The following is a 243,793-nucleotide window of genomic DNA, read 5'->3' as shown; positions in this document are numbered from 1 at the left end:
GTAAAAAAAAGTCCTGCAAGCCGCATCTTTGCAGCGCTGTAGGAGCGGTGTATACAATGGGGCAGCACCGCCAAACCGCTGGCAAAGCGTTTCCCGCGGTTCTAACCCTTTTTTGGCCACTAGCGGAGGTTAAAACCGCCCCGCTATCGGCCAAATAGCGCCGCTAAAACGACGGTAAAGGGCGATATAAATAGCGCCGCTTTACCGCCGACGCCCACCTCAGTGTGAAAGTAGCCTAATGGAGAGAGTTTGGCACAGCTTTAATTATGCCAAAAACCCATATCAGGAGTTCTCGCTCTGCTTCCTGTATCACCGGTCACACCCAAACTTCTAAGTGAGGTTTGAATCTGATTGATAACTGGGAGATGTGTCTTAGTACTAACATTTTTTTTACATCAGGCTTTATTCGCATGAGCATATGCATATCTTCTGCACAGAATGCAGGTTAATGCTGGCAGCAGAAGATCCTACTTAAAATACACACCAAAGTACTCATGCTTTGACGCCTACAAATTCTTTCAATGACTTTGTGTGCATACGTGTACCAGTGGCAGTGCGGCCATAAGGGCGCATGGGGACCGCCCCCTCTCTCCAGCCAGCCCCTATATGTAAAATTAATAGATTCATGCATTGCATAAATCTATCCATGGCCGTCACACACTATTCAGGCGTCCTGCCCCTTTTCGGACGCCGGGCGCCTGAATTACAGTGCCAGGGGCGGTATTTTTGAAGCACCTGATTGGAGCCATAGGCTCTAATAGGCTTCAAAAAAGGTGGACTCTTGAATGAATGAATGAATGAGTAACTTGTATAGCGCTACATATGCGAACTAAATCACCTCAAGGCGCTTTGCACTCTTGGAGCAGAGCATTGCGCTACGAGCCCACCCAGGTGTGTTAGCAAAGCAAATATTCATTTGTCATTTGGAATAATGAGACCAAAATTTAGCTTTTTGGCCACAACCATAAACGCTACATTTAGAGAAGAGTCAACAAGGCCTATGATGAAAGGTACGGAGGTGGATCACTGATGTCTTGGGGATGTGTGAGCTACAAAGGCACAGAAAATTTGACCAAAATTGTTGGCAAGATGAATGCAGTATGTTGTCAAAAAATACTGGAGAAACATTTGTATTCATCAGCCAGGAAGCTGCGCATGGGAACGTACTTGGACATTCCAACATGACAATGATCCAAAACACAAGGCCAAGTCGACCTATCATTGGCTACAGCAGAATAAAGTGAAGGTTCTGGGGTGGCCATCTCAGTCTCCAGACCTCAATATCATTGAACTACTCTGGGGAGATCTCAACCGTGCAGTTCATGCAAGACAGCCCAAGAATTTACAGGAACTGGAGGTTTTTTACCAAGAGGAATGGGCAGCTTTACCATCTGAGAAGATAAGAAGAGGAGCTTCATCCACAAATACCACAAAAGACTTTAGGCTGTCATTGATGTTAAAGGGGCAATACACGGTATTAAGAACTGGGGTATGTAAACTTTTGGATCAGGGTCTTTTGGGTAGTTTCTGTTGCCATTATGATTTAAAAAGAGTAAAGACAGTTGATTGATAATAAATGGCTTCAGCGAAACTCTAATGCCGCGTACACACGGTCGGACTTTTCATCTACAAAAGTCCAACGGACGCCGACGGACTAAAGCTGGCTGGTAATCCGATCGTGTGTGGGCTTCTCCGGACTTTCAGCAGACTTTTTCAGCCTCAAATCCGACGGACTTTAGATTTGAAACATGCTTCAAATCTTTACGTCGTAACTACGACGGACCCCGAAATCCGCTCGTCTGTGTGCTAGTCCGACGGACAAAAACCCATGCTAGGGCAGCTATTGGCTACTGGCTATGAACTTCCTTATTTTAGTCCGGTGTACGTCATCACGTACGAATCCGTCGGACTTTTGTGTGGTCGTGTGTAGGCAAGTCCGTTCGTTAGAAAGTCTGCTGCAAGTCCGCCGAAAGTCCGCAGGAAGTCTGTCGGACAGGCTGTCGGACTTTTGTAGACGAAAAGTCCGACCGTGTGTACGCGGCATAACCATGAGTGAAAGTAAAGTTTTTGTGTTATCATTCATATTCTATGAAAAATGCCAAGAAATCATAAATTCTGCCAGGGTATGTAAACTTATGAGCACAACTGTGTGTGTGTATGTATATATGTGTATGTATGTATATATATATATATATATATATATATATATATATATATATATATATATATATATATATATATATATATATATATATATATATATACACACACTTTTAAATCACTTTAATCTTAATTAGTATAACTAAATAAACAGGCTGCATGATGGGGTAGTTGCTGGACAGTGGGAAGGAAATTCCATACATTATATAATGTCAAGTCCATTTTATACAGTTAATCCCCATACATACAAACATTCAACTTACGAACAATCACAGATGCAAACACGTGTTCGCATGTCTAATCCTGTAAAGCTGAGTACATGCCCTCAGTTTTTTTTTTTCGTTCAACCCAGCAGACTGAGTAAAAAAAAAAAAAAAAAACTGACATATCGCTGTACTAACGCAAGCAATGTTGGTGCAGCGATCTCCTATGCTATGTCTTTGTGTTCTGACACGGGGGGCTAACCTCGCCAGAACACACTCGCCGGCGCTCGCAGCCTTTGTCTGCAAACTCTGATCTTTGCTGGACTTACAAACAAGTTGAACTTATGAACGAGCTCCCCAGCAGGAACTCCTTCGTAAGTCAGGGACTTACTGTACTAGAGTATTGTGCAAAAAAAAAAAATATATATGTGTATTTACTTTTAAATAATATGCACCTTGTTCAATATTGCAGTTGAGTTCTCTTTCTCTTCATTCTACCTAAGACTCCGTTATAAATTAATTTTAATTTTCCCAGGGTACAATTTTTTACTTACCCGGTTTGTCTGTACTACGGTTCCTAACCCTACTAAGAGCTGCCTCACTTACAGTACATGTTTTTTTTTTTTGCCGTGTAGGAAAGCTGCATAAATCTGTAATATGTGTAAGAGAACAATGCTAATTACCACTTGTAAGTGTGTGAAGGTAGCTGTAAAACATTCACTGCCAAAGGGGAATCTAGGGTACATGGCCTGGTCATCACTAATGTGATGCATATGACCCTTGGGTGTTCATTTACATTAGCTATTTAGCTAACATTATGCTTTAGCTTTTTTTTTTGTTTTTATTTGCTTTTGTCAAATGATTAGGCAAACAGTAACTGCAACTAAAAGTAAGACTTTGCCTTTATTAAGGTAACTTATTGACTAGGATTAAATATTAATGTCTGCCTGGCTGCTTCATATTCTGTTAGACTCTAACTATGACAGAGTTTGGGGAAATCCTTAAAAATGTTGGGGAATATGGTCGATTTCAGAAATTATTGGTGGTTATGCTGTGTTTCCTCAGTTTCTTTAATGCCTTCCACATGTTTGGACAAGTGTTTATGGGAATATCGGTGCCTCATCATTGTAATACCAGCTGGATCTTAAGAAAAGATCCAAATGTAACTGAGGAACATCAGTTGAATTTAACCATCCCTCGTAATAAAGAGGGCAGCTATGAGCAATGCATTATGTATACTCCAGTGGACTGGGATATTGAATCTATTGAAGGATATGGGCTGAACAGCACAGAAGTCTGCCAGGATGGATGGATATACGATACGTCACATCAGAAGTCAACGCTGGTTACCGAGGTCTGGTAAAATATGTTTAATCTAAATAACTCTTACCTAGTCATCGTTTTAAAAAAATGACATCCTTATTTCATAAAAAGTTATATTTGCACTATTAATACTGGTAATTAATACTATTAATCAGTAGGTAAGAAATATTGTGTTTCCGTTAATGTTTCTTTACTCTTATATTTATACAGTACATACTGAAAATGTACATTAATTATGTACCCTCTCTATGGTAGGAACTTTACAGTACATACAAAAGCATAAAAAATGAAGTTACCATAGAAAACAAAAATTGCTTTCCTATTGGGGACTAGCCCAAAGTGTTTTTTTTTTAGCGACAATGCAAACCAATGTGCTAAATACTATGTTGGAAGGGAGGTTATGAGAGGTTCTGTATAGCACACTGGACCAGTTCAAGCGATTGGCCAATGCTTTCAGGAACATTCCAGCAATGAGTTAAGTCATGTCAAATTCTTCCCAGCTACTATAAAGAATTGACACCTTTACATGGGAGAACACATACCAAGACAGAGCAGCGAGGTAGGACTCCAGTGTGCAAAGACATGAGCTACCATCACCACAAAGTTGGTAATTTCATGAATGAGCAGCAAGGCAGGATACAGATGCATGTCTAGAAGAACCGACACTTCCTAGAGAAGTATTTGGGTATAATACATTTTAAATTGAATGTACAAAGTAGAACACCATCAGTGGCAGTATGTTAGAATTCCTTTCAAACACAAAGAAACTGCAAATGCAAACAAAAGTGATATAGGCAGAGTGTCTAAACCATACCAGTGATATTGTTTCAGATTCATGGTACACAGTAAACAAGACAAATGTCCTCAGTAATTTTCAAGCATCCACTTCAAGTGGCCCCATCCAAAGCAAATTGTATTCCACAGATCCTATCTCATACCTACAACCATGGCTTGCGAGCAAAAAGGATATGGCAACTTGAAAAAGCAAGAATAGAAGGAACAGTTGCTCAGAAGTTGATGGGTCTATAGCAATCATTAATATGTGGAAAATACTGTATGTTACATGCAGAAAATGTCAACACATGAAGTTGGACTTTTTTTTTTATTAAAAGTTGGCAAATATTGTAAAAAAATAAAAAATAAATACCAAGGGAGGCAAATATAGTTGCTATGTGTTTACCATAATTTCTAAGGACAATGTGCTGCTGAAGTAGGCATGCTCAATACTGTGTCTAAAGACCACACAGCAATCCAATTATGGCACGTTCTTTACAAGTGAACTGAACATCTGCTTGATATTAAACGCGTACTTATATTGTTAAAAGTTTACTTAAAATAGAACTATAGGCAAAACCTTTTTTTACATTTTGGATAGAGTAAGGGAGGGTTATAGCCCCTGTCCGATTTTTTTCCATTCATTCCAGTCCCATAGCCAAACAGGAAGTGAGATAAAAGCCCTGCAAATTAAGGGAATTCCTTGGGGACCCCCAGGTCACCAGAACTAATGTCCCCATTGGAAGATTTCCTCTATTACCCTTCAGAGGACAACCCAAAATTTGGAATTTTCTTTTACGTTCACTTTCAATGATAATGGTAATTAGAAGAAATGAAGAGGGTGAATTTCCTTAATGGTGGCGCAGACAGCAATAAAAACCGACAGGTGTTCTAATCTCTCTCCACTCTATCCAAAGCTGGAAAAAAGTTTTGCTTTTAGTTATACTTTAAGAAAAAATAAATAATCATTGTAAAAGAAGAATACAGGAAAATGCACATTGTCTTCTAATTTCTAACCATATCGGCTCATACCACCTCCCTATCCCCCGGCTTCTGCTGCGGCTCATTCAGATGCTGTAATTTCTGGTCTGGCAGCAAACACCACCAACCAGTTTGCCTGACCTATGCTGCTGGCCAAGGGACAGCTCTTTGGTGGAGACTCTGCTTACCACTACAGCTGCATGGCCTCCTCAGCACCACCATGCCAGCACCCCTCCTTTATATCAATGTGCTTGCATGCTACTTCACCACCATGCCTGCACATCAATCACCATTTTCACTACTGTGCTGATCCTCATCCTCCTCTCCTGCTTCCACCACCTCTTCTGCATTCCTCCACTTCACTTGCTCCTCCACCAATGCCTGCCTCTGCACTCACTGCTACTGTACCAATGCACACTATTATGTTCCTCATGTAAAAATAGTTTTTTTGGTAAATTTGGTCAGTATCAAGAAGCAAAGACAATTTAGAGTTAAACCCTCAAAATTGAGCAGTGGACTGCTCCCCCTTCTCCTGTATGCTAAAAGTACTTTAGTACACACTCTATGCATTTTTATTATTAAATGCAAATGATATAGTACAAAGGCATAAAATAATTAAACCATATCTTCTTATTTAGTTTGATCTTGTCTGCCACAGAAAAGAATTAACGGATATTTCACAGTCTGTTTATATGGCGGGGCTCCTGATAGGATCCATCATTTTTGGACCATTAGGGGATTGGTAAGAAAACTTCTTTATCTCTGTTTTAATGATCAATAGAGAAAATTAAATTGCTTTTTAAGAATCTAAATAATGTAATGAGTTAAAATCCTAATGAACCCTTCGTTTTAATAACTGTAACAGTCAGGCTGCATAAACAGTCAAGGATTTGATTACATTTTTTTTTATATATAGGGCTCTTTCATACTACTTGCAGTGCAGTGCGTTGCTCTCTGAAGCAGATAGTTTTTCTGAGGGCATTTGACAGGTGGTGAGGAGGTGTATATTGTCACCTCCTTGTCTGATTTAACCCCGTAATGCCGCACAACCTCACAATTGTATGCATTGCACAAGGTTGCGGCATGGCCCCATTGAACCTAATGGGCAAGAAAAAAACGCAGCTCAGACAGCAGTTTTTACTGCTGTCTGAGAGAGCCCTTAACCACTTGACCTCTGGAAGATTTACCCCCACCCCCCTTCATGACCAGGCCAATTTTTGCGATACGGCACTGCATTAATTTAACTGACAATTGTGTGGTCGTGCGACGCTGTACACAAAATTTGTAATTTTTTTCCCCAACAAATAGAGCTTTCTGTTGGTGTTATTTGATCACCTGTGCGGTTTTTATTTTTTGCACTATAAACAAGAAGACAATTAAAAAAAAAAACAATTCTTTTTCATATATCATGGGACATAGTCAGGCTAATATTCATTACCTACTGGGTTATACTCCATCTCCAGGTGAATGGACACTGGTAGACCAAAGGTCTTCAGACAGGAAGTGATCTGCTATATAACCCCTCCTACTGCGAATTGGAATCCTGGGCACCACATTGCTAAGGCATTACTGCAGGGTGCTGTACAGGTCCAAGGGAGTGTACCCTAAACATTAAAAGGGTACCCAGTCCTCGAAGGTCCTCAAGTGACAGGAACCCGCCATGAAGGGGGAAGATTGGGCCCTTAGTTTCTAAGCTGCCCTGCGCCTGGACGGGTAAGTGAAACCCCTTTACTTATTATTGCGGGATGTCCCAGTGATTGTAACAATCAGTCAAGCTAGCAAGAGGCTGGACACCTGTGTGCAGTGACCAGATGGGAGTTTTGGGCTAGCTGTGGGTGTTTGCAAAGTGTACCTTTTTTGCTTGTCTGGCTGTTTTTTACCTGTATGATGGCGCACGACTGTGCGCCATTTCGCTTTGGTTCACCATGACACACGTGTGCAAGAGTGCCGCTGTGCTCAGCTGTTTGTCAGCCAGGGCGCACGTGCATTTGCAAAAGCACCGCTGGACTTAGCAGTTTGTTTGGCGGCCATGGTGCACGCGGCTTCGCCGCACATGCGCAGTAGCCTTTGTCTGGGCGCACGAGGATTCGTGTCACATGCGAATACAGCCACGCACGTGTGTACGCATGCACACACAGAACATTCCGGCACACACCCAACTTATTTAAGGTGTGTAGGCCAAGCATGTGGTGGGACACAGAGCAGGCTCTGAACAGACACTTGCAGCAGTTCATTTTTCCTTACCTGGGTCACGTGATTCACCAAGTGTTGCTTGGCAGGCTAAAGGTGCTTAGCAGGATTGTTACATAGGGGCTTGGCGAGCCCTATTAAAGGGTCTCCCTTCTGAGATGTTTTAATACTACACCCAAGTACTCTCTTTTTATGGCTGGTAAATGTCTTCAAAAAAGATGAGCGGGACTAATACTACAGGGAAGGGCACGCCAATGTCGTCAGTAGTTTCTGATGAACCTAGTCGTATCCCTAGTGTTGTATCTCCTAAAAGACCAGAGGCTTCCAGGCAATCTGAGCCGCTGCGCCTATCTGGTATTGTGCCTATAGTCAACACTGCTGCTTCATCCTTTATCACCAAGGATGAACTGTCCTCGGCTCTAGCCGGGTTAGAGCACAGGATTGCTGGCATGATTGTCTCCATCCCGCAGGGTGGCAGGAAACGTGACAGATCCACCTCCCCAGAGTCTCCTAGTCTGGAGCAGGAATGGGTTGAGGATGGGGAAGAGTGTAAAGCTCAGGACTCTGTGGAGGGCCCGGCAGATGAGTCTGCTTCCGAGGAATCTGGACAAGAAGATATCCAGTTGATGTCTGCCTCTCAGTCGCAGAGGCTTTTGATCCTGACTCTGACCAAAATGGTTCGTTCTGCCTTTAAGGTGCCTCTTGCAGAGGTGACTGAGCCCCCCTGGTCCTATTTGGGATCCCTGAGGCCTCTTCAGGCCACACAGGCTTTCCCCCTACACCCCCTGTTGGAACAGGCGGTGTATACTGATTGGGAACATCCTGACAGGATTTTTGTTCCTCCTAAGAGGTTTTCCCTTTTATATCCCATGGATGAAAAGTTTGTTTAAAAAATGGAGCGTGCCAGCAGTAGATGCAGCAGTCTCTTCCTTAAACAAGAACTTAAACTTGTCCGGTAAGTAATGCACAGAACTTGAAAGACCCTGTTGACAAGAAATTTAAGTCATTATTAAGGGCTTCCTTTTCTTTTGCCAGTTAAGCTATTCAGCCAGCTGTTGCAGCATTTGGTATCTGCCAGTCCATAAGGGATCAGGTCAAATGGCCTGATAGGCCTAACCAGGAGGATGATCTGCCTGAAAGTAATACAGATATTTCTCAAGCGCTGTGTTTTGCTATTGACGCCTTAAAGGATTCAATACAGCAGGTTTCTCGTTTGGCTCTCTCGTCTGTACATATGTGCAGACTCTTGTGGCTTAAGAACTGGTCAGCCGAGCTTCCTTGTAAAAAGTTATTGGCAGGTTTCCCTTTTCATGGGGAACGTTTATTTGGTGATCATTTGGACAAATATATTCAAAAGATTTCCGGAGGGAAGAGTTCTCTACTTCATGTGAAGAAAAGCACCAGACATCCCTCATTTAAAAACCCAGGGACTGCTTCCTCAAGTGTCCCAGCTTCAAGGAGGTTCTGCCACCAACAGGGTGCTAGGGCCAGAAGAAGCCCTGGGTCCAAAATTCTTCTAAACCCAGCACCAAGCCCTCCTTTTGAGGGGATGCCCCCACTCCATCGAGTGGGGGGGAGGCTGCTGCATTTTGCGGACATTTGGAAAACAATAATTCAGGATGGGTGGGTCACCTAAATTCTATCTCGCGGTTACAAGCTGGAGTTGCGGGGTGTTCCCCCTCAGAGGTTTTTAAGACTCAGCGTTCCTTCGGATCCTCCAAAAAGAAACTTATTGCTTCAGGCACTTCATCATCTAGTGCATCAAGGAGTGATAGTAGAGGTTCCAGTATCCGAAAGGGGCACAGGGTTTTACTCAAAACTGTTTATGGTTCAGAAACCAAATGGGGACACAAGGCCCATTTTGGACCTAAGATCCCTGAACAAGTATCTACTGATACAGTCCTTTCGGATGGAGTCTGTCCGCTCAGTAGTAGCCTCACTCCAGAGGGGAGACTTTCTAGCCTCTATTGATATAAAAGACGCATATTTACACATACCTATCTTTCATCCTCATCAATGGTTCTTATGTTTTGCAGTAGAGGAATGTCATTTTCAGTTTGTGGCTTTACCCTTCGGGCTTGGTACAGCTCCCAAGGTGTTCACAAAGGTCCTAGCACCAGTACTGGGTCTTTTAAGGGCCCAAGGGATCCTAGTGCTGCACCAGTACTGGGTCTTTTAAGGGCCCAAGGGATCCTAGTGCTCGGGTATCTGGATGACCTCCTGCTCAGAGATCACTCTTTACAGGCTCTAGAACAGAGCATAATATGCACAGTGCGGTATTTGAAAAGCTTAGGATGGATCATAAATACCGAAAAGTCAGCCTTGAAACCAGCTCAAAGTCTAAAGTATTTAGGTCTGATCCTAGATACGGTTCAAGCCAGAGTATTCTTGCCACCTGTAAGGATCTGTGCCCTGAAGGTTCAGGTGCGTCACCAGACAACCCTCCATTCGGCTCTGTATGAGTAGCCTAGGGAGGATGGTGTCCTTCTTCGAGGCAGGGCCCTATGCCCAGTTCCATTCCAGGCCTTTACAACAAGACATCTTGTTGGCCTGTAACAGAAGAGGACAAGCCCTGGATTATCCAATGGGCTTATCTCCTCGGGCACGCTTAAGCCTAAACTGGTGGTTGCAGGATCAGAACCTACGAAGGGGAAAATCCTTTCTCCCGGTAACCTGGAGAGTACTGACTGCAGATGCCAGTCTCTCAGGCTGGGGACCAACCCTAGAAGGGCTCACAGCTCAGGGGAAATGGTCAGGGACAGAACAGATCCTGCCCATCAATGTCCTGGAATTACGGGCAGTTTGTCTGGCCCTACGGTCCTGGACGGTGGCGCTTCAGGACTGCCCTATCAGGGTTCAGTCTGACAATGCCACTGCAGTGGCCTATATAAACCACCAAGGCAGTACCAGGAGTCATTCAGCTCTGAAGGAGGTGAACCACATACTAGCCTGGGCAGAGGGACATTTGCCGATTATATCGGCAGTCCATATCCCGGGAGTAGAGAACTGGAAGGCAGATTATCTCAACCGCTAACAGATCTGCCCGGGGGAATGGTCCCTACACCCAGGGGTGTTTCAGGAAATTTGCCAGTGTTGGGGATGGCCAGAGGTCAACCTATCGGCATCCAGGTTCAACAACAAGCTACAGCAACTTGTGTCCCGAACAAGGGATCCTCTGGCAATTGGAGCAGATGCTCTGATAGTTCCATGGAGTCAGTACTCCCTGGTTTATGCTTTCCCTCCGATCCCTCTCCTTCCACATTTGTTGTGCAGGATTCTGAAAGAGGGGGTTCCAGTCATTCTGGTGGCACCAGCCTGGCCCAGAGATTGAGATTGTGAGACTGTCAATAGATGGGCCATGGACGCTTCCACGTCACCCCGATCTACTGTCTTAAGGTCCTATATTCCACCCCAATTTACAGTCTCTAAATTTGATGGCATGATTATTGAAGCCAGGGTGCTGAAGGACCGTAGCATCTTGGGACCAGTATCTTGCAGTGTCTACCCTAGTGTATGCTAGAAAAACTGTCACTAGGAAAATTTATCATAAGGACTGGAAGACTTTTACATTGCTTGGTGTAAAGCCAGAAAATGACATCCTCGGAAATACGTCATTGGGAGAATTCTTTCTTTTCTACAGTCAGCTGTGGAAATCAAATTTGCTTTGAGTACAATCAGAGGTCAAGTTTCGGCCCTATCAGTATTTTTCCAAAGGCCTTTAGCCTCCCATTCACTAATCCGAACCTTTATGCAGGGGGTTACTCTCTTGCTTCCCCCCATTAGGTCACCTATGTGTCCTTGGGACTTGAACTTGGTGTTATCTGTGTTACAGAAACAACCATTTGAACCTATCAAGGAAATTCCATAAACACTTGCTGTCACGCAAGCTAGCCTTCCTGATGGCCATCACCTCGGCTAGAAGGGTGTCGGAATTGGTGGCCCTTTTGTGCAGGGAACCATACTTGATCCTTCACCAGGACAGGGTCGTGTTACGACCTGTTCCATCCATTTTGCAAAAGTGGTGTTGGCCCTTTCATTTAAATCAGGACATTATTTTGCTTTCTTTTTTCTCTCTGCCTCGCTCAGCGAAAGAGAGACGACTGCATTCATTGGACGTTGTCCGGGCAGTCAAGGTTTATTTGTCTAGATCTGCAGATCCTTTTTTGTTTTACCAAAAGGACCCAAGAAGGGGCAGGCAGCTTCTAAGGCCTTTCATTGCCAATTAGGTCCGTCAATTGAGCATTCAGGCCTATGGTCTGAAACATAAAGCTCCTCCCTTTAGGGTGAGAGCTCATTCTACCAGGGGTGTAGGAACCTCCTGGCAGAGGCGGCTCTAGGCTTTGTGAGGCCTTAGGCGAAACTTACACGTTAGGCCCCAATCACGCCCATAATGGGGAAAAAAAATTCAAGCAATAAAAATGGCTGCAAAAAAGATGGACAGATCTAGCACATAGTTCATCAGCACTTCCAGGGCACCCTAGTCACCCATCAGACATATGCAGCCAATAAAACATCTGGGGCCCAGCAAGGTGGCAACCCCTCTAAGAATTTCCCGTGTCTTGGGAGAATGGGGAGGGGATGTCACTGAGTCAATCCACATCCACAGAGGAAGTAGAGTGGGGGATCTCAGCACAGCGCAGGGGGAGAGGGGGAGAGAGAGAGAGAGAGAGGGGGAGGGAAAGGGAGGGAGAGAGAGAGGAAGAGGGAGCAAGAGAAGGGGGGCAAGAGATTGTCAGCGATAGGGGAGAGGGAGAGGGGGGAGGGTGAAAGAGGGGGAGAGAGAGAGAGAGGGGGAGCAAGACATTGTTAGAGAGGGGGGGGAGAGAGGGGGGAGAGAGAAGGTGAGCGAGAGGGGGTTGAGAGAGAGGGGTAGAGAAAGGGTGCGCAAAAGGGGGGGAGAGAGGGGAGAGAGAGGGGGGGACAGAGAGGGGGGGAGACAGATAGAGAGGAGGGGGGGGAGAGGGGGAGAGGGAGGGGGAGAGAGGGGGGGAGAGGGGGAGAGAGAGAGGGAGGGGGGAGAGGGAGGGGGAGAGAGATAGGGAGGGGGGAGAGGGAGGGGGAGAGAGATAGGGAGGGGGGAGAGGGAGGGGGAGAGAGAGAGGGAGGGAGGGGGGAGAGGGAGGGGGAGAGAGAGAGGGATTGAGGGGTGAGAGAGAGAGGGAGGGAAAGAGGGGGGTGAGAGAGGAGGAGGGAGAGAGGGGGGATGAGAGAGAGGAGGAGAAAGGGGAGGAGGGGGGGAGAGAGGGGGAGAGAGGGAGGGAGAGGGGGGTGAGAGAGAGAGAGAGAGGTGACAGGGGTAAGAGAGACAGGAGGTAAGAGGGAGAGGGGGGGTAAGAGAGAGAGGGGAGGTGAGAAAGAGGGGGGTGAGGGAAAGGGGGTGAGAGAGCTCTCTAGCCCTGTCCCTGTCTGCAGCCCCTCCTGTGCCCCATGTCCCAGTCTGTGAGGGCACTGGGGGGGGGCAAAGAGCAGGGAGGAGCTGGAGAGTGCTGTGGGTGGAGAGTGCTGGGGGGTGGGGCCTGGAGAGTGCTTGGGGGTGGGGGCCGGAGAGTGCTGGAGGGTGGAGGCCGGAGAGTGCTGGGGGTGGAGGCGGAGAGAGTGCTGGAGGGTGGGGGCCGGAGAGTGCTGGGAAAGGTGGAGTGCACTGGAGGGGTGGGGACTGGAGAGCGCTGGGGGTGAGCTTGAGAGGGGGGAGAAAGAATTGGAGTGGAGAGCAGGGGGTGCTGATGAAATGGGGGCGGAGCCAGGGAGGACAAGGATGGGCTGGAGAGCAGGAGGGGCAGAGCCAGGGAGTGCACGGAGGGGCCAGAGAGCACGGGGATGCAGAAAAAAGTTATATAGGAGGAGCGGTGGGGAGACTGCATATAGTGGAATTGATTTTTCCATATTCCTCTATGCAGCCGCTGAATGATCACTTCTCCCCCTCTCCTTCCTGCAGACATTCAGTGGCTGCATGGAGTAATATGGAAAAATCAATTCCACTATGTGCAGTCTCCCCACCGCTCCTCCTATTCAGACACACAGGGAGGCTGCATGGACACTCACCTTCTCTCAGGTCGGCCAAGCAGCATAAGAGCTCCTTCCTCCTCACAATCATGGAGCACTGCAGTTCAGCTGGATAGCTTCAGAGACCCCCCCCCCCCCGGCCCCGACTGCAGAACCAAATAGGAGGCAGGTGCGGAGAGGTCGGCTGAGCGGCACAGGCAGAAGGAGCAGCTCGGCTGCAGGTCCCACATGGACATGCCGCCCGCATGCCTTGGAGCCGGGTGCTATTATCCAGCTGCTGCCGCCACCTAGAGGCCTCTACTGTCCTGCTCCCAGCACTACCACCGGACCAGGATGAGACCTTGACAGCATCAGTGATTGATCACAGGCAGATTAGCCGACCGCGAGGCCCCTCTGACTGCGGGGCCTTAGGCGATCGCCTAATTTGCCTAATTAGAGAGCCGCCTCTGCCTCCTGGGCTGTTTGCCATCAGGTATCAGATTTGTAAGGCTGATTCCTGGTCTTCAGTGCATACGTTCACAAAATTTTATCTGGTGAATGTTTGAGCAGCCGAGAATTCAGCTTTCAGCCGCAGTGTACTGCGGGCTGCCGTATAAGTTCTGATGAGTATTGTTTGGCAGAGTGTCTCCCTCCCCTCAAGGTTATTGCTCTGGGAAGTCTCAGTAGGTAATGAATATTAGCCTGACTCTGTGTCCCATGATGTCAAAGAAAAGGATTTTATAGGTAAGTATGACGAAAAAATCCTATTTTTTTTTACTTTCTGCTATAAAACATATCCAATATATATATATATTTTTTTTTAAATTGAATTTCTTCATCAATCTAGGCCAATATGTATCCTGCTACATATTTTTGGTTAAAAGAAAAAATCCCAATAAGCATAATTGATTGGTTTGCCCAAAAGATATAGTGTTTACAAACTATGGGATATATACTGGAATTTTTTTTTTTTTATATATACTAGTAATGGTGGCGATCAGCAACTTATAGCGGGACTGCAATCTTGCATCTGACACTGACACTTTTGATACTTGTCACTGGGAACCAGTGACACTAAACAGTGAACAATTCTAAAAATATGCACTGTCACTGTACTAATGACACCGGTTGGGAAGGGGTTAAACATCTAAGGCGATCAAAGGGTTAACTGTGTGCCTAACCAGTGTTTTTGTGTAAACTGTGAGCTGGTCTTACTGAGGGAAGTGATGGATTTTATTCCACAAAATCCATCACTTTCCCCTATCAGAACGGAGCTCTGTCTTGTTTATATAGACAGAGCTGCGTCCTGTGTCTCTGCCCAACTATCTGCAGGTGCCAGCGGACATCTATTGCCCGGTGTTCTGTCAAAATAGCCAACTCGTCAAACTCTAACTACTTAACTTCCGGTTTATTTACACCATCAGTTATTGGAGATTTTGACGAATTGCTGTTTGAACATAACACCAGCAACCAAATACAGTCTGGTGCACGATATTATGAACAAAGATTGTTACTCCACACCGATACTAGCCAACAAAATGGCCACCTCTGAGGCGGCGAAAACTTTGTCCTCATTAGCCGCTGTGCTGTCAAATCAGCTAATTTTCCTGCATCGGACTATATTCGGTTGCTGGTGTTGTGTCCAAACAGCCATTCGTCAAAATCTCCAATTACCGATGGCTTAAAGAAAACAGAAGTGACGTGGTTGGAGTTAGGACGAGTTCCCTAATTTGACAGAACACTGGCACCTGCAGATCGGCTTATGCTGTGAGTAAACACAGCAAAAACAGCTTGTCCCCTGAACGGAAGTGCAGAATCATGTATATGTACGTGATTCCGCACAAAATGGCTGCCCTGTAGAAGTATAGCTGCTATCAGGAAGTGTTTAATGTGCAAGCCTACTTCAGCCTTTAGGCCCCTTTGACACTGGTACGACACAACAGTGATACGACTGTGGATCCGACTTTGCCCTGCGACTTGAAGTCAGACATTCGTCCGACTTCAATAAACAGGGATCCGACTTTGGTCCCCGACAATACCAGGCACTGCCTGGTATGAATCTTTAGGAGGAACTCCACACCAAATAAAAAAAAAAAACGGCATGGGTTCCCCCTCCAAGAGCATACCATGCCCTTCGGTCTGGTATGGATTTTAAGGGGAACCCCCACGCCAAAAAAAATGCATGGGGGTCCCCCCCAAAATCCATACCAAACCCTTATCCCAGCACACAGCCTGGCAGGTCAGGAAAGGAGGTGGGGACGAGCGAGCGCCCCCCCCCGGAACTGTACCAGGCCGCATGCCCTCAACATAAGGGGGTGGATGCTTTGGGGCAGGGGGGCCCTGTGTCCCCCCACCCCAAAGAACCTTGTCCCCATGTTGATGAGGACAAGGGCCTCTTCCCAACAACCCTGACTGTTGGTTGTCGGGGTCTGCGTTCGGGGAGCTTATCGGAATCTGTAGGCTCATCCCCACCCCCTTTCCTGACCTGCCGGGCTGTGTGCTCGGATAAGGGTCTGGTATGGATTTTGGGGAGACCCCCACGCAGTTTTTTCGGCATGGGGGTTCCCCTTAAAATCCAAACCAGACCGAAGGGCCCGGTATGCTCTTGGAGGGGGAACCCATGCCGTATTTTTTTTAAATTTGGAGTGGAGTACCCCTTCAAGATCATCAGAGCACAAGTTGCATGCTAAAGTCGGATGAGTTAAGACGACGATCTGACTTTGATCCGACTTCAGTGATATTCAGTGGGCTGAAGCACGATCAAAGTCGGACCAAAATAGTGAAGGGACTACTTTGAAGTCATACTAATATAAATGGTTGTCATTGGAAATAATGGTGAATGACTTGTAATGCGACTTTGCACTCCCAAGTCGCAGGACAAATCGTACAAGTGTGAAAGGGGACTTACTAAGTGTAGTGCTACTCCCCGGAGGAGTCACTTAAAGCGGAGCTCCACCTTAAACAAAAATATTAAAAGCCAGCAGCTACAAATACTGCAGCTGCTGACTTTTAATAAATGGACACTTACCTGTCCCAGGGTCCAGCGATTTCGGCAGCCGAAGCCGATCGATCGCTCATCTCTCGGCTGCCCCCCGCCGCTATCCTCGGTCAGGGAATCAGGAAGTGAAGCGTTGTGGCTTCACTGCCCGGTTCCCTACTGCGCATGCCCGGAAGTGGGTGCAGATACCTGTATTATACAGGTATCTGCACCCCCTCCCCCCCTGAAAGGTGCCAATTGAGGCACCGGAGGGGGGGGAATCCAATGAGCGGAAGTTCCACTTTAGGGTGGAACTCCGCTTTAAGTATGTTCAGTCCCGTACTCTGCCTCTTAACTCCAAGAATAGCTTCAGCCCCTCTGGCAATAGTGTAAGTGCAAGGACTAATGAGAAACACATACAGTGGGGATGGAAAGTATTCAGACCCCCTTAAATTTTTCACTCTTTGTTATATTGCAGCCATTTGCTAAACTCATTTAAGTTCATTTTTTTTCCTCATTAATGTACACACAGCACCTTATATTGACAGAAAAATACAGAATTGTTGACATTTTTGCAGATTTATTAAAAAAAAAAAAAAACTGAAATATCACATGGTCCTAAGTATTCAGACCCTTTGCTGTGACACTCTTATAACTCAGGTGCTGTCCATTTCTTCTGATCATTCTTGAGATCGTTCTACACCTTCATTTGAGTCCAGCTGTGTTTGATTATACTGATTGGACTTGATTAGGAAAGCCACACACCTGTCTATATAAGACCTTACAGCTCACAGTGCATGTCAGAGCAAATGAGAATTATGATGTCAAAGGAACTGCCTGAAGAGCTCAGAGACAGAATTGTGGCAAGGCACAGATCTGGCCAAGGTTACAAAAAAATGTCTGCTGCACTTAAGGTTCCTAAGAGCACAGTGACCTCCATAATCCTTAAATGGAAGCCGTTTGGGACGACCAGAACCCTTCCTAGAGCTGGCCGTCCGGCCAAACTGAGCTATCGGGGGAGAAGAGCCTTGGTGAGAGAGGTAAAGAAGAACCCAAAGATCACTGTGGCTGAGCTCCAGAGATGCAGTCGGGAGATGGGAGAAAGTTGTATAAAGTCAACCATCACTGCAGCCCTCCACCAGTCGGGGCTTTATGGCAGAGTGGCCCGACGGAAGCCTCTCCTCAGTGCAAGACACACGAAAGCCTGCATGGAGTTTGCTAAAAAAACACCCGAAGGACTCCAAGATGGTGAGAAATAAGATTCTATGGTCTGATAAGACCAAGATAGAACTTTTTCGCCTTAATTCTAAGCAATATGTGTGGAGAAAACCAGGCACTGTTCATCACCTGTCCAATACAGTCCCAACAGTGAAGCATGGTGGTGGCAGCATCATGCTGTGGGGGTGTTTTTCAGCTGCAGGGACAGGATGACTGAATGCGGCCAAGTACAGGGATATCCTGGACAAAAACCTTCTCCAGATTGCTCAGGACCTCAGACTGGGCCGAAGGTTTACCTTCCAACAAGACAATGACCCTAAGCACACAGCTAAAATAACGAAGGAGTGTCTTCACAACAACTCTGTGACTGTTCTTGAATGGCCCAGCCAGAGCCCTGACTTAAACCCAATTGTGCATCTCTGGAGAGATCTAAAAATGGCTGTCCACCAACGTTTACCATCCAACCTGACAGAACTGGAGAGGATCTGCAAGGAGGAATGGCAGAGGATCCCCAAATCCAGGTGTGAAAAACTTGTTGCATCTTTCTCAAAAAGACTCATGGCTGTATTAAATCAAAAGGGTGCTTCTACTAAATACCGAACAAAGGGTCTGAATACTTAGGACCATATGATATTTCAGTTTTTCTTTTTTAATAAATCTGCAAAAATGTCAACAATTCTGTGTTTTTCTGTCAATATGGGGTGCTGTGTGTACATTAATGAGGAAAAAAAAAATAACTTAAATGATTTTAGCAAATGGCTGCAATATAACAGAGTGAAAAATTTAAAAGGGTCTGAATACTTTCCGTCCCCACTGTACGTTATGATAAAACACAGAAATTGTCTTTACTGCAATATTTCTGTGGAAAGTAATGAACAGTAACAATATACATATGTCAAATGAATCAGTTGAACAATAGTAACTAATATCAAGAGCAATATAGCTCAATACTGTATTCAGGCTGCTATCAGGGGATTCCCAACCTAAGCATAACCCCAAGAGCAGAGGCACACTTAAATGGCAAATAGATCACAATATGACACTTTATATCAGATTGGCTGCCACTACTTAAATTTGGCTCTGAGTCCAGGAGAAGAGCAGCCCCTTCTTATGTCAGACCTCTCCCTTCTGACTCCTGACACCACAGGCCCAACGATAAACAGTGTATTCAAATCAATATGTAATGACTTAGCTTCCCAGATAAACTGACCCGCACACCCACTGCATATGCAGAGCCCTGAGTATGTGTGTCCATGCCCATATGGCACTAGTAACTTCAATCCCTTTGAAGAAGGATGAGGCTTCAGCTAGCCACTCTCGTTGGTGCACTTAAACACCTGAATAGCAGGGCCAAACAACACAACTGGCCCGGGTTATCAGGTAAATAATGCAGGATCTTTCTCAGCAAGGTGAAAGGACAATGGTGTCTATATACAGTGTCTCTGTATCTGAATGGCCTTGTGTCCTGTGGGACTACAGGTGTCAGCAAGGTGACTAAGAGCAACGATGTCTGTATACAGTGTTCATTAAACCGGATGGGCAAAGTAAAATAACTCTGTGTTCAGTGTCCTTGTTTCCTGCAAAAGGCCCAAACAAACGTTCTGGAAACGGGCAGGCTCTTCTAGTGACTCAACTGGTCACCTTTACACTGTCTGTGCAGGTGCACCTGGATGTACACCTGGGATCCCCCACTCTCAGGCTGGATGTCTCAGACCAGCTGTGGATGCCTGAATTCAGGTGATGGACTGACCTGGGAGGCAGCACCTCTCTCCTAGGTCCAGTCTTTTCTAATGCCTTGTGGTGTCTGAATTCCCTCAGATAAGCAAGATGGAGTCTTTTGTTCCTCTTCTCCAAGAGCATGCTGGCCTTAGTGGTTCCTGTCTCCATACAAGAGTATGGGGCAGTGTTTGATAGGGACTAATACAGACTCCTTTGCAGCTGCTGCTTGTTAAAGTCCTTCTGATTTGCTCCTGTCATTGGCTCTCCTCTTCCTGCCAATAGGGACACAGATGTGGAGTGAGCAGCTGTGTGTGTGTCTCCAGACAGAGGAGGAGAAGGAGTGGGGGAAACTCCACCGCAGCTGCTGGCAATCTCTCTCTCAGTGAAGAGCCTGTGTACTCGCGGCGGCCAGCTTAGCCAGGAGCAGGAAAAAACGGGGCACCCGCTACATAAGGTTTCCTGGAATTCCATCTCTCTAGAGATTAGGACAATGCTTCAGCACGGAGCTCAGCATTTTGACATGCCCCTTGCGTTACAATCAACAACACTGCTCATGAAGTTTGGCTGCCTGATTTGCATTATTATGCTTTAAGCTGAACTCCAGGCAGATATAAAATACACAAACGAATGCATCTCTGTAATCATTAATGCACCTATAAATGTATTTGTTAAATTCAACTAGTGTACATACCTGAATTTGACACTGGTATTGGCCTCATGCAGTACCTATACAGCGTGGCTGAAGTTTGAGAGGAAGTAACAAGACAAGGAGCCAACCAGTTTATGTATTGACAAGAACATGCTGATTGGAGGAGAAACCAGAGTGACAGAGATGTAATCTCATCCCTGTGCTGCTCCTCAGTAGAATCAGACTGTCCAGTCATACACTAGGGTGGGTGCAGGATAACCTGGGCTCAGAGGAAGAGGCTTGAATGATGCTGGCCATCAGACTAAGGACATCTATCTACACAAATGAAAAACTGAATAAGAAATCTATGGTTTGAACATGAATATTGCAGCAAAAGCTGTCTTTATTTTTTTTGTTCATTTTTTTTGGCTCGAGTTCTGTTTTAAATTGAAGGGTTCAGTTGGGTTTCCAATACTTTTTCCTTTGTGTGTATACAATAACTTACTATGGTTAGCACCTTAAATAAACCTTGTACTGAGACTGAGAGAGATAGGGAGGCTGCCATTATTGATCTCTCCTTCTGGAATGCTAGATGTCTGGCCTCTATACTGATATGGAACCATATTACTCCCTGAACTACTTACCTGTAATTAGATTGCACATCAAGAGTTCTGGCGTTACTTGCTGCATACTCGTTCTATTTCAGAAAAAGACAGCAAATAAACTAGAGTTTTCATACGGAAGTGGAAAATGGTCAACTTTAAAGCGAGACTATACTCCAGGTAAAAAAAAAAAAAAAAATTGAATACGTGGTGGACTTTCACAAGTTTCCTGCTAATCCTGGTATCAAGAGATAGGGGTAGGGGTGGGCGAGGGGAGGAGTTCTGGTATGTAGCAGGCTCACTCTGAGCACCTGAGCCCTGTCTCCACCCGACCACCCATCCAGCTGAAGTGTCAGCAGTGCCGGAGGTATGGAGGAATAAGGCGCTGGGAAGTCTGAATGGCTCTTTGCAGGGGATAGCTGCCTGATCTGTCTGTCGGCACGGCGCTCCCCCCCTCCCCTCCCCATGGCTTCCCACCTGCTTTCTGCCCCGCTGCACTAAGAGGAACGGAGGAGCTGTGGACACCTGGAGCTCTGTGGAGGACAATCCATTGCAGGAACTGGCAGCACAGTACCTCTCGTTGTATGAAGGAAAATCGAGGGCATGGGACGCAGGTACAGACCCAGAAAGGACATGGATGCTGGGCGGCTGCCCCCCCTTCACCTCCCCATCGGCTGAGAGGATGCGGTAATGTAAAAGCTGAAATACAAATAACATACTGAGCGTCTGTCTGCTTAAAACTGCATGGGAAATAACTGACACCTGACATCTGATTGTCTGCTTGCTAAATGCTGCTGAGCTATCTGAAATCTGTTGCTTCTGACATTACCTGCTATGGCTAAATGCCTAAGTGCCTTTAACCACTGGAAATCTTCATGGATTCTTAAATGACTGTTTAAATAACTGTGATTAAATGCTACTGAGCGACCTGATTTTCTTTTGCAAGTTGCTGCTCCTACTATTGCCTGCTGCAGGTAAGTACTTTCGCTTACACAGTGAAACATTTATGTGCCTAGAACTTCAAAAAGTCGCTGCTACCTGCTTATCCGCTTGCCAATCGCTAACTATTGCTGGGCTATCTGGTCCTGTTTTTCACAAATTGCTGCTTTGTATTCTTTAGCAAGAGACTAAATGCCCCTATTTCTGGAAAATCCCTGTAGTTTCTTAAATGACTGATTATAAAGGTGCTGAGGGATCTGATCTTACCTGTTAAATTGCTGCTCCAGTCTCTGCCTATTACAGATAAAGCACTTCTAATCGCTGGAAACTCTCATTAATAACTATTACCAGCAATGATTGAGGAGTACCTCCGGCAGTCATTCTATTGTGAACACCATTGACTGATATGTGCTGCGATTCTCTGGCAACTTTTTTTTTTTTTTCCCCTAGCAAAGCTATTGCTGGCTGCGAATAACCACCATAATTTTTGTCAATCAATTTGGCACTCAATTTAGCTTTGTGTGGGTGGAGGATTGCGGACACTTACCTGCTATAAAAAGATGTGGTGGTCCTTTTTTTTTTTTTTTTTTATTTTCTTTGAAGAGTGCCATCATTTAATGACAAACACAGCTTCCTTCCCTTTTTGCTGGGGGGAATAATACTAGAAGGTGGACAAGAAATATGGCTACATGTTAAGTATAACTGGGGCTGAGAACCGAAGGATTACCTACTTCTTCTACTCTTTACTGGGTCCGAAGTTTGGTGGGGTAATATGTATTGCTATTCTCTATGAATAATTATTGCTGCATATTCCGCAAATTCTACCAAGGTTCTTAAAAGCATAATGGCCCACGGATAATATATGTGGATAAACACCACCTACCAGTAATTATTCAGTGAAGGGACCTCGGCGGAGAAATCCTAACCCCTATCTTAACAGGAATTTTGTCAAGGTAGAGCTAATCACAATGAGGGGGAAATCAAACAAAACAGTAAAAGGGGGCTTACCTGCTGTTAGCCCAGGGGGTATTTAGCGGTTTATGACTGTAGACACGAGCCTGGTGGAGAATGGGCACAGTAGCCCTAGGCAGACAACTGCAACACGGGCCGGGGCTGGTAAACCCAAAGTGACAGCTGAAGAGACTAAAGTGGGTAAAACTAATGACACGTCTGTCACACGGTCAAGAAATGCGGGGGAAATCTCCCAAGGAGGCGCTATGACACCTAATGGGGACCAGAAGAGGAAAGGAGGGGCGTCCCCTGGGATTGAAGAGGACCTAGGGCCAGACGTGGCCCAAGCAAACCTAAACCAAATTAAAGAGATGCTGACCGAGACACTATCTAAAGTTGAAATATCATTGAAAGCGAATATAGCAGCAGTGAGAGCAGATATTGGGCAGGTTCTCGGTCTAGTAGAAGAAATAGAGGAGAGAATTAATAAATATGACCAAAAACTGGTGGAAATAAATATGCAAATGGAATCCCTCCAAAAAACGAATAGGTTGCTCCTATATAAAATCGAGGACCAGGAAAATAGAAGCCGAAGAAAAAACCTGAAGGTAAGAGGAATAGCAGAGAAATATAAAAATGATAAATTAAGTAAAGTGATGCAGGATTTGTTTAAAGCCATGCTAGGGAGAGAGGAAGTTGAAACATTGAAGCTGGACAGAGTCCATAGGATGACAAGATATCAACCCAAGGTGGACGACAATCCAAGAGATGTAATAGTAAGGTTCCACTATTATAAAGAGAAAGCTAAAATTATGGAAAATATCCGGAAGATGGCCGGAATCTCATATGAAGGAACTGAACTGCAAGTATTCTCAGATTTATTGGGAGAAACGTTGGCAAGAAGACTCCTTAAACCATTAACAGAACAAATGCGGGCATTAAATGCACCATACCAATGGGGGTTCCCAGCTTGTCTCAAAGGGAAAAGGGACGGTTGCAGTGCAGTTCTGAGATTTCCTGAAGATCCCCCAGACTTTTGCAGTAAACTGGACCTCCCTCCCCCGGCCTTGCCGGGCTGGGAGGAGAATAATGGAATAGTGGTACCTTTTAGTAATATGCAATGGATACGCAGCTGAGGGTGAGGGGGGGGGGGCAGAGTGTGATTATTGTCCTCACTCCGGAAGGAGTGAGGGAAAAAGGGGGAAAAAAAAGGGAAAAAGAAAAGAGAGAAAGAATAGAAGAGAAAATGGATGGAGGGTTGGGTGGAGGGGGGTGGGGGGCTGGTGGGGGGGGTCGGCAACTGGAGAGCTGTTTCCCCTTAGAAGGTATGGCAACCAAACGACATCATGTTAGATGCCGTTGGACCCATACACAGAACAAATATGGAATTTGTTCACCCCCTAACAGAGAGGGGTACTGGAAGGGGGGAGGGGTTGGGGGCAGGGGGGGTGTGGTATGTTTTTTCTTTTTTCCTTCGGTCTCTCTCTCTCTCCCTCCCTCACTTTTCTTTTTCCCCTCTATCTATCTCTCTCCTGGTGGGGACACTTGGGGACACTTGGGGGGGGTAGCCAATATGAACTATGTCTACTCTGAATTTAGTAACATATAATGTGAGAGGCTTAAGTACCCCAAAGAAAAAGTTTATAGTAAATAAGGAACTACAGTATTATGGGGCGAATGTGGCTTGCCTTCAGGAGACACATATCTCACATTCCTCGGGGAGTAGGCTATCTTCACGGCTCTTCCCTACATGGTTCTATGGGGACTCAACATCGAGTTACTCACGGGGGGTGGCAATAGGTTTCGACAGGAATACACTGTTTGTAATAAGGGAGCAGCTGGCTGACCCAGACGGGAGATTTCTTTTCATGAAGGGGAAACTGTTTAACATGGAGTGTACTCTGGCAAATATTTATTCTCCAAATAGAGAACCAGATAGATTTTTGAGGAAAACCTTGAGAAAACTGTGAGAATTTAAGGAGGGGAAACTGATAGTCGCAGGAGATCTCAATATGTGCATAGACCCACGGGTAGATACCACGGGAAGCCTTCCCCGATTGTCAGCTCCGAGACAGAATAGAATAAGGAAGCTACTATTAGAGCATCAGCTCTAATAGTAGAGCTGGAGAATTTGACATCCAGAGGCCCATGACTACACATTCTATTCATCAGTACATGGATCATTCTCTAGAATAGACTATGTACTGATAGAGCATCAACTGCTTCCCTCACTCAAAGAAACGGAAACAAAAACCATCTCTTTTTCCAACTATGCCCCAGTAATAGTACGACTGGAGGTAACATCAGGCCCCCCCATGGGTAGGATGTGGAAACTGAATGACTCCTTGATCCAAGACTCTGAGGTGAATAGGCGACTAGAACAGGAGTTGGAGGAATTTTTTCTTATAAATGACACATCAGAAATCTCTAAGGGCACCCTGTGGGAGACCCACAAAGTCTATATATGGGGTATTCTAATAAGCATTGGGGCAGGGAAAAAAAAGGAAAAGGGGAAAAAAGATCAATAATCTCCGTAAAGAAATACATGAATTAGAACAACAGACGAGACCCAAGGGCATCTCAGAGAGGGTAGAACTTAAGAACAAAAAAGAAGAACTGGTAGTACTAATAGAGCAGGAGAAGAAACTGGCCTTTCATATAGTGGATAAAGAGAAACACCAGTGGGGCAATAAACCTGGGAAATGGTTAACGAGGGCAGTAAAGGAGAAAAAAAAAACGCATCTTTTATAGCTAAAATCTAAAATATGAAAGGGGAAATAGTGCATTCATCTCCTAAAATAGCAGGGGTTTTCCATTATTATTATTATAGTCAGCTGTATAATGTGAGACAGACAGAAGAAAACAGAGGGAGTAAGGAAGGAATCCTAGAGTACCTGCAGGGGCTTGACCTTCAAGCGGTCCCTGAAGAGGAATTGGAGCTGCTAGATGCCCCAATAACACAGGAAGAAATCCTAAGAGCAATTAAGGATATGGCAGCGGGGAAGAGTCCTGGCCCCGATGGGTATTCTATTACGTACTATAAGAGGTTCCAAAAGCTACTGGCCCCTAAACTATGTGATTACTTGAACGCTCTGGCAGAAGGGGAAAATCTTTGGGAAGAGGCATTGATGGCCTATATTACTCTGATTTTAAAAGAGGGCAAGGACCCAATGGCACCGGAGAGCTATAGACCAATATCATTGCTAAACACCAACATAAAGATCTTTGCAAAAATAATAGCGGGAAGATTAAAACCACTTCTGCCTCGATGGGTTCACAGTGATCAGATGGGGTTTGTAACAGGGAGGGAAGGGAAAGACAACAGTCTTAAATCCCCGTGCCTGATACATGAGGCTAGAGAGAGTGGGGACAAGGTCGTACTACTGTCGATAGATGCCGAAAAGGCCTAAGACAGAGTCGACTGGGGCTTCATGATGGGAACACTGAGGCATTTGAGAATAAAGGAAAGGATGATGCGATGGATATCGATGCGATGGATGCATTTTACTATCACCCAACAGCTAAAATAAAAATAAATTTATAGGAATTTATGCCTGTCTTGCCACCATTTGAACTTTAGCGCTACTTTCACTGTTTGTTTTTTTGAAGAGCCAGAGTGCTTTTATTACTTTGTTTTAATAAAGCTGGTTCTTAGCCGACTTACACTATGGGGAAGCCTCTTTCTTTTCCCTTCATATCTGAGGAGTGACATCCTTTCTACGAAGCTGGATCTTTAACAAGCACCTACCACTGACACCCTCGAAGTGACAGGTTGGTGAGATAAGAGTGATCGAGTCGGTGAATATTGCCATTCCTCCATTATCTTCAACCGCTGAGAACCAGGAGCTACCCTTCCTACTCCAATACAAGCCCGTTTGACTCCCAAGTCGCTGACTGGGAGTCCATCCTTTCTGGTAAGGGTATTTATGCCTACACCTTTCACACAGATGCTTATGATCGCAACTTGTGGATGCCATCCTTGGATCCATTGGTCCTCCCACACTGAGTTTGGTGGCTGCTGATCGCTTTTTATTGTATTATTTGGACTTTGAGTCATCACTTTATTTATATAAGTTCCGGATGGACTTTTTACTGTATTAGCAGCCTTGTATATTTAGTCTTTGTTTCTCTCTACACAATTTTTACTTTTGGTGCAATATACTTGTGATGTGCACAACCCTCATATTTTCTATACACAATTTATTTTATATACTTGTGATGTACACAATCCTCACAATTTCATAATTTTTATGTATAGAACTACTCTTCCCTATTGTTGGGATTTGTGGTACTCCCTATATCATTTTCCTTGTTGATTATTTGCACATATATTGGTGTGTATATTGGTCCACTTTATATGCCACCACACTTTATTTAAGTTTCACTCTCATATCACATTCATTTATCTTGCGGTGCAATTGATTTGTGTTGTTTGTGTTGTTGGTGTCAACCAACAGTCCTCATAGGACTTTTTTCCATTAATATTCTTTGTTGTGCATATTGCCCTCCAGACATCATTCTGTTTGGCTCTGCCCAATAAAGGACACTTTTTCTAGCGCCACACTTATTTTATTTAAAAATAAATTTATCCCTCCCTGGAACTGTTTAACAGTACAAGACAGGGCTGACCCCTTTCACCAATGCTATTTGTACTGGCATTGGAACCCCTGCTAGCTGCGATCCAGGAAAATACTGACATAAGAGGAGTAAGAGTAGGTGGTAAGGAATATAAGGTAGCTGCATACGCAGATGATATACTATTTTATATCACAAACCCCAGGACAACAATACCAATCGTAATAAAGGAACTGAGTAGATACGGGAAGATGACAAAGTTTAAAATAAATGCATCAAAGTCAGAGATTCTAAACATAACTACGTCAAAAGAAGAACAGCAGGCAATTCAACCTAAATTTCCCTTCGTTTGGTGTAGAGAAGAGCTTGGCTATTTAGGCGTAAAACTTACAGCATCATTGTCAACTCCCCCAGCCGCTACGGGGAAGAGGTAATATAAGGCCTATGGAGAGGCTACTCTCTTCCCCGGGGTGCTTGGGCCAGAGTATATCTAAAATATAAAAAAATATTGGTAGAAGAAACAGAACCTAAATACCCACCCTATTTGGGGAAATGGGAAGAGGAAATAGGTGACCTGCAGGATGAGGAACATAGGTGTAAGATTCTTAGGGTAGCGTGCTCTACCTCTAGGGATATTAAGACAATAGAAATGTGTTATAAACTGATGGTGAGATGGTATGTTATCCCACAAATAGTACAGAAGTATGGTGTAGAGACCTCACCAACATGCTGGAGGGGATGTGGCGCCCTGGGGACCTTTGCACACCTATGGTGGGACTGTGTGAAGATCCAGCCTTATTGGGAAAGGATCATAGATAACATTTACCAAATAACAGGAGAGCATGTTTGGAAAGAGCCCTGGATATGTCTGTTCCATGATACGGATAAAACAGTAGCTCAATACAAGAATACCTTGGTACCCCACCTTCTGAATGCAGCCAAAAGCCTAATCCCAAGAGTGTGGAGAACTCCTGACCCCCCCTCAATGAAAGAATGGATAGTAAAAATAGATTGGTTGAGATCAATAGAAGAAACAATACATAGAAGTGAGGACTCCATGGAAACATATAACCAGTGTATGGGAGAGGTGGCTAGAGTTTAAAAAATCATCAGAATATATGATGATGATGGTGGAGTGTTGGGAGGAGTCAAGGGTAGATGCATGGGGGGTTGGGGGGAGGGAGAGAGAGAGAAGGGGGAGGCAGGGGTGGTTATGGGATTTATTTAATTATCTACTAAACTTTGAAATTTTCTTTTCAGGTTATGTGATGAGGGGTGGTATGTCTAATATAGATTAATGTATTGAAAATGTAAGGCGGAGATACCAACTTTTGTAAAAATGCAATAATTAACAAGGCTGTTTAACCTGAATAACCTATACCAATAAAAAGAGAATATACAAAGTTTCCTGCTAATATTGGCAAATCCTGGCAACTTAGTGGCGTGCTATGTCAAATTTAGTCCGCAACATATCTCTGTCTTGCAATAGAAGCCAACTGCAGGATAACTAGGAAGGCTCCACTATTCTGCTGTGACATGGGGCATAGACCTGAATAGATGTAACCCCAAGTTTTCACGGTTTGCTGAAGATTTTGCAACCCGATGATGGCTCATGGTAGAAAAAGATCCCAACTCCATCAGTGCCTCACCTGCATGTGGAGTGACACACCACACATGAACAGATATTTTTTATTTTTAACTTTTTTTATTGAATCTTTATTACACAAACCAACATTTAGTACAGACTGAATCTATGACACTCAGATTACAAAACATGCCAAGGCTTATATTAAGAAAGCCCAGCAATACCTACATGCTTGTTGACTGCTTCCCTAAACTAAAGCAAGGTGTTCCCGTCTCTGCTTGGAGGAAAGGGAGGTTGTTTCTCTTCTCTTTTATTATGGTCTATTTTTAAAGTTACTTTTTAGTAGATTTGTTTCCAAATCACAATAGTAAATAGACCTAAAACAAGCACAGTTATTAATGTGAACAGAACAACTTGGCCTTGCTCTGTCCATCACGTGTGAGCCCTTATCTGTGGTGTTGTGTTGGTGCAATGCAATTTTTTGGGAGGTTCTGTGCTTCAATAGATAACAGAACTAAAGAGGTATGACATTATCCTACCATATTCACAGCTTTATTCCATAGCCACTGATTTCTGATAAGGGTTTAGAGCCACCCCTGAGCCATTTTTAGTCACAGTGTATACAATGAGTTAAAAACAGATGAAATACATACATCAGGAGTACAGTCCCTCCCTAACTTCCAGAAGTACAGAATACTGTAGGTGCAACACACAACAGATCGTCATATGATCAAAGCTGGAGTCATTGGAGCCTGGAGGTACACAGCCTTGGGAACCCAGAGCAGCACCCATCTGCTTATATAAGATTACTTTATTTCTACTCATAATGATCAAAAAATGTTTGGTTGATAACTGTAAGGCCTCGTTCACATGGGGGTACTTAAGTGTACATCTGTGCGAAGGGCTGTGTTCGCCTGCACAGGTGTCCCATGTCACAGTCACTGCTCCCAAAGAATAATGCGGGTGTGTGTCCCCAAACTTACACTGTTTGCATTCGGGGACATACACTTACATTCAAATTGGGAGCAGCAGCTGTGTCTGTCCACATAACTCCCAGGGCCGGCGCTCCAGCTAGGCGAACTAGGCAGCCGCCTAGGGCGCACTGCTGCCTAGGGGGGTGCAACCATGGCTGCTGACTTACCCATTAGCCTGGCCGGGGAACACGAGGGGCCCTACACAGGGCTTGGGCTCTGACTGACTCTCCAGAGAAAGCAGCAGCCATGGAGGACATCCATCACGGCTGCTGCAGAGGAGTTCAGCAGCAGCTCAGCCTGTGAGGCGGGCCTGAGGACAGAGGAAGAGGGGGGCATGAGGACAGCTGGGAAGGCGGAGGAGGCAGGAACCATGTCTCTGGGCGTAACTGCTGTCCCGGTGAGTCTGCTCTCTGATCCTGTTGTAGTCACTCACGCGGCCCTAGGCAAAACTAACAACACCTCGCAACCCCCTCTTGCCTAGGGTGCGAAATAGTCAAGCACCGGCCCTGATAACTCCTGTGCAAGCAAACATGGCCCTTTGCACAAATGTGTGCTTAAATACGCCTGCGTGAAGAAGGTTTAAAGGAAAAAGCTGCCTCTTTGCCTCATAGGCGAAGGCTTGCTGTGCCTAAAGGTAAATTTGGCCCTGCATATGAAATATATTACTATGGTTTCCAATTCTCTGTTTTGGGAGTTCATAATGGTTTTGGAGTTTCAGCTCCAAAACTGGCCTTATTTCCAGAATGCCTCTAATAGTTTTCTAGATGAAAAAAAAAAGCTTTTAAAGTCAATATTTTTGGAATAAGTAATGCTTTGTTTTTAAGGATTGGGAGACTTCCGGTCACATTAATCTCAATGGTATTGATGATGGCGTTTGGTGTTGGAGCAGCATTTGTGTCAGATTTTTACCTCTATACAGCCCTGCGGTGCGTTGTGGGAATGGCCATGTCGGGGGTCCTGATCAACAATCTTGTGTTAGGTAATAGGCGTGAGACTTGTTACTTCATAGTCAATTTATTTGCCTTCTAATATATGTTTATTTGAGGCTTCATGTACACGGGAGGTTTTTACAACCTCTCCTGAACGATTTAACTTGACAGATATTAACCCACGTTTAAAATGTCCTTTTTGCCACGTTTACATGCCGTGTTTAGCCGCGTCTTGCCATGTTTGCATTTAGAAGCATTCACAAAAAATATAAATATATTTTTTTTTTTTCAAAATAGTCAAAAATGAAAAACACCTGGAAATGAAACGCGGCTAAACGCGTTTATAAGCGTTTGATGTTTGAAATGCCTCTAAACTCGACGTCTGAATCCATTTTTTGCGTTCCAAAAAAAGCCTCTAAACTCAACTGCCTATAAACGACTATAAATGACCCTGTGTACATGTACTGATAAGATAACATAGAAGAGAGTTCAGGAGCAGTTGAAAAAAATTCCCAACTGCCCCTAAACGTCCGTTTACCAGCAGCAGTGTACATGAGGCCTTAAAACAACAAAAAAGGAATTGCACTGTTTGATTGGGGCCCTTCTGTGTAGTGGTATGGAGTGGTTACCCTACGCAGTTCTCTTATAAAATAAAAACAGTTTGCTACAACTGCTAGTGTTTTTTACATCACTTAGGAGACTGCAGTATGACGAGTGATACACTTATTTTTAATGATGTTCATCCAAAAGAAAACAGAAATATACATTGTGAACACCAAATATATTTATTTTTTGCTCTGGCCATTCTTACAATTGTGTACTATATTGTTAAGGCAAACAGAAAATGTGTTTCGACTTTATCATTAAATATTTTTCATTTCAGTTGCTGAGTGGGTGGGATCGTCTCAGCGCGCCTATGCCACCATCAGTGGCCATGTTTGTTTTGCAGTTGGACAAATGGTTTTGGCAGGAGTCTGCTATGGCATCAGGAACTGGAGGTTGTTGCAGATAGTTTGCTCAGCCCCAACTGCCCTTTTATTTTTCTACATCTGGTGAGTAAGGTACATGAAATAATGAAAACGGCATTATCGTCATAATGAATAGAAGGAATAATTAATATATTAATCTTACCTACCAACATAGTATACTGCATAAATCACATTACAACTTATGTTAAGCCAATTTTTACTGTATTTTTGAATAGAGTGTGGAAGGGTTAGAACCTCTGTCAGGTTTTCAATGCTTTCTGTGGCTACAATAGAGAGATTTCTCTTCAGTTCCTGTCCTGCTGATCAAGGTTGGTTGCTGAGAGAAGAAGTGAGGTAAAATCTCCAACAGCAAGACAGAAATAAAACAGTGTTTTCCAAAGGAAAAGGGACACTAGTTAAGAAAAGAACGGAATGCTGCACACCCTGAGTAATTATCAAAAAAATGGAGATATCCCCCATGTGGGGTTTTCTAGGCAGCAAAAGGGTAACAACATAATAATGTAGTGTTTACAATTTTATAAATTTTATTAATGGCAAGATCTCAGAAAATGACAGTAATAGTTAAAATATGGGCTGTGGTACAGGAGATATAGTGGCAACAACACAAGTGAAACTGATAACAACACTATATCATATTCAAGCACTATATTAGAATAGAGAAGTGGCCTCTCTACAGTAAAATATAAAGGTAGCAGAAGTGCATATGTACCATCATCCAGAAATCAATATCAAAAGGGGGTTGGAAGCCTGATCCCCGGTCAGGCGACCAAAAAATGGAGCATATTGGACTATTACGGTACAGTAATTAAGGGTAACCATAAGAGCAAGTGGCAACAATAATAAAATTGTAATTCATTTATTGATGCAATGAACAGAACATGATAATACAAAAACACTTAATAAAAATACAGGCATATCACCAATGGATTCAATAGTATACAGTACAACACAAAATCTCAGATATCATATTCCTCGACTAGTTTCGCGGACACAATCCGCTTCATCAGGAGGGAATCTGAAGATAAGTTTTTTCTGACTAAACAGTCTGAACCTGACAATTAAAAAAATACGAGGTTTACAAACATACATGATCAGATAATTTAAGTTCCAGCATCAAAACATACACATAGATAATGGAGATAGGGGGGAGGGAAGAGAACGAATCTGCTTACCCAGGTCCCAGCAGACCCCCAAGCGCAAGGCCCCAACACCAACAAATGATCTCCCACGGCAACCTGGGGGAGCTAATGAATTAACGGAATAATAAGGATAAAATGTATATTAGAATTGAGGTACCCTAAATTGCCACATACAGGAAGAAGTGAAACATAAATTGGTGAGTATGGAGAAAGGTGATGACAAGGGGGGGGAAGGTGGGTGAATGTTGTGGAAATTGCCAAAAATTAAAGTCGCATTATGTAGAGAGTGAAAGATTACAATAGGTGACCAACCAAATAAGAGGAGGTGATAATGAAAAGGACATAGAGGTGTTGTATGATATAAGTGAAAGAGTGCACAAGTGAGGAGATGGGGCTGGGGAAGGGAAGGGGAATGGGGGTGGAGAAGGGGATAGGGGAGTGGGGAAGAGGGGTAGTGAGGGATTGGGAGGGAAACACTACCCCTCTTCCCCACTCACCTATCCCCTTCTCCACCTTTCACCTTTCACTTATATCATACAACACCTCTATGTCCTTTTCATTATCACCTCCTCTTATTTGGTTGGTCACCTATTGTAATCTTTCACTCTCTACATAATGCGACTTTAATTTTTGGCAATTTCCACAACATTCACCCACCTTCCCCCCCTTGTCATCACCTTTCTCCATACTCACCAATTTATGTTTCACTTCTTCCTGTATGTGGCAATTTAGGGTACCTCAATTCTAATATACATTTTATCCTTATTATTCCGTTAATTCGTTAGCTCCCCCAGGTTGCCGTGGGAGATCATTTGTTGGTGTTGGGGCCTTGCGCTTGGGGTCTGCTGGGACCTGGGTAAGCAGATTCGTTCTCTTCCCTCCGCCCCCTATCTCCATTATCTATGTGTATGTTTTGATGCTGGAACTTAAATTATCTGATCATGTATGTTTGTAAACCTCGTATTTTTTTAATTGTCAGGTTCAGACTGTTTAGTCAGAAAAAACTTATCTTCAGATTCCCTCCTGATGAAGCGGATTGTGTCCGCGAAACTAGTCGAGGAATATGATATCTGAGATTTTGTGTTGTACTGTATACTATTGAATCCATTGTTGATATGCCTGTATTTTTATTAAGTGTTTTTGTATTATCATGTTCTGTTCATTGCATCAATAAATGAATTACAATTTTATTATTGTTGCCACTTGCTCTTATGGTTACCCTTAATTACTGTACCGTAATAGTCCAATATGCTCCATTTTTTGGTCGCCTGACCGGGGATCAGGCTTCCAACCCCCTTTTGACACTATATTAGAATGATATATGAATCCTGATATGTTTCGACCCCACCGGGTCTTCTTCAGAGGATTTTGGCGCTGTAAAGGAATTTACATACATAGGGATTCATAAATATGACGACAAAAAATCAAATATAATAATAAATCAAATTATAATAATGGTGAACATTTTTCAGTAATATTACCAATCACACTATGTTGAGCGATTTCTCCTAAGCCTGAATCCTTCTAAAAACCTGCCTCACTGGATCCCAACAGGGGTCCCCAGCCAGCCGGCCCACCAACAGGGGAAGCCAGTGATCAGTGCGTGACTTGCGAGGAGTTACAGGGTCCCAAATGCCAGGGAGAGGCGTGAGGGCGAACAAACAGCACCTGCAGACGGATCATCAAGCAACCGTACTATCAGTGCATATAGTTTGGCACGGATAGGAGTATATAATTCCAATGGTTGAAATGGAAATAATGTATCTATTGATTTAATGGTAGTCTATGTTTCTAAAACCAACAGCATGTAAGTATTCCCATACTTATATATAGAAAAAGTGACAAGAGTAAATAAGTGTGGATATCAATGTATTCAAGGCTGAATAATGGTAGTGAATTGACACAGAAAAAATAGTGTCGATGAAATATGGATAGGGGAAAAGGAAATAAAGATATGAAATGAAGGAAAAGGAGAATTAAAGAGAAGGGAAAGAAAGGGGAAGAAGGGGGATGGCAGACAGGTGAGGAATAGAGGGGAGGGACAAGGGGACAGAAAAAAAAATGAAAGGAGAAAAATGAAAGGAAAAAAGGGGACGGGAAGAAGGGGTAGGAGAAAGGAGAAAAGAAGAAAGGGAGAGAAGAGAAAAAAAAGGGCCTGAAAGGTGGACCCGAAGAAAAGATGCTGAAAGAATGAACATAAATTGAATGAATTGGAAAAACGATAGACAATCGAATAAGTGAAAAAGCCATGAAAAGTGAGAAAATGGGATGTGGAAGTGGGGGAAGGACCTTTTTTCACTCATTCGATTGTCTATCGTTTTTCCAATTCATTCAATTTATGTTCATTCTTTCAGCATCTTTTCTTCTGGTCCACCTTTAAGGCCCTTTTTTTCTCTTCTCTCCCTTTCTTCTTTTCTCCTTTCTCCTACCCCTTCTTCCCGTCCCCTCTTTTCCTTTCATTTTTCTCCTTTAATTTTTTTTTTTGTTTGTCCCCTTGTCCCTCCCCTCCGTTCCTCACCTGTCTGCCTTTCCCCTTCTTCCCCTTTCTTTCCCTTCTCTTTAATTCTCCTTTTCCTTAATTTCATATCTTCATTTCCTTATCCCCATCCATATTTCATCGACACTATTTTTTCTGCGTCAATTCACCCCCATTATTCAGCCTTTAATAAATTGATATCCACACTTATTTACTCTTGTCACTTTTTCTATATATAAGTATGGGAATATTTACATGCCGTTGGTTTTAGAAACATAGACTACAGTTAAATCAATAAATAGATACATTATTTCCAATTCAACCATTGGAATTATATACCCCTATCCGTGCCAAACTATATGCACTGATAGTACCGTTGCTTGATGATCCGTCTGCAGGTGCTGTTTGTTCGCCCTCACGCCCCTCCCTGGCATTTGGGACCCTGTGACTCCTCGCAAGTCACGCACTGACGACTGGCTTCCCCTGTTGGTGGGCCGGCTGGCCGGGGAGAAATGGCTCAACATAATGTGATTGGTAACTATAATGAAAAATGTTGACCATTATTATAATTTGATTTATTATTATATTTTCTTTTTTGTGGTCATATTTATGAATCCCTATATATGTAAATTCCTTTACAGCACCAAAATCCTCTGAAGAAGACCCAGTGGGGTCGAAACGCGTCAAGATTCATATATCATTTTAATATAGCGCTTGAATATGATATAGTGTTGTTATCAGTTTCACTTGTGTTGTTGCCACTATATCTCCTGTACCACAGCCCATATTTTAACTATTACTGTCATTTTCTGAGATCTTGCCATTAATAAAGTCTATACAATTCTAAATACTACGTTATTATGTTATTACCCTTTTGCTGCCTAGAAAACCCCACATGGGGGAGATCTACATTTTTTTTAAAACAGCGTTTTAAGTAGATTAAGGGTTGGCTGCTTACTTGAGAAAGACATGTGATTAGATCATATAATTCTGGGCAGCCTGCCACCTCCTAAAACATGTAGGCCTATCTGGAGTTTCCTTAGGCCAAGGCCTGTCTGTTGGACATTTCCCACCTGCCCCAATTGTAAAAACAAATATGGATCATGAAGTTTAACCTTTCTCAACTTCTAAAATTACACTCTTGATTTTGACTGTTAAAAAAAAAAAATTACACTGTTGCAGGATTCTTCCAGAATCTCCCAGATGGCTTTTAACTAAAGGAAAACATGAAAGAGCAAAAGAAATCCTCCGAAAAGCAGCCTCAGTCAATAAAAAGAAGTTTTCAGAGGAATTGCTTACACAGGTATCAGGAATTAATGGTTTTGCACAAAATTATGCAGAAAATGACATGACGTAAAAAAGCAACTACATACATTAGTCTGGGTGTATTGAACAGGCATGGTTTGACCCTGAGACTCAACATTTTAAAGAGACCCTGCCACCAACTGAAAAAAATGCAGGTACAACCACAAAAAAGTATAAATGCTTACTTGCAGTGTTTTTCCTTTCCATAATTGATTTTGTATCCACTTGCAGGGCATTTTTTAACTTGCTAGAACATTTTACTACTCCAGAGGAGTCAACAGTCCTTGCTGGCCCATCTTCTCCATCCAACCACTTATCTCTCTAAATAAACTTTTATGTGGCTGATGGGGAAAAGAAAAGGGGATTACAGTACTATAATGTGTCACTTGAGTGACAGATCTGAGTCTACTGGGGCTACTGACATCACATTCAAGATGACAGCACCCAGCAGCAGTCTCAGGACTTTTTTTTTTTAAAGCAAGGGAGCTTTTAAAAGAGAAGTATGAGTTTTTTCTTTGCTAATCCTACTGGATGGAGCATCAGACTGATGCTGCAGCTGTCCCCCAGCGTCTCTGCACTGAGAACCGAGCCACCAAACACCGCCGATGGCTCAGTTCCCACTCCTCCCTGAGCAGAACGATGCTGACTGTCAGTCAGCATCGCTCCTGGTCTGCTTGTCCACGTTCATTGGAGCACTGAGCTGTGGAAGGGCAGGGAGCGGCCGTCTCAGCAGCTCGCTGAGAATGCCATCAATCAAGGCAGCTGGCAGATCCAGACTTGGAAGTCAGGATGACGCTTTGCCTCGACTGATGGCAGTGACGTCATCAGAGAGCGGACTTCAGACCACTCTCCGCTGAAAACGGGTCACAGGAGTGCAAAACGAATTTCCTGTCCCATACCAATACAGTAATTTAGAAAGGAAATCTCTCTAAAGCAGGGGTAAATCCTTTATGACATATGTCACCAGAGCAGGTGCCCCCATTGGAAGATTTCACCTTTATTACAGTTCCAATGACAACCTTTACATCTTGTATTTACCTTTACTTTCTGTCTCTGTGATAGTGGTCCACAGGACAGAGGAGAAATCTTACCATACAGAACTTTGCTTTTTTTTTGTTTTTAGACAGAGAGGGAGGGAAGGGTTAAATGTCTATCCTTTTTTTTTCTTTTTGTTGTATGCTGCCAAGGAGATTTCCCTTTTACTTCCTGTCCTGGGGACACAGTGGGAAGTAAGAGAAGAATTCTCATTTCTGACCGTTTCCACAAATTAACCTCCAGAACAGCCTTCATGACCAGGCCACATTTTGCGATACAACACTGCATTACTTTAACCACTTCCACTTGTCCACGGCAATGTCGCAGTCCCACTAAAATTCGCTGATCACCACCATTACTAGTAAAAAATAGGAATTTTATAACAGCTTACCTGTAAAATCCTTTTCTTGGAGTACATCACGGGACACAGAGCCACAGTACCGTATTTATCGGCGTATAACACGCACTTTTTTCCCCTTAAACTCAGGGGAAAATCGTGGGTGCGTGTTATACACAGATCCCCTGTGATCCCCCGCTGACTGTGAGCGGAGCGATCGCCGGCTTGCTGATATACATAGATAGCCGAGTTTGAAAATGGCGGCGCCGGCGCCGAGATACATAGCCATGACTTGCGGCGGCTCTCGGACACTTTCGGCCACACTCGTAGTCCCGCCCGGGATGGGCTCGGCTAGGTTCGGCTAGCCCATATACAGATAGCCGAGTGTCACACCCAGTCCCTGTGTCCATCATAGGGCGGGACTGGGCGTGACTGTGAGTGGAGCTAGCCGAACCTAGCCAGGTACACTCAGCTATCTGTATATGGGCAGCGCTCGCTCTGCTCACAGTCACGCCCATCCCGGGCGGGACTACAAATGGAGCCGAAAGTGGCCAAGAGCCATTGCAAGTCACGACTATGTATCTCGGCGCTGGCGGCGCCATTTTCAAACTGCAGTGACACTGACAAGTCACTGCAGTTTAACTGCAGCCTGGGCAAGGCTGCAAATGGACACAGACAAAGTTGCAGATGAGCACTGACAAAGCTGCAAGGCTGCAAATGGACACTGATAAGGCTGCAAATGACACCAAGGCTGCAAGGCTGCAAATGACTGCAAGGCTGCAAATGACACTGGACAAGCATCCAGATGGACGATGTGCAATGCTGCATTGATGGGCATTTAAATGTAAGTTTTTTTTCCTTAAAATTCCCTCCTAAACTTGGGGTGTGTGTTATACGCCGATAAATACAGTAATTACTGTATGGGTTATGTAGGCACCTTTAGGTGATGGACACTGGAACACCCTAGACAGGAAGTTTAACTCCCTATATAACCCCTCCCCTTACCGGGAGTACCTCAGTTTTGTAGCAAAGCAATACATGTGTAACCAGAAAGAGGGGAGGGACCTCTGTGTCCAGTGATGTACTCCAAGAAAAGGATTTTACAGGTAAGCTGTTATAAAAATCCTATTTTCTTTATCATACATCATGGAACACAGAGTCACAGTAATTACTGTATGGGATGTCCCAGAACAATGCTATCTGAGGGGAGGGAGACGCAAACAAAAGTAGGGTGCAATCAGACCTGAGGACCTATACTGCTGTCTGCAGCACACTGCGCCCAAAGGCGATATACTCATGCCTTCTTACATCCACCTGATAGAATCTGGTGAATGTATGGACTGAAGACCAAGTTGCGGCCTTGCAGATTTGAGCCATGGAGGCTTGGTGATGCACTGAAGCACTAACAGCCCTGTTGGAGTGCACTTTGATTGGAAAAGGTAGAACTTTCCTCTTCAAACCATAAACTTGAATAGTTACTTGCCGAATCTACTTAGCAATAGTAGATTTCAATAGTAGAATAGTAGCAATAGTAGATTTTGACGCTGCCTGTCCTTTTTTAGGACCTTCAGGCAACACAAACAAAACATCCGTTTTCCAAATCTGAGCAGTTGTCTCCAAATAGATTTTGAATGTTCTCACTACATCCAGAGAATGTAGTGACTTTTCTTCAATAGAACAGGGTTCTGGAAAAAATGAAGGTAGAACAATATCCTGGTTTAGATGAAAACCTGAAACCACCTTCGGCAGAAAGCTAGGATGAGGACGCAATACTACTCCTTATGAATAATTAAATATGGCTCTTTACAAGAAAGAGTAGCCAATTCTGATACCCTTCTTGCAGAAGATATGGCTACCAGAAAAACTAGCTTCCTTGTCAAAAAGACCAAGGGAATGTCGTATCGGCTCAAAAGGCTGTTTCTGTAATGCCAACAGAACTAAATTCAAGTCCCAGGGGTTCAGGGGTGACCTAACCAGTGGATTAAGCCACGTTACCCCCTGTATAAAGCTATGGACCAAAGAATGCAAAGCAAGTGGTCGTTGAAACAATACCGATAAGGCCGAGACATGGCCTTTGATAGTACTCAAGGCCAGCTTCATCTCTAACCCCATTTGCAGAATGGCAAGGATTCTAACTATGACATACTTTCTGGGATGCCAACCCCTGGATTCACACCAGGAAATATATGCCTTACAGACTCTATAATAAATGACTCTGGAAGCTGGCTTTCTTGCATTAATCAAGGTAGATATCACTGAGCCTGAAAGCCCACGATTCTTCAAAATGTGGGTTTCTATAGCCAAACCATTAAATTTAGCGTTTGTAAGGTAGGATGGAAGGCTGGACTCTGTGATAGCAGGTCTGGACGTGGTGGTAGGGTCCATGAGGCCCCTACCGGCATGTTTACGATCTCTGCATAACAAGATCTTCTAGGCCACGCTGCGGCCACAAGAATCACCCACTTCCTTTCCTGCTTGATCCTGCAAAGAAGTCGTGATAGCAGCAGAATAGGAGGGAATGCATAAATCAGTGAGAACTGATCCCACGGGGTCACCAACGCATCTGTTCCGATCCCTTGTTCTTGACACAAAGTTGTCGACTTTGTTGTTGAACCTGGACGCAAACAGATCTATGTCCGGGATCCCCCATCTTTGGCATATAGCCAGGGAGATGTCGGGGTGAAGTGACCATTCCCCCAGAAACAACTGCTGGCGACTTAAGTAGTCCGCATGACAATTCTCTACCCCTGGAATGAAGGTTGCCGATATGCACGGCACATGCTTTTCTGCCCAGATTAGGATATGGTTTACCTCTCCCTGGGCTGCATGACTTCTGGTGCCCCCTTGGTGATTGATATAAGCCACTGCTGTGGCATTGTCGGATTGAATCCTGACAGGACAATTCCACAGCCTGAATGTCCAGGCCTTTAGGGCTAGGTGCGCTGCCCGAAACTCTAGAATGTTGATGGGCAAGGTCCTTTCTGTTCTGGACCATTTACCTTGGACGGTCGCTTCTTCCAGGACTGCTTCCCAAGCCGAAAGGCTGGCATCTGTTGTTACCACCTTCCAGGTAACTGGTAAGAAGGATTTCCCCTTTTGCAGATTCTCAGATATCCTCCACCAACTGAGGCTCTGGCACGCTTTTGGCGACAGACGCATTGGAAAATCTAGCGCTTGGACCTTCTTGTTCCAGGCAGACAGGATACTGTTTTGCAGCAGTCTCAAATGAAACTGAGCATAGGGAACCACTTTGAATGAAGCCACCATCTTTCCCAACAACCTCATGCAAAGGTGAATAGAATGACCCTTCTTCGCCCTGGCCACTTGAACCAGCTCCTTTATGGCGCTGATCTTTGCCTGGGTTAAAAACACCCTCTTCTGGGCTGTATCTATAACCAGACCCAAGTACTCTAGTCTTCTTACTGGCTTTAGAGAAGATTTCTCTAGGTTGAGGACCCAACCTAGGTATTCCGGGTAGTTGACTGTGGTGACCATACTTTGGTCTAAGCGGGCTACCGACCGGTCTGTCAAGTGCAGGTCATCTAGGCATGCTATAATTGTTATACCTTGAGTCCTTAATCTGGCCAGAGGAAGGGCCAGAAGTTTTGTAAACACCCGAGGTGCAGTAGCTAGACCGAAAGGCAAGGCTACAAACTGAAAATGAAGTTTTTCCACTTTGAAATGCAGATATTTCTGATGAGCGGGGAAAATAGACACATGCAGGTATGCATCCTTGATGTCGATTGACGCCAGAAGTTATCCTCCTTGTAGGATGGAGACTACTGATCGGATTGATTCCATGCGAAAAGAGCGGATCTTCAGTAACCAGTTTAGATCTTTTAGATCTAGAATGGAGCTGACATCCCCATTTGGTTTTGGCACAGTGAAAAGGTTTGAATAAAACCCCAACCCCTGCTCTTCCATGGGGACCACCATGATCACTTTTTGCAACAAAAGTCGGTCTAACGCTTGAAAGGGAGACTTCTTTTTCTATGGATTTTTGGGGACATTTGACCTGAGGAAATGAGGAGACGGGAATTCTCAGAACTCTAGTTTGTAACCTAGAGCTATTGTGGGGACCTCCCCAGTTGTCTCGAAACTCCTCCTGCCAGACCCTTGAGAACTGCAGAAGTCTTCCCCCCACTCGAGCGAGCAGGGGCGACCCTTCATAAAGAGGCTTTAGCATTCTGTCTTGTAGGTTTTCTCCCCCAGGACTTCTTTTGTCCTTGGGGTTGACCCTGAGGTTTACCCCTTGAACCTGACGGTGGAGGCTGTTGCGACTGCCTGGAGACTGATGCCCCTGGCACTGGAGAAAGAGCCCGTTTAAATGAGGAACGTTTACTCCTTTTTTAATTGGCAAAAGGGTACTTTTCCCACTTGATATATTTTGGATATATTTGTCCAAATCATCCCCAAACAGCTTTTCACCGCGGAAAGGAAAACCAGCCAGGAGCTTTTTGCATGGCGCTTCGGCTGACCAATTTTTCATCTATAAGTTTCTACGCATATGCACCAACCCAAGTGTAAGGTGAGAGGTTTGAAGAATAGAATCTCTGATTGCGTCACTTGCAAAAAATAAAGCCGCTGGCAGCTCGGCTAAATCCTGGGCCTGCTGTTCAGGGAAAACCTTGAGCACCTGTTTCAGATGGTCTCTCAAGGATTGACATACCCCAATTGCCGCCACTGCAGGTTGAGCCACTGAACCTGCCAAAGAGAAAATGTTTTTTAACAGGAATTCCAATTTTTTATCAGTCGGATCCCTAAGCATTTGTGCATTGTCAACCGGACAAGTCAAACCTTTATTCACAGAGGATATAGCGTCAATTGCTGGTATACTCCACATCTTAGTAAATTTTTCCTCCATAGAATAAAGTGTTGAAAATTTCAACCGACTCAGTTAAGGGTAGCTTAAATGTGGAGTGGACCATTTCAGTAAGAAAATGCACCAGCAATTTCTCAGTTAGTGAAGCTGAAGAAGATCCTTTCCCACTTGATCTCTCAGTAGAGGAGTCATCAGTCTCTTCACGGTCCCCTGAGGGGGATTCATCTTCCCTCTCCCACTGTTCCTCTGTTTGACGATCCTGGATAGTAGAAGGGGACCTAATGCGCTTTCTTCCACTCTGTGAAGATGCGATTAAAGCCGCTAACCTTTCCTATAATCCAATCATGGCTGAGGAAAAAACCTCCTCAATAATATAGACAGGGGCTGAACTGTCAGAAGCAATTGAAACCCCTGATGACCCTGATGGCTCACTCTGACAAGCCTCCCTAGGCCTCTCAGGAGGGGATGGTGTTGCAGGGGGAGGGTCCTTAGAGCCTGAGGGTGACCCCTTAGTGCCCCTGTTTTTTGTGTTATTTGTAGCTCCCCCTCTGACCATAGTGCTAAGCACAAATGCAGAGGTACTACCAAAAAAATGCACCCACTGCTGAGCAAATAGTCCAGCAATTGCCGCTGCTATTATTGCTCAGCCCGATGCTAAGTAAACGTGCCCTGGGAATGCCTGTGTCACCAACACTTACATGCCCCCGTCTGCTCTTTGTCCCTCCGTCAGCTGAATGCATCTGAAAAAAGGTGCACTTCATAGCTTACACAGCAACGCGTTGTGAACGTCTGAGGGACGTCAACACCACACTAAGGCCCCGCCCCCTTTCTCTGACTTCCCACTGCGCCCCCCCCCCCACTCTTTTCAAAAAAGATTGTTTGTCCACGCGAGCGGGTTTCTGATCCGACCGGATCACATGTGGGGGGGGCTGGGGTGGAAGAGAGAAGGAGGGCTGATGGGCGGAGAACCGCCGTGTTATAGCGGCAGCAGCGGGAGCAGTGCGGCATACCGATGACTGGTCCGTGCTCCTTCTGCCTCCTGGAGAGAAAACTGAAAATTTCCTATCAAATACTTACCGTAATTTTCCTTTCCTGATAGACTCCATGGCAGCAATGTGTGGGTTAGCCCCACCTTCATAACTACCCTATAGGACACCTCTCCCATAAATCTTTGCTCTAGGCTGCTATCCATGTTCCATAACTAGCCTACTCCAGACATTTGGGAGGGAACTCCTGCTGCCATGGAGTCTATCAGGAAAGGAAAATTACGGTAAGTATTTGATAGGAAATTTTCCATTTTCCTGACAGACTCCATGGCAGCAACGTGTGGGAAATAACTCGCCATACACACCCGGGTGGGCAAAATTTTGAGCAAAGAAACCAACATTTTATTTAACATTGTCAACTGGCAACACTTTTAAACCAAAACTAATAGATGACAAGGCAGCTGGTTCAACACAGTAGTGAGAAACAAATGTGTTAATAGAAGACCAGGAGGCCGCTCTACAGATGACATCAGGAGCGACATGCCGAAAAGCTCCCCAAGAGGTCGAGATACTGCGAGTCAAATGAGCTGTCACTGCCTCGGGAGGAGCCAAGCCCTTTGCTCTGTAAGCCCTTTGAATGGTTTGTACAATCCAAGCAGAGATGGTTCTAACCGAAGCCCGCATCCCTTTGTTTTTACCATGAAGCAGGATAAAAAGAAACTCCAGTTGTCTGAAAGGAACTGTAACCTCCAAGTACTGCTTCAGAGTGTGGCCCACATTAAGAGGATGGACAGACTGACCTTCTGATGACCTCAAAGTGGGAAGCACAATCCCTTGATTTTCATGGAAGACTGAGGTCACTTTAGGGTTTGACCTTAGCATGGGAATCAACACTGCTCTATCAGGGAAAAAAGTTAGAAGGCTCCTCCGAACCTAGATTACTAATTTTAGAGACCCTTTTGGCTGAAGTCACAGCTACCAGGAAAGTAGTCTTGAGTGTGAGATCTTTTGCTGAAAGAGGTTTGTCAGGATCTGATCCGAGATTGGAGAGGAAATCCAGAACAAGAGGGAGATCCCATTTGGGAAACCTTGGCTTCCTCTGAGGCCTAAGCCTGATAGCACCCTTGAAGAACTGCCGGACAAGGGGATGATTTGCCCATGGGACCCCTGTGAAGGCCGAGATGGCAGATACTTGCACCCGTAGAGAGCTTACTGCCAGAGACAGGTCAAACCCTGATTGGAGAAAGCTTAAGGATGTCTTGGACTGCTGGCGAATTACAAGGATTCGGTCTGGAAGACGTGATCAGTGAACCTGGACCATACTTGGTCATATACTCTATTGGTGCTTTTTCTTCTGGCATTTAGAAGGGTCAGAATGGCTTCTTCCGGGCACCCTAAGGCTTCGAGCTTTCCCCTCTCAAAAACCAAACCCTGAGGTGTAGGTAGGATGGACAAGGGTGTAGAGTTGTGCCTTGAGATAGTAGATCCAGCCTGAGAGGTAGAGGGAAACTGGGTCTTGATAACTAAGGAGTGTTAACAGAGGGAACCAAGGCCTGTTGGGCCAAAAAGGAATCACCGCTATGATCTCCTTCTTCTCTGTTCTGAGCCTCTGGAGAAATTGAAGTATTTCCGGTACTGGAGGGAAGGCATAGGCTCTCTGAAACCTCCACTGGTCCATGAGAGCATCTATCCCAAATGCCTGAGGGTCTCGGAACCTCAAATAGTATTTGGTTATCTTGTAATTGCATGGGGAAGCAAACAGGTCTACCTCTGGAGACACTCCCAGGGTCAGCAGCCATTCGAACACCCCTATGTGGAGAGACTACTCGTTTCAGCACGAGAGAGGAAGTCCACCTGTACATTCTGAATCCGCTGAATGTATGCCGCAGAGATGTTGGACAAGTTCTTCTGAGCCCAGCTCATTATCGGCTCCACCTCCTGAAGCAGGGACCATAGTTGGAGTAAGGAATATGTTTTTGCTGGAAGAATTCCATTGATGTAGGAACCCTTTTTGGAAGGGCCATGTGTGCCATTGCACCCACTTCACCATGGGAATACTGGCTGTCATCGTGCCGATCACTTTCAAACATTGGAGAGCGGAGAGATGAGATGCAGCGAGGGTTGAGCAGATTCTGTCTCAAAATTACTCCAATGTTATCTTCTGGAAGGGAGATCGTGCCTTCCACCATATTGAAGTGAGCCCCTAGAAACACAAGTGATTGTGTTGGCTCTAGATGGCTCTTCTCCAGATTCAGGAGCCACCCAAATTCTTGAAGGGTGGATATGACTAGGCTTCTGTGCTCTAACATTTGATCTTTGTCTTGAGCTAGGAGAAGAAGGTCGTCCAGATAGTGGTGGAGACGAATCCCTTTGACCTGAAGAAGTGACGTTGTTAGACCGAAGGGAAGAAATGTAAATTGAAGGTGCTGTTTGCCTACCGCAAAGCGGAGGGATTGCTGGAAGTCCGCTGCCACTGGGGCATGAAAGTAGGCGTCTTTCAGATCGACTGATACCAACCAATCACCCGGATGCACTGACTGTTGGATTGTAAGTAAAGATTCCATTTTGAACTTTTCTTTTCGGATAAAAAAATTGAGATGGGTCAAGTCTATGACTGGTCTCAATGTGCCATTTATTTTCTGAATCATGAACGGAGGAGAATACATGCCGCTGCCTTGCTCGCCTTCTGGGATGGCTGTGCCTTGATCTAATAATTCAATTGGATTTAGGTCTGGGCTCTGCCTGGGCCACTCCAGAACTTTAATCTTCTTCTGGTGAAGCCATTCCTTTGTTGATTTGGATGTATGCTTTGGGTCGTTGTCATGCATAATTCCCTCTACCTTGACTAAGGCCCCTGTTCCAGCTGAAGATAAACAGCCCCAAGCATGATGCTGCCACCCCCATGCTTTATTGTGCGTATGGTGTTCTTTTGGTGATGTGTAGTGTTGTTTTTGCGCCAAACATATCTTTTGGAATTATGGCTTGGGTGTTTTTCTTCATAAGAAAAGGCTTCCGTCTTGCCACTCCAACCCATAGCCCAAACATATGAAGAATACGGGAGATTGTTGTCATGTACCACACAGCCAGTACTTGCCAGCTATTCCTGCAGCTCCTTTAATGTTGCTGTACGCCTCTTGGCAGCCTCCCTGACCAGTTTTCTTCTTGTCTTTTCATCAATTTTGGAGAGGCGTCCAGTTCCTTGTAATGTCATGGTTGTGCCATATTTTCTCCACTTGACGATGACTGTCTTCACTGTGTTCCACTGTATATCTAATGCCTTGGAAATTCTTTTGTATCCTTCTCCTGACTGATACCTTAACAGTGAGAGCCCTCTGATGCTTTGGAAGCTCTCTGCGGACCATGGCTTTTGCTGTAGGATGCGACTAAGAAAATGTCAGGAAAGACTTACTTGAACAGTTGAACTTTATTTGGGGTTAATCAGAGGCATTTAAAATTATGGCAGATGTGAACTGACTCCTATTTAACATGAGTTTGAATGTGATTGCTTAATTTTGAACACAGCTATATCCCCAGTTATAAGGGGGTAAGGGGGTATGCACACTTATGCAACCACATTTATTTTATTTTTTTTATTTTTACCCCCCCCCCCCCCCCCCAAAAAAAAAAGATTTCAGTTTGTATTTCAATTGAATTGTATGAATTGTACAGTTTATAGGTCACATTAAAGGTGGAAAAAGTTCTAAATGATTTATCTTTGTCTCATTTTTTTATATCACAGAAACCTGGCATTTTAACAGGGGTGTGTAGACTTTTTATATCCACTGTATATATTATCCAGTGCACAGCTGCTGCCTTGTAGCAGTAAAACTGCTATAGGGTGGTCAGCAAGTGAGTAATAATTTTCTCTCACCTCTTGCTCCCATGGAAACTCTAAAATGTTGGATTGTCTTGGTGACAATGGTTACCGGTACAAATAGAGGGTTGGATCTGCCCAGAGACAGAGGATTTAATCCCTCACCACTCTATCCAAATCTTAAAAAAAAAAAAAACAGTTTAGGATCCCTTTTACAGAAGCATTTTATCCAGATGTACAGGAGAGGACAAGCAGCGTCAATCTAAGTACAGCGCTAATTATACCCCGTTTAAATTGAATGCTAATGCACTTACTCAAGGTAAGATAAAAGCAGGCACATCTTTGTAATTATCAAATGGATGGCAGGGATCCAAAGCGAACATCCAGGCTTGGATCACAGGACCGTCCCCTTTTTTCAGTACCCATACACACCAGGGAAGCCGAGGGGCGGGAATTGGGCGTATGTTGTTTACAAGGCATTTAGAATGTTGTATATGGGAAAGGAGAACATAGTGTAAAGAGGGGACAAGACATACAGGGACGGAGAGGAGCAAGAGACATAAATTACTGGGACTTAAAAAATACATATCCAAAATGGAATGGACAATCTGATTGGAGGATGAAATTGATGAACATAAATATTTAAAAATAAAAATGTATATTTTTAATAAAAAAAGAAAATATGAGGATAAAAATTAAAAAGGCGGAGGGCCTATATACAGTGGGGACGGAAAGAATTCAGACCCCCTTATATTTTTTACTCTTTGTTATATTGCAGCCATTTGCTAAAATCATTTAAGTTCATTTTTTTCGTCATTAATGTACACACAGCACCCCATATTGACAGAAAAACACAGAATTGTTGACATTTTTGCAGATTTATTAAAAAAGATATACTGGTCCTAAGTATTCAGACCCTTTGCTGTGACACTCATATATTTAACTCAGGTGCTGTCCATTTCTTCTGATCATCCTTGAGATGGTTCTACGCCTTCATTTGAGTCCAGCTGTGTTTGATTATACTGATTTGACTTGATTAGGAAAGCCACACACCTGTCTATTTAAGACCTTACAGCTCACAGTGCATGTCAGAGCAAATGAGAATCATGAGGTCAAAGGAACTGCCTAAAGAGCTCAGAGACAGAATTGTGGCAAGGCACAGATCTGTCCAAGATTACAAAACAATTTCTGCTGCACTTAAGCTTCCTAAGAGCACAGTGGCCTCCATAATCCTTAAATGGAAGATGTTTGGGATGACCAGAACCTTTCCTAGAGCTGGCCGTCCGGCCAAACTGAGCAATCGGGGGAGAAGAGCCTTGGTGAGAGAGGTAAAGAAGAACCCAAAGATCACTGTGGCTGAGCTCCAGAGATGCAGTCGGGAGATGGGAGAAAGTTGTAGAAAGTCAACCATCACTGCAGCCCTCCACCAGTCAGGACTTTATGGCAGAGTGGCCCGACGGAAGTCTCTCCTCTGTACAAGATACATGAAAGCCTGCATGGAGTTTGCTAAAAAAAACACCTGAAGGACTCCAAGATGGTAAGAAATAAGATTCTTTGGTCTGATGAGACTAAGATAGAACTTTTTGGCCTTAATTCGAAGCAGTGTGTGTGGAGAAAACCAGGCACTGCTCATCACCTGTCCAATACAGTCCCAACAGTGAAGCATGGTGGTGGCAGCATCATGCTGTGGGGGTGTTTTTCAGCTGCAGGGATAGGATGACTGGTTGCAATCGAGGGAAAGATGAATATGGCCAAGTACAGGGATATCCTGGACGAAAACCTTCTCCAGAGTGCTCAGGACCTCAGACTAGGCCGAAGTTTTACCTTCCAACAAGACAATGACCCTAAGCACACAGCTAAAATAACAAAGGAGTGGCTTCACAACAACTCTGTGACTGTTCTTGAATGGCCCAGCCAGAGCCCTGACTTAAACCCAATTGAGCATCTCTGGAGAGACCTAAAAATGGCTGTCCACCAATGTTTACCATCCAACCTGACAGAACTGGAGAGGATCTGCAAGGAGGAATGGCAGAGGATCCCCAAATCCAGGTGGGAAAAACTTGTTGCATCTTTCCCAAAAAGACTCATGGCTGTATTAGATCAAAAGTGTGTGCTTCTACTAAATACTGAGCAAAGGGTCTGAATACTTGTGATATTTCAGTTTTTCTTTTTTAATAAAGCTGCAAAAATGTCAACATTTCTGTGTTTATCTGTCAATATGGGGTGCTGTGCATACATTAATGAGGAAAAAAATGAACTTAAATGATTTTAGCAAATGGCTGCAATATAACAGAGTGAAAAATGTAAGGGGGTCTGAATACTTTCCGCCCCCACTGTATGTATGTCTGCATACAGACAAAATCTGCATGTCCTCACACACGTGCATACGCGCATATACACATACCGTATCATAAAAGGTGAATTGTACTCTATATTACATGTACTTACTTGGGTTGTTTCTATGTGTGGGATGTAATAGTGTCTCAAAACTATAAGGATCCTGTGAAACAATATAATGGGAATTGATTAGTAAAGCACATTATTTATATTAAAAAGAAAAATTAAGGTTAAGAATGACTGAGGGCAACCTTCTAGGGAAAAGGGGAAGGAAAAAAATTTTAAAAAATGGACGTCCTCCTGTGCTTGAGCGGCCTGCGCGCCCCCTGCATGGCGCGCTCTGTGATCAGCGAGTCTATGAGACCGACCCCTTACTACTTGATCAGCTGTCAGCCAATGACAGCTGATCATGTGACCTAAACAGAGCCGGTGATGTCCCTCGGCTGCACGAGGGACATCAGTCTCAATCACGGAGAGGCATCTGTGCCCACTAGCCTCACCTACCAGTGCCCACCAGCACCACCTACCAATGCCCACAGTGCCACCCATCAGTGCCCACAGTGCCACCTATCAGTGCCCACCATGCCACCCATCAATGCCCACAGTGCCACCTATCATTGCCCACAGTGTGTCACCACTGCTGCCTAACAATATCCCCTACCAGTGCCCATCAGTGCCACCTACAAATGCCCATCAGTGCCACCCAGTGCCTTCTTATCAGTGCCCATCAGTGTCGTCTCATCTGTGCCTATCAGTGCCGTCTTATAAGTGCCCATCAGTGCAGCCTCATCAGCCAATATCAATGATGGAGAAAAATTACCTGTTTGCAAAATTTTATAACAAACTATTAACCACTTCAGCCCCGGAAGGATTTACCCCCTTCCTGACCAGAGCACTTTTTACAATTTGGCACTGCATCGCTTTAACTGCTAATTGCGCGGTCATGCAATGCTGTACCCAAACAAAATTTGTGTCCTTTTCTTCCCACAAATAGAGCTTTCTTTTGATGTTATTTGATCACCTCTGCGGTTTTTATTTTTTGCGCTATAAACAGAAAAAGACCGAAAATTTTGAAAAAAAATTACATTTTCTACTTTTTGTTATAAAAAAAATCCAATAAACTCAATTTTAGTCATACATTTAGGCAAAAATGTATTCGGCCACATGTCTTTGGTAAAAAAAATGTCAATAAGCGTATATTTATTGGTTTGCACAAAAGTTATAGCGTCTACAAACTAGGGTACATTTTCTGGAATTTACACAGCTTTTAGTTTATGACTGCCTATGTCATTTCTTGAGGTGCTAAAATAGCAGGGCAGTACAAACCCCCCCACAAATGACCCCATTTTGGAAAGTAGACACCCCAAAGAAATTGCTAAGAGGCATGTTGGGCCCATTGAATATTAATTTTTTTGTCCCAAGTGATTGAATAATGACAAAAAAAATACAAAAAGTTGTCACTAAATGATATATTGCTCACACAGGCCATGGGCATATGTGGAATTGCACCCCAAAATACATTCAGCTGCTTCTCCTGAGTACGGGGATACCACACGTGTGTGACTTTTTGGGAGCCTAGCCGCATACGGGGCCCCGAAAACCAATCACTGCCTTCAGGGTTTCTAAGGGCGTAAATTTTTGATTTCACTCCTCACTACCTATCACAGTTTTGAAGGCCATAAAATGCCCAGATGGCACAAAACCCCCCCAAATGACCCCATTTTGGAAAGTAGACACCCCAAGCTATTTGCTGAGAGGCATATTGAGTCCATGGAATATTTTATATTTTGACACAAGTTGTGGGAAAGTGACACAAAGTTGTCACTAAATGATATATTGCTCACACAGGCCATGGGCATATGTGGAATTGCACCCCAAAATACATTTAGCTGCTTCTCCTGAGTATGGGGATACCACATGTGTGGGACTTTTTGGGAGCCTAACCGTGTACGGGGCCCCGAAAACCAATCACCGCCTTCAGGATTTCGAAGGGTGTAAATTTTTGATTTCACTCTTCAGTGCCTATCACAGTTTCGGAGGCCATGGAATGCCCAGGTGGCACAAAACCCCCCCAAATGACCCCATTTTGGAAAGTAGACATCCCAAGCTATTTGCTGAGAGGCATGGTGAGTATTTTGCAGCTCTCATTTGTTTTTGAAAATAAAGACAGACAAGAAAAAAAAATTTTTTTTTCTTTTTTCAGTTTTCAAAACTTTGTGACAAAAAGTGAGGTCTGCAAAATACTCACTATACCTCTCAGCGAATAGCTTGGGGTGTCTACTTTCCAAAATAGGGTCATTTGGGGGGGGGGTTGTGCCACCTGGGCATTCCATGGCCTCCGAAACTGTGATAGGCAGTGAAGAGTGAAATCAAAAATTTACGCCCTTAGAAAGCCTGAAGGCGGTGCTTGTTTTTTGGGGTCCCGTGCGCAGCTAGGCTCCCAAAAAGTCTCACACATGTGGTATCCCCGTACTCAGGAGAAGCAACAGAATGTATTTTGGGGTGTAATTTCACATATTCCCATGGCATGTTTGAGCAATATATCATTTAGTGACAACTTTGTGCAAAAAAAAAAAAAGTTGTCTTTTTCCCGCAACTTGTGTCACAATATAAAATATTCCATGGACTCGACATGCCTCTCAGCAAATAGCTTGGGGTGTCTACTTTCCAAAATGGGGTCATTTGGGGGGGGTTTTGAACTGTCCTGGCATTTTATGCACAACATTTAGAAGCTTATGTCACACGTCATCCACTCTTCTAACCACTTGAAGACAAAGCCCTTTCTGACACTTTTTGTTTACATGAAAAAATTATTTTTTTTTGCAAGAAAATGACTTTGAACCCCCAAACATTATATTTTTTTGAAGCAAATGCCCTACAGATTAAAATGGTGGGTGTTTCATTTTTTTTTTTCACACAGTATTTGCGCAGCGATTTTTCAAACGCATTTTTTGGGGAAAAAACACACTTTTTAAAATTTTAATGCACTAAAACACACTATATTGCCCAAATGTTTGATGAAATAAAAAAGATGATCTTAGGCCGAGTACATGGATACCAAACATGACATGCTTTAAAATTGCGCACAAACGTGCAGTGGCAACAAAATAAATACATTTTTAAAAGCCTTTAAAAGCCTTTACAGGTTACCACTTTGGATTTACAGAGGAGGTCTACTGCTAAAATTACTACCCTCGATCTGACCTTCGCGGTGATACCTCACATGCATGGTGCAATTGCTGTTTACATTTGACGCCAGACCGATGCTTGTGTTCACCTTAGCGCGAGAGCAGGGGGGGACAGGGGTGCTTTTTTTTTTTTTTTTTTCTTTATTATTTTTTTGCTTTTTTATCTTATTTTTAAACTGTTCCTTTCATTTTTTTTTTTTTAATCATTTTTATTGTTATCCCAGGGAATGTAAATATCCCCTATGATAGCAATAGGTAGTGACAGGTACTCTTTTTTGAAAAAATTGGGGTCTATTAGACCCTAGATCTCTCCTCTGCCCTCAAAGCATCTGACCACACCAAGATCGGTGTGATAAAATGCTTTCCCAATTTCCCAATGGCGCTGTTTACATTCGGCAAAATCTAAGTCATGAAATGCTCGTAGCTTCCGGTTTCTTAGGCCATAGAGATGTTTGGAGCCACTCTGGTCTCTGATCAGCTCTATGGTCAGCTGGCTGAATCACCGGCTGCATTCTCAGGTTCCCTGTTGAGACAGGAGAGCCAGAGAAAAACACGGAAGACGGTGGGGGGGGGGGGGCATTCCCTCCCACTGCTTATAAAAGCAGTCTAGAGGCTAATTAGCCGCTAGGATTGCTTTTACGTGAAAGCTGACCGCTGGCTGAAAAGAATGATACCAAGATGATACCTAAACCTGCAGGCATCATTCTGGTATAACCACTCAAAGTCGTGAATTGCGTACCTGAAGACAAAACAATGGTTAACAATAAAACACAGTAAACGGTAAAGTATAAAAAATTGCATACCTGAAAAGCAAACTTGATAAAACATAATAACAATAAAACATTGCAGAATAGAATACAGTAAAAAAGAGCAGAACAATAGAGAGGGAATAGAGAGAGAGAGAACAATGAAACAACAACTATTTTTTTTTTTTTTTTATATATTTTTTTGTGTTTTTTTTTTTTTTTTTTTTTTTTTACACTTTGTTTTGTAACTGTAACTTTTATAACTGTAACCGGTTCCAGGTTCGGGTCTCTCAAAATGCGATGGCATCTTGGGAGACCCTGTGAAAGTGTGCCCTAGTCTGTGCAATGCTGTACCCTACGCTAATACGCTAAAACTAGTGCATGGTAGCGTTCAAAACATTCACCAATGCAAAGACCAGGATTGTCAGGACAGGAGGGACAATAATAGCGGGTGTCACGCCTATATCTGCGCTTGCTGCAGACACAACATATTTTTTGAGGGGGGTTCGTTGGGTAGGGGTACTCGGGAGGACATAAAGAAAATGCCTCTCATGCAGCCGACTGCATTTGGTTGGGGATGTGAATGGGGGAAGTACGGGCGCTGCAGAAGTGGTGGGTTCCCAATTAGGATTGGCGAATGCAGCAGGAAGGGCATTATGGGCACGACGGGCCTGTTTGTCTTCTTGGTGGCAGCGGGACACTACTTGTGCTTGTCACCTTACTAGCTTGAACTGCACTTATGGGACTCGCCACGTCACCAAGTGTTACTGCAGTGCTGGTTTGACTACGACCGGGGTGTACTAGGCCGCTGGTGCTTGCCACTTCACCAAAACGCTACCAAAAAAACAGCGATCGCAGGGATCAGGCCTGACTCTGCGAACGCTGCAGTTATGTGTTTAGTGTTTTGTAAGTGACAGTGATCGATCGATACTGCACTTGGGTGGGCTGGGCTGGGCCGGGCGGAGGGGCAAAACGCAGGTGCTAGCAGGTATCTGGGCTGATCCCGCTAACACAGCGTTTTTGGGAACCCTAAACTGCTGGGGACGCTAGTATAGATCTGATCGGATCAGATATTGATCCGTTCAGATACTATACCACTAAGGGAGGTGTATGCTGCGTGCGTGGGTGTTAGCGGTACTGGCACTAATCTGACGCTGCCTGGGGCGACGCATATCACTGCCGGGCGATCAGGGGGCTAAACCTTTATTTGGTAATAAACGGCGGGTGCCCTGATACTATAAAAAATAAACGAACTAACCAGCGTCACCCGTAACAGTTATACGGTGATCAGTGGTGAAAGGGTTAACTAGGGGGAAATCAAGGGGTTAAAGCATTTATTAGGTAGTATATGGGGGTCCCTGATGCTATAAAATGCTGACGGCAAACCTAAATATTTACCTCACTAACTAGCGTCACCAGTGACACTAATACAGCGATCAGAAAAATAATCGCTTAGCGACACTGGCGATGGGGGGGTGATCAAGGGGTTAAAACTTTATTAGGGGGGTTAGCGGGGTACCCTAGACCTAAAGGGGGCTAACCCTAACTGCCCTACTACACTAACTGTCACAAACTGACACCATGCAGTAATCAGAAAAAAAAAAACAGCTTGGTGTCAGTGTGACGGGGGGGAGGGGGATTGGGGGTGATCAGAGGGGGATCGGGGGTGTAAAGTGTGCCTGGCATGTTCTACTGTGTGTGTAGTGTTTTACACTCACATTGCAGTCTTCTCTCCTTGGCGCCGGAACGGAAAATACCGAGCCGAGGAGAGATTACATCATTTCCTTTGCTGCTGTTTAGCATACAGCAGCAGAGGAATGATTCTCATTGGTTGGGAGCGATCGCGAGGGGGGGCCACGAATGGATGGTCTCCCCCTCACCTCTCATCACTCCCAGACCAAAGCCGACCACCTCGGGACCCCCCACCCGCAGTAGGCAGATCACGTACAGGTACGTGATTCTGCCTGCCCGTGCCATTCTGTCGACGTACATCGGCGTGAGGCGGTCGGCAAGTGGTTAAATATGTTTTTTTTTTTTTCAAAAATTGTTGTCTTTTTTTTGTTTGTTTAGCAAAAAATAAAAGTGCCCAGTAAGCAAGTGGTTAAAAATATACATTTTTAAATATTTATGTTCATCAATTTCATCCTCCAATCAGATTGTCCATTCCATTTTGGATATGTATTTTGTAAGTCCTAATCATTTATGTCTCTTGCTCCTCTCCGTCCCTATGTGTCTTGTCCCCTCTTTACACTATGTTCTCCTTTCCCATATACAATGTTCTAAATGCCTTGTAAACAACATACGCCCAATTCCCGTCCCTCGGGTTCCCTGGTGTGTATGGGTACTGAAAAAAAGGGGACGGTCCCGTGATCCGATTGGCCCACCTGCCCTGCCAGCCCTATATTCCATACCTAAGATGGCTGAACAGTATGCCTGATGAAGGAGCAGGCATGCTTCGAACATGTGCATGTCACAGCATCCTCCCACTGAGACCAGGGACCCTCCAACTGACAACTTCCTCCTGCGCCCTGTATGTTCAAGCACGGGACACTGGAAACCACTGGCGCCACTGAGCAAGACACCACATCGCTGCCTGGATGTTCGCTTTGGATCCCTGCCGTCCATTTGAAAATTACAAAGATGTGCCTGCTTTTATCTTACTTTGAGTAAGTGTATTACCATTCATTCCTTGTTTTAATTACTGCTGCACTTAGATTGGCGCTGCTTGTCCTTTCTTGTATTTCTCCCAGAGGTTCTTCTACCCTTCGGCAAGCTGCCACCCCTGTGCCAGCTACACTTCCTGTGGTAAAACACCCAGGTTATGGACTCCCCTAAAAACCCTATACCTCCATCAGGAGTCATTTCTAAATGTTATTTTATCCAATTATTGACTCTCTGCTACTCCTCTTTTTAGAACTTTGGACTATATGTTCAGAATTCTGACATTTTAACCAATCCCCCATCCTGCAGATGATACAGCTTTGCATGGTGGAAATACCTTAGCGCAACAATTATTATGTGTTCTTTCTATTTTAACCAGACATACCAGAAGCCAACAAAAAGGAAAACAAAATATAGTGGTTCCTTGTATTATGAGCATAATTCTTTCCAGAAGAATGCTTGTAATCCAGAGCACTCATATATGAAAGCGAGTTTCCCTATAAGAGTCAATGGAAACTCAGATAATTCGTTCCAGTGGCATTGCTGGTGTATGCAGTACCGCATGTGGCCAGAGGTGGGGGCGCCGGAAACACTCCGAAACACTCGGAGACCGCTCAGAGCCACTCGGAGAGGCTCAGAGACACTCAGCTGCTCCGAGTGTGACCGGTGCCCCCGAACCTCTGGCTAAATGTGGTACTGCACACCCCAGAAGCTTGAATCCTGCTTGTCTTGCGAGACAATGCAAAACGAGTCAGGATTTAAAAAAAAATAATAGCTCGTATTGCGAAAATGCTCATAAACCCTGTTACTCTCAGTGTGAGGTATAACTGTACTAAAATGCATTTTCCACAGTCCTTATGACACTATGGGGCTTATTTACTAAAGGCAAATCCACTTTGCACTACAAGTGCAAAGTGCACTTGGAAGTGCAGTCGCTGTAGATCCGAGGGGGACATGCAAGGAAAATAAAAACAGCATTTTAGCTTGCACATGATTGGATAATAAAATCAGCAGAGCTTCCCCTCATTTCAGATCTACCCCTCAGATTTACAGCGACTGCACTTCCAAGTGCACTTTCAGTAGTGCAAAGTGGATTTGGCTTTTGTAAATAACCCCCACATATGTCTTTCTACAGCCAGTTACTGGATATAATTTCCCTTTTCCAGCATTATACTATAGAGAATCTCAGGGTAGGTAAACTAAAGAGTTTTATTATGACACTGACCATTGTAGTAATTTATCAAACTTATGATGTTATATAATATTGTGTCTCTAAGCTGCAAGAGGAAAAAGAAACAAAGTCGAGAAGCATGTTAGACCTTTTCAGGATTCCAACCCTAAGAAGAGTTACACTTGTTATGAGCTTTGTGTGGTAAGTTCTTTTCTAATGCTTGGATCTGAGCAAATGTATTGTAAAGAAAATGCTAACTATAAATACTTAAGCAATGTGTGCTGGGGTTTAGAACATTGATGCATTGTGCACATCTCCAGACTCCCGCCTGATACACAGGATATCACAGGGTCAGAGGGACACAGACAAAAAAAAATCCAAAAACAAGCAAAGAAACCCCCCCCCCCCCAAAAAAAAAAAAAAACCCAAAAAACAGGGGTTTAGGACTCTCTTTATACTGCAATAATGTTTTGATTTTCATGTGTCCCTTTTGGAGAGATTGTTCTTTTCTTCCTCATCTACCCCTTCTACTTTTTATTTTTCATGTTTTAGGTTTGTGAACAGCCTGGTTTATTACGGTTTGAGTCTGAATGTCGGCAGTTTTGGGCTGGATATATATCTCACCCAGCTCATATTTGGAGCAGTAGAAGTTCCAGCTCGTCTTGGATCCATGTTCATAGTGCAGATCTTAGGACGGAAAAGTAGCCAATCAATGTGTTTATTACTTGGTGGAACAGTTTGTCTTATTATAACAGCAATACCGAAGAGTAAGGATTTTTTTTTTTCCTAATGATTGTTTTTTTCTTTTTCTAATGATCGTAATGCAACAATCATACAGTATAAAAAAAGTTGTTTTACCAACAGTATAAATGGCCTCCTTATGTCTATAGCCATGGAATGATGGAGGTTTCTAAGGGGACAGAAACATTGGCTTCTACTATAGGAATAAACTTAGTCAAACTGATTCCTGGAACTGTCCTGTCATTACAAAACACTATACTGTTATTTTTCCAAATAAAATATATACTATGTTTCAAATAAGATTTTGTACTTATTTCAATTTTAATTGAATTCCCTTTTTTATGAAAGATTTGCATAATTATTATTTTTTTACTTCTTTCCTAGCATTGCCTGTTGTAATCACAGTGCTTGCCGTGATTGGAAAATTTGCAATTGCAGCTTCATTTTCTATCTGTTACATATATGCTGCAGAACTATTTCCTACAGTTATCAGGTAAACCTTTACAGCAATCCAGTACAGTAATAAATTAAAATTTGGGAGTAAGTACACCATACCATACTCCTCAGCTGCTAGCTGCTAGCTGCCTACTTTCCTTAGCCAGAGTAAAGCTGAAGTCAGGAAGTCAGCCACTTTGCAAAATATGCTGACTTACTATAGATTAAGTTCAGCAAAGTGCATATCATCTCTTTAATTTACAGAGTACATTTTTACTGAGTGTCAGGAGCATAGCTATTGCTATACCTCTGGTACGCGGACCCTGGACCTTCTGGTCCCAGCTCTAGCAGCTGCAATGTCACATTCAACTGCTGTGCCTTCCCCTCTCCTCCTCCTGCCCAATGACAGAGTGCTTTGTATTATGTGAACCCATTCACAAAATACAAACCTTCGGTGAATGAACAGAAGAGGGGAGGGGCAGACAGAGATTCTGCTGCCTCTCATGTCAGAGCTCCGGGAGTATAGTAATATATAGCTGTTCTCTCTGCTCTCAGTAAAAAAAATGTCAGTAGTAACACCAGCACATTTCACAAAGTATCTGAATTCCTTGAGTTTAAGAATATCAGGTGTAACATCACACAATAGAGCCGGTAAGTATTTAAAGTTGGGATGGAGGGCTAGTTGGATGAAGCAGTGATCACAAATTTAAAATCACAGGAAGGAATCATGGTATAATACCATGTAAACCATCCATGATAGGTCAATAGCTTTAGCCTTTAGGAATAATAGTCATAGATGTGGCTGTTTCTACTTACAAAAATTATTTGAATACTTTAAATGATAATGTATTGGGCATCATGACTAACACTATTATATCCCTTAGAAAAAAGAGAAAGGCTGAATATTGCTCCCTAACATGAGGCACCTCCATCCCTATAATGCACAAAACAGAAAAACGTTAGCCCCTGGGACTTTAAATGAGGTGTCCATGATGATCACAAGTAAATAAATAGAATAAAGTAAAAAAATATATATCAAATTTATTAGAATCATTATCATACAATAGAGCTCATGCATATAGATGGCAATACATAGGAACAGCAACATAACATAATGGTCCTTAAAACATGGCCAAAATGACATTGGTCAAAGTATAATGAATACAGATATACATGATACATCTCTAACCCGACGCGTTTCGCGAGCTCTCCTCGCATCATCAGGGGCTGATGTATATATCTGGTGTCTGTAACAACAGGTAAAAAATATATATTCAAGTATGGGTTATGATTGGACAAAAAAATGCGAAGCCAGAGCTCATGATCCCATACTCACTTGTCATGCAGTTGGCTCCAGGGGCCGACCCCCGGCAGGGGCAGTCGGAAAGTATCTCCCAAGGGAGCTGAAGGGACGGAGGTCAAAGCATGGAGGACCGAGGTCAGGCGTAGGGCAGGCACGGCAAAGAAATGGAAAGGAGAAAGAAGGCTGGACCCAGATGTCACCCAGAATCATTGCAGAGCTTGCTCACTGGAATAAATTAAATGAGTAAAATATATGTGTATATATATAAGTAGATCTACAAAAATAGATGTAGCGAAAGGTATCAAGTGGTATGCTCTGGTGCAAGGGGTGCAGAGGTGTCCAACCATGCTAGAAAGGAAAAGACAAAGAAGAAGGGGAGAAGAAAAGAAAGAAAAAGAGAAGAGAAAGAAAAGGGGGGAAGAAAAAGAGGAGAGAGGGCCAAAAATGTAACCCCCCAGTCATGCAGGGTATATTCCGAATAAAAAATGTATGAATGTGTGTCTATGGGTAGTAGATGTAAAAAAAGTAATGGTATCCTAAATAGCTAAAAAATCTTATATATAGTAGATTGAATATGAGAGACTGTAAAGGTAATTGTATATGTAGCTCAAATAGTAGGTATCAAGATGTTGTAAAAATATATAGATGTCTTGTACTGGAGTATATGGGATATAAGAATGTCCTGCAAGGAATGAGGGAAGAGCGGTGTGAAGTGAAAGAGGGGAAAAATGATGAAGAGGAGGATAAGGGGTGATGTGGAGAAAGACAGAAACGGAGAAAGAAATAGATGAATGAATGAAGCAAAAAGAAGTGTGAAAGAGATAAGTTGAGTAAGGGAGTGAAAGTATATACAAGTAACACTCCACATGTTAAGTGACTGGTGAATGCGTTCAAAAAATGACATGTAATACGAACGTGATAGTGAACATAATGCTTACCAATGTGCTCTCTAGTGAATGTATGGAGAGGACCCAGCTGGAGAGGAAGTATGCCGTGCCAAAAACCCCCGCCTAAATACCCGGACATCCGCCGTATACCTCCGCCCCTAGCGTCATGCGACTGGCGAGTGGGGGAGGGGACCTTCCGTGCGCTCGCCGGAACTACAGCAGAGCGCAACGGAGATCCCCGCCCATCGCCTGGAGTGACACACTGAGCGCCGGGAAAACAGACATCGCTGGGAGCGGATGTCTTCCACTATGCGCGGGGCATGGCGCCGATGCACGTGGTGGCTCCGCCCCTCCTGGGGTGGAGAGGCGGAGACAGCAGGGGAATGATATCCCCATTTGGTGCATCGCAGCTCCCGGGGACATAAACCGACACTCTCAACCAAGGGGCGGACCCCCGGAGACCCAGTCCGCAAGCAAGGAGGGGAGTCATCTAGGAATGACCAATATCCTGATGTATTGGGGATCAAAAAAAGTATATAATAGCATGATCTGGGAGCAACAACAGACTCGTGGGCATATGTGGGTGTCTTCCACCCGAATTCAATAGAAAAAAGAGAAAGGCTGAATATTGCTCCCTAACATGAGGCACCTCCATCCCTATAATGCACAAAACAGAAAAAGGTTAGCCCATGGGACTTTAAATGAGGTGTCCATGATGATCACAAGTAAATAAATAGAATAAAGTAAAAAAATATATATCAAATTTATTAGAATCATTACCATACAATAGAGCTCATGCATATAGATGGCAATACATAGGAACAGCCAACTGCATGACAAGTGAGTATGGGATCATGAGCTCTGGCTTCGCATTTTTTTGTCCAATCATAACCCATACTTGAATATATATTTTTTACCTGTTGTTACAGACACCAGATATATACATCAGCCCCTGATGATGCGAGGAGAGCTCGCGAAACGCGTCGGGTTAGAGATGTATCATGTATATCTGTATTCATTATACTTTGACCAATGTCATTTTGGCCATGTTTTAAGGACCATTATGTTATGTTGCTGTTCCTATGTATTGCCATCTATATGCATGAGCTCTATTGTATGATAATGATTCTAACAAATTTGATATATATTTTTTTACTTTATTCTATTTATTTACTTGTGATCATCATGGACACCTCATTTAAAGTCCCATGGGTTAACCTTTTTCTGTTTTGTTTTATTATATCCCTTAGTAGCACAGTATATCATTCACCCAACAGTATATCCTTTAGTAGAATGTCATCCACTGGCATATTATGTCATGCATGTGCATTTCAACCACCATTACAGCAGTTCAACTTCTCTTTCATAGCAATAGCTCACCTCCATCCCTAGTAGAGCTTCAGAACCTCGCCCAGTCATCCAGTCACCAGCAGTAGCTTGTTTTTTTTTTTTTTTTGTCTTTTCTCCTCTTAGGCAAGGACTATCAAACAGTCCTCTTGTGGTGAGTTGTTTAGTTTTGCCATCTATTTAGTCTACCCTCTAATATTTTCTTATTAGAGGGTGGACTATCTAGAACAATTACAGCCACTAAAGGAATTTGTGGTAAGCTTCTGGTTGTTGCCTAGAATGAGAGGAGACAGTGTATTAATGTTTGTTGTAGCAATTGCAGGCCTGAACTTCTGGGCATTCTCAGGTCTATCAACACCAATAGCTTTATCTGCAGAACACTGCAAAACGAAGCAGCTTATTGTTCAGATGATCTGGCTTCTTCTATCACTTGATATGTACACAACCAGCTAAAAACTCACATATTCAGTAAGCCATTTGAGGACCAATAACATATTTCTCTGTAGAAACCTTTGAAACTAACCTCAAGCCAGCAGTGGCATTTTCCACTGCATATAGACTTCACTGTGAGTCTGATAGGCAAGTTAAAAGTGTGTACTGTTATTGTAGTGGATATTGCAAGATACTTGCTGTCAGTAGGCACTGGAGAATTATTGAACAGTGTTTAAAAATTGTAGCAAGAATAGCCACAACAGAGATAAGAGGAGTCTCCAGAGACAAGAAAGTTCATGCTTTCCCCATTAGTCCCTTTTATGATGTTAATGGTGCAACTGTGTTTTGTTGCAGGCAGAATGGAGTGGGTATCTGCTCCATGACAGCTCGGATAGCTGGGATCATTTCTCCACTTATTAGTCTTTTGGACAAATATCACTCTGCTATTCCAATGGCCATTTATGGAAGCGGTCCCATCATTGGAGGCCTCCTCTGCTTCTTCCTTCCTGAAACACGAAATAGAGACCTGCAGGACCATACACATGAGGCCAGTGGAGTACCAAGGTATGGGTGTAATATGACAAGCTTTAGAGAAGTTATCTCCAAACTGGGCCTGGGGCCAGATGTGGCTCTTTGCTTGCCTTTATCTGGCCCTTGGGGCACTATTCAATTAATTGACACCAATGAAGGGGGAACCTTTCCTCCCATTACTACCATCAATGGCACTGTTCTTCCCATTGATACCACAATGGGACCTCCTATTATAACCAATGATGGGGCATTTTTTATGCCCTCTGATCCCAGTGTGTTTTCTACTCCCACTGGCCACAGTCCAGCCCCTTCTAAAACCTGAAGGACAGTAAACTGGCACTTTGCTTGGAAAGTTTTGAGACCCCTGCTTTAGCGTATCAGGTTTTTGTTTAGAAAAACATGATAAAGGATTTTTAAAATAAACCTTGAAAATTAAAATATTAAGTTTATTGTAAAAAATGCTCAAGAGAATGGGTCAGAACAGTGATCCATCCCTTGTTTTCACTACGCTCCACATGACTCTATGGTATATGTATAAATGGTATATATTATGAGATTCCTGTTCAGAACAGTAACTTAAACCAAGAGAGTCTTTTGTATCTTTATCTATGAATTAAAGGTAATTCTTTGTGAATCTGTTGTAGTCATGACAATTAATTGTAAAATTATTACAAACAAGAACCATATGGATCTGTTGCATATGGCAGCACCATTAATGAAACTTTTGCAAAAGGCTTTCCTGAATTTGGTACAGGGACCATAACACCAGAAAGTGGCATAAATATTTTATCAAATATCATCCACTGTGTTTTTGTTAATACAATTTTGTGCTCCCTTCCTTACAGCTCTCAAGATCTACTAGAAGAACAAATAATATACAAAAACCACCAGGAACAAGAACCAAGTGCAAAACAAGAATACAAGAGAACCCGTTTATAGCAATTTTCTTTACCAACATTTGGAAGTCATTTTTAATTTAAAGTCTAACTACACCTAAACATCATTAAAATTATAAATTTATATTAATCCCTGTGGCCTCTGAAAAAGTTCCCATATGATAAATTGGTTACCTTTTTTTTAAAGAGAAGCCTTGTCCTCCATATGAATATACTATTATCATACCTCCCAAAACTGCCCTGATTACTAGGGACTGTCCCTCTTTCCTCCTCATTCATCCCTCATTTTGGTTTGATCTATATAACTGTATGTAAAATGCACCTTTTATCTTTCAAAAAGTGTTTCACAATGCTAAACTTTTTAAACAATTTCTAAATTGTTGCATTTGCAAATTTCAAAAGCCAATATGAAGTAATAGTAGTGGTAAAAAAAGCACTTGTGGGTTTAACTAATATATTTTTTTTATAATTCTCCTTTAATGGGGCATGACAGGGGGTGTGTCCTATGCCTACAGGCATAGGGAGGGTAGGTATGCTATTATAATTGTATTGTCAGTGGCCTGCTGGCTCCTTTTGTGCTGTGAAAAAGCTGCTGTTGGATAACAGATTGCTGAATCATCAGAATTCATGCCTCTCCCATCTGCAAAATACAGTTTCTAGTGGTGGCAAGGTCACATTTTGCAGTAAAGATGGATATAAATACAGGAGCAGATTGCCAGAGTAACCTCATATTGTTTAGCAAAGGCCCTCTTATACTTTAAAGCATTTTAAAATATGTTTTATTAGAAATACACATGAAAAAGACTAGCTTAATGTAAAAAATATTATTAACGTCTGTTAATGTCTTTAAAAAAGTTGCTTTTATGTATAATTTATAAATATTTATATGGGGGTAGCCTTATTCATTGCACAGATTACCTGATCACCTTCTTTCAATAATAATTTTTTTCTATGTTTTTGACTGAAAACAATAGATTCTTTGAAATCCCCAGTGATGTCAGACAGGTACAATGCATACATTTAGCCATTACTACGCAAATGCTATAAAGTATCCCACCTACAATACGCCAAACAGCACATAGACAAGCCTCAAACCTTCTGGCACAAAGTCATTTGGAGTGATGAGACCAAAATTGAGCTTTTTGGCCACAACCATAAACACTACATTTGGAGAGGAGTCAACAAGGCCTATGATGAAAGGTACACCATTCCTACTGTGAAACACGGAGGTGGATCGCTGATGTTTTGGAGATGTGTGAGCTACAAAGGCACGGGAAATTTGGTCAAAATTTATTGCAAAATGAATGCAGTATGTTATCAAAAATTACTGGAGGAACATTTGCATTCATCTGCCAGGAAGCTGCACATGGACCGTACTTGGACATTCCAACATGAAAATAATCCAAAACACAAGGTCAAGTCGACCTGTCATTGGCTACAGCAGAATAAAGTGAAGGTTCTGGAGTGGCCGTCTCAGTCTCCTGACCTCAATATCATTGAGCCACTCTGGGGAGATCTCAAACGTGCAGTTGATGAAAGACAGCCCAAAAATGTACAGGAACTGGCGGCTTTTTGCCAAGAGGAATGGGCAGCTTTACCATCTGAGAAGATAAAGAGCCTCATCCACAAATACCACAAAATACTTCAAACTGTCATTGATGTTCAAGGGGGCAATACACAGTATTAAGAACTGGGGTATGTAAACTTTCAGGGTCATTTTGGTAGTTTCTGTTGCCATTATGATTTAAAAGAGTAAACACAGTTGATTGATATTAAATGGCTTCAGCCAAACACTAACCATGAGTGAAAGAAGTTTGTGTTATCATTCATATTCTCTGAAAAATGGCCAAGAAATCATAAATTCTGCTAGGGTTGGTAAACATATGAGCACAATTGTATGTATGTGTATACATATATAGTACCTGCTTGCGAGAATGTGTTTACATCTCGCGCTGGCTGCAATAGGAAAAACACATTTTTCCTATTTCCTATTGCAGCGAGCGCGAGAGAGAATTCCCCTTCAAGAGCATACCAGTCCCGGGGCATGATGGGACTGTGACGTCATAAGGGGGCGGAGTCACCGGGTGACATCACCCGGTGACCACGCCCCATGCCTATATAAGTCGTTGCGCACCTCGCACATGGCATTACAGTGGGAGACAGCGTCGTGTCAACATCGGAAGAAGAGAAGAGGGAACAAGACGACGGAGAAGACCGGGCCACCACTAGCAAAAGAGCGGCAAAAGAGCAGAAGATAGCGGAGGAGCCCAGCAGAAGAACGGGAGAGTGGGAGAAGAACCGAAGACCTGGAGAAGAGGCCGGAGAGCGGGAGAAGAACCAGACACCGGGAGAAGAGGCCAGAGAGAGTGAAGTTGGAAGAAGACCCCTGAAGCTGCCTAATAAATTACTTAAAACCTGTCTAGTGTGTTTTTTTATTGACACTTTTTTATGTACCCCATACTCATTCACATAGGGTGGGGGGCTGCTATCTGGGGGCCCCCTTTTTAAAGGGGCTCACGGATTTCGATAAGCCCTCCGCCCACAGACCCTGACAACCAATGGTCAGGGTTGTCTGGAGAAGGCTCTTGTCCTCATCAAAGCACCCACACCCCATGTTGAGGGCATGCGGCCTGGTACGGTTCAGGAGGGGGGGGCGCTCGTCCCCAACCCCCTTCCTGACCGGCCGGGCTGCATGTTGGGATAAGGGTCTGGTATGGATTTTGGGGGGCCCCCACGCCGTTTTTTCAGCGTATTGGGTTCCCCTTAAAATCCATACCAGACCTAAGGGCCTGGTATGCCCTTGGAGGGGAACCCATGCTGGTTTTTTATTTAAAATTTGGCGTGGAGTTCCCCCTTATGATTCATACTAAACACCTGTCAGCAATGCTTGTCGCTCATCGGGAAAGGAAAAAACAAATTTTTCCTTTCCCGATGAGTGAGCCAGCTCGGCGCTAGCTCCCGCGACGGGGCGCACAGTTGTCAAATCTCGCCGATAACAGCGGCGAGATTGACACAATATCGCGGTCACCTACTGTGTGTATATATATATATATATATATATATATATATATATATATATATATATATATATATACAGCAACCCTCAAATTTTCCACTCACCTACTCGCATTTTGCAAGTGGAAAAGGCTTGCAAGCTGGGCTGCCTACCTGGGAGAAGGGGGAAGAGCACCGCCGGCGGGGTTGATCGGGAGTCGTTCTCCCAGCGATCTCCCTGGGGAGCTAGAGGAGAGCCGCGGGATAGCACGCTGTTACCCGCGCTTACATTATAATTGTCTCCGCTCTGCTCGACACAGCCCCACCTCCTCCTGACCTGAGCCTGTGATAGACAGAACGCCGGTCCAATGCTGGAATGCATTTTATCTATCACAGACGCAGGTCAGGAGGAGGCGGGGCTGTGTCGAGCAGAGCGGAGACAATTATAATATAAGCGCCGGTAACAGGATGCTATCCCGTGGCTCTCCTCTTCCTCCAGCCATGCATTCATCTGCCCAGGCAAGGCTGCAATGGGCTTAGTGAGACTGCATTGGGCACAGTAAGGCTGATATGGGCACAGTGAGGCTGCATTGGGCACAGTGAGGCTGCATTGGGCACAGTAAGGCTGATATGGGCACAGTGTGGCTGCAATGGGCACAGTGAGACTGATATGGGCACAGTGTGGTTGCATTGGGCACAGTGAGGCTGCAATGGGCACAGTGAGGTTGCAACTGGCACAGTCAGATTGCAATGGGCACAGTGAGGCTGATATGGGCACAGTGTGGCTGCAATGGGCACAGTGAGGCTGCAACGGCCACAGTGTGATTGCAACGGGCACAGTGGGGCTGCAATGGTGAGCACAATGAGGCTGCAACAGTGGGCACAGTGAGGCTGCAATAGTGGGCACAGTGTGTCTGCAAAGGTGGGCACAGGTGAGGCTGCACTGATAAAGTTGTTGTTAATATTTATTTTTGTAACTTATTTTTGCATAAAACATTTAAGTGTCATTTCATGAGATAACTTATGAGGGCGTGTTTAGGGGCGAGGCAGGGTTGGGATTGGCTAGTAGTTTAGGACTTGAAATTTTGAGCCCTAAAATACAGTATCTCACAAAAGTGAGTACACCCCTCACATTTTTGTAAATTATTCATTATATATTTTCATGTGACAACACTCAAGAAATCACACTTGTTGTACTTGCTACACATTGTACTTACTACAATGTAAAGTAGTGAGTTTACAGCTTGTATAATAGTATGAATTTGCTCTCCCCTCAAAATACCTCAACACAGCCATTAATGTCTAAACCGCTGGCACCAAAAGTGAGTACACCCCTAAATAAGAATGTCCAAATTGGGCCCAATTAGCCATTTTCCCTCTCCAGTGTCATGTGACTTAGTGTTACAAGGTCTCAGGTGTGAATGGGGAGCAGGTGTATTAAATTTGGTGTTATCAATCTCACTCTCTCATACTGGTCACTGGAAGTTCAACATGGCACCTCATTACAAAGAACTCTCTGAGGATCTAAAAAAAGAATTGTTGCTCTACATAAAGATGGCCTAGGCTATAAGAAGATTGCCAAGACCCTGCAAATGAGCTGCAGCATGAGGGCCAAGACCATACAGCAGTTTAACAGACCAGGTTCCACTCAGAACAGGCCTCACCATGGTCGACCAAGTAAGTTGAGTGCACATGCTCCGTGTCATATCCAGAGGTTGTCTTTGGGAAATAGACGTATGAGTGCTGTCAGCATTGATGCAGAAGCTGAAGGGGTGGGGGTCAGCGTGTCAGTGCTCAGACCCTACGCCGCACACTGCATCAAATTGGTCTGCATGGCTGTAGTCCCAAAAGGAAGCCTCTTCTAAGGATGATGCACAAGAAAGCCTGCAAACAGTTTGCTGAAGACAAGCAGACTAAGGACATGGATTACTGGAACCATGTCCTGTGGTCTGATGAGACCAAGATAAACTTATTTGGTTTAGATGGTGTCAAGCATGTGTGGCAGCAACCAGGTGAGGAGTACAAAAACAAGTGTGTCTTGCCTACAGTCAAGCATGGTGGTGGGAGTGTCATGGTCTGGGGCTGCATGAGTGCTGCCGGCACTGGGGAGCTACAGTTTATTGAGGGAATAATGAATGTCAACATGTACTGTAACATGAACAAATAGATAGAATGGGGTGATGGCGCTCCCTATAATTGGTTATAATAGACTTGAGTAGGTGTATACATATAACCTGCAATTAGGTGGGGCACCCCCGTTCTGGAGCCAGCACATTGGCCCTTTATTATTATTAATAATTTTTTTACCTTTATTATTATTTTTTTCCCTCTTACACCTACTCACGTCCATTATAACCAATTATAGAGAGGGCCATCACCCCATTCTCTCTATTTGTTCATCTTTGAAGTACCCCTAGGGGAGCTTCTTTAGGGGGGCAGCATACCTATCTATTGTCTTAAGCGCAGTCATCACACTACATATAACTATGTACTGTAACATGTACAAACTATTGGTTTACAAGTGAATTTGCCTATACCCGTAAAACCAGCACTGCGCTCTGAGGAATGAGCAAAGACAATTCTATAGCTTCCACTTGAAATAATGAAAATAAGTGATCCAAGTTCAAACCCCAATAGGTGTGAGAATGAATAGTGGCGCTAACATGAAAAATCACTACTAGAAAAATGTATAAATGACAAAAGTGACTCAATAGAATAATGGTGAGACCTAAATACATCCAAATTAGGATCCAAAATAAGAATAACGTGACTACCCAATATATATCACCCTGTGACGAGTGTTTAAATATATGTGTCACTTCTCAACATTACATACCATGTACAAAAGCATAAAAAAGTCCATATTATGATGTGAATAAGCACACATAAGCTACAACCCAGTGGGATGAATGTGTCACTTCTCAAAGAGATATGATAAGTGACTAATGAAGATGCATAAACCAGTCCGTATGCAATGTAAACAAGAGAAAATGAATTGAAAATACAAAAAATGACACCTCGTGACAGATGTGGGATAAGTGTAGCACTTATTCAAAAACTGATGAATGAAACCAGTCCATGTGCACTGTGATCAGAAGTTCAAAAAGTGATGAAATCTCCGGTATAAAAACTGTGATTCTTGTAATCATCCACCACACCTCAGTGACATGCTTCCACTCCCTTCTACAATTCAAACTCACCAGTTGCTATAGCCTCACACTCTCGTGTTTGGCCAGAATCGCCTTAACCCACTCACATGGGGGGTTACAATACGATCTCCAGTGTCCAATGATGTGTATGTCAAGCACTCTCCCTGAAGTAGTGGCTCCACATGTAAATGAGAAAAACGCTCCAATAGTGTGATACCATTCAAAAATGTATTAAGACTCTCAATGAACCATCACCATTGTATTCACGGCAATCTAACATGTGTGAAGGAGGCCGGAGTGACGGGTTACGGAGTGGTGGAAGGTGGTGGAACGATTCTAGGAGCGGGTGAGACGTTCGCTAGCATTCATACTCGCTGGGTCCGCCGTGACCGTTCGCAGTTGATTTCTAACCACTGCATGGATGTCTTTGATATGATTTGCCTTTTGCCTGCTGTGCTTTATTTACATGTGAGTACAATGGTGATGGTTCATTGAGAGTTTTAATACATTTTTGAATACCTTCTCTCACAGCACCTCTGTGCTGTCATGTGTCCTCCTCTGCTCTCCTTTCCCGATTTAAGGAGAGTGACGGGAGAGACTGAGATTCCCCTCTGACGTCAGCCGGGCCAGCGGAGGGAGGTCACGTGACCGGGGCGGGGCTGTGCAATAATGTATTTAGGATTAGAATAATAAAAAAAAACTAGGCACACAGTTTTTTATATCTTGATAAAACAGAGGTGATGGCAGTTATGTATAAATGTTATTTTTAAGACACAGGGAAGAGCAGCAGGAGGGGAGGAGATCAGCTCTCACACACAGGCTTCAGAACTGGGAGGGAGAGGGAGAGACTCAGAGCAGGGAGGCATGAAAACTAACCACAGTATCATATATACAGCCAGGCAACCAGGTATTTTACAGCACAGAAAGCAACACATTACAAGGTATAAGCACTGAACAGAAGCTTTTTTTTACCCCTAGGGTTACAACCTCTTTAAGAATAGGGTCAACACAGAGGTGTGAGGGATGGCTTCTGATAACACCAACGTGGAAAACCCAGTATAGGCATGGGTCTCAGAAGTTTTTGAAGGAACTCAGCAAGATGTTTGGTAAAGTGTTTAAACTAACAAATTTTGACTCATCAGTCCAAAGCACCTGCTGCCATTTTTCTGCACCCCAGTCCCTATGTTTGCATGCATCATTGAGTCACCCACCCTTGTTTCCATGTACAAGATATGGCATTTTGGCCACAATTCTTCCATGAAGACCACTTCAGTCTGGACTTCTCCAGACAGTAGATGGGGTACCTGGGTCCCCCTGGTTTCCATCAGTTCGGTGTTGATGGCACTGCTTGACATCTTCCATTATCGAAGGGAAAAGGGCATGATGTGCATCTTGTGATTTCATCTGCTACATTATGTTTCCTTGGCCGACCACTGCATCTATAGTCCTCAGCATTCCCTGTTTCTTTATGATTCTTCAGAAGAGCTTGATTAACACATCTTGAAACCCCAGTCTGCCTTAAAATCTTTGCCTGGGAGAGACCTTGCAGTTGCAGTATAACTGCCTTGTGTACTCAGTCTTGACATGATGTATGACCTGTGACATGAAACTGTCTTCCAAAATCTCACCTTAGTAGCAGGGCTTAGTAGCAGGGTTTGGCGGTAGCCTCCTGCACAGCTATTTCCGTTTTAGTTAATGACTGTGTTTCAACATACATATTAAATGATCATTAGCACCTGCTTGGTATAATTGATTAAAGGATAAGTTCACCTTTGGGAACATGTTACATGTTCCACTCGTTTTATATGTTCCACCCATTACATGTTCCCAATGTGGCAGCAGTACTGCAAAAAATGTGAACGTATCCTTTAATTATACTCCTGACTTTAATCCTACAAAATCCCTTATTTAGTGCAAGAGTATAAAGTGTGCTGGTGTATGAAATGACAAAATTGATTGAAATACTGATTTTATTTAGATTTTTCTTCTGGTCACTCACTTTGCATTTTAAAAATTGATAAAAAATAAACAAAATATATATATTTTTGAAAGCATTCTTACTGTATAGCATTTCTTCCCACCTGCCTACCAGACACTTTTGCACAGTACATTATGTATATATATATATATATATATATATATATATATATATATATATATATATATATATATATATATATATATATATAAATATATATACACACACACACATACATACATACATACATACATACACACATCAGCCATAACTTTATGACCACTCACATTGATTTTTCTCATTACAATATCATGTGAAAGATGGTGGGAAATATTGGGCAGCAAGTGAACATGTTGCCCCTAAAGTTGATCTGTGGAAAGCAGAAAAAATGGGCATTGCAGTTTGTTGAGATTGGGGCTGTTTAGCTGCAGACCAGTCAGGCTGCCCATGGTGACCCGTGTTCACAGTCAAAAGCACCTACAATGAGCAGGTGAGCATCAGAATTGGACCATGGAGCAATAGAAGAAGGTGGCCTAGTCTGATGAATCATGTTTTCTTTTACATCATCTGGATGGCTGAGTGCATGTGTGTTGTTTATCTATACAAGAGATGGTCACAGGATACAGCATGGGAAGAAGGCAAACCGGTGGAGGCAGTGATGCTTTGGGCAATTTCCTGCTGGGAAACCTTGGTTCCTGACATTCATGTGGATTTTATTTGACATGTAACACCTACCTAAATACTGTTGCTGACCAAATATAGAAGCTGTATTCTCTGATGGCAGTAGCCTCTTTCAGCAGGATAATACGCCCTGCCAAACTGCAAAAGTGGTTTAAGAGTCCTCGCAACTTACAGGACTTAAAGGATCTGCTACTGATGGCTTGATGCCAGATACCACAGCGTACCTTCAGAAGTGTAATGGCATCCATGCCTCGACAGGTCAGAACTGTTTTGGTGTCACATGAAGGACCTACTCAATATTAGGGGGTGGTCAAAATGTTATGCCTGGCAAACAGGGGTTCTAGCACTCAATGATTATTTATTTACTTTGTCTGAGCAAAGAGGAGATCTAAAAACATCTTAGACACAAAGCATAAAAATAGTATCAAGACCAATAATTGTAACATCACACACGTGAAAGACCTCTATGATCACAAAGTTATAACAGTTGAATATAAACTAGTTCAGGTAAGAGAGACTAGCGGTTTTCGCTCAGGTCAGTAAAGAAACATATTTCTGTAGTCAAAAGTAGGAACTCTGAACACAGAAAACCTGAAACAAAAATAAAATTATATAACCTTATGTCAAACAGAGAACAAATATTTACAAAACTAAATATAATTCAAAAACCTAAATTAAACTTAATGGATATAAAGTGCTATGTTTAGGAATCCTATACAGCAACTCTCTATAGCCTCCTTGGTTTAATTTCAGCACTGAAACAGCCACAAAATGTCTTGCTAAAGGTTGTGCAATCTGATTATTCTTAATGGCATATTTGTGTTGGGCATTTCTCTCCTTCACTCCCTGGGTAGTCTCCTCAATATAATGCAGCCCACAGGGACATTTGATCATATAAATGACATAGGAACCAAGACGTGTAACAATTTTACATTTCTATAGAGTAACCCTCATGGGGTTGAGTGAATGTTTCACCCTTGTTAATACTGGAGCAATGCATACAAGAAAGTCAAGGATAGCATCCGTTTATTCTATACCAAAAAAAGTGGTGATGTGCTTAGATCTCACACAGTCTGAACAGACAACTTGATTATAAATTGTGTGATCTGGTCTAAACAATTGCAAGGGATGATCCAAGAATTCAGTTGCCAAATGGTAATTTTTTTTTTTTCTAAAATATGCCAGTGACATTTAATACATTCTGACATTTTATTGAAAGGGAATGAAATTAGGATACAAACAGTATTCTGTCTTTCTCTATCTCTAGAGTAATTCCTAAATAATCTAACCTGTTTTTCAATTTCTTGTTTTGTATAACCATGTTTAATTAATTTATCAGCCATTTTATAAAGTCTAATCTCTCAAACAGATTCATCATTAACAATGCATGGCACTCTTTGTAGCTGACTTCGGGGATAGACTTGAACACTGAGGGTGGATGAAAACTGGTGAACAATTGATTATGTTCTGTATATTTATTATAGTTCCATAGAAGTTTCAAAAAGGCGGTTATTATTCATCTTTGTACACAGGCAACTATTTAGGCTTAACCAAAGGTTTGAATATGCTGTTGCTGATTCCCCAAGGTGTGATGCGGCAGCTCGTCTCCTGACAGAATACTACCTAAGGAACTATTCTTGAACAAATGAAACGTACAAATAGGATGGACACATATGTGCAACAATAAATCTGAATCTGTATGGGCGCTAGGCATCTCTTTAATAATTGTGACACTACAATTGAAAAGTATTCCACTTATAAACAAATGAAAGTGCATATATATATATATATATATATATATATATATATATATATATATAACATCTTACATCAGTCCATATATCTAAATTATAAAAAAGAGAGTCCATCATTTCAATTCTTTTATGACACATCCACTGTATGACCAATAGTGAATCTCAACCCTCTAAGTAGCGCTCTTCTTATATGCAAACAATCATGCCGCAAACTGGTGCCTCCTGTGATCTTCACCACACACAGACATACATTGCCACTCACCAGATATTGGGACCCAGTTGTTTGTGGGTCAGCTTGCGTATAGAAAGTACAATCACTTCCTTCGGACCTCCTGTCCTTCCCTGGATATAAGGCTCATAGACTACTCCTGCTCCTTTCAAAATTTCTGCTCCTCACCCAGCATAAGCTCAAGGACAAAAGGCAGACACGCTCCTCATAGTGCAACCAAGTTTTCAATTTGTTGAAATATGTAAAAAATACATTAAAATGGCAACTAACACTTTTTAGTGCCTCAGCCAGCAGCCAACGATATCAGTAGTTTTTGTAAAGCTCCGTCTGCTTATTCCAATATGGAGACTTTTCCAACAGCTTGTTCCTCCGTCACTCAGGAGTGATGTCATACACCACGTAACCCCGCTTTTATGCGATTCGCCATAATAGAGTCATCAGAAGGCTGAGGAGCGTGGCTATTCAGGGTCATTATATAACCTCCCCCTAACTAGTACCCTAGGGATTAACCCCCAAGGTACCAAAATGCTTTCTTTGCTCTCAGCCTCCTGCTGAGATCTCTGGTTTGTTAATAGACAATCAAATTAAAACATTTCACATAAAAAAAAATCTAAAACTTTTCCTCCTAGAGCCTGAACTTACCCGCTGTCTTGCAGCCTTGAGCCCTGTTTGGAAACTTCCTCTAGGTTTCACAATATCTTTCCTCCAGCACAAGTAATGGGGGCCCTTTCCCCTGACCTTTTGGACTCTATTTTAAAGGCTCAGTCGAGTGCTCCACCTAATCTACCCCCTGAAAAGTTGTTTGTTCCCCTCCACCTCAGGCTTAAAGTGCTTTCAGAAGCAAATGACGCTAAGACGGCTGGGAACCCAGGGATTACTAAAACAATTTCTTTGGTTTCTCGTGGGCTTTGGTGGCCCTCTCTCCATAAGGACTCCTGTTCCTATGTAAAAGCTTGTAAAACCTGTGCTCACTCTAAGTCCTCAAAAGTCAAACCTTCTGGATTCCCCCTTCCTTTGCCTGTTCCTAAACGCCCTTGGATGCACATCCAGGCTAACTTGTCCTCAGGTTCTGCTGCCTCTACACCTACTGATATGGTCCAGTCTGCCTCTGCAGTACTTATTCTTGTCCAGCCCATGCCAATTGAGCCTCACGATTTTTCATATTCAGGACTTTCAGTAACCTGGCCTCAACCTCCTGCAACTACATCTGCTCAAACCTGTCTAAGAAGTTTCATCAATCCTTTGGATAGACTGCCTCGTTCAGCCAGGTGGGGCCTTTGACCTTTTCTGCAAGCCACTCTGCATCCAGCCTGTGTTCCAGCTATATCCAGATTCACTCCAGTGATATGTCACCTGCTATCCAGCCTGATGTTACTGGTTCCCTGTCTACTGTCCAGTTTTACGCCATAGACTCTCTGCCTGATAACCAACCTGACCTTGCTGATCCCCTGACCATTGCCCAGCCTGTTGGTCCTGTACTGGATCCGCAGCCTGCTCCAAGTTGTCCGGAGGCCCCTCCTCAGTGGGTGGGGGGAATGTCAGGAGCGTGTAAACACTCCTGTTCTTTGACAGCTGCTAGTTTCATTCCAGCATCCCAGTTTTGACTAGATGCATCCCTGGTTGTCTGGTTGTCTGTCCACCTGCAAGGTGATTGATGTGGCCAGTCTCTGGGTGGAGACTAAACCTGATTTAAGCCAGCCAAACCTGCAGTCTCATGCTTGTATTATTGTGCCACATCACATGACCGCGCAATTGTCAGTTAAAGCGACGCAGTGCCGAATCGCAAAAAACCCTCTGGTCTTTGAGCAGCCAAGTGGTCCGGGGCTGAAGTTTTAGGGGGGTTAAGGGGAGGATATAAACAACATGTATAAATAGATAAGTGGTCCATATAGTGAACTTGGTGTTGAGTTATTCACTTTAAGGTCATTACAGAAGACAAGGGGGCACTCTTTATGCCTAGAGGAAAAGAGATTTAATCTTCAAATACGGAAAGGTTTCTTGACAGTAAAAACTGTGAAAATGTGAAATAGACTCCCTCCAGCTGTGTTTCTGGCCAGCTCTGTACATTTCTTCAAAAAAGGCCTGATCGAGTTGATCCAGGGAAAATCCAATTGCCTCTCGGGGGATCAGGAAGGAATTTTTTCCTCTGCTCAGTAGATTGCTTTAAAAAGGGCCTGGATTGTAAATGTACATAATATAACTGGATACTAATATTTATAAGTAAAGTTGATCCAGGGAATATTCGATTGCCTCTCGGGGGATCAGGAAGGATTTTTTTTCCCCTACTGGAGCAAATTGTATCATCCTTTGCTGGGGTTTTTTGCCTTCCTCTGGATCAACTTTGGGTATAGGATTGTGTATATAGGATTGTATGATATCCCCCCCCCCTTTTATTGATTGCACTGGATGGACTTTTGGCTTTTTTTCAATCAAACTATGTAACTATTAAAGAACAAGATTCCTCAGAAAATGGGACTTTGAATGGACACAAGGCAGAGATAGTATAAAATTAGAAATGTATCATCTTCATGTATATAGTTACATAGTTGTAAAGACTCATTTACATGACTGAACTGACTGAACTGCCTATGCGTCCCATCATGACATAGATTAAAGAACAAGATTCCTCAAAAAATGGGACTTTGAATGGACTCAAGACAGTGATAGTATAAAATTAGAAAATTTATTGTGCAATTGAATGTTTGGACATTCATTTGCAAGCTCCCTCCCTTTCTCCAGCTGGTTTTCCCCATTATATATGTTTTTATCATCAGTTACATGTGTTCTATGCTGTAATTTATCGATTGCACAATAAATTTTCTAATTTTATACTATCACTGCCTTGCGTCCATTCAAAGTCCCATTTTCTGAGGAATCTTGTTCTTTAATCTATGTCGGGATGGGACGCATAGGCAGTTCAGTCATGTAAATGAGGCAAACTCTCATCTTTACAACTATGTAACTATACATGAAGATGATACACATCAGGATTACACAGTATACGTTTGCTTTCTACTATAAGTTAGTGAACATTTGTTACAATAAAGGGTTGATCATTACAATTTGATAACTTTTTATTTTTTTGTGTAAATTAATTCTTTTCTTACTGTTTTGTAGGAAAGTTTGTCCTGGAACACTAATTACAAAGTTAAGGGTTTTTACACACTGTAACGCATTATATACATACAGAACTATTTATATTAGCATATGAAACACCTTCTAAGAGAAGTAATATAGAATATGCATGTGTTCTAAGACTTTGACTTATTACATTTGTCTCATGGACTGGGGTTAAACATTAATTCCTCTCTTCTTTGCTCTCCTGCTTTTCACAACTATAATCAATGACACAATGACAGAGTTTGGGGAAATTCTACAAAATGTTGGGGAATTTGGCCGATTCCAGAAATTTTTGGTATTTCAGATGTGTTTACTCAGTTTCTTGAACTCCTTCCATATGTTTGGACAAGTATTTATGGGAATATCAGTGCCCCATCATTGCAATACCAGCTGGATCTTAGAAAAGAATCCAAACCTAACTGAAGAATATCAGCTGAATTTAACCATCCCTCATTATACAGAAGGCAGCTATGAGCAATGCCTCATGTACACTCCTGTGGACTGGGATATAGAATCTATTGAAAGATATGGACTGAACAGCACAGAGGTCTGCCAGGATGGATGGGTGTATGATATGTCACAGCAGAAGTCAACGCTGGTCACAGAGGTCTGTAAATATTGATTTCTCAGTTGACATGCTTGTTGTTAGGTAATCAATAAATGCTTTGGTTAAATGTCAGTGTAGAATACTGCCAACAGTATTGACAGGTAGTCTTTGATGCCTTTCCATTGTTGTAGGTAGGCTGATAACGCACAGACCAATTTTCCAAAATCGAAAAAAATTCCATAAATTGACAACATGGTGCAGAGAAACTTGACCCCTATCACATTTAAATGCGACTTTTCATAAAGCTAATTAAAGCTTACTTTTATTGTATTGCCATGAATGCTGTTGGTAATAAATATGCATTTTTTGTGTGTGGCAGCTAGTCAATAATTAAAACCTGAAAAACTCTGGAGTCCAGAAGTTTTTTGCACACTGTTAATACAACAGAACCCTCCACTTAAATATTTAACACTAACAGTATATTAAAATTATTGTATAAAACATTTATTCACACAAATACCTGGAAGTCTAATATATGGGGAAAAATGTACTGTGAGTGAATGCAGCAAATAATAAAGCTATTTCTTATTTATAACTGAAAAAGTTACATGATATAAAATGTTTTTAAAAAAGTCAGTTTGATGGTAAAATTGCTAATATGTTTGTAATAGGCCTAGGAAGAGTCATCTGATGTTATTTACCTGTCATGTTTATGTCTAAATGATCATACACAAGATCTGAAGTTAATCATTTCCATTTTTTTCAATTGGAAAGTGATATGAAAAATCTGATAAATGTTATGTGTTGTTTCCTGCTGAAAAAATATAATGAAGGAGAAGTTCCTCCAAAATAACATAAAAACATGGGGATACCGTTGGAAATCTCTGTACTGTTTTCTATTGTTCTGAAATACAAGTGCAGAGATAAGAGTACAGTTCTTTTGAATATGATCTATATAGTCAGTCAATTAAGCATATTTAATGAAAGGATCATTAGATGGTCAGATCTTTGTTAAACCAAGTAAAAGCCTTTCTGCACTATTAGCCTACAAGTAAAGTTTTTTTTTTTAAGTTTTGGATAGGGTGGGGGAAGGGTTAGACCCTCTGTCAAGTTTTTATTGATGCCTGTGTCCCCTGTTTGAGAGATTTACCACTCTACAGCCGTGGCCAAAAGTTTTAAAATGACACAAATATTAATTTTCACAAAGTCTGCTGCTTCAGTGTTTTTAGATCTTTTTGCCAGATGTCACTTTGGTATACTGAATTATAATTACAAGAATTTTATAAGTGTCAAAGGTTGTTATTGACAATTGCATTAAGTTTATGCAAAGAGTCAATATTTGCAGTGTTGACCCTTCTTTTTCAAGACCTCTGCAATTCGCCCTGGCATACTGTCAATCAACTTCTGGGCCACATCCTGACTGATGGCAGCCCATTCTTGCATAATCAATACTTGGAGTTTGTCAGAATTTGTGGGGGTCTTTTTGTTCACCCGCCTCTTGAGGATTGACCACAAGTTCTCAATGGGATTGAGGTCTGGGGAGTTTTCTGACCACGGACCCAAAATTTCAAAGTTTGTTCCCCAAGCCACTTAGTTATCACTTTTGCCTTATGACAAGGTGCTCCATCCTGCTGGAAAAGGCATTATTTGTCACCAAACTGTTCTTGGAGGGTTGGGAGAAGTTGCTCTTGGAAGATGTTTTTGTACCATTCTTTTTTCATGGCTGTGTTCTTAGGTAATTGTGAGTGAGCCCACTCCCTTGGCTGAGAAGCAACCCCACACATGAATGGTCTCTGGATGCATTACTGTTGGCATGACTCCGGAATGATGGTAGCGCCCATCTTTTCTTCCCTGGACAAGGTTTTTTTCCGGAAGCCCCAAACAATCGGAAAAGGGATTCATCAGAGAAAATAATTTTACCCCAGTCCTTAGCAGTCCAATCCTTGTACCTTTTGCAGAATATCAGTCTGTCCCTGATGTTTTTCCTGGGAAGAAGTGGCTTCTTTGCTGTTCTTCTTGACACCAGGCCATCCTCCAAAGGTTTTCTTCTCACTGAGCGTGTAGATGCACTCACATCTGTGTTGCTATTCCTGAGCAAGCTCTGCACTAGTGGTGCCCAGATCCCGCAGCTTTATTAACTGTAAGAGACGGTCCTGACACTTGCTGGACTTCCTTGGGCATCCTGAAGCCTTCTTCACAAATGCAGTGAAAATGTTTTTTTATGGCATTAAAGTGTACGTTCACTCTAACACTAAAATCCCTGCATCTACAGACATCCATGATCTAAGACTAACCTATCTAGCCCTGTAAAGAAGAAAGCAGTATACATACCTTTTTTGAAGCCGATCCGATCCAGTCTCCAGTGGTGGAAGCTCTGCAGAGGACACAGCCGACAATGGCTGTGAAATTTATAGGAAGTGACGTCACCTATAGACTTACTATGGGGCTTCCGTCGACAGTGTCCTCTGCACCCGTCTCCACAGGGAAGCCACAGCTGACAGCTCAGTGAGGGATCGGGTCAGATCGGCTTAAAAAAAGATATGTATACTGCTTTCTTCTTTACAGGGCTAGTGTTAGATCGTGGATGTCTGTACATGCAGGGATTTTAGTGTTTTAGTGTTAGGGTTGTACTTTAAGTTTATTTTCATGGCAAAGAGGGACTTTGTAATTATTGCAATTGATCTGATCACTCTTTATAACATTATGGAACATATGCCATCATAAATACTGAGGCAGTAGCCTTTGTGAAAATGAATATTTGTGTCATTCTCTAAACTTTTGGCCATGGCTGTATTTATAGAGTTATAGAAAAATAGTGAGAAAATATCCAAAATTTTAGTGCTGTCCCAAGAGAGGATGGGAAAGGGAAGCACTGTATCTGGAACAACTGTCTAATGCCCCATACACACGGTCGGATTTTCCGATGGAAAATGTCCGATCGGAGCGTGTTGTCGGAAATTCCGACTGTGTGTGGGCTCCATCGGACATTTTCCATCGGATTTTCCGACAAACAAAGTTGGAGAGCAGGAGATAAAATTTTCCGACAACAAAATCCGTTGTCGGAAATTCTGATCGTGTGTACACAAATCAGACGGACAAAGTGCCACGCATGCTCAGAATAAATAAAGAGATGAAAGCTATTGGCCACTGCCCCGTTTATAGTCCCGACGTACGTGTTTTACGTCACCGCGTTCAGAACGATCGGATTTTCCGACAACTTTGTGTGACTGTGTGTATGCAAGACAAGTTTGAGCCAACATCCGTCGGAAAAAATCCTAGGATTTTGTTGTCGGAATGTCCGAACAAAGTCCGACCGTGTGTACGCCCTATAAGAGAGAAATTCCCTTCATTTTTGTAGATTTTTTTTCTAACTTCTTGTTGCATCACTGAGATGGGAGGTACAGAGTAATTTCCCTAATTGTACACAGACAACGAAAAATAAATTGTCTGGTTTTTAACCCTTCCATACTCTAATATAAAACAAAACAAATGTAGGGTATGCATGCACTTTAATAATGTGTGTACTGTTAGGACAAATGGTGAAACCAATTAAACAATGTTTTGCATTTCATTCAATGTAAGTTTGACCTGGTGTGTCACAGAAAGGAACAGAAGGATCTCTCCCAGTCCATTCATATGTTGGGGCTGCTTATTGGATCTGTTATTTTCGGTCATTTAGGAGACAGGTAAGAATGTTTATTATTTTTATTTATCCACTGTCAAAGATTTAGTAATTTAAATTAAAAGGGTTGTAAACCCTCATGGTTTTTCACCTTAATGCATTCTATGCATTAAGGTGAAAAACCTTCTCTCATGCTGCAACCCCCCAGCCGCCCATTTTGCTTACTTGAACAATGTCATTCTTTGGCCGAGAACAAGCATGCCAGCTCTAGCTGGTGTCTCGTGTCCTGATTGGTTAGACTGATAGCAGCGCAGCCTTTGGCTCCCGCTGCTGTCAATCAAATCCAGTGACACTGCATCAGGGGGCGGGGCCGAGTCCTGCATCCTGTGAATGGACACAGAAGCAGGATTCGGGAGCGCGCATGTACGGGTGTCCACCAAGGAGAGTGCTTCTCTGACGTGGACACTTGATGCGGGGAGGAGCCAGGAGCGCCACTGAGGGACCCCAGAACAGGAGGACCGGGCAACTCTGTGCAAAATGAACTACACAGTGGAGGTAAGTATGACATGTTTGTTATTTAAAAAAAAAAACAAAGCTTTACAATCCCTTTAATGTTTATTAATCTAATTTTTTTAGGCTACATAAATCAAATCTAATGTCCCTAGGCCAGTAATACTGTAGAGATGAATACAAATATACATCAGGGCCAGGTTTGAATACAAAATAATTTTGAGTACAAACTAACTACTAACTACCAGTAAAATTTCTTATTATCTGTGGGTGAAAACGGAGCACCTAGGGGCATCCAAACATGAGAAGAACATGCAAACCCTGTGCCCTAATAGGAATTGAGCCCAGGATCCCTGCACTGGAGGGGCATTGCTTGGCTGTATAATTGTAATTTTCATATTATAAATAAAGCTAGTTACTTTTCCTTTAAGGCTACAGCTACCTTCTGAGAGATTATTGGCCAGATAAAGTTTCTGCAGTTGTTTTCTTAGTTACTTTAAGAATAAATAATTTAATAATACATTCATGGCTCTCTTAAATCATGGAACGGGAATAAACTGTAAATTAAAATTTTGAATTTTTGAGAAGAATATTGCATCTGTGGAAATGAGCCATTGCAGACAATACTGGGGAGAGTCAGGGTAAAATATAGCTTTACTTCAGTTGTTACAAAGAATACTGCACTGTTATTCTCTAGAATTAAAGCTGCTAGCACCACAAATGACAACTCATTTTGCCAAAAAAATATGTAGTAACAGTGTTGCGCTAATATAAATTGCTACAGTATATAAACCATAAATATCAAGATTTGTATAATCAAAAAAACAGTAATGATATCCAGTACATTGTTACAAAAAAATGTCAAGTGCATATAAAAGATATATAGAAAAATGATAGTCCAAATAAATGGAGTACAAAGTCCAAAGGTTCAATCCTAGTGTTATTCAAATATTTGTGAAGAGTAACCATGAATATCCATGTGCCAATCACCACAATGTGATTACCCGCCACCACAGGGTGTGAATGCGCTTACCAGAGATCATGGACTCAGTTACTAACAGTACTAAGTCAAACAGGCTGACATAGACATATATCGCTGGGAGGATACTCCCAATGCAACTTCCAGGGTCTGCCACCTCAACGATAAGGCCAGGTCACCTTTCTTATTTGCATTTGATGGACCAAGCGTTCAAAAAAGACAAAATATCTCCACATAGTGTAAAACCATGATAATAAACACTAATTTAAAAGTACAGAACACTTACATCAAGTTTGTAGGTATAGCGCTCAACAATACATCCAATAGGTATAGTAGTAAGAGACATGTTGTGCGCAACTGCCTGGATAGGACTCTAACCAACACGTTTCATCTACTGCGACATCCTCTGGGGATGTCAGATGATGTCTAAGTAGATGAAACGTGTCAGTTAAAGTCCTATCCAGGCCATTGCGTACTATATGTCTCTTACTACTAAACCTATTGGATGTATTAATGAGCGCAATAACTACAAACTTGATGTAAGTGTTCTATACTTTTAAATACATTTTTATTACTGTGGAGATATTTTGTCATTTTGGATGCTTGGTTAGCCAAATGCAATTAGAAGAGAGGTTCCCCCGGCCTTATCGTTGAGGTGGCAGCCTCTGGCAGTTGCCCTGGGATTATCCTTCTGGTGATATACTCTATGTCAGTCTGTTTGACTTAGTACCATTGGAAACTGAGTCCATGATCTCTGGTAAATGCATTTACTCCCTGTGGTAGCGGATAATCACATTGTGGTGACTGGCACATGGATATTCGTGGTTGCTCTTCACAACTATTTGAATAACACTGGGATTGAACCTTTGAACTTTTTTACACCATTTAATAGACTATCACTTTTCTATATATCATTTACATGCACTTGACACTTTTTTTGTAACAATGCACTGAATATCATTACTGTCTTTTTGATTATACAAATCTTGTTATTTATAGTTTATATACAGTAGCAATTTATATTAGCACAGCACTGTTACTACATAGCTTTACTTCAGACTGGCATCTTTAAAAAAAAGATATATATATTTATGCACTCTATTGGCTAATAAAGTATTAGGACACCTGCCTTTACACGCACATGAACTTTAATGGTATCCCAGTCTTTTTTTTTAAAGCATAGGCATCCCAGTCTTAGTCCGTAGAGTTCTCTATTGAGTCAGCCCACCCTTTGTAGCTATAACAGCTTCAGCTCTTCTGGGAAGACTGTCCACAAGGTTTAGGAGTGTGTCTATGGGAATGTTTGACCATTCTTCCAGAAGTGCATTTGTGAGGTCAGGCACTGATGTTGGACAAGAAGGCCTAGCTTACAGTCTCCGCTCTTATTCATCCCAAAGAGGTTCTGTCAGGTTGTGGTCAGACCAATCAAGTTCCTCCGCCCCAAACTCGCTCATCCATGTCTTTATGGACCTTATTTGTGCACTGCTGCACAGTCATGTTTTAACAGGGAGGCTCCATCCCCAAACTGTTCCCACAAAGTTGGGAGCATGAAATTGTCCAAAATGTCTTGGTTTGCTGATGCCTTAAGCGTTCCCTTCACTGGAACTAAGAGGCCAAGCCCAACCCCTGATAAAACAACCCCACACCATAATCCCCCCTCCACCAAATGATTTGGAGGGATGGCCCAATACTTTTGGCAATATAGTGTGGATGAGTGAGTTTGCGGGGGAGGAACTTGACTGGCCTGCACAGAGTCCTGACCTCCTTTGGGATGAATTAGGGTGGAGACTGCGAGCCAGGCCCTCTCGTCAAACATCAGTGCCTAACCTCACAAATGCGCTTCTGGAAGAATGGTCAAACATTCCCATAGACACACTCCCAAACCTTGTGGACAGTCTTCCCAGAAGAGTTGAAACTGTTATTTTAACTGTTTATTTCCGACGAATGTTGGCTCAAACTTGTCTTGCATACACACGGTCGCACAAATGTGATCGGAAATTCCGATCGTCAAGAACGCTGTGACGTACAACACGTACGACGAGCCGTGAAAAATGCAGTTCAATAGCCAGTGTGGCTCTTCTGCTTGATTCCGAGCATGCATGGAATTTTGTGCCTCGGAATTGTGTACACACGATCGGAATTTCCAACAACGGATTTTGTTGTCGGAAATTTTGAGAACCAGCTCTCAAATTTTTGTTGTTGGTAATTCCGACTAAAAATTTCTGATGGAGCATACACATGGTTGGAATTTCCGACAACAAGCTCCCATCGAACATTTGTTGTCAGAAAATCCGATCGTGTGTACGCAGCATAAGACTAGATGCCATTAAAGGTCATGTGCGTGTAAAGGCAGGTGTCCCAATACTTTTGGTAATATAGTGTATGTATAGACCTGTACCATAAATGAATTAGACATTTGTTCAGAGAATATGTAAGCTAGTATTCTTAGCTGGGCTACACTTCCCATTGGCTTCCTTTCCATCTTACCGTGAGAGAGACCTTAGGCTCAGCTCACAAAGCTTGAACTCAATGAAAATTATTTTTATTTTAGGCATGCAACAGTTATTTTCAACTTTCCTTGGACTCTTTCATTTTCTAAAATTACTTATTTTTAAATATGGGATTACTATCCGAGCTTTGTAAAATTAGTCTCTTGTGTCCTTATAGATTAATATGCTACACTGCATCTGTAGCATTTACTTCCTGGAATCTATCTGCCGTTAGCACATACATACAGGCAGGAGGATGTACTTAGCTGAGAAGACCCCTCCTCCTCTCCTAAAGGCACCTGGGATGTATGATGTAATTTGCCTAGGCCTGGAAACCAGGAAGAAATGTAAAAAAAAAGTTTATAACAAGTAAATATAATATATACTTTCCTATCTATTTACTAATGCTAGCAGCATAAGGATTATGGTCAATATTGATTGAGAGAGTGAGTTCCACTTTAAAGTGATTGTAAAGCTTTGATTATTAAAAAAAAAAAAACAAACATGTCATACTTACCTCCACTGTGCAGCTCGTTTTTCACAGAGTGGCCCCAAACACCGTTTTCTGGGATCCCTTGGCGGCTCCTCCCCACATCAGATGACCCCTAGGAGAATCACTTTCCTGGGGGATTACCCTGCGGGTGCGCTCCCGAGTCCATCATTTGGCATCCATAGTTGCCGAATGTATGACTCAGCCCCGCCCCCCGGCACCCGCGTCATTGGATTTGATTGACATCAGTGGGAGCCAATGGCCAACGGGAGCCAAGAACCCCGGGTAGAGGGACAGCGTGTCCCCCCCCGGCGAAGTTCCAGGGCTCAGGTAAGTAAAACGGGGGGGCTGGGGGGTCGGTCACTGCCAGGTGTTTTTTCACCTTAATGCATAGGATGCATTAAGGCAAAAAACACGAGGTTTTACAATCCGTTTAATGTCTGCATTTCACCCAGAAAATAGTACCAGCCCAGCGAAAATACAGTGGTGATGGAAAATATTCAGACCCCCTTAAATTTTTCACTCTTTGTTATATTGCAGCCATTTGCTAAAATCATTTAAGTTCATTTTTTTCCTCATTAACGTACACACAGCACCCCATATTGATAGAAAAACACAGAATTGTTGACATTTTTGCAGATTTATTAAAAAAGAAAAACTGAAATATCACATGGTCCTAAGTATTCAGACCCTTTGCTGTGACACTCATATATTTAACTCAGGTGCTGTCCAGTTCTTCTGCTCATCCTTGAGATGGTTCTGCACCTTCATTTGAGTCCAGCTGTGTTTGATTATACTGATTGGACTTGATTAGGAAAGCCACACACCTGTCTATATAAGACCTTACAGCTCACAGTGCATGTCAGAGCAAATGAGAATCATGAGGTCAAAGGAACTGCCTGAAGAGCTCAGAGACAGAATTGTGGCAAGGCACAGATCTGGCAAAGGTTACAAAAAATTTCTGCTCCACCTAAGGCTCCTAAGAGCACAGTTGCCTCCATAATCCTTAAATGGAAGACGTTTTTTGACGACAAGAACCCTTCCTAGAGCTGGCCATCCAGCCAAACTGAGCTATCGGGGGAGAAGAGTCTTGGTGAGAGAGGTAAAGAAGAACCCAAAGATCACTGTGGCTGAGCTCCAGAGATGCAGTTGGGAGATGGGAGAAAGTTGTAGAAAGTCAACCATCACTGCAGCCCTCCACCAGTCGGGACTTTATGGCAGAGTGGCCTGACGGAAGCCTCTCCTCAGTGCAAGACACTTGAAAGCCCGCATGGAGTTTGCTAAAAAAACACCCAAAGGACTCCAAGATGATGAGAAATAAGATTCTCTGGTCTGATGAGACCAAGATAGAACTTTTTGGCCTTAATTCTAAGTGGTATGTGTTGGAAAAACCAGGCACTGCTCATCACCTGTCCAATACAGTCCGACGTAAGCCTCTCCTCAGTGCAAGACACATGAAAGCCCGCATGGAGTTTGCTAAAAAATGCCTGATGGAATCCAAGATGGTGAGAAATAAGATTCTTTGAGAAAAAAGTTCAAGATAGAACTTTTTGGCCTTAATTCTAAGCGGTATGTGTGGAGAAAACCAGGCACTGCACATCACCTGTCCAATACAGTCCCAACAGTGAAGCATGGTGGTGGCAGCATCATGCTGTTGGGGTGTTTTTCAGCTGCAGGGACAGGACGACTGGTTGCAATCGAGGGAAAGATGAATGCGGCCAAGTACATGGATATCCTGGATGAAAAAACCTTCTCCAGAGTGCTCAGGACCTCAGACTGGGCCAAAGGTTTACCTTCCAACAAGACAATGACCCTAAGCACACAGCTAAAATAACGAAGGAGTGGCTTCACATCAACTCCGTGACTGTTCTTGAATGGCCCAGCCAGAGCTCTGACTTAAACCCAATTGAGCATCTCTGGAGAGACCTAAAAATGGCTGTCCACCAACTTTTACCATCCAACCTGACAGAACTGGAGAGGATCTGCAAGGAGAAATGGCAGAGGATCCCCAAATCCATGTGTGAAAAATATGTTGCATCTTTCCCAAAAAGACTAATGGCTGTATTAGATCAAAAGAGTGCTTCTACTAAATACTCAGCAAAGGGTCTGAATACTTAGGACTATGTGATATTTCAGTTTTTCTTTTTTAATAAATCTGCAAAAATGTCAACAATTCTGTGTTTTTCCGTCAATATGGGGTGCTGTGTGTACATTAATGAGGAAAAAAATGAACTTAAATGACTTTAGCAAATGGCTGCAATATAACAAAGAGTGAAAAATTTAAAGGGGTCTGAATACTTTCCGTCCCCACTGTATATATTTAAAAAGGAGACATGTAACAATATCAATCTGTCCTTTTTAAGAATGTATTAAAAATATGGTGATATGCAGTGGGGTGGATTAAGTAAAGGCAAATAACCTACGCACTTTGCAAGTGCAGTTGTGCTCTTTTTTTAAATGTGGTAAAGCTTCACTTTGTAAAGAATACCCAATCAGGTACAAGAACAATTTAAAAAAGCATTTTTGCTAGCACATGATTGGATGATGGAAATCAGCAGAGCTTTATCACATTGAGGCTGGGTTCACACTGGTAGGACATATGCTCTGACTTTGGGAGCACATGTCGTATGACATGTACAAATCAATGGTTTCCTATGAACTGTTCCGACACAAGTCAGTCCGACTTTGACCCGACTTTGGTCCTACTTTGGTCCTACTTAGCCCATTGAATGTCGCTGAAGTCGGATCAAAGTAGGATCCTTGTCCTAACCATCCGACTTGTGACATCCGACATGGTGATTACAGCAGCAGTAAAAGGAATTTATGGCACACTGGGATTGTTTTGATTGGTCAAAGGACAAGTCGTACTATCCTAAAGTCAGAGCAAATCTTATCTTGTTCATTCAAGTAGGCTGGAAGTTGGACCAAAGTAGGACCAATGTAGAACCAATGTCTCAGTGCAAAGTAGGATGACAGTCGTACAACAGTCGTGTTGTACCAGTGTCAACCTAGCCTTACTAAGCTCTGGGGAAAACAAGTGCAACTGCACTTGCAAAGTGCACAGTCTATTTGCCTTTAGTAAATAACTAATACTAAATATAATAAATTTACAATAACTGCACCTTTTTGTCTATTCTCTTTAAGGATTGGTAGACGTCCTGTTATGTTAATCTCAATTTTAATGATGTTTGCCTTTGGTGTCGGAGCAGCATTTGTTCCATATTTTTATGTCTATATGATTCTGCGTTGTATGGTAGGAATTGGAATGGCTGGTGTTATGCTGAACAATCTCACATTAGGTAATATATATACATTATATACACATATTTTCCTTTTTGCAAATGTAATATTATATAAATCCATTTTTGACTAAGGTCTCTTGTACACAATTGGCATACAGAGTAAAATAGAAATGCAACAAACAGACCCAAAGCGCTCAACCATAGAATGGGCTTTTATGTGTGGTAGTAACATGCACCCTATTGACCCTGTCCCATGCTGCATGCAATCCACTGGAGATATTGAGATATCCAAAACAGAAACACAAAGGCTATATGCAGCGCACTGGTAAAGTCAAGGTATCCATGAGAAACAAGTATATAAATTGGAGGATGATGAATAAACGAATAACTTGCTTCCATATAAACCATTAAGTAACATTTATTATGTGGCCATAGAGGGGATAGTGGGACTTTGCATGAGGCATGTCTATGCAATAAATATTGAATATGTGAGTAAAAGATATATAATTTGATAAAAATTGATGCAATGTAATGCCGCAATCATGCAGTATGTTGCATGACTGTTCCACACATTTAATCAATTCATGAATGTTGGTAATAATGATATTAAATATAGTAACAATAATGATGGCAATGATGATAATAATAATAATGGCAACAATAATAATAATTGTAATAATAACATTATTTGTAAATAATAAACATATCACTAAACATTCATACAATATATGGTATATATGGTAAACATGATTAACGTAGACATTAACCACTTACGGACTGCCCGCCGTCATTTTACATCGCTACTTTGAAGAGGAATACCGTTGTTATGGCAGCAGCTAGTTGCCATAACCCCAGTATCCTCTTCTTCAGCGGGCGATCCGCTTTCAGATAAAAGTGGTCTCTGCGGCGGATTCACCGCAAGATCACTTTTATCAGTGGTGGGAGAGGGGCTGTCCCCTCCTGCCGTGCTCCGGTGCCCTCTGCCGCTTACCAGAGCGGTCGGTAGCGGCGGAGGCGATCGCATCCTCTTGCTGGCTTGGTATGGAGACGAGTGAGGGGAACATAGCCCCTCCATATCATTGCAGGGCGGAAGCGACGTCAAAACGTCACTTCCGCCCATAGCTCTTAAAGGGACATTTTAAAAAAAAAGACATTTTTTATTGCATTTTAGTGTAAATATGAGATCTGAGGTCTTTTCGACCTCAGATCTCGTATTTAAGAGGTCCTGTCATGCTTTTTTTCTATTACAAGGGATGTTTACATTCCTTGTAATAGGAATAAAAGTGACACAATTATTTTTTAAAAGAGCTGTGTAAAAATAAAAAATAAAAGGTGAAATAAAAAAAAAAAAAAAAAATTAAAATGAGCCCCATCCCGCCGATTTCGCATGCAGAAGTGAACGCATATGTGAGTAATGAAAACGGTGTTCAAACCACACATGTGAGGTATTGCCGCGATCGGTAGAGTGAGAGCAATAATTCTAGTCCTGAAACTCCTCTGTAACTCAAAACATGCAACCTGTAGAATTTTTTAAGAGTCGCTATGGAGATTTTTAAGGGTAAAAGTTTGTTGCCATTCCACGAGCGGCCGCAATTTTGAGGCGTGACATGTTGGGTATCAATTTACTCGGCATAACATTATTTTCATAATATAAAGAAATTGGGCTAACTTTACCGTTGTCTTATTTTTTCATTCAAAAAAGTGTATTTTTTCCAAAAAAAGTGTGCTTGTAAGACTGCTGCGTAAATACGGTGTGACAAAAAGTATTGCAACAACGGCCATTTTATTCTCTAGGGTGTTAGAAAAAAATATATATAATGTTTGGGGGTTCTAAGTAATTTTCTAGCAAAAAAACTGTTTTTAACTTGTAAACACCAAATCTCAGAAAGAGGCTCGGTCCTTTCTGAGATTTGATTAATAATAGTATAAATAATCATATGAGCCTGATCAACAGAATAAATCCGAAATAGCATTATACATCCAATATACATCTCAATACATGATATTCAAAAAATGAAATATTAAAATCTATAGTTAAAACAAACTGGTCTTGGCACCCTTTGTTGTGACTCTACGCATTTCGTAGCCTGTAGCTACTCATCAGGAGTGGGATGCAATAATTAAACTAAAGATGGATAAATAAGAAAAGTCTATTAGCATATAATGCCCTCCAAGGGACACACTTATACAAGTGTGTACGAGTCCACAACAAAGGGTGCCAAGACCAGTTTGTTTTAACTATGGATTTTAATATTTCATTTTTTGAATATCATGTATTGAGATGTATATTGGATGTATAATGCTATTTTGGATTTATTCTGTCGATCATGCTAATATGACTATTTATACTATTATTAATCTTTAATGTCTACATTACAGTTTACTGATATGCTTATTATTTACAATTAAAACATATTCATACTAATGTCAATGTTATTATTACAATTATTATTATTATTATTGTTGGCATTATTATTGTTATTATCATTATTGCCATCATTATTGTTATTATATTTAATATCATGCTAGCTGTGGCAGGTCACACTTGTCCTTATTTTGCCATATTATTTGGCCATAGATAAAGCACACAATCCAGATAAAATCACAGTCATGTGTGAACGACACAGTCTAATTTAAAAGGTAAAAGCCCAAGTCTCATCCAGCCTCAAACACTAAATAGAGGGTCCAGAACTTGTGATGGAAACAGGCTCAAAGTTCACATACCAGCCAGAAGGCTTGCTGGGATCAGCTGTTTGTGTCCTGCAGGTAAGGCACACTTCAGAGTGGTGTGCGGTAAAGCCGTGTCAGGGGAAGGGGAGGGACCAGGGGGGCTCTCTCTCCAATCAGATAACGCATTTCAAAGATCCTGACTTCTTTGTTAAATAACAAAGAAGCCGGGAGCTTTGAAACTGCCCTTTCTCAGGCTTAGTGCTAAGTGGCGAGGTTGGCTTTTGCCAGTATCGGAGACTTTTTCATTTTAGTCTTTTATTTGGTGGTTGTTCTTTTAATCAAACCTGTTTTTTTCACTTTTTGAAGCTGAAGTCTATGCAGACACGAAATACATGTATAAAAGGTAGTTGTAGAGGGTGCTGGACATGGATTTGTACAGGCTATCAAAATATGGACAAAGTCAAATATGGACAAAGCCCAATTAGCCTGTATTTGGCAGTTTACCAAATACAGGGATTGCCCCAAGAGAGAGCATTCATTTGAGTTAAGAAATCCAAGTGTAATAGATCAAAGAGAGTGCCAAATGAAAAATCCTTAGAAGTCCAAAGTTTTTATTGTTCAACTAGTTTCAACAAGCAGGATAAAGGGCAGCCAGCTCATTTCAGGGGCCACACAATCCTCCTTCATCAGGGGTGGAATGGCAAAATACTAAATGGACTCAAAAGTTCTCCTAAGCAGACAGTGCTGGTGTTCACAGTAAAAGTAGAAAGGGACCTTGCTACTTCCACTGTGAGCACTTTGGACTTCTAAGGATTCTTCTTTTGACAGTCTCTTTGACCTGTTGCATAAAATACACGTGACTATTCTCTACAATATTTATTTGATACAGTCTGGTCCAGGACCCAACACGTCCTACTAAATGGACATTGAAGGGGCAATAGAGAAAGTGCAGATAAGGGCAACCAGATTGATAAGAGGCATAGAGGAGCTTAGCTATGAGGAAAGATTAGAGGACCTAAATGTATTCTCTCTTGAGAAGAGGAGATTAAGGGGGGATATGATCAACATGTACAAATACATAAGTGGTCCAAATAGTGACTTTGATGTTGAGTTATTCACTTTAAGGTCATCGAAGAGGACAAGGGGGCACTCTTTAGTGGAGAAAAATAGATTTAATCTCCAAATACAGAAAGGCTACTTCACAGTAAGAGCTGTGGAATAGACTCCCTCAGGAGCCGGTTCTGTCCAGCTCAGTAGATTAAAAAAGGCCTGGAATCTTTCCTAAATGTACATAATATAACTGGATACTAATATTTATAGGTAAAGTTGATCCATGGAATATCTGATTTTTTTCCCCTGCTATAGCAAATTGGATCATACTTTGCTGTTTTTTTCCTTCCTCTGGGTATAGGATTGTAAAAATATTTTTTTACAATCCTATAAGGGCCTGTAGGATCTTTAAGTTCCGTTAAGGACACCCATCTTCCCATGGTCTGGAAGTGTGAGGTTTGGTAATAGCCTGATCTGTTCAGGTTCTGAAATATCCCGTCTTGAAGTCCGGGCATGAATTGTGGATTGCCTAGTATCGGGGCTAGGGGAGAGTTCTCAGGTGAAATAACAGTCCGGGAGAGTCGATTAGTGCAAATGAGTAGGGTGGGTCCAAAGCGAGGGTGTCGTTTGAGGCTGGTAGGTAGCGATGCGTAGCACCACAGTGCTCTATTAAGAGGTACTGGACTCTATGCCTGTTCCAAATGTGGCCACAGCTTAGCATCTTGATGGCAGCACCAGTCTATGAGAGCTGCTGACTTTTAATATTAGGACACTTACCTGTCCAGGAATCCCACAATGTCGACAGCCCACCCCCATTTTCAGATCGGCTTTTGGGTGCTGCCACCACCATTCGTGCTAAGGAAAACCGTCAGTGAAGCCTTTCAGCTTCACAGCCAGTTCCCTACTGCGCATTCACGAAGCACGCCTGGTGGCAGAGGAAGGAGGAGGGGGGGTCGAACATCCGAGGGACGTCGCCGCAGAGCAGTCTCCCGGAAGTGGGGATGGGTACCTGTCAAAAACAGGTACCCCCCCCCCGCCGAAAAGTGCCAAACATGTGTGTGGGGAGGGGAAAGCAGATAAGCAGAGCTTCCACTTTTGGGTGGAACTCTGCTTTAATATCTCAGGGCAGAAAATCATGCAGGTACTCATAGTGACCCAGTAAGACCAGCACATGATGAGAAAGTGACCAGTTGCTCTTGGTTACTGCACTGAGATCCTACAGGTGAGATGCATTCATATGAAGAAAACACGGAAAACCTTCTAAGAATGAGTCAGCGTTTTTGTTATCAATTTCTATGGCAGTTCTGAACTTATGACACTGTCATCAAAAGCCATGAATATGGCCTATTACATCGTATTGTGCAACGTAAGGTTGTACTTTTTCCTTTATTGTTATGGATGCATTATATGGAACATAAAGATAGCTTATTATTAATGTGTGCGCTTTTATCTTACTTTCCTTTTTTACTGTTTTACTACCTTCCTAGCAGCATTTATTTAAACCTCTCTTAGCACTGATTGTACATTTGACTGTATTATAAACTACAGAGTTTTAAAGAGACCAATAAACCTTCCTATTAATGAGATGCTCATGCAGAAATTGGTTCAAATTTTCTGCTTATGACATAATTGTTTTGTGTTCTCAATGTTCTTATTCTTTATTACATTATTTGTCATTATATATTTTATTGTTGTTCTTTCCCTGTTTCTACAATTCTTGTCTTTCTTGTTTTCTTCTGGCCCCACTTTTTAACATTTTACTGGCACAATGGGTGATCTGATGTCTCCTGGAGTTCCTATGTTTATAGAGCAATGGCTACTGCTGGAAACTGAAACATTACTGCCAGTCATGCAGAGTCATACAGATCAGGTAAAAAAATCCACAGGATAGAAAAAGTACTTGAGGCTGGACTCACACTATGTGTGTTGCATGTAGGGCACACTGACTTGCGTTAAATACAGTTGAGATGACCTACATTGAGATACCTTTTTTAACATGTTGCATTTATGTGACTTCCTGATGATGTCAATTGACGAAACGTGTAGTGGTTGAGCTATTTTGTCACATCTGCTGATATCACTTCCTCCACTTGGAATGGACACTGGCAGCTGGCTCTGATGTCCTGGGGAGCAGCAGTTTTTCTGAACAATGTTTTTGGCTGGTGCAGCACTTTTAATTGTGAGATTAAATTATACACTAGATTTTAAAAATGTTTTGTTTTTTGTAGTTTTTTAAATAAATTTGTTGCGCAATGATATTTCTCTCGGATCTCTGTCCCCCTTCCTGATTGTTAAATAAGGCGTAAGTGTATACTGTCCGAAACCTCCCTGAAATGGTAGAATATTGGAAAGAGTTATTTTGGCACAGCACACGGTGCATATTGACCTTCTTATATTCATAAGGGGTCAAACGCAGCTGGTGAGTGGGCACTACTTGAGGGGGCACTCTGGACCACAGAACATGTGCAAAGGGTGGATCAGAGTGGCACATCATTAATTTGGAGCACTTTTAAAGACCTTGGAGACTGTCACTGGATCCCATGTATTTTGTTTTTGTATTTTTTTTTTTTTGGTGAAACAACTTGCATGAACAGTTTTAATCAGCTATTTGTGGATAGTGATTTTTTGCCATGTGGCTTATAATTATAGCACTTTGCACTTTGGACCCAAATATCACATTACATTTGCACATGATGTATATATGAACACTGTGTACATATGTGAATTAGCACTTTCTGGTTATTTAGCATATTTCTTATATAAAAAACATTATAAGTACCTTCTTTTTTATAAGTGATCACATAATCTCTGTCCTCAGCTGCATAAGTGCTTAGAGAGCTAGGGGTGGAGAAACAGCAGTGCACCGATCCTCCCAGTGAATAGTTGTGCAGTGAGAGCTTGTCGGCAGATGTCTGATCATTGGAGGACAGACAGGCTGTTCTCCCAGCACAGCCAAAAAACTGACCATGCTGGGAAGGATGAGCTCTCATGCCTAGCATGGTCAGTTTGAAATAGAAAAGCAGGGGACTGGCAGGAACACCAGGTATTTAACACAAATGAATACAAAGAGAACAGGGTACTTTTTAACAAAAGTACATGGTACAACAGACGCATATCTGGAATATGAAATGTTGGATTAACATAGTCTTTAAATGATTACAGAGTTGCATTCATTTGTCTTTCATAAATCTTTGGGGTTTAGCTTAAAAAGATGTACTTTACATGTCCTTATCACTGTCATACTCACATTCTCTCTGGACAACTTAGAAAGAAACAAGGAACCATGATAACATATATTCTGCCTGTAGAAAGAAATTAAAGCACACATACAAATCCTATAGAAACACAGAGATACAGTAGAGCAAGCTAACACCATCCGGTTCCCTTCTGACTTTACATAACAGAAGATGTCCCCCACAAAGCAGTTGACCCACACCCTTAGGGAGAATGGGCACCCAAGTCCTTGGATAATCTCTGCTGTAACACCCCCAGGATTTATTAAGCAATATTCCTCGTCCCTGTGATGTAAGTGGCATAAGAAACCACATAAAGAGCTATAGTACCTTCTTATAAGGTAAATAGTGTCACATTATTACTCTTTAAAAAATCGGCTGTGCTGCTTTGGTGAAGGAGGGTCTGCTGCCATATTTTGATGCTGAAAGTAAACTTACGAGTGGTCCTTTGAAATGTTCAAGCAGCAGACAGAAAAAAGTGTGATTTGCTGAGCTCTTTTTCAATATTTGCAAATCTTTACTACTATCCACTATATAAACAATGGGCAGCATCTAAATGGTGTTTAGGAGTTGATTTACTAAAGGTTTACTTTGAAAGGGAAGATGCGCTTTGCTTGTGAATGTTCCCCAGAGCTCAGTGAACACGGTGAAATTTCACTTTGCAAAGAATGCCAATCATGTGCAAGGAAAATAAAAAGCAGCATTTTTGCTTGTACATGATTGGATGATGGAAGTCAGCAGAGCTTCACCTCATTCACTAAGCTCTGGGGAAAATTTCCTTGAAAAGTGAAACTTCCCTGCAAAGTGAATAGTCTATTTGCCTTTATTAAATTAACCCCACAGTGTCGATGAGTAGTTATGTCTGGATCCATTAGTAGCTCAGACAGCTACAGACAGGACAGACAAAAACTCTCTATGTATTCTCATTGCTCACAATTCATTTCTTTGTTTCAGTTGCAGAGTGGGTAGGAGCATCACAGCGTGCATTTGCCACTATCGCTGCACATGTTTGCTTTGCAGTAGGACTAATAGTTTTGGCTGGGGTAGCTTATGCCATCCGAAACTGGAGGTTGTTAGAGATTGCTTGCTCTGCACCCACAGCCCTGCTGTTCTGTTTCTTCTGGTAGGTGTATTCAATTTATAAATGGCTCCATTTATAGAACAATGTGTATTGCTATATATATATATATCTATATATATATATATAGATATATATATCTATATATCTATAGATATATATATAGATATATATATCTATATATATATATATAGATTTATATTTTTTTAATTGTAGAATACTTTTCTTTTTCACTTATAAAGTAACACAGAGACATCTGACATTCAGAACAGATAAGTTAAAGCCAGGGTTTAGTTAATAAATGTTTTAAACCAGCACAAGGGACAGTACTTACACTCAATGCAAGGTGTCCCTTGTGCTGCTGGCTGATCTTTTTAGTTTAAATGAAAGTACATTGCCCCCCGCCATACCCCTACAGATGTAATCTTCTGTCACAGGGGGGGGGGTTAATACAAACAGCTGGACCTGTTACAGGCATTCATCAAGAGTGCCCACTATGCCTGCCCTTTCCGCCCTCGCCCCCCATTTATAGACTCTGTACTATAGCTTCCATCAGACTTTTCATTCATCAGCCAATCCCCCAATTTATAGTTAGAAAGGGTGGAGGATGAGGAGACAGAGGATTTCAGATTTCAACTCAAGGAGCAACCAACAGCATAAAGAATGCTTCACGTTGAATGTAAGTACCGTCCCTTGTGCTTATTTTGTAAAAGAAATAACTAAACTTGGGCTTTAACTTATCTGTTTTGCGTTATAGATTGTCTCTGTGTTACTATATTGCCGCGTACACACGATCGGAATTTTGGTCCACAAAAGACCAATGAGAGTTTTTTGTCGGAAAATGCAACCATGTGTATGCTCCATCAGTCTTTTGCTGGTGGAATTCCAGCCAGCAAAAGATTTTTTCGGTCGGGAAAAGTTCCTATCCGAAAATGCTATCGTCTGTGGCAATTCCAACGTGCAAAATTCCTACGCATGCTCGGAATCATTGAACTTCATTTTCTCGGCTCGTCGTAGTGTTGTACGTCACCATGTTCTTGACGGTCATAATTTCAGCAAACTTTTGCGTGACCGTGTGTATGCAAGGCAACTTGAGCGGAATCCCATTGGAAAAGCTGTCATATCTTTTTCCGACGAGAAATCCATTCGTGTGTACACGGCATAAAAGTGAAAAAGTTTCCAAATTAGCATTCCATTGCTGGTTGAAGACCAGACATTTTACCTGTTACATAGAATTAGATGACAACACATCTGTCCATTGGCACAATATGGCCTCAAATTTGCACATTACAATACACTATATTTATATATGTTTCTCAAATCAGATACATTTAATAAACTCAGACTTCCAATGCTCCACAGTGGATGGGTTAATAGATACTGAAGAACATATATTTTAAGGCATTTGTGGGGAAGTCTCACCGTCTTTTTTTTTTTTTTTCATGTAGCTGGATACATTAGCCTGTATTCTGAGTTGATATAAAAATCAAAATGCTTAACAATTACTTTTTAATTTATACCCCCTACCCATCATTGAGATGAACACACTAGCGAAACACAAAGGATATGCACACACAAATGTAAATATAAGCTAGGGACATTTTATTTAGAAACCATTTAATCTACCAGTATGGTTTTAAAACCATTGAAGGGGTTGATAGCCACACAACAGTCAAACCGTTAAAACATTTTAAATATGGTTAAACTTTCTGCCAGCCTTTTGTCTCTGGCTGCAACCCCTTTGGGAAGATTATCCCTCACTTTCTGGTCCTTTAACACCCATAAGTGTGCATTCACACCTGTGAATGCACCCTACCTGCGATTACCTACAACAACTCCAGCAAGGGTTCCCGCAATTAGTTGCGAGTAAGCAGCCCCATTGAAAGCAATGGGAGGCTGTTGGCTCTCACAGATAATCACTCCCACTCGAATGTCTTCTTTTAAGCAGTGATCACATGTGAGCGATCGGCCCTGGATGCAGTCACTCACATGTGATTGCTGCACGAGTGATTACATGCGAGTGGGCATGATCAGCTGGGAGAGCCGCCAGCCTCACATTGCTTTTAATTGGGTTGCCTACTTGCAGCTAATCGCGTGAACCCTCGCTGGGGTTCTTGCATGTGTAGTGCTCAGTGGCAGCTGGTGCTCCATTTTTTGGGGGGGGAAGCAAACAAACCACCTGTATTCCCCCATTCGGTTGGTCGATCATTCGATCGTTCGATCAAGCCCCCACCCCCGTTGCTCGGGCAATCAGCAAACACCCCCCCCCTGTCGCTCAACCACCAGCCCTGCACCTACCCTATCCAGGTTGTGGGCAGCTTCGGCGGCTTCCCCCTGTGTCTCCTTGGCAGCTTTCCCCCTACTTCTGCTCCCGGCTAATATGGTCGCTTCTCCTCTCGGCCAATTTGATTGGCCAGAAGGAGAAGCAATAAAACAATAGCAAATATTAATTTGCTATTGTCACACAACTGAGTGGGCTCGGGGAGCAGTGCTCTGCGCCCCAAGCCCACCTTTTTTGAAGCCAATTAGAGCCTCAGGCTCTAATCATGTGCTTCAAGAAAAAAAACCCCAATGAAATCCATGCGTCTGGCACCCTCCATGTAGATTAGGGGCTGGGCGCATGGATTAGGGGGGTGGCTCCCCTAATGGAGCAGCTGTGCATCTTAAAATGACACACCTTGCTCACCCAGCACTTACAGACACAGCCTGAGGTATTTCAAATTTATTAAGCTAAACTTAACCTAAAAGAAGAGAGGATTAGCAAGTGTATATACAGTGGGGACAGAAAGTATTCAGAGCCCTTTAAAATTTTCACTCTTTGTTATATTGCAGCCATTTGCTAAAATCATTTAAGTTCAATTTTTTCCTCATTAATGTACACACAGCACCTCATATTGACAGAAAAACACAGAATTGTTGACATTTTTGCAGATTTATTAAAAAAGAAAAACTGAAATATCACCTGGTCCTAAGTATTCAGACCCTTTGCTCAGTATTTAGTAGAAGCACCCTTTTGATCCAATACAGCCATGAGTCTTTTTGGGAAATATGCAACAAGTTCTTCACACCTGGATTTGGGGATCCTCTGCCATTCCTCCTTGCAGATCCTCCAGTTCTGTCAGGTTGGATGGTAAACGTTGGTGGACTGCCTTTTTTAGGTCTCTCCAGAGATGTTCAATTGGGTTTAAGTCAGGGCTCTGGCTGGGCCATTCAAGAACAGTCACGGAGTTGTTGTGAAGTCACTCCTTCGTTATTTTAGCTGTGTGCTTAGGGTCATTGTCTTGTTGGAAGGTAGACCTTCGGCCCAGTCTGAGGTCCTGAGCACTCTGGAGAAGGTTTTCGTCCAGGATATCCCTGTACTTGGCCGCATTCATCTTTCCCTCAATTGCAACCAGTCGTCCTGTCCCTGCAGCTGAAAAACACCCCCACAGCATGATGCTGCCACCACCATGCTTCACTGTTGGGACTGTATTGGACAGGTGATGAGCAGTGCCTGGTTTTCTCCACACATACAGCTTAGAATTAAGGCCAAAAAGTTCTATCTTGAACTTTTTTCTTAAAGAATCTTATTTCTCACCATCTTGGAGTCCTTCAGGTGTTTTTTAGCAAACTCCATGTAGGCTGTCATGTGTCTTGCACTGAGGAGAGGCTTCCGTCGGGCCACTCTGCCATTTTGTAACATTGGCTAGATCTGTGCCCTGCCACAATTCTGTCTCTGAGCTCTTCAGGCAGTTCCTTTGACCTCATGATTCTCATTTGCTCTGATATGCACTGTGAGCTGTAAGGTCTTATATAGACAGGTGTGTGGCTTTCCTAATCAAGTCCAATCAGTATAACTAAACACAGCTGGACTCAAATGAAGGTGTAGAACCATCTCATGGATGATCAGAAGAAATGGGCATCACCTGGGTTAAATATATGAGTGTCACAGCAAAGGGTCTGAATACTTAGGATCATGTGATATTTCAGTTTTTCTTTTTTAATAAATCTGCAAAAAATGTCAATAATTCTGTATTTTTCTGTATGTACATTAATGAGGAAAAAAATGAACTTAAATGATTTTAGCAAATGACTGCAATATAAGAAAGAGTGAAAAATTTAAGGGGGTCTGAACACTTTCTGTCCCCACTGTATACAAACAATCAATAAGACAATAATGTTACTCTGAGAGATATGGTTAAACTGCAGTATTCTGACCAGCAGTAATTAACAGAAGTGAATTGCATTTATCTAGCAGTATAAAAAGGCAGTCCTAACTTGCTATAACAGTCCCCATTTTGTCGCACTGGCCAGTGAATAGAAAAGAGAAAAAATGAAAAAATGATAGGAGACCATTGACCGGCAAAGTTGGAACTGTTGTGCTTTGAAGAAAGCACAACAGTTTCCAGTAGACAACAGATTAGATTGTATCTTACCAGACTCAGGGCATCCTTTTCTGGATCTGCAGATATGTGCCATGGATGAGCGAGTTTGGAGTGGAGGAACTTGACTGGCCTGCACAGAGTCCTAACCTCAACCAAGCGGAGGCTGTGCATGGTAGCCAATCAGCTTCTAACTTCAGCTTGTTTAATTAGGCTTTGACAAAACAAATGGAAGCTGATTGGTTTCTATGCAGCGTTTTAGTAAATCAACCCTAATTAGTAAATATTGAATTGAATTTCTGTAACACTGACAATTTTCAAGTTCACATAATATGAAAGGTTTTTTTTGTCAGGCTTCTTCCAGAATCACCGCGATGGCTTCTAGCTAAAGGGAAAGTAAAAAAGGCCAAAAAACTCCTCCAGAAAGCAGCAGTTATGAATAAACGTGAACTATCTGAGGAATTGTTTAAACAAGTAAGTTTCATCCTGGTCACATTGCTCAATGTAGTGTATCCTTACATTGATCAGGCTTTTAATGCCAGTTATAATTACCCTGTAACAGCAACTGGTATTAACTGGCAAATGACTCTTTTCACTTGATCAAGAAGGATGGCTAAAACATGTATATATTGTAAAATTTGGCTTCCTCTAGCCCTTACAGTGCCCATATTCATTATGTAAAATAATAATTGTGAAGGGAGCAAATAGACATATAAAATTATTAAGTCAATATTCCAACACCGTGCTCCTAAAGTGCAATTTGCTCCAAATTCTCAAATACAATGATGTAGTCCTACTTCCAGATGACGCACGCTTGAGCGTGAAATGCATTAAAGCGAGGCCTGACACACACATTCACAGGATCCTCCACGTCCGCTCTGGCAGCTGAGACGCACGCCGCGAGTCACACAGCGGTGACGGATCGGTTTCTGCTTTGCCCTGAGCTATACCTTAAGCCTGTTGTACCATACACTGGACTATGTAAGTGCTAAACTTAAAAAACAATATTACACTATTCTTGCTTTCTGTGGCTCTTAATGGCGGAGCCAATTTTACAGAATTTTATGATGAGAGTTGGATATATGCAATAGAGAACACATAAGCTTGAAGACAACTTTGTTCATATATCTTAGCATACTGCATTGGGATTTGGTTTCTCCCTCATACGGATAATTGATTGGGATGAGATCCCTGAGGGGGCTAAATCGTGGAAACGAGGAGTTTCCTGTACTACATTGCTTAATGTTCACTTTGTGGCCGAGACTATCTGGTGAGCGCATTACATTATCACATTGCACTTTAGGAGCACGGTGTTGGAATATTGACCGAAGCATTTTGTTATGGACTTTTAACTTATTAATCCATTGTGCACTTTAATTATTGCATAACACTACAAATTTTTTACTTATTCATTTTATATGTCTATTTGCGCCCTTCACAATTATTATTTTATAAGTTAATAGTCATTACTAATTTTAGGTGCAGCAATGGAATATTTAGAGATTTGCATTTGGCGCCGCACCCCATCACTTCCTTTCCCCCACATATATAGTATGTGGCAATAGAATTGAAAGTTCCACAGGAAACTGCCACCCACAAATCGCTTCTTGGATTCAAGTGAGCAAACAATTTATATTTGGGAGCAATTTAATTTTAAAATACTTGTTAGAATAGCATTACATCAGTTTAAAAATAATTTCCACTATAATTGTAATTGTTATGCTACTTTGATGCAGGAAACCATTGAAACTGTGGGTGGCAGATTGCTGTGGACATGGAAAGTGGAACTAAAGTCTGCAATACTTACCTGCGCTCTAGTGATGCAATCTTCCTCACTGACACTTCCATCTTCAGCCAATCCTCCGGGTTTGAAGTCCTGGGCTGTCTTGATTGGCACGCTGGGGTTGCTTAGTCCCGGTACAAAATCATACCAAGATTGTACACCTAACTACGCATGATGGCTGTTGAAATCCTGGAGGGGGCAATTTGGCAGGAAATTCTTTTATAATGTGCATTAATGCTGTGCATACTTGCACATTATTACAAAATCCCTAAGCACCAGCAGTGAAATTTCTTTTCACTTTACAGTACTACAGCTTTTTTAGTTCCTCTTTACAGAATTAAAGCCTTCCCTCTTGCATGTGAGCTGTTAACGTGTATTCTCTCCCTGTTATGCCCCGTACACACGGTCGGACATTTACCGGACATTCTGACAACAAAATCCATGGATTTTTCCAGACGGATGTTGGCTCAAACTTGTCTTGCATACACACGGTTACACAAAATCTGTTCGTTCTGAACGCGGTGCCGTAAAACACGTACGTCGGGACTATAAACGGGGCAGTAGCCAATAGCTTTCGTCTCTTAATTTATTGTGAGCATGCGTGGCACTTTGTGCATCGGATTTGTGTACACACGATCAGAATTTCCGACAATGGATTTTGAAAATTTTATAGCAAGGTCTCAAACTTTGTGTGTCGGAAATTCCTATGGAAAATGTGTGATGGAATCTACACACGGTCGGAATTTCCGACAACAAGGTCCTATCACACATTTTCCATCGGAAAATCCTATCATGTGTACAGGGCATTAGAGTGGACCAGTTTTACCCCAGTTTTACCCCTGATGTAGTCTCCCCAAACTCTAATCTAAGCTCAGGTTTGACATCTGACAGCCTATCTGTGCTGATGAAGGAGGGTAGAACTGTCAAAGCCTTTTCATGTAATCCTGACAGCACCTTTGCTATTTGATTGTTGTCCGAAAGTCTGATATTATCACCATACACAGACAGGAGATAAAATTTCTACCATGCAAAGTAGAGAATGAATAATAACAAACAATATAAAATAGTGCTTAGAGATGCACTATTTTAAAGCAAACCTTCCATGTAAATGGAAGGTCTGCTTTATTGCCAGTACCCTACTATGAAAAATAATTATTTGAAAAAAAGGGAAAACTTCTGATGCTTCTTGGAGGTGTGGGTGATGCTTTCGGGAGGTGAACTTTACTATTGACTTCTGGGTGCTCGCAATCCTGCAGTAATGCACTCCTGCCATGAATATTTCATTTTAAAATACTTTTTAACTTTCTAAAGATTATTTTAAAGCTAATTACGTTTTGGTAGTGAGTGCCTGGCAATAAAGTGGACCCTCTATTTTTCATGGAAAGTCCGCAATAACAATTAGAAAGTGGGGGTTCAGAATAACAATGCCCATTGATGACTGGCTCTCTTTTAAAGATAGGTATGCATTTGTATTTTTAATTGTTAACCCCCCCCCCCCCCCAGGTGTGTTTTAAGGGCCGTACACGCGATACAAAAATCGGAAGTAAAATTGCATCCGACGAACGATCTGCTGATTTTCGAAATGTTAGTATGGTGCTTTCGACAGCCGATTCCCGTTTTGTGTCAGACAAAACCTGGATGTGCAGACTATAACATTTTTGTCGTACGTGAACATAACGTCCAATTTTCGTTTCACTAGTACGGCTTTCGTACAAAAAAAAACGTAAGAGCAAGTCTACGCATGCTCAGAAATGAAAGAATACATACAAAACTAGTCAACACATTAAATCGCTTCTGAAGTTGTATTCTGTCATACGAGAATTTTCGTATGGTGAGTAATCTCTTCACTTTTGACATGAGACTAGCATGCAACAAAAAATGGACGAACGGATGTCCGAAAATCTGATCGTTTGTACGAGGCTTTAAACTCACCTACCCATGCTCCTGCGAGATATTATAAAAATAATATGTACAAAATAAGATTCGAAAGCTGTGGTTGTCTTGGGTTTCACAGGAGTATGGATTGGTGAGTAAAAACATTGGGGGAATGCTGGGAGGGGGTAGCATAAAGGATATTTATACAAATGTATAGCTATCCTTTAATGGAATAAGGAGATGAAACAAGGGCACTTGTTACATTAGTAGTAGTAAGAAAAACGTACAGAACCAGGACACTTTGCTGGGGAGGTGAAAAAACAGTAGATTCCCAAAACAGTTATTTTTCTCTTCTTATTTAAAGTTACAAGAAGAAAAACAGAGTAAATCTGGAAACATGATAGATCTTTTTAGGATCCCAAATCTGAGGAAAGTAACTCTGATTATGTGTTTGATATGGTAAGTCTTGAAAATAGGTAACAAACAGAAAAAAAGTTGGATTGATGAATGTGCTTTCATTGGTTGTGAATGTGCATTGCACAAATTTTCACATTATTGACGATTAAATCTGACTACACAGGAATCAAATATTTAATAAAAGATTGGGGTTTTAGAAAAGCTATTTAAAAAAAAAAAATAAGGCAAATTACTCTTGTAGTCATTTTGATATTATTTTTTGATGTCTTTTTAAGGGAGATATTTACTTTGAGAAATATGAAGGTTACCATTGCTGTCCACTCCTTCTGAAAATGCAACTGATCCAACAGATTCCATACCATCCAAGCCACTGATCCAACACTAGTATGTAAATCAGCAGTCTTAAATGTGCTCTGAATTGGCATACTTTTCTGGGTCTGCGATTTAGAAAAAATAGAAACCAAGCAACCAGAGGTCAGCAGTGACAGCTTTGATTTTTCTCTCAGTAAAGGCTTTCTTAAGATGGTAATGCCCGTGATTTGTGAGATTTAAAAGCAGTTTTGTTAGTTTGTTTCTGATCTTTATTTTGTTTTGTGCTCTAACCAAAAGAAACTTGATTGTTTCATTAGGAAATCTGGGAATTTGCTGGTCTATTTAAAGTGCAATAGTATGGCTATATACCATACTGAAAAGTGCAGAGACATGATCTGGCATAGTATAATGGGGTCATCTATTTGCATATGTGACAGTGTTATCAGTTACTCAGATTCTGAGATAAGGGATTGCAAATGTGAAGGCCAGTAAAATCTAACTTGGCTCTCACATCATTAATAAGCTGATTAGTGGATCAGATGACCTGTCTTTCTCTTTTATAGCAGAACGTCAGCCAAATTATTTTACTAAGTATAGAGCGAGTGTCACTGGAACAGGAAAACAGCCTTAGGCTGGATTCACACCTATGCATTTTTAGTGCTTTTTGCATTTTGCAGATTTGCACTACAGAACGTGTTCCATAGGAAACCATGGTAAATGGACTGTAGTGCAAATCTGCAAAATGCAAAAAGCACCAAAACTGCATAGGTGTGAATCCAGCCTTAGTCTACTTTAAAAATGTTTTCCTGTTGTCCTTGTTCCTATTCTATAGATGTCCCACCACTTCCCATCCCTCTGTCAACAAAACAGGAAGAAAGGGGAAATGCTTCCAATTGTGGTCACAGTCAGTTCAAAACTGTAACCGAGTATCTAACCCAGCATTTAAGCACTAGATACAGGAGGAGTCAGACTATAGTAAAATGGGCTTATTTTTTTTTTTTTTTATTGCATGACAGCATCTGACTTTTACACAGGGAGAAAAGGGCAATGGGATCCTATTTATTTCTTTCAAGATAATAAAAAACAAAACAAAAACAAAACGTAATCTTTGGTTACAATTGTTATTTTCTGTTTTCCTTGTGCACATGTACATTTGATGGCATATATAATAAATGTGTATGTATGTTATAACCCTATGTTTGTGAGGAAAGGTCCCACCTGTATTTACAAATCTGCTTTCAGGTTTGTGAACAGTCTGGTCTATTATGGTCTAAGTCTCAGTGTTGGGAGTTTTGGGCTGGACATTTATATCACCCAGCTCATATTTGGAGCAGTAGAAGTTCCAGCTCGGATTGGAGCCATGTTCATGGTGGAGTATTTTGGAAGGAAACCAAGCCAGGCAGCTTGTCTCTTGCTTGGAGGAGTTGTCTGCCTTATTGTTACTGCAATACCAAACGGTAAGACCTGCAATATTGTGGAGCATCAAGTCAAATTGTCTTGGGACAGTCCATCTTTGAAAGCCAAAGAAATTAGATTTCTCAAAGAAATGGCAACAAAATTATAGCACCCTGATGCCACTATCTAACTTTTCCAGAAATCCCCTGCCCTTTCCACAAGCAATGTTTTATGCTAAACTTTACATGGGACCTACCTATGCCATAAATGTATAATACATTTGTTTACACCTTGTAAATAATGCCTTGGAGTAGAATTATGCTTGTATAGTGACCATTATTTTATTTTTTTCAAATCCTCACAAGATTGGGGATCTGTTTGCCTGTTTTAGTTTGCACAGTAATCTCTCCTCACCTGTTTATCATTTTCCTTTTTAGAGTTTTCCATCGTAATAACAGTGTTGGCTGTAATTGGAAAATTTGCAACAGCGTCTTCCTATTCAATTTGTTATATTTATGCCGCTGAGGTATTCCCCACTGTTATCCGGTGAGATCCTTTCAAATTTTTCTATGTCTGTCACTTTCTTTGGGTGTATGTACATTGGGTAGTCTTGGGTTAGTTGAGCACTGCTGTAAGTGACTCTTGCAGTTAGATTTTCTCCAACCTTTGGTGTGTTTTTAGTGCATTAGGCACAACTTTTCAGTCTATCTGCCAGTATTATTGGTTTAAGGCAGTGGTCTCCAAACTGCAGCCTGAGGGCAGATGTGGCCCTTTGCTTGCTCTTGAGGCACTGTCATTGACACCAACAAAGGAGCACAGTTCCTCCCAATGACACCAACAATGGGGCCTAATGAAACCAGTGATGGGGCATAATTCCGCCCAATGACACAAAATACGGGGCATTGTTTACTCCAGCTGATGCTGGGACATTTTCTACTCCTGTTGGCCACAGTCTGGCCCTCCTAAAGTCTGAAGGACAGTAAACTGGCCCTTTGTTTAGAAAGTTTGGTGGCCCCTGATCTAAGGTAATTCTCTATAGATTTTTTATGAACAATCCAGATCATTTTTTATCTTCTGTGTGCTTTTTTTCTCTATAAATGAGTTTAGGCTGATAACAATGGTATATTTGTTTAAAAGAAGATCTTAGCCTGTCAAGGCAGTGCCAGCAGTGTGGAAAGATGTCCTTGTTGGGATTCTGGACAGCACTCAATGCTAAATCAAAATGATTTTGAGGCTATTCATTATGGTGAAGAAAAGAGCTACTGTATGTAACATGCTACAACAACCACTCACAGCTTAACCAGTTAAAGGAGAAGTACAGCCAAAGCTGGTTTGGCTGTACTTTTTCTGTGGATCACAGGAGTGCAGTTAGTTTTGCACTCCTGTGACCCATTTTGAGCAGAGAGCAGGCTGAAGTCCTCTCTCTGCTGACGTCACAGCAGTTGGTACAGGCTCTGATTGATCACGACCATGGAGTCGGGATCTGCCAGATCCCTGGATCGACACCTGGCTCAACCTCTCAGCAAGCTGCTGAGAGCCTGAGCCGACTGCCCCCTCCACAGCCCAGCTCTCCAGTGAGTGAGGAGGGGGCAGAGCAGAGAGCCGCTCACTGACGGTCAGCAGCTCTCTGTTCATGGAGCTGTGAGAACCGAGCGGTCAGCAGTGTTCGATCGCTCAGTTCTCAGTGCAGAGGTGCCGAGGGAAAGATGCAGCATCGGGCCTATATTTCATTGCGTTACTGCAAGTTGAACACCATATATTTCAATGCGTTACTGCAAGTTTAACGCCATATATTTCATTGCGGTACTGCAAGTTTAACTCCATTTAGTTCTGTGCGTTACTGCACGTTTTACGCAGTATATTGCAGTATATTATAGTGTATCCTTGGAGTGTGTCTGTGTAGTGAATACTCAAATTAAAGTGCACCAAACACCACTTTCCATTGATTAAAGTGCATCCACGTACACATTTACACATGTTTATTACATTTTGGTAATAAGCACCCCTCACCCCCATCATGTCTGGGGGGACAGCAAGGAGAGGCAGACGTTCCCATGGCACTGTAAGGGGGTCAGCAGCATATGTGTCCACAGGCAAACGTCGACGTGGTCAGTCCTCAGACAGGGCATCATTTCCACTGTTTAGTGATGTTGCCTGTGCTATCCAGCCACAGCATGCAGAGGAGGTGGTGGACTGGCTTACTAAACCATCCTCATCCTCCTCATCCTCTGTCACCCAAGCAGAGACTAGTGCACTAAACCTGTCTCCTTGTCCACAGCTTTTCCTGCCATAGCCCCAGCACCGGGAATGGAGGAGGGGAAGAGATCCCCAAAGGTATTCTTCAGAAAGGATACAAAATGTATAAAGGACTAATAATCTTTATTGATAATCCATCTCTACCAAGACAAAATTTAGAAACACCTCTGATGACAAACATCAAGAAAAATTGTATAATTTAATTAACAAATATCCTCCTCCAAACACATTTAATAAAATTAAGACAAGAAAGTCTGAATGGAACACCGGTGTCCACAACAGAACCAGCCATACACTTCAGTCACCCATCCCATACATACGAATCAACCTGGTTGTTCTATATTTACTGCAAATTGGCCTATTGGGTCTATAGAGAAAAGAGTCACAATTAGCTTGATTAAATTAGCCAGCAGTGATTTTATATGGGAAGTTCATAAGTTCCATTGTCAGTTTAATTTCACTCAAGCATATTGAAAGGCAGTGCGGTAGGGAATTCAATTTCAGGTTGTTCAGCAGGGAAGCATTGGTTCAATGGTTAATCCTATGTGAGGATGTGGATCGCAGTTAAATTAATCAGGGATAACATCGGTCGAGGAAAACAAAAACGGTATTAAGGCAAAGAGTTCACCCGATACAGCTCACTGTTCTGACGTTCTGACTCGGTGTATTTGTGTTCCCTACACATTTAGAATTCATACAGGCGATCCACTCGCTCAACGATAAAGTCCATACATCACAGGATAAACTTGTCAATGGGAAATTGGACAAATCCTCTTTCCATTTTAACCACTTGACAACTGGGCACTTAAACCCCCTTCCTAACCAGACCAATTTTCAGCTTTTGGTGCTATCACATTTTGAATGACAATTACTCAGTCATGCAACACTGTATCTATATGAAATTTTTGTCCTTTTTTTCACACAAATAGAGGTTTCTTTTGGTGGTATTTAATCACCGCTGGGTTCTTTATTTTTTGCGCTATAAAAGAAAAAAGACCGAAAAATCTGTAAAAAAATAAATTTTTCTTAATTTCTGTTATAAAATTTTGCAAATTAGTAATTTTTCTTCATATGTTTTGGCCAAAATTTATACCGCTACATATCTTTGGTAAAAATAACCCAGATCGGTTGATATTATTTGGTCTTTGTGAAAGTTATAGAGTCCAAAAGCTATGGTGCGAATATCTGAAAATTGATCTTGAGACCCTAACATGCCAGAAAAGTACAAATACCCCCCATCTGACCCCTTTTTGGAAGGAAGACATTCCAAGGTATTTAGAAAGATGCATGGTGAGTTTTTTGAAGTTGTCATTTTTTCCCACAATTCTTTGAAAAATCAAGTTTTTTTTTTTTACTTTTTTTTTTTTCACAAAATTATCATATTAGCAGGTTATTTCTCACACACCGCATATGCATACCTCAAATTATACCCCAAAACACATTCTGCTATTACTCCCGAGTACGGCGATACCACATGTGTGAGACTTTTACACAGTATGGCCACATACAGAGGCCATACATGCAGGGGAGTACCTTCAGGCGTTCTGGAGCACCCAGGCCAATTCTGACATTTCTCTCCTACATGTAAAAATCATCATTTATTAGCTAGAAAATTACATAGAACCCCAAAACATTATATATGTTTTTTTAGCAAAGACCCTAGAGAATACAATGGCGGTCGTTGCAACTTTTTATCTCGCACGGTATTTGCGCAGCAATTTTTTTAACGCTTTTTTTGGAAAAAAAACTGTTTAGTGCTTTACAAAAACCAAAACAGTAAAGTTAGCCCAATGTTTTTGCATAATGTGAAAGATGAAGTTACGCCGAGTAAATAGATACCCAACATGTCACCTTTCAAAATTGCACACGCTTGTGGAATGGCACCAAACTTTGCTACTCAAAAATCCCCATAGGCGACATTTTAAAATTTTTTACTGGTTACATGTTTTGAGTTACAGAGGAGGTCTAGGGCCAAAATGATTGCTCTCGCTCTACCGATCGCAGCGATACCTCACATGTGTGGTTTGAACACCGTTTTCATATGTGGGCGGGACTTATGTATGCGTTCGCTTCTGCATGCGAGCACACAGGGACAGGGGCGCTTTAAAAAATTTTTTTTTATTGTTCATTTTACTTTATTTATTTTAGTTTGATGCTTTTTTCCCCCCAAAAATTTTTTTGACCACTTTTATTCCTATTACAAGGAATGTAAACATCCCTTATAACAGGAATATGGCATGACAGGTCCTCTTTATAGTGAGATATGGGGTCAATAAGGCCCCACATCTCACCTCTAGGCTGGGAAGCCTGAAATTAAAAAAAAAAAAAAATGATCCTGGCTTCGATCGTAGCGATGAGGACATCCCCTCTCGCCTCCCCTAAGAACGATCAAGCAGTGGAACAGCCGCTATGATCATTATTATGGTGTAGGGAATCGCCGGCTAAAAAAGCTGATATCTGAATTATGCCTGTAGCTGCAGGCATCATTCAGATATCCCCACACAAAGTCAAGGACATTGTATGACGGCCGGTGGGCGGGAAGTGGTTAAAACGCATTATTTTTTTTTTAACACAAAGTTGTCCATTTATACAATATTTCTACCACATAACATGTACATACCAAAAATGACACCCCAAAATAGATTCTCCTACTCCTCCTGAGTACGGCGATACCACATGTGTGAGACTTCCACAGCCTGGCCACATAGAGAGGCCGAGTACAGCCGAGCATGGCTCAGCATGGCAGGGTATGCCTGGGTATGGCGGGGTATTGCAGAGTATGGCGGGGTATTGCAGAGTATGGGGGGTATTGCAGAGTATGGCAGGGTATTGCAGAGTATGGCGGGGTATTGCAGAGTATGGCTGGGTATTGCAGAGTATGGCAGGGTATTGCAGAGTATGGGGGGTATTGCATAGTATGGGGGGTATTGCAGAGTACTGCTGGGTATGGCAGAGTACTGCGGGGTATGGCAGAGTACTGCGGGGTATGGCAGAGTACTGCGGGGTATTGCAGAGTACTGCGGGGTATGGCAGAGTACTGCGGGGTATTGCAGAGTACTGCGGGGTATTGCAGGGTACTGCGGGGTATTGCAGGGTATTGCAGAGTACTGCGGGGTATTGCAGGGTACTGCGGGGTATTGCAGGGTATTGCAGAGTACTGCGGGGTATTGCAGAGTATTGTGGGGTATTGCAGAGTACTGCGGGGTATTGCAGAGTACTGTGGGGTATTGCAGAGTACTGTGGGGGTATTGCAGAGTAATGTGGGGCATTGCAGAGTATTGTGGGGGTATTGCAGAGTAATTTGGGGCATTGCAGAGTATTGCACAGCATTGCAGAGTATTGCACAGCATTGCAGAGTAGTGGGGATGGCTGAGCATGGATGGATGGATGGCTGGATGTCACTGTGCAGCGCTGTGGGCACTACACATCCAGCCCACAGCGCTGCAGCCATCCATCCCTCCCCCTCTCCGCTCACAGTGTACCGATTGTTACACAGGAGGGGAGGAGAGGAACCGGCGTCATCAGATGACGCCGGTCTGTTTACATGTGATCGCGCCGTCATTTGATGGCGCGATCACATGGTAAACGGCCGCGATCAGCGGCCATTTACCGGGATCCGTGATGCGCCGGGTCCCCTGGACCCGGCGGTCATGGATGTGTTCGGGTGCGCGCCTCAGCGGGCGCGCGAGAGGGGAATTCTGGGGGGACGTCATAGTACGCCCTCCCAGAGTTATCCAACCGCCCTGCAGCCGTCATTCGGCTATGGGCCGGTTGGTAAGTGGTTAAAGATGGATAGTAGTCCTTTTCAGACGTTGCTCCCAGTTGGATGATCTCAGTTAATATCTCCGGAAACCCTGCATACCATGCAACCACTTGCAAGATTGTCCAGACCAAGCCATCCCAATTCGCTCATAAAGTGCTGAGTGCTAGGTTGATATGCTGATCGGAAATTCAAGATGAATAGACTGGGTTCGCCATGTAAGTGGACAAGTCGGTGCTCACATCGCTAGAGACATGTGAGTGTGGCTTACTTGCTTACATGTTTCCCTTGTAAACCAAGCTTCCTCAGAGCATGCACAGTTGTTAAGGGTGTATCCTTAAATATCGGAGGACTTAATTAGTTAACTAGAAATCAGTATTAACACCTTATTCAAACTGCAGTAAGTTAACATCCAATCTCACTACATACACACAAAAGACTTTCACCCTGTGTGATCACCCATTGCCAAGGTATGTATAAAACACACCCATGCACCAATAATTAAAAAGTTTAGCCATATCTAATGAACAATGTCACAGAGTTCAATATAAGATACCATAGATGAAAGTATCCCACATCGTGTCCAGAGGGAAGGGATCTTTATAGCCTAGAGTGGATATTGGATTGTTACTGCTCTAAAAAGACAGACGAGTTACACTTGTTAATTAACCCTGTAGGCTGCACCGACTTGCAGACTGGCAAAGAAGAGGTTTGGATAATTTAACCAAAGAAGAGAGAAGGGCCTGCAGGGAATTGGAGGAAGCCACTGACATCATAATCAAAAGTAGTGATAAGGGGGGCAACACTGTCCTTCTCTCACAGACCCTGTATGACGGAGAAACATTACGTCTTTTACAAGATGAAGCCACATATCAGAGGCTTTCCTCTAATCCCTTTCAGAAGATCTTAATGCACTTGAACTGTAACCTGAGATATGCTTTAGAAGAACAACTTATTACAAAGATCGAACATGACTATTTGACTGTACAGGAGTTCAACATTCCGACACTCTATACGATCCCAAAGCTTCACAAATCTATGTCTAAACTACCAGGGTGACCAATTGTATCGGCCATAAAAGGCCCTTTAGAGAAAGTTGGCAAGTATGTGGATACACTGATAAAAGAACTAGTGCAAGATCTACTTTCTTTTGTACAAGACACACGTGATGTCCTTCTCAATCTGGAGAACTTCATTTTTCCACCTCAAGCTCTCCAAGTGGTAATTGATGTGGAGTCATTATACACCTCAATCCCACATCAATGGGGTCTTAGGGCTGTCTACCACTTTTTGGAATCTAAATTTCCACTACTTGCCTCGCAAAATGAATTTATTGTGGATATTCTTAAATTCATGCTTGAACATAACTGTTTTCAATTTTTGGGGGTCAACTACCGGCAGATAAGAGACACGAGGATGGGAGCTCCTTGGGCTCCTTCTTATGCGTGCCTACATCTGGGCCTCTGGGAAAGGGATCTCGTTTACTCCTCGTCGATGTACCTCGGCCACTGTTTATTGTGGCTGAGGTACATCGATAACATGTATATGGTATGGGGGGGCACACCCCAAGATCTTACTCTTTTCATTAATGAACTCAATGACAATGAACGTAACATCCGCCTCCTTGACAATGCACAGCCATTACACGATTCAGATGTTGGTTCTAGGTTGAGGAAGGCAGGAACCTGAGCCTACAGAGAGGGGAGAACACTGGTACACAAATTGGCATTCGTGTTCCCCCTGCGTCAGCGTATTGCCAAGTTGTCTCCAGTGGTGATGAGGATGGAGGAGATGATGATGATGAGGTCACTGACTCGACTTGAGTGCCAGATAGAGCAGAGGAGGAAAGTGAGGGCGAGTCACAACCCCAACAAGACTGCCATCATGCAAGAGTAGAAAGCAGCCACCCTATTCCACCACATTGTGGAGCTGTTATCCCCCATCCCACTCCCCACAGCTCAGCTGTCTGGGTCTTTTTTAGTACATGTGCAGCCGATCGCACTGTTGCTATTTGCAAACTTGTCTCAAGCACATCAAGCATGGCAAAAACACCAACCATTTGGGTACCAAATGCTTGACAAGGCATTTAACCTCCCACCAGTCAGCCCGTTGGCAAGAGCACCTAAAAGCCACATAAAAGGGGCACAAATCTGTCCCTCCTCCTTACTCACCTCAGCCTGTCCCTGCTATAACTCATGATCTCTTAGCAGCCTCCACTGACAGGGATGATGGTATAGCACAGGGTGTCCCAGGTCCTTGCAGCACATCTGCCAGCAGCACCCCACCAGCTGTAGACTATAGCTGACAACTTTCTCTGCCCCATCTGCTGCAGCAGAAAAAAAAATACAGTCCCTGCCACCCACATGCCCAGCGTCTAAATGCAAGCTTGTCAAAGCTGCTGGCTCTACAACTTCTGCCTTTCCTCCTGGTGGATTCTGCCCCTTCTGGGAATTTGTAGAACGTGCTGTACCACAATGACAGGTTTCCGGTCACTATTTCTTTTCACATAAGGCTATTCCAGCTCTCTACCATCACGTGGAAGGCAATGTTGTGGCATCGTTGGGCAAGGCAATCAGGCGCAAAGTCCACATTACTGTTGACACCTGGTTCATCAAGCATGGGCAGGGACAAAACATTTCGTTCACAGCACACTGGGTAACTCTGCTTGCAACTCGGAAGGATGCAGGACAGGGCTCAGTGCTGCAGCTTTTTGTGCCCCCACGTCTCTATACAGCTGGTGATGATGCGCGATTTGTCAGCTCTACCTCCTCCTCCTCCTCCATGCCCTCCTCTGCTGAACTGTCCTATGAACCTCAAGTACCCCCTAAGCGTTCAAAGGGCTATTAAATGAGTCAGACTAAAAGGTGCCCTGCAGTGCTTCAGCTGGTATGTCTAGGGGACTGGAACCACACCGGAGCAGAGATTCTTGCAGCTCTGCAGGAACAGGCCCAGAAGTGGTTCACGCCACGCCAGCTGGAGCCAGGAATGGTGGTGTGTGATAATGGCACAAACCTCCTGTCCGCCCTTAGACAGGGAAAGTTGACACATGTGCCATGCCTGGCACATGTCCTCAATTTGCTTGTGCAGTGTTTCCTAAATAGGTACCCAGGGATGGAAGATCAACTAAAGTAGACCAGAAGAGTCTGTAGCCATTTCAGGTGATCATACACAGCCAGTACTCGGTTGGCTGAAATTCAGCAGGAATTCCACCGGCCCGTAAACCGCCTGATTTGTGACATGCCCACCAGGTGGAACTCGACTTTGGCAATGCTGCAGCGGCTGCACATGCAGCCACTGCAGCACATGCAGCAGAGAACTGTCAACGAGTATCTGTGTGAGTATGCTCACACAGGCTCAGGTTTTTTTTTCCCACGCCAATGGTTGCTCATAAAGGATGCATGCACTGTACTGTCACCATTTGAGGTGGCCACGAGGATGGTGAGCCATGACAATGCATGCATCAGTAACACAATCCCTGTTGTGTTCCTGCTGGAGCAGACTCTGTGTGGCATTATGGACAGGGCACTCGAGGCAGAGCAGCGGGACAAAGAGGAGGACTTCCTTTCCTCTCAAGGCCCACTTCATGCAGACACCATTGCTCCTATGACACAACACACAAGTGGAGAGAGAGGAGGAGGATTCTGGCAGTTTCGAAGGCATTGAAGCAGAGGAAGACATACGTCAAACAGTAAGAGATAGTTTTCCATCCCCAGAACCCTTGGGAGTAGTACGTGGCTGGAATGAGGCAGTTCTAGATACTGTAATCCTCAGTGACCCCGAGGAGTTTGCTTCTCATGCCTCCGCAAATCTGCAGTGCATGGGCTCCCTCATGTTTCAAAGCCTGCGAAAGGACCCAAGAATACGCGGTGTAAAGGAAAAGGATCACTATTGGTTGGCAACCCTCCTTGACCACCGTTATAAGGGGAAAGTCTCAGAACTCATCCTGTCCCCACAGAGAGTGCAGAAGATTAAATGACTCGAGGACACCTTAAAGAGGAGTTTATCAAACAATTTTCCTGACTCTGGTAGGTTACAGTGTCATGGAAAACGTAGTTTTGAGCCTTATGTTGGTCAAGAGAGGAATGGTGGTGAAGGCGGCCGCCTAAGTGATGCATTTCTCAATTTTTTTAGTCCTGGCCGCCCAGGGCTGTCAGGTTCCACATCCCATCAGCAGCCTCTGCATCACATGGTGGACAATTATCTAGGAGCAAAAACAGAGATTGAGAGCTTTCCAGTCGATGATCCACTGGCTTACTGGGTCTTGAGAATAGACCACGGGCCAGAACGCTCTCTCACCCTTCCTCTCTTTCTCACCCCCTCTTTCTCTCTCACACCATTCCTCTTTCTCTCACCTCTCTCTCTCTCTCTCTCTCTTTCTCACACACACACTCCACCCTCTCTCTCTCTCTCTCTCTCTCTCTATCATCGCTCTCTCTCACCCTTCCTCACCCCCTCTCTCTCTCCCCTTCTCTCTCTCTCTCTCATCCCCCTCCCTCTCATCATCCCATTCTCTCTCTCTCTTTCACCCCCCCTATTTTATTTAATTTTTTAAATATTTAATTTGTTTTAACAAAAATTGTTTGCATTTTCATTTTATTTATTTCCATAAATACGCCCACCAAAATCCTCAGCACCTGGCCCATGATGTGTCCTATGACAAAGCTTTTTTGTTTAGGCTCCTTACTGTGTGAGTTCTGCTTTTGGTGCAGAAGGAACAAGGGTGTTCAGTAGGCGATCCAGGTCATGGCCCTACATTTCATGAACAAAATGTAAATGAAAAAGGAAACGTTCAATACATCTGCAATGCATGCAATTTCTGCCATGCTTAATCCCTTTAAAAATGCTACTTGTGCAGAAAAATGCTAGAAATCTAGTAAGCGCCTAATTTGTGTGAGCTGAAACTCTGCCTTTGTTACGCTAAAACCCAGACAGTGTTAACAGCCAGTTCTCCTCTTTGGACTACAGAACAGAACCCCTCCTTATGTTATGGAGATGAGGATAGGGGAAAATGTTTTGTAGTCCAGTAGAAGCAAACTGGGTAGGGCTGACAACACTGCTTGAGACTTAGTTACACCACTTGTACTACAAGTAAGTCTATAATAAGGCTTACCTGTAGGTACTGTAAATATCTCCTAAACCTGCACCGTTTAGGAGATATTTACCATATACGTGATGTATACTAGCTCATTATGTCTTTGTCTTACAGGGTTTTTTTTTTTTTTTCGTTTCTTCTTTCTTTGCAGCATAGGCACTGTCTCAACTCAATAGGAAATTAAGGAGCACACTGGATTTCAGCCAGATTTTTCTATACTTGTTGCATTTTTAAAAGGATAAAACACCAGGACATGTTCATGCATTGCTGATATACACTAAATACGTTTTATTTTTTTCCCAGACATAAACTCCAAGGTGCCTACAGGCACCATCTGGCTGTGAACAGACAATCCAGATGCCAAAACTTTCTTAGGAAATATTGTTGTACAAACAATCTCACGGGATGGATGTTTATGGAGAAGGGAGCACCTGAGCACTAGTTTCTCTCAAAGGGAAAAAAAAAAGTGATTGGTTGACCAAATCCATGCAAACTCATTGATTTGTCCCCCCAGAGTTCCCCCCAGAGTCCCAGCCACCTGTAGGCCATGACATCTCCTAGGACCAGGAGATGCTAGGAGATGTCATGGCCTACAGGTGGCTGGGACAAATGTTCTAAATTCTAGACACCTTTACTTTGTAAAAGTATTTTTGGATTATGGTATTCTAAAACCAATGGTGAAAGTTTCTTTTTTTTTACAGACAAAATGGAGTGGGTCTTTGCTCTATGACATCCCGTGTTGCTGGAATAATTGCTCCACTCATAAATCTTTTGGACCAGTATCATTCAGCTATTCCAATGGCTGTTTATGGCAGTGGCCCCATCATTGGAGGCCTTTCCTGTTTCTTTCTACCAGAGACACGGAGCAGAGACCTTCAGGACCATACCCATAACGCCAATGGGGTCTCAAGGTACAAATACAATACTAGTATTATTTTTACATTATTTATACATCTTTGTGTTTAAACATGATTACCAATGTGTTCTAGTGATTAAAAAAAACATTGTTTCTGGACTGCATTTTTTTTACTGTTTCTCTTCCTAAAATCTAACCGTTTGCTGAAAGTCAAATACTAGTTTCAGGCAAGTGTTGCAACAACCTAAAACATGCACTCACTAAGTATACTCCATTTTAAAGAGTTGATTCACCTCAAAAGTCAAGTTTTGTTTATATGTGGAGTCTGCTTGACAAGTCAGGTGACATTTGTCAAATGTGACATATCTAGTTGGGAAATAAACATTGAGGCATACTTCCTGTGTTCTTCCTGTCTCATAATGTTTTCCTGTCTTGTTTTCATCCAAATGGCACTATAGAGACACCCTAAATCAAAGGTTACAATAAATCACACAAGCACATAGTTATCAAAATGATTACAAAATCATAATGTGTGAGGAATATGTGATTAAAATAACCTGGGCTTAGTGATTTCTGATGAAAAGTTTGGTTAAATCGGACCATACAGTCTTGTAGTAAAATTTCCTTTAGAACTACCTATGGATTATGTAGAGCAATGGCCTTCCTGACTGGATACAAACTAAATGGATTGTTTAGGTATTCCCTCACATTATATACAGTAGCTTTTTTTAAAGCTAAAGGGAATTTAACACAAATTATACAATCTGATTGTCATGCACAGTAGCATGAAAAAGTATGTGAACCCCCTGGAATTAACCGATTTTCTGCAGTTCTTTGGAAAGAAAACCCAGAACAAAATATGGATTTTTGGCTCTACCCCTCCCTCAATTAGTTGGTGTGTATATCTCAAAGTCTTACTGTAGAGAGAATAATGTTAGATTGAAAAATACTGAAAAAATATGCAAAATATAACAGATCCCAATTGAATAAAAAAAACAAATCTTTATTCTGTGTTTAAAAACACATAATATTATGCACATAAAGACACCTAAACATACACACTTGGTTAAAACAACAACCAACTGCACACACCCCACCAAAATATCTAAACATCATATATTGTAAACCGTGTGTATCATCATATCAAGTATATTGCTACCAGACTACTAACCAGGATAAGTATAGGAGAGTTATTATTGGGTTTTTAGCAGGGATGTTATATGTAAACACAGGGATTCCACATTTAAAATGTAATGCTGTTATAAATCCAGAATAGGATATGCTATTCTGTCAAGAACGTTGATCCTTGGAAGGGTGTATTATCTCAGACCCCCTTGCATTGAACACTGAAGTTGTGTATACTTCTAGTCCTGTAGATGTACTTCTGTCATCAATTATGCATCATTTATACATACTTTGGGTGTAATATGTTTGAAAATGCATGGAGTATTGGAGTAACTGCATGGGGTATTGTTCAATGCTCTATACTAGAGTATAAATTGAATACAAATTTTATAAAATGCAGACCTAGTAGGGTTGGGCGTGGGTTTCTGCAGTAATTTGCCATAAAATGTGCTCTAATCCTCATCTAAGTCACAACAATAGACAAACAAAATATGCTTAGGCTAATAACGCACAAACAATTTTAATTTCTTGTGCCTTTCTTGAACACAACCGTTAAATATTCACAGTTCTAGAGGAAAAGGTAAGTGAACCCATAGACTAATTACCGTATTTATCCGCGTATAACACGCGCCGGCGTATAACACGCACCCCAAGTTTAGGAGGGAATTTTAAGGAAAAAAAACTTTTAGGAGGGAAGTTTAAGGAAAAAAAAACTTACATTAAAATGCCCATCAATGCAGCCTTATCTGTCCATCTGCAGCCTTTTCAGTGTCAGTGCAGCCTTGCCCCAGTGCAGTCTTGTCAGTGCAGCTTTGTCAGTGCAGCTTTGTCAGTGCAGCCTTGTCAGTGCAGCCTTATCAGTGCAGCTTTGCTCCAGTACAGGTGCAGCCTTGTCAGTGCAGCTTTGCCCCAGTACAGGTGCAGCCTTGTCAGTGCAGCTTTGCCCCAGTGTAGGTGCAGCCTTGCCCCAGTGCAGCTTTGTTAGTGCAGGTTTGCCCCATGTACAGGTGCAGCCATGTCAGTGCAGCTTTGTGCACTCGGTGTAGATTTAAATATGGCGCCGAGACTGCAGGGAGCCGAGATACACATACCCGAGTGTTCTCGGCTTTTTTCGGCGCCGCCGTCACGCCCAGTCCCGCCCCTGGACCTGTGTTATGTCCATCATAGGGCGGGACTGGGCGTGACTGTGAGCGGTGCAGAAAAAAGCCGAGAACACTCGGGTATGTGTATCTCGGCTTTTGTCGGAGCCGAGATAAACATACCCGAGTGTTCTCGGCTTTTTTCGGCGCCGCTCACAGTCACGCCCAGTCCCGCCCTATGATGGACATAACACAGGTCCAGGGGCGGGACTGGGCGTGACGGCGGCGCCAAAAAAAGCCGAGAACACTCGGGTATGTGTATCTCGGCTCCCTGCAGTCTCGGCGCCATATTTAAATCTACCCACGGCTGTGTATGTCGGCGGCGACCGCGGCAATTGCCGCGATCGCTCCGATGACACAGAAATCGGCGGGGATCGGCCTATAACACGCACCCACGATTTTCCCCTGATTTTCAGGGGAAAAAAGTGTGTGTTATATGCCGATAAATATGGTACTTTGATGAAAGCTTTGGAAGCTTTGGAATGACACCTCCTTCCTGTGTCATGACCTAAAGTCTGTCCAGGAAGTAAGGCAGAAGAAATCGAGCAGTGTTTATAAACAGCTATGAAGAGAGTGAGGTAAGCATACGTATAGGATAAAGGGAAAGCTGTTTTATTTTTGCAAAAGAAGTACATTAATGCTATATTGGTACATAGGGGAGCTGTAATTTAGAAGAAAAGAAAAAAAAGGCGAACAAAGGTGAACTCATCCTTTAAGATTGCTGTACATGAAGCATCAGCTGATGAACAATGCCTTACAAAAAAAAAAAAGAACTCTCTGAAGATATATGATCAAGAGCAGTTGATCTGCATAAGGCTGGAAAGGGATACAAAGCAATCTCAAAATGCTTAGGCATCCCTCAGTTGACAGACAAAATGTGTATAAATGGAGACAATTTAGTACTGTGCCTACTCTTCCTAGAAGGCACACTTGGCACACTCCGTTCGCATGCATAGGGTTATCAGCTTAAAGTTGACTTTCTGGCTAAATTGAAACTAGGTCTTGAACAATAAAGCACTCCACCCCCCCCCCCCCATTTTTGGATATTGTTTTTTTGGGGGGGTAGTCTTTTTTTTTTTACCTTTTTTGTTGTTCTCCAGCAGGACTTTCGTTCTACCTCACTGAGGAGGTACCTAATTTCGGCCCCTCCTCCTTTCCCCCTCTGCCTTCTTGGACCTGTGTGTTCCCAGAAGATGACGGGACTGTTCAGAAAGCGCAGCGCTACTTGCACATGAGCAGTAGGAACCGGCAGATTGTGTTTACTGTTGTGACTTAGATGAGGATCAGATCACATTTTATGGAAAATTCCTGCAGAAAACCGTTAATTATAAGGGATTCACATACTTTTTCTTGCCACTGTATATGAGTATCTTAAGTCAAATGGTAAGCAAATGCTCAGGAGCAGAGTATTTTGTACTGTATAGAGCATGTCATGTTGTAGTGTTTAGGATGATCTTTGATGCATTTCATGGCTCTGTTTCCAACCACAATGGAATTTTGGGAGTTCCTTTTCCTCTGTTGCACTCTGCCTTTAGAATTACTTAAAGAAAATTGAAAGGAAATATTTCAGACCCCCTTAGAATGACTGTGGTAGATGTGAAGACATGGGAACTGAAGCATAGAGGCCTCCTAGGTGAGACACTAAACACATATAAGAGAGGTTAAGTGGTTTATATTGTTTCCATTTACTGAATTAAGAGTGAGGTGTTCTGAATGTTTAAGTATTAATATTGTCCACCACAGTCACCAGTGTGGATGACTAATATATACAGGATCTTTTTATTATTTTTATGATTTTTTTCTTGTGGGAGAAATACTTAAAGAGAAATATACAAAAATGAATGCACTTTCCCTTGCATCTTACTGTATACTAAAACATAACAATCTGTAACCCAAAATCATTCAGTGTTACCAATAAGGAGACCAGTGCACATTATATGAATGTAAATATCAACTAGTGGTAATACTATTCCCCGTCTTAATTTGACTAGTCATTATCTCCCAATTCACTCTTTCTTTCAAAATAAATCATATTACCTGGTCTTGCTTTTGTCCCCGTTTTTTTTTTTTTTTTTTCAGTACCAGGCACTTTCGTCCCTTCCAGCCCAGGCCAATTTTTAGATTTCAGCGCTGTCGCACTTTAAATGACAATTGCGCGGTCATGCTACACTGTACACAAACTAATTTTTTATTGTTTTGTTGCCAAAAAATAGAGCTTTCTTTTGGTGGTCTTTGATCCGATCACTGCTGGGGTTTTTATTTTTTGCGCAACAAATAAAACAATATCAAAAATTTTGAAAAAAAAAGTTTTTCTTTGTTTCTGTTATAAAATTTTGTAAATCAGTACATCTTCTCCTTCACTGATGGTCACTGATGAGGCTGCACTGACAGCCACTGATAAGGCGGCACTGATGAGGTGGCACCAATGAGGTGGCACTGATGATGGGCACTGATAGGCGGCACTAATAGGCGGCACTGGTATGCAGCACTGATGGGCACTCATAGGCTACACTGATGGGTACTTATGGGTGACAAATGGGCACTGATGGTCACTGATAGGTGGGCACTGATGGGCATGGATGGGCACTGATAGGTGGCACTGATGGACACTGATGGGTGGCACTGCTGGGCATCACTGATGAGACATCTGCAGGCATTTGTTGTGGGCACTGACTGGCACCATTTCTGGGCACTGATTGGCATCTTTTAGGGCACTGTGTGGCATCCCTGGTGGCCATGGGGGACATACCTGGTCATCCATGTGTGCTAGCCATCCCTGGTGGTCCTGGCAGCATCCCTGGTGGTTCAGTGTGGGCATCCACGGGGTGTCTGCGCTGATAAACAATCAGCACAGACCCCCCCATCAGGAGAGCCGCCGATCGGCTCTCCTCTACCCGCGTCTGTCAGACGCGAGTGAGGAAAAGGCGATACACGGCTCTTCCTGTTTACACTGTGATCAGCTGTGATTGGACACGGCTGATCACGTGGCAAAGAGCATCTGGCAGAGGCTATTTACCGAGATCTGTGTTGTGGTGTGTCAGACTGACACTCCACACCACCGATCGCTTTGCTGGGCACCCCCACAGGCGCGCGCCAGCAGTTATCCTGAAAGACATCATATGACAGGATAACTGAACCACTGTCCGGCCATCATTTTGCTATAGGCCGGGTGGGAAGTGGTTAAAGAACACTCAGATGTATCTCTTTGTATCTCCTACTTGCTGATATCCCTACCCTCTTTCTTCTTACTTCCTGATCTCTCCTGCACTTTCTAAAGATTCCTCTAATCTTCTTATCCCATATTACTGTACATGGTACTCATCACATGCAAAATTATAAAGTGCTTCACCTAAATTATAGATGAATTAAAGCTGCCAACATGTTTCACCACATTTGAGGCTTTGTCAGGGGTAATAGTGTTTGGCAAAAAAGCAGATTGCAGCAAACATTTCCTGACCTGTGAAAATCTCTTATATTTTTAAGCTTCCCTCAACACGTTCAGATGTACACTCAGTAATGCCATTATGTCATGCACTCATGTACTGTACATCGCAATTGTCATCATGCAAATCACATGATGATGTCACTGCAGTCAGTGACACGTGCGTGCATTTCCACTCAATTTAATTATTATTTTAGTGCACAACTGCTCATCTATGGTCAAACTATTTTTTTTAGCTATTTCTAGTAGGGTGTGCCCTTGTTTCACATAATTGGAGACTATGGGGTTGATTTACTAAAACTGGAGTGTGCAAAAACTGTTGCAGCTCTGCATAGAAACCAATCAGCTTCCAATTTTGTTGTCCAAGAATAACTGAACTAGCTGAAGTTAGAAGCTGATTGCCTACCATGCACAGCTGCACCAGATTTTGTACTTACTAGTTTTAGTAAATCAACCCCTATATCTTTTTCTGTTATTTGGGATTTAATATTACTAGATACATCTAATTAGAATAAGAATCACCATTTTAACCTAATAATTTCATAAAATGAATTGTCCTATTTTTTACTCATATTTTGCCAGAGGAATTCCTATACTTTTTAGTACAATCAATTTATTTTATGCAATCTTATTGAATATTTATTAAATCTTATTGAAAAATTACATTGTAGATGAATTCTTTATGTCATATACTGAGTCTATCCTATCTATGTTACTGTAGATGATGTACAAACATGGAAATACTTCATTCAAACTGTTGGTTGCTTTGGAATTTATTCTAAAGATCCATCACACTTTAGCCTAAAGCAGGGCCTTATCTAAGTCTCCTTTACAGGGATCCAGTTTTTTATGCTGAGTAACTAAAAATGTATACAATCTGAATTACCTATATGCACTGACCATACATGTGTTCTAGGTTTTCCCTCTTTTGAGCCGGATATTATTCGAATGCTCTAAAACTTATCTTAAAAATGGTATAATAATTTATTCTTATATATAATTTAGAACAGGGGCTTTTTGCTGCATATATACAGTAGCTCTTGTGGAGCTACAAATGTAAAAAGATCTAATTTTTATCCTTTCACTATTTTTGGATAATCAATGTCCTTTAGTAGGAATGTTTTGACATGCCTTGCTGTTCCCACCTTGAAAAGACCTGTTCAGCCTTTGGGATAACTAGAATTCACTCCTTGCCATTTTATCATGTGTATCCAGATGGCTATGAATGAGTGCATCTATGATGTTCCTCACGCTTCAGTGTATAATATGATGTTCATACAATTCTTTTTGGTCTTCGTCTTCTAGGAAAATGTGTCAGTATTTTCAAAATCTTGCCAAATTGTTATGAATATGTACCAATCACTTATTTTATCTTTCTCATTCTCTTTCCCTTTCCATTCTCATAAGAGATTCTCTGGTTTTATTTTGTACTTTCTCATATGCGATCTCTAAACATTTCTTCAGATACCCTCTCTCCAAAAATATGTCTGCCAAATTTTGGCTTTTTTCTTGAATTCATTGTTAAATAATTTAATCTTGATTGCAAAGTTTGCCCTGCGAGTATCCCTCTCCTTAGGTTTCATTCATAAATTTCATGATTTCATTCATAATTTCAATTAAATTCATAATTCAACAATTCATAATTTGAATGGTGACTAAACCAATGATGCAGACTATTCACTGATGTCAGTTTCCTGTAAATTACTGTAATTCTTCTTCTTCTTTCATCTTTCTATATAGTCAAATCCAAGAAATTGATAGATTCTTGATGGATTTCACTTGTAAAAAATATACCTTTATCATTTGCATTGATTTAGGCCAAAATTTATTAAACTTTTCCATGGATTCATTCCATAAGATGAATACATCATCTATGAATCTGACCCATAATAGTATATGGGTTGTATATTCTTTAGTACCCTTCCTCCAACCCAAAAATGAATCGACAAAGGTGGGCGCACAGCCAGTCCCCATTACTGTCCCATTCCATTGTTTAAAAAACATATAGAATTTTTAAATTTAAATTTGTGAATTAAGAATCTGTTAAGACAGATGGGGGACATGGCCTGAGAGGGAAGGCAAAGTGAGTGAGCGTTTCCAGCAGGTCCACGCTGTGCCGCTACTCCCGCCATCAGAGGTTGAAGCCAGCGTAGCTCCACACTTATCTTTACCCCTTCGTGACATTTTTTGCTCCACCTGATCCTAGCTAATTGTTCAGACAGCAGCTGTACTATCCTGGGAGCACTCGGAGCACATCAGTGTATCGGTGCATCGCAGAGAGGAGCGGAGTGTACTAAGAGAGCATCCAGAGCAGAGTGAGACGAGCAGAGCAGAGCGGAAGGGGACATAGCGTTACTTTCCTGCATACCTTGGTGATACACTGACAGTGTGCTTTGAACTTGCTGGGTCTGTCGCCTTGGATCCTGGGCTTTTTCTTGTCCTCCTGTGTATCCCATACCTCCTGTACTGAACTTTTAAATCAGGCAAAGACGTAATAATGTACGTATTTTGGGCTTTCCTGAGCATGAAGAGGGCCAATCAATGATCATTTTCCTTGAAAAATGCATATTGAATACACTTGGCACAGAAGGTTTTTCCAAGACTTTTTACAATTGAACGGGCCCATCGAATTCCTAGTCGATTACTCTCTCCCTCAAGTAATCCCAGGACAGTTATTATTAAATCGTTAAATTACAGAGATAGGGATTTAATCCTTTCTAAAGCAGGTCAACGAGGTAATATTGAGTACAAAAGAAAAAATTCTCCTTCTACCCGGATTTTTTTGATGGAAGTACAGAAGAAACAAGCAAAATTTACAGAAATTAAACGCAGTCTGTGATTAAAACAAATAACATATTCAATGTTATATCCAGCTAAGTTGAGAATTATGGACGGTGAAAAGATCGTCTTTTCTGAAAATCCAGATGCAGCTAACGCATAGTTAGAAGAAAGATATACAGAGGAAAACAAAAAGACTCATTGAATGTTAATAGATTGAATGACCTTCTCTTTCCTCCCCCTTTTTTTATTTATTTATTTTTTATTTGCAGATATTCATTTGGCACAAGCATAATACTTGCAACTGTTTTGAAGTAACTAGATAGTCCCCTTGTATGAGTCCCGTGTGGACTTTGTCGAGGGTTTGGGGTTATCCCCAACCAGTTTGCATGGTGGGTATGTATGAATGGGGACGTAGGAAGGGGTGGGGGATTTGTGGGGGTGGGTTTGGGGGGGGTGTTTTTTTTTTTTTTTTTTGGTCCGTATGCTCTCTCTCCCCTCTTGCAATTCTGTCAGGATCTCTAATATCATACACTGTGTTAATTTAAAGAAATCGGAAATATTTCTTCTTATATAAGGTACATTGGATATCATGTAGGGGTTGCTGGGGACTGGTGGATTACCAGTTGGTGATATGAAATAATGAGTGAAAAAATTAGGGTGTTGTCATGGAATGTGAGCAGGTTGGGTGATAGGGGAAAGAGATAGGCAGTTTTTGAAGCAATTGAGTTTTATAAACCAGCAATAATATTTTTGCAAGATACCCACCTTGAACGAGAGGATACGATGCTTTTTGAAAGATCAAGATTCACGTATCAAACTCATGCGGTATACTCTACCTATTCTCGAGGCGTTAGCATCCTGATTTCCTGTTCGGTATGGTTTTCATACAGAGAGAGTTTTAAAGATCCTGAAGGTCGTTATATTGTACCTCGGTGCTCACTAAATACTAAAAATGTTTTGTTGGTGAATGTCTATGTTCCTCCTCCATACAATGATGAAGTGCTGAAAAATGTGTTTTAAGGAAAATGGTACAGTGGCCGAACTTACCAATCCTAGTAATGGGAGATTTTAATAACATAATGAATGAGGAAGAGGATAGATATAGCACCACAAAGAGTAAACAAAGAACGAATAGAACTAGAAATGGGGTTAATGGATATGTTGAGAATTAGATACCCTCTAAAGAGAGAATACTTTTGTTCGAGTACATATGGATCTCTGTCAAGACTAGACTTGGCTTTGGGGAATGATAACTTTCTCCCATGGCTAGAGTCAATTCAATATGGCCCTAGGGGGCTCTCTTATCATTCCCCACTTATACTGACCACACAGACTGAGGGACAGTTATCTTCTCCACCCTGGAAAATTAATCCATAGTGGCTGTTATTAATGACAGAGGAGGACACGATAGAACTACAGCTGATAGAATAAAAAAAAAAAAAACTTGACATCTTTATTAGTAGTTTGGGAAACTATGAAGGCATATATGCGTGGGGTAATGATTAAAGAAATAACTAAAATTAAGAGTTCATCTAGAAGTCGGGAGGAGGAGGTAAAGGGTGACTCAAACAGAGCAGGACTATATTCGGACCCCATAGAAGAAAAGCGCCTACCTTGGCAGGAAGCTCAAAAAATGTATAAAATCTTATCTTTTACCAAAGCAGAAAATAGCTGATTTTTTCAAAACCTAAAACACTATGAGATGGGGGAACAGGTGGGACGTATGTTAGCTGTGATAGCTCGGGCTCAAGAGGGCCTGATAACTATAGCAGCAGCCTAAGATACAGAAGGGGTAGTGAGGTATGATACAGGTAGTATTCAGAATATATTTGTTGACTTCTACACCTTACTTTATGAATCAAGGGTGGAGAAGTCAATGAATCAAGTAACACTATTCTTGGACAAATTGGAAAATTTGAAGAAAGGGAGTTTCTCGATAGCCCCATATACCTGGAAGAGTTAAAACAAGCAGTTGCACAAACTCACAATAATAAAGCACCAGGGATGAACGGACTACCCATGGAAATCTATAAAAAATTTGGTAAGATTTTGTTGCCAGAATTATTAGAAGTACTATATGACACTTTTCGGAAACAAAGACTCCCAGAGTCAATGCATAATTATAGTAATTCCAAAACAGGGGAAGGACCCATTGCTGCCTGAGTCTTATCGCCCTATTTCCCTCCTCACCTCAGACTTTAAGATGTTCTTGCAAATAGATTATCATGCAATATTAACATTTTGATTCATGAGGACCAAACAGGTTTTATTACAACAAGAGCAGCATCAACAAATATTCGTAGACTTTTTTTAAATATGCAGCTCCCCATGGAAAATACGGGAACTAGAGCAATATTGTGCCTGGATGCCCAAAAAGCTTTCAATATTGTGGAGTGGGAATATCTATGGCTCGTATGGGCCGTATTGGAGGCTTTTGGTATAGGCCCGGGATTTTTAAAATGGGTTAAAATGTTATATAGGGAACCAAAAGCAAGGGTAAGAATTAATAATACATTATCAAGGTCGTTCAATTTGTCTAGAGGGACAAGGCAGGGTTGCCCCCTGTCCCAATACTTTTTGCAATGGCAGTGGAACCTCTTGCCCTTGCTATTAGACAGTCAGTGGAAATAGTTGGGTTCCAATGAGCAGGAAAAGAGGATAAAGTGGCCCTTTTTATGCAGACGATGCTCTTATTTTCCTGGGGGGATATCTCAAAGCGAAACTTATGAGCCTCATCTCCATATTTGGGAGACTCTCGGGCTTCCAGATTAATTGGGCTAAGTCTGAACTACTACCATTAGAGTTAAAAGTCCCTTTATTAAACCACGCATAATATATTCAAATTAAGCATACAGTGAGATACTTGGGGATAGAGATATCTCGGAATGTAAAAGATTATATTAAACTGAACCTTAAATCTTTATTAGCGAGATTTAAGGACAAATGCCGAAGTTGGTGTAAATTGCCACTGACAGTGATAGGTAGAGCAAATCTAGTTAAAATGATTTGGACCCCACAATTACTTTGTGTTTAATAATTCACCCTTATAGATCACAGTGTTCTTTTTAGAGAACTTATTTAGAAGAAAAAACAACCACGCATAAAGTTAACAGCATTATTGTTAAATAAAGAAGCTGGTGGATTGGCGATTCCCCACCCAAAAAGCTACTTCTTTGCTTCACAAATACAACATTTTTTTGGATGGACAGTAATATCAAGCTCTGATTCTATACCGAGTCTGCTATTATCAGTGTAGCGGGCACCTACTTTTATGTAGGTGAACTTTTCTTGTTAGCTTTCTGTTGCAGGTAAATTTAGACAGGCTGATGCTATTTGCAGCAGGCCTGTATTGTTTTATTTCTTTATTTGAGTGACAGGTGTTTATGTGTTGGTCTCAGCCAATCATTAATTTGCTTGGTAATCCCGGGACTCTCATATAAAAAGGCAGGTAACATGGTGTCCGGGAGTTCGAGTCCAGTCCTGCTCTGAGGAGCGAGAGAGCCAGCCTGGTTCCCGGAGGGCAGGTTGGAGGTTTTCCCCTCCGGGGAGCCAACGGAGCTTCACCCTAGCGAGAAGGGTGGAGATCCGGTCCTCATGGAGGAACAGACGACATCTTGCCACGTGTAGTCTTGGATGTTGTAGGCCGCCCCTGCGGGAAGGGGAACAGGCCACAAAGAGATAAAGGAAGCTAAGGGACATTGCGGATGAAGTAGCAACAAAGCGGAAGGAAACTGGGTGATTGATCGTTTATGAGTGGCACATGGACTATCGATCACGTGAGTGAAAGCCCAAGGGAAAGGTACTGCCAGAGTCTGAGGGTGTTCAGCATTGCCCTGGGATTCCAATCAGTCAAGCGGGAGGAGTTATTCAGATTTGCTCTCCTTTAGCCTAATTTGGAAGTATCATGTCGGTGGGAAGTATTGGTAAAAAGGTAGGGGTGAAGCTGCAAGCACACATGTAGAGATGTGGATCGTTCTTTTAAAGTTATCCAGATGAAGAAGTTATTCAGAGTGACTCTTTATCAACTTATTCTCTATCAAATCTACTTCCATCGTCCCTGATTGAAGAGATTATTGAGAAATGATTTCTTGACTGTCCGCAATTGTACTCAGATTTTCTTGTATGATTCATGAAAGATGACAATGTAACAGAAGAGCATCTCAAAGGAAGTCCTTCTCCTATCCCAGTTTATGTTGATGAATAAAGCATTAAGGACTGTCACTTTTAAATCTATGGGCTGCGAGGGTTGAGTAGTAAACGTGAATTACGGATATAACAAATATTCAATATTCAGTATACCCCGACTACCCATTGTATTCCTTATTAGAGATGAGAAATCAATTGTTTAACAAAGGATTTGTTATGGGTAAATTATTTGACAAGGTATGGAAGGAAATGAAAAAAATTACAGAAATAAAAGGCTATACGGTATACACCCCTATATGGAATAATAGTAGTTATGGGGAACTGAGGAAACTGGAAGGGCTTGAGATATGGAGGCTCAAGGGACTAAGGTATATGATACAGCTATTCCAGGATGATGTTATAAAAACCTTTACTGAACTAAGAAATGAATATAGTATCCCAAACCAAAGATTCTTTCAAATTTTACAGCTTAGGCATGCATTACAAGCACAGGATCGATTGAATGAACTGAAATTTAAAAAATCAGAGGTAATAGCCTTGCTGGAAAAGACAGAAAAGAAAAAGGGTTTGATTTCACAAATATATGATACATTATATGATAAATTTAAAAGAACAGTGGATATACCAGCAAGGTCAGCCTTGCTGGTATATCCTCGATATAGGACCAATCTCAGATGAACAATGGGCATCAGCGCTGTCGGTAACACCCTTGGCAACCCTATCCTCAACAAAAAAACTTAACACAATTATTTATATTACAAGGAAAGGAAAAAAAGGAAAGCTAATGAGGAGGGAGTTGCAGTAGTCAAGGCGAGGGATAACCAGGGAGTAAATCAGGAGCTTTGTGGTTTCATTGGTTAGAAAGGGACGTCGTTTAGAGATGTTGCGGAGGTTGAGGCGGCAAGCTTTGGAAAGTGATTGGATATGGGGCCAAAAGGAGACTTCAGAGTCCAGGATAACACCTAGCATGCTGACATGTGGGGATGGGTGGATGGTTGTGCCATTGCTCTTGACAGATAAGTCAGGGGAAGAGGCACGTGGGGGAGGAAATATTATAAGCTCGGTTTTAGACACGTTGAGTTTGAGGAAGTGGTGTGACATCCATACAGATATGTCTGTTAGTAGGTTAGTGATGCGGGAGGAGACTGATGGAGTGATTTGAGGGGTGGAGAGATAGATTTGTGTGTCATCAGCGTAGAAATGATATTGAAAGCCGTGAGAGCCTATCAGCTGACCCAGGGAAGAGGTGTAGATTGAAAATAAAAGAGGTCCAAGAACAGAACGATGGGGGACCCCGACAGAGAAGGGAGGAGGAGTGGAGGAAGTAGAATTGTAATGCTGCGTACACACGACCAGACTTTACAGCATACTTGTTCCAGCGGACTGAAATCCGTCGGACAATTCGATCGTGTGTGGGCTCCAGCGGACTTTTTTTCCCCAAAAGTTCGACGGACCTAGAAATGAAACATGTTTCAAATCTTTCCGACAGACTCGAGTCCGGTTGAAAAGTCCGCTCGTCTGTATGCTAGTCCAACGGACAAAAACCGACGCTATGGCAGCTATTGGCTACTGGCTATGAACGTCCTTGTTTTAGTCTGGTCGTACGTCATCACATACGAATCCATCGGACTTGATCGTGTGTAGGCAAGTCCGTTCATTCAGAAAGTCCGTCGTAAAGTTCGTTGAAAAGTCCGCCGGACAAAGTCTGCCGTAAAGTCCGCTCGTGTGTACGCGGCATAAGTGACACTGAAGGTGCGTTGGATAGGTAGGATGAGAACCAGTGAAGAGCAGAGTCACGGAGACCAAGGAAATAACGTTTTTTGAGGAGGAGGGGGTGGTCAACCCATGTCAAAGGCAGCTGAAAGGTCCAGAAGTAGGAGTACAGAATAGTGTCCGTTGGTTTTTGCAGTTAGTAGGTCATTTGTGAGTTTTAAAAGAGCCGTATCTGTGGAGTGTTGAGGGCGAAATCCAGATTGAAGGGGATCAAGAAGGTTATTCTTAATGAGGTGGACACTCAGTTGGTTGTAAGCATTCAAGGAGTTTAGAGGAAAAAGGGAGCAAGGAGATAGGGCGTAGGTTGTTAAGATTGGCAGGGTCCAAGAATGATTTTTTAAGTATGGGGGTGACCGCTGCATGTTTTAGAGCGTTGGGGAAAATGCCAGAGGTGAAGGAGAGATTGAAGATGTGGGTTAGAGAGTGTAGGATAGAGTCAGAGGGCGACTGTAGTATTTTAGTGGGAATAGGGTCCAGGTGGCAGGTGGTTAGGTGGGCATTAGAAAGGAGTTTAGCAACTTCGTCTGTAGTAGCAGATTTGAATAGGGGGAGTGTCAATTGTATCTGCTGATATGGGGTCTTAACTGGGGGAGATACCTGTAGAGTGGAGATTTCATTACGGATTGTATCAATCTTATTTTTTGAAATGATTAGCAATCTCCTGGGCAGTGAGTGAGTGAGTGGGTGGAGGACGAAGTAAAGAGTTGAAGGTAGAGAAGAGTTTACGGGGACTGGATGAGAAGGTGTTAATAAGAGTTGTAAAATAGGTCAGCTTGGCAGTGTGGAGGAAAGAATAGTATTTTTGGAGGGCAGATTTGTATTGGTTGAAGTCTTTGAGAGACTTAGTCTTGTGCCACAGACGCTGAAGAGCGTCACTACGTTTTTTGAGAATTTTTCGTGTCATCTGTTTGCCAGGGTTGTAGGGGTCGAGGCCTGATTCTGCGTGTGGTGAGGGGAGCGAGCTTGTCCAGGGTGGAGGACTGGGATTTATTGTAGATGGAAGTGACTTGGTTGGGGCAGGACAGGGGAGAGATTTTGTCATAGAGGTGGTCAGTAGCAGAATAGAGGAGAGAAGAGTTGAAGTTGCAAAAGTTTCTACAGGTGATGGTTAGGCGATTTGGAGAGAAAGGTGGTGGAAGACAGGGGGAGAGAGAAACTAATAAGGTGATGATCGGATAGAGGAAAAGGATTGTTTGAGAAGTTGCATGGAGTGCATAAGTAGGAGAATACAAGGTCAAGGATGTTGCTATCAGAGTGAGTAGAAGCCTGTACCCATTGCTTCAGGTCAAATGAAGAGGTTAGACTAATGCCGCATAAACACGATTGGAAATTCCGCCAGCAAAACTCCGATGAGAGCTTTTTGTTGGAAAATGTGACCATGTGTATGCTCCATCGGTCTTTTGCTGGCAGAATTCCAGCCAGCAAAAGATTGAGAGCATGTTCTCTATTTTTCGGTTGGGAAAAGTTACTATCCGAAAATGGGATCGTCTGTACAAATTCCTATGCATGCTCGGAAACAATTTGACTCATGCTCGGAAGCATTCATTTTCTCGGCTCGTCGTAGTGTTCTACGTCACCGCGTTCTTGACGGTCGAAAGTTCAGAGAACTTTTGTCTGACCGTGTGTATGCAAGGCAAGCTTGAGTGGAATTCCGTCGGAAAAACCATCCAAGTTTTCTCCGATGGAAAATCCACTCGTGTGTAAGGGGCATTAGAAGTTTAGAAGTAGCAGGAGTGTTTGTATTAGCAGGGATGTTGAAATCACCATGAAGGATTGTGGGAATTTTCGAAGAGAGAAAGTAGGGTAACCAGGCAGAAAACTCATCAAGGAAAGTCGATAATGGTCCAGGGGGCCGGTAGATCACAGCAATTCTTAGGGAAGTTGGAGAGAATAGACGTATACAGTGAGCTTCAAATGATGAGAGGGAAAGAGAGGGAGGGGAGTGAATAACCTGGAAGGTGCATTGGGGGGATAGGAGGAATCCCACTCCACCTCCCTATCCCCCATCTCATTACGTGCCGGGGTGGTATGTTGGGTGTATGTTGTTTGTTATTCTTGTTGCTTTTTGTATGAAAAAGTATTAATAAAGAATGAAGTGATTTAACCACTTGCTTACTGGGCACTTAAACCTCCCTCCTGCCTAGACCAATTTTCAGCTTTCAGCGCTCTCACTCTTTGAATGACAATTGCGCGGTCATGTAACACTGTACCCAAATGAAATTTTTATATATTTTTTCCCACAAATAGAGCTTTCTTTTGGTGTTATTTGATCACCTCTGGGTTTTTTATTTTTCCTTAAAAAAATGAAAAAAGACTGAAATTTTGAAAACAAAAACAAAACGGTTTTATATTTTGTTATAACATTTTGCAAACAGATCATTTTTCTCCTTCATTGATGCGCGCTGATGAGGCTGCACTGATGGACACTAATATGCGGCACTGATGGGTACTGATAAGTCGGCACTGATGGGCACTGATAAGGCGGCACTGTTGGGCACTAATGAGGCAGCACTGGTGGGCACTGAGAGATGGCACTGGTGGGCACTGAGAGGTGGCACTGATGGGCAGCACTGAAGGGCGGCACTGAAGGGCACTGATAGCTGGCACTGATGGGTGGCACTGATAGCTGGCACTGATGGGTGGCACTGATGGGCACTGGTGGGTGGCACTGATGGGTGGCAGTAATGGGCACTGGTAGGTGACACGGATAAGCAGCACTTCTAGATGTCACTGATGAGGCACTGACTGGCATCACTGGTGGGCATTGATTGGTGGCATTCTTGGGCATTGATAGGTGGCACTGATTGGTGGCACTGATATTAACTGGTGGGCACCGATTGATGGCACTGTGGGCACTGGCAGGTGGTACTGGTTGGCACAGATGAGGCGGCTATGCCTCTTCCTCTTTGGGACCGATGTCCTTTCTTCAACAGAAGCCGGTGATCGGCTTTTTTTTCTCTTCGCGCTGTCAGCGTGAGGAGAAAAAAAAACAATTACTGAGCTTCTGTTTACATCAAGTGATCAGCTGTCATTGGCTGACAGCTGATTACGTGGTAAGGGGCAGGTGATCATAGAGCGCGCCGCACGTGACCCGCAGAGAGCGAGGAAAGGGGAAGACGTCTATTGACGGCCTCCCGGCAATGTAGGTCCGCGCTGTAGCCGTCATTCGACTATAGCGTGGATGGAAAAATTTTAAAAAAAAAAGAATCTGTTACAATATTTCATCTTTTTTTACAGAGAATCAAAATCCACAGACTGGTAATTGTTTCTTGTGATGTCGGTGGCACGAGTTTTACCTTATTAATGCACTTTTTTTTCAGTGCTAGTTTCGGAAATAAATTTACATTGTTCACCCATTCAAAAAAAAAATCAATATCTACATTTGGTAGAAATAATAGATTTATATGGTCAAAATAATAATTTCATGATTATTTCTAAAGTTCTGGTCTCATATCATAAGATGTCAAATTGTATTGCATCAATTTTCCCATATTTTCCCATATTTGAGGCCGAGTTGTCTTTTTTTTTTCAGAAGCGAGAGCAAAAGAGGAGAACATTCGATCAATGGACATCTTGAACTGAGCACAGAGCAGGAGCAGAAAAGTACACGTTTCTAAGCTTCACCAATAACGAATGATGCAGTGCAATCTGTAAGAACGCTAAAACTGGACTCATTTGGATCTTTGTATTACTGTTTTTTTGTTTGTCATGTGCTTCCATTCACTTCAAATACCCATGAACAGATTAAAGAAAGGACATTAATTTTTATGGCCAATGCACATCAACACAATGACAAACTTATGTTTGAGAGTATGTGCAATAAATAATATGAAAACCATGTTGAACTTTGTTGTCACCTCTAAATACCTCTGTTCACCTGAAACACCATCCTGCTTAACTTGGAAGTGCGCTTTTATGGAAATTGATTGTCAGAAAGCTTATGATAGTATCATATATAGATAAATTTGTATCCCTAAATTACATTTGCTTCAACATGCTGTGTTCTCTGAAACACAGGGAGATTGGATATTCAGTACCATAATTCTAAAATGTTTGTCTTTTCATACACCTAAAAGTGGTTCTAAATGGTAACGTTTTTTTTATTTTTACCTTAAAGTATAACTATAGGCAAAACTTTTTTTTTCATTTTGGATAGAGTAAGGGAGGATTATAACCCCTGTCAGAATTGTTTTCGCCATCTGTGTCCCATTGGGAAATTTCCTGTTTCATAGCCAAAACAGAAAGTAAGATGAAATTGTGCAAATTAAAGGAATTCCTTGGGAACCCCCAGGTACCAAGAACTAGTGTCTACATTAGAAGATTTCCTCTCTATTAGGTTTCTGGGGACAACCCAAAATTTGGGATTTTCTTTACTCTCACTTTCAATGACAATGGTAGACGGGACAAAGAGGGTGACTCTCCCTAATGAGGGTAAGACAGTAATAAAAACTGACAGGTGTTCTAATTCCCCTGCACTCTATACAAAACAAACAAAAAAAAAAGTTTTGCCTTTAGTTATACTTTAATGCATCCCCACCAGTACTCTTAGGCCCCTTTCACACTGGGGCGGTTTGCAGGCGTTATTGCGCTAAAAATAGCGCCTGCAAACCGCCCCTAAACAGCCTCCGCTGTTTGTTCAGTGTGAAAGCCCGAGGGCTTTCACACTGAAGCGGTGCGCTGGCAGGAGAAAAAATCTCCTGCGAGCCGCATCTTTGGAGCGGTGAAGGAGCGGTATATTCACCGCTCCTAAACCGCTCCTGCCCATTGAAATCAATGGGACAGCGCGGCTATACCGCAGTAATACTGCGGCTATAGCCGCGCTATACGAGGGGTTTTAACCCTTTTTCGGCCGCCAGCGGGGGGTTAAAACCGCACCGCTAGCGGCCGAATACCGCGGTAAAACAACGCCCCCTACCGCCCCAGTGTGAAAGGGGCCTTAGGCTCAGAGATAGATGCTGCTGTTAATCACAGCCAGTGAGGAGGGAGCGTGACCAGGAGACACAGAACAGGGACGAGGGTGTGTAAACACACACTTCCCTGTTCTGTTCTGACAGGAGTGACAGATCGTTTGTTCCTATTAGCTAGGAACCACGATCCGTCACTTCCTCCAGTCAATCCCCTCCCCCCTCAGTTAGAATCACCTCCCAGGGAACACAGTTAACCCCTCAAGCGCCCTTAGTGTTAACCCCTTCACTGCCAGTGACATTTTTACAGTAATCAATGCAATTTTATAGCATCGATCGCTGTATTAATGCAAATGGTCCCAAAAATGTGTCAAGCTTCTCCGATGTGTCCGCCATAATGTCGCAGTCATGATAAAAATCGCAGATCGCCGCAAGAAAAAAAATAAAAAATAAAAATGCTATAAATCTTTCCCCTATTTTGTAGACGCTATTACTTTTGCACAAACCAATCAATATACGCTTACTGCGATTTTTTTTTACCAAAAATATGTAGAAGAATACACATCGGCCTAAACTGAGGAAAAAAACTTTTTTTATATATTTTTGGGGGATATTTATTATACTAAAAAATAATGTGTTTTTTTCAAAATTCATGTTCTTTTTTTTTTGTTTATAGTGCAAAAAATAAAAACTACAGAGGCGATCAAATACCACCAAAAGAAAGCTCTATTTGTGGGAAAAAAGGACGTCAATTTTGTTTCGGTACAACGTCACACGACCGCGCAATTGTCAGTTAAAGCGACGCAGTGCCGAATCGCAAAAAGTGCTCTGGTCAGGAAGGGGGTACATTTTTCCAGGGCTGAAGTGGTTGATAAACACTATGTGGATGTCCATGTAACTTTTTAGGTGTCATAACAAGATCGTGTGGCTCAATCACTGCTCCATAAGGTATAAGTAAACCCAAAGCTAAATTCTCACATATCATGAGCATGTCCTGTTATAGGATGACAAGGCTCTGTCCCTGCCTTTCAGTTGTTCTTGTCACTCTGTCACATGCTATCCCAGTGAAGACTACATGCCTCTGTGCTGAATTATATTGAACAGGCATGGTCTGCTATTGCCATTATCATAAAACTCCCCTGACAAATGCCCTGCAGCCATCACTGGACTACATGTACACTGGTAGTGGCTGCAAAGAGGTTGTGGGAGATCAGCCGCACTATGATGCAGCAAATGATGAAAAAAGGTCCAAATAAGTATTTTTATTACAGCCTAACATTAACAATATTTTTATTACTTTTGGTTGGAGTGGGAAAAAGTTACAATTTCTGTCAGGATAGTATTTGTCTGTGAACACTTCCAATCCGTGTGACACCCATAAAATAATTTTTTTTTAAACAAATTGGTCAACTTACTAAATACTTAAAGCAATTCTGTCATCTGATGCACTTGGGTGGAGTGCTGTGGTTGCTTCCACCAGCCCCTATGCCACTACAACATGCAGTATTAATGCAGGGGCCATGGAAAGGAAACACAGTACTTGATGGGGAACGAAGCATCTGACACCCCTCTAAACATGCCGAATAAAGTGGATTCTCCATTCACCATAGCACCTGGGCAAAGTGAAGATTGGTAGATTGTTGGATTGGGTGTCAGGGAAGGTAAGTATAATGCTTCTTCTTTGCAGAGAGATGTTGTTTATTACTTTTAGATTAAGCTACATGATCAGTCCATAGAGGTCCTTTCCCTCCCCTTTCCACTTGAATCCCTTTTTCCTTCTCCCTCCCCGTCTCTGTTCTTCTTTGGCTCTCATATCCCTATGTTACAATCTATTATACCATCTTTTTTTTTTATTTCTCTCCTCTTTTCTCCCCTTTTACCACATCCCCCCTTTCTTTGCCTTTTTCTTCCTTTTGCTTTAGCTTATTAGATGCCCCCTTCCTTATTTTAAAATCAGAATCACACTTTTGAGGTATTATACTTCTATAATATACCTGTCCGATATACACTCACCGGCCAATTTATTAGGTACACCTGTTCAATTGCTTGGTATGGTAACACAAACTGCTAATCAGCCAATCAAATGGCAGCAACTTAACGCATTTCAGCATTTAGACGTGGTGAAGACGATTTGCTGAAGTTCAAACCAAGCATTATCATGGGGAAGAAAGGGGATTTAAGTGACTTTGAACATGGCATGGTTGTTGGTGCCAGACGGGCTGGTCTGAGTATTTCAAAAACTGCTGATCCACTGGGATTTTCATGCACAACCATCTCTAGGGTTTACAGAGAATGGTCCGAATAAGAGAAAATATCCAGTGAGTGGTAGTTGTGTGGACGGAAATGCCTTGTTGATGTCAGAGGTCAGAGGAGAATTGGCAATAGGTTTGAGATGATAGAAAGGCAACAGTAACTCAAAAAAACACTCGTTACAAGCAAGGTATGTAGAATTTCTGGCCGCTTGTCATTCAAACAGTACCTTCCCAGCAAGCGTGCCAGATACGGGGTCAAGATGTATAAGCTCTGTGACAGGGCCACAGGCTATACATGTAGTTTTATGGTTTACGAGGGAAAAGATAGCCACGTAGAGCCGACAAACTGCCCTGACTACATAGGAAGCTGGCAAGATTGTGTGGGACTTGGTGTCACCCTTAAAGGCGTACCACTTATATGTGGACAATTATTACACGAGCGTGCCACTTTTTAGTCACCTTTTTGATCATCAGATTGGAGCATGTGGCACTGTGCGACCTAATCGTCGGGGCTTTCCCCAGCGGCTTGTAGATTCCCGTCTTAGGCTGGGGGAGAGAGCCTGCTTGCAGTGTAATAATTTGCTCGCTATGAAGTGGAGGGATAATAAGAATGTTTTCGTTCTCACCTCCCTTCATGCAGACACGACAGTCCAAATTCCTACGGCGACTGGTGTTATGGAGAAACCCCTCTGTGTCCATGAATATAACCAAAATATGGGAGGGGTGGACCTCAACGACCAGTTGTTGGCGCCGTACCTAGTTACCGTAAGGCCAGACGCTGGTATAAAAAAGTGTCTGTATACTTATTTCAATTGGCTTTACTGAATGCTCATGTGCTATACAGAGCTTCAGGACGGACTGGATCCTTCCTTAAATTCCAGGAAGAGATCGTCAGAGCCCTTCTGTTTCCAGACGGTGCTCCACCTCCACCTTCTCAATCCAAATGCAATAAGCCGGCTGCATGAGAGGCATTTTCCTTATGTCCTCTCGCGTACCCCTACCCAACGAGCCCCCCAAAGAAAATGTTGTGTCTGCAGAAAGCGCGGATATAGGCGTGACACCCTCTATTATTGTCCCTCCTGTCCTGACAATCCTGGTCTTTGCATTGGTGAATGTTGTGAGCACTACCATACACTAGTTGAGTTTTAGCGTAGGGTACAGCATTGCACAGACTAGGCACACTTTCACAGGGTCTCCCAGGATGCCATCACATTTTGAGAGACCCAAACCTGGAACCGGTTACAGTTACAAAAGTTACAGTTATAAAAAAATAATAATAATAAAAAAAGTAAAAAAAAATACACAAAAAAATATAAAATAAAAAAAACAAAAATAGTTGTCATTTTATTGTTCTCTCTCTATTCTCTCTCTATTGTTCTGCTCTTTTTTACTGTATTCTATTCTGCAATGTTTTATTGATGTTATGTTTTATTATGTTTGCTTTTCAGGTATGTAATTTTTTTATACTTTACTCTTTACTGTGTTTTATTGTTAACCATTTTTTTGTTTTCAGGTACGCCATTCAGCTGCAGCGCAGATTTATTTATCTTGACAGCAACATCGTTTGCTCCCACGATACATAAAACAGTGACTCCAGCGCTGTCGGAGGTGATTTCACCACCACAGTTACATATTTCAGCATATATGCCGAAGCATGGGGGCAACAGGGGCGGAGGAGCGATTTGCTCCTACCTTTTGCGGGTGGATGCCCCCACGCTTCGGCATATATATATATTTTAGGCACAGGTTGCATTAAAAAATTTTATTTTTTACTATGTTTTTTTTGTATTTGCTTTGCAGGTATGCTAAGTCTTACTGTTATACTATAAGGTTACTTTGTTTTATTGTTAACCATCATTTGCTTAGCAGGTACGCCATTCAGTTGCAGCGCGGATTTATTTATCTTGACAGCAACAGCGTTTGCTCCCACGATACATAAAGCTGTGGCTCCAGCGCTGTTGGAGGTGATTTCACCACCACAGTTACATACTTCAGCATATATGCCGAAGCATGGGGGCAGCAGGGGCGGAGGAGCGATTTGCTCCTACCTTTTGCGGGTGGATGCCCTCATGCTTCAGCATATATATATTTTAGGCACAGGTTGCGTTAAAAAATGTTTTATTTTTGACTATTTTTTTTTTGTATTTGCTTTGCAGGTATGGTAAGTCTTATGCCCCGTACACACGGTCGGACTTTGTTCGGACATTCCGACAACAAAATCCTAGGATTTTTTCCGACGGATGTTGGCTCAAACTTGTCTTGCATACACACGGTCACACAAAGTTGTCGGAAAATCCGATCGTTCTGAACGCGGTGACGTAAAACACATACGTCGGGACTATAAACGGGGCAGTGGCCAATAGCTTTCATCTCTTTATTTATTCTGAGCATGCGTGGCACTTTGTGCGTCGGATTTGTGTACACACGATCGGAATTTCCAACAACGGATTTTGTTGTCGGAAAATTTTATATCCTGCTCTCAAACTTTGTGTGTCAGAAAATCCGATGGAAAATGTGTGATGGAGCCTACACACGGTCGGAATTTCCGACAGCAAGGTCCTATCACAGATTTTCCGTCGGAAAATCCGACTATGTGTACGGGGCATTACTGTTATACTGTAATGTTACTTTGTTTTATTGTTAACCATCACTTGCTTAGCAGGTATGCCATTCAGTTGCAGCGCGGATTTATTTATCTTGACAGCAATAGCGTTTGCTCCCACGATACATAAAGCCGTGACTCCAGCGCTGTCAGAGGCGATTTCACTACTACAGTTAAAAAAAAGAGCATATATGCCGAAGCATGGGGGCAGCAGGGGCGGAGTAGTGATTTGCTCCTAACTTTTGGGGCGGATGCCCCCATGCTTCGTCATATATAAATGGTGCATGTATGCCCATCATTAGAAGTGGGTGGATGAAGGAAGGTATTCTAATGGTGGGCATACCCACCGATCAATCTCTTTTTTTCGTTCAGCTCACAAGCTGCATGAAAAAAAAGATTAAAATATATGCCCAACAAGGACCAGCAACGTACTGGTATGTTGCTGAACATTAAGTGGTTATACCAGAATGATGTCTGCAGGTTTAGGTATCATCTTGGTATCATTCTTTTCAGCCAGGCTTTCATGTAAAAGCAATCCTAGCGGCTAATTAACCTCTAGACTGCTTTGACAAGCAGTGAGAGGGAATGCCCCCCCCCCCCCACTGTCTTCCATGGTTTTCTCTGGCTCTCCTGTCCCAATAGGGAACCCGAATGCAGCCGGTGATTCGGCCAGCTGACCATAGAGCTGATCAGAGACCAGAATGGCTCCAATCATCTCTATGGCCTAAAAAAATGGAAGCTACGAGCATTTAATGACTTAGATTTCGCCTGATGTAAACAGTGCCATTGGGAAATTGGGAAAGCATTTCATCACACCGATCTTGGTGTGGTCAGATGCTTTGAGGGCAGAGGAGAGATCTAGGGTCTAATAGACCCCAATTTTTTCAAAAAAGAGTACCTGTCACTACCTATTGCTATCATAGGGGATAATTACATTCTCTGAGATAACAATAAAAATGATAAAAAAAATTTAAAACATGAAAGGAACAGTTTAAAAATAAGATAAAAAAGCAAAAAAAATAATAAAGAAAAAAAAATAAAGCACCCCTGTTCCCCCTGCTCTCGCGCAAAGGCGAGCGCAAGCATCGGTCAAATGTAAACAGCAATTGCACCATACATGTGAGGTATCACTGCGAAGGTCAGATTGAGGGAAGTAATTTTAGCAGTAGACTTCCTCTGTAAATCTAAAGAGGTAACCTGTAAAGGCTTTTAAAAATGTATGCAGTTTGTCGCCACTGCACGTTTGTGCGCAATTTTAAAGCATGTCATATTTGGTATCCGTGTACTCAGCCTAAGATCATCTTTTTTATTTCATCAAACATTTGGGCAATATAGCGTGTTTTAGTGCATTAGAATTAAAAAAGTGTGTTTTTTCCCAAAAAAATGTGTTTGAAAAATCACTGCACAAATACTGTGTGAAAAAAAAAAATGAAACACCCATCATTTTAATCTGTAGGGCATTTGCTTTAAAAAAATATATAATGTTTGGGGGTTCAAAGTAATTTTCTTTCAAAAAAAAATATTTTTTCATGTAAACAAAAAGTGTCAGAAAGGGCTTTGTCTTCAAGTGGTTAGAAGAGTGGGTGATGTGTGACATAAGCTTCTAAATGTTGTGCATAAAATGCCAGAACAGTTCAAAACCCCCCCAAATGACCCCATTTTGGAAAGTAGACACCCCAAGCTATTTGCTGAGAGGCATGTCGAGTCCATGGAATATATTATATTGTGACACAAGTTGTGGGAAAAAGACAATTTTTTTTTTTTTGCACAAAGTTGTCACTAAATGATATATTGCTCAAACATGCCATAGGCATATGTGAAATTACACCCCAAAATACATTCTGTTGCTTCTCCTGAGTACAGGGATACCACATGTGTGAGACTTTTTGGGAGCCTAGCCGGGTACGGGACCCCGAAAACCAAGCACCACCTTCAGGGTTTCTAAGGGTTTAAATTTTTTATGTCACTCCTCACTGCCTATCACAGTTTCGGAGGCCATGGAATGCCCAGATGGCACCCCCCCAATGACCCCATTTTGGAAAGTAGATACCCCAGGCTATTTGCTGAGAGGTATGGTGAGTATTTTGCAGACCTCGCTTTTTGTCACAAAGTTTTGAAAATTGAAAAAAGAGAAAAAAAAATACATTTTTCTTTTCTTTCTTCATTTTCAAAAACAAATGAGAGCTGCAAAATACTCACTATGCCTCTCAGCAAATAGCTGAGCAAAAAAAAAGCAAAAAAAAAGTTTGTCATTTTGCCGCAACTTGTGGCAAAATATAAAATATTCCATGGACTCAACATGCCTCTCAGCAAATAGCTTGGGGTGTCTACTTTCCAAAATGGGGTCATTTGGGGGAGTTTTGTGCCATCTTAGCATTTTATGGCCTTCAAAACTGTGATAGGTAGTGAGTAGTGAAATAAAAAATTTACGCCCTTAGAAATCCTGAAGGCGGTGCTTGGTTTTTGGGGCCCTGTACACGCCTAGGCTCCCAAAAAGTCCCACACATGTGGTATCCCCGTACTCAGGAGAAGCAGCAGAATGTTTTTTGGGGTGCAATTGCACATATGCCCATGGCCTGTGTGAGTAATATATCATTTAGTGACAACTTTTTGTAAAATATATTTTTTTTGTCATTATTCAATCACAAAAAAATAAAATATTCAATGGGCTCAACAAGCCTCTCAGCACTTTCCTTGGGGTGTCTACTTTCCAAAATGGGGTCATTTGGGGGGGGGGGTTGTACTGCCCTGCCATTTTAGCACCTCAAGAAATGAGATAGGCAGTCATAAACTAAAAGCTGTGTAAATTCCAGAAAATGTACCCTAGTTTGTAGACGCTTTAACTTTTGCACAAACCCATAAATATACGCTTATTGACTTTTTTTTTTACCAAAGACATGTGGCTGAATACATTTTGGCTTAAATGTATGACTAAAATTGAGTTTATTGGATATTTTTATAACAAAAAGTTGAAAACATCATTTTTTTCTGTTTATAGCGCAAAAAATAAAAACCGCAGAGGTGATCAAATACCATCAAAAGAAAGCTCTATTTGTGGGAAGAAAAGGACGCAAATTTTGTTTGGGTACAACATTGCATGACTGCGCAATTAGCAGTTAAAGCGACGCAGTGCCGAATTGTAAAAAGTGCTCTGGTCAGGAAGGGGGTAAAACCTTCCGGGGCTGAAGTGGTTAAATATCATGCCTGGGGGGTGTCTATAGTATGCCTGTAAAGTGGCACAGTTTTCCCATGTTTAGAACAATACCACAGCAAAATGACATTTCTAAAGAAAAAAAAGTCAGTTAAAACTGCTTGCGGCTGTAATGTATTGTAATCATTGAGAAAAATGGCATGGGTCCCCTCAGCCCATTACAAGGATCTTTGGGTCTGGTATGGATATTAAGGGGAACCCCGCACCCAAGTTTAAAAAAAAATGGCGTGAGAGGGGTCCCCCAGGCACTATATACTCTGAACTATAGTATATATACTATACGGCCTGCCCTAAATACTCTGCAGAAAATTGGGCCTTAGCTGTTGGTGGTGCCAGAACACTGTAACCCGTCACAGTTACGCTTGTTGGGTGCAGGAACAGGCTCTGCTATGAAATATTATATCAAGAATTGTAATTACATGCCCCTAAACAGGGGCAGAAAAATTCGGCTTTAGGCGGTGGTGGTGGTGCCACAACACTGTAACCCCTCACAGTTACGCTTGTTGGGTGCAGGAACGGGCCCTTATTTGATCAAAAATTGTAATTACATGCCCCTGTTTAACAAGGGCAGTTAAATTGGGCCTTGGGTGGTGGTGGTGGTGCCACAACACTGTAAGCCCTCACAGTTACGCTTGGTGGGCACAGGAATGGGCCCTGCTATGAAATATTATATCAAGAATTGTGATTACATGCCCCTGTTAAACAGGGGCAGAAAAATTGTGCCTTAGGCAGTAGTGGTGTTGGTGGTGCCAGAACACTGTAACCCCTCACAGTTACGCTTGTTGGGCAAAGGAACGGGTCCTGCTATGAAATATTATGTCAAGAATTGTAATTACATGCCCCTGTTAAACACGCCTGGCCTGTGAGCGTCTGCCTCTCCTTGGTGGCCTTCCGGACATGATGTATATTTTGTTTGGTAATACCACACTGCACTGTATTGTGTGCTGTGTACACCACCAGAAAAGTAGTAGCAACTGCACTACGGTTGGACTGTTTTTTGTGCTGTGTACACCACCAGAAAAGTAGTAGCAACTGCACTACGGTTGCACTGTATTGTGTGCAGTGTACTCTACCAGAAAAGTAGTAGCAACTGCACTACGGTTGCACTGTTTTGTGTGCAGTGTACACTACCAGAAAAGTAGTAGCAACTGCACTACGGTTGCACTGTTTTGTGTGCTGTATACACCACCAGAAAAGTAGGAGCAACTGCACTACGGGTGCAGTGTATTAAGAAATGTGTACACCACCAGAAACGTAGTAGCAACTGCACTATGGCTGCAGTGTATTAAGTAATGTGTACACCACCAGAAAAGTAGGAGCAACTGCACTACGGTTGCACCGTTTTGTGTGCTGTGTACACCACCAGAAAAGTAGTAGCAACTGCACTACGGTTGCAATGTTTTGTGTGCTGTGTACACCACCAGAAAAGTAGTAGCAACTGCACTACGGTTGCACTGTTTTGTGTGCTGTGTACACCACCAGAAAAGTAGTAGCAACTGCACTACGGTTGCACTGTATTGTGAAATGTGTACACCACCAGAAAAGCAATAGCAACTGCACTATGGTTGCACTGTTTTGTGTGCTGTGTACACCACCAGAAAAGTAGGAGCAATTGCACTACGGTTGCACTGTTTTGTGTGCTGTGTACACCACCAGAAAAGTAGTAGAAACAGTACACCATGGAATGCACTGTAGATATACACTACACTGGATGCTGCAGAGTGTGTGTGTATATATAGATATATATATAGATATAGATATATATATCTATATCTATATATATATCTATATATATATATACACAGTGGGGACGAAAAGTATTCAGACCCCCTTAAATTTTTCACTCTTTGTTATATTGTAGCCATTTGCTAAAATCATTTAAGTTCATTTTTTTCCTCATTAATGTACACACAGCACCCCATATTGACAGAAAAACACAGAACTGTTGACATTTTTGCAGATTTATTAAAAAAGAAGAAGTGAAATATCACATGGTCCTAAGTATTCAGACCCTTTGCTCAGTATTTAGTAGAAGTACCCTTTTGATCTAATACAGCCATGAGTCTTTTTGGGAAAGATGCAACAAGTTTTTCACACCTGGATTTGGGGATCCTCTGATCATTTCCAGTTCTGTCAGGTTGGATGGTAAACGTTGGTGGACAGCCATTTTTAGTTCTCTCCAGAGATGCTCAATTGGGTTTAAGTCAGGGCTCTGGCTGGGCCATTCAAGAACAATCACGAAGTCGTTGTGAAGCCACTCCTTTGTTATTTTAGCTGTGTGCTTAGGGTCATTGTCTTGTTGGAAGGTAAACCTTCGGCCCAGTCTGAGGTCCTGAGCACTCTGGAGAAGGTTTTCGCCCAGGATATCCCTGTACTTGGCCACATTCATCTTTCCCTCGATTGCAACCAGTCGTCCTGTCCCTCCAGCTGAAAAACACCCCCACAGCATGATGCTGCCACCACCATGCTTCACTGTTGGGACTGTATTGGACAGGTGGTGATACGTGCCTGGTTTTCTCCACACATACCACTTAGAATTAAGGCCAAAAAGTTCTATCTTGGTCTCATCAGACCAAAGAATCTTATTTCTCACCATCTTGAAGTCTTTCAGGTGTTTTTTTAGAAAACTCCATGCGGGCTTTCATGTGTCTTGCACTGAGGAGAGGCTTCCGTCTGGCCACTCTGCCATAAAGCCCCGACTGATGGAGAGCTGCAGTGATGGTTGACTTTCTACAACTTTCTCCCATCTCCTGACTGCATCTCTGGAGCTCAGCCACAGTGATCTTTGGGTTTTTCTTTACCTCTCTCACCAAGGCTCTTCTCCCCTGATAGCTCAGTTTGGCCGGACGGCCAGCTCTAGGAAGGGTTCTGGTTGTCCCAAACGTCTTCCATTTAAGGATTATGGAGGCCACTGTGCTCTTAGGAACCTTAAGTGCAGCAGAAATTTTTTTGTAACCTTGGCCAGATCTGTGGCTTGCCACAATTTTGTCTCTGAGCTCCTCAGGCAGTTCCTTTGACCTCATGATTCTCATTTGCTCTAACATGCACTGTGAGCTGTAAGGTCTTATATAGACAGGTGTGTGGCCTTCCTAATCAAGTCCAATCAGTATAATCAAACACAGCTGGACTCAAATGAAGGTGTAGAACCATCTCAAGGATGATCAGAAGAAATGGACAGCATCTAAGTTAAATATTTGAGTGTCACAGCAAAGGGTCTGAACACTTAGGACCATGTGATATTTCAGTTTTTCTTTTTTAATAAATCTGCAAAAATGTCAACAATTCTGTGTTTTTCTGTCAATATGGGGTGCTATGTGTACATTAATGAGGAAAAAAATGAACTTAAATGATTTTAGCAAATGGCTGCAATATAACAAAGAGTGAAAAATTTAAGGGGGTCTGAATACTTTCCATCCCCACTGTATATATATATATATATATATATATATATATATTAGACTGTCTGTATATATATATATATATATATATATATATATATCAAATACACCGCCTCAAGTAGATTAGAAACAGTACAACACGGAATGCACTGTAGACTGTAGATCTCTAGGCTACACTGACTGGATGCTGCAGAGTATATATAATATATATATACTAGACTGACTGTATATATATATATATATATATATATATATATATATATATATCTATATATATATTAAATACACTGCCACTACCTGAATAACTTGCCTGCTCCATCTAAATCAAGCTGTCTCCGTCCACGCCAACAACACTACACAGGGCCGCTGTGCAGGCAGCCTTATATAGTGTGGAGTGTGAACTTAGTCCCCCTGAGCCATGATTGGCCAAAGGCACCCTGCCTTTGGCCAACTATGGCTCTCTTAGCAGAGGGCGCTGGGATTGGCCAAAGCATGCAGGTCAGGTGCATGCTTTGGCTAATCATCATACAGCAATGCGATCTTGCAGTACATTATGGGGCGCTCTGCGGGCACTCACATTTCCTGCGATCGCCCCATATTGTTCGATATTCGGCGAACGGGCGAACATCAAGCTCATCCCTAATGCATACAGTGATGTATTGGAGACTACATAGTTAATGCAAATATGTATGTTTATTATGCAACAGTAAAAACAAAGAGATTGTCACAGACAGTAGTGCATGAGAAATACAAAACAATTTCTTGAGAAAAGTAACTATACAAATGTATTTTCTATAAATGTAACATTTTAAGGCATAAAACTATAAAAACATTGCTTTGGCATGATAAATAATAAATTATTCTGGAATATTTAAATACTCTAAAACATTTGTATGTTAAGAAAAGCATAAAAAGTATAATAGAAGGAAAAGATGAAAAATTAGGACTGTATTATGCTTGAATATTTATTTGCCATTAAATGGGAATCTCACAATATTAGGCATGTGTGAAAGGGGGGGGGGGGGTTGTATACCATGAGATGGTATAGATAAGTTGTGATTTCTGATCACAGCATTCCATATGTCAGTTCAGTTAAGGTCCCAGGACTGAGAAGGAAAGTCTATTGTCTAAATTAAAATCTCGTACACACGATCAGATTTTCCACAGACAAAGCGTCAGACTTCTGTGTGAAGGGCATGTACCGTGAACTTGTCTTGCACACAAACGGTACACAACTGTCGACCAACAAACACGATTGTAGTGACGTACTACGTGGAATATCAGCTCTTGAGTGCCACCCTTTGGGCACCTTCTGCTAATGTCGTGTTAGGTGAGCATTGATTCTGAGCATGCGTGTTTGTACTTTGGACTTTTGTGTGACAGACTTGTGTACACACGATAGGAAAATATGACAACATACCATTGTCCCCCGAAAATTTACTAGCCTGCCATCCAACATTTGTTGGTGGAAAGTTGGCCAACAATTGTCTGATGGAGCGTACTAACGTTCAGATTTTAGGCAAACAATCTGTTATCACACAATTCCCTGCCAAAAATCTGATCGTGTGTACGAGGCTTAAGACATTATTTTGTATGTTCTGGGTGGTACTTATGGATCCACTGTGTGAGGTATAGCTTAGTATTTTTAGTCTAAAGTATTGCTTTGGACTATCCCTTCAATTGTTTGTACTTTATTTAATTATTAGGGTAAGGAAGTAGCTGGCCCTAACAACCAAACTTCAATCTTTTTTTATTTTTAGCAGAGTGGATCTTGAATATTAACATCTGATGGCTTCCTCAAAGTTTTTATCTTAAACATTAACCCATTTGTCTCTAAATTAATGCATATGTTCATTCTTCTTCTATTTGAAGTATACCTAAAGGCAAAACTCATTTTAAGATTTGGATAGAATGGTGGGGAATTAAAAACCGCTGTCACTTTTTTGTGTCCCCTTAGGGAGATTTGCTCTCTCTAATAATCATGATTGCCAATGTCATGGGGAACAAGGGTTGCCGCCAGAACAATAAAAGAGGGGAAATTTTTCAGTGGGGACATTTGTTCCCATGACGATAACTGTCTAAGAGGGGATTTCCCTCACTGAAAAAATTACTGGAACGATCTTCTCTGACTTCCTTTTGAGTCTACAGAATGTGAAATGAAGGGAAATCTCCCTAATGAGACAGAGATGAAATATAAAAAAAAAATGTCCTCACAAATGCTAAACAAACAATTGGCAAAGCGTGGAAAACCCCTACTCTTTCCATGGCCGAAGCCAGATCTTGTATCACACAAACAATGCTACATGAGAAAGTGGAGGCGAGGATAACCGATACAATGCAAAATTATTCTGCCATGTGGTACCATGTGGTTCACACATTTTCTCCCAGCCGGAATGAATTGTAGTCTGTCTGGCTTGTATGTGGAGCTAAACCATCACCTCACTGCTTTTCTGCTTCTTCCCTCTTTCCTGGCCTTTTTTTTTCTTTCTAAATTATCTGTTTATTTCCCCTTTATTCTGTAATTCCCACTGCCTAACTGCTACCTATATTGAGATCTTGTTTTTTTGTGCCACCACGTATTTGCAAATTATTTGTGTTTCAATTCGGCATGTTGTAGTTTACACTGATGCCTGATAATAACTACTTGTATAACGTACTCATCTCAATAACTTTGGTTCTTGCATGATTGTGTCAGTAACTACATCATGATTTATTTGCATTCCATGTTCATTGCAAAAATCAATAAAAATCTATTGAACCAATAAAAAAAAATTAAAAAAATGGTTTGGACTTTAGATATACTTTCATTTTTAAAGCTATTTTCAATATTTAATGTTTTATTTAATGTGTGTTTTTCTTATCCATATAGTGATATAGCTATACAGCATCTCCTTTTTGAAAAAACACATGTACCAGTGATAGTACATTTTGCTACAGCAATACTGAATATAGAGAAAGCAGGAAATAAATTCCTGACCTAAATTACGCCGAATAGTTGTCCTAACCTACAATAATTGGGCCTTTGTCTCCTAAGAAATTCTACACTTAGTGTTGAATGGCAAAATATTTTCCTTTTGAAACATTTGGCATAGAACATTTGTTCTGCAGCCCAGAGTGTAGGCTTCATGTGGTGAAAGTACTAACACTGTTTAAAGAAACTGACAATAAAATAACTTAAAGTTTTAAAACTTTGGAGTCGGAATTTGGATATTTCCACTCTTTTTTTACTAATAAAGACTTTGGCTGCAAAACATGAGCATAATCTTATTAGCAGGAATCTTCAGTTAACATTTATCGGGTATTACAATCTATTGCAGTCTTGTATAACACGACTAGAGCATTTTAGTATACAATTAGAATGTGTTCTTGGGCTTTCCAGTAAAATATTATTTTTTGGCTGGTTTTGAGTTGGCAAAAGTAACAAACACAACACCCGTTTCATTTCCTTTACTGTTGGAATTTTCTGCTAATGGCATTGCATGTCTTCTAAGAAGAGGGGAGGCAGTCACCTCAAACCGGGGAGCAGCCGATACGACTTCATACGTCGAAGAACTCTGAGTGTCAGATTGTTTAGTTACTGTTGTAGATGTTTTGGACTTTATAATTGTGTTGCCAAAATGATCAGATTGTTCATATTTTTCTGTCACTATTGTCGTTCCAATTACTTTAGGTCCTTCAGGTCCAGTCTTCAACTCCAGAACACTTTTTTGTCGTTGAGAGCCAGGACTCGATGGTGTGTTATTGTTCACTTTGTTATTAGGTTCATAAACTGCTGGAATACCAAGAAGTCCAGCTGAGGAAGATTGACTATTGTCACTTGAAATATTCCACTGGATGAAGGGATCTGTGCAATCTTGACCATTTTTGTTTAAATTAATTGTTGAGGATGAACAGTTCCCATTTTGTTGTGTTGACTTTCTGGCTGTAGATTCTATGCTGATAAAGGAAGGGGATGTAGGTGACAGGCGACTTGGAATAGCATTCACCTCCAGCTCTGTATTCTTATTTTCCGTTACTTCTAGGTTGTTCTTAGCATATGCATATTTTTGTCCTAATGATTGTGTTGTTCTCTCTGGTTTTGACTTACTGGAAACAATGCTAATTTTTCTAATATTGTGAGATGTATTTGATGAAGTTTCAAGAGATTCCCGGAAAAGACTTGAAAGACTTGCAATATCAGACTCTGATTTTAAATTTGAAACAGAATATAGGGCCTTCTTAACTGTTTCCTCAATATCTAGAAGTCTTGCTAATGTCTGTTCTTTTAAATACTTTATTTCAGCACTTGCCTTTTCAAGATCCTCAAAGGCAAGTTCCACTGACGAGACACTTTCTGTATCATCTTTTAGCATCTCAAAGCTTTCACTTTTGTGCCCTTCCTGCTGCTTTAGATGTGGAGTTTCTTTTTCTTTACTAGTTGCAATCCATTCTGGAACAGTCTCAAATAAACCCTTCACAGACTTTATATCTACATTACTGGCCTCTTCTTCCAGTTCTTCTACTTTTTTCAAAATTGTCTCTAGTTCATCTTGCTTTTTCAAGTTTTCAAAAATGTCCGTTGCTGCTTTGACATTATCCTTCATAATTTCATCCATATGAATAGATAATCGTTTCCGTTTTTCATCTTCTGTTTCCTTTCTTTTCTTTACCCTCATTACAACGCCTTTGTTATCACTGTGATTACAACTATCACTTGTTTCAGTTAATGTAATGTTTGTCTTGTCTATTACATTATCTTTATTTTCTAAAGGTTGGCAGATTATGGATTTATCTTCTAAAATAGGTTCTAACTGTTCTGGTTGTGCCGTACAAGCTTTTACTTCACTGACTGGTGTAGTATTTTGAGTTTTTGTCATTAATGTAAATTCATCCTCGAAGGTTTGTTTTTTGGTCGTACTGGTGTTTTTTTCATTGCATGTCATGTTTATACTATCGGTAAGCATGTCTTTTTTGGATTTAGAAAACTTAGCTGGACCATCAGAATAAGCATAGGCCTGGTCAGACTCATTGCCTGGTAAAATTGTGGAACAACAGTTATCAGTTGGAGTAGTAGGTGGTGGAGATGAAGCTGGTGTTGAAGTCATGGGGGTCTTAGCTCGGTGACGAGGTGGGGGACATTTCCCAGGGAGAAGATGTTTTGGCTTTGGTGGTGGTACTGGCTTTTTTCTTTGTGTTGGCTGACATGTACTTTTTGTGTTCACATTCTTGTCAGATGTGTTTTCACTTGCCTTTTGGTTAATGGGCTCTGCAAACGTCAGTACAGAATCATTCATCTTTTCAGAGTCATCTTTTGTTGCATCAGCATCACTTGTGTTGGGTGGTTGGTACTTCTCTTGTCCAGTTACAGTAGCTGAAGAAGGAGGAGAGTCATTGTCAGATGGGTGTACCGACTTAATGAAAGCTTCATTTTTTATCTGCTGGTCATTATCCTTTCTTTTGCTAGCAGCATAAGACTGACCTGCATTTCTGTATATCATTGCAGCTTTAAAGTCACCCTTTGATACATTAACATTAGACTTTTGGAGCGACTGAAGGGCAGATGTTAAATTACCTCTTACAACTTCTTCCTTTTCTATTACTCTTTGTTCTGTTGAAGCATTCTGTAATGCTCTCATTGCTGCCTTAATATCTCCTCTGACAATATCTTGGTCTCTTTCCTCTTGCTCTAATTGTGTTTTATATTCATCATCAATAAAGGGATTTAAATAATTCTTTGCTTGTTTGGGTGACTCAGCATTATCTGTAATACTGTTAGTTCTTGCTACAGAAACCTCCCTACTCCCCTGAGCAGCCTCTTTCTCCTCCTTTTCAGAATCACTGACCTTTTTTGTGGAGGTGGTAGATTTCTGAAGACTTGCATAAGATGTCCGTGTTTCTTGAGCTTTAGTTGTAACACTTAAGGTATGCTTTGCAGATGCACATTCTTGATGTATTGCTGCTTGAATGGGTTGCACAGTGTTCTCCAGTACAACCTGTTTTGTACATTCAACTTCTTGGTTGGTGTTCTGGATTTTGCATTGAACCTGTTTTTGAATGCTTTTAGCTTCAGCTGTGATTTGACGCAGATCTGACAATGCAGCTTGAAGATCACTGTTATCTCTACAAGTGTCTTTTACTGTATTGGAGGTGAGACCCCCAACACAACATTCTTTAAGTGATGTAGACTGTTTTTTTTCTTCAGTTGTGTTTTTGCTGACTGCAGATTTCTGCAGCGTGGAGCTGATTTGTCTTTCATCGTTCAGAGTGATGTCTTGTTTCACTACTTTGCACCCTGTTGTAGCTTTTTGGTTGTTAGATTCTGCTGTATTCACTGTTATGCATTTTTTCAACTGTTGCTGAGGTTGTACAGGGTGAAATACAGGGGGGGGTGAAATATATACACATTCTGAACTTCTAGTGCTTTGGTTGTCTTTTTGCATCGCTGTGTTATTTTGCTCAGTGGCAGTTTCTTGATGAACAGGGTTCCTTTCATATAGTGTAAGAGCATCTATTTCTGACTCTGCTTGAAGACTTTTTAGGTACCCCAGATCACCTTTCTCAATGCAGCTTGTGTATAATTGAACATTTCCTTTCTCATTTTGTTCACGTGTCACTGAGAGTTTTGGTTGACTGTCCTGGCTACAAGCAATGAGAGAGCCAATAGTGGATTTAACATCCCCTTTGGCAACAACCTCACCAGCCTCATTACATTTACAATGTGATGAAACAGAGTAAATGATAATTTTTACAGAGCCTCTTTCTGACTCTTCCATTATAATGCCAGTTTTGTGAGAGTCATCTTCATTCAGCAATATCTTGACGGCTTTCGCTACATCATCCCTGACAGACTCTTTGTCTTCTTCTTTCGACTGAACTGTATTTAACAGATTTAACTTGATAATTTGTAGATGTCTGCTATCACTTTCTTCAACCAGGATCCCATGGGGTTCAACATCAGTTCTGTGGAGTAACTGTAAAAGTATTCTTTGAAGGTTTCCACCAACAGTTTCTTCCTTTTGGATATCCACATTGGTTTGTGTTGATAGCTGATATTTTATCATTTTCACATTCCCACTATGGATGTTTTCTATGACAATTCCTTTATTCTGAATAATTTTGCGGGAGAAGAATGCATCAAGGGTATCTTTTATGTTTATTTCTCTTTGTTCAATACTAGTTGAATGTTTCAAGTCAATTTTGTCAAGAGGTGTACTTTCAAATAGCCATGTGGTGCTTTTTACATTAGCTTTTGGAATATCTTCTGTGGTGTGAAGAGTATCTGGACTTTCTGTATCTTTTAGGCTATCCAGTGGTTGAGACTCAAATAACCAAGTGCATCTCTTGACATCGCCCTTTTGGCTATCTTCTCTTTGCACTTTTATTATCCCCTGATGTTCTTGATCCTCCCCTTTCAGGCTATCAATGGGTTGGTTTTCAAAGAGCCACGTAGAAGTTCTAACGTCTCCTTTCTGAACATCACTAACACTAACCAGTCGTACATACTTCTTCTGGCTAACTTGTTCTGTTTCAAAAAGCTGTTTATTTAATTGGACATCACCCTTTTGAATGTCATCAACTGTTCTTACAGCATGTTTTGCAATATCAGTAATGGCATCAAGTGGTTCTGTTTCAAATCTCCACCGTGCAGTCTTAACACAGCCCTTCTCAATATCTTCTTGTGTGACAGCTCTAATGACAAATACTTCCTCATCTTTATTGATTCTATCAAGAGGTTTGGTTTCAAACAGCCATTTTGCACCTCTCACATCTCCTTTCTCTATCTCTTCTTTTTTTACTGATGTCACTTCGTGGTATTCACCACTTTTGTCTTGTATAGCATACAGTGGCTTGGTTTCAAAAAGCATGGTACAGGATTTTACATCTCCTTGAGTGGTGAGAGATTCTTGCACTTTACTAATCTCCTTCTCATCAAACTCTTGATGGATCTGATCTAATGAATAGGTTTCAAAGATGAATTTTTTACCTCCAACATCACCATATTGGATATCTTTTTCTGGGGGTAGCTCTTGAAAACCATTTTTGTTGTTTTTTATAGAATCCATTGGGCAGTTTTCAAAAAGCCAGGTGAATTTGTTTACAGCACCAACTTGTATGTTTTCTTCTGTAGGAACATCTGTTTTTAGTAAAGCAACTTGATCATTTGGCATTGATTCAAAGATCTCCTTCACTCTCGAGACTTCACCTGATTGGATTTCAACACGACTTGCATATCGGATCACTTTTCGGAACTCGCTTGAAGAGGAAATACTGTCTAAAGGTTCAGTCTCAAACAAATGTTTGGTTGTTTTCACATTGACACCTTCTAAACCACTTTGAGAAGCACTGCTCACATTTATGTAACACTCTCCAGAGTCTTTGATGGAATCTAATGGTTGAGTTTCAAACATCCAAGTGTAGGACTTAACATCACCCTGGATTAAAGCTTCCTTTTCTGGTTTCTCTGATTTTTCATATAATATATCAATAGGCTGGGTTTCAAACAGCCATCTGCATTTCTTCACATCACCTTTCTGTAACATTTCTTTCTGGGGTGCACTGTGTGTATCTTTTGAAAAGACATCAACAGGCTGAGTTTCAAAGAGCCATCGGGCTGTTCCCACATCTCCAGACTCAATCTCTTGCTTAGTGATACCTTTAATTATGTCAACCTTTTGGGTGCCATCATTAAATTGATCTAGTGGTTTTGTTTCAAACATCCATTTGTAATTTTTAACATCACCGCTAACTACTTGCTCCCGACTGACAGATGTAACTTCATGATAATTGCCCAAACTGTCCTCAATGGCATACAGTGGTGTGTTTTCAAACAGCGCCTGAGTTGCCTTCACATTTCCTACTTTTATGTCTTCCTGGCTAGAAACATGAACACTCTTACTGGATTGAATGCTATCCAGGGGAAGTGTTTCAAAAAGATTTTTAAATGATTTCACTTCCCCTTTAACAATATCTTTTATGTCTGTTTCAGTCTGCCCACTAGATTCTTCTTCTTTGTGGGAAATTTTGTCCAGTGAACAAGTTTCAAACACATGTTTCCTTTGTTTGACATCTCCCTTTTCTTCACTTGATAGTTCAACTTTTTTCAGCTCGCCAAATTCCATGCTTCCTTTAAGTGTCTCCATTGGTTGTGTTTCAAAAAGCCATAATGTGGACTTCACATCACCAGCAACTATATCTTCTGTAGTTGAAATTTTACTATCAGTGTTGGCATTTATAGAGTCCAGATATTGCTTCCCAAATACGTTGCTTTGCTTTGAGACATCCCCTCCTTGGATTGTGTCTTCAGATGCCTGGAATACTCCTTCTATGTGCTCTTTTATTGTGTCCAAGGGTTGAGTTTCAAATACCCATTTAGTTGCATTCACTCCCCCCTTAGCGATCTCCTCCAAGGAAATCCCTCTTATAATCTGAACTTTGGAGGTATCCTTGTGAATAGTGTCTAAAGGCTGGGTTTCAAACAACCATCTTGCTGTGTTTACATTGTTGCTCTGTGTTTCTTCCCTACAAATGGATTTAATTTCATGAATATTTCCCGTTTTGTCTCTGATTGCACAGAGAGGCTCAGTCTGGAACAGTTTAATAGTTTTGTTCACATCTCCCTTCATCTCTTGTATTTCAGATTTGAGCTGAAGGATATTGTGTTCTTCTACAGAGTTGCAGCGGCCTACTTCATCTAGAGATTGTGTCTCGAAAAGCATTTTGGTGCCCTTCACATCACCCTTTTCCACTGGGTCTTTTAAAACCGCCTCTTGAACTTCGGTGTCTTCGGGGTAGATTTTGTTTAATGAATCAAGTGGCTGGGTTTCAAACAGCCACAATGCTGTCTTTACATCACCTTTTCTTTGATCCTTCCCAAGCATGGCAGGAGAGGACCTGTTATCATCTACACATGTCTGACCTTGAAACATCTGAGATGTATTTCTAACATTTCCTCCAAGTACAGTCTCTTCTTCAGTCAATTTCCGACTACCTTGATGTTCTCCAATAGTATCCAGATTCCAGTTTTCAAAGATCCAACGCATGGATTGCACCTCCCCTGGCAACACTGCATCCAGATTGACTGAAGTTGGTTGGTTAGGCTCATCTGCTGTGCTTAATAATTCATTAATGTCTTGAGTCACAGCATGTTCTAAATTTTTCCTCAACTCTGGATGCATATGGCGATAAAGTCTTTTTACCTCATTGACTTGTCGCTGCTCATAGAACTTAGAAAATGACTCTTTTGGTGGTTGTGGAGGAAGGTTGCTTGGATCCTGCGCACCAGTTACTGTAACAGAATGATGTACTGATTCGGGGGGAGGTGGTAAAGGTAGATCAGCATCAAGCTTTTTTTCTTGAGATAACTTCATGATGTTGTCTGCCATCTTTATAAGGAAGAAAACACATTTATTAACACTTTTACCCTACTTTCTTACTGTTATTCCTAAAATATTGTTAAATAAAGCAGTTAAGAATAGCCCATGAACATATACAAATGGTATATTACATACATATACAATATCAAAAGCATGATTTCTTTTTTAATGGGTGGGACACTATAGAAGGCAATGTGGCATTATTAGTAAGCTTAAAAAATACTTTATAGAATGTCAGCCAAGTCTAGAAATCTTAAAACAAATGATGGGTTCATATAGTTTGATAAAGAAGTGGTTAAAGGGTACTGATAATGTCAGATTTTATCAGCAGAGGCAAAACAATTATTGTGGCACAAGTATATTATTACAGTGTCTCCTTATATGAAAGGACAAACTCAGTACACAAGGGCAATGCTGTTGCTTTCAAGTACGTAGGATGTAGGACCAACTCTGATAAATTATATGAATTAAAGAAGCATATGTACAGATTCCACAGGGTAATCCGACATGTGTTGTCTAACCCAGTGGTCATCAACCCTGTCCTCAGGGCCCACTAACAGGCCAGGTTTGCAAGATAACTGAAATACATCACAGGTGATATCATTTGCTGCTCAGTGATTGCAGTATTCTAGTCTGCATCTCCCCAAGGTAATACATAAAACCTGGCCTGTTAGTGGGCCCTGAGGACAGGGTTGATGACCACTGGTCTAACCACTTCATAAGAATCTACATTTATGCCTACGTAGGGAGGAGATTGGAGAAACATTGAGGCATTGCCAGCAACTGTTATTGTTTTTTGTTAACCTACCTGATCAATTGCTCCCTTGCGAGATGGTGGCTAGTCAATGGACATGAGATTCATTCTGGCCAGATTGGCATCTCTTATTTGTGAGTAACTTAAAGTGACTCTGTCATTTTTAACAAAACACTAGCTCCATCAATATGACTAATAGAAATATGTGGAAGGTGGGAGGAGGCAGCAGTACATTAACTTTACTCAATAAGAACAGTATGTAGGGTTGCCACCTGTACGGTTTTGACCCGGACAGTACTGGTTTAGGAGGCTGTGCCTGGGTTTCCCTCTGCCTCACACCCGGACACCATTTCCAGCTGACAGGGGGTACCATGGGTCCTCCTTTTACGAGCCCTAGCACACAGGGGGACCCGGACAGCAGGGGGATCGGAACGGCGGGCGGGTGGAGCAATTACAGAGCAATCAAAACATAAGGGAGAGATAGAGGCGACAGGCAGCTGCTGGTGTGGAAGTTTTTAATAAAATAAATGCTTAAAAACAATTCACTCACTCTCCACGTCAGAGCTGTAAATGTCAGTCTGTGAAGTCGGCTGTCCCATTCTCCCCTCCAATCCATGCTGCTGTTATTGCTGAATCGCTGCAGGAAGCCAAGGATACAGAGCTGTGGGGATACTGCAGTGAGCTGTCACAGCCTGGGATGCTGTGACCAATCAGAGCGTTCCGGAGGCTTAACCACGCCTCCATCATCAGAGACTGACAGTTCACATGAGTTTTCCGCGGCTCTCTGTTTCCTCCAGCGATTCAGCGATAACAGCAGCGTGGATCGGAAGGGAGAATGGGGCAGCCGACTTCACAGACTGACATATACAGCTCTGACATGGAGAGTGAGTAGATTGTTTTAAGCATTTACTTTATTAAAAACTTCCGCACCAGCTGCTGCCTGTCGCCTCTCTCTCCCTTATGTTTTGACTCCTCTGTGTTTGCCCCCCCTCCTCTTTATTTGCACCCCCTCCTCAGTAATTGTCCCCCTTCTCTGTAATTGCCCCCTTCCTCTGTATTTGCACCCCCCTCCTCTGTATTTGCACCCCCTCCTCTGTAATTGTCCCCCCTTCTCTGTAATTGCCCCCCCTCTGTATTTGCACCCCTCTCCTCTGTATTTGCACCCCCCTCCTCTGTATTTGCACCCCCCTCCTCTGTAATTGTCCCTCCTTCTCTGTAATTGCCCCCCTCTGTATTTGCACCCCTCTCCTCTGTATTTGCCCCCCTTCCTCTGTATTTGCACCCCATCCTCTGTAATTGCCCCCCTCCTCTAATTGCCCCCCTATCTCTGTAATTACCCCCTCCTCTGTATTTGCACCCCCTCCTCTGTAATTGCCCCCCTCCTCTGTATTTGCACCCCCCTCCTCTATAATTGCCCCCCCTCCTCTAATTGCCCCCCCATTCTCTATAATTGTTCCCCCTCCTCTGTAATTGCCCCCCACGCCCGCCGCTTCAAACCCCCTGCTGTCCGGGCCCCCTTGTGTGCTGGGACCCCGTGATAACCCCTATCAGCTGCCAAGGGGGTATTGGAGGAAGGAGGATTTGTGCTGGTAGGGGAAGAAGATTATTAATAGGAGGGAATGGGGATAATGGCACCCCAATCACAAAGCAAAACTTCTTTTGGGTGACAGGCATCCCACAATTCTGTTTACGTGATTTTGCCGCGATTTGTCGGGTGACAATTACGGCAAAATCGCACTGAGGTTGGGGTGCCATGCCATGCTCCGCTAAAGTGTTCAGGTTTGGCTTAAAGAAAAGGTGGCAACCCTAACAGTATGGCTTTTCAGCAGAGCAGATGAAGTGAAAGCGGCTGCTTACAGGAGCTTACAGTTTAAGCTTGTCATTAGGTTCATTTTTTGTTAAAAATCACTTAGAAGCATTAGCACACTTTTAGATATAAAGTTATCTTGATCAAAACATGTTGCAATACATACCTTTTTAGGGCTGCTGTTTAAAAAGTAACTAAACGTGCCAACCTAAAAATTTCTTGTTGCAGAACAAGAAATGTGGCTTAATTTTCAAACTTGGATTGCAGAAATGGCAGTTTGAAGTTCTTGATTGATATGTGTCACAATAATTTCTTTCTAAGGCCCCTTTCACACGATCGGACCGTTCAGGTCCACCTGTCAGTTTTGATGGCGGACCTGAACGGGCGCTCCATGTTAGCCTATGGAGCGATGGATGTCAGCGCAGACATGTCCGCTGACATCCGACCCCGTCCGATCCGCTAAAAGCAGACGGATGACCCAATGTCCAGATCCGTCGCTGGCGGATCGGATCGGATGAGATCTGATTAAAACGGACATGCTGTCCGTTTTCATCCGATCCCTCTATAGGCAGCAGCGGCGCCTGACAAGCCCCTCCCCGCTCAGTGAGCAGAGAGGGACCTGTCATCCGCCGGCTCAGTGGAGATCAACGGAGAGATCTCCTGCTGAGCCGGCGGACCGAGGCAGGCTCCGTGGAAACGGAGTCCGCCTCGTGTGAATGAGGGCTTAAGCATACTTTAGTGTTAATTTTGACATCAAATTTCGATTTAGTTTTAGTTATAGTCTTTGGACTAAAATGCCATTTTGGTTTTAGTCGTATTTAAGTCTTTTGACTAAAATGCCATTTTAGTTTTAGTCCTATTTTAGTCTGAATTGTTTTAGTTTTAGTCCTATTTTAGTTGTCTAAAATCTAATGGGTCTAGTTCAATTTTAATCCATTATTTAAGCATTTCTTTAGAATTGCCAAACTCATTATACACTCCTGGACAGTGACGGCTGGTGATTTTTTTTTGGGGGGGGCAGCAAACAACCCCCACCAGTTGATCGGCCGGTGGCATAGGGTCACAGGGACCCCCCGGGGGTCTCACAGTCGGTCATCCAGCCCCGCACTTACCCAATCTAGGTTCTGGGGCGGGCAGCGCTCCTACGGGTGACAGGCGGGTGTCTTCTCCTTCTCTGCATCACGGCGGCTTCCGCTGTGCATTTCCTCCCTCCACCTCCTAGGCGTCTAATAGAATCACCTGTCCTTTCAGCCAATCGGGTGACGGGTCTCTGGACCTGCTTCCCGATTGACCGGCAGGAGGATCAGTGTGACAATAACGAATGTTTATTTGCTATTGTCACACAATTGGGTGGGCTCGGAGAGCAATGCTCTGCGCCCCAAGCCCACCCTTTTTTGAAGGCTATTAGAGCCTCTGGCTCTAATCACATGTTTAAAAAAAACACCCCCTCCACTGGAATCCATGCGCCGGCGCCCTGCATGTAGATCAGGGGGCCAGACACGTGGATGGGGGGGGGCGGCGACCGTGCGCCCCTAATAGACGCGCCGCCACTGCTCCTGGAGTAAAAATCGAATACCATGTTATTATTTATGGTATTAAGGTTTGAACATGCACTACAGACAAGTACAACTTGAAAATATAAAAAAAAAAACTGTAAACCCTCATTTGCTGTAATGCCATTGCACATATTACCTGAATATATTACCAACATGAAATATTAAGAAAAATAATAGGGAAAGCCTTTTTCTTATTTTTTTTCTTTTAGCAGCTTAGTAGATGCCCCCTACATATTCTTATGAGGTAGTGCAGTGGTAATTTTGACGTCAAATTTCAAATTAGTTTTAGTCTTTTTTTTTTTTTTTTACTAAATGCCATTTTAGTTTTAGTCGTATTTTAGACTTTTGACTAACATACCATTTTAGATTTAGTCGTATTTTAGTCATTTCAATTGTTTTAGTTTTAGTCGTACTTAGTCGACTAAAATAGTATTAATTTAGTAGACGAAAATATTTTAGTTGACAAAATTAACACTGCTTTTCATAAAGTATAGTTATTTATTAGTTTGGATAGAAATATGTTTATCATACCTTTAAAACTCAAGAAGCGTCTATTCTGAATGTCTGGTTGTTGTCTTCTGGATCTGGAACAAAATATATAATAATGACTAAATCATACCATAAAAAATACTGAATATGTTTAGTCAAACAGCTACTAGAAGGCATGTCTTTCTGTACGCGTGAATGGCAATCAACATCCATGAACAACTGTGGCGAGCCCATAATTACAGTATCTCACAAAAGTGAGTACACCCCTCACATTTTTGTAAATATTTTATTCTATCTTTACATGTGACAACACTGAAGAAATGACACTTTGCTACAATGTAAAGTAGTGAGTGTACAGCTTGTATAACAGTGTAAATTTGCTGTCCCCTCAAAATAACTCAACACACAGCCATTAATGTCTAAACCGCTGGCAACAAAAGTGAGTACACCCCTAAGTGAAAATGTCCAAATTGGAGCATCTGTGGGGCATTCTCAAACAGAAGGTGGAGGAAGCAAGGTCTCTAACATCCACCAGCTCCGTGATGTCGTCATGGAGGGGTTGTAGAGGACTCCAGTAGCAACCTGTGAAGTTCTGGTGAACTCCATGCCCAAGAGGGTTAAGGCAGTGCTGGAAAAAATGGTGGCCACACAAAATATTGACACTTTGAGCCCAATTCGGACATTTTCACTTAGGGGTGTACACACTATTATTGCCAGTGGTTTAGACATTAATGGCTGTGTGTTGAGTTATTTTGAGAGGACAGCAAATTTACACTGTTATACAAGCTGTACACTTACTATTTTACATTGTAGCAAAGTGTCATTTCTTCAGTGTTGTCACATGAAAAGATATAATAAAATATTTACAAAAATGTGAGGGGTGTACTCACTTTTGTGAGATACTGTACCTCACAAACCAACTGGAGAGTGTATTGTATTAAAAACCTGGGGCATGATTTACAAAACGTGCGTTAAAGTATAATTTGTTTTCTTCCAATCCAAACATCTAATCATGTGCATGGGGGTTTAAGAAAATATATCTGTATTTTTTAGTGAACACAGATTCACTTCACCACATTGCACACTTTAGTAAATCTGTTTGGTATATTTAAATGGATGAGTGACATGTCCACAATTTTAAATGTAAACTCTAAAAAAGGAATGTTCTTCATTTTGCATTGATATTAACCACTTCAGCTTCCTGACCAGGCCATTTTTGTGATATTGCACTGCGTTGCTTTAACTGACAATTGTGCGGTCATGTGACACTGTACCCAAATAAAATTGATGTCCTTTTTTCCCTACAAATAGAGCTTTCTTTTGCTGGTATTTGATCACCTCTGTGGTTTTTATTTTTTGCACTATAAACAAAAAAATCAGACAGTTTTGAAAAAAAACAAAAATTTTACTTTCTGCTATAAAACACGTCCAATTAAAAAAAAAATAAAAAATTCTTCATCAATTTAGGCCAATATGTACTCTGCTACATGTTTTTGGTAAAAAAAAAACCCCAATAAGCGTATATTGATTGGTTTGCGCAAAATAGCGTCTACAAACTATGGGATAGATTTATGGACTTTTTATTTTATTTTATTGTTTTTACTAGTAATGGCGGTGATCAGCGGTTTTTAGCGAGACTGTGACATTGCGCCGGACAAATCTGACACTAAGTGACACTTTTTGGGAACTAGTGACACTAATACAGTGATCAGTGCTAAAAAAAATCACTGTCACTGTATAAATGACACTGGCAGGGAAGGGGTTAACATCAGGGCCGATCATCCTCCCTCACAGAATGGCAGTCTGCCTTGTTTACATAGGTAGACTGCCATTCTGCCTCTCCTGTGAATGATCACGTGTGGCCGGAGGCCATCACGGCTTACGGACCCGCTGATTGGCTCTCACTGTGTCCAATCACAGCGAAAACGGGGCTCTGGCAGCGCACGCACGTGCCCCAGAGCCGGTCCAGGGAATCACATACAGATACGTGATTTGCACTTATGGGCCACCCTGCCGCAGTATATGTATGTGGGGCGGTCCTTAAGCGATTAAAGCAGATAAGCTTATCTATTCACCTGAATGTACCTTTAGAATGCCAATATAATGAGCAGGTATGCATGAAGTATACAATAAAAATGCCCAAGAGAAACACATTTATTTAAATCAATGAGATAACCTTAAAGTCACAAACACATCAGATAGTTACAGCAAAACTTATAAAATGATACAAAAAAGAAAGAATTTATTGAAAAAAATTAATGCAAAGAGTAACAAGACTGCATATTAAAAGAGTGCAGTTATACTTTATTTTATTTTATTATCATAGGAAAAAATATTTCTTAATTAAACTAAAGGCAGCAGTCTGGAATCTATGGTTTTCTGCTCTTTGGGCATCCTTACTGCTCTTTTCACTGCCTTCCAAAATAAGTCAAAATTTGTAAAATACTCACTGGTTTTTGATTGCCCACAAAATCCAGCAGATGTCTTTAAAGTATGATGACAGTCCTCCTAATAAATTTGTTAATAAAAATAAAAAATTGTGATAGCTCCCTCACAGAGGGGATAGATCTGCTTTTCTTTGCTGAAAGCTTCTGTGATGCTGCTTTTCTGGAATGTCACGTATTTTCTCATCTGCAAGAGTGACATTAAGATTCCCTGTAAGAACAGTTTAGAAACTGTGGCTCTTTACAAGACAATCTTCAGTAAGCATAGCACTGCTACATAGCTAAGCTGTTCATACGCGATAGGTGCTTATGTGTTCTGTCAGTTGCATAGCACTTGGAAGTCCATAAGCGGATCAGAGCAAAGTGGGATGAATAGAGAGCAGTATTTAATATGTCAGCTCTGATACAGACAGGGAGGCTGTGATTATTGATAGATACGGAGAGAGGAAACTAGGACAAGCAATGTTCAGCTTTCTTGACTGTCCTTTCATCTCTCCCATGTATAGTTTGTCCTATTTGATGGGCTTTATTCCACCTGCTGTGCTCTGGTCCACTCAAGGACTGACAAATGCAGCACACCTAGAAAGTGACTCATTTTTTTAAGGTGTACACATTGGGGCCTACTTATTAAAGTGTTTTTACACTTCCCAGTTTTTATTAAAACTAACAGGTCAGAAAGCACAAACAGCAAAGGAACTGAATGTATACTCTTGTCCTGCAGCTTCTGTATTTTTTCTTTAAGAGTTTGGATGACCCAAAGAATCTTTGCATTCTACACTTTAAGGAGCTTCACCTACATCACTACTGTGTCCTGTAGTGACATAGAGGTTTGTGGGAAAGACCACAGAATACAACGAAGGACCCAGCTTCCAATGCACCCCAGAGTGTGTTTGATGTGAAGAGCCTGTAGCTCTATACCTGAGAGAAGGTTGGAGGAATGGGGTGCGGGACAGGTGATTATAAACAATTTTTTTTTTGCCAGTCCTGCAGGTTCCTGAAGATTATATTTATTTTATATTATATCTCTTGATGCATACATATACATATTTACACAGAAATGTACATAGAATATCATTGTAATAATTTAAACTCCTAGCGGACCCTTCATTATAACTCACACTCACAAATTTCTCTCCACCAGTCTCTCACTCTCCCATAATGGAAGCAGCCTCTCGCTTCTTTTCTCTCAGAGCAGGAATTGCAACCTTAAAGCAGAACCTTATCCTAAATGGGAAGTTTTTAACACCTCCTTACTCCCGCTCCTTCCACTTTTGAAGGTTTTTTTGGGGGAGCTAGTATCTAGTTTTGATAGGTATACGCTGCCACTTCCGCTCCAACTGTGAAACAACCAATGCCTTTCGGGGGTTAGAAAAAACTCATCAGGAATTCAGTTAAAATAAGAACCTTGAATGGACTCATTATGGGATTTTCCTGTGAGAATTTATGTACAGAAGCTAATTGCTGGATCAGGAGAGCTACTGACCACAAACTGGTGGCCTTGACTAATGCACTAACTTGAGTCCAATTAAGGTTTTTATTTTTTTTACGCATTATTGATCGTATAGAACAGTTATACATGGGTGAACATTAGGTATTGATAATTCAAGACATGTGTACACAACAATATGATTATGGACACAGTAAGAAGGAATAGCTGTGGATAGTACTTAACATTCAAAGAAAATAAATAACATACCATCCCATCTTAGGTAAGTAGAACTGAAAAAGGTTAATGGAGTTAAACAAAGTACTGAGGGTCTTATTTTAACGGAAGCCCCAATGAAGAGAACGTTTTTTTTCTGATCTCTGAAATGTGTTGGCTGTTTTTTTAGTGTAAATCGATAGATAATTTGAACTCTTTTATCCTTTGGTCTGGCATTCATTCTATTGGTGCATGTTTCTAGCTGCAGCCACTGATTAGTGTATTCTGACAGTAGCAGGTACCGCTGTCAGAATACAATATCCTGGCAGGGAGGATTCATCCATCTATTTTGTTTGTGTGGATGGAGGAATCTACTATTTGTATGTTCAACCCGCTGGCTGAAGAAAAAAATAAAAAATAAGTGTACATGGTCAGCTTTCGCTTCTTTTAAGGCTGATCCACCCATAACAGATATTTTAGATTTTAGCAGAAAAGTTAAGGTGTGTGAAAAACAAAGACCTTTTTTTGTTTTGTATAGAGGAAGTTAGAACATCCGCCAAATCCAAAATCCAAAACTTTGAGTTGTTATTAGAGCAGGAATAGAGGGGAGGATCTCCTCTCACTTCCCTTTGTGTCTATGGAACCAAAGATGCAGCACTTTAAGAAAATGCACCAAAAATGTGCAACCTAATACAAAATCTAAGCGAAACTAAATGTTAACTGCATGAAAACCGAAGGTGCACCCACGCTGTGGCCACACTGCAGTGCAGAAGTGTGAAACCAGCCTAAGCTGTAAACATTTTTTTTATACAGACATGGAGCATGCACAATGCACTGGCAATGCTGCAGAGGCTAATTGAGCCTGAATACCGTTGCCAGAGGAAAACAGGAAGAGTGAGTTACTGCCAGGAGAAACAGGTATTTTCAACTAAACGCAAACTACATAAAAGAGGCACACAGTGTTATAAAAAATTATTTTTGGGAGGTTGTAATGTGTTTTTTATATTGTAAACTAATCAACGTATCATTTTAATATTGTGGGCTTAATAATTCAGTTTATATACAAATGGAAAACATTAATCAGAAAAGCTGACAGCTCAGGGGTTGAAAAGCTTATTAAGGCTGACTTCTGAACGCACACAATTGTTCTGAAAATGATTGTAAAGTCTCTTTTTTTTTTTCTTTAAAAAAACAAACATGTTATACTTACCTCCTCTGTTGCAGTGGTTTTGCACAGAGCAACCCCGATCCTCCTCTTCCTGGGTCCCTCTTCGCTGCTCCTGGCCCCTCCCTCCTGTCGAATGCCCTCACAGCAAGCAGCTTGCTATGGGGGCACCTCAGCCAAGCTGCAGATCCCTGTGTCCATTCAGACACAGAGCTGCCATTCGGCCCTGTCCCCTCTCTTCCCTGATTGACCAACTGAATTTAAATGACAGCAGCGGGAACCAATGGCGCCGCTGCTGTGTCTCAGAAGGGAGGGAGAGTCCCAGAAGGCCGAGGAACTCGTGGACATCGCTGGAGAGAGATCGGGCTCAGGTAAGTATTAGGGGGGCTGAGGGGTGCTGCTACACACAGAAGGCTTTTATCTTAATGCATAGTATGCATTAAGATAAAAAAAACCTTCTGCCTTTACAACTCCTTTAAAACATATCCATAGCCAAAACATGTTTTTTTCTAGTTTTGGATAGAGTGGTGAGGGGTTTGAAACCCTGTCACATTGAAATGACTGTTTCTGTCTCTGCTAGGGACAATAATCCTCTTTGCTTATCCTGGTGGCCACAATCAAGCAGGAATAGAAGGTAAGTCTTCCAAAAGGAACACTTGCTTTGCTAACAACTAAGTTGTTTCTGCAGAACAGGAAGTAAAGAGAAATCTCTCCAAAGGAACAGAGATGGCAAAAAAACTGACCCGGATTTAAACTTTTTCCTATTCCAAAATGAAAAATAAAATGTTTTGGCATTAGATACACCTTAAAATTAGCATCATCCAACTCTACAATTATTTGTGCCTGTGAATTGCTGCCTTTGCTCTGATAGAATGATGGAAGTTCACATTTTAGTCATTAAAGTGACACTAAACAATAATCTTGGCTGCCAGCTTTTCAGGAAGCAGTGAGAGGACACACGCTGTGTGTGCAAGTCAATGATTCAATGCTGATTTTACTCTTGCATCTTATTTATTTATTTCAGGTACTTATATAGCCCTGTCAATTTACACAGCGCTTAACATATACATTGTACATTCCATTTTTTGGGCAACAAATGGTGGAGCTCTCTACTCATGCATGCTGGATGCTTATGTGGTCATTGTTTGCAGGAAAGCACAGACGATTTATCGAATGACAACTCAAGGCATACAACGTATTTAAAAAAGAAGTTTGAAGCAAAAGCCCCATCTCTCTAAAGGACTATTCAACACACACAAGATGGAGCCCTTAGATATTCTGTGCCTCAATGCCCCATGATAAAGATTTAGCAATAATCCTTGCTGGATTCCGTTGGAGAGAAAACCTTGATTGTCATATGAGGAACACTCCCGGGTCAGCAATTTTTTGGATAGTACCTTGATGTCGCTGGCTAGCCTTCCTGTAAGCTGGAGGAACATCTACAGAGCTCCCTGCGGGATACTTTCTGAGGTCCACATATCTCTACTGAGCCTGTTTTGACCCACCTGAATAAGGGCGGTCGCAGGCTGTCTGGTAAGCCTCCAACACTATTCATTAGGTGGTGGGCAGCACCTGCGGTGGAATATAGATCCAGGATTTCATATCGGAACACCACTGTTTTTTTGGGACTTTAATAATTTTTCAATTTTTTATCTTTCACTTATATTTATTGTCCTTCACTGTTATACAATCTACTATGTTTCATTAACTGTACACTGGTTGATATAATTTTATTAGTTGTCACTCGTAGATATCAACATTTTTTTGTATTGATATATTGAATTTACACATTTTTCATTTGAGATATATATCCAGCGCTGCACTGTTCTTTCTATATCTGCTTTCTGTGCCCTTATATCGGGGTTATAGTGTTCAGCAGCAGGATTCCTTTCACGGTTTTTATTCAGTTATTTATTTATATTAACACTTTTTCATGTATAGCATATGCACCTAGCGCGAATCTTTTTTTGTATACTATACGTTATGGACTATATGATTTATGCTAGTCTATTATATCTTCAGTGGTGACTTTTGTGTATTTTTGATTAAATTGTTTCTTACGTTGTTTTTCCCCTCCTTTTATGTTCTCTGTAAGCTTCTGAACCTTTCTTTTTTTCCCCCCACTTCTGTTGGTTTGGAATGAGTAGTGTACGTTAGTTGAGGTCAAGTGCACTACTCTATGCAGACTACAAATCCCACAGTATATCTGGGGAGCGAGCAAGAGAGGGTGACTACGTTCCTACATGGAGAACGAATGTAGCCACCCTCTAAAAAGGAAGTCAGATCACAGCAGCAAGAAGGAAAGGGAAGATCTGGAGGAGGCTGAGAACAATAGAAAGTATGTTTTTAAGTTAAGAGCACATGCTTGAGTAGATTTTTAAAACAGAGTTTTAATGCACTAATTGATGTGTTAGCCAGAAACAATTTCCATCTGTGTTTCCTCATTGTCCAGTCTGTTTATTTTAAATCATTCAGCGTGTCGTACATAAATCTCTCAAGTAGGGAATCAAATTTAGAACGGTTTCTTATCGCTATTCATAAGATAAGACTGCCAAAATAATCATCATGTGTCCTTAAAACATTCCAACTATGTGTTTTGTTGTTCTGGTTCCCACAGGAAGCTCCTGACTGGAGAAACAACAGATTTACCTCAAAACTATGCTCAGCCGGTTGGCACTGGAGATAACACCTGTTCCTTCATTGCTTCTGTGAAATATAGAACTCCAAAAATAGACTGCTGCATTGTGAGACCGTATCATTCTGCCAGACATGACTATATAGATAGAAAGAGAGCATGCAACTTCTACATTTTATGCAATGCTTTCCTTCCCAGGGCCAGAGTTGTTCTCATTTATTGTACTGTATAGCATCTCTTATTGTACACTGCTTGCAATGCTTTTTTATATGTTAATTTGTCAACACACCCGTATGACTCTGTGGCAATGTAAATGCATTGCTTCAAGTGCCTGTCAGTACAAGAGGATAGAGAACTACAAGTTCCAACCAGCATGTTCCAACCAGCATGCTAAGTGAGATGATATGTTTTGGAGTTCTACAACAGCTATACAGCTGAAGGTTTCCTATATTGTAAGACCTTCCATTAGAGTTACAACAAAATAATGTCCAGGATTGTTACCATTCTTTTATTGTGTTATTAAATATGTACTCCAAATCTTAGCTGAAACTCTAAAACTTCCATCTTTCAACGTATTCAACCAGTCCATCCGTTAAACAACCAGATAAACCTGCAGTCTGTTCTGTATTTTATGAAAATCAGTTTTTGCTACTAAGATATACAGTAAATGAATCTAATTAGTGCTGACATTAGAAAAAAAAAATATTGATTCAATTATTTACAGAAAAATCGAATACCAATTAAGTTTGTAACTGGACAATATTTGTTTGCTAAAACTAATAAATCGGTAGTATTTTTGTTTAAGTTAGTTTTTTCTTTTAATCTATCAAGTATTTCATAGACATCTAAATTGTAAAATGGTCTTGCAAACTGCCGCATACCATAGATTCAAGCTAAATTTCAAATATTAACAAAAACTCATAACATCAAAATGTATTGAAAAGTAAAAGCAATACTTAAATTAGTAAAACACTTTCTATTATTAAAATAAATCTGATTATGAAAGCTTTTTATCATTCAGAAACAAACAACTTGCAGCATTGTAATTACACCAAGCCTAGCAGGAAGAGCTGAGCATCCTGGGAGTAGTAGTAGTACTGCAGCAGGCGAGATGACATAATGTATACTATAAACCAAAATGTCTCAAATTGACACCTATTATTTCTACGCATTAAGGGATTCAAGACACAGTGAAAGGTTAATAATAATAAAGAATAGCTGTGTTGTTCTGTACAGCACACAAAGGTTAAGTAGTGGTGTGGAACATAAAAACCCACCTGTTTGCATCCATCATGGTCCTGTGTTTTTGTAGAGTGAGCAGGAACACCAACAGTGGTGCCCTGCCTGTGTCTATAATACAAAGTGCAAACTCAGCATAGCCCATCCAGACTGGGCACCCAGAACTAGTCGTCTGCAGTCACCTCCTGTAATCCCCATCCCAGAGCCTGGACACAATGCAGCCCTGCCAGCTTCATGTTGTTATTACTCTGTCTGCCCAGACATCATATTGCTCTTTTCAGTCCAATGTATTCTGTTAGAAAGCAAAGTAGACCCAACCACAGTTCTGGCTATTCATTTTGATTTGATTTTTTTATTTTTTATTTGGTAGGTATAAATATAAGACAAATTATCTAAAAAAAAAAAAAAAAAAAAAGCTAATACAGGGGTTGATTTACTAAAACTGAAGAGTGCAAAATCTAGTACAGCTGTGCATGGTAGCCAATCAGCTTCTTGTTTTTTTTTTTTTTGTCAAAGCTGGATTGAACAAGCTGAAGTTAGAAGCTGATTGGCTACAAGCACAGCTGCCATCAGCTTTTGCACTCTCCAGTTTTAGTAAATCAACTCCACAATATCTATTTATCTATCTATTTGTTCATGTTTGCATTGATCATGTTCTGTTAGTTGTTGTCTTGCAAACTATGGCTTTTGTATAAATGAAATGTGTAATCTAATTAAATAGTAAATTTCAGTTTTTTTAAGGAAGATACCAAAGAATTGAACTACCTACCCAGTTTTATCCATTGTGGACCCCAGCTGTAAAATCTCTGTGCTTGGTTCATGATTATTTAAAGTAGTATTAAACCCAAAAGCTAACATTATATTGCAGCTCAAAAACTCTAATGCCCTGTACACACGATCGGACTTTCCGACAACAAAACCATGGAATTTTGTTCGAAGGTTGTTGGCTCCAACTTGTCTTGCATACACATGGTCACACAAATGTTGGCCAACAATTACGAATGTGGGAATGTGGTGACATACAAGACGTACGACGAGCTGAGAAAAAGGAAGTTCAATAGCCAGTGCGGCTCCTTCTGCTTTATTCTGAGCATGCGTGAACTTTTGTGTGTCGAGACTTGTGTACACACGATCGGAAATACATTTGTTGGCAGAAAGTTCGACAACAAATGTTCGATGGAGCATACACACGGTTGGACTTTCAGCCAACAAGCTCACATCCAACATTTGTTGTCAGAAAATCCGATCGTGTGTACGGGGCATTAGATGTAATGGCTGCATTCATTTTCTTTCTTTTTATGTCACCTGGTTATCCAGCCAGTAAGTTTGTTGCTTTTCAAAAGAACAAGCTGTCTTGCAGATGTATAAGTTACAGGGATGAGTCAAACCATTTTCAACTAACAGTGGTGCTTACAATGATCACCTTTCATTTATTCATGCAACAGTTTTATCCCAAAGGGATACAAACTGTTTGCTTTAACTGGTTAAAGGACGTCACACGTCATTAACTCAGCCTCACCATGCCCATAATCTCAGCCTTACCGTGCCCATAATCTCAGCCTTACCGTGCCCATAATCGCAGCCTCACCGTGCCCATAATCGCAGCCTCACCGTGCCCATAATGCTGTCTCACCGTGCCCATAATGTTGTCTCATCGTGCCCATAATCGCAGCCTCACTGTGCCTATAATGGCAGCCTCACCGTGCCCATAATGCAGTCTCACCGTGCCCATAATGCAGTCTCACCGTGCCCATAATCGCAGCCTCACTGTAGTCAGTGCCTGTACCTGGATTACACAGTCTGCTGGCTTCTCCCGCTGTGTGTCTCGGAGCTGAGTGTGAAAACTTTGGCCGCGCTGTGAGAAAAGCCCCTCCCTCCTCCTAGATCAGCTCGTGTGATACACAGAACACAGAACACTGCGTCTATCACACGAGCTGATCTAGGAGGAGGGCAGTACTTTTCTTACAGCGTGGCCAAAGTTTTCACACTCAGCTCAGAGACACACAGCGGGAGATGCCTGCAGACTGTGTATGAAAGATAGTGGAGGAGGAGGGAGCGGAGCGCTGCGCTGCAGCCACAGCTTGGCCCAAAGCAGCCCCAGGGCAGGCAGCCTACCGATCAAAAAAATTTTGCTTGATCAAAAAAATTAACGATTAATCGAGGAATTCATATATATATATATATATATATATATATATATATATATATATATATACTACTGTGCAGGCCAGTCAAGTTCCTCCACCCCAGACTCTCTCATCCATGTCTTTGTGGACCTTGTTTTTTGCACGGGATTTTGGTGTGGGGCTGTGGGATCAGTTTGGGGATGGCCCCTTTCTGTTGCAACATGCCTGCAGTGTGTGCGTGTTTGTGTGCGTGCGCGCATGTGCGTGTGCGTGTGTGTGTTCTAGATACAATTAAACCTTTTGTGGATGATGCACCTTGTGCTGATTTTAAGTATATATTAAGTGCCTCTGCCACTCTCAATAGCATGCCCATAACAGCCTTCTTTAGTCTAGATAACAAATGTTGCTATGGGCAATGCAGTCACATCTACTTTCCTCCAGTTTTACAAGTCAGCCTCTCTAGATGTCTTTTGATCTGCCCTTTTATTTTCATGAATCTGAACTGAGCAATATTTAGAAGGAGAATCTCAAGTTGCAAACTGTAGAATTTATCACTCAACAAGTGTTGCTGCCAACGTGTAACCTTGTCACAATATTTGCCTGGGGTGTAATGTGCCTGGCAGTCAATGATAAATGAAGAGGCAGCCTGGACACAACCTCCCTTGCACTGAATGGAATATGTGCTCTGACAAAGGCCTCAGTAATCTCCGGCGCCTCTGCTGTGGCCTGTCTTGTGGAATTCTCATAGATGGCTAGGCACTCATAATAGCTGGATAAGAAACCAGTGTGTCAGTCTAATCTGGGAGACTTTATATTTGTCAGCCATTCATAGCCCTGCCAATTCATGGATGCACATTCTATTGTATGGATGGCTGTAAAGCACGGTGTTGTGTTACAGATGCCGGAATAGTTTACTCATTTTAAACTAATATAGAATAAATGTAGCAGTATTTCTAAAAACGTTAGAAGATCTTATAAAAATAATTCCTTTCAAATGTTTTCTCTGTTTGTGGTTTATCTATTTCTATGCTGGAAGCTCTTCAAAAAAACATTTCTAAAGCCCACCTCCAGCCAAAACTCTGCAATAAAAACCTATCAGTGTTTCCCAAATCTATCCAAAAAAGTAACTCCCAAACCTCAATCCTGATGTTGATGTCCTGTTTTGAACTCTAGAAGGTACATAGTCCTCTTGAATGTTTTCTTTTTATTTTATTAAAGAGGAGCTTTCCTATTAGTAGATTTTGCCTCTGCCTCTAAAATATTTGGAAATAGTTTTTTATTGATTTTCTGGCATAAGTACCTTTTTTTGTTAAAATTCCTGCCACTTTCAGGTCCTCATCGCTGCAGCGACATACTTCATCTCTGGTTTCCCATTGACTCCTGGGATATTGGTCTCATCAATCCCAGGAGTCAACGTGCATCCTCTGCTGTTCCCCCGCACAGTGTTGTTAACACGCATGCGTGAGATCCAGATGTGTATGCTGGGTAGCCAGCTGCACAAAATACAGGAAAAGAACAGTTGGCGGCTTCAGATGCCAGTAGCTGACATGGCTGCCACCAGCCGTTCGAGAGTACCAATTAAGGCAGGAATTTAAATATTTCACATATCATTAGTATTAATAACAATACCCAATATAGGATGAGTGATAATTAAGAAGAAAAAACGTGTTTATTTAAAATTCTTCTGGAAGACTGTAGCTCCTCTTTAACCTCCTCCTTTTCTCCAGGTATGTGCCTGCTTTTCTTATTCTGTTGCAGTAATCAGCTGTAGCTCTGAATTTATGAGTGGCACATAAGAATATACCTGTCTATACTAAGGGCATTCATCCTGAAAAAAATTTTATGCAGGGAATAATGCTTTTTTCCATTTGCCCACAGCTTACTAAGAAAATAATAGAGACAATAAACTTTAGTGCCTATAATATCAACCTTTAGTCTAATTTAACCTCATTTGAAGATGGAATGTGTATATGATATAATATAGGTGACATACTTTATGCATTGATTATCCATATCCTTATCCATGTTTGGATTCTATTATAGTGTCTCGTCAACTACCATGTACAAAGTGCGCCAGCCATGAGTTCGGAGATGTACCTGTTTCCGAGAGGGACTTTTGGGTCCTCCTTTTAGACCCTGCGCAGGCTGCAATTTGAGCTCAACAATCCATCTACCTAGGAGGACAGGAGGTATTTCGCTGCAGTATCTACTTAATTTTGAATTTATTAATTTAATATATACTTTGTGAATGTTCATTTATAACTCTTTTAATATCTTCTATAGTATTTGACCTTTGACACTCCAGTTGAAGCAGATTTTACAGTCCGGGAAACATGGTGAGTCCAAGGTTGCCTTTCTAAAACCATCAAAAAGTACCTGGATAATCCATATGTTGGGCATTATCCTTGATGTACTAATTTGAGTTGCCTTGTACGGACTATAGAGCAATAACTTGCTATTATGTCATTACATTGTTCCTTTTTAATAATATGTGATGCTTTTAATGAGTTATTTTTATAAATAAAATTAAAACTGATATCTAGAATACCATCCACAACAGATAAAAATTTCTATTCTGTGGCTCCCATACCATAAACTAAGCAGATCTGTAGACACTTGCAAGTACTGTCTCCTCCATAGTACAAGTACCTCCCTGGTCTTGCATGCATTGTTAAAGGGAATCTGTCACTTTGCTCATTCAGGTTTCTGGACTACCCTTTGCCCCACACCCACTGATACCTTTCCTGTGGACTTCTTACCTTCTATTTGCCTGCAGCATTGCTGAGTTATAAGCCCCATGTCAATCAAAGCTTACACAGGGTTAATGACTTTCCCATGTGATAGTATTTAGAAGCTTGTGTCTGACTACTGTATTCTAGGAGCAAGGGGGAGAAGGCCACAGGCTTCCCCAGACCGGGAAGTAGTGGATATACCTGAAGGCTCCAACAGATAATTGAGGAGTGGGGCAGTGCAGAGAAGGCACCAGCAGGTGGGGTTTGAGATGTTGTGTCTTGTTAAGAGAACCTGTCACTTTGTCTTTTAACAATGCTAATATAAAGCTCCTAGCTTACCTTCAAATCTGAGGGAAACAATAAAGCAAAAAGCCATCATACTCTTCTCTTGATTTATCATTTCTCATTCTATACTAAATAGGTAAATGACAAAAAACGTGAAAGGTCTGATTACACAGGAACCACAAAGACCTGCTACCTTTTTCTTGTATGATGCACAATGCAGAATGCAGAACAAGGTTTTGGAGGTACGTGTGTAATTCAGACTGTATGGAAGGAGTGGGATCTGCTTGCACTATCACCGGGGTTTGCCTGTTGGTAGATTGTTCACAGTGCAGCTCAACATATTCATCTTAATTGCAGGTGACACCACTGACTTTGGAATATTATGCAGCCTAGAAGTCAGAGAATGGCATCTGAAGCTTCTTATAAAAGTGTCTAACGTTATGATAGATTCTTTGAAGGCTGTACAAAAAGGTTTAGATGCTTGTACCATATTGCTAAATAAACCTTTCCTACAAGTAAGCATAGTTTTCTTTATAATTTCCAGAGTCCTTACAGCACATATTCTTGTTAGGCTGACAGAAATATAAGAAAATAAATAGAAATATGTTACACGACTTGTAGAGACAACTGCTGTGAAAGACTGATTGCAGCAAAAAATATCACACTATGATATATTTTAGTCTTTGCAAAATTATGTCTAACATAGGAATGTGGCTAGGGTATTCTAAGAGCCACAATGCACTGAGGTCCTCTGCAGCTGTCCTCAGGCTCCAGGATGTGGCCTCCTCAACCACTAGGCAGCTGTCCTGAGCTAGTCTTGTATTCTTTACAGAAGCATCCCAGGCATTTTAAACAGAATATTATTGGCTGGCCCCAGGGCTGTATATACCACACCCATGACCACTTCAAATACTGATGCGAAAAGAAGAACTGCTGTCCCAAAATATAATAGATGAGGATGGGGGGACCTAAAGCAGGAAGAAGAATTTCAATATTTACAAATATAGATTACTTAATAATTTAGGATATAAAGTAATAAAATAATAAAAAAAAAATACAAGTTTAGCAGTTTTGGGATGAACAATTTTCAAGATATCATGGGCTTATATATTATTATTATTATACAGGATTTTTATGGCTCCAACAGATTGCGTAGCGCTTTACAATGTTAGGGCAGACAGCACAATTGGTCTTTAGACCTCTTGCGTTGCCTGAGCTGAAGCTTTATTTTGAATTGGTATCATGGGTCCAATCAGTTAATGAAATCAAAAGCATCACTTGGATATGGGTCCCTCTGTTGCCTTTGGGGTCCACCTTCTTATTGTTAAACAGAGATCCTAATGGGTGCATATTATATTTAACCACTTGCCCGCCATATAGCAAAATGACTATATGCGGCAAGGTGGTTTCGATACCCTGACTGGAAGTCATATGACGTCGCCAGGATATCAAGTCGTATCGCGGCGATCGTTGTTGTGGTGTGTCAGTCTGACACACCACAACTCCGATCTAGCTAAAGACTCTCTGACAGAGACTCTTTACCACGTGATCAGCCGTGTCCAATCACGGCTGATCATGATGTAAACATGACAGACGTGAGTAGGGGAGAGCCAATCGGCTGCTCCTCTGACAGGGGGGTCTGTGCTGATTGATTATCAGCGCAGCCCCCCCAGGATGCCCACACTGGACCACCAGGGACGCTACCAGGACACCAGGACCACCAGGGATGTCACCACCAGGTATGCCACCCTAGACCACCAGGGATGCCAATCACTGCCCACAATGGATGCCAATCAGTGCCCGCAATGGATGACAATCAGTGCCCACAATGGGCATCACTGATTGGCAGGCATTATTGTTTGGCACTGATTGGCATTCATCAGTACCATCTATTAGTGTACATCAGTGCCACCTATCAGTGCCCATCCATGCCCATCTGTGCCACCTATCAGTGCCCATCTGTGCTGACTATCAGTGCCCATCCATGCCGCCTATCATTGCCCTTCTGTGCCACCTATCAGTGCCCATCCGTGCAGCCTTTTAGTGCCCATCAGTGCCACCTATGTGTACCCATCAGTGCTGCATATCAGTTCCACCTATCAGTGACCCATCAGTGCCGCATATTAGTACCCATCATCAGTGCCCATCAGTGCCACCTCATTGGTGCCCATCAGTGCCGCCTTATTAGTGCCCGTCAGTGCAGCCCCATCAGTGCTCATTAGTGAAGGAGAAAACATACTTATTTACAAAGTTTTGTAACAGTAACAAAAAAACATTTTTTTTTTCAAAATTCTCGGTCTTTTTTTTATTTGTTTAGCAGAAGATAAAAATCCCAGAGGTGATCAAATACCGCCAAAAGAAAGCTCTATTTGTGGGAACAAAATGATAAAAATTTAGTTTGGGCACAGTATTGTATGATCGCGCAATTGTTATTCAAAGTACGACAGCGCTGAAAGCTGAAAATTGGTCTGGGCAGGAAGGTGTATAAGTGCCCTGTGTTGAAGTGGTTAAAATTGAAAAACGCAATAAAGTGAACAGCACCAAGTATTTAAAATGGTTGTACAGCCTCAAGGTTTTTCACCTTAATGCATTCTCTGCATGGGTGCCCCCATAGAAACTGGCTTTTACGTGGGGGCACACGATGAAGGAGAGGAGCCAGGAGTGCCGGTGGGGCACCCCAGAAGAGGAGGATCGGGTCTGCTCTGTGCAAAACCTTTGCAGAGAGCAGGTAAATATAACATATTTGTTATTTTTATATAAAACAAATACAAGGGTTTACAATCACTTTAAACCCTGGTTTACATTGATGCGATTTTGCATGCGATTTGACATTATTATTATACAGGATTTATATAGTGCCAACAGTTTGCGCAGCGCTTTACAACATGGGGCAGACAGTACACTTACAATACAAATCAATACAGGAGGGATCAGAGGGCCCTGCTCGTTAGAGCTTACAATCTAGAAGGAAGAGCGATTTTGCATGCGATTTGACATGTCAAATCAGCGGCAATAGCACCATCCGAATCAGTGCGGCACTGCACCTATTCCCAAAAATAGTTTCTGTACTACTTTTGGCGATTTTGGAGTGTGATTTCCATTGATATCTGTGCAGCAACCCGCTCAGATGTTTCTAAAATCGCCCCCGAAGTCGGGACTGACATGTGGGAAGGAAATCATGCAAGTTCAGCTGAACTCACACAATTTCATTCCTGCTGTCAGTGTGAACCTGGGCTCATTCCTAAATTTACCTTCTGCAAATGCTAAATGCAAGGCTATTATGCTAACCTTCTTATTTCAATAATTGAATCACTGACCCAGAACTAAATATATTCCTGATTTGAATACTTGTTCTGGGTCAGTCATTGGCTTAGAAAAAATAACCAAGTGGGTCAGCAGGACATCCAAAAATCTAACATCCGTATAAATTGGCAAGCAATGGCAGCTCTTGTATTTCTTCAAGAAAAGTTTACTTCAAAGTGTATGTTAAGCCAATTTTTTACATTTTAGATGAGAAAGGATGGAAGGCTTGGAACCCCTGTCAGATTTGTATTGCTGTCTGTGTCCCTGCTGGATAGATTCACCCACACTATTGGTCCTTGTGACCATTGTCCCTGGTGCAAAAAGTAATGGGAAATACAAAATGTTTGAGTTGTCACAGGAACGGGGGAGGAGGAGAAATCTTCCAATGAGGAAAACTGTTCTGGTGACCACTATTTTAACTTCCTGCTTTATCTGAGAGACAGGAAGTAAAGAAAAATTTCCCGGACTGGACAAAGGCACAAAAAAACTATTCAAAACTAAAAACAATTTGTTGGCTTTACATACACTTTGATTTTCAAAAACATATCAGAACTGAAAATAGAGCTATCATATGACATAAGGATGTGATGCTACGAAGAGATTATTTCCTTGATACAGCTGATTTCCTGTGACCAATTAAAATACTAGCACCATCTCTTTGTGAGGCCTTAACAAGACATATCTCACCTAGAACAAGGGTCAGTGAGATATCTGGCTGTTGTTCCTCAAACTGTATATCAACATGACTGGTCAAAATCTTTAACTTTGACTCAGACATTACACAGATGTGGCACACACACAGTACATGGACTGTTCTATGGTGATCAAAAATTTCCATTAGGTTCACAAAAATCCTTTATGCGATAACAAGTATTACTGATATTAGTAATTCATGTCTCCAGTAGGCACAGACATGTTTTGTTTTTTTGGAGGCAGTACTCAAATCTGTCATATTGCATATATCAACACACCAAGCCCCTCTCTATCCCTTTTCTTGTTTTCTCTATCTCACACAAAGTTATCTTGAATAATTAAACTGTCCTAAGTTAAATAAGAGTAATGTAGTAATTACAGTATACGTTACAATTTCTCACTAAAAGTACAACTAAAATCAAATCATTGTTCAACACCACAGTACTCAGAGTGGAAATAGCCTAAAGAAACATTATAATTGACCAATGACCAGTATTTGCAGTACAGTGTTAATACCATCAGCTCCATTCAAATCAAACTCAAACATTGAATATAATACCAATTGTAACAAAATGCATTAAAATTCAGTATATGGATAACAGTTATAAACATGCATTCTGCTAATAAACATTCTTATTCCTTAAATCTGAAATATTGTTAATGGGTATAACTTACACAAAGAGGCAAGGTCCAGAAAGTGGTGAAAAGAAAGTCCCTAAGTAGGTTGATCAGCTCCCTGCGTCCTTGTCAGGACCTGCAACTCTGTTGCTGTGTGTCTAGCAAGTGGCAGCTGTTTTTATCAGGGCACAGAGCTATGTTGGGACGATGAACCTACACAGCTATTTTTAGGGTATTGCAAGTACTCTACTATTCTATGAGTTTGAGTCAACTATTACTCTGCTGAAACCCAAGGCGGGAGACATATCAGGTACAGATGAACAGTAAGGGACACTTAGCTCACGAGTGTTTGGAAATGAGGTCTGATGGCTGAGTCATTGTCAGACACCCTGACTGATGATGATGATGATGATGTCAGTGACTTAAAGATTTGTAGGAACACCTTAGAAGGATCTAAAAGTTATACCAAGCTGTAGGTGTTCTGAAAGGTACAGACAGCCAAAGCCTAAGGCGGCCCTGTACACAGGGGCCGAATATCAGGAGACAACGGCCTATTCAATAAAAAATGTCCGACATTGTGTATGTCAGTCTGTCTGACAGAAGCCAGACGTTTGTCCAACTTTTGTTGGACGAGCATGCTGGAAAACTAGCAGCTGACCAACTCCTGATCAGCCCTCTCAGCCAATGGCAGAGAGCGCTGACCAAGTGGGCCAGCGGGGGAGATCGCTGTACTACTTTGGATGGTAAATACAGCGGCTCCAGAGCTGTCAGTTCAACCTGCTGGGTTGAACGAAAAGAAAAAAACTTGTAGTGTGTACCAGGCTTAAGGGTACCCATACACAGTAGTGTATAATTATTCACTAATGATCAGCCATAAGTGTTCATTTTCTTCTTTTGTGGTATCTACTTACCTCAGTTTAAGCACCAGAAGATAGTAGAAATAGCTGAGACACCGTCTTGATGGTTTGTTCTCAACGACAACATTGTGTGGATAAAAGGTCAGATAGTCAAGCGTATGTTGTGGAATCACATAATATTTGTGTCTGATCAAGGGAATCTTAAAGAGTAAGGCTCGGTGCACGCTGCTGTCGTATAACTTTGCCTTCGACTTTACCCTGTGACTTCCTTCCAATTTGATCTGACTTGGATGCTATTTAGAAGCCTGTACAAGGGCTGAAATCACACCCAACTTGGACCAAAGTAGTGCAGGGACCTTTTCTAAAGTTGGATTGACTTGTGTAGCGTCAGTTAAGACAGCTCTCATAGGAAAACATTGAATTTGACATGTCATCCGACTTGGAGTCTCACAAGTCGGATCCCATGTCACAGCAGTGTGAACCGAGCCTACCTCTACTTTTGTTGAGAAAACAACATTCCCCTCTGGGTGATCTACTGTACAGGGCCGCCATCAGGGGGGTACAGCCGTCACAACTGTAAGGGGCCCCGGGGCCCAAGGGGCCTGCCCGTGCTAGAAGAAGGCAGGACAAGTGGAGGGGAGCCATACTGTGCATTATAGAAATAATCTCACAGCTTCTGCTTTTCTCGTGTCACTGAGCTCAGACATCGAGCTCTTTACTGCCACCTCTGGCTACTATGTGTATGTGCACCCCTTGTGTGATTTGTACTGTGCTCCTCAGCAACATGTCAGCTTTGTTAAAACGGGCTGGGACTGGGTAGGAAGACCTTCTTTACAAGTAGGGGCTGTGAGGGAAAGGGAGGGGGATGTTTGTGTACAGGGAAGGGCCAGAGCCTTGTGTGTTTATAGGTCTGTGTATATGAGGGGCTGCCATATATACAGGTGTGTGTGGGGGGGCTGACATATATACAGGTGTGTGGGGGGGTGACATATATACAGGTGTGTGGGGGGCTGACATATATACAGGTGTGTGTGGGGGGGCTGACATATATACAGGTGTGGGGGGGCTGACATATATACAGGTGTGTGGGGGGGGCTGACATATATACAGGTGTGTGGGGGGGCTGACATATATACAGGTGTGGGGGGGCTGACATATATACAGGTGTGTGGGGGGGCTGACATATATACAGGTGTGTGGGTGGGCTGACATATATACAGGTGTGTGGGGGGGCTGACATATATACAGGTGTGTGGGGGGGCTGACATATATACAGGTGTGTGGGGGGGGGGCTGACATATATACAGGTGTGTGGGGGGGGGCTGACATATATACAGGTGTGTGGGGGGGCTGACATATATACAGGTGTGTGGGGGGGTGACATATATACAGGTGTGTAGGGGGGCTGACATATATACAGGTGTGTGGGGGGGGGCTGACATATATACAGGTGTGTGGGGGGGCTGACATATATACAGGTGTGTGTGTGTGGGGGGGGCGCTGCCATATATACAAGTGTGTGGGGGGCTGACATATATACAGGTGTGTGGGGGGGCTGACATATATACAGGTGTGTGTGTGGGGGGGGCGCTGCCATATATACAAGTGTGTGGGGGGGTGACATATATACAGGTGTGTGGGGGGGCTGACATATATACAGGTGTGTGGGGGGGTGACATATATACAGGTGTGTGTGGGGGGGCTGACATATATACAGGTGTGTGGGGGGGCTGACATATATACAGGTGTGTGTGTGGGGGGGCGCTGCCATATATACAAGTGTGTGGGGGGCTGACATATATACAGGTGTGTGGGGGGGCTGACATATATACAGGTGTGTGTGTGTGGGGGGGCGCTGCCATATATACAAGTGTGTGGGGGGGTGACATATATACAGGTGTGTGGGGGTGGCAATGACATATATACAAGTGTGTGGGGGGCTGTACTTTTTGCTATAATAAATATCCACAATATAAAAAAAAAAAAAAAAAAAATTTTTATCAGTTTAGGCCGATATGTATTCTTCTACATATTTTTTGTAATAAAAATCTAAAAATCGCAATAAGCGTATATTGATTGGTTTGCGCAAAAGTTATAGCATCTACAAAATAGATGATAGATTTATGGCATTTTTATTAATTCTATTTTTTTACTAGTAATAGCGGCGATTTTTATTGTGACTGTGACATTATGGTCGACACATCGGACGCTTCTGACACATTTTTGGACGATTGACAATTATACAGTGATCAGTGCTATAAAAATGCACTGATTACTCTATAAATGTCACTGGCAAGGAAGGGGTTAACACTAGGAGGCGATCAAGGGGTTAACTGTGTTCCCTGACTGTGTGTTCTAACTGTGGGGGGAGGGGACTGATTATAGGAGATGACAGATCGTAGTTCCTAGCTATTAGGAACTCCCGATCTGCATCTCCTCTCAGAAAAGAACAGGGATTTGTGTTTTTACACTCACACGTCTCTGTTCTGCCTCTCATGCCTGCGATCGTTCGTGGCCGGCGGTAATCGCAACCGCCGGTCACGAGCATAGGCACCCCTGCAGTGCAACGGGCACGTGCACACGCCTGCTGTCCCGCTTAAAGGAGCTGACGTGTAGGTACGACGGCTCGCGGGATCGTGCTGACCTGCCGCAGTATAATGACGGCCGCTGCTCGGCAAGTGGTTAACAAGCATTGTTACAAATTCCTATCTGTTGTTATTCTGAAGAAATCGCTGTTTGTTTCTCTGTGTCTATGTAGAAAGTGAATCGAATGGGAGTGATTATATGATTAGCAATCAGCTGCTGCACTGGCAGTCTGGCACGGTTCTAATGAGGAAGGTGACAGTGTCTGCAACCCTTCAGATGTGATTTCCCTTTGGGAGTATCTCCCCAAAAATGACATGTTTATTTCAGGGGATGCTCAAAATCTGACTCATATCTTCGTTCAGACTTCTCAGAAAATCAGTAAGCTAATCACACAAGCAGCAAATAACATATCTGGGGGGCCGTTCTGTACACCATCTGTGTATAGAACTACTCCAGGTAGCCATATTGCATTGAATTTTAGAGAAAATTACAGTGCTACAGATTGAAAACAAAGGGTCATTTTTAATAACACTCAGTTATAATATGCAATCGTATATGCTATATTTTAATTAAAATATTTTTTTTTTTATTTGCTATTTTTTTCATGAAAGTGGAGTTACCCTTTAAATCATATGAAAATGAAAAATTGAAAAGTTGTATTGCAAAAGTGACAAAATTGATGTATAATACAGTATCTCACAAAAGTGAGTACACCCCTCACATTTTTGTAAATATTTTATTATATCTTTTCATGTGACACTTAAGAAATGACACTTTGCTACAACGTAAAGCAGTGAGTGTATAGCTTGTATAACAGTGTAAATTTGCTGTCCCCTCAAAATAACTCAACACACAGTCATTAATGTCTAAACCGCTGGCAACAAAGTACACGTGTACACACGATCGGAATTTCGGCCCGCAAAAGACCGATGAGAGTTTTTCCTCGGATAATGCGACCGTGTGCATGCTCCATCGGACTTTTGCTGGCTGAAGCCCAGCCAGCAAAAGATTGAGAGCATGTTCTTAATTTTTCGGTCGGGAAAAGTTCCTATCCGAAAATGCGACCGTCTGTCGCAATTCCGACGCACAAAATTCCTACACATGCTCCGAAACAATTCGACGCATGCTCGAAAGCATTGAACTTCATTTTCTCGGCTCGTAGTGTTGTACATCACCGCATTCTTGACTGTCGTAAGTTCAGCGAACTTTTGCCTGACCGTGTGTATGCAAGGCAAACTTGAGCGGAATCCCGTCAGTAAAGCTGTCATATCTTTTTCCGCATAGAAGTTCAATCGTGTGTACGCGGCATAAGTGAAATTGTCCAAATTGGGCCCAAAGTGTCAGTATTTTGTGTGGTCACCATTATTTTCCAGCACTGCCTTAACCCTCTTGAGCATGGAGTTCACCAGAGCTTCACAGGTTGTCACTGGAGTCCGCTACCACTCCTCCATGATGACATCACGGAGCTGGTGGATGTTAGAGACCTACCGCTCCTCCACCTTCCATTTGAGGATGCCCCACAGATGTTTAATAGGGTTTAGGTCTGGAGACATGCTTGGCCAGTCCATCACCTTTACCTTCAGCTTCTTTAGCAAGGCAGTGGTCATCTTGGAGGTGTGTTTGGGGTCGTTATCATTTTGGAATACTGCCCTGCGGCCCAGTCTCTGAAGGGAGGGGATCATGCTCTGCTTCAGTATGTCACAGTACATGTTGGCATTCATGGTTCCCTCAATGAACTGTAGCTCCCCCGTGCCCAGACCATGACACTCCCACCACCATGCTTGACTGTAGACAAGACACACTTGTCTTTGTATTCCTTACCTGGTTGCCACCACACACACTTAACACCATCTGAACCAAAAAAGTTTATCTTGGTCTCATCAGACCACAGGACATGGTTGCAGTAATCCATGTCGTTAGTCTGCTTGTCTTCAGCAAACTGTTTGCGGGCTTTCTTGTGCATCATATTTATAAGAGGCTTTCTTCTGGGACAACAGTCATGCAGACCAATTTGATGCAGTGTGGCGGCGTATGGTCTGAGCACTGACAGGCTGACCCCCCACCACTTCAACCTCTGCAGCAATGATGGCAGCACTAATACGTCTATTTCCCAAAGACAACCTCTTTATATGACGCTGAGAACGTGCACTCAACTTCTTTGGTCGACCATGGTAAGGCCTGTTCTGAGTGGAACCTGAACTGTTAAACCACTGTATGGTCTTGGCCACTGTGCTGCAGCTCAGTTTCAGGGTCTTGGCAATTTTCTTATAGCCTAGGCCATCTATATGTAGAGCAACAATTCTTTTTTTTCAGATCCTCACAGAGTTCTTTGCCAATGAGGTGCCATGTTGAACTTTCAGTGACCAGTATGAGAGAGTGAGAGCAATAACAGCAAAGTTAACACACCTGCTCCCCATTCACACCTGAGACCTTGTAACACTACGAAGTCACGTGACACAGAGGAGGGAAAATGACTAATCTGGCCCAAATTTGGACATTTTTACTTAGGGGTGTACTCACTTTTGTTTCCAGCGGTTTGGGCATTAATGACTGTGTGTTGAATTATTTTAAGGGGAAAGCAAATGTACACTTTTATACAAGCTGTACACTCACTACTTTACGTTGTAGCAAAGTGTAATTTCTTCAGTGTTGTCACATGAAAAGATATAATAAAATATTTACAAAAACGTAAGGGGTGTATTCACTTTTGTGAGATACTGTATCTGTTGGTATAAATTCTAAGGAGGATCCCCTTTGTATTGATTTGATTAAAATTGAAAAGTAGACAAGTCTTATTGTTGATTTTTAGAATTATAGTAATATTTGTACAATATGTTTCCCAGTTTTGTATGGTTGGTATAAACCTGGGCATTTGTAGGTTATGTGAAAGATGTCAATATTCACACATTAGCCACTCTGATTTTTACTGACTGTCATATGTTAATGACCACAACACACATCGAGCACCTCCTAAGAATATGGAGGGTTCCTTGACACCTGACAGTGGACATCAGCTCCGTAATGTTAAACTAGAAAAACATTTCTGCTCTAGGATACTTAAAGCAAGGAATGTAGACTAATAGACTTGATTGTTTTCATTTAATGGCTCATTAAAAATACAGTGATACCTCAGCAAATTTTCCCATAGGGTTCAATGTAAATCAGGTTAATATATTTTTTGTTTATATATAAAATTATGAAGTGTATGTACAGTACAAAAAAAAAAAAGGGATTTTAAACATATATTACATAAGGTCTTTTACATTAAGCTGACCTATTTCATGTGTACATCAAAAAAAAAAAAAAAAAAGACAGCTCCTCTTTTTATTTCTTGTTTGAAACAATCCCAAACCCTTATTTAAATGACTAATCTAGGCGCCAGAAAACAGCGCTGTGCATGTAGAAAAAGATCATCTTAGGGCATGATAAAGTTATAGAATTCATATAAATTGTTTTTCCATGACTACCAATCAAGTGAGCCCACCCTCATGGTAGTCAGGGGGCAGAAACCCCTATCTAAGTGGACTGGTTCTCCTAATGCCGCGTACACACGAACGGAATGTCCGTCAGAAAAAGTCAGATGGAAGCTTTTGATTGTATTTTCCGATCGTGTGTATGCCCCATTGGACTTTTTCCATCGAAAATTCAGACGGACTTAGATAGTGAACATGTTCTAAATTTTTCCAACGGAACTAATTACTATCGGGAAAACCACTCGTCTGTATGCTGTTCCGACGGACCAAAAATGACGCATGCTCTGAAGCAAGTATGAGACGGAAGCTATTGGCTACTGGCTATTGCACTTCTTTTTTCTAGTCCCGTCGTACGTGTTGTATGTCACCGCATTCTGGACGGTCGGACTTTGGTGTGACCATGTGTAGGCAAGACCACTTGAGCGGAATTCCGTCTGAGTTCCGTCTGAGTTTATTCCGACGGCAAAACCGGTCGTGTACGCGGCATAAGACTCTCATCTTGCACTGCTCTTCTCAATATGAACGTGTCAGACAAGGGAAGATGGCCGTGGATCATGTTCGTGAACCACAGTGGAGTTCGTGTACCGAAGCAAATTTTTGTGAACTCTTCTGTTTGCGAACCGAGTTGTTCATGAACAGAAGCGTTCGTAAACCAAGGTATCACTGTACCTAGGAACTACTTTCCGTAGTTCCCCCCTGTCCCTCATTGGGAGTAATACCCCTTTGCCCCTAGTTCTTTCACAGTTGTCCCTCTTCTGGATTTGCCATATTTCTTTATGGGGTTCATATTTTCCTAACTAAAAATTCAGCAATAAAGTAGGGAAGTGGCACATAGCAGTTGGTCCAATAAGTAAAGAAGGTGAACTTGTTATTGGTACCCTGATGTTGGCGCCATTCTTCAAATGATGCCCACTACAACATATAACCAGCCTCTGCAGTGAACTTGTGTTTTAGGACATAGCAACAGCAAGCAAGCAGAACAGCAGAATCATGTGACCTGAATTTCAAGGATAGTTGTATGAATCTTTTAATATTTGTTTTATGATGGACACTTTCTGCTGAACTGTGTCTTTGTTCTGCTTTGATTTCTTTCCTATAAACAGATTAAAATCTGTCTTCTAACAATTCTTTAGGATGATGAACCAAGAAAGGCAATCAAAATCAATATAATCATACACCAATGGTGCTATTACATGTATTAAGTGTTGGGCCAACTTGGTAATTTATATTGCAAGTAAATGAACCAGGCATTTACCATGCAACCACTGGTATGGTCAACAGATATTAATCCAGATTTTAAATGGCCAGGAAGGTGTATTCAGTGATTAAAATGTAAATATAGTTCTCATTTTACAGAAAGCTGGCAAGGAGTTTGTCAATACCATGGTGTCTGATGCAGTTCAGATTGTCCATACTGAAGCCTAAACTGTGGAGGGAAGCCTGGTCTAAATGTAGGTTCACATCTATGCAGGTTGCGGTTGATGTGTTTTTCTGGCACGTTTTGCATTTTTGAACACACCTTTTTGAGCCATTTTTTTTTTTTTGCTTTTTGTGTTTTTTTGGCTAATAGCAAAGTATGACAGTTCTGTTCACGAAGTGCGATTTTGATGTGACGTTATACTCTCTGGAACTCTAGTAGCATCAAAGTCACATCAAGGTAGTACAGGAACCTTTATATGTCCAAAGTTTCACAATAGGGTTAGGGTTAGAGTTAGGTTTAGGGTTAGAGTTGGGGTTAGGATTAGCGGTATTCATTAGGGCTAGGGTTAGCGGTAATTGTTAAGGTTAATGTTCTAACCCTAACCATAACTGCTAACCCTAACCTTAAAAATTACTGCTAATTCTTACCCTAACCCTAACATTTAACCTTAACCCTAGCCCTTAACCCTAACATGTGACACATAAATGTTCCTGCACTACTTTGATGCAACTTTGATGCTACATGAGTACCAGAGAGTGAAAAGTCTCATCAAAGTCGCACACCATGAGCAGAACTGTCATACTTTCCTATTAGCAAAAAAACCCGAAATGGCTAAACACGTCAAAATCGCATCAAAAACGCAACACTTGCGTTTTTGGTGAGGGTTACTGAAGTCTATTACATGCAAAACACAATCTGATGTGGAAAAAAAGTCCCTGACCCTTTCCAAAAAATGAGAACTAGATCCATAGGAAACCATGTTAAATGGACTGTAATGCTTTTCTGCAAAACACACTAAAAAACGCATAGGTGTGAGCCAAGGGTTAATGTGTATTGGCTGCTTCTATGGACTGCTACCTTAAACTTTTGTGGAAGGGTTAGTACAGATGCAAAACAAAAGGGAAATTGCAATTGACTTGACTCAACATTGGAATATGGAGTGAAAAGAAACATTTTAAGTGCTGTGAAGAGGTTGGAAGACATCAGGGATTTTTTTTTTGCAATATCTGTCCTTTCTGTAGATTTTTTGAAAATGTTTTATTAGGGTGTACAAAATATTAAATGGCTTATTTATGCAGAATTAAAGAACAGTTTTCAGTAGCAAAGAGCAACCAATCATATTTATTCATTGTAGTAGTCAAACATATAAAATACTGAAATCAGTGGTGTATTTTGGTTTCCTGCTGCCCTAAGCAAGACTAAAATCAGGTGCCCCCCAATCGAAATTTGTCCCACCCCTGCTTTAAAATTCCGCACGCCCGTGCAACTGCGACAAACAACGTAAATTTTACTATTTGTTAAGAAATCATTATTATTTATTTTTGGTATACACAGGTATTTATTTATGTTTTTTTTGTCAATTTTTATCATATATACACATTATTTAAGATCCACAGAAATTAAGTAATCACATTAAGCACCAAACAGGGTACAGTAATTGATCACCATAAAACATTTTATCCCATAAGAGCAGCGCCATATCTACTCTTGCTTTACACACACTTTTTAATACACTCCACCTAGGTGGAATTGTATTCGTAGAGGCAGCAGCTCTAGATTTCAGGAGCATCTTAACCATTGCGCGGATTTACCTCATATACTCTTCACATTGTTTGCGTTTTTTGACGCAAAACAAAAATCTGCAGCAATGGACATTTTTAGATATACTAATAATAGAACCATTAACCTAACAGAGGTCTTTAATCAAGAGCAAGTGCTCAATAGACAAGATATAGATGGTCTCTTTAAACAACTCAAACACAGTGTTGAAAAACAACTAAGGGTATGGTGGGATGTGGCAACCTTAGAAATGTATATTTCACAAAAAATCACACCAAGGAGACTTAGGTGGGACATCTCACCAAATGATGCTGTTAATGATAAAGGATTGATGGAAGAATGGTACAGGTTCTTCTGCATTGCTGCAGAAGTTAGTAGTGCGAAGACAACATAAATTAAAGAACATAGAGTCTGAAATTTTACAATTAAGAGATCAACTAATACAATTTCTGGAAACTAGAGAATACAAAGACAAAGAAAATAATTTACAGGAAGCAGTAAAAAAATATGATAAGGAAATACAACAGAAAAAACTGAAAAAGTTCAAACAAGATGTATTGGACTACAAAAACCAGCAGGTTTATAAATGGCAATCTGATGAAAACTATATGGAAGAAAATCCCAACATCTCAATGATGGAAGAATCGAGGGAAAACTCAATAGAAAGGGAAACCACAGCTTGGCAGGAAGTAAGATCTACCCACACTAGAAACGCATTGAAAGAGACACTAACCCCAAGGGTTAGAAGGGAAGGAGAAAGCCCTGACCGTAGAAACTACAGACAACAAGATGGATATAATAATAGAACACAACAATACAATACTGTCCCAATTACACCTAGGGCACCCAGATATCATAATAGATATTCCCCATTGAAATATGAATATGAATACCAAAACACCCCCTATGGAGAAACACAACATAGACGGGTTTTTTTTCCGACAGAATACAGAGGGAGACCTCCAACATACAGGAGGGGACCACCAATGCCCAGGGGGCCATCAATCCCCCAAGGATACAATGGACCTCAAAGGGAAAGAAGGCCCTACAGAGGAAACAGCGGACCACAAAGGGAATGGAGGCCCTTCAGATTCCCCACCAGAAACCAATATTATGGGGACCCACGACAAGGATGGAATCCAAGGATAACCAGAAACATGGACATAAGACCAAGGAATAGAGAACAGGAGGAGGAAATACAGCGAGAGGAGAGAACAGATCAGACATACAGACCACCAAAATGGGCAAGAGGAAACGAAATAGAGGAAAGAGAGGGAGGATTAAGAAAAAGAAGAAGAGAATACTAGGAGGGGGCATTTTTAACCTAAGTGAGGCAGTTTTTAATGATGATGAGATGAAAGTATTGGATCTAGGCCTGAAATACGCCCCGGACAAGGAATTGGACAAATTCGAAGTGTACATAGACTTACAAAAATTTGTAAGGAAACTAAACATTAAAAAATTCTTTGCAATGAAGAAAAAAGAGAAGGATCAAACAAACCAACAGGCCCCCTTTTATAAACATTCAAATTTGAAGAACAACTCTATCTTTAACCCTAAAATACAACAAAATGAGAGTCTAGTAGTCTTCAAAAAGATGGTGGAAAAAGATTTAAGGAAGATTAATCCACATAAAACAAGGAACACTAAAATTTGTAATACCATCAAAGAAATTGAGAAAAAGAAGGATATTGTGATATGACCGGCCGATAAGGGGGGAGGCCTGGTTATATTAAATAAAAAAGATTATTTAACTGAAATGGAAAGACTCCTAAAAACACCAGACACATATGAGATATTAAAAGGGAATCCTAAGGGAGAATACGAGAAAAAATTGAAGACCTACATCCAAAGGGGGGAAAAAAAGAGGGATATTGACAAAAAAAGAAGCTAGATATTTAACTCCAGAAACAGCAAAAACCCCAGTGATTTACTATGTGCCCAAAATTCACAAAAATCAATCCATCCCTCCAGGAAGACCAATAATCAGTGGCATAGACTCACTGTTCTCGAGACTGGGAGCGTATCTAGACGGATTTTTACAACCACTCGTACCTGAAGGAAAATCATACTTGAAAGACAGCAGACAACTAATTAAGGAATTGAAAAACTAGAAGAAGATGACATCCTAATAACCATAGACGTCAACTCCCTGTATACTAACATCAGACAGGAGGACGGTTTGAGCAGCGTGGAATGGGCATCACACAAACAAACTGATCTAAAAGGGGAACAGATCAAATATATTATGGATGGCCTACAAATGGCCATGGGCCATAACTATTTCTTGCATAAAGGAGATTACTACACCCAAATAAAGGGAGTGGCTATGGGGGCCAAATATGCCCCTAGTGTAGCGAATTTATTTCTCAACAGGAGGGAGGAAGAACAAATTTTCAGCACACAGAGAAAAAATCTGAAGCTATACCGATGATATATAGACGATATAGTTATTGTATGGAGAGGCACGGAGGAGGAATTACAAGCTTTCTTCGATGAAATAAATTGTAACATATATGAAATTAACTTCTCTGGCAGTTGGAATAAACAAAGCATAGACTACTTACATTTACAGATATATAAAGACAATGGAAGACAAGGAATGGTTACATTCCAACCAGCAGCTGTCACCACCCACAATGGATTGGAAACATTCCAAAGGGGCAATTAATGCGCATACATAGAAACTGCAGCAACTCAAGTGACTATGAAGAACAAGCAAGCATTATAATCAATAGATTTGTTGAAAAAGGATACAACAAAAAAGAGTTAATGAACTTAAAAGATAAAGTGAAAAAAATGGACAGAAATATGTTAATAGAAGGTAAATCAACTCACAACAGTAAGAAAAAGAACAAAAATATGGATTTGGCCTTCCTAACAGGATACAACAGGCAATATAAAACCATGGAGTCCATAATAAAGAAACATTGGCCCATTTTACAGTCAGATAAAACTTTGAACTCCATATTACCAAGAAAACCCAGTTTTATTTATAGGAAAGCCCCATCCCTCAGAAACAAATTAGTGCACAATGCCCTTGATCCACCAAAGCAGATAAAAATAATAAAAAACCTAAAGGGATTTTTCAAATGTGGGAAATGCCTACCGTGTAAAACAAGCAAAAAAACAAACAGGAAAATAACAAAATTTAGATCAGCAACCAATGGAAAGGAATACAACATCAAAGAACTCATAACCTGTAATAGTACCCATGTGACCTACGTATTGGAATGTCCGTGCCACATACAATATGTGGGCAGGACGACGAGACAGCTACATGTAAGAATCAGAGAACATATCACCAACATAAAAAATGGATTCCACAAACACAGCATCTCAAGACACTTTAAAAACCATCACAATAAGGATCCAACCTGCATGGTCTTCTACGGGATTGATAAAATCAAAGGAAACTGGAGGGGGGACAACAAGAAAATTAAAATCTCACAGAACAAGACAAAATGGATTTTTTTGTTAGACACCCTCCAACCAGCAGGAATGAACATTGATGTCGACTTAAATTGTTTTCTTGCTAATTTTTAGAACTACCAGTAATCACATATATAACGATACTAAGTTCAAACACATATAAAACCTCATCTAATAAGTGGAAGAAAAACAACTTCCATTAATTTAATAATGCCTCGTACCAATAATAATATCATACTAAGACTATGCCTAATATAAGTAATCATCATTCACCACTGGAAAACATGAAAAAATGCCCCTTAGATCTTTGATGAATGCTCCCAAGATTCTTAATATTCCTAATATAATATAATAATATAAGGACGATCCAGGAACATATACTAAGACCCAATATGTACACATATACAAGCTCAGTTGCTGACCCTTTCGTACTGTTCCTATCACTGTTTCACATCATGGTTCCATACTAATAAATCTATTAATATCCCCCTATGAGATATATATAAACAGGCCCCATCTCTCCCTCAAAGAACCTGTAATAATACATTAAATATTTTTAACAATTTAACTTGCATCATCCAACTCAGTAATTTTATGCTACTTATACAGTATTACATCAAACATCACCCAACAGAATTCACACTTCCCAATCCTGAATTTTTTAACACACTTGCGGTTACATTTCAATGGGTCTGAGGTATATAAAGCCTCTTATTATATTTTTTATTTTTATATTTTTTACTTTTTTATTTTACTATTTGTCATTTTATTGCTATGTGTAATTTGGGATTTTTTACCAATTTTACCAGTTTATTTTTATTTTATTTTTATTATGTAATTTCTATGTATCAAACTGATCAGCACGCAACCGCACTAAGCACACGGCGCACTATTTAAAATAGGAGAGGTGCAGCAAGATGGACGCCCCTGTAGAAGTCTGATGACGAAACGCGTGTAGGGCAGGACTTATGGACGTCTTGCAGCACCTCTAGTCTTATGAACACAGGCTGTTCATGACAGGACCAATGCTTTCTTTTATGTTTGCTTTTTGCCTTGCAAATGTGAGTACAATACTTTATCATCCATAATAAAGTTTACCAATACGGTTTTACACTATGGGCATCCCTCCTTTCTTTTATATGTAAATCCAAAAAACATTTAAAAGCACAGACCGGGGACATCCAGGAGTGCTACACAGTGGCAAATACTGTGACTGCCTGTACCCCTGCAGGGGGAAGTGAGTCCAGTGAGTGCAAGCAGTATAAGAGCACGCTGTTGAAGCACCATTATCTAGCCAGCACCTGGACAAGAAGTTTCCCATATCAATTTGTTCCCTACGAGGGGTTCCCCTCAGAACCACTGTAAAAGACTTTTGCAATTAATGGAACTTTTCTTATCCAAAAACACTGGTTTTGCAGCTCATAAGTCACTTTTTGTATAACTCAGCACAGGTCACTTTATTGTACAATCCAGCACAGTCACTTTTTTGTAAAACCCAGCACAAGTCACTTTGATTGCAATATCAGCACTATTTGCATGTTGTTATTTTTCATATAGATAATGAAATATAAGATTGTGGCACTCTATTCTGGAATACACGGGTATTTATTATTATTATTTATTTATGTTTTTTTTGTAAATTTGTATCATATATACACATTATTTAAGATCCACAGAAATTAAGTAATCACATTAAGCACCAAACAGGGTAATTGATCACCATAAAACATTTTATCCCATAAGAGCAGCGCCATATCTACTCTTGCTTTCCACATAAATTTTACTATGCATAGGTGATGCTCTAAAAGCCTTTACAGGATACCACTTTAGATTTACACAGAAGGTCTGGTGCTAGATCTGTTGTATGCTGTGATATCTCACATGTGTGGGACCATCGCTGTTTGTGTGCCTGCAGGACCGACACGTGTGTTTGCCTTTGCGTGCGAGCACAGGAGGATGGAGGCACTTTAAAAGTTTTTTTTATTATCATTTTTTTAAATTTGTTTTTATTTTTACACTGTTGCTTTTATTATTTTATCACTTTTATTGCTGTCACACGGAATGTAAACATCCTTGTGACAGCAATAGGCATGTGACATGTACTCTTTATGGAGGGATCTGGGGTCTATAGGACCCCAAATCTCTCCCCTGCCCTTAAAAACATTCAAAGCACCAAGATCTGTGTTTTTGCATGGTTTAGATTTTCAGAGTAAACCTGAAGTGACCTGTTAAACCTATTTTTGCTTGGCTGTCTGGCCAGCCAGCAGATACGCCAGCTGGTCTCTTGGGTTTCCTGGTGGGACAGGAGAGCCTAAGAGAGCCACAGAAGGTGGCTGGAGAAAGGGGACATCTCCTCTCACTGCTTGCAAAGGCAATCAGGCAGTTAGTAAGCCTCTCTGCTATTACAAGAGAGCCAACTGCTGGCTCTAAAAAAACGGTACCGGGATGATGCCTGCAGCTGCAGGCATCATCCCGGTACAAGTGCCTTGTTTGCCCTGCCGTAGATATGCCCCTGACTGAAATACACAGGCTTAATGACAGTTGGTGGAAAAATAACAGGTCTCAATGGTCTGGAGAAATACAAATTTACAGATTTGTACACCAGAGGATGCTAAAGTATATCTCATATACCCTATACAACTCCAATGTTTCCTGTATATACTTTTTATTAATCAATACATTTAAGTCATTATTGTGATGGTTATTTAAGCAATATGCCATACTACCTGCTATTTCTATATTTCTACTGTTGTATTAAATACAGAGAATTCTGGAGTGGCAACAAGCTGAAGTGCTATATATCACTGAAATCATGTAACCACATAAGGAAAGTATGTCAGACTTGACTGAGATTTAACCACTTGCTTACTGGGCACTTAAACCCCCCTCCTGCCCAGACCAATTTTTAGCTTTCAGCGCTGTCACACTTTGAATGACAATTGCGCGGTCATACTACACTGTACTCAAATGAAATTTTTATCATTTTTTTCCCACAAGTAGAGCTTTCTTTTGGTGGTATTTAATCACAGCTGGGATTTGTATTTTTTGCTAAACAAACAAAAAAAGATGGAATGTTTTGAAAAAAAAAAAATCATGTTTCATAGTTTGTTATAAAATTTTGCAAACAGGTAATTTTTCTCCTTCATTGATATGCGCTGATGAGGCGGCACTGATAGGCTGCACTGATGGGCATGGATAGGCACATTTAAGACTGCATTGATAGGCACAGTTAAGGCGGCACTGATAGGCACAGTTAAGGCGGCACTGATAGGCACAGATAAGGCGGCACTGATAGGCACAGATAAGGCGGCACTGATGTGCACAGATAAGCCGGCACTGATGCGCACAGATAAGGCGGCACTGATGGCCACTGATGGGCCCTGATGGGTGGCACTGATGGGTGGCACTGATGGGTGGTACAGATGGGTGGTACAGATGGGTGGCACTGATGGGTGGCACTGATAGGTACCACTGATAGGTGGCACTGATGGGCGGCACTGATGGGCACTGGTGGGCGGTACTGATGGGCGGCACTGATGGGCACTGATGGGCGGCACTGATAGGTGACACTGATGGACACTGATAGGTGGCACTGATGTGCAGCACTGTTGTTGAGGCACTGATTGTGGGCACTGATGGGTGGCACTGTGGGCACTGATGGGTGGCACTGTGGGCACTGATGGGTGGCGCTGGTGGGCACTGGTAGGCGCCACTGCTGCCTATTGCTAGGCACTGGCAGAGGGCACAGGTGGGCACTGAGGATCTGGTGGCGCTCGCCGTGATCGGGACTGATGTCCCTCTCACGGCCGCTGGTGATCGTCTTTTTTTTCCTCCTCACGCTGTCAGCACGAGGAAAAAAAATTGCCAATTACCGGCTCTGTTGATGTCACATGATCAGCTGTCATTGACTGACAGCTGATCATGTGGTAAGGGGTCGGGATCGATCTGTGATCAGGCAAGTCTCATAGACTCGCTGATCACAGAGCGCACAGCACGTGCCCTGCAGGGGGCACGCAGGCTGCTTGTGCACGGGACGACGTCAATGGACGTTGTCCCGGCAAAGAAGTTCCGCGCTGTAGCCGTCATTCGGCTATAGCGCAGATCTCTAGTGGTTAAACTGAGATTAATGAGCAGTAAATCACAACCATTGTGCAGTGAAGTAGGGGGAAGAATCTATATACAGTAGGTAATGGGAAAATCTGTCTACCCCCATGTACATAACTAAGCACACATTATACATAGAACCAAACATAACATAACATACATCATAAACCCGCAGTGATAAGAATATTTACATTAAACTGATCTCATTCACAAATATTAATATAATATCTTCTCAGATTACACTTTACAAATATTGAATTCAATGTTCATGCACTATATGGACTATTCTTTCCTGTCTTCCGTGTTCAGATTTGGAAACCAACCAATTAGGATATAATAGCATATCATTTAACATATTGTGTCATTACTACCATCCATGGTGTATAAATAGTACTTCCTGATGTCATTCAATGAAGGCATGTGTGTACACATACAGTCTATAATTGTACAGATTATGAAGATCTACTTATAGTATATATACAGTGGGGAAAAAAAATATTTGATCCCCTGCATATTTTGTAAGTTTGCCCACTTGCAAAGAAATGAAGGGTCTATCATTTTATCATAGGTGTATTTAAAATGATAGAGACAGAATATTAACCACAAATCCAGAAAAAACACATGATGCAAATGTTATAAATTGAGTTGCAGTTCAGTGAGTAAAATAAGTGTTTGATCCCCAAGCAAAACATGACTTAGTACTTGATGGAGAAACCCTTTTTGGCAAGCACAGAGGTAAGACATTTCTTGTAGTTGGTTACCAGGTTTGCACACATCCCAGGAAGGATTTTGGTCCACTCTTCTTTACAGATCTTCTTTAAATCCTTAAGGTTTCCTGGCTATCGCTTGTCAGTTCCCTCCATACATTTTCTATAGGCTTAAGGTCTGGAGATTGGCTAAGCCATTCCATGAGCGGACCTTCAGTCATTTTTTCATCTTTCTATTAAATCTTCTGTACTTGTTGTTTTAACTTTGGATAGTAAAACTTTTTTTCTGCCAATAAATACCTTATACAGCCCACTTCCTGTTTCTTGTCTGGTCATTAGCCTAGGCTTATGACATCATGCACAACTCTATCTCTCACTCTCGTGAGAGTTTGCCGGAAAGGGAGGGGGGATGAGTCATAAGAGGGCCAATGAGAGCTACAGAGCTGCCTCTGTGTGTCTGTGTAAATCCAGGAAGTGAACAGGCAGCAGCTTCAACTGCCCACAGTTAACATGGATGCAGCCAGACTGGAGAGAGATTTCTGCAGCATATTTGGCAAGTACAGAATCACAGTATATATAAAATAATATGCAAAGTGGTTGGAGGGAAGCTTCAGAATGGCAAATATGTTTTTATTACAAATTATGTGAGCAGATTGCAGTTCCTCTTTAATGTGCTTCTTCTTAAGCCAGTCCTTTGTTGCCTTGGTGGTACGTTTTGGGCCATTGTCATGCTGGAAAACTCATCCATGACTCATCTTCAGTGTTCTGGCTGAGGGAAGAAGGTTTTCATCCAAGATTTTACAATATATGACTCGTCCTTTGGCCACTGAATGTGACAAAATTAGCCTGTACCTTTAGCAGAGAAACAGCCCCAAAGCATAATGTTTCCACCTCCATGTTTGACTGTAAGGATAGTGTGCTTAGGGTCATAGTCAGTATTTCTCTTCCTCCAAACATGGCAAGTCGAGTTAATGCCAAAGAGCTCAATATTTTTCTCATCTGACCACAGCACTTTCTCCCAATCCGTCTCCGAATCACTTAGATGTTCATTGGCAAACTTCAGACGGCAGTGTACATGTGCCTTCTTGAGGAGGGAGACCTTGCAGGGCACTGCAGGATTTCAATCTATGGCGGTGTATTGTGTTTCCAATGGTTTGTTTGGTGATTGTGGTCCCAACTGCCTTGAGATCATTCACAAGCTCCTCCAGTGTAGTTTTGGGCTGATTCCCCACTGTTCTCATGATCATCCTTACCCCATGAGGTGAAATCTTGCATGGAGCTCCAGACCAAGAGCGATTTGATGATTATTGTGTATTTCTTCCGTTTGTGAATAGTTGCCTTTTCACAGTTTGTGAATAGTCGCCTTATCACCAAGCTTCTTGCTGATGGTCCTGTAGCTCATTCCAGCCTTGTGCAGGTCTACAATCTTGTCCCTGACGTCCTTTGATAGCTCTTTGATCTTGCCCACGATGTTGAGGTTTGGATGGAAGAAAGAGATTCTGTGGACAGGTGTCTTTTATACATGTAACAAATTGTTGTTAGGAGCACCTTCCTAAATTGACATGACTAATCTGTGTACCACATAAGCACATACTGTAGTCAGTCTGTGGGAGCCAGCATTAGTGTTGGTTGGTAGGGGATCAAATACTTATTTTACTCACTGAACTGACAACTCAATTTATAACATTTGAATCATGTGTTTTTCTGGATTTTTGGTGGATATTCTGTCTCTATAATTTCTCATACACCTATGATAACAATTATAGATCCTTCATTTCTTTGTGTGTGGGCAAACTTACAAAATCTGCAGGGGATCAAATAATTTTTTTCACTACTGTACTGTATATACCTGAGCTGCCCCTGCGCACAGACAGACAGCTCCAGCAGTGTCCTATCACACCGGAGGGGGATGAGAGCGGACAGTCTGCAGCACGCAGAGAGAGCTCAAATAAATCTCAGTGTATGAGGAACCCGGGTAGGATTCATAAGGGACCCGGCATGGTCAGCCATTTGGATATCTGATCCATCAGCTGGATTTGGTTTAGAAGAGGTAATTTCCCGCAATCCTGCCACAGTATACGTCCATTCATTTAACTTCTGATGCTGGAATTGGTGACAGAATTTGTTACATACTTGTATTGATCAGCTTTTTGGTAAGGAGATATATTTGGCACTGTGGTGTGGTGTGCTTTTTATCTTTCACACTGAATTTGGTGTGTGGATTCCATCTCTTCCCTCTTCCTGAAATGACTCAATTTCACTACAGTGCCACATCTGGACTTTACTTGCTATTTTTATTTGTGAATCAACAAATTGTGCTGGCTGCTTTTTACATTGTTTGAGATTTAGGTAGCTCAGATTTTCCACACCTTTTACTGTATATACCTGGCTTGACTGGTTCAATGTCCGGTGAAATTAATTTTTTGATGGCTGTGATGACATTTATCGTATTTTGTAATAAAAAGCAGATACCTGGCTTGAGTGAATCAATTTTCGGTGAAATTTTCAGGTTCAATAAATGTTTACAAGAGTACAACACCATATAACAGCCCTAACACAAAGACCGAGTGCCATCTAGAGCCTGTGAGGCTTGGCTAGCCGTCATTCTCATTTCCAGTCAGAAACAGTAACCAATGAGGAAGGTCCCACACCTGGGAGAAAGCAGAGTTCATGGTCCCACAACAGGGGGTCAGTGAAAAAGCCACAGGAAGCAAAAAAGGATCCAAAGTCAATACACAAATAATAGCATGGATACGTGTTATCACATATCTACCCAATCAGAGCGAGGGGGTAGAATAGAAAATTAAAACAAAGGGGAAAGAGAAAAAAAAGGGGGGGGGGGGGGTGTTACCAGGGAAGAAGAGGGATCAGGAAAAAGGAGAGAGGGGAGGAATAGGGGTGGGGAAAGAAGAGAAGCCTTGGAATGCCACAATGAGCCTAGTTCCCTATCTCTTGCCCCAATCTAGGGGTGAAAATCAAAGGTGCAACGCCCTGTGGTTAGGTTGGAAATAAAAATGTAAATGAGGTGTTATGCAAAAAGGGGTGTGTCCAAAAGGCTAAACCAGCTTTATACTAAGAGGTCATCAACCCAGCAATTGTAGTCAAACTAGGAAAGGCAAAGGAAAATGGGTGTTTAGCGACAACCTCTTGGTATATCTATTGTCATCAAATATACATATCGTTTAAAAAAATCATAGCTTTATTACATAACATTAAAAAGGCATTCTGCATCAGGTGGGCAATTTAAGATCCCCATACATAAAATCAAGAAAAAGGTAGCAGTCAGACTGTTCGTAGAGCTTTCCTACACGTTTCGCGGTCACAGCCTCTTCTTCAAGGCTTCAGTCTCTCATCATCAAGTACCTGATGTTAATAATCAAATAAATGCAATAAGTGCAAACATATACATAAATGCATATCCATAACTACTTTCAAATGAACCCCCTACCCCAAAAAAGGGAAAAAAATAAAAATAAAAAAACATAAAGTGGTATAAGCAATACCTTGTGGGACCATCATATCCATTTGAGCTACAGGGAGACGAGTAAACAGGCTGGGAAACCCCCTCATGAAAAGCACAAGCTGTACTAGAAAAAATGCATAATCACAGACTGATCAACTAAAAGTGGGCGTAAACATATAACCTCATGTATCGAAAATGTAAACTGTTATATAGTAATAGGGTAGCCAGGATATAGATGCACAACTTCAAAATGTTTGTAGAGCTTTCCTACACGTTTCACGGTCACAGCCGCTTCTTCAAGGCTTCAGTCTCTCATCATCTGACCAAATACTTGATGTTAATAATCAAATAAATGCTATAAGTACAAACATATACATAAATACATATACATAACTGAATTCAAATGAACCTCCTATCCCATGGAAAAAGGGGAAAATAACTAAATAAAAAAACACAAAGTGGTATATGCACAGCTCAAAATGGCTATCCGTATCCTTCACTTATGAAGGGTACAGAGGCAGTTACTCCAAAATGTCCCTTAACGGGAGATAGTGATATCTCCAATTCAAAATAAAAAATAAAGTTAAATAACCAACATCTGTCACATATTAAGGCTTAGTAATCCAGCCACAGCTTATACAGGATTGTCAGAAACCATGAATAAGACTGAGACAGAAGTACAAATAAATCACACTTGTTTAATAATAATAAAAAAAGGTAAACAGAGAAAAACTTAGTCAAAACATAGCCAGAGTTCAGGAACCGGAACGGATAGTCAGACAAGCCAAAACATCGGGGAGCCAGAGATGAGCAGCAAGCAGGATCTGGAGACAGAAGGAATGTCAGCCAAGCAAGTCTTTAACATGAATACAGGAGAGTGTCTCTAGAGATGTGACCAAGGCGAAGGCAGAGATCATCTGGACTGGACGGCTTAAATAGGCAGGACTGATGAGCAGGATATCATCAACAGGTGAGTCACTGTGGAGAGATAGGAGCTGACAATTAGCCGACAGCTGAGCGGCCAGCTTTGAGAAGGAAGGGCTGAGCCCAGCCCTGACAGTACCCCCCTCCTCAATGACCCCTCCCCCTCAGAGGACCACCAGGCTTGAGGGGAAAATGTCTATGGAAATCACGGAGGAGGACAGGGGCATGTATGTCCGAGGATGAGACCCAAGAGCGTTCCTCCGGACCGTACCTTTTCCAATGCACCAGGTACTGTATACGCCCATGGAACCTACAGGAGTCAACAATAGACTGTACTTCATACTCCTCATGGTTCTCAACCTGTACAGGGTGAGGACGAGGCACCCAGGTGGTAAAGCAGTTGCAGACCAAAGGTTTTAATAAGGAGACATGAAATACATTTGAAATACGCATATTAGAAGGAAGGTCTAATGCATAAGCCACTGGGTTAATCCTGCGAAGAATACAGAAAGGCCCAATAAACCGAGGTGCGAACTTCAGAGAGGGAACACGAAGTCGGAGGTTGCGAGATGACAGCCAGACCTTGTCACCAACCTGGTAGGAAGGTGCAGGAAGGTGTCTGCGGGCAGCATGGAGTCTGTACCTATCATTAGCATGTCGTAAAGCCTCCTGGACTTGTGCCTAAGTGGAACGAAGACCACGGAGATGCTCCTCTAATGCAGGAATACTCTGCGGAACAAATGAGTCAGGCAACATGGTAGGTTGAAAACCATAGTTCGCCATAAACGGGGACAATGGGGAAGCAGAATTCAAGGCACTATTGTGAGCAAACTCCGCCCACGGTTTGAGGTCTGACCAGTTGTTATGATGGTCAGAAATATAGCAATGTAGGAATTGCTCCAAGGACTGATTGGCTCGTTCTGTGGCCCCATTAGACTGCAGGTGATACGCAGAGGAGAAAGCAAGCTGAATTCCCAACTGTGCAGAATAGGCTCACCAGAACCAGGACACAAACTGACTACCCCTGTCCGAGACAATCACCCTGGGTAGCCCATGTAAGCGAAAGATCTCTCGAGCAAAAATGGAAGCCAGTTCCTTAGAAGTGGGCAACTTCTTAAGTGGAATACAATGGGACATTTTCGAGAACCGGTCAACCACCATAAGTATAACTGTGTTGCTCTGGGAGTTGGGTAACACCACAATGAAATCCATAGACAGGTGGGTCCATGGCCTCTCGTTGGGTATGGGTTGTAGGAGGCCCACTGGAAGGTGTTGTGAAGTCTTAATCTGAACACACACGGAACAGGCAGCTACGAAGGCAGTTACATCAGCACATAGACTAGGCCACCAGACTTATTGGGAAATGGCCCAAAAGAGTTGATTCTTCCCAGGGTGGCCAGCAGCATTGGGAGAATGGTAAGTCTGGAGCACGGCAGTACAGAGACTCTCTGGGACAAAGCAGCGGTCACAAGGTTTCTCAGGAGGAGCATGGACCTGAGCAGCAAGAATTTTGTTACCCAAAGGAAAAGTGAGACTGGTGCGAACCATAGCCAGAATACGATCAGGAGGAATCACAGGAACCAGAACCGACTCCATCTTGGAAGTGGAGGAAAATTGTTGTGACAAAGCGTCAGCCCTACATTGTCTCATTCTCACCGGGTGAGAATGAGACAATGTAATTGAAACTTGACAAGAAAAGAGCCCATTGCGCCCTTCTGGGAGAGAGGCGTTTAGCCTCAGACAAGAATGTGAGATTCTTATGGTCAGTAAAAATGAGAACCGGCACAGTGGTACCTTCGAGGAGATGTCTCCATTCTTTCAGGGCTAAAATGATCGCCAACAGCTCTCTGTCACCAATCTTGTAATTGCACTCCGCGGGTGACAATTTCTTGGTAAAGTAGCCACAAGGATGCATAGCGCTCTCAGAGGTATGACGTTGAAACAGAAGGGCGCCAACTCCAGTCTCAGAAGCATCAACCTCAAGGATAAAAGGTAACGTAGGATCAGGATGTGCCAACACAGGAGCAGAAACAAAGGCAGCCTTGAGACTCTCAAAGGCCTTAATGGACTCCGGAGACTAACTCTGTGGGTTACTGCCCTTTCTGGTCATATCAGTCAGGGGCTTGACCAGAGACAAGAAGTTACGAATAAACTTCCAATAATAGTTGGCAAAGCCAAGAAAACGCTGCAGAGGACATAAACCCACGGGTCGTGGCCACTGTAGGACTGCTGAAAGGTCCTCTGGGTCCATCAAAAAACCAGCAGTGGAAATGACATAACCCAGGAATTTAACCTGTTCACAATGGAATTCACACTTCTCCAATTCACAATAGAGATTGTTCTCTCTTTGTTTCTGAAGCACACAACAGACATCTGTGTGGTGGCTCTCCAGGGACTTGGAAAATATGAGGCTATCGTCAAGATAAACCACCGCACATAACTGCAACAAATCTCGGAGGACATCGTTAATAAATTCCTGGAAAACTGCCAGGGCATGACAAAGGCCAAAAGGCATTATGAGGTACTCATAATGGCCTGTTCTGGTATTAAACGCAGTTTTTTGCTCTCCTTAATCCTCACGAGATTGTATGCCCCTCTCAAATCAAGCTTCCTGAAAACCGTTGCTCCCTTGAGGCGTTTAAATCATTCCGTAATCAACAGAATCGGATAGGCATTCTTAATCGTGAAACAATTAAGACCCCTATAATCAATACGAGGTCTCAGTTCACCACTCTTCTTCACAAAGAAGAAACCAGCACCAGCGGGAGACGAGGATTTGCGGATGAAACCTTGAGAAAGTGCCTCTGCAACATACTCCTCCATGGCCTTATCCTCCAAGACCGACAAATGGTAAACCCGGCCACAAGGGGGTATGGCACCAGGTTGAAGGTCCATTGCGCAATCATATGACTGGTGTGGATGTAAACTACTGGCTTGACCTTTGTCAAAGACATCGTTAAAATCGTGGTACTCCTCCGCAAGGGAGGAGAGTGAAGAGGTGCACAGGACCTTGGCTACCTTCTGGAACCATGTCTTACTGCATTGTGGCGACCAGGAGAGAACCTCAGCATGGAGCCAATCAAAAGAGGGGTTGTGCCTCTGTAACCAAGGATAACCAATAACCAGCGGAAACTTAAGTGAGGAAATAACTTGGAATTGGATTATGTCATGGTGATGAGCCCCAATGGCCATGGACAACGGAACAGTCTCATGAGTCACATGGGAAGGCTGTAGAGGTCTTCGGTCAAGAGCCTCAAAGGCAAGTGGAGTGTCACGCAGCTGCAGCGGAATTGAGTGCTTCGATACAAAGGCAGCATCAACGAACAGGCCTGCAGCCCCAGAGTCGATTAAAACCTGTATCTCGATGGACGACTCAGCCCAGGAAAGGGTAATCGAAACCAGGGGCTTATCCTTCTAGATAACTGGGGATGAAACAACGCCACCTAAGGTCTGTCCGTGACAGGACCTCAAGGTTCGGGCGTTCCCTGGATGGATAGGACAAGACTTCAATAAGTGACCTGCCTGGCCACAATAAAGGCACAATCTTTCCCTCCTCCTAAGGGTTCCCTCATCCGCAGAGAGACGTGTGAAGCCCGAGTGCATGGGTTCATCTTCACAGACCGACTTACCAGGAGGCATGGGAGGTGAGGGAGGCAAGGGTGGGGTGCAAAGTTTGGAGACAAATGTACAGGAGACTTTCGCAAGAGCTCCTTATAAGGGTCTGGAGCAGGCTACTATATGTTTTTTTAAGTGTAAAAGGTCGTCTTATACTCCGGAAAATACGGTATTCACAAACAAACTGTCCTATTTGAATAAAAACACATAGGCAAGTATTTTCATATAAAAAAAAAAAAAAAATATTCTGGCTCATAATAAAAACATAAAGAGGAAGGCAACGCTAGAGAAACTGCTTGAATTTGTGAAGCCTTTGTACCCCAGGGCACAACTCTTTGTAAATTAAAATTGGTAGCCTGAGAAGTCCATATAATAGTAAGCACAATCTGGTCCAGGACTCCCAGAGATCAGGAACAGCAGCAGATGACATATATGTCCCCAGGCTGTGGTACAACACAGCCTGAGTCTTCTGTCAGACAAGACTGAACCCAGGCCATCACTTTCTTGTCTTCCTTGCAGCCTTCCCTCCACGCTTCCCTGCAGCCTTCCCTGCAGCCTTCCTTGGAGGCTGTGGCTCTGGAGGTGGACTTGTGGCAGAAGGAAGAGGAGGAGGAGGAGGATGGGCAAGCACACCTAAGTGCATGTTATCACTCATTTGGCTCCTTAACCCTTTATGAATGGCCTCAAAAATAATCTTCTCACAGATGAGGCGTTGGCCCTCCTCCATTTTCTGCAATTTGGCAACTACATAGCAGCCATAGGCCTCTATAGCGTTGGGAGGCCTTTTCAGGGCCGCATTAGCCTCCTTAATGAGGCCCAGTGCTGCCTCCTCCACGTTACTCCCCTTCCTGGCCCTTTTTGTTGGAAGGAGGGGAGGCACCTGGGATTGGGTGTGGCTACTGGCCACCTCCTGGCTGACACTTACCCCCGCCTCCTCCTGTGTGCCACATTCCAGAGCCTCGTCCTGGCTGAGGTCTTCCTGTGTATGAAAAAGGGACATAGTTTTAGTTTTTGGTTCATCAATCACACACAATTTTCAGCTCATGACTGTTGCAAATTGAATGTTAATAAATAAAAAAGACTATCATTCTGAGCCCAGCATTTTTCATTCTTGTCACAATCATTTTTGGCCCCTACTGTCTATTGATATGTAAAACACTTTTTGTAAATCATTCATTTGTTATCAATAATAACATCTAGTTAACAACAATAATTTTCGGACAATATGTTAAAAAATACTATACCTGGCTCCAGTTGGGCTCCTCCACTTCTTCCAGGATGGAAGGTCTAGGTTGGTCCTCGGAAGCCTCAGCTGGGGTTGAGGGAAGGCTGGATGGAAGTGTAGAAAGAGATTCCTTGACTTTCATCTGGTCTTCCAGAAACTGCATCCTGTTGTAGTACCACAGACTGGGTGCATACACTTCTTCTGCTGCTGCTCCTGATCTCATGGAAGCCTGGACCCTATTAAGCTCCTTCCTATACGTGCTTCTCAAGCTACCAATTTTCTTCCCCACAAACTCGATGTCTGCATTGGGGACCTGCGTCTTCACAAATTGCAGCAGTTTCTCCAGCGATGCCTTCCTAGCTGGTTTATTGCGATATAAGGGGTTTTTAACCTCCCACAAATTACGCATATCTCTGTATTCGTCAATGAAATGGCCCATGAATTCAGGGTCTTTGAATTGTTTCATATTTGCTGCAAGACAAAATACAAGACAAAAACACTAATATCAGGCTCAAGTCTCCTAATCTTATCCCAATATAGGCCTCAATCTCGAATCAGTACAGGCCACTGATGTCCCAAGTTAAAATGTTACCTTCGTTAGAACGTTCAGCGCTTCCGGTCCTCCTTCCTACGCACACAGAACGTAGGTACGACACATGCGTGTTAGCTTTATATACACTGCGGATGCATGAAACTCCGTCCTGACGTTCTTTCTAAAATATTCCCCGCCCCGTCTCTTTCGTAGCAGTGGGAGAGGAACATGGCGGAGACACAGCAGGTGCATGATAATATCAGTAACGAGGAGGAAAGCCCAGAGACAGAAATGTCCTGATCCCGGAGAAGATTTAAGGCCTCAAATATGTCCTTTGTAGGGATGGTGGAGAAGGTTGACATCTTGAAGAGGGCCGACTATGATGGGAAGTATGGACCTTACCTAAATCCAAATGCGAGAAAGGCCAAAATCATGACTAAAGTTGTGAAGAGTCTGCACTGGAACTTTGGGGTACGGCGATCCAAGGAGCAATTGAGGAAACACTGGTCAGACCTGAAATTGAGGGAACAGGATCAGTACAGAAGGATCAAGAAAGTGCTTCTAAAAAGTAAGTAGTTGTCGTGTATTCCTATTATTATTATTACTTGCATGCTGCGCCATGTGCTTTTCTTTACGGTTGTACAGTTTAAAATGGCAACTTTCAGGCTCGTGGGCACAGTAATCGTTCATAGTAAACATTGTTGGTTCACCAACTAATATGGGGGGGCAAGCCAGGACGGCCAGCTTCCAGGGCCGTTATTGTTGTTTCATGAAGTCCGGCCTCAGGCCCAACTGAGGCTACATAATTAGTAGCATTTCACTTTAAAAAGTTGTGCAAGATGCAGCAGGCTAACACGATGTGGTTAAGTTTGTACTCCGCCATATTTATAGTCGTTAGAAATAGGCGGAACCGGTTGGCCATTATCCCAAAGGTGTTCTCCACGACTCTTCTGGCTCTGGCCAGCTGATAATTAAAAACCCTCTTCTTCGGGGTGAGTGTCCTCTGGGGGAATGGCCTCATCATGTGATCACCCAGACCAAACGCTTCATCAGCAACAAAAACAAACGGGAGTCCTTCCACGTTCTCTTCCGCAAGCCACCACTCTGGAGACGTGTGTAGACCCTGAATGGGGTGGTGGGGAGATGTGGACGTGCTTCCCATCAATTGCCCCTCCACAGTTGAGAAAGTCTCAACGGTCGGCAAAGTGGGATGCCACAGTCTGCCATCCTGTGGCGTTGAAGGAAACTGTGGAGTCAAAACATAAAAAAAAATTAGTACTTTTGTACATAACATTGCAAGCAGATTAGACACAAACATTCTTGGCCAAGATCGGTATAACATTTATTTTAAGGAGTATTTAAAGATAAAAATATAAGGTCCACTTTTCAGATTCCTCACCCCCTCTGATGGCCCATTGTAAAAATTTGCATCTGCATCACCGGATGACCGATTGCTGATAGATTTGCACTGTGGGAATTTTTTTTAAATAAAAGACTTGTCAAAGTGTGGTGTTTTTTTACTTCTTTTTTTCTTTTTGTTCTTTTTGTACCCCTTACTCATTTACGTGAGCGGGCAGATACCCGGGGGCCCCCTGTTATTTTTAACAAGCTTCCAGATTCCAATAAAAACTGGCCCAGGGCTATGGGGAAGAGCTCCCTGTCCTCATCAACAGGGGGACAATATGCTTTGCCACGGGGGGTCTACCCTGGCATGCTACCCTCCCCATGTTTAAGACATGTGACCTTGTATGGCTTGGGAAGGGGAGGCACTCATCACCCCCCTTTTCTGGCCCGCAAGGCTGTAAGCTTAGATGAGTGTCTGCTAAAGATGATTGTGGTTGTGCTGTAGTAGGTTGTATACATCGTACAGATGTGCCACTTCGCAGGCAGGTTCTGGGAATCCCTTCCCCCAAGAATGTTATTTAAAGTGTAACTTAACCCGCAACAGTGAAATCAGTCTGTATATGCAGTAAAGCATGCTTGTTATACTCACTCAGGGTTTAATCCTCTGCATTGTGTAAAAAGGCTGTTTGATCCTGTCTTCTGTGATCCTCCCCTTCTTCCACAGTCCCCAAACCATGTGCTGATAGATCAGAGCCTTGGGGACAAGCTGCACATGCTCAGTTTGGTGTGTATGCTAGAGAGTTTTTTTTCTTGGGAGAGTGCATGTGATCAGCACAGGGCCAATCAGCACTGTCCAGACAGAGGGTCAGGGGGTTCTGCAGCCTCATCGGACAAAAACGAAGAAACGGCTACACTCCAAGATGATAAGTATGAGTCCTTTATTGATCCATCCAAGTGACACACCACAGGAAAAAAGACAATCAAGGCATCAAGGCGGACATGTTTCACACAGTATCATGTGCTTAATCAGTGGTGTGTCACTTGGATCAATTAAAGACTCACAACTCACACTCATCATCTTGGAGTGGAGCTGTTTCTTCCTTTTTGCAGTTTGTACGGCGGGCGAGCCATGGCTAGCATCCTTGAGAGGAGTCCTTCAATTCACCTTACTCACCTATTCACCCACCTGAGTGGTATTTATTGTTTCTTCTTGTTTGCAGCCTCATAGGACAGTCAGGGCAGAATAAAAACTCCTCCTACAAGCTTTAGCCAGACACTGATAGAAGTCACAAGACTGCTCTAACTGCTGATGCAAAAAGGTATTTAGCAGTTTATATTTACTAAAACTATTGCATTTACATGTTCTGTGTACTGTGGGAGACCAGATATTTTTTTTTTTTGCTTTGATACTTGTCCCCCAGGGCAGTGCCACCCATGCCCTTTGTTTTACAATACCCTGCCTGTCAGCCCAGAAAATGTTCACTACTGATTTTTAAGATTCGGCTGATTTCAGTGGGGTTCAGACTTGGCACCTAAATTTTACTATCGTTTGTTAAATGTACTCCAAACAAACCCAGGTGCTGTACATTCAGCTCCTTACTAGGCGTTGGCAAGCGAACCAGACAGCAGGGAGTGAGGGTACTAGAAGCAGAAGAGTTGGCCTATCATGAGATCCAGTTAGTGTGCCTTTAATGGGCAAAGCAACCTGTTCACTTTAAAGCTGCATAGACAAGGTCCCTCTATTTCAAGAAATGTTGCTGTGCTGACATATTCCATAGCTCCCAACTGTCCCTGATTTCGAGAGATCAGTGGCGGAACTACCGCCATAGCGACCCACGCGGTGCGCTATGGGGCCCACAGCCGAGTGGGACCCGGTCATAGTTGCCAATAGAATTCCTTTTTCCCCGATTTTTCGCCGTCCGCCGCTAGAGGTGTGCGGCCGGCAGAGATAATGTCTCCGCCGGCCGCCATTTTCCAGAAGACCAGACGATTTAGAAACAAGAAGCGGAGCCTGCTGAGTGGCTACAATAGAAATAGAGCTGCGGCGCCGCCCACCCCCCGCCCCCGGTCTGTCTGTCATCTGTGACCTGTTGTGGAAAGGGGTGGGGGGTGGACGGTGCTGCAGCTCAATTTTTATTGTAACCGGCAGGCTCCGCCTTTATTTTGTTCCCCCGCGGCCTTCAGTTATGGAGGCGGAGACACCGCTGCTGGGATATAGAAGGGCTCCAATGGGGTGGGGACACCTGAGATGTAAGGAAGCACTCCGCTGGCTGGGGACATTGACACCTGAGATGTAAGGAAACCCTCCGCTGGGGACACCTGAGATGTAAGGAAGCACTCCGCTGGCTGGGGACAGTGACACCTGAGATGTAAGGAAACACTCCACTGGGGACACCTGAGATGTAAGAAAACATTTCGCTGGGGACACCTGAGATGTAAGGAAACACTCCGCTGGGGATACCTGAGATGTAAGGAAACACTCTGCTGGGACACCTGAGATGTAAGGAGGCACTCCGCTGGAGACACCTGAGATGTAAGGAGGCACTCCGCTGGAGACACCTGAGATGTACGGAGGCACTCTGCGGGGGACACCTGAGATGTAAAGAAGCACTCCGCTGGGGACACCTGAGATGTAAGGAGGCACTCTGGTGGGGACACCTGAGATGTAAGGAAGCACTCCGCTGAGGGACACCTGAGATGCCAGGAGGCACTCCGCTGGGGACACCTGAGATGCCAGGAGGCACTCCGCTGGGGACACCTGAGATGTAAGGAGCACTCCGCTGAGGACACCTGAGATGTAAGGAGGCACTCCGCTCCACTCCGAGGAATGTAAGTTTACTGTTAAGCCTCCCAGGCCCCGCGAGTCCGGCCGTGTCCCGACACAGGCAGCTGCATACAGCAGGAGGCAGGAGCAGAGAGCAGAGTGGGTGGGGCAGAACACCCGAGTGCACCTGTGAAGGGACATCGTTTTTGGCACATGAGGAGTCTCTGGAGTCTGGACAGGAGGTAGGAAGGGAGTGGGAGACAGACTGTCATCTGTTTTGCACAGTGCCTGGAAAAGCACCTTGTCCCCGTGCAGATGGGGACAAGGGCCTCTTCCCCACAAGGTCTGGGCGTTAGTTGTGGGGGTGCAAAACTTGAAAAAAACTTTTTTGACTTTACTTACACTATAATGTACTAAATGTTACCTGTAGATGAGTGTGGTAATCTGTTGTTCAATGGCATTAGTTAATTATTTTTGGGGGGGGGGGTGCTGTTTGCAGGGGGGGGGGCATACAACATTTTGCTATGGGGCCATGTGATTTCTAGTTACGCCCCTGCAAGGGACTATCCCTTATTTAGAACCAAGTCCCTCTGTCCTTCTTTCCTCCTCATTTGTCCCTCATTTTGGTCTGCTCTATGTACTTGTATGTAAAATGCACTTTTTATCAAAATGTGTTTTAGAGTACTAAACCTTTCATCCTATTTCTAAATTGCTGCATTTATAAATTCCAAAAGCCAATATAAAGGAATAGTAGTGGTAAAAAATCACTTCATTTTTGTTTTGTATAATTCTCCTCTCAAAAAGGTATGCATATTCCTACATGTACGGTTAATAAGAGAAACAGCCTAAGTATTAAAGCCAACTCCAGACAAAACTATCTGCCTGATTTTTATTAATGTGTCCCCTTAGAGATATTTCACTTCATTTCAGGACTCTGAAAGTTAAAAAAAAAGTAACAGGCACGCATACAGCAGCTGTTAGAGTATTTAGCCTTGCCAAATCTACTTAAAAAGGGTTTAATTGCTGTTGTGATCACAATAGAGAGATTTTGCCTCTCTTCCTGTACTTGTGGCAATGCTGTCACAGCTGAATAACTCAAATAAGGGGCACATCCCAACAACCTCTCTCCTAGTAGAGACTGGATCCATCTAAATTAGCTTGCAGGCAGTGGTATTAGAAAGCCCATCATCCCCTGGAAACTGGGACTCATGGCTGTATCCTGTACTAATTGTGTAAAACAGGGGTTATATACAAAAAATGAAAAATTACATCAAAATATCACTTTAGTAAATGAAACCTGTACTGAGTACATTGCTGACATCCTTCTGAAAATACTAGTTCCTTGGCTGATTCCACCATCAATGCTTTTTGAAAAACTGACTTATCACAGGCATAGAGATCAGAAAAACCAGAGTAAAATCAGAACATTTAATTGCATGTTTGTTCTAAGTAAGGCTGGGGTCACACAATTGTGAATTGGATGCAAGATCTCTGCATCCAATTCGCAATAGCAAGAGATTGTGACTGGCTCTCTATGGAGCCAGTTCACATATCTCCAATGCGGCTCCGGTGCGAATTTGCACAGGAGTCCTGTGCGTATTTTGGTCCGTTTCAGGTCCAAATTCAGCCACAAATTGGGGCAGAAATCGGCCCTGAAACAATGAACCAGGGCGCACAGGATCCCTGCTGAGAGCCGCATTGGTATTAGGTGTGAACCCAGCCTTAACGAGTGTCTAAAAATGCTGAAGCCATTGGACCAAAATCTATTATTTTTAGAAGAAGGGCACAACAAGGGCAGCCTACATACTCAAAGATTTCTTTAACTTGTGAACACTAAATAAAGGTATTAAATAAAATTGACCAAAAACCATTACACTGGGTCTTTGATGGTTGGTGAATGAGGCAGTTGCTTAAGGCCACAGGAGGAAGTTGGTTTCTTCGACCACCTTCTATGCACTCGAATTAGGTTTATAAGTCTGAAATTAGGGGAGATTTAATGCCCATGTGCCACATGTTCTTTGGACCTTATACTTCATTAGACTAGTTCAGATTGGTTGACTGTAAACAGTTGATCTCGGCACATATGAAACCTGGAACAGAACTTTATGTGGTTAATTACATAAACAACAGCAACCAGCCTGCAAAAGTCTCAGTTACAAAATTCTGCTTTACATAATCAATGAGTATATTCAAAATATATCTTAAATCATTTATTTCTGTGTATCTTCTACATGAAATTATTAGTAATATATATTTCCATGCAAGAAGGTAGCAGATAGATGACCCAATGCATGCAAGCGTTACATAGGAGCAGAATATAAATATAAAAGATAGGATGAAATGAGTGTGTGACATTCATTGGTAATACAGTTCCATCTAGTGGAAAAACTGAACCACTACATTGTAATAGGTAGTAATAGGCAGCAAATGCTTATATACAATTTACCTGGCCCTTCTTCATCCACTGTTATTATTAAACAGATTATTGAAGATAGTTTTTCTGATTTTAATAAAACACATCAGGAACAACAAAAGCAAGCGTTCTTAATTAAAGTATAACTAAGAGCAAAACTTTTTAGTGGAAAGGAATTATAAGGCTTTTCAGTTTTTATTGCTGTCTGTGCTCCTATTAGGGAGATTCACCCAATCTATGTGTCCTGTGTGTCTCACATCTCCCACCTGTCCTTGGAGCAAATCCTACGTTGCTATATTTCTGACCATCATAACAACTGGTCATACCTCCTTCCGTGGGCGGAGTTTGCTCACAATAGTGCCTTGAATTCTGCTTACCGATTGTCCCCGTTTATGGCAAACTATGGTTTTCAACCTTCCATGTTGCCTGACTCATTTGTTCCGCAGAGTATTCCTGCGTTAGAGGAGCATCTCCATGGTCTTCGTTCCACTTGAGCACAAGTCCAGGAGGCTTTGTGACATGCTAAGGATAGGTACAGACTCCATGCTGACCGCAGACGCCTGCGCCTTCCTACCAGGTTGGGAACAGGGTCTGGCTGTCATCTCGCAACCTCCGACTTCGTGTTCCCTCTCTGAAGTTTGCACCTCGCTTTATCGGGCCTTTCCGTATTCTTCAGAGGATTAACCCAGTGGCTTACACATTAGACCTTTCTTCTACTATGCTTATCTCAAATGTATTTCATGTCTCCTTATTAAAACCTTTGGTCTGCAACTGCTTTACCACCTCGGTGCCTCGTCCTCACCCTGTACAGGTTGAGAACCATGAGGAGTATGAAGTACAGTCCATTGTTGACTCCCGTAGGTTCTGTGGGCGCATACAGTACCTGGTGCATTGGAAAGGGTCCGGAGGAACGCTCTTGGGTCTCATCCTCGGACGTACATGCCCCTGTCCTCCTCCGTGATTTCCATAGATGTTTTCCCATCAAGCCTGGTGGTCCTCTGAGGGAGAGGGGTCATTGAGGAGGGGATACTGTCAGGGCTGGGCTCAGCCCTTCCTTCTCTGAGCTGGCCGCTTAACTGTCGGCTAATTGCCAGCTCCTATCTCTCCACAGTGACTGAACTGTTGACGATATCCTGCTCGTCAGTCCTGCCTACTTAAGCCGTCCAGCCCAGATGATCTCTGCCTTCGCCTTGGTCACACCTCTAGAGTGTGTTCCTGTTAAAAACTTGCTTGGCTGACATTTCTTTTGGCTCCAGATCCTGCTTGCTGTGCTACTATGCTCATCTCAGGCTCCCTGATGTTTTGGCTTGTTTGACTATCCGTTCCGGCTCCTGAACTCTGGCTATGTTTTGACTACGTTTACTCAGTTTACATTTTTTATTATTATTAAACAAGTGAGATTTAACTGTCCCAGTCTGATTCATGGTTTCTGATACTGATCCACTCCTGTAGTATTTCTGCAGTCTCTGACTCGCTCTTGTAGTATGTCTGCAGTCTCTGACCCTCTCTTGTAGTAAATCTGCAGTCTCTGACCATCTCATGAAGTATGTCTGATGGGAGAGCAGCAACCCTGCTCAAAAGATGGTGGAGAAAAGTTCTGTCGGGGGGAGGAGGCTGAGTGTGAGGAGATGGAGGCTCCCTTTGAGGTAAAATAAGGGATGGAGGCTGCGCTTGAGGTGACAGATGCTGTCTAACAGTATACCACAAGCAGTCTGTTTATAAATGTTATTTTAAATTATTTATTTGTACTTGTAGAACTAGGCCAGAGAGTAGACAGAGTGTTTTTTGATGATTTTAATTTGAAATGTACCTTGGTGTCCTTCACTAAGGTCTGTACTTTGAAAAATGTCCGCCACAGCCTTGGTCCATGTCTATCCCTGGCCACAAGTTCCAAGACATTCTTGAGTCTCCTCAAAGAGGGGTAATGAGAATGACCCACTTCTTAATCATCTTAAGCACATTAACCTTAAGTACAAGGCTGGCTTTTGGACTCAAGCACATTGTCTATATGTACCAAAATCTGCTCGGGTTGAAGCTCTCAGGTTAGTTCAGGACTCTATACTTGCAGGGCATTATGGGATTTCTAAGACATAAGAACTTTCGTCACGTTCCTTTTGGTGGCATGGTTACAAAAGAGATGTCAAAAGCTATGTGGCCTCGTGCCTGACCTGTGCATGCAATAAGACACCCCATGCTTCTCTTTTGGGGTTGCTCCAGCCACTCCCTGTTCTATCAAAACCGTGGGGGTCAGTTTCTATGGACTTTGTGGTTGATTTACTTCCCTCAAAGAAAATTACCACTATCTTGGTACTCTTCGACTGTCTCATTAAGATGGTTCACTTTGTACCAGTCAGGGGGGTAACTTCTGCTGAACAAACTGTGGAGTTGATGGTTTGAGAAATCATTAAACTACATGGAATCCCTGATGATGTGGTGTCTGACAGAGGAGTGTAGTTTACCTCAAGATTTTGGAAAAGCTTTGGTTCAGCCTTTGATGCAACTATTAACCTGTCCTCTGCTTTTCATCCTCAGTTTAATGGTCAGACCGAGAGGACCAATCAAACACTGGAGCAGGATCTTCAGGATTACTGGGTAAACTATCTTCCTATGGCAAAGTTTGCTTATAACAATTCTAAACATCCACTTCTCAAAGTCCTTTTTACTTGGGTATCACTGTGTATCATCCAGTTTTTATTCCTGATCTCCCTAGCTCAACTCCAATTCCTGCTGTTACCAATTTGGGAAAAATTGACTGATACTCTGATCGAGGCTTAGGATTGTTACAAGAAGACTGCTGACAGAATTTGCAGGTTACCTCCTACATTTTATGTGGATGACAAAGTTTGGCTATCTACCAAAATTCGAAGGTTCATGTTCCATCTGCTAAACTGGGCCAAACATTTGTAGGACCTTTCCAGATTCCTGCTCAAATATGTCCTGTCACCTTTCGCTTAAAACATACGGATAGTATGAAGATTCAGCTTCTTTTTCAAACCATTGCGTGAAAATCCTTTTTCTGGAAGAATTCTTCTACCTCCTCCACCTGTTGAGCTTCAGGGTAAAAAACAATCAGTGGTGGAGAAAATTCTTGATTCCAGGAGTAGAGCAAAAGTTCGGCCCAAACATCGTCTGTTCGGCGAACACCCGAATTTGTGGGGCGCTCAGCGGGATGTTCGCCCGCCGAACACCCCACAATGCACAGAGCAAAGTTAGAGCCATGATTGGACAAAGTCATGATCACTTTGCCCAATCATTGCTCAGTGCTCATAGTCCCACCCGACACTATAAAAGGTTCCTTCCCACAGGGACCTTTTGCAGTGTGTTATTAACCATATGTCAAACAGCGCACAATGATATGGGCACAATGGCACGGCTGGGCAAATGGGCATAAAGGTACGTCCCCTTTAAGATGCGGCATTGTGGGCGTGCTCCATGACCATGACCGCGGATCCCGCGGACTCAATGTCCACCGGGTGCCCGTGATCGTGTCACAGAGCACAAGAACAGGGAGATGCCTTTGTAAACAAGGCCTTTCCCCGTTCTGCCTATTGACATGACAGAGATCATTGCTCCCTGTCATCGGGAGCAGTGATCGCTGTCATGTGAGTAGTAGCCCATCCCCCCCCCACAGTTAGAATCACTCCCTAGGACACACTTAACCCCTTGATTGCCCCTTAGTGTTTATCCCCTTCCCTGCCAGTGTCATTTACACAGTAATCAGTGCATTTTTATAGCACTGATCGCTGTATAAATGACAATGGTCCCAAAATAGTGTCAAAAGTGTCCGATGTGTCTGCTACAATGTCGCAGTCATGATAAAAATCGCAGATCGTCGCCATTACTAACAAAAAAAAATATTAATAAAAATGCCATAAATCTATCCCATATTTTGTAGATGCTATAACTTTTGCGCAAACCAATCAATATACACTTATTGTGATTTCTTTTTACCAAAAATATGTAGAAGAATACATATCAGCCTAAACTGAGAAAAACAAATAGTTTTTTTTATATATTTTTGGGGGATATTTATTATAGCAAAAAGTAAAAAATATTGCTTTTTTTTCCCAAAATTGTCGCTCTTTTTTTGTTTATAGCGCAAAAAATAAAAAAAACACAGAGGTGATCAAATACCACCAAAAGAAAGCACTATTTGTGGGGAAAAAAGGACATCAATTTTGTTTGGGTGCAATGTCGCACGACCGCACAATTGTCAGTTAAAGAGACGCAGTGCCGAATCACAAAAAGTGCTCTGGTCAGGAAGGGGGTAAATCCTTCCGGGGATGAAGTGGTTATAGTGGAGATAGAGCAGGGCTCTGTTTGCTACTAGCGAGTTAGTGTGTTATTGTGATGGTTATTGTGACTCTGAGTGTAGAGTGTTAGTGATACCCCCATTTTTCTTTTTTTGTCCTCTGCATGCCCCCTTTTTTAAATTGTCATCCGCAGTTTTTCTGACTGCAACACTGTTGTTCCCCCTTTTTTATCTTTTTTAATAGTTTTTACATTTCTCTCAGCGGCAGTCCTCAATTTAAAGTGCACCAAACACAATTTTCATTGAATGAAGTTCACCCAATTACACATTTCCCAGTATCTATTAAATTTGGGTAATAAGCCCCCCCCATCATGTCTGGGAGGCCAGCAAGGAGAGGCAGACATTCCCATGCCACTATGAGGGGGCTAGCAGCGTCTGTGTCCACAGTCAATGGTGGAAGTGCTCCATCCTCAGCCAGGGCACATTTGTCTCTGTTTAGTGATGGTGCCCATCCTATCCAGTCACAGCATGCAGAGGAGGTGGTGGACTGGCTTACTAAACCATCCTTATCCTCCTCAACCTCTATGACTGAGACTAGTGCACAGTCCACTGCAGCTGCCAGAGTGGCTTATTCTGCCTCCTTGTCCACAGCTACTCCTGCCATAGCCCCAGCATTATGCATGGAGTAGTCAGCTGAATTATTTGAACACAGCTTCAGCCACTTGCTTCTTGTTGATGCACAAACATTACTTGATTCTGATGTTGGTTCTGAGGTTGAGGAATGGAGTAACATGAGCCTACAGAGAGGGGAGAACACTGATAAACAACAAATTGGCAGTCATGTTCCCCAAGCTGCAGCTTATTGTTAAGTTTGTTCAGCGATTATAAGGATGGAGGGGATGATGATGATGAGGTCATTGACTTTATCTAAAAAAAAATGTTAATCTTAGCCTAAGTGTACTATAATTTGGTTTCTTCACATAAGGCTTCCAAAGTCTGCCAAAGAGACAGCAGCATTTATCAAAGAACTGTCTAATTGTATTCCGATTGCACTACATTGTGGCCTCACCATGCTCCCCAAGCCGTTGTTTAAAAAAATAAAGAAAGCTTGCAGGGAAAATCTATTCAAATGTAATTTTTTCCTTTATAAATGTCAGTTTTGATGCAGCAGGTTCTATACACGGTACAGATGTGCTACTTTACAGGCAGACTATGGGGACCCCCCAGGCATTATATTTAAAGGATTTTTTTATTTTTATTGTTTCACTTTAGCATCATTAAAATCACTGCTCCTTTAAAAACGATTTTTTAAAAAACACTTTTTTGCATTGGTACATGTCCCCCAGGGCAGCACCTGGCCCCCATACCCTTTTTATGGCCAATAACTTGCATATAAGCCTTCAAAATAGGCACTTTAGATTTTTTAAATTTGGGTCTCATAGACTTCAATGGGGTTTACGATTCGGGTCCTCAAATTGCTGCTAAAGTTAATTGAGTGTCCCACAGTTATCCTACTCCTATTCAAGTTCCAGTCCTGCAATAAAGCATTAGAAAAGTATACCCCTAGACTGTTCATTGAGCCAAAGGATTGAATGTGACTGTGTGCCTGGCTGCTGGTGCAACTACTGAAAAAGACCCTAGGGACCTTAAACTGCAGACTCCTGTGGGAGTGAGCATTACACATGTGTGCTTTTATAATCCCTTGCTACAAAAGTAAGGGTTGAAAAAAGTTAAAAAAACTGAGAAAATCATTATAATTAAGTATGAACATTAAGAAGGAACTGAACTCTGGAAGTTGTGCCATAAATAAGTAGGCAGAGGGCAAAGAACCAGTCATCAGTATTGTCTGTGGTCTCCCCGTATGTGATCTGTTCCCCATTGCTAGCTTGCCATACCTTGTTCTGTACTGTGTCTCTGTGTGGAGAAGGTCATGTTGGTAGAGAAAGCTCTTTGCTTCCTTATGTAAGAGACCCAAGCAAGCAGAAGGGTGAGCAGAACAACGGTGACATCACCAAATCATACCAGGAAGTGCACAGCTATATTTTTTAGGAGGATATCAAGAAGAAGGGTTTCACTTTATTCAACTCTACACTATGTCAACTCTATGCACAGCAGCACATTGTGATGCATAATTGAGTGTCACTTTGGAAAAATGCACCATGTCCTACTTTTTTCAGTGAACACCAATGCAGCCCATTAGTAAAAACAAAAGCAAAAGGACATAAGGCAAAACACCTTGGGACTAGGGATGAGCTTCGAGTTTGAGTCGAACCCATGTTCGACTCGTACATCGCATGTTGGACCGTTCGTCGAATTGAGAACGTTATGGGCCGTTCGCACCAAATTCGAGTGGTGCGTCACGGCCCATAATTCACTGCGGCATCGCAGTGCATTGTTGGCTGATGATTGGCCAAGCATGCACTATGACCCGCATGCTTGGCCAATCACAGCGCGTCTGTACAAAGATCCGTAATTGGCCAAAGCCAGGGTGGCTTTGGCAAATTATGGCTCAGGGGGTTTAGTACATGCCCCACACTATATAAGGCCGCCTGCGTGGCGGCCTTGTGTAGTGTGTTGCGGCGTGGAGAGATAGACAGAGAGACAGTGTCATTTGATTTAAGTTAGATAGAGTAGGCAGGCGAGTCAGTTAGCTGCACCTACAGTGTATTGTGTATATATATGCATCCTAGGTGTTGTATATATATATGTATACACTGTATTCAGTTTAGCTAGATCCGTTCCTGTTATTCTCTTCCTACTGACAGGCAGTATTTTACTGAAGAAAATTGGTGGTGTTCTTCTGATCCTATTAGTACCACAGGCAGGCAGCTACAGTATTTACAGTTAGTGTAGTGCGTCCTCTGCACAGTGTGCACCTAAAGCTACCTGAAGAAAATTGGTGGTGTTCTTCTGATCCTATTAGTACCATAGGCAGGCAGCTGCAGTATTTACAGTTAGTGTAGTGCGTCCTCTGCACAGTGTGCACCTAAAGCTACCTGAAGAAAATTGGTGCTGTTGTTCTGATCCTATTAATACCACAGGCAGGCAGCTGCAGTATTTACAGTTAGTGTAGTGCGTCCTCTGCACAGTGTGTACCTAATGCTACCTGAAGACAATTGCTGTTGTTCTGATCCTATTAGTACCACAGGCAAGCGGCTGCAGTATTTACAGTTAGTGTAGTGCGTCCTCTGTACAGTGTGCACCTAAAGCTACCTGAAGACAATTGCTGTTGTTCTGATCCTATTAATACCACAGGCAGACAGCTGCAGTATTTACAGTTAGTGTACTGTGTCCTCTGCACAGTGTGCACCTAAAGCTACCTGAAGAAAATTGGTGGTGTTTTTCTGATCCTATTAGTACCACAGGCAGGCTGCTACAGTATTTACAGTTAGTGTACTGTGCCCTCTGCACAGTGTGCACCTAAAGCTACCTGAAGAAAATTGGTGGTGTTCTTCTGATCCTATTAGTACCACAGGCAGGCAGCTGCAGTATTTACAGTTAGTGTACATCGTCCTCTGCACAGTGTGCACCTAAAGCTACCTGAAGACAATTGCTGTTGTTATGATACTATTAATCCCACAGGCAGGCAGCTACAGTATTTACAGTTAGTGTAGTGCGTCCTCTGCACAGTGTGCACCTAAAGCTACCTGAAGACAATTGCTGTTGTTCTGTTCCTATTAATACCACAGGCAGGCAGCTGCAGTATTTACAGTTAGTGTACTGTGTCCTCTGCACAGTGTGCACCTAAAGCTACCTGAAGAAAATTGGTGGTGTTCTTCTGATCCTATTAGTACCACAGGCAGGCAGCTGCAGTATTTACAGTTAGTGTACATGGTCCTCTGCACAGTGTGCACCTAAAGCTACCTGAAGACAATTGCTATTGTTCTGTTCCTATTAATACCACAGGCAGACAGCTGCAGTATTTACAGTTAGTGTACTGTGTCCTCTGCACAGTGTGCACCTAAAGCTACCTGAAGAAAATTGGTGGTGTTTTTCTGATCCTATTAGTACCACAGGCAGGCAGCTGCAGTATTTACAGTTAGTGTACATGGTCCTCTGCACAGTGTGCACCTAAAGCTACCTGAAGACAATTGCTATTGTTCTGTTCCTATTAATACCACAGGCAGGCAGCTGCAGTATTTACAGTTAGTGTACTGTGTCCTCTGCACAGTGTGCACCTAAAGCTACCTGAAGAAAATTGGTGGTGTTCTTCTGATCCTATTAGTACAACAGGCAGGCAGCTGCAGTATTTACAGTTAGTGTAGTGCGTCCTCTGCACAGTGTGCACCTAAAGCTACCTGAAGACAATTGCTGTTGTTCTGATCCTATTAATACCACAGGCAGGCAGCTGCAGTATTTACAGTTAGTGTACTGTGTCCTCTGCACAGTGTGCACCTAAAGCTACCTGAAGAAAATCAGTGGCGTTCTTCTGATCCTATTAGTACCACAGGCAGGCAGCTGCAGTATTTACAGTTAGTGTACTGTGTCCTCTGCACAGTATGCACCTAAAGCTACCTGAAGACCATTGCTGTTGTTCTGATCCTATTAATACCACAGGCAGGCAGCTGCAGTATTTACAGTTAGTGTACTGTGTTCTCTGCGCAGTGTGCACCTAAAGCTACCTGAAGAAAATTGCTACTGTTCTTTGGATCCTATTAGTACCACAGGCAGGCAGCTACAGTATTTACAGTTAGTGTACTGTGTCCTCTGCACAGTGTGCACCTAAAGCTACCTGAAGAAAATTGGTGGTGTTCTTCTGATCCTATTAGTACCACAGACCGGCAGCTGCAGTATTTACAGTTAGTGTAGTGCATCCTCTGCACAGTGTGCACCTGAAGCTACCTGAAAACAATTGCTGTTGTTCTGATCCTATTAATGCTACAGGCAGGCAGCTGCAGTATTTACAGTTAGTGTACTGTGTCCTCTGCACAGTGTGCACCTAAAGCTACCTGAAGACAATTGCTGTTGTTCTGTTCCTATTAACACCACAGGCAGGCAGCTGCAGTATTTACAGTTAGTGTACTGTGTCCTCTGCACAGTGTGCACCTAAAGCTACCTGAAGAAAATTGGTGGTGTTCTTCTGATCCTATTAGTACAACAGGCAAGCAGCTCCAGTATTTACAGTTAGTGTAGTGCGTCCTCTGCACAGTGTGCACCTAAAGCTACCTGAACACAATTGCTGTTGTTCTGATCCTATTAATACCACAGGCAGGCAGCTGCAGTATTTACAGTTAGTGTACTGTGTCCTCTGCACAGTGTGCACCTAAAGCTACCTGAAGAAAATCAGTGGTGTTCTTCTGATCCTATTAGTACCACAGGCAGGCAGCTGCAGTATTTACAGTTAGTGTACTGTGTCCTCTGCACAGTGTGCACCTAAAGCTACCTGAAGAAAATTGGTGGTGTTCTTCTGATCCTATTAGTACCACAGGCAGGCAGCTGCAGTATTTACAGTTAGTGTAGTGCATCCTCTGCACAGTGTGCACCTGAAGCTACCTGAAAACAATTGCTGTTGTTCTGATCCTATTAATGCTACAGGCAGGCAGCTGCAGTATTTACAGTTAGTGTACTGTGTCCTCTGCACAGTGTGCACCTAAAGCTACCTGAAGAAAATTGGTGGTGTTCTTCTCATCATATTAGTACCACAGGCAGGCAGCTGCAGTATTTACAGTTAGTGTACTGTGTCCTCTGCACAGTGTGCACCTAAAGCTACCTGAAGTCAATTGGTGGTGTTCTTCTGATTCTATTAGTACCACAGGCAGGCAGTTGCAGTATTTACAGTTAGTGTACTGTGTCCTGTGCACAGTGTGCACCTAAAGCTACCTGAAGACAATTGCTGTTGTTCTGATCCTATTAATACCACAGGCAGGCAGCTGCAGTATTTACAGTTAGTGTACTGTGTTCTCTGCACAGTGTGCACCTAAAGCTACCTGAAGAAAATTGCTGCTGTTCTTCTGATCCTATTAGTACCACAGGCAGGCAGCTACAGTATTTACAGTTAATGTACTGTGTCCTCTGCACAGTGTGCACCTAAAGCTATTTGAAGAAAATTGGTGGTGTTTTTCTGATCCTATTAGTACCACAGGCAGGCAGCTGCAGTATTTACAGTTAGTGTAGTGCGTCCTCTGCACAGTGTGCACCTGAAGCTACCTGAAGGCAATTGCTGTTGTTCTGATCCTATTATTAGCACAGGCAGTCAGCTGCAGTATTTACAGTTAGTGTACTGTGTCCTCTGCACAGTGTGCACCTAAAGCTACCTGAAGACAATTGCTGTTGTTCTGATCCTATTAATACCATAGGCAGGCAGCTACAGTATTTACAGTTAGTGTACTGTGTCCTCTGCACAGTGTGCACCTAAAGCTACCTGAAGACAATTGCTGGTGTTCTGATCCTATTAATACCACAGGCAGGCAGCTGCAGTATTTACAGTTAGTGTACTGTATTCTCTGCACAGTGTGCACCTAAAGCTACCTGAAGAAAATTGGAGGTGTTCTTCTGATCCTATTAGTACCACAGGCAGGCAGCTGCAGTATTTACAGTTAGTGTAGTGCATCCTCTGCACAGTGTGCACCTGAAGCTACCTGAAAACAATTGCTGTTGTTCTGATCCTATTAATGCTACAGGCAGGCAGCTGCAGTATTTACAGTTAGTGTACTGTAGCTGCCTGCCTGTGGTACTAATAGGATCAGAAGAACACCACTGATTTTCTTCAGGTAGCTTTAGGTGCACACTGTGCAGAGGTCACAGTACACTAACTGTAAATACTGCAGCTGCCTGCCTGTGGTATTAATAGGATCAGAACAACAGCAATTGTCTTCAGGTAGCTTTAGGTGCACACTGTGCAGAGGACGCACTACACTAACTGTAAATACTGCAGCTGCCTGCCTGTTGTACTAATAGGATCAGAAGAACACCACCAATTTTCTTCAGGTAGCTTTAGGTGCACACTGTGCAGAGAACACAGTACACTAACTGTAAATACTGCAGCTGCCTGCCTGTGGTATTAATAGGATCAGGATAGGAATAGGACCAATTTTTTTCAGGTAGCTTTAGGTGGACTCAGTACACTAACTGTCATGCAGTTCATTGGCAAGCATACCTAAAAGACCCACACCAAAGAACAAAGTGGACCTCTCCTTGTTCCTCATCAGCTGGGATCTCCAACCCCACTATACCTTCAGTCCTCTCTGAAACCTGCACTGAGAGGAATGAAGGTGTAGAATTAGGTGTGTCACAGCCAAGTACTTGGGGGCAATCTGCTATCGGTACACCGACGTCAGATTGTACCAGGCAAATTTCCCTGCCCCAGCTGCTGCACTGCCGAAAGAAGTTCGCTCCCAGCCATCCACATGCCCAGCGGTTGAATTCTAGCTTGGCTAAATTGCTAGCACTTCAACTGCTGCCTTTTCAGTTGGTAGACTCTGCCCCCTTCCATGAGTTTGTGGAATGTGAGGTTCCTCAGTGGCAGGTTCCCAAATGCCACTTTTTCTCACGGAAGGCGATTCCAGCTCTCTACCAGCACGTGGAAGGCAATGTCTTGGTCTCGCTGGACAGGGCGGTAAGGTGCATATTACTGCTGACTAGGGATGAGCCGAACACCCCCCTGTTCGGTTCGCACCAGAACATGCGAACAGGAAAAAAGTTCGTTCGAACATGCGAACACCGTTAAAGTCTATGGGACACGAACATGAATAATCAAAAGTGCTAATTTTAAAGGCTTATATGCAAGTTATTGTCATAAAAAGTGTTTGGGGACCTGGGTCCTGCCCCAGGGGACATGGATCAATGCAAAAAAAAGTTTTAAAAACGGCCGTTTTTTCAGGAGCAGTGATTTTAATAATGCTTAAAGTCAAACAATAAAAGTGTAATATCCCTTTAAATTTCGTACCTAGGGGGTGTCTATAGTATGCCTGTAAAGGGGCGCATGTTTCCTGTGTTTAGAGCAGTCTGACAGCAAAATGACATTTTGAAGGAAAAAACTCATTTAAAACTACCCGCGGCTATTGCATTGCCGACAATACACATAGAAGTTCATTGATAAAAACGGCATGGGAATTCCCCAAAGGGGAACCCCGAACCAAAATTAAAAAAAAAATATGACGTGGGAGTCCTCCTAAATTCCATACCAGGCCCTTCAGGTCTGGTATGGATATTAAGGGGAACCCCGGCCAAAATTAAAAAAAAAAAATGACGTGGGGTTCCCCCTAAATTCCATACCAGACCCTTCAGGTCTGGTATGGATTTTAAGGGGAACCCCGCGCCAAAAAAAAAAAAAAAAACAGCGTGGGGTCCCCCCAAAAATCCATACCAGACCCTTATCCGAGCACGCAACCTGGCAGGCCGCAGGAAAAGAGGGGGGGACGAGAGTGCGGCCCCCCCTCCCTCCTGAACCGTACCAGGCCACATGCCCTCAACATTGGGAGGGTGCTTTGGGGTAGCCCCCCAAAACACCTTGTCCCCATGTTGATGAGGACAAGGGCCTCATCCCCACAACCCTGGCCGGTGGTTGTGGGGGTCTGCGGGCGGGGGGCTTATCGGAATCTGGAAGCCCCCTTTAACAAGGTGACCCCCAGATCCCGGCCCCCCCCCTGTGTGAAATGGTAAGGGGGTACTGTACCCCTACCATTTCACGAAAAAAGTGTCAAAAATGTTAAAAATGACAAGAGACAGTTTTTGACAATTCCTTTATTTAAATGCTTCTTCTTTCTTCTATCTTCCTTCATCTTCTGGTTCTTCTGGTTCTTCTGGCTCTTCTGGTTCTTCCTCCGGCGTTCTCGTCCAGCATCTCCTCCGCGGCGTCTTCTATCTTCTTCTCCTCGGGCCGCTCCGCACCCATGGCATAGGGGGGAGGCTCCCGCTCTTCTCTTCTTCTTTTCTTCTCTTCTGTTCTTCTTCATTTTCTTCTCCGGGCCGCTCCGCAATCCATGCTGGCATGGAGGGAGGCTCCCGCTGTGTGACGGCGCTCCTCGTCTGACAGTTCTTAAATAACCGGGTGGGCGGGGCCACCCGGTGAACCCCGCCCCCCTCTGACGCACGGTGACTTGACGGGACTTCCCTGTGACGTCACGGGGAATGCCACAGGGAAGTCCCGTCAAGTCACCGTGCGTCAGAGGGGGGCGGGGTCACCGGGTGGCCCCGCCCCCCGTTATTTAAGAACTGTCAGACGAGGAGCGCCGTCACACAGCGGGAGCCTCCCTCCATGTCAGCATGGATTGCGGAGCGGCCCGGAGAAGAAAATGAAGAAGAACAGAAGAGAAGAAAAGAAGAAGAGAAGAGCGGGAGCCTCCCCCCTATGCCATGGGTGCGGAGCGGCCCGAGGAGAAGAAGATAGAAGACGCCGCGGAGGAGATGCTGGACGAGAACGCCGGAGGAAGAACCAGAAGAGCCAGAAGAACCAGAAGAACCAGAAGATGAAGGAAGATAGAAGAAAGAAGAAGCATTTAAATAAAGGAATTGTCAAAAACTGTCTCTTGTCATTTTTAACATTTTTGACACTTTTTTCGTGAAATGGTAGGAAGTACCCCCTTACCATTTCACACAGGGGGGGGGCCGGGATCTGGGGGTCACCTTGTTAAAGGGGGCTTCCAGATTCCGATAAGCCCCCCGCCCGCAGACCCCCACAACCACCGGCCAGGGTTGTGGGGATGAGGCCCTTGTCCTCATCAACATGGGGACAAGGTGTTTTGGGGGGCTACCCCAAAGCACCCTCCCAATGTTGAGGGCATGTGGCCTGGTACGGTTCAGGAGGGAGGGGGGGCCGCACTCTCGTCCCCCCCTCTTTTCCTGCGGCCTGCCAGGTTGCGTGCTCGGATAAGGGTCTGGTATGGATCTCTGGGGGGACCCCACGCCGTTTTTTTTTTTTTTTTTGGCGCGGGGTTCCCCTTAAAATCCATACCAGACCTGAAGGGTCTGGTATGGAATTTAGGGGGAACCCCACGTCATTTTTTTTTTTAATTTTGGCCGGGGTTCCCCTTAATATCCATACCAGACCTGAAGGGCCTGGTATGGAATTTAGGGGGACTCCCACGTCATTTTTTTTTTTAAATTTTGGTTCGGGGTTCCCCTTTGGGGAATTCCCATGCCGTTTTTATCAATGAACTTCTATGTGTATTGTCGGCAATGCAATAGCCGCGGGTAGTTTTAAATGAGTTTTTTCCTTCAAAATGTCATTTTGCTGTCAGACTGTTCTAAACACAGGAAACATGCGCCCCTTTACAGGCACACTATAGACACCCCCCAGATACGAAATTTAAAGGGATATTACACTTTTATTGATTGACTTTAAGCATTATTAAAATCACTGCTCCTGAAAAAACGGCCGTTTTTAAAACTTTTTTTTGCATTGATCCATGTCCCCTGGGGCAGGACCCAGGTCCCCAAACACTTTTTATGACAATAACTTGCATATTAGCCTTTAAAATTAGCACTTTTGATTTCTCCCATAGACTTTTAAAGGGTGTTCCGCGGCATTCGAATTTGCCGCGAACACCCCAAATTGTTCGCTGTTCGGTGAACTTGCGAACAGCCAATGTTCGAGTCGAACATGAGTTCGACTCGAACTCGAAGCTCATCCCTACTGCTGACTCATGGTCCAGCAGGCATGGACAGGGACGTTACCTATCTTTCACCATGCACTGGGTGACTCTTCTGGCAGCTGGGAAGGATGCAGGACAGGGTGCAGTAGTGTTGGAGGTTGTTCCACCACCACGCCTCCAAAATTCTACTAGTGGTGATTCTGCCACACCTCTCTCCTCCACCCCCTCCTCTTCTTCTTCCTCCATGGCCTCTTCCTGTGCTGATTTGTCCTTGGAACCAGCGGTACTCCGTAGGTGTTCAAGGGGCTACGCAAGCACGCAGGCAAAAAGATGCCATGCGGTGCTTGAGCTGGTGTGCTTGGGGGACAGGAGCCACAATGGGGCAGAGATTCTGACAGCTCTTCAGGGGCAGGTTCAGAGGTGGTTGACGCCACGCCAGCTTAAGCCAGGTATGGTGGTTTGTGACAATGGCACCAACCTCCTCTCCACCCTCCGACAGGGACAACTGACCCATGTGCCCTGTTTGGCTCACATCCTTAACTTGGTGGTGCAGCGGTTCTTGGGCAGGTACCCGGGCTTACAGGATGTCCTGAGGCAGGCCAGGAAAGTCTGTGTGCATTTCCGCAGGTCATATAATGCCAGTGCTCAGCTGGCTGTCCTCCAAAAGGAATTTAACCTGCCCAAGAACCGCCTAATCTGTGACATGCCCACCAGGTGGAACTCAACGTTGGCCATGCTGCAGCGGCTGCACATGCAGCAGAGGGCCATCAATGAGTACCTATGCGACTATAGCACCAGGACAGGGTCAGGGGACCTTGGGTTTTTTTCCCTACGCCAGTGGGCTATAATCAGGGATGCATGCACTGTCCTGTCACCATTTGAGGAGGCCACGAGGATGGTGAGCAGTGACAGTGCATGCATCAGCGACACTGACCCTCTTGTCCACCTGTTGGAGCACATGCTGCATGGAATAATGAACAGGGCACTTGAGACAGAACAGAGGGAGGAAGAGGAAGACTCCCTTACCTCTCAAGGCCCCCTTTATCCATACAGTGTTCCTGCATGCCCGCCGATCACACAGGAAGAGGAGGAGGAGGAGGAGGATTGTGTCAGCATGGAGGTGGAGCCTGGCACTCAGCATCAGCAGCAGTCTTCAAGGGATCATTTACAGTCCGAAGAAACCCATGGACTTGGCTGGGAGGAGGTGGCTTCGGATCATGTCGTCTTTAGTGACCCAGAGGACTCTGAACCGAATGCCTCAGCAAACCTATGCTGCATGGCCTTGTTGATCCTGCAAAGCCTGCGGAAGGATCCTCGTATTCGTGGTATCAAGGGGAGGGATGATTACTGGCTGGCAACTCTCCTTGATCCATATTACAAGGGTAAGGTTGCAGACCTTATCTTGCCGTCGCAGAGGGAGCAGAGGATGAAACATCTTCGGAAGGCCTTTCTGCCTTTCTAGTTTCTGCAACGTGTTTCCAGAGCCTGGGAGGTTACAATTTCCTGGTCCTCCTGGACAATGTGTTGCTGAGGCTTTGGTCAGTCACAGAAGGAGCGGTGGAGAAGGTGGCCGTCTGACCAATGCGTTCAGACAATTTTTTAGTCCGCAGCCCCAAGGTCTGATCGGTTCCAGCAACCATCTCCAGCGTCTGATTCACATGGTGCAGGATTACCTAGGTTGCAAGATCAGACTTGGACACCTTTCCCACCGAAAATCCTCTGGGTTACTGGGTCTTGAGGATGGATCACTGGCCAGAGCTTGCACAGTATGCAATTGAGCTACTGGCCTGTCCTGCATCCAGCGTTCTTTCGGAACGCACATTCAGTGCTGCTGGAGGCTTTGTAAGCGATCACAGGTTGCGCCTGTCCACCGAATCGGTCGATCGGCTGACCTTCATAAAAATGAATCAGTCTTGGATCATCAGCTACCAAGCACCTGATGCTGATGTAACCGATTGATTTTTTTTTAATGTGAGATCCCTCCAAGACTGCCTATGCTGATGCTGAGTGACTATCCTGTTATGCTGAGTCACAATCCTCTGCCTCCTCAATTTTCATGCTGATAGCTTGAAAGAACATTTTTGGTTCTGGGCACCGCCACCAGTGGCCAAGGCCCAATTTTTCTGTCCCTGTTTAACAGGGGCATGTAATTACAATTTTTGGTGCAATACTTTGCAGCAGGGATCATTCCTGCGCTCCAACTATAGTATCTGTGAGAGGTTGCAGTGTTGTGGCACCAGCACCAGTACCCAAGGCCCAATTTTTCAGCTCCTGTTTAACATGGGCGTATAATTACAATTTTTGATGCAATGCTTTGCAGCAGGGCTCATTCCTGCGCTCCAACTATAGCATCTGTGAGGGGTTATCAGTGTTGTGGCAGCACAGTGGCTAAGGCCCAATTTTTCTGCCCCTGTTTAACAGGGGCGTATAATTACAATTTTTGATGCAATACTTTGCAGCAGGGCTCATTCCTGCGCTTCAACTAGAGTATCTGTGAGGGGTTGCAGTGTTGTGGCACCAGTGCCTAAGGCTGAATTTTTCTGCCCCTGTTCAACAGAGACATGTAATTACAATTCTTGATCTAATATTTCACAGCAGGGCCCATTCCTGCGCCCACCAAGTGTAACTGTAAGGGCTTACAGTGTTGTGGTAACACCACCACCACGAAAGGCCCAATTTTTCTACCACTGTTCAACAATGGCATGTAATTACAATTCTTTATCTAATATTTCACAGCAGGGCCCGTTCCTGCGCCCACCAAGAGTAACTGTGAGGGCTTACAGTGTTGTGGCAACACCAACCCCTAAGGCCCCAATTTCTGCAGGGTATATAGGGCAGGCCCCTACTTTCAAACATCCAACTTACAAATGACTCCTACTTGCAAACTGAAGGAGACAACAGAAAGTGAGATGAAATCTACCCCTAAGAAGGGAAATTCTCTCCTGTAAGAGTTAATATAGGAAAAACATGTCTCCTCTCCACTGATGCTTTAACACCAATCCTTGTTTCACTAAAACCCCCAAATTTTCAAAAAACATTTGTCATTGGGACAGAAAGTGAGGTGAAATCTTTTGAAGAGGTGCACAGACAGCAAAACAAATGTTACAGGAGTGATAACCCTTCCCTATGTTTTCCAAAAAGCTTAAAAATACAGTTATAAAAGTTAGTTACAAAAAAAAGTGTAAAAAAAAAAAATATATAAAAAAAAAAAAAAAATAGTTGTCGTTTTATTGTTCTCGCTCTCTCTATTCTCTCTCTATTGTTCTGCTCTTTTTTACTGTATTCTATTCTGCAATGTTTTATTGTTGTTATGTTTTATCATGTCTACTTTTCAGGTATGCAATTCACGACTTTGAGTGGTTATACCAGAATGATGCCTGCAGGTTTAGGTATCATCTTGGTATCATTCTTTTCAGCCAGCGGTCGACTTTCATGTAAAAGCAATCCTAGCGGCTAATTAGCCTCTAGACTGCTTTTACAAGCAGTGGGAGGGAATGCCCCCCCCCCACCATCTTCCGTGTTTTTCTCTGGTTCTCCTGTCTCAACAGGGAACCTGAGAATGCAGCCGGTGATTTAGCCAGCTGACCATAGAGCTGATCAGAGACCAGAGTGGCTCCAAACATCTCTATGGCCTAAGAAACCGGAAGCTACGAGCATTTCATGACTTAGATTTCGCCGGAATGTAAACAGCACCATTGGGAAATTGGGAAAGCATTTTATCACACCAATCTTGGGTGTGATAAAATTTTTTTTTTGAGGGCAGAGGAGAGATCTAGGGTCTAATAGACCCCAATTTTTTCAAAAAAGAGTACCTGTCACTACCTATTGCTATCATAGGGGATATTTACATTCCCTGAGATAACAATAAAAATGATTAAAAAAAAAATGAAAGGAACAGTTTAAAAATAAGATAAAAAAGCAAACCCCAAGCTATTTGCTGAGAGGTATAGTGAGTATTTTGCAGACCTCACTTTTTGTCACAAAGTTTTGAAAATTGAAAAAAGAAAAAAAAAAAGTTTTTTCTTGTCTTTCTTCATTTTCAAAAACAAATGAGAGCTGCAAAATACTCACCATGCGTCTCAGCAAATAGCTTGGGGTGTCTACTTTCCAAAATGGGGTCATTTGGGGGGGTTTTGTGCCACCTGGGCATTCCATGGCCTCCGAAACTGTGATAGGCAGTGAAGAGTGAAATCAAAAATTTACACCCTTAGAAATCCTGAAGGCGGTGATTGGTTTTCGGGGCCCTGTACGCAGCTAGGCTCCCAAAAAGTCTCCATACTCAGGAGAAGCAGCTAAATGTATTTTGGGGTGCAATTCCACATATGCCCATGGCCTGTGTGAGCAATATATCATTTAGTGACAACTTTGTGCAAAAAAAAAAAAAAAAATTGTCACTTTCCCGCAACTTGTGTCAAAATATAAAATATTCCATGGACTCAACATGCCTCTCAGCAAATAGCTTGGGGTGTCTACTTTCCAAAATGGGGTCATTTGGGGGGGGGGGGGGGGTTGTGCCATAGGTAGTGAGGAGTAAAATCAAAAATGTACGCCCTTAGAAATCCTGAAGGCGGTGATTGGTTTTCGGGGCCCCGTACGCGGTTAGGCTCCCAAAAAGTCCCACACATGTGGTATCCCTGTACTCAGGAGAAGCAGCTGAATGTATTTTGGGGTGCAATTCCACATATGCCCATGGCCTGTGTGAGCAATATATCATTTAGTGACAACTTTTTGTAATTTTTTTTTTTTTTTGTCATTATTCAATCACTTGGGACAAAAAAAATTAATATTCAATGGGCTCAACATGCCTCTCAGCAATTTCCTTGGGGTGTCTACTTTCCAAAATGGGGTAATTTGGGGGGGTTTTGTACTGCCCTGCCATTTTAGCACCTCAAGAAATGACATAGGCAGTCATAAACTAAAAGCTGTGTAAATTCCAGAAAATGTACCCTAGCTTGTAGACGCTATAACTTTTGCGCAAACCAATAAATATACGCTTATTGACATTTTTACCAAAGACATGTGGCCGAATACATTTTGGCCTAAATGTATGACTAAAATTGAGTTTATTGGATTTTTTTTATAACAAAAAGTAAAAAATATCATTTTTTTTCAAAATTTTAGGTCTTTTTCCGTTTATAGCGCAAAAAATAAAAACCACAGAGGTGATCAAATACCATCAAAAGAAAGCTCTATTTGTGGGAAGAAAAGGACACAAATTTCGTTTGGGTACAGCATTGCATGACCGCGCAATTAACAGTTAAAGCAACGCAGTGCCAAATTGGAAAAAGTCCTCTGGTCTTTAGGCAGCCAAATGGTCCGGGGCTGAAGTGGTTAATGAGCATTTACAAAGTCTAGTAACCTCCAATTAACCCGAGACATTCTCGACAAAGTAGGAGGCATTTGATGCAAATGAACACCCTCATGCGATAACCTTCCAAGGGTGTATTCAGTATTCAGTACCACCAGGTGGACCAAGGGAAAACCTCTCCCTACCCAAGCACCCCTACGGGATCAAACTGTGCGAGGGGGGGAAGGTGGAGGTTGCCACTTGTGAGGTAATGTCAGTGTTGGTCCATCAGGCGGCCCCGAGAATCCTCCAAAATCTTGCTCTATAATTTTTTTTATTTTCATAGCTGTAAAGATGTATGGATATTAACTGGGGGGGAGCTAGAAGTGTAGACGGTTGCAGTCTAAGTCGTGAAGGAATTTCTAATGTTGCATGGAAGAGGGGCGCAAGCCTCGTCTGCCTTGTAGGGTGGGAGCTTAAAGAGTAGTGGAAAGAGGAATGCGCCAAGTGGGGGAGGAGAAACCAAAGTGAGTGGATCTAAATTAACACGAGCATGAATAGGGTGGACATGGCGGACACTCGAACTGTATTCTAAGTTAGCTCTTCTATGGGTTGGGACAGTTAGATCCCAGTGGGGGTCTGGGGTGCTGGTCAAGAAGAAGTGTCTGAAACCCTTGAGAGTCTCGAAAGTGTATCCAACAGGCCCATGTTTTGCAAAATTTTGTAGGGTTGTCTTTAGCTTGGTGTATTAAGTCTTCCATCTCTGCTATCTTGTCAACACGTTTCAGCCAGTCAGATATTTTAGGCAGGGTCATATTTCTCCAAAACAGTGGGATACATTGTTTAGCTGCGTTAATGAGGTGAAGCATTAGAGACTTCCAGTATGTGGATTGTGGTAGCGACGTGTGGTGTAATAAAAACTGGGCAGCAGTCAGATCTAGTGTGTAGGTGGTTATTCGGGCTATCATGCTGTGTACCTTTTCCCAGAAAGGTTTAATATGAGTACAGTCCCACCAGATATGCAGAAGTGAACCTACTTCAGAGTTACATCTCCAGCACAATGGTGATATATGTGGTTGAAAGATATGAATTCGTTCAGGTGTGCGGTACCATTTAGAGTACAGTTTGTAATTGTTTTCTTGTGCGGAGATGTTGATAGAACCTTTGTGGGTATGCTCATATATAGTTTCCCATTCCTCTGGTGAGAGCTGTATGTGAAGCTCTCCCTCCCATTTCTTCTGGGAGCTCCTCCCTACCTTTTATTAAGTCGATCAGTGATTTGGTAGATAGCGAAAGTTTATGAGCTCTTTCCAGAGTATGGATTTTTGCATATAGGGCCTTAATGCGATCCCGTTTGAGTTTGTATTTGTTAGCATTTAGAGAAATAATTTCTCCACGTATCACGCATTTATGTGCAGCCCATATGCTGGAATGTTTTGATTCCCCAGGGACATTTTCCGCAAAATATTGTGTAAGGCATGTGTTAAGTTTTTGAGTAATTTCAGTGTCTGTTACGGTTGAGTTCTCTAGGCGCCAAATTCTGTTTCTCGTTAGTACTGTCAGAATGCCTAGGGTAATGGACACTGGGCTATGATCAGAGAGAACCATTGGGTCAATGGAGGCTTTTGATAGGAGTGGTAGGTCGGTCTAGGATATGAAGAAATGATCAATTCTTGTATATTTGTTGTGCGGTGAGGAGAAGAATGTGAAGTCCCTCTCGTTTGGCTATAGTGTTCTCCAGGCGTCGTGTAAGGTCAGTTCTTGGAGGTGTTTTTTGATGGACTTAAGGGCTCTGTAAGGCATGGAGGACGTCCCTGTGGACGAATCCTGGGAAGGAGAGAGTGACACGTTGAAATCCCCTCCAACAATGAGGATGCCAGAGCAGAATTCGGTTAGTAACTGGAGGGTTTCACGGAAAAATAGAACCTGATTTTTGTTGGGTACGTATAAGTTTGCCAAAGTAATGGGTTTGTTATGAAGGGTTCCCTTGAGGAATAGGTATCTGCCACATGCGTCTCTTTTAACCTCTGACACTTGTAGGGGGCAGTTTTTTGCTATCAAAATCGAGACACCTTTTGTTTTAGCTTCTTTATTGGAGGCATGGTAAACAGTAGGGTAATGATGGTTGGAGAGTTTTGGGACGTTGTCGGAGTGGAAGTGAGTTTCCTGAATGAAGGCTATTTGAGTTTTACGATTTCTTAGTGTGTGTAACAGTTGGGATCTTTTTTCGGGTATATTAAGTCTGCGGATATTCAGGAAGCAAAGTTTTACCCGGGCGATGGGTGATGGCTTAGTGTGATTTTGCATGTTAGGAGTTCGAGTGTCTGCCAGTACAGGAGGGAAGGGGGTATTCATCAGGGTTTATGGAGATATCAGCGGTTAGCAACTTAAATAAAAGTGAGCAGGTGTTGAGTTATCCGTATATAAAGAAGAGCAAAATTAGAGGGGTGGGGGAGGGGTATTCAGTTAACCTCCTCTACTTTGTAGAAGGGGAGATATGTACGGTGTGATGGCAGTGGAGTTGGACCTGGAAGCAGGTCTAAACTGTTTTACTGCACCGTGTGGGGGTTGGTAACTGCCTAGCACCGGAGATACATTCAACCGTGAGTAAGCCCGCCGTTGCCAGTTCTAGAGGTGTACCAGTGGAGGGTAGTGCTCATGAAAATAAGCTAAGGAAAAGTCATTATGAGAGATAAGACTGGGAGTTCATGTGACTTTAGATAGTGATCAGGGGATATTCCTCCAGCCCCCCACCCCTGTGACCAGGGCGTGGGACTAAAGGGACACCTAAGATACAATACTACAAGGACGGGTGATATAGATATCGGTCAATGTAGACTAAATGATTATAGGATTATGTGCTTATGGGCACAGGGGTGTTGTTAATGGCCGAGCAGTGGACATTGGTTCCCTATAAACGTAAAGTTCCATACTGTATTTAAGCCTGTAAAAGATATATTAAACCAATAAAACACAATATCAAACGGAACTTAGACTGTATCACCAACAACAAAAACGAAAGAAAACAACTGGAAACCAGTAGAACAATTAAATCGGTGCCGAGGTCTGTAAGGTTGTCGCACACATGGCACTTATAGTTCTAGTAGTATCTTGGATGCGACCGTGTATAGCGATATTCCTGTGATTATCAGCCAGCTGCCCATTTTGCTATCTTCGCCTTCCATAATGTGCCAATGTAATACGTTTATCAGGGATCATTTTTATGTGTGTATGTGTACCGTTTACGCTAAAGCCAGACCCAGGTGTGGGAGTGGGTCTAAACTGACTTGTTTCCTATTACAAGAGCCTTGGGCTCTGATATGCGGTTGAGAGTATAGAAGGTGAAGTGAGTTTTCACTTCCTTGCATTACATGTCAGTGGTGTATTTAGGTTTTGTGCTGCCCTAGGCCTGACTGAGCTTGTGCACCCCCTAATTTAAATATGACCCACCCCTTCCTGTCAAGGCCACACCCCTTTCTTTTAAAGATCCGCCCTGTCATCTTCATTGGAGGAGGACAGAGGGACGCCGTGGGAAGAGGACAGAGAGGCATGCAGCATCTTTTCATTTGGTGGGTAAGGGGATATGTGCTGGTTGCTTTGGGAGGGGAGGATCAGACCCCTCCCAAAGCACCCAGCACATATCCCCTTACCCCCCCTCCCCTCATCCATGTGTGCATTTGTTATCTGCCCCCTTCCCGGTTACTGTGTCCCCCTCCACTGTAAACTATACACAGACCTCAGAGCAGAAGCGCGGCTCTTGCACTGAAGTCGTGTCCCTCCTCTGTGGCTCCTTCTCCTCCTGGCTGTGTACACTAGAACATAGGAGCCGAGAAGGAGGAGGAGCTGAGGAGTGTGTGTGGCTGATGGTGGGGAGAGAGGTGGCGGCTGCTACGGAAAGCCGATCGCTGCTTGTGGGACCCCGGGTGGCAGATGTCCTGGGTGCCCACGCTAGCGCACTCTGGCTGCCAGTTATCGAAGCTCAGTGCCGGAACTTGTTGTGGGCTCCGGGACAGTGGCATCACTAGGTTTGGTGTCACCTGGAGCCAGTGGCGTAGCGTGGGTTGTCAGCACCAGGGGCAAGGAAAGTGATTTGTGCCCCCCAACCTCCGGACATTTAGCGCTCCCCAAGTCCCTTCAAATACAATAGTACTGACCTACCTGATTCCTATACTGACCATTACACTGAGAACTACACTGTCCACTACACTACATTGTCCACTACACTGACCACTATACTGTCCACTACACTGTCCACTATACTACACTATACTGACCACCATACTACACTGTCCACTATACTACACTACACTGACCACCATACTACACTGTCCACTATACTACACTACACTGACCACCATACTACACTACACTGACCACCATACTACACTGACCACCATACTACACTACACTGACCACCATACTACACTACACTGTCCACTATACTACACTGTCCACTACACTACACTGTCCACCATACTAC

General features: G+C 42.4%; 3 protein-coding genes across 3 annotated transcripts; 2 read left to right on the top strand and 1 right to left on the bottom strand.

Annotated features, from left to right (window-relative positions):
- The first annotated feature begins 3,281 nt into the window (after positions 1 to 3,281).
- On the top strand, positions 3,282 to 66,085 carry SLC22A13 (solute carrier family 22 member 13). Its single transcript, XM_073630019.1, has 10 exons — positions 3,282 to 3,717; positions 6,080 to 6,183; positions 30,606 to 30,760; positions 31,594 to 31,762; positions 36,497 to 36,617; positions 57,823 to 57,917; positions 58,269 to 58,483; positions 58,842 to 58,950; positions 63,216 to 63,425; positions 64,238 to 66,085. Exons 1-10 carry the CDS (start codon positions 3,343 to 3,345, stop codon positions 64,329 to 64,331), a joined length of 1,647 nt encoding a protein of 548 aa, XP_073486120.1. The 5' UTR covers positions 3,282 to 3,342; the 3' UTR covers positions 64,332 to 66,085.
- A 12,340-nt stretch (positions 66,086 to 78,425) lies between these two features.
- On the top strand, positions 78,426 to 138,448 carry LOC141144381 (solute carrier family 22 member 13-like). The gene is made up of 10 exons (XM_073630018.1): positions 78,426 to 78,800; positions 82,323 to 82,426; positions 89,975 to 90,129; positions 97,980 to 98,148; positions 102,818 to 102,938; positions 106,487 to 106,581; positions 108,094 to 108,308; positions 108,684 to 108,792; positions 120,056 to 120,265; positions 138,149 to 138,448. Exons 1-10 carry the CDS (start codon positions 78,426 to 78,428, stop codon positions 138,231 to 138,233), a joined length of 1,638 nt encoding a protein of 545 aa, XP_073486119.1. The 3' UTR covers positions 138,234 to 138,448.
- Positions 138,449 to 152,089: 13,641 nt separating this feature from the next.
- Positions 152,090 to 184,990, bottom strand: XIRP1 (xin actin binding repeat containing 1). Its single transcript, XM_073630017.1, has 3 exons — positions 184,881 to 184,990; positions 165,984 to 166,036; positions 152,090 to 161,344 (listed from the first exon to the last, which is right to left on the bottom strand). Exon 3 carries the CDS (start codon positions 161,342 to 161,344, stop codon positions 154,370 to 154,372), a length of 6,975 nt encoding a protein of 2,324 aa, XP_073486118.1. The 5' UTR covers positions 165,984 to 166,036; positions 184,881 to 184,990; the 3' UTR covers positions 152,090 to 154,369.
- Between the last annotated feature and the right edge of the window lie 58,803 nt (positions 184,991 to 243,793).

Source organism: Aquarana catesbeiana, linkage group LG05 (genome assembly GCF_042186555.1).
Source record: "Aquarana catesbeiana isolate 2022-GZ linkage group LG05, ASM4218655v1, whole genome shotgun sequence".
Classification (NCBI taxonomy): domain Eukaryota; kingdom Metazoa; phylum Chordata; class Amphibia; order Anura; family Ranidae; genus Aquarana; species Aquarana catesbeiana.
This window is presented reverse-complemented; position numbering and strand designations above follow the sequence as displayed.

Coding starts and splice junctions, on each gene's coding strand:
- XIRP1 (XM_073630017.1), bottom strand. CDS start 161,344: ATGGCAGACAACATCATGAAGTTATCTCAAGAAAAAAAGCTTGATGCT.
- LOC141144381 (XM_073630018.1), top strand. CDS start 78,426: ATGACAGAGTTTGGGGAAATTCTACAAAATGTTGGGGAATTTGGCCGA. Junction 102,939..106,486: donor CTGAGGAATTGTTTAAACAA/GTAAGTTTCATC, acceptor TCTTATTTAAAG/TTACAAGAAGAAAAACAGAG. Junction 106,582..108,093: donor CTGATTATGTGTTTGATATG/GTAAGTCTTGAA, acceptor ATCTGCTTTCAG/GTTTGTGAACAGTCTGGTCT.
- SLC22A13 (XM_073630019.1), top strand. CDS start 3,343: ATGACAGAGTTTGGGGAAATCCTTAAAAATGTTGGGGAATATGGTCGA. Junction 3,718..6,079: donor AGTCAACGCTGGTTACCGAG/GTCTGGTAAAAT, acceptor CTTCTTATTTAG/TTTGATCTTGTCTGCCACAG. Junction 58,484..58,841: donor TATAACAGCAATACCGAAGA/GTAAGGATTTTT, acceptor CTTCTTTCCTAG/CATTGCCTGTTGTAATCACA.